Source organism: Erithacus rubecula (genome assembly GCF_903797595.1).
Source record: "Erithacus rubecula genome assembly, chromosome: 5".
NCBI lineage: Eukaryota > Metazoa > Chordata > Aves > Passeriformes > Muscicapidae > Erithacus > Erithacus rubecula.
The window spans coordinates 13,810,181-14,098,538 of NC_136687.1; the positions used below are offsets into that span (position 1 = coordinate 13,810,181).

The window sequence follows — 288,358 nt, forward strand, 5'->3', positions numbered from 1 at the left end:
AAAAGAAAACAGCTGAAAGTTCCCTTTCAGAATGGAGTTTGCAGTCAAAGGCAGACACAAGCCCCAGTATCGATCACAGTTCCTCAATTTCACACCTTCTGTTTGCTGAATTTGATCTCTCTTGGCAAGCCCAGAGCAGCCCACCTTGGTTCTGATGGGTTTGTCTGTGTGGAGCACATGGGAGTCCTGTCTTCTGTTTTGCACATGGCCAGAAGAAGATGGAAAGTTAATGTCATTGTGTAAAATCACAAACAAATTTCCATAAGCTATCAAAGAGAGATGGAAGAAAATAGAATTGAAAAAAAAAAAAAAAATCCCCAGCATTTGAAAGCACCAAACACCAGCTTTTAAAAGCTTTTTCAGTACTCAGACCCCCCAAGAGATTACTCAGGGAGGATGGAACTTCATGTGATGAAATGAGAGTTGCAGTTCAATGTGATAAGGAGTGTTAAATGCCTGCTTTATATCAAGAACTTGCTAAAATGTCTCCTAATGCATTGCAAAGGAGATGCTAACCTTATACTTTACAGCTGTTCAATACAAAATTATACATAACAACTTAGATGAATTCAGAGTTTTTGAGACAGAGCTATTAATTAAACTGGGGTGATACACAATTTGAGGATCTCCAGAGATCATGCAGAGTTTCTTTTAACATAATATGAAATACTGCTACACACACACTCTAACATGGTCTCTGTATTTCACCTTCCAACTATGGTCTTGGACATCTGAGAAGTATTTACAGGGCACTGATACAAATTGAAGGAAAAAAAAAAAGAAAAAAGAAAACCCCAAATATTTCCAAATTAAAAATCTCATAAAGTCCCCACAATCACACACAGAAAATAAAGCAAATGAACCTGAAGAAATTTGGACTCTAGCCATGAGCACTGACCTAAAGGATCCTGAATTTGGTTGCCCAACAGGTGTGGAGGCACACTGGGTGGGCATTTACCTGGTTCAGCTGAAGCACATTCCCTTGCTAATGTGCAATTACCTGTAACCTGATTTATCAGGGATGATTTTAGTATCTTATTCAGACTAAAGCTGATCAATCTCATCCTGATCCCTGTAAAATTGATGGAAACAGAATTGGGAATTTGTTGGGCAGTATTTAGAGCTGGAGTGTTTGTGCTCTGTTGTAGATGGATGCTCTTTATAAAGTTTTTGATTCTGTATGCATAAGTGAATTATTTCCTGATGTCATCTTTAGTGCATAATGGTGTTTTAAAATGTGCTTATGAATTAAGACTGCCCATAGACCCATTAAAAATTATTTCTTGATGTGAGGGATAAAGTTCTTTTATTTCAGAAGTGATTCACAGGGTCACGGAAGAAATGCTTTTACAGTTAGATTGCTCCATCACTGTTCCTAATAAAACCTCTCCCCTTTAAAGCATTGATACTAACTGCTGTCAAAATAACATGGTAAATTAGAAGTGATTTTAATACACTGAGCATTCAATGGAAATTCATATTTTCTCAAGAAATGTATGAGGGTGATCCATAAATTTAGAAACTTCCATAAGTGACTCTCTCTAAAGGTACCACCTGCCATTCTGCAATGCTGGGGTACCACCAGGCTTCCTAATAGAGCATAATAACCTGCTGGAGTAACATCAGTTCTATGGGGTGTTAAATATTCAGTAGCTCCTCTTACATAGTAGAAGATTCAGGCCTTAGCCTTGTATAAAAATATGCTGTCAAAAAGCTAAAAAAACCATACAAATCATCCAGTCCTGCTCAGTAAAACCAGCTGCTGGGGTTACAATTGCCCCAGGGCAGCTTTAATTTGGACATGCAGTATATCACCATAGGGCTACTTGATCAGAGTTGCAGTCTCAGGAAATATTTTCAGGACTATTCAATTTCCATTAGCAGTTTCTCCAGGATATATTAGACACAAACTGGGTTTTCTTCAATATCAATCATTCATGTTTTCTCTTTCATCCTGTCTTTGCTAAAATGGGATTTTCATGGAGGCTGTGAAATTGCAAAATTTAGTCTGTTCTATCATTTAGACTCCTTTAATGGTGTTTTGCAGCCATGGCTGGGTAGGGAGCCTCTCTCCACCCTGGTGTTAGGGAACACCCAGTGGTGTTTAGTATTTTACCTTTCCCTTTGGAAGTTTCCTCCCCCTCTAACCCCGGTGTCTTCCTGCATATTTTGACTGATCATCCTTGGCATCCTCAGCTCTCTGGGATGGCATGCTTTCACTCTGTTCCCCAAGGACACAACTTGGTCACTTCCCAAATGTTTGAGAGCAGTAACTTGTCCAGGACCAAGAGTAAAAATTACTCCTGGCTTTCATAGAGGTCTGTGATGCTGAAAGAATTCAAATACTAGTTATACCTCCCAAGGTCCTTTCCAAATTGAATTATCCTACCACATTATTAGACACATACATATCAATGCAAAGATGATGAAACCTGAGAAAACCTGCTTTCTGAAGAGATTACAAATTTGTAAATGCTGCTTAGCTTTGCTTGTTGTGAAAGAGAGAAAGAAGGAGCTTTAGGAACTGCAATGTTCTCTAAAGGGGCAGCTGGTGAGAGCAGCTGGTGATTCATGGGAGTTGGAAATTCTCTAAGAAATGGACCTTGCTGAACAAAGAACTCCCCCCCAAAAATAAAAATCCTCAAACAAAGCAATTCAAAGAACAATCAAAACCCACCAATGCTTATTACTCTTCCATGATTTAAATTCTTTGTAACAGCAACCAGCTTGGTTATCAGTGTTCGTATTTGGTCACTTTACTAATTATGTGATCCAGCTTTTCCAAGTAAACTCCTGGAATTTCCTCCTTCTGATTTGCACGGGCACTTCTCAGGGCCAGCATTTCCCTCCATTTAGCTAAAACAAACAAGAGCTTTCTTTTTGAAAGTATTTCAACATCACGAGATAAGTTTCCTTCCTCCTTTTAATAGCTTCAGGGCTCCCCAGGGGGAAGTGCCAAAAACATTATTTCCTTCCAAATTCTAAGAGAGATACAATGTTCTGGTAGGTGGTGAGATTAGATTACAGTAAAATTAACTATTGCTTCCCAGCTTCCATTCTTCAGGCTTCAGCCTCAGCTCTTACAAACCTGTTGCTTCAACTCACCTGTGGTGTTTATCCACCTTTCCCACTGCTCTGTGCCAGGCAGTCATGGAGCACATGGAAGCCACAGTGACACTTAATGACAACCCCAGCTGAAAGCCATAAAATCCATTCGTTCATGTGATCACTGTTCTGTAATCCTCAACCCCTGGGGACAATTCCTGAGGACAGGGCATGAGCTCTTAGGATCAGGAATGGGATCACAGGCTCTGTCTTGAATCTACCCTGTAATTTCAAACATGAAATGAAAATCTCATGCAGCAGCCTGGGGCATGGGAGTGAAGGATTCAGCAGTGAGGAGACTGCATGTGCAGCTGCTGCCCATCTCAGCCACTTCCTCAAGCTGGTCCCTTTTGGACATTTCTTTTATGAATAAATAAGTGAATAAATAAAATCAGCTAGCTGTGTCTGTTGTTCACCCTAACCACAATAGGGTGGATTGATAGCTTGTAGATGAGGGTTTTGAGGAGATATGGTGAAAGTGTCCTTGGAGATTAATTCAAGGACAGCACTCTAAGGAGTCTGTTGCCCATTTTTCAAGTGTTCCTGTGTTTATTTACTGAAACAACAGGAGTAATATCACATCATAAATCTTTTAAAAATTGAAATAGTAGTGCCAGTCTTGAAAGATTAATAATAAGGAACGCCTTTGAGAGTGTGCTCATGGAGATGTAATATGAATGATTAGTGTTCTTGAACATTAGAATTACAGTGTATAATTGTAATGTTATAGTGGTTATATAGAAGCCAGAGATCCCTTAACGGAATACGTTGTGAATTTAATTATTTACATGGAAAAATCAGGGCTGATATAGACACTGTAAGGATAATAAAAACAGAGTTTCTTACATCCTGAAAGTGTTACAAAGGAGTAGCATGGCTATATGTTTGTAATTTAGCTAGTTTAAAATTCTAGTTTATATCCTGTGTGCTCTAGAGCTTGGGGTGTCTTTTAGTCTATCTGCCTGCAAGGAGTGCCATGGGTGCCAAAATTCATTGAACAAGTTTTTTTCTTGCAGGATCTCACATCAGGGGCCAAGGCTGGCTCCTGGGAGCTGTCTCTCACTGAAAACCAAGTGGTCACACAGGCTACTTTGCCTTGTATTCCTTCTGCAGTGGTGGTTTCAAACCTGTTTGGTAGAATCACATCCAGCAAAGCATGGTTAAAAAATATGTGTATATGCTAAGGAGACACATATCCCTAGGCTGTCTTCTGGGTATATGTACAGCCACTCAAAAAAACCTGAGGAGTTCTTCAGCTGCTCTTACAACGTCAGCAACATTGAAAGCAGAGTTTCATGGAAGAACAAAACAGCACTCCCCTGCAGGAGTTGTAGATTCAGCATCTCTGCCAACATTTCTCCCTGTGTCTGCCAGTCTCAGGGTGCACCTTGCAGGGCTTCCCAGGTGCCTGGGTGTGTGGGGTGTGCCTCAGTCCTCCAGCTCAGCCCAGGGCTTTGCAGGCTGGCTGTGCCCAGAGCTGCACCACTGCAGGGGTGTCACTGGCGCCCGTGAACAATTGATACAATAGCAAAGCAAAGAAAGGAGGATTTTAAAAATCCTTTCATTGCCAGTTGAGGGACTCATCATAAAACTATCAGACAGAATTCAGCAGAGTGGAATCCCTGCTCTGATAAGCCCTGGAAGGCAAGGGATGCAAAGTTCAGGCTGGATGCCCAGCACTCCCTGACACTCAGCTCTCACTGCTGTAACTCACCTGTGGCGTGCACATTGGTATTGTTACAACAAGAGCATCAAATGAGCTGCAAGCCATTCACACCAAACCACAGGCTTTCCCTTTAGCAGGAAAAAACTGCAATTCAGTGAAACACTAATTCCTGGTGCATGATCCTGGACACAGGTGTGTGTGTTGTGGATACAAGGAACTGTAAATGCACTGTGTAAGAGCACGTTTGTTAACACAGTTTATTGGCACACTTATTGGCAAAGCATACATAAAATACAGTTGTATTATATAACACACTGACTCACTGTGTCTTTACATGATGAGTTGAACATATTAATATGTAAATGAAAAAAATTAGTTTCTTTTATAAAGTTTCACATAAATACACCGGAATAAAAACCAAAACAAAACAAAAAAGTAAAACAAAAAATGAGGGCTTTACAAAAATATTATACAAGAAATATACTATGAAAAGAAATAACAACAAAGCCAACTCAGATACAATAATAAAAACACAAAAGTTTTAGATTTATTAAGCTGCCCACAAAGTTAATGGATTACATGGCTTTAAAATATCTGGATCGACAGCAATTTTACAAAGCATAAACTCTCATAGGACTGGGTGTCTTTTTCCACATAAAAATATTTCTCATGTCTTCGATGAAAAAAAGACATTTCTTGTTTCAGTATTTTTATTAAATCATGGACAGAGTATCTACTGACATCAGCTAAATGTAAATTAAAAATGCTGGATCCTTTAAATGATTAACTGATGAAAGAAAAGTAAAAGAATGAACAGAAGTTACTTTTAATTACTTTTCCTTAAAAGCTGATCATTTTCTGAAACAAGAAATTTCAGGTGCAAGTTGAAAAGCAGAAAATATATTACAATTGTAAAAAGTTTTACATAGTTATGTTAATGAGATCCTGAGCACTGATGACTTGTTAAAATATGGCCATTGTTTGATGAGGAAAAAAACAACCCCTTCCAATAGAATGCACTGTCAGAAATTTGCCATGAGATGCAGTTTAATTTTCAATTATTTTAATTGAGGTCAGTGCCAGTATCCAATTGTATGACAACACTTCCAAGAAATGTATATGGAAGCTTATACAAGAGTTTTCCCTAACAAAAAAAGTTGGATAGCTTTAGTTTAGAAACAGATACTGTATAATTTGAAAGGTGTTTCTTTTAAATTTTATTTTGAAGAATGGTGTGAAATAGTAATTAATAGCCCACGGAGGTACATTGCAGTGGGCACTGCTGCAGAATAACCTATTGGGAAGCTTGTGGTGTGGGGTTTTCAGATTTAGTCTCCTGGTTTGCAGGAGGTTTGCTGTTCCACGGGCTGTTATTTCCCAGTGCAGGTGAATTGTTGAAATCTTCTTCATCATCCATGCCATTTGCTGCATCATACTGTGTATTCTCTAATCTAGTGATAAGCCTTTCGTCTTCATCCCCAAATTCGCCTCCCATCAGAGTTGGTTCTCCTACCACCATCACATCCTGTGAACAGCACCCAATATTTGTTATATGGAAACCTTGAGAGAGAAAAAATCAACTTAAAAAAATTAGGTTAGAGAATTTGCATCTCTTTAACTTTGTGACATTTGAACAACAGAGTTAAAAGTTCCCACATAGTAGGAACAAGGACAGATGCTTACACTTTATTTCTAATATAATGAGAAAAACTATTAAAAACTATAACACATCTCTATAGCCGCATGCTCATGGCTCTGGATCTCAGCAACCCCAGAACTGAAAAGCAGGTAGGCTGAAAAATATGCCTGATTTTTAGCAAACAAACAGGCTATGAAACTGCCTTCAAACTTCTGGAAATATGTAGCCTTTATCCAGTAAATCCTTCCTGAGCCATTTTCTTTGGAAAGACACCAGGGTGCATCTCAGTTGGAACTTGGTGAAATGCGTATTTTAAAAGTAGTTTAAAAGAAACCACATTTCTTATCCTCAGACTTCTCAAACGTGGAGCACAGCACTCTAATAAAGATGGAAACTCTCTTATCCATAGCCAGCCAAGCCCTTTTACGCATCCAATATACTTGACATTCTGCTACTTAATTATGGTAATTAATTTAGGTAAAGTTTTCGATAAAAACAATGTTCACACTGATTTGACAATTTGCATAGCTAATTAAGTCATTAGCAAAAACCTGCTGATTGCCAACAAGCCCTGAATTTACCATCTGTTATTTCATGGTGCCTGTCACCTAACTCCATGTAGGCAACCCTGCCGCCAATCTGTGCAGTAAGAGGACCAATCTGTCCAGCTGGTACCGTAAAAGCAAGATGAAGAGTGCTAATTATAATTACACTGATGAAACTAGTACTCATCAGAAACTAAAGCATGCAGGAAAGAAAGAATTCATCTAATCATTGCTTTAAGTACAAATTGTCCTTCCATGAAAACAAGTAAACCGCCCACTGTACTCCAGTGCATCACAGATTTGCTGCAAAAAAACCTAAGCAGCATGGGATAGAAAGGTGCAAACTTGAGATTGGAAAGCAAAGGTGCAAAGCCAGAGAGCTGTCTTGTTCTCCCTGTTCGAGGGAGAGTCAGGCTGCTGTGCTAACAGCTAAAGAATTATGTGGGATGCATCTTTTCATGCAGCTCAGGTGTCAGGGCACCAGGTAGCGCTTGGTAGAAGTGCAGTAATTCCAGATGTGTAGCTCTGTTCCTGCTGATTTAACAAGCCTTTCCAAGAATCCTAGTGAACAACAGATTCATTTTTTAGAGGATCTGTTCCTCCTTATGAATGTTAAAAGCAAACAGAAGACAAATGTTTGCATTTAATAAGGTTTCTTTTTAATCAGATATCTACTTCCTTCACCACAAAACAATACAAATTATTGCCTGCAAATGTTTACACTGTTTCTTGATACCCATCAGCAAAGGCTGGCATGTTACAGAAGAATGTTTGTGTCATATTTTCAGCCTGTGCCATGTAAAAAAATTGTGAGTATATGAAAATTGTTACATTATTTCTTCTTGTCTTAGTCTGTTTTGTTACTCCATGTATCCATAAACTACTTGGTTAAAAAGCCTCACAGCTTTGTGACATAGAAGTTTAAAAGACAAAGGTGTTCATAAGCAAAAGTTTATTCTAATTTCTCCCATCTCCCTAACCAACAGGCAATATTGAGTGTGCAGCGCTGAGCCAGCCCTGGCCCCCGTGCACTGCGAGAGCATCGATGACGGCAGAGACGTGCAGAGGACAGCGAGCTGGGTGTGCTGTGCAGCGACACAGGGCAGGCAGAAGGGACCTCAGTGCCTGGACACACCAACAGACCGAGGTGGCAACAGCTCCTTTCACTTTGGCATTCTCAAGGACAGGCCTCAAGCTCTCTCTGTTGCCACACCAGCAAGGGGTCAGTGACTCGGATGAGACTTACACAAATGCATCAAAAATCACTGCGGGGCTGCAACAGCTGGCTGGGGAGGCCATGTGGAAGAATTAAATATGTTTTATGTCCACAAAATGATTGGGAGGGGAAATATGCTCAACCGCTGCAAGTGCTGAAAGGAAGACAATCACTCTAGGCCAAGCTGAGGAGATGTAGACTAGGCTACTAAGATGGCATTAAGTAAACTGCTAGGACAATGTTCCTGATAATGGCAAGCTGAGGATTAGTGATCCCACTGGAACAGGGCTACTTTTACTGCTCAGGTCACCTAACACTAGGCTGGGAAAAAATCTCAATCTGTGGTAGGAAACATTCGTGCATCAGTGGGGAGATGTTCAATGACCTTTTGAGTATTTCTACCTCTAATTTCTCAGGTTCATTGCAAATATTATTCCATTCCTATAATGACTCCCCCTGAGAAAACAATTTGCACTTGTGTTTCCCTCTATGCTATTGAGTCTCTCTCTCTCTCTCTGGGAATTGAACTACAGTTTTATTGAGGTTAGTGGAGTTTTCCCTCTATTTAAAAGATAGATATCACAGCATTTGTCACAGGACATCTGAGAAAAAATTCTTGACAATCTTGCCACTTATAGTTGCATCAGGCAAAAATAGTGTCTCAGGAAGCGCACATGCTGTCTCCTCCCCAGAGGATTCTGCTCCTCAGACTGAAAGCTGAATTCCCCACCAAGTGCACCCCATTGAACCTCCACTCACTAGATCCCGTGCAATGACCACCAACCTCTGAGGAGGACTGGAAGTGACTCCTTTTAGAGCCCCTCAATGCTTCTCCTTAAATTGGCCAGTGGGGGTCACTGCTGTTGAATGACACAAGGCTCCATCCCTCCCAGGGTTGAGGCTGCAGCTCTGGAGTGCTCCTAGCTCCTGCTCATGGAGTGAGAAGCAGAATCCAAGAATTAAACCCTAGTCTCTTGCATGGCAGCACACACTGCTATGGCCTAGTTATGGTAGCACATATTTGACTAGATTAGTTTAAAAAAATTTAGACTGTAGTCACTCAATCTTATTAATTTACTCTGTGATTAGAAACAACATTTTTGGTCAAGGAATGTCTCATGATAGTAAAATATGGTTGTAGTGAAGCACTGTAAATAAAGCAGTGGTTGTTTTACATTCTGTGATAGAAATGTAGTATTTTATAATATAACCACAAAAGCAGCTTTCATGTATATCATACCTGTAATAACCCTAGTTGCCACCCAAACTTAAATTGATGCATATAAACTATACACAGAGATCACTTCACACAACACTCAAATGCAAGCACTTCTATTTAACAGACTGGTCATTACTAGGTTTTATAATTTTTTATACCAAGCCTCAAAATTTAGCTCTGCTCTGCCCAGTTTAGTGACTACACTTTTAAACTTTGGATCATTCTACATCTAAACAATGTCTTAGTGAAGTTTGAAGGTAAAAATATCTGGTGAGTCATGTAAAATTCCACATCCCTGAACCTGCCATCTTTGCTGCTGTTAATACATAGTGTGTATAGCCCAGTGTGTTACAGTGATCAGTCCATGGCTCTGTTGTCAGAGCCTATGGAAGTAGACAAACTTCACAAGCCTTAGGTAATTAAAACTCTTAAATATATAATTCAAGTATATCTCATCCTTTCAAGGACTGAAAGTTGCACTTGTTTTAGCTGATAACATACATCTAAGTGCTAAGTCAAAAGAAGAAGGGTTCCTCCTCCTGCTTTCGTTCTTATGGAATTGTGTTAGTGGTATTTATTTTAATAATTGACATTTTATCTCCTTGGCACAAAAATTATTAATGACTGAGAGCCCTGCTGCTGCCCACACCCATAATGGTCAATGCTTCCATGAGAACAGCATCAGACTGATGTTGGTATTGAAATGATCTTTAGAAACAGAACTGACATTTTAATTAGGTTTCAGAGTAAACAGTTTCTAGAGAAAAATATTTCACATCTCATCATAATTCTCACTGTTAACTTGACATTCTGTCCTTGTTTGGAATGTTTTTCCTAAAGCACAAGAACTGGAAAGAAAGTTATTCTCTCTCACCTCCTTACTACTAAATCTTAGATTCTGAATTGCATGGTTTTGAGACATGGGATAATTTCTGACAGTAATCTCTGGCCCTGGAACTGCAGCTCTGGTTCCACAACATCCATTACAAACCACCTAAATTTTCCCCTTTCTGAAACACATAAGAGATTGTATTGCTCCCTTCCACATCAGCAGGTTTATTTATGGATTTGTCTTCTGAGGAGGTTATAGAGAGCTACAAAAAGAGAATATTGAGGTAAGTAGCTTCCTTAAAGAGTGCAAGAAGGTTCTACTTAAGACTCTGGATGGAACAAAGAATGTTTCATTTACACAGTGGAATGTAGTGATGCTTTATTCTTTCCAATACATGATATTTCACTGAGTTCATGGTTAGAGCATTACACTTATCTTCTTTAGTAAATGAAAGCAAAATCCACCTATTAATTTCTGTGGTGGTGACTGGGAGCAGCATAGAGCAATGGTTCTTAGAATTTGTGAGAGTTATGGATGGCTATCAAGTTTTAAATATAGGAAAATGGACCAATTAAACTGTTTTAATTAAACTTAACAGAGTAACATTTAGGTGAAAATAGCTGTATGGACCCCTTCTGATGACCTTGCTTAAATACAAATCACTGCTCTAAAGTACAAGGGTTTGGGCTTTGAAGAAAGTTTTATTTGAAACAGAAGAATATGAAAAATGCTAAGGAATATAATTTTAGCCAGTAAGAATGTCTGAAAACTGAGCAAAGGCTTGGGAAAATGTTGCAGCTAGCTTCAAACACTAGAGGAAATTATTAGTACTGTGTAAGTGGTAAGACAATGACACACCCAAATTAGGTAACTAACCTCTTTAAAATGATGGGAAGGCAGGTTTTCTATGAACCTTGCAGAAGGACTCTTGTCCAGCTTTGCTCTTTGTCTAGAGCAAAGTGGAAATTGGTAACTCCAGTTTCTGCCCAATGAGCCTTCCAAAGATCATATGTGGTTGAGAATATGAACAGATCCAAGTTTAAATTACTGGCATCTGCTGACACCAAGGCAAATGAGCAGACTACAGTTTCTGGGTCCCTGTCCTGTTTGTTTTCTTTCTGCATTAAAACCAGTCAATGGTTTTATGGTTTTATGGGAAGCACTGGCAGTACTGAGCCTGCACTCATGAGAGCCTGAAAAAAGTAAACTTCTGGTGAGAAAAATGTTTTTGTACTTGTGCTATTGGACTGACTTTAGCAGCACTTAGTTCCACTTTCACCACACTACAGTGTGTTGCCTCAGCACCTACAGATTTGGGTCAAAAGCATCACTGGTCAAGGAATGGGCCAGCCTGAGAATGAGTTGTGTGGTGCAATCATGAGACACACTGGCTTACTGCATTTGTATTAAGAATGTAGGGAATATGTAGGAAAAATATAATACATATAAAAGGTATTAAACAAGGGACTTTGGCCTGAAGAGTCAGGTTGAGAAGAGATGCTGAAGGTCTGAGAATCAACAGAATCACAGAAACCACAGTTTATCCCACCATCATAAGAGAAAATGGGTACAGTAGACTGCAAGTGACTGTCAAAAGGAGAAGACTTTGTATTTTATTTATCACAGTTGAGAAACTATAAACAATAGTTAGAGCTAAGAGGATGGACTGAAAGTGAACATTTTCAAATTCCTGATGAGGGAAGATACCCACCCACTAGCAGAGACCCTTTAGATGCTTTTATGGATTGTCACTAGAGATGTATCAGAATGAATCAGCACTGTGGAAGTGCTAATAAATTTAATAAATATATTAAATAATAAATTTATTAATATATTTAATAAATTGAGGGCAACACAAGGAGCACAAATGATACTGATTGATTAGGCTTTAACAACTGAACTTCAGGATGCAGTGACAACCTGACCCATGCATGGAAACACAATCATGTGATTTCTCTTTCTGAGCTTGGCTCTGCATTGTCCTCACTATCCCTGCCTGGCAACTGATCATAAAATAATGCAGGTGGAGGAAATGGCACAACCTTCTCCTTCTACTACTAGAAGAATGTCTACATGACAAGTAACATTCCCTCATTAATCAAGATTTTCTCAGACCAGTGTATTTATCTGAAGAGCAGGAAGGGGCTGTAGGAAAAATGAGAAAACTCTGAAGTTTCAAGCTTTGCTATAGCTGATGGTACTTCTGTTTTCTGGACACTATCCTGAACATGGGACATTGGCCTCTCCAGGTATGAAGACCTCATTAAAGAAAAAGAAGTTAATGGTGTGAGTGAGAAGTGTGGATGAGGTGTATGGTAAGTTCAGAATGTATGCAGCATTAATGTAGGAGCAAAATGGAATAATTACTAATGTCCTTAACCAAGAAACATCACATGGAACAGAGGCTAAGAAAACACTGTTTAATCAGGATCAATTTACTATCAAAGTTAAAACAACACAGAAGCATAAAAGGGACAGGAAATTAGATGTGATTATGGTGGAGAGACTGACTTTGCTGGCAGGGAAGAAATCATTGGAGGAAAAGAGAAAGTTGGAATACAGGACTTCATATTAGTCCAGGGTTGATATAGATATGAGCTCATTGTGGGGGTCTCCAGAGAAGAGGATGAGAAAAATGGAACTGAAAATAGTTCTGGTTATTTGAGTAATCTGGATAGAAGATGCAGTGATTCCATTTCTCTTCTCTAATAAGGAGAGGGGAAATGCTTTTAACACTAGAAGTGAATGGGTGGGGTGAGTAGGGTGGGGTTTTTTCTACTGAGCAGGAAAGTCCCATTCACAGAAAACTCTACAGCCAAACGAATATTTTAGTGAATTGAAAACTGTCAAATTGTGTTAAAGGATCTCTTGTCTTCTATTGCATGTAAGGGAAACAAAATATAACTACTAAATTATACTGTAAATTAAACTGAACTTTAAGGTACAGTTATGGGAAAGAAACAGAAAGCAAGTTGCTGCTACCTGCAGCTATCTTCAGAAAGCAATGGCAACAAGGTCCACTTCAAAGAATGCATAATTTTGAAGAAGCGTGGGATAACATCTCTTTATTAAACTGAAAAGTGTTGAATAGTTTTACACCAAAATATCCTCATGCTAAAATTATTTTGAGTTCTGTCTACTCTACAGGGTGGCCAAACCATCAATTCCATCTGGTTTGCTATCTTTGCTGTGGGGAAGATGGGAAGAGCTGTTAGTATGTCAAATCGAGCAGTTAAGCATTTTCCCCTTTGCAGATGGAAAAGTGTCCTAAAAACGGAGCCTGATCCCTCCATACAAAAGAGTTTGGACCATTTTGCTACTCTGGTACAGAAAGCAAAGAATATTGAAAAACATTGAGTATGCAACATCCTGAAAGTAAATGAAGGCTGAAAATCCATCCCTCATCCCATAATAAACTTCACCAATATGTCTCAGATGCTCAGCTGTCATCTCCATCAGAAGAGCAGCCTTGACTACTTCATCTGTCAGGAGTGGCCTTCAGCACCTGAAGTCACTTTCAATATCAGTGGGAGTGACAGGTAACTATCAGAGGGCTCAGTCACATTCAAATATTCAAGTGCACACAGCCCCCACTGAAGGCAACAAAAGTCCCCTCTCCAGGGAGAAGCAGGCTGAAGAGAGGCAGGAGTCAGATTCTGGTCCTGCTGAACTCTGAGCAGGGTGTAGCAGACAGAAAATTATTCTACTGTCCTTTAAAGCTGGAGGCAGCAGGGAACTAGCTGGTTGCTTGGTTTTGCACTTCATTGCAGTTTTTCCTTAAATATGGTTGAATATTGATCCAAAGGTTTTTCTGGCAGACACCATCAGTGGGGCAGAGTGGTGCCTGCCACCAGGAGATCAGGTAGTCAGCCTTCTGACTGCTTTGTGCTGCCAGAAAAACACAGAGATGCCTATATTAGGGAAAGAATCTGACTCTGGGGGTGAGAGCCAATTTTAATATGACAAGGAGGAAATATGAGTTTAATGTACTGAAGCCCAAAGCTGTAAACTAGTGGATTGCTAAATCAGTTGCTAAACAAAAATCTTCATTTCATTTCACTGATGTTAGTCTATTCCTTTTTTTTTTTTTTTTTTTTTTTTAGTTTTTTTTTTTTTTTTAGTTTTTTAATCTGGGTATTCAAGATTCCTAGGAAGTATCTGCTTTGTGCTAACAAAAAGCCTATATTCTTTGTCAGGTTTCAGAGGAGACCTAATCCCATCCTGTCTGCTGATCAGAAATCCAATAAAAAAACCTGCATGTTATTCCCAGCATATGACTTTATGGTTCCTATAATATTGAATTAATTTCCCCAGCTTTAAAATGCATAAGCTATCTCCTTATTGACTAAGACACACTTTGTCACAATTTGGGGTCTGATTGCAATATAGGGGTCTTACCCCTGTATTGTGACTAAGGCAGTAAATGTGACATTATTAAGGTGCTGAGACAGTTGCTACTCTGGAAATGACTTGGTGTGTCCCTATACAATTAGGATGTCAACAGTTACAGCTAGCAGGGTGGATAAGCTGAGAGCCACATTCCAGAGGATCTACCCTCTGCAAGTGGAGTGATTGCACAAAGAGATAAGCTCTGCAGGTAAGTAAAATCACAACCTGTTCCTGTTCAGCATCTGAACCTGGCACCAATTAGAGGTAAGGTACTGACACAGAGAGACCAGCAGCTTCCTCAGGTACAGCACTCCTGCACCACTGGGACACATCCTCACCTAGCAGCTGGCAGATGAGCTCTGCCAGGCTCATCCATGTCTAAAAACAAGTTTTATAATAATATGAGTCCCACCACTAGGGGAGGGGCTCCCCCTGACAAAAACGGGAACTGGCCCAGACCTTTCAAAATCACATCTGATCCTCAGGACACTTCTGTTGGAGGGTCCTGCAGTAAAGCTGCACTGCAGAACAGCTTCTTCACACCTCTCCACTAATTCCCCAGCTTCCACAGCACACTGTGCAAGATTGCCTTTTGCTTGTGATAGTTTTGGCTCAAGAATGCACCTTCTTTACAATGTATGCAAAGATTGGAAACACTGTGAGTGATTCAGCCTAAAAGGAAAGTGAGACTTACAGGTACCTGACTTGATAGACTCAGGTTTGCAGCAGCTGACTTTTTCTTGCTGTTGGTGCTATTTGCATTGTTCCCAGCACTACTGTTGGAAGTGCTGCTGGTAGAGTTTTTCCTTTTTCTCCGTTTGGTTGTTGGTTGTCTTGTGGGTTCTGCTGCAATAAAATGATAAGAAGGAAAGCAAATGGCAGATACTGTAAAGCATGAACTAAAATGATCCACAAGAAATGCTGAAATATTTTTTCCATTAGTTTTAAATTTCTAAGTTCAATAGTAGCAGTTGTGTTAGATTTAACATACAAACCATAGAATTATATTTGGACCCAAACCAATGGATTCTGCTTTCATTTTTTTTTTCTGATGGATTAAAAAAGCTTATTGTCCCAGCACTGTCTATAAAGGCATTCAAAAGTATTTTACTGATGGGATATGATGCTAATGATTATTATGGTTCAGGTGACTGTGGAACTTGCTGAAGATCACACAGCAAGAAATGGTGCTGCACAGAAATGCAGGTCTTGCTGTGATGTAGGTTACAGCCTCAAACAACTCAGCCAGGGAGAAAAGGCTGAGAGAGATTTTTACCCTACTCTGCCATCCCTGCAGCAAGCAACAAGCAGCCACCTTTTGGGTTCCCTCTGCATCCTGTGTGGGCTTCACCTCTAAAACTGCTGCTCCCCACAGAGCCCATAAAGTGTGCTAATGCCCCTGCCCTGCAAGCCTGCAAAACTCTGACCCAATCAGGACAATTACACAGCTTTGCTTACACTGGCAAAGCACAGAGGGGAAATTGTTCTTCTCAAAATTTGGCCTGAGCACCCATGTGAACGCTCTTAGATATAAAAAACCTTTATAATCTGAAAAAGAGAGTTATTATTTTGAGGTGTAAGAGGAAGGAGGTTAGGTCAAGGCCTGTAAATAACTTGATATTAGTCTCAAAGACAATTAATTATGAATTGTAGCTGCAATTTCAGAGTCACAGCAGGAAGCAGGATTACATAAACCATGAATTCTAATAGAGCCAGTAGCATTTTGCATTTCATCTACACATATTTTTGTACTAAATTATATCCTAGCCATGGTGAAGCCATCTCAGTGTGCACATCTATAAATCAGTTGTGTCAGACTGAAATCATAAAATATCAGAATAATTTTCAGGCTTGCTTTGGAAGCATTGTTAATTTTTATTACTTTCCTTTATAAGTAAACTTTCCCACTGCTTCTCTATTAATTTTACTATAAAATAAGTGGAATATTGGAAGTGAAACATACCTGGTGGGGCCACCATTCTTTGCCATTTTTGAAATAAGCAAGTCTTCAAGCAGTCTCGAGGACTTAGATTGTAAGTTTTATGTCTTGACATCAGTTCCTGCATTGGCTCCAGTATTACACACAACTGAAAGAAAAAAATCAGAATAGAATAATTTAATCCAAGCAAAACCTCCATTGATCAGTATTTACATAGCTGGAAATTATAATTGTATTTCTGGATTTTTTTTTTACTCTTGCTAACAGAGCATGCCTCATACAGTTAAGTTTAATCTGCACTTGAATTGCAAAATTAAAACTCTGAATAGGGAAAACTTTTTCTTGCTATTTATTATCCATTTATTTTATTTTATCTATTTATTATAGGTAATTTTTGGAGGCATCAGATAAACTTCAACTCTAGTCTTCCAGACTACAGAGATTTCAAAAGACTAGAAAATGTTCATGCTTCATTGCCAAAGCTGCAAAGATTAATAAATAATAAAATGCCCATAGTGGATTATCATTCCCCTACAGTAAAATGTATTCTTCTGACCTGCTGCACACTACAATGAGAACTTCTTATAAATGATATTTTATTTTGATATTGCATGCCAAATAATCCAGATAATTTTGGGCTTTTTTTTGTTGTATGGGGACTATACACTCTCTTCCTATCACATGAATGACACATATGAGAAAGAAAGAGAAGCATTTTATTTTTCTTGTCTGCTTGAAAACTGAATACATAACACAGAGATTTCTGAAAACATGGAATTTCAAACATCTTTTTTAAAATAGAGTCTTATATATTTTCTATCTGTTAACTTAATAATTACAATTCTTGTTCACTGCTTTCTACTCCTATTAGCACAGCAGATTCAGCAGAAAGAGCTCTGCACTGCTTTCTGTTCTCTTCTGTTTATCACCACAGAATCATTTCCTCATTTAAACCTCACTCAAAGCCATAGAAGGCTACAAAATTTCACAAGTGTAACTGAGGGCTTAGTCTTGTTTGCCAGAGCCTTGGATTCTAGGCATCCTAAATAAGAAAAAAAAATCCATGTTGACCTACAGATTCTACCTGAAATTTGCAGGGCTGGTATATAGGAGGAAATGATTCCTTCCTTGCAAACTGAGCACATATAATAAAGAAGTAGCTGGCACAGAATAAGCATGGAGCCTGCATATCATTTTTAGTCACTTTTCAAAGCAGAACTGCATTTAGAAGGAGGGACAGGTTTGGCTTTTTTTTTACCAACAGAAGTAGGACAACAAGTTGATCAAATTATTAGAACTCAGAATGACAACTGAAGAAAGGTGTAACTTAAGCAAAATCTTGTTTTGAATTATTTACTTAATTTTAGGAAGTTTTGCTGAAGGAGTATCCAGGATTTACTTCATCAGGAGATGTTTGCCCATTATTATTTTACAAATACATAAGACAGGAGAAAAATTCTTCTCTCTGGGTTTCTTGCTACACTCTCCCCATGTGCACCCTTCTCTCATTCGTATAAATGGGGATGCAAAGTATGCAGGAAAAATAGTTAAAGGGAGCTGCCATGAAGACTGAGACTAATTCAGCATTTAAATATTACTGTGTATTGGCACTGCTGTTTGATGAGCCTTTCATTAACAGCAGTTAAAGCAGAGATAACATAAAACAGCAGGAAGAATGAAGAGCTTCAGAATGAGAAATTTTTTTTTCCAAGTGTAGAAATTGAATCTGCAGTTGCCTCATTGATGTTTTTCTTACGCAGCTTTTACATATTTTTGTAAATAAATATCTACAAGATAATCTAATAGACAAAGATGCTATCAGATACAGCACTCTGGGCTTGGATTTTCATCTAGTTCAATATTCTAACAAAAATTAAGATCATCAGGTTCTAAAATATATGTAGGATCCAATTTATGCTGTGAAAAAGGTGCTGTATTTTGAGTTCATATTCATTTACTCTGAAATCTGCAGGTGCTTGCTCAGGTTTTGTGCATGCGTGTATGTGAGAGAGAAAGAGATTTGTGATCATAATGGACACCATTGTTTTGACTCTCAAAAGTCTGGGTTTCTGGCACAGCTGCCTAAACTTTCTCATTAGGAGCTGATAGCAGCAAGCACGAAGAAGATATTTGTGATGATTCTGAACAAACTAGTTACTCTGGGCAGAGCACTAGACTCACATAGCTCTACTGCTGCTGGGACTAAAAATATGTAAATATGTATGTAGGTTCTTCCAACATTTCCTTAGGGACTTTATTCATGATATACTTACTCTTCCCTAGATATTCATTATTGGCAACAAAGAGAATGTTTCTTCTTTATCATCTTGGCAAAGATGTTTGCTATTGTGCTCTATAATGTGCACTGAGAACTATTCTGTCCCCACTGCCTGTGGATATCTCACTGCTAATACTGTATATAATCTCTTTCACTTCACACACAAGATTAAAATTGAATACAGACCCAATATGTAGAAATGCTTGACTGATCTCACTTGCATAGAGAAAAAAATATGGGCACTGAGGGCCCTACTTTGGGACATGGGAAAGTCTCATCTTCTGAATACTTGGGAGCTGTACCCACTCACATGAATTCTTCTGGTTTTTTGGGAATTCACAAGCATTTTCTTCCTCTAAAGTCTGAAAATTTGAAGGTTGGCTTTGGATACTTGAGTAATAGGAGGGCATTGAATTCTACAGTTTTAAATGCATCTAGTTCATGTGAATTGGGCATAAGTGTAAAATGAACTGGATTAAAAATGATTGATATCAAATCTCAGAGTCTTTTTTGGTGACCTTTGAGACCTACTTGAAATCTAAAGTGACTCAAACCCAAATCCTTGAAAGAGAAAATGATTGTGCTCCAATTATCTTAAGTCCAAGGAACTTGCCAGTGACAATCAGTAGCTTGGTTTTTTAAAAAAAGCTGGATTAAAAATGTGGGAACAACATGCATTTAAAAGCTTGATTGGCCAAAACCACCTGCTGTCTTTAACCACTGGTGAGCAGGTAACTGGCAGGCTGGGTTGACAGAGTCAGTTTTTAAAACAAAGCTAATGAAATGTTTTATATCCTGCATTCATTGACATATAGAAGAAACCTGAGGCTTAAATTGTCTATTCTCCACAGATCATCTAGTCTCCCTCTGTGAGATTTCTTCAAAACATCCTTTTTAACATTTTTTTTTAAGCACTGGATAATACCAAAATGTACAAGTTTTTACTATAATACTGTATTAGTAATGTTTGGAACACCAACAAAACCAATCTCTTCTACAAGCAGTTTCAATCAGTCACCCAAGAAAATAGCCTAAAGACATCAAGGATTTAGTGTGGTGATGATGTATGATTACTGAAATAATTTCTACATTCCTAGGAATACAGAACCTTTAATGGCAATGCTTGACAAGACAGATATTTCTGAGTTCCACACTTAGGCAGCACTAGAGGTGGGATCCATATGCCTGTGCACAGGTGTCTAGTACCAGCTGAAATGCCCTAGATGATGCTGGATCTGATCCACCAGATCACTCTTGCTGTCACAGAAGGACACAAAGCTCCATGTGGATGTTTCAGGCACTAGAATATGCCTAAATTGTGTGTAAAGCCTAAAGTTCAAAGAAAAATTATGTTTATTTTAGCTCTTAAAATGTATTTGGAAAAATGTGTATCATAACTTTCCCTCTGCAGTACTAAAACCCACTGAAAGAACTCCACATTATTAGTATTAGTTTCTAGCCATCTTTCTGAGCTCACTGTGGTGATGTCTGACCATTACTCAGAGCCATCACTGTTTCACTGTCAGAGCTGTGGGGTGGAGCCAGCTCTAGGGGTGAACACTTCACACTGAGATCACTGGCATCAGCAGTTTTGTGCTGCATTTGTGGGTGCCCAGCACACACTGGGACCCCTGCACACATTTTGATATTATATAGACTGGAAGTGACTTTCCTGGAGTTCCATATGGATACTACAGACAATTCATCAATTAGAGGGCTTGGATCCAACTTGACAAAATGATAGTGCTATACCTTGGGGCTCAGGGAAGTGAAAACAGGGAACATAACAAGGCATGATTGGGGTTTTTTTCTCTTTGGTGTTAGTAAAACATCTGGAAGAATTTGATTTATTTTTAAATTTTTTTTTTTTGGAGGTGAGGACTAGCATTTACAGGTTTCAAAAAACAGTGTATTTCAAGAAAGGACTTATATGAGGAGATCGTGATGGCACTGCAGACAAGAGTTAAAGGGTTCTGAGAATACGGATCCACGCATAATTTCCTGTAATACCTCAGTTATCAGCAGAGAGCAAACCGGCCTTCATCAGTGAGGGGTCATATTCAGCTCTGAGACCAGTCCAGCCACATCATGAACAGTTTCAGCCTTATGATTTTTGTTCTAATGCTGGGTGTTTATTCTGTCCTGAGAACAGATGCTCATTCTGGGAGCAGCACAGATTAGCAGTAAAGACCGATGCGAAAGCTCTCTTTTACCTTTTGCATGCCGTAAGCGGTGTGTTTCTGCTGGCATTAGCGATTTCCCTGCCCGCGGAGGGCTCTGTCTGGCGCTGGGGAAGGCTGCTCTGGGCACAGTGTGCTCCTCCTGCGCCGAGCTGCAGGTGGCAGAGCTGCCCCAGCCAGCAGCTCCCCTGCCTCCCGCCAGCAGCACAAAGGAGCGGCAGCCCCAAAGCTTCTCCACGCCTTCTGCCTTTTAAAGGGAAACCCGTGAGCCTCCAGTCTTGCCACATTTACACTACACCATCACCCAGCCGGCTTCTTTAAATCAGGACTCATGTCTGGTCAGTAAGCCGTGTGGTGGACAAGTCTCATAGGTACCAAAATAAGCAAGTTTTAAGTCTCTTCCTATGGCTGCCCAATTTGTTATGTATGCCAAATTTGTTTTATGTATACATAAAAGTTTCACTAACTGCAATTTAAAACATAGAAACAGCTAAAATTTTGCATGTAGATGACACTTACAAATTTTAATGTATAATGTAACATCAGTTTTTCTGAATAAGCTAGCAAGGAACCAGGCAGAAATGAGAGTGCTCCCTGAAGTTCTACTGAAATGTAGTTTCAACTCTTTGATGCTTGAAACTTCTCGTGGTCAAATGCCTGTATTAATCACTTGAAAATTACAGGAACTGATGCATATTCAGAGCACATGTGGATTTACAACCCCTCCTAAAAGTGACAAAGCCCTCACTTGAATGGGAGTATTAATCATTAGCTAATATTCAGGTAGGATGTTGACAGTGAAGGTATACCTGGAATACAATGTGAAGCTTTGAAGAGGTTCAGTTCTTTCTTTTAGAGCTCGTTTTTTATCCTCCACAAAGACTCTGAGTTATTAACCAACAAATCTAAGCACGACGACATTTTATTTCTGTGCTGAAATGAAGTGTTCCCTCTGCACACCCTCTGTGTGCTCTAGAGAGTAAATGCTGCTAGAGAAATTCTGGCCCAGTGCATTTCCCTGGGAAAGGTCCCATTTCTTTAGTGGGGCAGGATTTCTGAAAAGAACTAAAATGTCTCTGCACATCCAGTTTTATGCCCATGCACAGGTACACTTTTCCAGATGTCCACAATATCTTACTGGTACACCTGCACTGAGGAAGGGGACACACTATGGCTATTTTTTCAGGCCCTGTAAAAGAGCTATACCTGGAAGTTTGACTTCCTGGAGTAGATTCAAAACCCTGTATGAGTGCCCTGGACCCTCAATAGCATGACACTGAAACAGGAAAAGCATTGCTGCAGTCCTCAATACAGTTCTTTCTTTGGAGTTAAAAACAGAGAAAGCTTAGAGCTGATTTTAAATTTCTCTGCTCATGCTTGTTTTTCAGAATTAATGTAAGTTTCATTCCCCTGCAGAACAGAGGGAGGAATGAAAATTTCCTAGGAACATATTGCTGCTTCTTTCACTGGCCAGCTTGCAATTCACTGCTCAAAATAGCATGTGCTTTTTAAGAATCATATGTGAATACAGAACATTTTCATCTTAAAAACCATCTTTGTTTTCCATTAAAAACATGGAGATATAAATGAGAAATGTTTTGGGGTTTTTATGAACTGAAAGAAATTAGGTGTTTTTTTACATACTTTTTTTCTAGAGGAGAATGCTTTGGCTTTGTTTTAAGCTCCTGCCCAGTATGTACAAGTCTCTTCCATCATTTCAGTGCATCAGCTATATCCATGGTTCTTCCTTGCAAGATAAACTTTAAGCCAAAAGAAGGGGCTTTGAGATTCCCATCACTCAACTTACTATTCTTGCTGCTTTCCCTTTTTGAAGAGCCACAGTGCACTCCTGCTGAGACGTGGAACTAATAAATGTTCATTGTACATCCCATGTAATGGTATACATGGAATAACTAAATGTTCAATTTTGACAGTAGTTAGTGCAGCAAGCAGCGAATACAGAACTGCTTCAACTTAAATTATAAACTCAGTTATTTTAACCTGAATATTCAAAATCCAGTCTGCACAGGGTCATTTGTTTTAGTGAAACCTTAGATGATCTTTGGGACAGAATGAAAAGCTAGCTCTTAACCCCAATAGCTTAAGCAGTCCAATACCACAGAGTAATCCCTAGCTTGTTTACTGTGACTACTGTTCTCTCCATATTTCTAACTCCTTCTGTGCCAAAGATTTTTTAAATTGGCTGTATATAAACAGACTGAAGTCCTTGGGTTTGCTAATAGGTAGGAAACAATATGAGTCTTGAAATCTACAAGGAGATGGGAAACTGCTTGGAAATATGGTATAAGCACAATAAGTGTATTTACTGTTAAATTAAAGACATTTGGTTTAAATAGATAGTAATGGAAAGGTTTAAAAACTGTTACTAAAAATAATTTCTTTAGGCTTTGACTTAAAATCTCATTGAGATGAATGATCTTTTTTTTCAGAGATCACACCTCTGAAAGAAAATGTTTTAGACTAGCTCAGGGTTCATCAAGACAGCATTGCATCAGGTTGATCTTGGCTCATATTTTAAGTACATCTCCAAAACCATATGGAGTCGATATTTTGTGTTAGCTTTAAAAAAATACAAGACGAGTTTCTGCAGCACAATACCATAGCAAAAGCAGATTCTGGGACAAATTCCATAACCTGAGATTTACAGGGTTTGGGATATATTTAATAGCCACCTCTCAGCACGGGAGAAGGTTCCATGTTTTGTGATACCATGCTGAGTCAAGAAATATTTGTATTTGCAACCACCTAAGAAGCTAGGAATTAGAATTTCCAGCTTAACACTTGCAATATTAGTGATCATTTGCATCTAGCTTATTATTTGTGCAACAACAGAGCTATACGTATATTTTTCAAAATACTGAGCTTCTTCAGTTTTAAAGAGATTCCTATCTTAACTAGATAAGAGGTAAAATACTAAGCCAGGAATAATTTGGCAGCAGACAGGTACCCACATAAAACCAACAATTTCATGCACTTATCTAGACACAAGTCCCTTAGGACTACTGATAGATATTTAAATAATTCTCACATCTTGACACTTGAAAATATGGCTGTTTTGCCTGCTGCATGTCATACACAATGTCATTAATTTCATTGATCATTTGGTTATTTAGGAAAGAATCCTGCCACAAGGCTCCTGGCATTCACTGATCCTTTCGTGTGTGTTGCCAGCCCTGGAGGACGCAGTGGGATGACACACAAGTGCTGAAGCTCCATGCTGGATTCACTAGCAAATATCAGCACTCAGTAATGTTTATTCATCCTATGCTATGCCCTGAATGCCAGTCTAGGACTCTCCAGTTTCTCACTAACACCCAGAGGTAAAGAATGATTTCTCAATAATGCAGTATTCAGCTGCTCAATTGCTCCCAAGCTCCATAGCTCATCATGTTTTTACACTGTTCTGTATCTGCAGCCATTTCAATTCCCAGCAACAGTGATAATGGAAAGTAGCAGCATTCATTTCAGGTAAGACTAAGCTTAAAATACATGTTTTTTTCAGGCAAATAACTACAAGTAGATATGAAACAGCCCTTAACACAGCACAGCTATCACCAGCATTGCAGCTAATTCTAGTTAGAGTGCTGCACCCCAATTGATTTTTTTTTTTTCCTTTGTTCCTCCTCCTTCTTTACATATCAACTAGATAAAACAATTTCCACCGTTGTCCTCTCCTCCATGCACTCTGGAGCAATTCAGGAGACTTGGGAAATTTTGTTAGCTCCTGTGGCTATTAATTCTGCCCTTTCTTGTGGTAGCACCATGACAGCATCAAAACTGTGCCTGGTCAGCAGGGAATCCAACCTCCTTTACAGTTTAGAAAGTTTCCTCCTCCCTCCTTGCATCCCAGCAAGGATTGCAGGCTCCTCACTCCCTGCAGTGTGCCCAGACTAGCAGAAGGGCTCTGGCTTTAATAGTTCCAGAACCAGGAAAGCATTCCTGCCCAAATCCCCGTTCCTGCAGAGCTGCTGCTGAAGTGCTGTGCAGATAACTGAGCACATTCTTCCCTGAAAAGAACATAATTTGAGGGCCTACTTAGCACCAGATTGTATTAGACTAAGCATTTCTAACAGCGGATGTGATCAGTTGTAGTGACATCTTCAGTTTCTAAGTAATGAGTGGTGTGAAGCACCTTCAAGATGCCACATAATGAATGTTGAACAGGACAGATGTGCACTCCTTTCCTTGTCCAAGGGGAGGCTAGAGTGCATTTGTGGAGATGACTTTGACATATACCTCATTTAGTTATCACTTCAGTCAGTACCCTCACTATTACAGCATGTGCTGGAAGGAATTCTGTTTCAGAATATTCTTAAGCATTAAAAACAATATTTCAAGGATCTCAATCATTGCTGTAACTATTTGGTAACCCTCTTCCCTCAAACTCTGACAAGTTTTTTTCTTGTGATTTTGCTTAATCTTTTTATTTCAGATCCATTCTTTAGAAAGGGCTTAGAAAGGATCTCCACTGTTTGTAGTTTTGTTTCTCTTTCTGAAGTTTTAATACTGTTTAAAAAAATTATTTCGATTTTTTTTGATTCTTCACAAGAACTTTGCAGCTTTAAACTCTTCCTCTCATTACCCAGATATTAAAAGAATGTCATTTCAACTAATGTTCTTTTTCTTATTCACCTTCTGTACAATGGGGAGATGTTTTGAAAACCTCCTCCTTCAACAGCATCACACACAAGTCTTATGGACTTTTAATTTTGTTTCCATCAGCTGGGCTCACAGTTCTTCCTACACAAAAGGAATAGTGAAGGTTTTCTGCTCCCTTTCCTTTCCCTTGATGACAAATCAGACAAGGGCACTTGGTTTCAATAACATAAGTGGATGTTCCTGGAATCTCAATGGCAGAGACAAACTGCATCCACTTGCTGTATGTGTTTTCAGCTAATGAAAATAAAAGAACTTATAGGATGAGTTCCATCTTCTTCCAGATGGGCTTAGTTCTGAAGGCCATGAAAATCTACAATCTGAATCACCCAAATCTTGTTTAACATTGTCTGAACCTTCTTTATGGATCTTCTGGTGCAATTTGGCCTCATCCAAACTGTACAGATTGGCATTTTCTGCAATGAGGACAACATACTCAAGCCTTTTCCTTCAGTAGAGATCCTAATTGAAATAAAGAACTAATACATCAAAACACAAGTCTGTATCACAAAGAAAAGCCTTGGACAGACCATCATATTTTGTGATTCTTCTCTCACAATTATCTATATAGTCAGTGATCAATAGGAAAGATTTGTGTCTTACACATCTCAGATAAGAATTAAGCTCTTAAATGATTTTAAGAGAGACCATAAAATTTATCTTTGTAATTTAATTTAACATTAGTGTTAAATTACATTGCAAAGTGCATCATGTTGACTGCATGATATGATCTTTTATACTGCACTCAGTATTGCAGTGAGTATCAATTTCAGAGAGCTTGTCAGGACAAAATGAAATTTTAATGTAAATTGGAGCAGATTTATTAATTTCAGTCTATACTAGATGTGGATGGAGTTCCACTGTTAAGCAAGGTTTAAGGCTGATCTGTAGTAATTAAGGAGGAACTAAGCACTTTGCACCAAATATTTTTTTCTTAAGCCTTGTCCTGTGAACTAATACCTACTTTTAAATATTTTTTTACTTTTTAGATTTTTAATTGGACTTTTTAAACTCCAATTACAGGTTATGAATAGAGAGAGAAACAGAGTAGCTATTGTTTTATCTCATAGTGTGTCAGTGGCCTGGTGCAAAGCACATGGCATTTGAAAGCTTTCTTAATTTAATTTTTTCTAGCTAGTTCAAAAATCATACAGTTTACAATTTTTTCTCATTTCAATATTATTGCCTCTGTTTCTAACATGATCACCAATTTTATTTCTTACACAGTACCAAGAACAAAATAAGGGTGCCTTTGGAGACTGTCATGCACTTAAAAGGGGTTCATTGCTCTCTTATTCTTTGCCAAGCACAGATCTTTAATAACCAGAATTCCTTAATAATCCACCATCACAGCCAGCCCAAACAGTATCTCTAGGAAACAGCATGGGAAAGGTCTATTTCCCTGTTTGCCATCTCCCATCATTACCACGTGTGATGTTGCTGCATGACATTTCCTTCCTCTTTATTTCTCCAAAGGCAAACAAGCTCCTATTCAGCAGTTCTGACTCAAATCCTAACACCTGATATTTCTGATATGCAAACTGTTAGCTTTTTATATTTGTGCAACAATGAGACCTTATCAGTTTTGCTGCTTTTCATTTTGACTATGAAATGCATTCACTATCACTCTTCACCTGTGTCCCTGGCAGCTCCCTCAGTTCAGATGGAATCGAGTATGCTGTTTGTCTTGTTCAAACTACCGATGATTCCAAACAAATCACAGCATTATAAAAAAGATCAAGAGTGTAAGGGCTGCATTTGAATGCTGACAATTTTTAGTGTGCAGCTGTATTACAGCTTGGAAATAAGTTTAGAAATGTTTTCGTGGTACAGTGGTCTGCAGACAGCAAATGTTGATTTAAAGTTTCTGAAAGCAGAACAATGGGAGATGCTATGCCTGGTCAAAATACAAAAATTTAGTGCTGAGGTTGAAGTTTTTGGTTTGCATATAATTTTTGAGGCTACTTCAAAACACATGCCACAGACAAAGACAATGTCTATATTGAAAAACAAAATTTCACATTCACCTTTGATTTTACAAATTCACTTCCATACATTGTTCTATTTTCAGGTTTCCTTGTACAAGAAATCATCTCTCCTTCATACAAAAGGTACACATAGAGATTCATACAGACTGAGGCAATACAACAACTGTGATTCATCCTCCAGACTAACATGTACATAGCAACTCTAATTTTATTTACAACCACGAAAAAAGAAAGCTTTTTCCAGAATATAACCAGCTAGCTCTTCTGTGTCATGAATCTCTTTCCCCATGCACATAAAATCCTCTTGTTTCTATACTGCAGCTCAAGCACAAATGCAGTGTTTTTCACATAACCAGTTCTATTTTTAGCCTGAATTGTAGGAAGTCTGCAGCATTAATAAATGGAAGAGAAGTACAGAAGTACACTGCATGGTAATGTGCCAGTGCAAAAGCTACCTTGGCCTTTAGCCAGTGAACTGTGGTTAGATGTTAGAGCAATGAAAGTAAAAACACCACTTGTAATGGAATGATTAATAAGCTGACAAACTTCCATGCATTTATTTCATACTTTTTGAATGCAGACCTTATAAATACCAACATTTTTTTTCTTAGTGATATCGCTCAGCCTGAAGCACAGAGGATATATATGTGTAGATGTATGTGTATTTTTATACATGCAATTGAGGTTTGTTTAACTCTGTTTTCAAATAGAAAGGAGGATAATTTGCAGACCAGACCTTGAGAAAAAAAAAAAAAAAAAAAGGAATAAGGAAGGAGCTTTTTTATAAACTAATATTGCAACTCCAGTAGGCATAAAACCCATTGTTTCATGATTTTCTCTCCTATTGACTCTGCAATTCATTGTTTGGCATCAAAATTCTGAAAGCAAAAATGCTCCAAAGCTGTTACACAGAGGACAAAAGTTCACAGTTCTTACAGGGACACAGAGTCTTCTGTAATCTCTTCACTTCTCACCCAATCCACAAAACTTGCCCCAGCACCGTTATGCTGTGGACAGATGGATGTTTATATAAAAGACCTTGTGCCTGAATAAAATTCCATTTCGGGGTTATATAAAAACAGCAATTACTGGGAAATGGAACTTTTTAATTAAACGTATTCGAAGAAAGTAGGGATTAATGACTTTAAAGTAGGGAGTATTTAATGCTTGCAGTCATAGATCATCCACTAGTGAAGCTGCATTATCACCATCAGGCAATGATGCTTTTAAGTATTGATGGTGTGTGCATTAATAAGGCTTCAAATGTTTTCATGACAATACAATTAGCAACACAACTAATGTATACTACACCTACTATTAAAATAATGCTTAAATAACCTTAATTTACAGCAACATCTTCAAAATAAATAAAGATACACTTCAGATCAGGCTAGTTGTCCCTTGGCCCAGTGAAGTGCAAATAAACTACACGTTGAAACTTTTAGGCAATGCTGATGTGGAAGAGTATAGTCCCTCATAATTATACCAGAAAAATGTAATAACTGCCTATCTGACTCTCTGATTTGTCAGTATGAAGGAAATTATTGCTCTGCACTTCAGTTAAATACAGGCAATAAAATATAGGAAAAATTATTTACTGGCTCTGAAATTGTGCCTGCACAGATCAGAGCCTGGGTTGTGCCCATCTTAAAAATCCATCTCTGACTGGGAATCTCATATGGATCAAATACTATGTGGTGAGAACAGGAACCCACGCACAGAAGTCAAAGGAGAGAAAAACTGAAACACCAACTTTGTTGGCTTTGTTTTCCTGTTAAGAATTTTATTCAGGTACAACAAAATCAATACTTGTCCTCTGACTGTACACAGTGTACTTGAGCTGTTCTGTCAGGATCTATACAGAAAACAGAGATGGAATTCAGGTGGGCGGATATGATGATGAGGTGGAGGTAAAACACAATGTGTGTGGCCTCTGCTTCCCAGAATGACTGCATCTTGCAGTGCTGTGGGGACACTGTTGGGGACACTGTGTGGGGACACTGGCACTGCCACGAGTGCTCCTGGTCTGAGTGTCTGTGCTGTGAGAGCCAGCCCCAGGGAAACACACAGGAAAGTGCCTTGACAGGAAAGCTGCATCTGAATGGGGAGAGTCCAGCCTCTTCCCACCCCACCCTTGCAGCACAGCATAAACAGAAAGAAGAAATACCAACACTACCAACAAACAGAGAGTTCTACACATGTAGAAAAATCAGGATGTTCAATTTGCCTGGTCACTTAATAAATTAGATACCAGATCATTCTGCTGTGTTATAGTACATGATGCTGTACCTCGATTTGACCTCCCTGCACTAATCTTTTGAGACAATAAAGGACAGAAATCTGTGCTCCTTCTTTGTCCATGTCCAGAGAGACTTATGCCAAGAACTGAGTTAATAAGCAAATAGGAAAAAAATAACCTTCTTAACCCTTTCCCTGCTTCTAGTTTTGCCTCCCTGGTTTGTGAACCCATTTAAGGGCCCTGTGGTGGTTACCAGAACCATCACATGCTGCTTGGGGGGGCTGCTGGCTGGTCCTGGTGTGTGCCCTGAAATATCTGTGTTGAATTTCTGGGTTAGTTGTACCGGTGAGATGGAAAAAGGAGAGAGCAATAACACACAATTGTTTCACAAAAGAAACCTGTCAAATTACTTATGCCACAGACTACTTAGATGAATAACTGAGCTGCCAGCTGAAAAGGAAATGTATTTTCTAGGAAGTCTTTCAAATGCATCCATTCATTTGAAGTTCTCAGTAGCAGCAATATGAGAAAGGTCTTCTGTGCATGTATCAGTTGTACCATGTACCAATTGCACTGCAGCACTGCTCTCAAAGCTGTTAAAGTGTGTGACTAAGGCTGTGCTTCAGCAGCACAGCAGCCTGGTGTTAAAGCTCCTGGGTATCAGTGAGGCAGACAGCTGTGCTTGTAGAAATTAATTTGACCAGTTCAATATTTTTCAAGAAAATATGACAGATTACTTTTGTATCAGAATGCTTCATGGCATACAGGGGATCATCTGCCAGTTCCATCCCAGCATCAGATCAGGTATTGCCCAACACAGGCAACAAAGTCAACCTCAGTTCCACAATGGATGCTCTGTTAAAATAACAGAAATATAATTTTGCTCTCATCTGAGCCATTCTAAATTTATATGGCTTGATGATCCAATCACAAGCATACATTGCTTCTGAGTATGGAACCACTTATGGACACATTATAAAGTACAATATTCCCAAATGAAGGAGGTGAGGCCCATTCTTCATCCCTCAGAGAGGGTGCCAGTTCAGCACTCGTGTGCACACAGCTCAGCCCTGCCTGCTCCCAGCAAAGGGTAGTCCCAATCACACTTACTGAAAACCACCCTCACCCAGGTTGCTCTGAAAATGACACCAAGACAGTTTGGGATACAGTGAGGGGGCATGGGATAAATTGAGAAAATGTGCCAACAGGGCAGATATTTAAATGCCAGCTCTCTATGCCATAGGTCCATCTCATTTACCAGTGGAAATACATGTAGGGAGCATCATCTACCCAGTGACAGCTACAGGTCTGGTGACTGGAATGTTCTGCGTCTCTTCCATAATGAAGAGGAACTGGACTAATTGGACAGACTGATATTTCTGGATGAGGAACCCAAAATCTGTGTTCTCTTGCAAATAGCACTGCCCATACATTACTGATGCAGGTAGAGGGTATGCAGTGGTGCCAGTGCTGCTGGGGATACTGCAATTGTTATTTCCAGAGAGGTCACAATGTCTTTGGAAGCTCACAAGACTTGGTGCCTGTCACTGAAAACTCTGACCACAAAAACTGCAATTTGGCTTTTTATACTTTAGTTATAAGAAAAATATATAATTTACACCTTCTTACGTGAGCAAGGCAATGTGAATTTCAATTCTGGCACAAGGTTTGAGCAATCTTTCCTATGCTAACACATCTATTTTCTTCAGGCAGTTCAGTGCTTTTAGAGAGCAAGGAGAGATTTTGAACTTTTTTTGCTAGTGTGATCACAGTAATGTATCCTCTATCTTCAAAACAGCTTTTTAATGTGTTCCAGCCAGGACCGAAAATATCACACAAGTCACAGAACAATCGTCAAATTCTCATTATCACCCCTAGCGTCAGGAGAAGTCAGTTTTATGGAGAAGGAGTTAGTGAGACCTCAAGATTCCTGTGGTGTTTTAGTTTCTTTTTTTTTTTTTTTATGAGAAAATAGCCTCCTGGTAGAGCATATAGCATCCAGAAAGACCTTTCAATGGTTCCCCAAACTACTCTGTGTCCCATCTATATAATAAGGAAACTAATAATTCCATAATTTGAAATGGGTACTCTGAGGATACTTTCAGCTCTTGCCAAACACCAGTTATGCCTCAGTGAAATTGAAGCCACTAGGCTCAGTTTGGCAGTAATTCAGTGAAACTGCCCGTGATATACACAAAGTCGGGCTGAGTTCTATTCTAATTCCTTATGTCCTTTAACACCACCTGTCTATGAATCAGTGATGATTTCATGAGTATTTTTGAGGTTCTGACACTATAAGAACTGAAATTTGAAATAAATAATTACTTTCTACTGCATTTTAAAGGGAAAATATTTTTCCTCTTATTTTTTCTTTCTTTTTTCTTTTTTTCTTGCAGCTAAACCAGAATTTTCCAAGTCTTTAAAGATGAGACTGCATTTCCAGCTTTTATCTGTCATCTCACACAAGGAAGCCATTTATCACGAAGTTAAACTTCTGTGCAAATGCCTTTTGACTTTCACAGCCATTACCTTTTGCAGCACAGATTGTTAAGTGTAATTATTATCAATTAAACAAGTAAAAATTAATTTACATTTCTTGTAGCAATTTATATTACAAGGGGAAAACTGTAACTTCCAATATTTAAGCAGTCTTGATGAATAGAAATAAACACATATTTTCAGGGTTTGAAATGGGTTGGTTTATGCTAATACACCATATGACACTTCAGAGAGATGCACCAGCACTTCCCAGACTTCTGGGATAATGGGATATTTTTCCCTATTTTAGTGTTCTTGTGTTTGTCAATGCAGAAGTCCAATATCATCTTTTGAATAATACACATATTTTACAATAGTATCTGAACAACATAATTTCTCAGCTTTTGATCATATCTTCTAGGAAAGCATTCTCAGTAATATTATTGATCTGAAGGCCAACTGAAGGGTTCCAAATGTCTCTCACATGCTCTGGTGAACACAGAAGATTCTTATCAAGTGGCTGCAATGTCTAAACCATCTAAACAGAGTCAGTCTGTGGCTGTATCCTGGTGACTATGTCCAGCCCAACTTTGCATGTCCTCACTCACATTTGAAATATTTGTGCTTCATGTTCTCTGCATAATAGGAACCAAGCCTGTGATTCCTATAGTTAAATTGCCATTCCTGTCTGAACTAGACTCCAGAGTAGATTATATTAAGCTCCACAACCTTCCCCACTTCTAAAAATGGTAAATGAAAAAAGCAAATCTCTGAGGTCTATGAAGCAACATCATTCTTTCTTCCCTCTCCTGGCTGCAGATTCGTAAGCACCCAGATTTTTGTTTTCATAGCTTTCTGAAACAATTTGCTTTTTCCAAATCTATTTCAACACACGGCCCCATGTGTCTATTATCCTTTCCCCTTCTGATATTTGGTTCAGCAGATGGTGCAAATGAACTGGCATATACAGTATTTGGTTAATCCTGTGCTCCACTGAATTGCTGTTTTGAGACTTATGCAGATACTTTATTACTGTGAATTGTCTGCATTATGTCCTTGCTTATATTGTTTGATTTATCTTGTTCTTCCTGAAAGGGTTCAGTCTGGGATGTGCTGCTGAAGAATCATATAACTTGAAGTGTTCTTTAGTTAACTCCAATGAAAGGTGGAAGCTCTTGCTAAGAAATTTCCTTAAGTCTGTGAAATGGCACAGGGTATAAAGCACAGACAGAGACAGGGACTTCCAATCACTAAAAACTTTCTGAGACTGAATAGGAAGAGTATGAGATCAAGTGATCAAGAAGTGAGGATAAATTAGTCTTCAGACACCACTGACCAGTAAAGGTTTAGTAGGAATATGCTCTTTCAGATCACATGTTTTTAAGCTTTAACTAGTTTTGCAGATGGCAAAGGAACCCTATTTGGGTATTCTGGGATGTGCACCACCAAGTGAACATTTAGAGTGTGGAGAACATAAAAAATTATGGCGATGTTTTTGTGTTCTCTAAGTGTGCCCCAGTGTCCCCAACCCTTCATTAATCTGAGGCTAAGCAGAGAAATGAGTTAAACTTTTCTTCTGAAAAGACTGCAAGTACTTGTATCCAACCTGTGACTGAATAGTCCATCATAAGTTGAATAAATTGCTACTTGGGAAAAACTTTAATTCAGAGACATTAGTACTCATAGACTGTTTTCTCCTCCCTCTCCCCCTCTCCTGAAAAGCAAGGCCAAAAAAGTCATGTGGAAGGTTTAGGAAGGAGCAGGATCCAAAGGACACTGCACTAAGGCTGCTGTTTCTTAGGTGGCAATGCCAGCTAAAGCAGCACCATGCTGTCCCACTGTTGTGCAAGCACTGCTGTTTGTGTGGCTGTACAGCAAACAGCTGGGACAAGAGTTCTGTCCAAGAAATAACTAAGGAAAAAGGCAGCATGTGGGCAGCAATGTGTGGCTGAAGCTGGTGATGTGGGACCAATGCTGCTCAAGAAACTGCACAGACAGACAAACCAGATTTGGATTTCCAAAAGGAATTAGAGAAAGTTTTCTGCTTGATGATAGACAAAGGCATTTTCAGGATTGTATTCTGAGCCAGATTCTTGCTGGTTTCTTTAAGGAAAGCTATCTTGTTTTAGCTCTCATTACTGCTGACTGTCTCAGCTCCCCAGGAAGGGCCATTCTGGCACAGGGGATGATGTTACTGTGGAGGCTCGTGGCTCTCAGGCCCAGACTTGGACGAGCTCTTGAGGATCACCCTTACATATCCATGAGTAAGATGACATAACAGATGGACACCAAATCTCTTTGGCCAGTAGCCAAGAGAGATGACTGTAGAAAAAACTACATTTAGTTCTAGATTGCATTTAAAATACTTTTTATCTGTGTATGACTCTTCTGGTTTTCCCAGTAGCCAAGTATGGTAAAGAGAAGAAAGTGGTGTTTAGAAGAATCCTTTTCCTGATGGAAATGCAAAGAATGGTCATTTAACTGTCAGGCTCAGCCAAAGCATTTCTGCCTCTTGTTATTGAAGCTGTCCTCTGATCCTGGCAGAGTAGCAATGCTGGGTATTCACCTTCATATAGGGCTTGGTATTAGAGCACCATGTAAAGTACCAGGGACATGCAAAAATACCATGGTTGTTCAGCCATTTAAGATTCAAGAGAGCATATGAGGCTATTCCCTGAGCTTTGATACTCTACAAGCTTGTATTCTGTATTCAGAATTTAACACATCACTGGGTTCCTGCCAGGATAGAAAGAGGCTGCACCTGGGCACAGACAAGGCTAAATCTTTACTTTTCACGGCTTTACTTTTCATGCTGAAGGTTTGTAACCTCAGGTGTCTGTCCCCTCTACTTGTTGAGTACCAAGAAAGCAAATTGAAACAGGCTGGCCATGGGTGGAGCATGGGCAGGTCTGAGGACAAACAAACTTCTGTCCCAGTCCCTGGGTTTTACTGCACAATGCTGCATTCCAGAGAGTCCAAAGAGATCAATCCCTGTGCCACCCCCACTGACCAGTGGGGTAACAGGTTTGCACAGCCCCTGATGTCTGGCAGAGGAAAGTCCATCTTCTGGGAATGACCATGCCCAAAGGTTCCTGGGGGAACTCCTGGAAACTTTCCTAATGAAAAAAGGTCAGGCTGTGTGCCAGGGCAGGATTCCATCCCTACTGAGCACTGAGGCCACAGTGCAGCCTCACTTCACCTGCACAGCAGGACCCTCAGCCAGGAAGGCCACTGTGTTTGTTACAGCATGTGTAAGAGGTCTAATTCAAACATTCAGAGAAGAAACTAAATTACAAATATGCCCTATCATTGTATTTGGGAAGATCAAGCAACACTCTCTGCCACTCACAAAAGAAAAAATACATAGAAACATTGCATGGTCTCTAGGCAAGGATTTGAGCCACCTAACAGCCTAGCTGTAAAATGAAGCACTATCTTTTTCACCTCTTATTGACTACAAAATAGCCCAAGGTCATCAATAAGCAAAATGAAGGCTCAAAATACCAACTCCATGTGCAGGCTTGAAACAAAAGTTAAAATTATATCAAATCAACAATTACTCATTCCCATGGTGTTCCACCTGCCCTCATTAGGTTATAAAGAACAAATGTCAGAGATAACATTCAGGAAAAAGGTGTTCTTCTGATAAGGAAAATAGCTTTGTAGCAGTTCCTTTGGGGGGAAATAAATAGTCTTCCTTCCCTCCTTTTAAAAACAGACCAGCTGATCTATTACCAGATTTGTACAAAGTTTCACACAGCAGTGTCCTTAAATTGCTGTGTCTTGGTAAAAAATACATCATAAGTTCCCAAGATAATTAACTCAATGATTTCCAGATAAGAGTTGCAGTTTACATGTACAAATATCTTCTTGTCCATTGCTAGTTCTGCAAAATCCTGCTTGGAGTTTGAAAAATCAAGCCATGTTCCTTCTGTTTCATGTATTAACACTGCACTTGGCCCTGAACAACTCTGCTGTAAAACGTGACTCAGAAAGGAAGAGCCCCTCTAATCTGTGAGAGCTGCCTGATTTTGCAGCATGAACAGAAGACATCAAAGGTAAATTCTTACATTACTCAGACAGACACTCAAAGACCAGAGGTATTCAAGAAAGAGCTGTTAATTTGATTTTTTTTTTTTCAGATTTTAGCCCCATTTCGTGTACTCAGGTACACATTTCCAAGGGTTACAGATTCTCCATGGCATTCAGGAGCTGTGCTCACATCCTGGACTGTGTTCTGTGGAACACATTCTGATCAGCTGGCACTCTGCTGCTTGGCTGTTACCTGCCTGCCCTCAGTCCAGGCAGCAGCCCTCTTCCAGAGAAAGCTCCTTTCACTTCTAGAAGTGTATATGGGAGTGGAGTAAAAAGAGACTGCCATTTCCCCTGCTAGCTGACAGGGAAAATTGTTATTGCCTACTGTGATCCAAGTATACAGGAGAACAGTAGCAGCATTCTCCTGTGACAGAAATAAAAGATACACACAAGCATGTATTTCTGTTAATACAGAAGAAATAGCCTAATGAAATGGTGATAATGGTATCAGGAAAAAAGAAAAAATTAGGAGAGCTGGTCTTAAAGCTCATTCTTGGTCTGTGACCTCAGTTGTAGCTCTAAATCAAATACCAGAAAAAAGTACCAAAGTACCTACATTTAAGCATTCAACTCCAAGAGTGTGAGCAACAAAAGTCCTGTGTTTCATCTACCTTGGTTGAGGTGACCCTGGTACACACTCAAACAATTCATAATTCAGAAAGTATCATGTTTAAGACTGCTAAGACATAGCAACTCTAGTAAATGAAATGTACCAACACTGTTCCCTAGCAGTGAGTGAGGCCAACTGGCAGAGACTGTCCTACCTTCATAAAGTTAAGCCTTCTTATGCACCAAAACAGGAGACTACATACAAATTTCCTTCCAGCAATGGACTGACTATCATGCCAATTCCTGAACTGTAACCAGCAACTCTTTGAGAGTTAGCAAAGTAGGCAGGAAGAGTTTTAAAAGAGTACAGACAGTGCATTCAGATGAACACCAAGAACACCCTGGATGCAGTTAAATATACAAAGATGAACATGACCTGAGGATCTTGAAAAGGCAAATGAGCCCTTTCAATGAGTCTGACAGACTCATTGGAGTCTGGATGTGGATGGCTTAAGCACAAAGAAGTGCAAGTTGTGTATATAGAAGAGCAAACACTAGCATGTTCACTTCAACCTGCTGTTGAGTCACTCTTCAGTTAAAAACAAAGAATCCTGAGAGCAGATTGGAGAAGGTAAGTCCTTGTTTCACTCAACCAAGCTCTTCAGCAGCTGAAATAATCTGTCTCCTTTTTTGACCCATGGAGCCATGCCCTCCTGGTTGCATTGTGGCCCTGCTTCGGTAAGTTGCTCACAGCACCCACTGTTTTTTTAGCCTGTTGTTGGTGTATGTGCACACGAGGCTTTCAACTCCCTCAGGTTAAATGGGATGTTGACCCATATGTCAAGACTTTGGGGCAAGGGTTCTGGAATACCAGATAAAGCCAGGCATCTGCTCCCACCTCCCATGCTTTGCTATAAAAATAAACAATACAGTGGCTGGCTGAAGCCAGGATGGCACAGATGCCTGTGGTGTCCCAAGCAATGAAATCCAAAAAGATAGCCTCTAGCTGAAGGCTGCAGTGAAGCCACTGTCTGACTGTGGCTTTATGTCCTTCTAAGCATCCTCAGCTCCTCAGCTGTGCAATGGATAGAATAGCTTTTACAACAATATTGCCAGAATAAAATAAAATAAAAATGCAAAACCATCAGATACTATGATGATGGGAGTCCAGGTAGATCTAGATTTTCAGAGTCCACAGAAAATGAGAAGGCATAACAAAATTCATTATATGAAATGGCTTTACTATGCTAGAACTTTCAGCACATTTTCAATGATGACATGGACACATACTTTAGTAAATATACACAGATGAACTTTTTCCCCCTCTCCATAATTATTTCTATTTTATAATAGTGGCAAGAAGCTGCAGGCAATGCATTTTCTTGTACTGTTGGATGGCTAAAGTAATCTGGTTTTCCTGATGCTATGCTATTTATTCAAGGTGTTTAAGACTGATAACCAAGCACAGATGCACTCTCTAGACTTTCCCATTTCTACAGTAACACACTGCCTAAAATGGCCAACAAATATAGGGGTGGGGTTTTTTTTCAACTAAATTGAGGAAAACACAACATTTTATATTCATATAAAAATATCTATATGATAAGCAAAACCCCAAAATAGTCATCACAGATTAACCCCTTCAGGGTTCAGTTTAAGTTTTTTGAGTGCTCCTGACGGGAAGTTGAATTGTTCATCACCAAAAGTGTTTACTGCACAATCACAATTCCTGTGATATTCTAGATAATACAACCTTATTTATTAAAACACAGAAAGCTGAATATCATTAAATGGAAGGTTCTAACAGCCCTTGAAGATAGGAATGAGATATCTAATGAGATCCTTCCATATTGCCTTATTCCTAAAGCACAGACTGTCTTTAAGCCAGATTACAATGCTTCCACCTTTGTATACATCACCTTCCATGATTACACATATAGGTGAATAGCTTTTTGGCCTGTATCTATAACTGACCTCAGACACTGTTTCAAGAACTTGATTCCAGCCTTACTAGCATGAAGCTGAGCAAAGATAAACTGCATTCATTATTTGGAAAAGCATGTTTATGTACCTAAAAGAAATGAGCATGAGCAAAATGCAATGCTTTTAAAAGCTTTGCCATAGCAAGCTTGAGAATATTAAATGTATAAACTTCTTTAAGTTTTCCCCTGTTTTGACCTGATTTTTTTTTATAAATTGGTATAATTCCACTGAAATCAACAACCCTCTTGCAACTGATATCCTTTGAAGTTCTTTCTAATCTAATTTTTGTTCATAAAGAAACTAAGCAAAAAAAAAAAAAAAGAATAAAACGTTGAACAATGAAATCAAACACTAGAAGTGAAAAATGTAAGCTCCCTTTAGGTTTGCTTGAGAATATAAATTAGGGGTAAAAGCTGGCATGATACTTCCATCTTGAAATATACTAAGCAATCAAAACTTCTACTTACAGAAAGGTATTATCAAGGACCAGTAACAGCCCTCATGGCAGGTTTCAAATAAAGCTGCTTTCCTCTTTAATTTCACTTAAATGAAAAGTGAGGAAAAAGCCTAAAATATAATTCCAAACCAATCAGCATTAAAAAAAGTATGTTTTATATATGAACCTTTCAGTGATTTCTCTGGTATTCTTTGCTCTTTAAGGAAATGGTCTGCAGCAGAATTTGATGCAAGAAATGTGGGAGGACAGTGTGAGCAGAAAAGGGAGAGCACCTTCACAGACAGCATCTTTCCCTAATCCCCTGGGGCATACAGAGCTTTTGTTTATGTGGGTAGATTTGGTTTCTGCTGTTTCCTCTTGCTTCATGTATTTATAATTTCTGCTCTAGTAGTCAGTGAAAAAGACAATTCTTGAAGCCTCTGTGATGGGTTTTTGGTCTATGAGGAAGGCAGCCTTTCCTCTCTAAACAGGGTTTGTACTCAGAGAAGCATTGAGGAATGCTTGACTGGGCCCTATGCTCTCAGAACTGGCTGAGAACAATTCTGAGAGTGTTCTGAGGCTTTGGAACAAGCCTTGGAGGCCAGACCATGAAAGTGCCCACATGTGCTTTGCTGCTGTGATTAATCTGATGGTGTTCATACCTTGCATTTCTCAAGGTAAGGAAATATGTAACTACCACAGGAGAAGCTTTGCACCCACTTTTGTCACTCTGGAGAAAGGTCACTGCTTTCCAAGATGTTGTTCCAGTTTCTATATGTGTGTGCTTGAAAGCACACATTTATTTATCATTTATTATAGCAACAGAAAGCTTATTTAGGTAGTAAAGTGACCCACAGTAGGAATCTAAATATTAGATTAAGACTATAGGAATTAACCTACCCTTAAATAAAACTAGCAAGAATTCAAAGGAACTGAGAAATAAAGAGACAGATGGTCTTCATAATACAATTAGACACCAAGAAGATGCCCAAAAGAAATGAAAAAATGTCATGAATGTATTTGGTGATAACATTGAAAGACTTCAAGAATATACATTTTGTTCTGAATCATTAGTCGTTCTCCTTACACTGTTAACTATCATAAAGAGCAAGCTGTATTTCATGTTGTGTTTTTTACTGCAATTGTTTTAGTATAATTACTTAATTTTTAAAATTACATTGTTCAAGAGCACTTAGCAATAAAATATATGAGATATTGTCCTTTGTATGGCTGAAAATCTCATCTCACACACTGCTAAAGAAAATCAGTAAGGTATCCAAGGATTCACTAGAATGCCACCATGATGTTGGGATAGTTATAAAATACAGAGTTGCTATGAAATAGGCTATGATATTTCAAATGATACCATAGCTCTAATGCACCTCATCAAAAGTTAATCAGTGAAAAGGTCTGGTGTAGTGTTTAGAAGATGGAAATTTACTTCCTTACTTTGCATATCACTATTAAAAAAAAATTCCCTTTTATATTTCATTACTTGGATTGGAATGTCTCTAGAAAGAAACCTCTGCTGTCTTGTAGACATGGGATCTACATTCCACTGTGGTATGCAGCAGTAATACTGGAAAGCTGGACTGGTAAAGTACCAGAAGGAGACAAGGTCTACTGCAGAGTACTGTGACCTAATCACCAACATAATATTGTTTAGACAAAATGGTGTTGCATGTGTTTTCTTTGAAGGTTTTGATCCAGCATGACTGAGTCCAATCCTGCTTTACAAATGAAATGCTATGAAATCTTAGCTAGGGAATACAGCTGTGGAATTTTTTTTTTCCATGTGACTCATACTTACTTTATGTAAAACCATCTTATCAGGGATAGAAATGGTGCAAAGTCCTTTAATTAAATCAGCTCTAAGTTTTGCCTGAATGATTAATAAAATGAGAAAATTCTCTGTCTTGCTGTGAAAGGTCTATTTTTTTATATTCCTCCATTCTTTTCTATGCTTTAAGTCTTTCTTCAAATCAGATCCCCAAGTTGATATTTGTTCCTTTGGGCTCACCTTAGAAATATAATTTGTGGTTAATCAAGCTAATTTTCTTTTGTCACAAAATTTGAAAAGAAAAGAAAAACAAAAAGCAATAAAAATAACCATTTGTTGTTGCTGCTCATGAAGCATGGCATTTTCATGGCTAAAACTGCCTAAAGGAATAGAGAAATTAATTTCAATGAATTGGATTTTATGTGTGTAAAATACCTCAGAACAAATGAAAAACTATGAGATGACATTTGGATCAAAGGAGATATACCCATTGACTCTAATGGATGTTGAACTGGATCCTTGATTAACAAACTTCCCTATTATGAGTAATTGTGAAGCAGCAACACCAAGCAGAAAAGGTAACAAGGCACAAGGTTAAGGAAGCAATTCAGAGTAGGCAGGAATATTTAACACAGCACAGTTTTGCAGCTGTGCAGAATGCAGCACCAGAAGTGACACAGTTCCTGGGTCAGGTCTCAATGTCCTCTGCCCCCTGTGCTCACAAGCCTTATGTGGGCATCAGTACAGCTTTTGTTCAGCACCTCTGCTCATTAGTGCTGCCTGTAAATTCTCCACATTACATCCCATGGATCTACCTGAAGCAGGGTAAATACAAAATCATGGGCTTCCATTTATGAATTTGAATATCTGTTGATATTCCCCTTCAGTATCAATAAAAGGCATGCTTAGAAATCAAAAGGAATGCACAGATCTCCATTCATGATGGACAGTAATATTCATCTATGTGTACATACAGCAAGGAAATGTTTTACTGAAGCTTTCCAGAAGGAGAGTAAAGACAATTAATTCCAAAGTTAGTGAACAGTATGGTTCACAGGATACCTACAGAAATGGGTGTTCCATTTATAGAGATAAATATGTGTATAGAGATAGAATTTTCTTTTTCACTCAGAAGTAGTGCCAAAAGCCAACCTTTTGTCTTTATGCTTATTTTGCTTTCAATTGAAGTTTTGTAAATTATGGTAGTCTGTTCTGAGCAAGTGCCTATTCTAAAATCTATAGTTGAAAGTCAGTGGTCACTCTAATGAACACATTTAAAAGAGTGTGAAACAATAATAGGTCAGACACAATCAGTATAATGGTCCAGATCCAGAAGAATAAAAGGGAAATTTACAGTTTTATGGAATCCTACATAATCTGTAGGATTCCCCAGTATTTTCTTGTCTTTTTCTATCAGTGCTGCCAAATTTGGAGATGAGGTCCATCTCTGACAGGAGCCATCTGAAACAAATCCATACTGCTGCTCTGTTCTCTGCCCAGCCCCAGTGGCACTTGGGGAGCTATTAAGGATGGTCATAATTTAGGTGAAAATAGTGAGATTAGTTCTTTTATCAGATCAGCCACCTGACCTGGCTCCAACAGTGCTTGCACCAGTACAAGGGAGGTGACTGCAAGACAAATTTAGCTTTCTGTGTGCCAGCCTCTAACCCAGGAGTAATAGTCTCTAAACTATTTTAATGCTTAGAGTCAGATTGCAGTATTTGGGAGTTCTGTTGTGAATATAAAATGGAAAGACTACAGAGAGAGATTAAAAAATGGAAGTGTATGGACAGAATAAAGTTACAAAGTGGGTAGGTATCCATAAAACAAGGATCAGGGCATCACACAAGAAAGGTAAAGGCTTTTCAGAAACATCCTAGAAGCAGGATCAAAGCCCAGGGAAAACCTTCTAGTCAAATTCTAGCTTGAAATGCATCAAAGAAGATCTCTCTAGCAGAGATGGATAAATAGTAATGCTGTTCTACCATACAAAGAGTGGCAGGGCAAGGGAGGGGGATAAACAGACTAACCAGTAAAGTTAACTTTGTATAGAAAATTACTTAACAAGGTTATATGAGCTAGCTGCTTTTGATATCACAATAGACAGACTCATGAAATTATCTTTACAAATATTAATAACATGAGTGGGTAGGCGACAGGATTCCCTTTCTAGATGAATAGCACACCTTAAGGTTGCCATAATCTTTCCACAATAAATATTTTAAGTTCTAAAACAACTCCTTCCAAGAACAAAGGTTTGAACCACCAGCTTTGCATTAAAGCCTATTCCTTGACTGCTTCAGAGCACTCACTCCTCCCTGCATAACAATTCATATCAAATAGTGATGGATATTCAATATTAAACAACTAATTAAAATTTTTTGCTGTTTTCATTGCTTTGAACAAGAAGCTGGTTTGGGCATTTTCAGGTCTTCATACAAATTGTACCTCTGCAGGTCTCATTCCTAAACTTAATTAATAGTTATTATTATTTATGACTGTACTGCATACTAGTCCAAATTAGTCTTCTTAAAAGAGAGCCTGTGGCTGTGTTCTTGGAATTTTTTTTAATCTTTTTTCTCTTCTGAAATAACATTATTAGTTCAAATCTTGTAGCTTGTTTTTATATGACCAGTGCTTTGTCTTTGTCTTTCTTTTTCTCCCTTTTACCCTTCTGACATTTTTAATTTTAAACTGCTCCAACCTAACTTCATTCTGATTTCTTACTCATGGACGCTTCAAGGACTCACATTACTGATTATCATCCTTCCATTCTCATTACTCCAGACCTTAATTTTATTTCAAAGCTCATATGGTCTGTATGTGAGCACAGTAACTGGCTTGTGTTCATACACACACACATCTTTCTCCTGAACTCATACTCATGAGCCTGGTAGTGCTCTTTGTGTGAAAACTGGCTATTGCCACTTCCAGAATGCTGGTAAAATCTGCCATTTCTGCTGAAATCCCAATTTGTATTCTGATGGCTGTTGTCTCTTGTTCTTTGTTTCCATTGCACACTTTTCATGAACTTTTGGAATTTCTGGTATTCATAGACACTAAAATCTGTTTCTGAGCCATTAGGAGCAGAAGAGGACACTACTGCACCAGCTCACTGTACTCTCCAGTCTGGTTTAAAGTTGCCATCTGATTTTTTTTTAAATGCTATTGCATTTGCTAAATTTTTTTTTTTTTTTTTTTTTTTTTTGCTTCTTATGTGCTGCAATTTTCCCATTTGTTTTAGCAAAATACTTAAAAATCAAGAGATGAAAAGCACACCAGTATTATTTCTAACATTATGAATACTATATTTCCAATCCATGTCCTATCCAGTGGTTGCTTCAGATTCTGTTTTTGCTTTAGAAAATTTCTAAGTTGGTGCTTAATTCTCTATCTGCCCTATCTTCTGCAACTTCCCCATCCCTGTTCTCTCTGATATTTCAAGCTTATGATGAATTAACTCCTGATATAAGGATTCTGTGATGTTCTGTCTTTATTAAAAAAGTGAAAAGCTAACATTTGACTGTATGAGCTTTTGCAAATACATTTCTTCTCATTTATTATTCTAAAAGTAACATATAACACTATCCCTAAAGTGTTAGATGCATAAAAGAGGGGAACAGAAACCACTCTGATCACTACTAAAATATATGCTAAGAAATTACATTACCAGAAAACCTTGGCAGAATCAGCTAATTATAGTTGGCACAGATAGATTATGGATAGCCAGCTACAGTAATCTGAATCCTTCTGTGAGAATCCTCTGGTTTTGGCTGTATTTTCCTGTGGAGAGCTACCCCAAGATCAATTGGTTTAGACTGAAAAATTCCATTATTTACAGGAATTAAGACTACAAAATGTTGTGCCTGCTTTCATCATCTATAGCACAGAGGTTCCTTTAAAATTTTGGCAGCTTTCATTTGAAAGTCACCAAAATGATTAAATGATCTAAACCCCTTCGTTTGAGAGCTTCAGAGCCCTTAATAGAACTTCTCATTCACATCCAGTAGGACACAGCATAATTTCTCCAGCACCCCCCATTCAATGCACAGCACAAAGCTAGTGAAGTTCCCTTGTGTAGGGCTTTACTTGTAGCTACTGAAGACATGGAAATGTGGCAGAAGCAGGGAGAACAAGAAAGGATAGGGTTTTGGGTACCCCAGTGCTGCTTTAACAAACTGCCCCTGTTCCCAAGCTTCACTGTGATATTCAATCATGGAAAAAGAATTTTCACTAGTGTGTTTCCAGAAACACCATCATCTTTTTCAGATTCATAGCCAGCTTTGGACAACAGACTGCATCCAAAAGCAATCATTTTGTTGTTAGTATATGGGGCAGGATGAAATCCCAAGTGCTCTGCAAAATCAGGCCTTTGCTTTCTCAGAAAGGGCATTTCCCCTTAGCTGTCCCCTCAGACTGCCCCCGGGCTCATCCCTGTGCCCTAATCCCACACGTGTGCACTGGAATGACAATGCCTCCTCAGCTGGCAGCAGCCATGAAGCCTTTAAGGTTTGCAGCTGAGATGAAATCAGAGTCATTCTGGTTGGGAAACACTCCTAAGCTCACTGAGTCCAACCACTGACCCAGCACTGCAAGGCCACCACCAATGCATGACCCCAAGTGCCACCTCCACAGGTCTTTTAAATAAAGAATTCAGGAACTGGGACTCCACCACTTCCCTGGCAGCAGAATGATACTGGGGAAGGCCCTACAAGAAAATGAGTAGCACTGGAGCACTTGCTCCTGTGAGGCTAATTAGCCCATGCACCACCTGCACTGCCTGATGATGACACAACATAACTCACAAAGGAAATGAGTTCATGTTGCATGTGTGACTATAAATATAGCATTTTTTTACCCCAAGCATCTGACTTTGCATCCTTAACATGTATGCATAGAAACTTGCTTCTTCTTCACTGAAGATACACCAGCAGCCATAAAATATTGGCCAGATAGCTGCCATGAACTGTTATGGATTAGGAGCAGAGTAGCTCCAAAATTATTTTAGCTCATATCTTTCCTGTGCTTGAGACTATATTAAGAAAATCAAATTTCCCTGCACATTAAAGGAAATCATTGCATGTGTGTCTATTTTGCATGTGGAAAAGAAAATTTTGTGTACACAATGGGGATACATACAAATGGCTTTTGACAACAGTGTAAGTAGTGCCTTTAGAAAATTGTGTCCCATTAAATAATTCACATTATCCTCCCAGAAGAAGAAATCCAAAAGTGTCTAGTGAGGAGCTAAATTAGTGAGAGGAAGGACTTAGAAAATATTGCCCTCTGTGTAGCAATAGCAACACCTCGTTATTGTCCTATATAGAGAACAAACCAATTGTATAATGTGTAGCTCAGATAAGCAAGCCCTGGCTAACAGTCATACAGGATGTAAGGGGAAGTGGGAATGTGCATTCCCCTGCCTGGATACCTCTCCTGACAGAGCAGGAGTGCTCTGCCATGCAAACTCTAACTTAGCAAGGGGCAGGTGCAGATTTATGGCCATTAGCATCACTAAACTGGCCACCAGAGCAGATGCAACAGACACATCTGGGGAAGAGCTCTATGAAATCACTCCAGCCCAGCCAGTGCAAGAAAGCTGAGACAAATTTTGAAAACTAGCTGGGCAAGACACAACTATCTTTCAGGGCTCAGGACAGGTAATCCTGCCTAATTGACAGCAAGATCTGACTTTTAAATAATGTCAGAAATTTTAAGATAATTAATCAATTTATAGAAATAGCTGAGCTCCAAATTTTGAGTAGTGCTGCTAGTATAGAGCTATTGTTTTTAGATACATTCAAATTCATTATGCATTGAAGATATAGATAAAATAGCTCAGCAACTTAAAAAATTAGAAAAAAAAAAAAAAAAAGGTAACATGGGGACTAAATTATTGCAGTTTGGTGGAAACTGTTCTTCTCAATGTTGTCCTCACCTTCAAATTCTGTACAGGACTCCTGTTTGTTCCTGGACTAATACTGACCAAGACTAGGTCTTATTATCTGATAGTTAGTAACATCTTCTACTTGATGACTTGATAAGAAATTACATTTTAAAAATCTTGATATTGATTTAAAACCTACAAGGTTTAGCTCATTATTTCTGAGACAGCCTATTCAAATCTTAGTCAGCAGCTACAGCAAAGTATGCTGACCCCATTGATGAGGTAATCAATTATGCTGGAACAAAACAAACTTGTAACTAGAAAGAAAGGAAGCCTATGGTCTTATACAGAGCCAGAGAAAACAGAGAGAAAGACCATTTGGCAACTGACATAGGACAAAACATTTCATTTCCAGGTTCCAAGAAGATATATTTTAAATTTGTATTAAATACGATTTGCAAAATCAATGTTCTTCTATGCTGGACAGCTTTACTTGAAGTGAATGAAGACAAACCAGGGCACACATCCAAAGCTCTGGCTCTACAAGCATGTGGCACTCAAGAATGGAGGTTTACATGCCAGCAACTGCAATTATCCCAACTAGCAATGATTTAGCATTCTGTGATGTCTGGAGCCCAAAAAACACAGGCTATGCCTTTGTATCACAACCATCTGAAATCCAGGTTTAAATTCTGCCTTTAAAGAAACTGCAGAACAGCTTGCTGCTATGTGCACACTGGAGAATAAAAATGATTAATTCCGCCCATCAGTGAAGTTTTTGCTTATGAGTACCACAAGTCTTTGCTGTGTGCAGCAGGAAAAAAAAAAAAATATATTTTATGCTTAGTTTCTGATCCTTATTCAGAATCATGCAACAGTGCTAATTACTAAACACTAGGAAGACTGAATAAAATATCATAAAATGATGACTTAAAAACCGACAAAACAGAACACCTTAAACCTAAGTACATTTACCACATTGATTTAGTATATGATTTTTAGTGCATGAGCTCAGAAAAGATTTTCATGTTAAAATTAACAGAGGAAAGTAACTGCAAAGGAAGCAAATCAAAATGGAAATACACCATGTAATACACGCTGCCATGATGAGCCGAACATCTGAAAAAAGAGCAGAATGATCAATCCCTCACCACAAGAAAAAGAGACATGTAAAGACTGGCTTGAAAAAAAAAAAATTTCCTCTTGGAATCACCACAGCAGGAGCCAGAGGAAGCTTTGCACCCAGAGACCTAATGTCTGTTAAGCTAACAAAACTAGTCTGGAAGAAGAAGAAAAGTAAGACTTTATCTTTTCATCCCCTTCCACTTCACTGCTCATCTCCCTAGTGCTTATCTTGATCCCAGTTTTCTTTTTTCTGAGTTTTTTTTTTTTTTCTCTCCCCCTCCCTCTTCCTTTCTTGCTTTTTTTTTTTTTTTTGGTGCTGCCAGGGGGAGCAGCATGGGTGCCTGATGCCAGCTGCCTCCCAACCAGAGCCCTGCCTTTGTCATTTGGCTGTCACATGGAGCAGTCACAGACTGCAGAAGGGGTCAGGACAGGGGTGCTGGTGCTGTGAATTCCCCCTGGCCCTCACAGCTGAGGGCAGCCCAAGTGTCCTGTCACACCCAGGGGACCAAACACCCCAGAAATGGGCAATGCCTGGAGCCACTGGACAGTGGAAATTCCCTACCCAAGTGAGCATCTTTCTGCCCAGTTTGCCACAAGCATGTAATGCATGACATGTAATGCAACACTTGCCATGACTGAGGAGGAATCCCCAGTGGGATATTCTCTAGGAATGCTCTAGGATGCCCCACCACACAACAATGACAGCATGGCTGTAGGGTTGCCAGAGCACAAGAGCTGCTCTCTGTACCAAATCACAAACTAAACTAACCACAAGAATACAATGTGCATTACACAGGCAGGTTAATCTTACATTTGCACATGGAAAAATCCTAATGCATTGTATTATTCCTCTGAGGTTTTATGCCATATTCTTCTTTCAGTTACAATAGACCAGACCTGCCCTGCACGACTCAGGCTGTAATTTGAACAGTAATTTTTACATTAACACCACATAAGCAACAACCAGCAATGGCTTATGCTATTGGGGTATTTATAAACTATAGGAATACTGTGAGAGAGAACTCACCACACATCTCAGTTTTGCACACTGTCTCCCTTGGAGTTCAAAACACTCTGGGGACAAGTGTCCATCCATCCATAGGGAAGGTATTACAAGGTTTACAGAACTGAATGAAGTACAGCTAAATTACACACTTAGGTACAGCTCTAGATTAGGCAGAAAATAATTGCATTTTCTGTTGTTTGTGTTATTTTAAAAAAGTATCTTTAATAATTACTCATAAAATTAAAAATAATAAAACCAGATAGTCCTGGCCAAGTTAGCTTGGTGTATAATTGAGCAATTTGCCTCATTTTACCCACTGATGGCAGATCTAGATATAGGAAAAAATCTGAATTTTAAGCTTGAAGTATGAACTCTACAAATCTGTATTTCTGTGTATATACTGTAAGCCCACACCAGGGAATACTTTCAAAAATAAAAATAAACATCTAAACTTTGAATGCACTTTAAGGGTCAAAAAGCAATGGGAACAAATGCATTATTTAATCTTAAAAACCACACTCGATTTGGTGCAAGGCTAAGGAGGAAGCTCAGGCTCCCAGAGGCATGTGAAGTGAGGACTGCTTTGAGGGACTGCTGCAAACAGGGCTGGAGCTGAACTTTCCCTCAGCCCTGCCTCTGCCTGGGAGAGGTGGCAAGGTTGAAAAGCTGGAGAAGACAGGCAGCTTTTAATAAGAATTAGCTGCCATTTTCTCAGCACAGTGAAACAGAGAGGAAAAATACTGAGAATTTCTGGCTTACAATAAAATCAAGGTATTACTCAAAACTGAGAAGAAAGTGTTCAAAACAGGGCTACTCACACCAGGCTTGGAGTGAATGATAGAATTATTAGCCTTTTTAATAGCTCATTGTTATCAAACACATCTCTACTGCAGAGTCTTCATTTTTCCTCCACCCTCATTAAGTGTTAGGTCAATTTCTTACCTGATCAACACAGACTCTGCTCCCATTACCTTGACTCAAAGCCTACAGTATATTTTAGAAAATGCTCACAATAATCATCAGCTATGTGCTTACCCTGAGGTAGTTGAGGGTGAAGTTTGTCAGACCCATTCGAGTGATGTTTTTGGACAGCTGCTCCAGCACCTGAGGGTCTTGTGCCTAAACGACAAAGGAAAAAAGAATTTTCACTTGGCTTTTCACGGGGGTGTTTTTTCTATGTGCTTAGTGGAATGTAGGGAGGGTTCCCTGAAAAGCAGTGCTACTGCTATGGAAAAATTACACACTGCTGCTAAATTTATGTAATAAGCTAGTGTTCCATATGCATAGGAAAATGTAAAGCATGATGAAACTGGGGCAGACTAAAGATTGTTTTCCAATATGTTCCTCTGATCCCTGACCATCCATTCAAAAGATAGACCTAGGAGGTCTGGTCATGCAAGTGAGCAATGCCCCACCAAAGAGCTTCTCAAGGGATTGCAGCACACTTTGAGCCTCCTATTTGTTGGCTGTGAGTCCCAGGAGACTAGACAGAAAAAGGCAGGAATAAAAAACGCATTATTTTCTTTTTGTGGGTAAGAAACTGCAGGAGAAAAATCTCAGCAAACATGTGGCATTAAGCACAGGCTGGAGAACTCTTCTGATCTAAGTTATTTTCCCAGAATTAAAAGGGGAAAACTGCAAGATAGGCCTTTCCTGACCCTAGCCAGGAGCTTTACCTGTGAGACCAGCCTCCTCTTTAAAATTAGATCAAGCTCATTACTAAAATTAATATCTGCTGCTTGCTGTCTAACCTGCTTCCACTCTGAATTTAGCAGCCCCCTAAATATAAAATGTTGATCATGCCATCCTCATTGTCCCTTAATAGGATGCTGTTGAGGAGTTCAGCTGATCAGCTCCCCAAAATAGCAGATAATCCTGGGACAGAAATGGTGGGACAGGATTTCAAATGTGTTTTCTTCAGGCTTTCAATAGGACTGTGAAAAAAGGTCCAGCTTAAGCTATATAAAATTCCTCACTATTAATATATTTTATCTGTGGATATCTAAGTAACTTGCAACAAAATATAGGAACACCTTTGTGTCTGTGTTCTTACTCTCTCTTTAAAAAACCAAAGTCCTGCAACTTATTTTGTATATTGGGGTGCTACTAATAGGAATGGGTCTATGGTGAAGAAATTCAAGTATCAATAAAAGTATGTTCTTTGTTTCTCTGCAATTCACCTTATTATATTTTGACTTAAACTTGTGGAATGTTTAATACTTTAATATTCCATTGTGTGTTTTTCATTCAATAACAAAAGAAATTTGTGAAATGTGGAACAAAAAGAAATTCTGGATTAAAATTCTAAAGGTTTCTAAGTAAATATATGGCAATTTCTTATCTTCTGTCTATGCAAGGGTAACATTGCTTTGCTTCATTTAAAACTTATCATTGGTACCTACAATGATGAAAAATTCACAGACTTTGGTGCAGTTCAGGTCGATAAGAAGAGGTTTTGGACCCAAATCACACAGACCACCAAGTGGGATTAAAAAGAAAATTATCTGCTAAAATAGAATGAAAACATAGCAACAGTGGCAATAATAGAGCACTGAGAAACAAGGGAGACATGAAAGAACTTGTGAATAGATGTGGTTGCAGGCAAACCAAAATATTTATAGTTAATTGCCTTGGGTGTGAAATTTGCTGGAGTTCTTCATAAACCTAATCTCATCTCTTTGCATTAGGTCAAATGAATAAAGGATTACTTACATGCATGGCTAGAATGCTGCGTGGGACTAATTCTCTGTATTGTCTAATAGTAAAGTGCCAGGTTTTTATTCTCATAAGATCATCAAAAGTAAACTCCAAGATAAGACGTCCTTCTGTGCATACCTAGAATACATAAAATGCATGAAATAAATTCCCAGGAATTTTGCTTTCATTGGCATTGCATCATCGATTAAACAACATTCAGAAATATCAGAGCAGTATTCTATTGTTCATCTCTGCTAGATTAATTGTTTTTCATCCTCTTGGGGAGAAAAAACAAATGTGAGAAAATTACTTCATAGGCCTTACCTCAGAGACAGTAACTTATAATGCTATAGATTTTATAGCATTTTACAAACATAGAATATTGTGTGCTAAATCTTATTTATTGCATCAATTCTCTTTTCCTCACAGTTTGCTATTGCTAATTAATGACTGAACCTCACAGTGGAGGTGACTGTGGTGCAACTGAGTGCATTTGATGGCAAGTTGCTGAACCAGCCATTCCCAACCTGTTTTAGAATCACTGTAGCTTGGTATATAAACCTTTCTCTCATGTCTAGTTGAGTAGGCAGTGCCCTGAATGTCTGTGGACAAACCTGTTTTTTTCCATAATTTTTCATTATTTTTTCATATTTTTTTTTCTTTTCCAAGCACCTTCTCCTGTTGGGTTTGGTTTTTGTTTGGTTTTTTTTGTGGGTTTTTGGGGCTTTTTTTTGCCATTTTGTTTGGGGTTTATGTTGGTGGGTTTTTTTAATTTATTTTTTGTTTTGTTCTTTTTTTTGTGGGTTTCTTTTGGTATTTCTTTTCACCCTCTTGTCTAGTTTTATTACTCCCCCTTTCCAAGGAAAGCCAGATGGGTGCCTGCCACGGGGCTCCATGAGCTGCACTGCTCACAGGTTTGAGAGTGAGGGGAGAAAAGCAGAGCCAGGACAATGGAGCTACTTCCAGATAGTGGCTCACACAGCTCTGTGAGGAATCTTGTCTAAGAAAGGACAGAAAATATAGGAGGAATAAATGCAGCAAGTGGATACTACCTATACATGAAAAATAAAATATATTACTGGGGACTTTTAAACAATGCTCTACAATTTTATGTGGAAAAGGTACATGGTGGTGATCTTCTTTAAGGTGAAAAATACAAGCCCAGCATGGTATCTTGACTGAGGGTACTGTGGATATTGAATATTATGTCTGATTTGAAAATTAACTACCACTCTTGATTTTTTTTTAAATTGTATGTTTAGACTTACAATGCCTGCTCATAGTAAACTTGCAAGTGCAGGGTACATGGATATTATGGAAACAGTGTGCAATGGCTTTCAAAAGAAAGGGTTTGTGCAACCTTAATTTTAATACAGCTAGCATTTGATTGAAAAATAACCATCCAAGATTCAGCTGAGTCTGTTGAGCATTCTTAAAAGCTCCAACTTAGACTTGGCCAGCTCTCACTTGGTCAATGTGAGGCTTTTCTGGTTAACAATTCACTTAATGTCCTTGCAGTTTTTCCTCCTTATTGTTTCTGCAAAAACACATAGGCAATTTTAACAGGCATAGTACATAGACAAATTCCTGTAGACCTGGGAAGGAGAGTCTTGCAACAGGTTCTCATCTGCCCTTTGCAACACACCTTAGTGATGCCTTCAGATATTTAATGTGCCTTATGTTTCACCTTTGATTTCCACATCACCTGCACTATGATGAGAAATTACACAGTACACATGCACATCCATAAGGATTCAGAGAAGGAAAATATTTTCTATTAATGTTATTGTGTTGAGGCCAAAGATCCTGACTACTGATCAGTTAACGTGAAAATATTTCAGGTTTAAAACAATTTTTTAATAATAATACCTGTGGCTTTTCAAATGTTTCTTTTCTCAAGCTCACAGTGCCAAAGCTCTTAGCAGATTCTAGGCACTGGCATTAACAGATTTTAATAGAAAAAACTTAAACACATTCCTCATATTGCAGTGGTAAAAATTTATACGTCTTATAAAGGAATTTAATTTCCTTATGTAAAGTAGAATTTTACACATTGCTTTTAATCAATAAAATTGGCACAGTTCTCATTTTAAAAGGGCTATTTTTTTTCCCCTGAAAGCTGCCTTTTACATAGAATCCAAAAAATCAAAAGGGTCTCCAATTAAGAAAACATTTTCTGTTGTGCTGAATTCATGTTACCGTACTGTGAGCTCTGACATTTTGTTTCTGTGGTAACCAAAATCAGCTGATTAGTTGGCATGGCAACAGAAAAGATGTAATCCCAGCAGACACACTCTAATCAATGCCCCCAGCACAGATGGTCTCCGGAGGATCAACAAGAAAGAGGCTGGCAGGCATTCAGTGTGTCACGTGGCTGCTCTAGACTAGGCCAGGAAAAAACTAAAAAAGAACATTTCTCAAACTAACCAATAGCTTTTTAACCCCTTCACTGCACTTATTAATTGTAGGAATTTCAACTGCTTGTGCCTATGAAAACCAGGTTTGGTCCTGTGCCTTCCTGCTCACAATCTCATGCTCCTAACACTTGGCATCTTTAGAAGTGTTCCCCCTTTATTAACTACCATTCCTCAAACATGAGTTGCTGCTTTAAAAGAAATCTAAAGCTTATACAAATCTGGGCAATGCCTGATATTATTAGTAGGGATTAAAACTGCTGAGTTTCAAGGGCTTTGCCAATAAAATCCAGCTGATGGCTGCACTCCTGGGAGAAGGAGGTGAGTAGTGAGCACTGCTTTAGTGGTGAGGACAATGCCCATCTCTGCCATTCCATTGGGAAACATAATCATTGATAACTGTAAAAAAAGCAATTTACCTGCATATAAAGTGGGAGTGCCCAAGCTGGAGTAAACACAGTGAAAACAGAGACTTAGGAGGACTCCTAAAATGTTCATCTACCTGAAGAAAAAGTGAAGCATCTCCCACGTAAAAAAAACATAGTGGTCTTGGCTTTGGTATTTTACAACAGTTTATTTTTGCCACTGAACTAATATAAATTCTTTATATTATTTATTTGTATCTTGATAAAACAATTTTTAAGTGTGTGGCATTTTACAAGGACCTCTTAGCCTCTAAAGACAAACTGGACTATTCATGTTCTTACTTCTAGGCATGTTCTGGCCATATTTGTTTCAAAAGAAATGGAAATGCCATTTTATATATTCATCCAATAGTACTGTATGCAGTGAGTTGCTCTAACTAGCAAAATGTTGAAATGAATAAAATACATTTGATTCTTGATTCTGTGGATTCTTGATTCAATACATAATGAAAAGTATTTCAGTCTGTTACATTAGAAGTTAGTGAATTTGCAGCTTAGAATTTGGTTGTGAAACTGAAGTGGTTTGTATTTTTGCATTAACCCCCCTCATGATAGCTTCACTGGGTAAAATTCAGATATGATCCAAGGAGCTACACAGCCCATTGCAGTGGTGCTTATTATGGGAGGTTTGCTTTGTTCTATCACCAATGCTGTGAGAGTAGTTTACCTTTGGATACAAGATCTGTGCCTTGGTATATCTGCTTGAAGTTAAACAAGCACAGCTGAGACAACATTCAGCTCTAACTTATTTCTGAGAGAGTATTATTTCTTCTCCCCTATTCCACCAATGACTCTGTTTTATTTCAGATTTGCTCTTACTAACAAGCCATATTTTAAACATGCAGGCATTAAACCCTGCTAATTTTTCTCCTAGAATCCCAATCACATCCCCACCTGAACTTGTCTGCCAGGACCCAGAGGTTTATATTGGAATCTGCCAGAGAAATTGGCAAGTCAGTCGAGGCTGAGGTGAGCTGTGCCAGGGCTGCAGCAGACAGACAGACAGACAGACAGACCCACAGCACACAACAGGACAGTGCCACGGGAGGCACTGTGGACCCTCACACGAGGTGGGCACCCAGCCCAGACCATACTGCTCATCCATCCTTGACTTGATGGATGCTAACCTCCTTCCAAATTAACAACACTGTCATGTGCTGCCATGATAATAAAAAAAATCCAGTTGAATTGAGAAGTGTTCTGTATTTACTAGTTAACAAAACTTCAAACCAAACCCCTTTAATTTGCTATTGCATGGAAGCTAACACAAAGGGAAATGACACAGAAATGGTTTTAGGGAGCTCAGCAATGAAGCAACTACTGTGTAACTTTGGCACATCTGCACACAGCCAGGACTGGGCTCCTCATGAGCAGTGAGGTGGCAAAGAGGTGCTAACAGAATATCTGGACTCCTCTCTGCTGTCTGTGTCAGCCACAGGGGCTGACTGGGCTCACAGCCCTGGCTCACCAGTGCCCCACACCAGCATCTTCTGCCTCTGAGCCCACCCAGGGAGATGGAGAGCAGCACCTGCCAAGGGATGGGACTCACATGCTGAAACAGCATAAGCCTGTGACCCTGGCCATGGTGCTGTCAATAGCCAGTGACTTAAAACTAAAACCTCCACAGTCCTGCAGATGGAGGGCAACACAGATCAGCTACCTTCTCCTGCTGCCCCTTCTCCTTTTGTTCTTTTCTTTATGAAAAAGTTAATGATGAACAGGTACAAGATGAAAAATCACTATTTACTGTTGTCATAATTTACTGTTGATGCATTAAAATGTATTCACTTCCATTTTGAAACAAGTTTACTGATTTTTTATAAATATTAAAAATACTCTTGTTTTAATTTGCTTTTTCACTCTTTTGGTACAGCTTTTTTATATGCAAATATAATGTCCATTTTAATTACAGGACTAGATGTGTCCTATGCATGAAGATAATTCACTATCAATTGTAAATATTGAATATTCACTAACTGTTTGATCCAGAGCATGTTTCAATCAATTGACTCCTTCCATTGGCTTCACTGCCTTCTGGACTGCCATCCTACTGTACCAAATCAGTATTTTCCTAGAGATTTATAGTCCTTGTACCAGGTAAGTATCACATGTAATGCACACCAAAATGTGCATCCCAAATGGTAGGTACTAGCAATGTGAAATCTCACTGCTGCTTTAAAATCAAACCAGAGAAAAGGAAATGGGCAGGCTGATTTTAATTCACATAAAACTGATAGTTCTGGCCTGGCATTATATGCTTCTCTTGCAATCTTTCTGAGAGAATTACAGGAGATACCCACACAATCTTCCAGTCACATAATGAATATAGAAAACAGTAATTAAATGGCTCCAAGCGTTTTTAGTATTAGAAATAATCTCAGTCTACCAGAAAAAATCAACAGCCAATATTTTTCACCCTTATACACACTGAAAAAGAAAACCAAAAACCAACAACATGCTTTATTGAGTCTTCCCTGTTACCTTGGTAAACATGGGTTTTCCATGCTGAGTGACCATGGTGCATTGATCACAGTCCACTGTGATGGATGAGTTGTGGTATGACTCTTTTGAGTGCTTGAGAATGTAATACAGGTCTGTTACACCTCCTTCAAAGACAGTGCTAAAATAACGAGGAATGAGGGTTCTTCCAATTGCTGTGAGGAAAATACAAAGCAGAATTCAGCAAATGCTCTAGGTTATAAAATCTCAAACCATTTGCTAACAGTACATGAAAAATTTTAAGTGCAGTGAAATCAAACTTTCATTTAATGAATATAATACATGTTCTCTCCCTTTTGTAGAGACAAAGTTGTGCCTGCGCCCACTGAAATCAATGAAAATGGCTGACTCCATTCAGAGGGAGTGGGCTCATCATATTTAATTTTTTTTACATGGATGGCAAGTTAGAGTCACTCTTGAAACCATCTGCAAGGTTTTTTGTTCCAAAGTAATTATTACACAAAAACACACGTGATGTCAATTACTACTGAAAGCTGAATATTGCCCATAAGTGTATAAATACAAGTGGTGAGAATTGACAGAAATATACTTCTACACCCCAAAAAACAGGGCACTTTTATATAAGGGAGTTGTGTACACATATATGGTTTTTTGTGTGTGGGCATGTGTGTATTTATATATTCCCAGCCATCCATGCACACACACATGCACATGCACTCTTGGTTCAACAGGAGGGCTACTACTGAGAAATCAGAGTACTGGAGATTGAAGGAGGACCTGAGAATGGAAAACTAGAATATTTTACAATATATGGCTACACAGAGATCTCTTTGAGATCCCTTCTTAGAAAGTCAGAGCAGACATCTGAACTCCCTTAAATGCACCACTTAAACCCCAAACTATGGACTGAAGGTACCCAATTCAGAATTATTTCGTAGGGCAAAACTCTCACTGAAGTCACATCTCTCACTTCAGCAGTAGTGTCAGGTAAGTTTTATAAGGTCTAATTCCAAAAATGAGCTGAGTGTTCTTCAGATGCACAAACTAGCTGCAGCACTGACATCAAAGGCAATTACCTCATATGCAACTGATGTTTTCCATCTCCTTCTCTACAGATAAATTTGAATGCAACCACAAGCCTGGTATAAGAGAACATTTCAGTTTATAATAGATGGATACTTCCATACCAAATGACTCATTGCTTTGCAAGCATTAATCAATCCACAGTAATTTTGAGTGGTGGATACATAAAAATTGCCTCCATTTTACAGGGAAAAACCAAGCAATCTAAATGGTCTCTTGGAGGAATGAGGTAGAAAAGTCACCATCCACAGGCAAGATTAGAGTTTATAAGTTCCTAATTCTAATTTGTCTATTGAGACTGTGTGGTGACTCATGCCTCCCTCATTTGCTGTATACTTTTGAGAGTGATTTCTAAAAAAACAATTTTAATATAAATTTTGCCAGTATATGAACAAAGGCTCCAGAACCTAAAAATGCATTTGCAAATGGATGTTGAAAATTACAAAATAAGGAATTTTCACAGTAGTTCTGTGAATACTGTTTTTTGTTCCGTGCATTGCAATGTGAAATATTGTATAGGCAGCCATAATGCATATTGTAAAATGAAAATATGCAAATGGAGAAAATTAGGACTTGTAAAAGCTTTTGCTGTAATATCACAAATCAATGTAGTTTAATGTACAAAAATATACCACACTCTGGAAATGGTTGATAATTCAGTGAATACATTGAAAGTCTGTTGTACAACTGTAGATCCTAAATAACCCCACCCACTAACCATGCACATAATATTTTTTGCAGTCTTTTAATTTAATTTAGAAAAACCAAAGTCCAGTTTGTTAGCATAGAATTTAATTCATGGTTTAACTCAAATTTCTTCATGTTGGTGTGGTATATAGTAAAAAGTGAAATTTACCCATCAAGTTAATTTCTTGCTCCCCTAAGGCTAATTAGTGCAAATTAAATTTCCTGCTAATCATCTTAAGCAGCAAACGGGTGATATGAAAATCCAGCATTCCTACTGATTGTGATAAACCTCTATTCATGTGACTTATGCACTGCATAAGTATCTTGAAACTATTTAACTGCAGTTTACAGACTGTTCCCAAAGTAGAATGGTCATGTGGTGTTGCTTTTTGCCCTGTATTTACAGCTACAAAACATTAAAGAAGGCTAGAAATACATTAAATAATTTATTTTTATTACTAGTAAGCATTTTTAACAAAAATTATTTCCTGGTAAGTGTTATCTGTGTTTGCCACAGGGATATGCTGCTGCTAAGAACAAAGTGGAGACCGAAAGGATGAAGAGGAATAGAGGTGCACACAAGGATGTGCTCCATGGAATCTCACTTTCCATGACAGATGCACATGCAGATCCTGCTGCTCTGCAGAAATGAAAATAACTGATGCAAATATCCAGCCTAAATGTTTATTGCTAAATATTCAGCTCAGGAAGGAACAGTAATGGAAACCTGTGCTAATGAGCAGACCTCTCCTCAGCTCACTATTTTGCTTTGCCATGAAAGACTGAAGCATGTTCAGGGTTTTAGTTTTCTTCCTGAAGCACTCAATGGCTTCTAGGACAAACATGAAACTCTACAGCAGTAACAAGGGGCTTTTGTGCAGAAGATGGAATTTCCAAGAATAACAAAAGGCTGTGGAATAACTCTTATGAGGCCTAGAGATCATCCCAAACTTTGTGCACTTTTTAGTGCAAAGGACTATTCCTTGAATTTCTCTCTTCCAAGGCATAATTGTGTAGATGAGTATGCAAGCACATATGTGTGTGCACTCCCTGCTCTGCTGAATGCAAACATACAGTCCTTTCCTGAGAAAAAGAATGGGAACATGGCACCAGTGTTTCTCCTTCCCTGTTGCAATAGATGGATGTGCTCACTAGTGGGTGTACACACTGCCTGTGCCTGCCACTGTACCTGTCAACAGGATTTCAACACCATGTACCTTCTGCTGGAGGGAGAGGATACTTCCCAAGAAGACCCCAAACAAGTGAATGCAGAATTATGGAATAACTGGATACCTGTGGCCACTTCAGGATGAGGTCCAGCCATCCTTATGCCTGTGAGATGAACTCACCCCTTGCAGAGCACAGAGCAGGCTGCATGCCAGCCTGGCCTTGGGTTTGCAATTCCTCAGTGGCAGCCACAGCAATAATGGAAAACATATCTAATAGCACCAGTGGGGCTCAATGGAGTTTTGTGTGCTAGTGCAATATTTTAGAGCTTGGTTTTTACTCCACAGAATACACATTCAAGAATGTGTGTCTGTGCACAGTTTTGTAGAGCTCCTCCCTACCACACCACACTTCCCTAAAGGAGCATCCCATGGAGCCTTCAGAGCTAGCACACAGATCTTAGCCACAGGAGCTCTGAACTGAGCATTTGCAGGAGCAGTTTGAGCATGGAGAAGGTTTTGTAATTTCCTTTCTTAATGCCAGGGCTTTGTTCTCTCTCCAGTCTTTTTGCTCACCCATGCCCATGGTCTAATTGTCTGTTTTCTCAGCCTATGGTTGGTTGCTTATCTTCCAAGATCACTGTTAAATCTCCTTCTCCTCTCCTCCTCCTCTAATGATACCTCTTCTGCTCAAGGAACTCAATAACCTACCTTAAATCTACATGATTTTTTCATTCTTCTTAATTAACAAGTCCCAGTTATTTAGTCTCAGTTTCCTTGTTCTCCTCCATGCTGCCCAAAATGCCAACCTTCACACACACTTTTTCAGTGTCCTTCCTACCCAGCCAGGCCTCCACAGCTTCTTGTCCCAGCAGCAGAAGCACTCCTGGATCTTGAATTTGTGGGTTACTCCTGCCAAGTTCTCTCTCTGCACTTTTTCTCACTCTGTCTCCTTATAACAGCAGATTCTTTCTCCAAATTAATCCCATCTTTCCTTCCTTCCTTCAGCTTCTCATCATCCAGAAACCAGTCTAGAGAACCTCTTTCCTCTTTGTCCTCTACCCAGCCAAACATATCCCCATTCCCTGTATTTTTCTCATTGACTTCCAGCTGTCCCTTACTCAATCATCCTCCATCTTCTCCTTTCATCTCCCAGTTACTATTTCTCTTTCCTCTATCATATCAATGGCATCTGGTCCTGATTTTTACCCTGCTCTTTTTCCTTTCCTCTTCCCTTTTTTTTCCTCTACATTCAGGTCAAGTTCCTTCCTTTTTAAGGCTGCCTGGATCCCAGGCACATCTGCCAGCAGTGCAGAAGAAAGGGTTTCCTGCTCTTGCATGCATGACTGGCTGAGCCTTCCCTGTGGGTTTGTAATGGAAATGACCATGGCTCCACACAGCCCTGACCTGCAAAATGTCCATGTAGCTGGCATGTGGATGCCCCACTGAGTAATGTTCCTGGGAAGGGAGACCTTGGAAATTTTAGTCGCAAAGCTCTAGTAAAGCCTGCACTGAATACCTGAGAATGAGTACCTTTCTTTTCCCCAAAATATTTCAAAATCTGTTAAATTCAGTCAGATTTCCACAAAGAGGACAAAGAGATACCCCTCCCAAAGGTGAGAAACCTTACTTCAAAGCATACAGGTTTTTAACATTTGAAAACCAAACTTGCAATACTTTCATAACATGGAAAAAATACCTTCATCTATGCAAATAATAATAGGCTTTTATATCCTATTACCCAGAAAAAAGCATTTAATAGTGTGAAATGTGACACCCCTCCATTGCAAGATGCTGTATATACTAGAAGGAAAAATCACCTGATCCTCAGGCATTAATTCCAGATCACTGGAATGCAGCTTTAAATTATCATTTTGTCCTGGGCAGCATTCCTCCCTACTGATGGAGGATTTCTTATGAGAAGTGGGCACTGCCACTTAATCTTTGCTTGATTTTGCTAGCAGTTGCCCAAATAGCAAAGCAAAGTGACAAAGATCAGCTGGATTTAGCAGCAAAAAATAGTTATTTATATGAAAATGTCTTTAAGAAAGGCATACCAGAAATTAATATTTTGTGCAAAAAAAGAATGCAGCATGACCTAACTTCATCCTGTGTAGTAGCATGACAGATTGGCAATATGTGATTCCATGTAACTTCCCCTTGCATCAGAGATCAAAATACAACTTTAGAATTGAAGTAAGATAGATTTGTGACACCCCCTCCCAAATAAGAGTGGTCTAGAAATCAATTAATTCAATCTATGAACATAGGCAAGAAGCTCCATAGGTCAGTAACAGTTATATTATGCATAATTCCTCAAGTATCACAGCTAGGGAATTCTAAAGATTAGAATGAAACCATCTGATATATTAAATGGCCCAAGGCCTGCCTCTCAAGAAGGGATGCACTGAGGTCACACTCCTGCTTTTTGGCCTGGGCATGCAACAGTGATCATTAGGATGCCCCTCTAACACTGCTCCTTTTGTTTATTTTCCCTTTTAGATACATTTGTCTGAGCATAAACCACTTTGTTCAGTCAGGAATATGTTTAACTCTAGAATTATTTTTCCATCCCAAACTGAGCCAAAAAGTCCAATGATCTCCAGATGGGATTGTCCATAACTTGTGAAGTTCAGGGTTTTTCCAAGCCTCAGATGAGCTATGTGTAGAAAGCCAGCTGAAAAACCAGTTTACAATATAATTTTGGGACCACCACACAGTGTGTTGGTGATGGTGCTGTTCAATGGTTGGGGGTTTTTTTTCCCCAAGGAAGATTTGAGTAAAACAAAAAGTAAACATGTTTTTCTAGTTCACAGGAAACTGGTATTATTTGTGGGCTAGGAATAGAAGAACATTTCCTCCCTTTGTGTGCCAAAGATAGGCTGTCAAAATCTCAATGTCCCCTCTACAGAATGAAGGGTCATGGCCTCTGCAGAAGCAGGGCTTGATTGCAAACCCCTCCTTGCTCACTGCTCATGTGTTGCATTCACAGTAGAAGCTCTCAGGATCAGACATCTGGGTTTTAGCATATATACCAAGTAAAATAACTGCCAAGTTGGTGTAGCAAAGAAAGGATGAAAGTGTTAATCAGTGAAATAAAAATATTGGTTTTATTGCTTTCAGGCTGTTTTTTTCTGCAGCTTGAATCCTGTCAAGTCCTCTGTCTTTAATTAAAGCTAGGTTATAAAATAAGTAATAAAACAGAAAAAAAGAAAACCCACCAAAAATATAAAAGATAAAATGCCTTTAAAAGTTCCACAGAATCAGCAACAGAATGAATAAAACACCCTCTGCCTACAGCTCAAAGGAGCTCTGGAAGGTCTGGTGCAGCCTGCAGTTGATTATCTCACCAACATGCCATAGATGGGCTTGAGGAACTCTGCTGGTTGGGGCTGTGGGGTTTTTGTTGGCTCCCAACACGAAATGTTGAGCTGTCCCATAAAGCTCTAGGCAGACTATGAGAGTCTCTTGCTTGAGAGATTATCACAGTTGGATCTCAGTAATTAAATGGAGATGTAACTAACTCTCCTCAGCCAGATGCAGGGACTAGGGAAGCCAGGAGACAACAGCCCATTGATTGCAAATGAACCTTTCTGGGCACTGAAAAAGAGAGAATGAGCTTTCTGTTAATTGTTAATTGACATCTGTGGGCATGACTAACTAACATCTGTGTGGTCAGAGCTTGGCAGGTTCATTTACATATGTTTCTGTAACTGAAGTAAACAAACCAGTGCACACAGAGAAAACTTCATGGAGTTACACAGTGATATCACTGCTGTTGCTCTGCCTACACCTCTATTTGCTCAAAATTGTCCCAGTGAAAGAGCACATCAGCTGTGTTCCCTTCCAGACACAGTCCATCTGGCTGGGATGGGGAGGGAGGGATCCCTCTCTGAAGCTGAACAACAGCAAATCTCCATTTTTCAGAATTGCTCTCTGGAAGAGCTGCAAGGCAGGATGCTCATGGGACTGCTCCTCCACCTCTGCCCAGTGGACTCAAACCCAAACAACACAAATCTGTCAATTCCTAGGAAAAGCTGCTGTCAGATTTGATAGTGCAGCACAGAAGGCAGTGAAAAGGCAGTCTAATAATCCAGATTCTGTCTCAGAGACATGTGGGCCATGTTGATTAAACCACCCACATGTATCCAAGGCAGAATCTGGCACACACAGACCTGTCCTTTCTTCATCCCTATCTAGTGTGTAAGACTGGGCTTCTAACGTGTAGATTACTTTTAGAATAAAAATTAAAATGTATGATTAATTTCCATGTACAGAAATTTCTGTGTATTTTTACTAATTAAATATTAAATGAAAGTATGGTATAAAATCTATACAATAGCAACAATGATAATACTATATTAGAGTACATTAGTGTACTTTTAATAGTATTATATTAATAATATGCTACATTATATTTGCACATTCAGAAAACATCTGCATAATCTACACACATAAATTTTAAACACCATGAAATTTGGAAGAGAGTGGAAGTAGTAGCTCCATATTGCTAAAGCACACCTTTTGAGGAGTAAAATTAGTGTATTATATATATTCTTCCCATGTACTTAAAGTTATGTTTTTAATTATGCAGTACATTCTGGATATTGTGGAAAACGTTTCTAACCAATTTGCCTCTGTTCTCAATTTTGTGTCAAAATTCCAAAGTGGAATGTGTACCATGGATCAGTACTGTTAATGTTACTGAGTCAACTGAATCCTTCCCACAGCCAGATCCCAAGGGTTTTGTTTAGATCCATGACTCTTTCATGGTATCTCCAGAATCTCATTTGTTTTATATCAACAACATTGCCTACAACTAAAGGCTATAACTGAAAATATTAAAGCTTATAAAGTTGCAAATGTATAGGTTTTTTCTCTCCAGTTCCTTCTAGCATGTGCAATTCAATCATTGTGTTAGGCCTGACTGTGCCTTTCCTCCAGTATTTTCTAACATTTTACCCTGGTGAGATTTGTGTGTAAAATTTGATTCACTTGACAGTGTATCTCCTTTTCTCAAAAGTGTGTAACCAGCACTTCAATCCTCTAAAACACACTTGAGTCAAGAGCAAGTAACAGAAACTATGACAATGAGAACTCAGCTTTACTCCCTGCACCTTATGACCCTTATTCTCAACAGACACATAATCTGCAACTCAGTCTTAAATCCTTGATCCCTCTGAAGAGAGACAATATTTTGCTATAATTCATTTTAGAAAAAACATTCAGAACATAACTACAAAATCCTCTATATGTCTCAGCACAAAGTTAAACTGCATGAGAGTAATTTTTAATTAAGGTTCAGCCAGCCAACAACAAAATCTCCTCCCAACCTTTTTCTTATTACACTGGCAGCTGACCACCAGTCTTTAAAGAACTGCTCAGTACAAAATTCATTCATCAGAACTTGAGTATTTCAGTCTCAGGCTAAGAAAGTCTAGACCAGGGAATGCAGTGAGCAAGCAGCAGAGTCCAAGATCCCTTTCACAGGGTAGAGCCTGGACTTAGAGAGACCTCCACTCAGAGATCTGCAATGGCTCATCAAGGGCTGAGTTTTGAGTATCTCCAAAGCCTTCACAACCTCTCTGGGTAACCTGTGCAAGTGTTTGACCACCTTTGAAAGAAAACTGTTTTTGTTGTGTTTAAATGGAATTTTCTGTGTTTCACTTTATGCTCACTGCCTCTTGCATTACACTGCACAATATTGAAAAGTCTGATTCTATGTTCTTTACTCTGTCCCCATTTATTTACACACATTATAGGTTTCTCCAGGCTGCAGAGTCTCCACTCTCTCACTCTCTCCTCATACTGTAAATCTTCCAAGCCCTTAATCATATTCACATCTCATTTCTAGACTCACTCCAGTATATATATTCATGTCTTGCTTCAAAATGGTGAGTCCAAACTGGCTGTCCCACACCAGATCTGTCTCTCCAGTGCTGAGGGGAAGATCACCTGCATCACCTCCCTCAAACTCTCCCTCCTGCAGGCCAAGAGGCTGTTGATTTCTTTGCTGCAGTGGCACATTGCTGGCTCACAGTCAGCTTCAACTCTGGGCTCCTTTCCTGCAGTCTCATAACCAATGTCTCAAGCTGAAGCACAAACAGCAGAGCACCAACCCTGCACAGTTCCCTACAAGCTTCAAGCTTTAATTTCTTTTTCTCTGTATCCATTGACAACACTAAGTACTTAGGGAGTCTGCTACTCAATCCTACTCAGAGTGCATACAATTTATTGTTTAAACAACTGAATTAGATTTCTAATAGTACAGAGCAGGCCAGACCCTTGTGTGACATTAAAAAAATGCAGAATTTCTCACGTCAGGCAGATTTATAAGGAAGCATACAGTCTAAGCTGATTTTTTTAGTCTGGAGGTGAGAAATGAGTAGGTTATCCATATTCTTGTTCCACAGACAAAAAGACATACCTTAGATGAGGAAGCTCCAGCTTTAACTCTAAAACTTCCATGTCTTCTAAATCAAAATCATCACTCCCATGATGAAAATTTAGAAAGGAGAGTATTTGTGTTTGCATAAAATTTCTACACCCTGAATGCAAATAAAACCAGAACAAATGGTTTCCTGCTTGCAGTATACAGCCACTAACACTTCTGTCTGTGCTAATCATCCAGTTTGAAGAAAGAGTAGTTCAGTTAACTTTGTTCAACAACTGCAAAGAAGAAAGTTTTAAAAGCAAACCAAAGAGGTTATTCACAGCTGTATGACAAACCACTGTCAAAACATAACAAACCACAACCAAACTCAAGCAGAAAATGACAAAATGTAAGACCGTAAAAATGATGGAAATTGTGCAGGACAGGCATTTTAGATGAACAAATGCAATCTGTACCAGCATAAAGGACCAACACAGCAGAGAAAATGATACCCAGAAAAGTTGTCTCAAGAAATAAAGGTAAAACCATAAAATTCAAATGACAGGACACCAAAAGGAAGGGACAAAAACCAGGGAAACCATCCAGTTGTATTAAATCAAGCATACTCCTGACCCCTGACTTTATCTGACCTAGCAGAATGCTAAACATGGCATGAGACAAAAAAAAGACTTATGCAAAAACATAAGCAAAATTATGTTAAGATAAAGTGATATTTGCCATACCCTCACATATTGACACAGTCCTTTTAGGCAGGTAGCCAAGCTGGTCTGAATCATAACCTAGACAGAGTTAACCAAAACCAAAGGTTGGTTGCTGCAGAAAAAAGGTGTCTGTCTTTCTGTGGTGTGTTCATGCTGATGTGGGTTAAGGCACCAACCCACATATTTCACAGCCATCGACTTGATTAATCTTTTATTGATCTAAATCAAGTTCCATGAAAATTAGGCACCAATTACCACATGCTAAGAACTTGGTCGTTATGCTGGGGATCTCCCTACCCTTCCCCCTTCCTGCCCCAAACAGTATAAATATTCCAACTATTGCTACAAAAGCACATAGGAAGATCTGTTGTGCTGTATTTTCTGGAGTGAAGTTCTTCTGGAGACAGATATCTACGAATATAATTCTATCAGTTTCTTATCTCCATTCTCTCCTCTGAGCCATGTCGAGATGGGAAGCTGAGGCAGAAAAAAGAAAGTCTTACATATACTCTAGAAATACTGTTAAACATATGCAGCCTCTATGAGGGAAGATTAAACAATCTGATCTGAAATGCATGTCACTTTCACCCTTAGGAAGGTTGGAAGAGAAGCTGTGAGTGACTGAGACAGAGTACCATGTGTAGTGGAGGATTTGTCCACTTCTAAAGTCTCGGATTTTCATCCAGGCAAAATCAGCAATATCACACTCCTTCAATTAGCTGCAACTTTGATAAATTCTGTTTTTGGTTTCAGTCCAGTTTGTATCTTCCAGAATAACACCTTGTGTCATCACCACCATGCCCATGAAAAGCTGAGGACACCATTCATGATGTGAAGTCTGAGGACAAGCATGGGCTGCTGAGACCTTAGAGGGTTTAGCTCAGATAGAATTTACTTTTCTACTTGGATGCTTTCTGCAGCTCTCCACAAGCTCCCTTCCATTGAGAGATAGCAACAGCAGTACTAATGGCAGCTAGTTTAAGTAGTTGAAGGTACTCCTTCACTGTGGTTAGTACAGTGCAAACATAGCCATGGGTGTTTCTGTATGGTATATTGTAGGCAGACATCAACTTGCACTGCTAACACTCTGAGTAATCCCAAATCTACATGTTTGCATGGCTTGGCATCATGTCTGAGGAAGCAACTCCTGTGAAGCAGGAGCATACATTGGTTTGGGCTCTGAGACATGAAAATGGTCATACAGCATCTGGTTGGTGTGTGTAGAGAAAAGGGCTCATACAGGCATTTGCCCCACAGGTGCAGCTGGCTTCCTCCACACTGTAAGAATTCTTTTCCTGGCAGGACTGAAATCCACAGGCTGGCCATGTGAAGGAGAAAGGAGTTTGCACTCAGCCACTGTCAGTCAAGCATCACAGCATGGTCCACATTCAGGTGAAAAATATCAGAGGTGAAATGGGTTGATATGTGCATCAAAGGGGAGATAACGTAGTGGGGAGTGTGTCTGGAGAACTGGTGGGAGGTGAGGGGTTATAGTGACACGATAAAAGATATACATGGCATTCTCCAGATCCTCACACTGCATTGAGCACATGTGGATTGATAACCAGCATGATTTTTCTGGTAATGTTATGCTGTAGATGTATGAACAATATCTCACCAGTGGATAATATCAGTCGCCAGTTATATACATGTCTTACAACAACCAGAACACTCTTTTTCAAAAAGCTGTTGGTGGTTGGCTTTGATTTTTTTTTTTTTTTTCTGCAGCAAAGCTTGCTTTCCCATTCTCTTTCTCTTTCAAGCTCATGGAAGCTAACTGCAGAAAAAGCAAAAATGGCATTGAACACAGTGGAAAAGATAATTAGAAAAATAGTCTACTATTTAAAAATATTTTGCTGGTTTTAAAAGTGTGCCTTGTTTATTACCCTTAAAATGAAGGCAAGTGCCCTGTGTTCAGTTATACAAATCAGATGTCTGACAAAATAACATGAAATAATAAAGAAGAACTTTCAGAAAAGGGCAAGCAATGTAGCAGGTTTATAAGCTTCCATCAGAACACACATTATACATAGTTTTTAATAAAATTTTATGCAAGTAATGTAAAATCCTCCTAACTCAAAAAAGGTAACATCAGTAATAAGTACTACAGCAAATCTGTGCTCAAGTTGAAACAACCACTTCCTATGTTTCCTGTCCTTTTAGCTGCATGGTACATTTTTTCACATTTCCCAAGGAGTCATTTATTATCTTCTTGGAACAGTTTTTCTGCAGTGACTCACTGTGATTTCTGGACCTACCATAGGGTAAGATACAGTTCCCTTGACAGTCTTGAACTGCCACCATTTGGACAATTCTGGGGACTGCCTGACCATAAAACATAACAACCACCATACAGGATGAACCCAAATGTCCACCTCAACCAATATAATTGCTAAACAACAGACAAAATAGAAACCTAACAAAAAATGAAAAAAAAAAAAAAAAAAAAAAAGGAAATGAGGCACAATCCTTGCCCTGATCTATCACACCTTCCAAAAATAAAGAGGTGGAAAGCTGCAGAAGTGATGGTTGCATCCAGTCAGACACTGAAGTCAGAGCTACTGGCAGCTGTTGACATCCCAGTACAGTGACAGCCCAGGGGACCCCATGCTCCAGATGCCAACCTAAAACCTCTTAATTTAATTATGGAGAAATATATACAGACTTCATTATCTTAGGCTGAAAACATGCAAAAAAGTGTCTCTTGGAACATGTTTTCCTGCAGAACTTCGAGAGAGAGTCAAGGTGGGAAGCTCTTTTCTAAAGGTTTAGCAACAGCAGTGCTTGATAGGTTACAGTGCAAGTCTCCCAATAAGAATCCCTGTTGACATCCAAGAGAAGGATCTCAGACAGATAACTTGACGTTCTGATATCCTAATATGTATATGACCAGGCAATTCAAAGTGCTTCTTAGAAAAATCAAACATATTTTTTTCAAAATCTACCAAAATTTTAAAGGCATACAAAAATCATCTAATGTGGGAAAACTAATTTAATTTGGTGTATTTCAAACTTATTCTGTCAAACATGACTCTGCATTAAAAAAAAAAGATACTTCACCTTGCAGTGCAAACATGCAAATATATTGGTGTATTCACATGTATTTGAAATATCTCCCTGACTTTCAAATAATTTGTACATATCTCACAATGAAGAATATTTTTTTTTTAACTTCAGCATTGCAAACTCAGCTCAGGATCTGGAAACAGATTTGTGTGCCAGCTACTGCAGTGAATAGAGAGCTGACTTATTTGTTTACAAAACACAACACCATGTAAGAATAAGCTTGGTAGGAACCAAGTAATATTTGCATTATATGACAAATATAAAAGGTGTTGGAATAAAATACAGAAAACACCAATCCAAAATTGTTCTGTTGTGAGCATCCATTACACAAGAGAGTAACAGAAAAGAACAATCCTACAAAGTTCTTTTTTTTCACCATAGAAAAACATCTTTACCTAAACCCAATGTTTCTTCACTGCATTAATACACTAACATATTAATATTTTCAATTTAGTCCCCACTCATAATACTGATCTTACTTTAGACATTATTCACAAATACTGGCCTATGATGCAGGCTGAGGAGCTGCACTCCATGAGGTGAGTGCTGAGGTTTCTGCTCCCCATGCTTCTGGATTATGCCAACAAAACATGATGAACACAACCTTAAAACATGGGCTTTACTCTGCAACTGCTTTCTAATACAAAGTGAAGCTTGCATATTTTTTTCAGCAAAATTGTGGATTAATTCAAAACTAAAATGTCATTTTCTACAAAAAATAGAAATGGAGGAAAAATTGCCCACAGTGAAGCACAAAGCAATTTAGATAAATAGGAGTTACTCCCAGACCTCTGCACAAGACTTGGACTGAACATGACATTTAAAATTTTTTTGATCAGCACTCTTGTATTTCATACAGTACTTTAGCCACACCACTCCTATTCTCCTGTTCCTGGAATCAGCACAACTACAAATATAAATTAAAAGGCTGTTCTTGTATACCTCACATCTGGTTAGAGTTAGGAAGTGCTAAAAATCATGTGAGGAAGTTTATTCTTTCAGGCTGTTGAGCCTGAAATTCTTGTTGTTTCCTGCTTTTGCAAGAACCTCAGAGGCAAGTGGGTTTTAAAAAGGGACCACTGTAAGAGACTCAAATTACTTTGATGGGCTGAGCTATGGCTTTGAACTCAGAAATGACTCATTATATATTTGAATGTAGGCAAGATAACAGAAAACAATTCACAGCAACCAGTGTGATATTAAAACCGTTTCTCCCCAGGCTTTGTACCCAGTAGGTGCCCACACTGACTGCACAGTGTACCAAGTGTGTGTCACATAGCTGCAGACAAGGTTCAGGGGCTGGCTTGGTTTTGCCACACCATGCATGAGTCTCCCCTGTCACTGCCCTCACACTGGCATGGAGCCCCATATTTCTGAAAGAAGAACCCTCTCTTACAGCATATGCTTTGTGTCCATAATGTGTCCCCTTCAGGAGCAATACACATTTAGCAAAGTAATGCTGAATTTCTCCAGAATATCATCTATGCCTACACATCATGCAGTATCCCACTGGGGCGGAACAGGAGCTTCCAACCACACACGCATTTTGTCAGCAAAGCAGCATGAGTCTGATTTCCCAGAGCTATTCCCATGAGGTGGTGTGCAGCACAGTCACAAACAGTGGCTCTGAATGACTTTTGTCACCTTTAATGTCTCCTAAAAATCTACCACTTCCAAGGCAGATGGCAGGCTACACCCCCAAGAGCAACTTTACAGGAAGCCTTTGCTCTGCGTGGGGATGCTGCCTAGGGAAGCTGAACTTCTGCTCCTCCTCTTCTATTTCCACCTGCTTTTTTCCCCTTGAGTCTCATCACTTGTATGTCATCCCATTCACATTTTACTCTCCCATGTTGTAAGCTGTCTGCTCCATTCAATGTCCTTCAAAGGGGTGCTCACATGGAAGTCACTCACAGGGTCACCCAAAGCATTTCCATTGAAGAATTTGTGTTTCCTTCTTGCTTGCTAGGTTATTTGTGCTCTGTATGTTCTGAGTAGTTAGTGATAAATGCACCCAAACCTTCATAATCATAAGAAAGGTGATAGGAATGGTTGAATTTCAAAACATAGGTTTTCATGCAACTGTGAGAAGATTTAAGAGCAAATGGTAGTATTAACGAAACAACATTTTTGTTTACTGCATCAGTTACAAGTTACACTTGAGGAATGACACTCTTAACAGTGTCAAGAAGAAGTGGTGTTTACTTTATAAAGAGTAAATTTTAACTCAAATAGGATCAAAAATCAAGAAAAATTCTTGCATTTTCTTTTTCTTCAGAGAAATGTTTATGTTTACACTCCAGTGTAATAGAAAAAATTTACATTAGCTATGTTGTGGGTGTCTTTTTTTGTATCCCCAGTGATTCCAGAAATTAAGAATACTTTTATATATTCTACAGTCATACTTTTTAAATAAAACAATCCTTTATGTAACTAGACAAATGGTGTGCAATAATCATCTCCTTTCCATACATCATGCTGCCTGTACTGACTGTGGTAAATTAGGGTGACATGTCCCAGGCAAATGCAGCAGTTCCCCTTGCCTCATTTACAAACTGGTCCCAAGAGAGTGACTGCCAGTGGTTGTTTCTTAAATGGCACAGTGAGATGACAAGTACAGAAGATTCTTCCAACTACCTGCCCATCTATGAACCATTCTCTTAGATTTACCAGGAATTTCTACCTTGCCTTTATTAACTTTGATTCTAAGCAGAAGTCTTGCTGAAACATGGAATAAAAACTGTACTGCTGGTGACATTAGATATGCTGAAGGGAAGAGTCATTGGCCACTTGTCTGCTAACCACAGGAAAACACTACTGCAAGATGGATGATCCATATTATTGATATCACAATGGTATCACTGTGATGGAAAACTGTACAGGTTTTCTTTCTGTCTTTTTCACTATTTTTTCAGAATGCATCACAGACAGCAGTAGTATGAAACTGCTCTTATTTGAAATGTAGTGACCTAGAAAATACATAAACTGATGCCAGTGTCTCTGCTACAGAGCAAAAGAATCCCAGGGGGCTCCTGTTACAAGATTATTCCAATACAGGTCAACTGTTGCAATATTCAGCAACCAAAATATCATTAAAGTAGTTATTCCCTACTATGTCCTTTCCTATCTAACACCTTTTTGAGCAAAAACTTTGATGTCTCCTCCAATAGATGTTTTTCAATATGCTGATCTGGCTTGTTCTTGCAAAACACATGGGTGATCTGCAGAAATGCATCTCCTGTTTTCAATGCCACAAAGTGGCATGTTCATGTGGTTCACTATGCACCACGATGTTGCTTCCTGACCCCTCTGCATGGGCACAAGAGACTTCATATATTATTTAACTGGTAAAATTAGGATCTTCTTTCCCCCCAAAATGTTCCAGAAATGAAGGCTTGCTTTAAGAGCAATTTTCTACATGATCAGGCACGAACTTTATTGCTATGAAAGGCATTGACAGCAGGGAATGATTCCCTTCTAAAGTTGCAAGATATACTTTAAAACCAGGAGAGCAACCATTGTGTTTATTCATTTATGCTTTTGAAGTGTGCAATATAGAGCCCTCCCCATCCTCAGCATCACTGGGGACAATCAACAGCAGTTCAGTCTTTCCTGAGCCTTTGAGCAAACTTTCCTGAAACTCTTACAACTTAGGCTGACTACATGCAATACCATTTGCTGCTGCAATAACTGTCAATTAACATATGCAAATTGCAAATTAAAATATGCAAACCATATGTAGATTACACTTATTTTTAAAAGGCTCACCTAAAGAGAGGGATGTAACTGTCACTTTTAACAATAGCAAACACCTAATAGCAAACGCCTACATGGAAAACTGCTTAAAAAGACACATCCGTGGAGCAGCACTGAAGCACATCTGAACTCACATCCTCTTTCACATTGCAAAATAAGTTTTTATAGGATTTTTTTAAAAATTTGTTCATGATGTATTGCATACACATGCCTACTAGAAAATGTTTTTAAACAGGATATCTGGAAATATTGCAACAGATAAGCCTGCACAGAGCAACCTTTCCACAAAATATGTAAGTGACCACATAATGCTCTATGAGACATACAGCAAGTACTAAAACCCCTTGTGCCATGAATAAAAAGGAATTACTTGGCTTGGATTATTAATTCACTGCTTTTCTCTGAAAAGTTGAGCCCTGAAATGGAATCACAAACTCATGAGGAGGTCCAAATTCTTAATTTATAATCATTTTCCCTTGGAAATCTTGAAAGCAAATTTCAAAGCCTCTCCCATGTCCTCTGTAATGTCCTATGGCACACAGTAAACTGGGGGCAATTATTTAATCAAGAAGCAATTAATTATTTTCACTCATGTCATAAAGATGGGTACTGAACATGTGGGAAATTGAAAGCCTAAAATGCTTTCCCTGAAAATACTGCTCTTACAGCTAGTTCCTAACCTAGGCACAGCTGGACAGAAGTGCAATTGTAGGACAATAAATGTTCACAAAGTGCTTACAGCAGCAACATTCCAGGAGCAGTCACAGCAGCACATATTATTCAGGCAATCCTTTTAACAGACAGGCATGAGAGATGCCATTACAAATGTATCACCCTGAAAGGGGTTAAGGACCACTTCTCCACGGGGGCAAACCCCATGCTCGCAGGCAAACCCCACGGGAGGCAGAGTGGGAGCAGGGCAGGGGGAGCAGCCTTGGCTGCTTGCTGCCACCGTGCTGGGAGCCACCAGCCCAGGAGAGACCCACAGCAGCCTTGTGAAGCTCCTGCCCAAAACTGGGCTTGCGAGGGCTGAAGCTGCCTGAGCAAGGCAGTGCATGACAGAATCCCCTTTCTGACATCTGTGACCTCCAGAGGAAGAGCAACAGAAAACAACAGGGATGGTCACTTCTAAAATAACTACAGCTGTTTCCACATGTGACTGTGCTCTAACAGTGTGGTTTGCAACCATTATTTAATTGTAATTTCAGCTAACATTTTGTAGTAATTGATGGCTGAATAAGAAATCCAACAACTGCCTATATGTCTGAACAAATTATACTCTGCTTATAATATCTTCTTAACTCAGCCACCCACTATGGCTGAAATACTTGATTGTGAAATTGATTTTTCATTAATTTAATCTTCAAGGATGATTATTATTCTGAAGCTGGACCACACACAATAAAAATAGGCATTTTATTAGTCATATAGTCACAGGACACATAGGGAAAAAGGCATGAGCCCTGGCTGATGTATAATTTGTTGTTCCAATGCCAACTTGCAGAACACCATTACCTCACCACAGCTGGTCTGACAGAAGCAAAAAGAAATTTGGGTCCCATAAGTCTTTCTAAAAATTCTTGACCTTGAAAATATGTAAGGACTTGGAAGAGATTATTAAATAGCTGCAATGATAAAGAATAATCTCAACACTGAAATTTTAAATTAAGGAAAGCTCTTTCTCATTTCAGAAGACATTTGTTATCAGGAAGACAGTGTGCCCTGTAAGACCTCAGTAATAGTTTCACAGTAAATAAATGTTTATAAAACCATGGAATGTCACCAGCATAAAATACACCCTTGCAAAAATTATAATCAATTATCAAAAGGTCTTTAATGGACTCTACAAATACATGTCACTGAAACTGCTCACACAAATGTTTCTGGACGAGCAAGAGGGAGACTGTAATGCTTTACCCATGAAAACTTGCTAGGAAGAAACTACTCCTACTCCAATGAACAAAAGATATAGTAAACAACATAAATGAAGGGTCAGTGCAAACCATCTCAAAATTCCTACTTGCTAATGCTTTCCAATTACCTCTCTTTTTTCTGGCAGTCACCATTTCGCAGTTCTTAACCACCCCAGTAGAATACTGCTGACCTCCTCATGGTCTAGAGAGGCCAGTTTTATTTCTAAGGTTAATATTCTCCCTTTTGGCAAGATTTTCATTTCATTTCTGGAAGTAACCCAGACCCAAAAGGCTTCACAACAGTATGCCCATCAACTAATGAATTAATAATCTACACCAAAAATGCCTAAAGCCCTGGACTGACCTGAAATTACTAGTGTCTCAACCAGATTGGATTCACCAAGGACCTCTCTTTAATATTGGATCCTTAAAAAAAAAGGGAAATAGAAAATAAATGAGGAAAAACTAACTTCTATGTAATTTCATTCCATATTCTGGGCACATAAGAATTATAACAGCTTGTGTGATGAAGGTGTGATGAAAGGAAGTGTACTAATACAAAAGATATAGATGGTTCTTGACATATGTCCTTTTTGCTGCTTAGCAACATGTCAATGTACTGCATTTTCTGTTTCTACTTTCTGCAAAGAGGATGTTTATACTGGGAGAATTGATTTTTTTGCAGAACCGTATGGACAACCTTCTGCAGAGTTTGCAATGGTACAGCAGTGGATAGTGTGCTCTGGAAAGAGCCCAGAGGGTTCTGTAGTTGAAATAGTAAAGTATTTTTCAAACAAGACAAGTGTTCTGCAGTAGTACAAGCCAGGCACACCCAAGATGCTCACATCCCTAAGAATTTTCTTCTCCTTTCTCTCAGCAACTCTTGTCATTTAAAGTGCTCTGTTAAGGCAATCTGTTTCCCCTCCCCCACCCTCAATCCATGACTGTACAGGAGTCAAGTGAAGAAATACTTCATGGTTGAAATTAGGTAACCTCTGTTCACCAGATCACCTTTCTTTTCTTGTAAAAATTTTAAAACTATTATTATTTACTAAGGTTGGATTAGCTCATTTCAAATATTTTTAATAGGAATACTCTCCTGGTTTTAATTGTTACTGACAAGCATCTGAGGGTCAATATTTTTATCTAACCACAGCCTTTGCATTTATTATCCTGATAGAAATTATTACCTTGATAGAATTTCTACTGTTGGAATTTAACATCCAAGAGGTTCCTTTCATATCCTCTGTCAAATTCAATCTCCTACTTCAGTAAAACTCACTACTACACTTTTCCAGTGAAGTAGTTGTAGAATTTTGCATCCAACATAAAGAACAGACACTATTATTTTTTGTAATTTTTAAGATTTGCACCTGTGTCAGAAAACAAGCAAATAATACCAGTAAATTTTACTGGTGTTAAAGGTGTTTTATGTCCTCTTAGATGCCCAGAAGTTTTGTTTGCACCCATTATCTGTTACCTTTGCCAAAATTATGAAATGTAGGTTTCACATAAATAATTCCACACTTTTTTTTTTTTTTAGACTGTAATGTGGTGTTTATACAGCCTATAGTATATCTAATAAATACATAAATTCTCTGAGTACTCAGACTGGGCACTGCTGCAAGTATGAATGAGAACATCTGAGTATTTTGAGCAATGTAGTTACAAGTAAGGATCCTCTTTGTATACCTCTCATGGGAGTTTGTCTCACTGTTGAATAACAATTTGAGGTTGAATAAGTTGGCACAATCTAAGCAAGCTGTACCCATCACATATGATGCATACACAGGTGATTAAGCAATGGAGAACATAAGACTTTGTAAATCTGCAGATTTAGTTCCCAACTGACTCAGCAAATCACATGGTATGAAAATCACACCATATAAGCCTTTCCATGAGTTTGCTGAGTTCTGTCTTAAAACTGGTCCATTTCTCTCCTTACTGCTGCTACTGATTCAAACCCTATTGATCTGATCACTAGAAATGTTTGGTTTTTTTTTAATTTCTGGCCCATATTCACTCATGTCCACTTGTTTTTAGTCTCAAGTGCCACTTTTCTCCAGCTCTGCTGTTTCCCCCCGAAAACCATGTGGACAGCAACCTAGTCTCCTATCACTCTTATATTACTGCCCTAAACAAGCCACAACCTTTTATGTTGTTTGCAGTACATCTAATCATCCCTATAACCCTTCCTAACACTTGCATCACTTGGATTTAATCTTCCTCAAAACAGGTGTACAGTTTTTCAAAAAGCAAGCTGTCCAGTGCTGCTACAACATTAACATTTCCCCATCTCCACAAGAAATATCTCATTTGATACTTTCTACGATCACATTTCTTTCTTCACAGCTGTATCACATTGGTGACTCATAGTTATTCTATGACTGATTGTTACACACAGGTCTTTTCCCTCCTCTGTCATTTTCAACTGATAAGTCTCTAGCAGAAATTCTTTCCAGCAGCCCTTAAGTGCCATCAGTATTCTTAAATTTCATCTTATTTCTATTACTTTAGTCCTCAAGGTCAGAACATTTCTCCTGCATAATATTCTGATCATCCTTTATGTCAATGATGCCTCACAATATTTTGCCACCACCAAATTCCATTCCTCCAGTTCTACATTTTGTGCCAAAACCATTAATTAAAATGTTAAGTAAGTCAAGTCCTCAAGATTGATCCTTGAAAAATTCCACTGATATGTTCCTTCTAGTGTGACAGCTTTCCATTTAACAAAACCTGTTGTGATGGCTTTTTTACTCAGCTCTATTCCATCCTGTAATGCTACTACTAACATCCACCTTGTTCAGCTGGACTAATAATTTCCCATGTGTGAGCCTGTATCAAGTGTTGAACTTTGACTAATATCAGGCATACCACATTTTCTGAATATCTAGTTCCTCAATGTAGACTGGGATAATAACTTTGATAAATCTATGTTGCATTTGCTTGAATGTTCTAATACTGTGGTTGCATAAAACTAATTTAAAGGTCAGACAAAATGAGACTGTAGTAAATCACCTCTTAGGAAAATTGTCATTAAAGAAACTTTATTTTACAGCAACCTATGAAATAAAGGCAACTTATATGCAAAAATTTAACTAAAGCACTTTAAAATCAGCTATTAAGCAGCAGTGATCTAAAACAGTTGTAAGAAAAAGTATAATTTATAATGCAGATTTGATATAGAGCCTTACAATACAATGTTCAGCAAAAAACAAACATTCTTTTATGAACCTTTGTTTAAAACATAACTATGCTTCTATATCTATTAACAAACTAAGCATTCAGCATACTCACAATACATGAAAAGAACTGAAAAACACAGATCTGTGAAAATCTATCCAGCTTCTTTCTCATGGACTATGGAGTACAGCAAGAAAATAAGTGCTAGGCAGAAAAATCAAAAATTACAAATACATGAATTTTTGCTCTTCAAACAGCACATTTTCCAGGTTGGTTAGAGACTTGATTAGTGAGTGATTAGCATTCTGCTCCAGCAAGGGCTTTCAGTTTTCTATTGCTAGAAAGTATGAGAACATAGCTGTTAGCCTAAATTCAGTAGTTTTTATGTGGCTGTGGAAAGAGTCTTTGGAAAATGTTCTGCACCACTGGAACCATTTTTTCCTGGCGCTTTTTAGATCTTTACTGGGGAACTGTACTTGCCCAGAAGGCAACCACTAAGCACTGATAACAAGGATGTTTCTGAGAGCATGTAATGAAATTAACACGCCTATCCACAGCTGAAAGGAAGGTCTGACCAGGCTGTAACACTGCAGCTTGCCTGAGCTTTAAACACTTTGAAAGCAACCACAAATAGTGAATATGGCAGTATTCTATCTCATTTGAGAGGATGTTCTGGATGAAAGACTGCCCAGGCCCAGACCAGAGACCAGCTGTGCCTCCTGGGATTGCCTCACTGCCTTCTCCTCCTTTCTGGAACTCCACAGTGTTCCATCTGGGACATGCTGGGGGTGCTCCTGCCCTTGCTGATGTGATGGAGGCTGCTGAAATGACCCAGCATGAGCCAGGAGGTCAATATGACAGCTGTGTGGCTGCTGCACAGTGGACTCCTGATTTACCTGGATCACAGGACAATCATCTCTGTAGTCAGACAGTGGGATGGGGGCTACCAAACACTTCTGAAAAGAAAGCCTGCAGGGTAGGTCAGACATAAGTTTGGAAATATTGCCAACAATATGTCAAATCACCAGTTCCCTCCAGAATACTACATTAAGGTCAGTCTGCAGCTTTAGCTCCAAGTGACTTAAAGATCTGGGTGTGGGATGTTTCAAATCCTGTTCAAAGCTCAGGAGTGATGACCCTTTTCCTCTGGTGCAGTGTCTATCATATAATAAAGTTAGTTCCTGCAAGTTCCTTCTTCTCTCACTTCCACACTTTGAAGAACAGGTTTTGAATTTATTTCCTTCACCTTGGAATTTATGAATATAAACCTGTAATGTAAAATATTTCTATAATTTAAATATGATCTCTCCATGATATGAATGGATAATTCTGTTTCCCAAAACTTTTACAGAACACTAAGAAATGCTGCTGCCACCTCAGAGATTGTTTAGATGTTGAAATTAATAAGGCTTTCTGGTACATGCTAGCATACATGAAGGCAAAGTTACAGCTAAGTAGAGGAATGATGGTAAGAAACAATCTAGCCATACTTTTCTTCCAAGAAGGAAAAAAAATTGATTGCAGATAGCAAGAGCAAGATGACCAGAAAAAAAAGAAAGAAAAAATGTGGTCTGAAGACTGAACCAGATAATGTTAATTAAAATATGAAAATTATTGTTTCCTGAATTAAATTATTAATGGAGACTATCAGGCAGAATCCATTTTTCCCTACACTCTCAGTATCAAAAATGAAAGTTGTAACGTATAGTACCAAGTACATTGATAAGGAATGGCTGAAAAGATTGAGGAAAATTAGCCATTTCCTAGATTGGCACAGCACCTTCTCATACTTTCTTTTAAAATGTTATTGCCACAGATGCAGCTCAATAACAGAATAACTCATGTTTTTCTATGTGATGAGCTAGACTGTGCATCATTTTCTAGAGCAGCAACTTACATGACTGTGGTACTGAATTTTTCCACAAGCAGTGTTTTTGCATGGAACTACAGTAGTCTGAGCAGGAAAGTCAGTGGGGATGGGCCCCAATATTTCACATTATGGAAAGTAGCAATAAAACAGATAAAAAAACCAGAATTCACTGCTGGATGAGCTGCTCCTATTACTACAGAAACTGCAGGTGCCAGAATAATTCCTTGTTTGCTGTATATCCCTGGAACTTGCATTATCTCTAAGGACATCCTCTAACCCATCATGTGGGCACAAGCATTTTACTGATCTCTCTTATGGACAGTAGTACATGTTTGAAAAATTCTTTTCCTAAAAAAAACCCAAGCAAATGATGGGAGTACAATCCTGTTTTATCATCTTAAGAAAGGCTCCAAACAAAAAAGGCATCTGTTCTGTAACATGTTGCCTTCATTTCTGAGAAATGAATGAATGAGTCTCTCCCCTGCTATGAATGGCAGTTTTTCCACTGTGACTGCAGGATTTCTGTTCACAGCACTGCATATCCCCATGCCAGAGTAAGGCAACATGGCACAAGGTAGTGCTGACCTGGTTCCTGATGAAGCACCTCAGTTGGCCTCAGCTTACATGGCTCACATCTGCCAGAGCAGATTCTCTACCTCCACCAACAAGCAAGGGGTGCCCTTGATGGTATCTGGTCTCCTGAGTAGCTTCTAAAGGCTGCCCTGGTATGTCAAGCATGCATAGATGCAACATAATCTACAAAATCCTGTGTTTAGATTAGTCAAAAGCAGGTATAGTGCAGGAAAAGGTCTGCATGAAATTCCTCCACACCTCTGCACAGCAGAGTGGATACTAAGTAAATAAAATTTAACTCATTAAAGTGAGCTTCTGGTTAACTACTACTTCTATCTTTTAATTGTTTTAATTGTTTTAATAATATAGGCTTAGTTTGCTATGGAAGATGGACAAATAATGGTTTATTCAAACAGAAATAATGATGTCAAACATCATAATGAATCTAAAACAATGTTTAAGCTTAAATAGCTCACTATTGTCTGAACAGTTATTCCCTCATTATTTTATACATATGTCTAATGTGGCATGTCTGTGTACACCTACACAAACACATTCCAAATATAATTAACAACAAATCTTGATTGCAAAATAAAGAAAAAGCTTTAAAAATTTAACAAATATTATCATGTAAATTTTAGAAAAATTACATACAACAGGCCAACATGGCAAATAACTGTCTTAACAGTTTATATTTAGCACTCAGATGAGTACCTTGTACTTAATAGTCAGTCACTAAACAGAATGCTCTTGAGACATTTCAAACTGTGTAAGACTTGACATACCCTTTCTAAACTACAGCTTTTTTCCAAGCTATGTGACAAATGTCTACACACTTTAAATAAAATAAACCTCTGCAAATCCAATTTGCAGATTTGTCATATACAAAGCTCTTCTGAAAATTCTTAAAAACTGCTTTTGTCTGCATACATAATATGCAAACATACATATTGTAACCGCCACCAAAAATATTTTTATAGGATTTTCATCCGTCCCAAAGGACTTTCAAATCAAAATTCAGGATCTGAGTTGTACATCCTCACTTTGAAAAATCTAATGTTCCTTTTCCTTCATGGTTTTAACTTTAATAATCAAGAAATACATTAATTAAAAATCATATGTAGAGGAGTAGCAACATGTACTTGGACATGACCTACAGGATGAAATGAAGTAAAATTTGAAGTATAATCAACTCTCTGCACATTTTGGTTAGTCAGTGTCAGATTTTTCTCTCAGAGAGAAGTGGTTCCTACTGAGATGTTTTTTAATATGGTAGAACAGATTCTAACCAGCTGCTCCTTTTTATCCAGGGAAACAGAAAAAACAGACTGGAGATGTCTTACTATTACTTTTGCAAGCTGTTACTTTGAACAAGCTATTTACAACACCGAAAACAGCTATTGATTCTTTAATGAGTGGAGTGCATGGCACAGTATTTGATCTTGCATGCAAGGCATTTCTTCTAATAGAAAGTTATTCGACAAGAGAGTACAAAATAATAAACTATTAACAGGAAAAATCAACAGCACACAGATGCAAAGGTAAATACCAAAAAATAAATAAACAGATAATACTATCATGGGTATATTTGTGAAGAATCTTGCCTGTGTTACTACATTAACTGCATTAGTAATGTAAATCATAGCTAGGTTTTTTAATACAGTGATAGTCTTTGTATTAAACAATCTAAAAGGCAAACTCCTTCAAATGGAACAGTAAACCATACATAATGACAAATTTTGATATCCAAAGCTAAAAAAGTTTCAATTTGTAAATATTCAAAATGTTCTTGGCTATCATAATTGTCAAATATTATTAATTTCATTATTGCCTCTTACAGCCTTACATTCTCAATTTTATCAACTCAGTACAGAATTTGACTCTGATAGTTAGAAGCTGAATATTGTCATAAGTATCCAGTGTCTCTGCTGACCACTGCCTTGGCAGTCAACCAAAAAATTTCCAGGGAAACCCAAACCCTTCCAGTTTTAATTAGTAGACTGCACTTAGCATTCTTCCTGACCAAGGGTGTAAGGAATCCTGTTAAATAGCTATAGCAATCAGATAAAAAATGGATGTATTGACATTGTTTCCTCTCTTAAGATACCTCTGCTAACAGCAAAACTCTCTCACCTGGAGAACAGCTAGAAAACCACCTCATAGAGCACTAATTCTCAATACTTTTATGCACTTACAAGCTATCAAATGGTATTAAAAATGGCCAACTACCACACTAATGTACCTCCTCCTGGAAAGACTAAGGGATTTATTTCCACTTTTCTATCACAGTGGATCTCATGGAGAGTGCTACATGCTTCAGTGCAAGATACACATTAGCCCTGTGGCAATTTTCCTGGAACCACACATTTGAGAGACTCACATAGCCTAGAGATTGACTTGTGATTTACTGATATTCCTTATAAAATCCTAGGTTGGACTGGTTAAATGTTGACAGCAAACAGATTTGTACCTAATGCAATGGAGTAGATATTATTTAAATATTTAAACTGTAGTTAGCACTTTTAGTTAGTGCCTTTCATCTGCAAACCATTTAGTAATTTATGTTTCCTTTATAAGAATATGGGATATTCATTGACATATCAGGTACAAACCAGAGAGGCCAAATTGCTAAGGGATATCTTTGTCTTATTTCTCAGGGACAGCTCTGACTGTCATAGGGTTTTGTGCAAAAAGCTAAGTTTAGCATGTTTTGGGGCACACTGCTCCACTTCAGTATGTGCAAACTTACCATCTTCCTTCTTTGGTCCCACAGAGAAGTGACATGTGGTTAGTGTGTGATTATAGATGTTCTCATAGTAAAAGTTGTTTGGAGGAAAATATTCCGCTTTTCAAGCAGGTTACATGTAAGTCTGTATTACCTGGTATTAAGTATAAACCCAATAATAGCAGGGTACAATTCCTCTTCAATTAAATGAGGTATCAGATGTCATTCAAAGAACAAAATCCAGCACAGAACATGACAAGTTGAATGTTCTGGGATATTCTAGTGAAAAGCTGGGTATATCAATTCGATTTCAGCTCAGAGATGATGGAGGTACTTTCTAATGCTTTTGTGCAGGGGTGAAAAACAAGTTAGTAAATGATGGCAAGAAACCCTTCTCCAAGCACCAAAAACATGGTGTTAGGTACTAAGGATCCTGTTCTCTCAGTAATAAGATTTTATGACCACTTCAGTGTTTTGTGACTGTTTTACCTTTCATAAGACTTTAAAATTAAACATAATTTCAAAAAGTTAAATACTCTGCTGTGGGTTTACATTCTGTGTACATCCAAAACAGCTGCCCTGTACATTCCCTCATTAAGCACCTAATATTAAATATAAAACTGACATGTTTTCTTTCTCTTTCAAAAGTGAGAAGTTAAAAATAATAAATATTTTCTATTGTTAATTAAACAATATATGAAGTTATTATTCAAATCAATTTTCCAAGCACATTGGCTGACTAGAGAACCACATAGCTGAGTCACACACATCAAGACAGAAGTCAGGAAAAATTACAGCTGTCCATTGCAGCTGTGGTATCCATTATGCTGGGATTAAACAACAGCAAATAGAAATCCCACTGAAGGCCAGGAAGAATGAGACTATAAATCAAGCAAACATATTGCTGTTGCACTTTCAAATGACACCCATCCATTTGAGATATTTAAGTAATGGATAGGCAAATTGTGACAATATTATAAAAAAATCCTTAAAACACACCACTGAATGTCATTGCAGATTTTAAGGATACAGTTAACAAGAACATCACATTCATGTGACTTTTTGTACATGTCTAATTTTAACACAGAGATGCTGGGCTGGTTTTTCCTTCTGATACTTATCATCTTTGAGATGCACAGTGCCAATAGGTGTCTTAACAAGGGCTGGAACTGTGTCTTGTTACATGAAACTGAAAAGGCTGGTGGGTGTATCTGGCCCATGTGTCACCCATCAGGCAGAGAAGGGCAGAACAAGAATATGTCCTTTAAGGATATAGTAAGAGAAGGTTTTTCAGTTTTGTTTGATGGGATATGCATGTTCCTGGGGATATAACCTACAAATAGAAGCACCCTAAAAGAAAGGTGATGCATAATTGAAAAGTTATATGCCTGCAGTTTAACCTAACCTTAGTTGGCTATTTTTGTGAATCAGTGTATGCTCAAAACATCTAATATATTGGCACAATTCTTCCCAGTAGAAAATTAGGGTGTAACCTACATGCTATCTTCAATTTTAGCCTCCCTAAGAGACAGCAGTTAACTTGACCCAGCCCAAGAGGAACTTCTAATTTTAGGGGCTTAATATGACTCTTTTGTTCCCCCTAATCTGTTGGAGACTCTTCCATTCCCATTTCACCAACAAAATTGACCTTTAAGCTAAAAAAACCACCACCAGTCTCCCAAAATTTCTTCTTGCACCATTACAAAATACAACTTGAAGACTGGGAGAATTGAGAAAGGGTGCTGGTTTCCTGTACTGTCACGATGTTTGGGCTCTGGCTGAGCTCCCAGTGAAAACCACGGGATTAGCAAACTCTGGCTGTCAGCTGTATGTACATCATGCCTTCACAACTGGGACCTCAAACAGCTCCTATGTGGGCTCATCAGCACAGGGAGGGTAGTCACCAGGAAGAAGAAAATCACAAATTGTTAAGCAGTTGAGTGGAAATCAGTTTTCCCTACCAAATCTCTGTGTCAGGTCCTTAAAATTACATTCATGCATATGGCTGATTCCACAAGGTCTCAGCCTGTCCTCCAATTAATCCCAGCTGGATTGTGCCTGAAACATCCAGTGATATCTCCAGCACAGTGGAATGGAGTGGCCAAACAAACCACAGCTTTCCTTCCAGCTGCCCATCTGCCTGGGCATGGTTTCAGCCCTGAAGGGCAAAGCCATAGGGTAAACTGGATCCCCAAAGAAACAGTCCATGTCCTTATAAGATGGTATTTCTTAGGATTTATTTCAAGCACTACTTTCAACACCAGCTCTGGTGATTAATTCTACCTGCAGACTGCAATTTCTCCTCTGCAATTTCTGTTATTTGCCTCCTGTCCTATCCAAAGGTAGTTTTGTACTATTTTATTGTGGGTAGAGGCTCTGTTTCACATGACTCAACACAGCCACATGAGACAGGGACATTTGCTCACCTTTCTAAGGGTGGCCTAGTCAGTGTAAAAGATTCAACTGCTATGAGAGTCAGCTGGCAACTGCCTGGATGAGTAGGAGGTCATAAATACTTCTTATTTTTTAAAAAATCAAAAATTATTTTTATTTTAAAATAATTTGAGTTATTCTAGTTGGGTTTGTTGCAAAAAAATGTAGGAAATACGTAAACGCTAAGAAAACTACTCCCATTGAGGAGCAGATACATAAATATTTCCATTTCAAAAAGACTTCACAACTTAAAGACCTGCTGTTAGCCCTTATTTTTTATGCAATTTCACATTTCTCTTCTCCAAAACCATATTATGGTTTCAGCATGACAGCAAAACCTCTAAAATTTTATTTTTGTTTCTATGGAACAAAAACTTTTCCCAGTACTCACCCTTTTCAATTGATCTGAAAATGCATTGCACAGAGAATTCACAGTCACTATGAACTGTGGCATAATAAAGCTCTTCTAAGTTTCTTTAGAAAAGTGTCTGGAACTTGTAACTTTCTGAAAATAAGTTCATGTTGTATTCTGTATAATTTCAGCACCAAATCCCAGTCCTGGCTGCGTATCCATGCCCAGAGTTGAGTTTTTTCTTTAACTTAACATTTGAGAGAGTTCAAACAGATCAGACTCTTGGTCACAAAACAGATTCTCAGAGCATCTGCTCATGGAAGGCTCTTTATGCAAGTAGGGCTAAGTCAACACATGCCCCAAACCAGCCTCCTTAACATCTGCACCTCAACACAGCAGCAACTGGGACTTCCACCCCACCCTTGCTAGTAGAGAACTCATGCACCTAAATACTTTTTAACAAGCAAAATGTACAATCTGTGTTTGCACATATCATCTCTTCCCCTTCCAGGGAAAGAAAAAACAATGACAAAAAACTTATAAGCCACAATAAATTTACAAGAAAAAACCCAACCAGGAGTTACATGTTGTCTTCTTTTTTCAATATATGCAACCATTACACACACAAAAAAAGCATACAAATGTAAAGTGCTAGGGTTTCTAATTTTATTGTCAGTGCGTATGCAGCCATATTTTAAAATACTCTGGATTTTCAGGCAGGTAAATTCATAATGTGAATACCACATTAATATTGTAGGATATGATTTTGCAAAAGAGTTATGCATGTATTAAACTTTACATATACAATAAGCCCCATTGAATTCAGGAGCTGGCTTGAAAGAGTACTGCAAATGATACAGTTCCAAAAATAATGAACTGCATTATTCATTACATGTATAAGAAAATAGCACGGTATATACATATGTATGCTTGCGTACATTTTTATTATGGACAAGAGCTTTGGTTAAGTTTGCCTAATATTTTTTATTTTAATACATTGGTTTCAGTTGCTTATGTCTTTGCCAAGCTGTAATTTTTTCACTGAAATTTTCCAGGCTAGATGTTTGCCTCAGACAAAATGTTAACTTTTAACTTTCAACAAAAGCAGTTTTTGTCTCTCCAAAAGAAGAAAGCATGTTAGGAAAACATGTTGTTAGCTTGTGTTTAAAAAAAAAAAAAAATTTAAAAAGCCATACTCTTTTTCTTTACTGGGAAGCTCATATGTCTTGATGTGTGAAGCAAGAATAGGAAGTATGGAAAGATGAAGAGAAAGGGTGAAATACAAAAGTTTCCCTAATATGTATGGTTGTCTTGTGATTGAAAAATCACTTCTCTAAATTCTGATTACTAATGTAATTCCCAGACACGCTACGCCTGTCCTTTTTTATCTCTGCCTATATTTCTCTCTGTGCCTTTATATCACAAACACATGGTCGCTTCCTCTGCTTTGCACCAACTCTAGAGCATATGCTGTCAGGTGACAAGTGAGTTTAGGGAGCTGCTATGGCAGGACAATAACCAGCATTTAAAGTAACTAAGCTTCTATGGACCTGAACTTTGAAAGATGTGATGTGAATGAACCTGGAAGAGAAAATATGGGAGAAGTAAAAGAACTATTTAATCTAAAAGAGAATTTTCATGTCACCAAAAAAAATAGCTGTAAGCAATCATGGAGAAATGTAAACTAGAAATTACAAAAAGAGTTTTTAAGCACGACCACCTTGTATACTAAACTAACTTTCTGACAGCAGCTCTGAGAAAACAATCCTAAAAAATGGAGCTTGACCAATTTAATAAAGGGATTATATGGCCTGTGGTTCCTCACTACTGGACTTAGTGCATTTTTCTGCTGTACCCCCTTAGTAGGGGCATTCAGAGCCAACTCCCTGGTCACAACAGCAGCACCCCTTGATGAGCACCAGCATGATCTGTCAATGCCCTCTAGAGCACAGGAGAAGCCATGTGGGCTCAGACAAGGTACACCCAAGTCTGCTGCCTGCTGCAGTGGGAGTGGGTGTCAGCAGACATTGTAACCTGGGAGTGGGGGTCTGCAGGCACTGTAACTCACCACACCAGCCTCCTGTGCTCAGAAAGTCACAGGTTACTGAGCAGGTCACACTTTGCCTTTTTTGCACTTACCACTCAAATGCCAGCAATTGCTGCTAATAATGCAGGAGGACCATCTCAGCATCACAACAGAAACTCAAAAGTTAGAAAACAACTGTGTTTTTCAACACAGTTCAACACAAAACTGTTGGTTTTTCAACTCTAAATTGAGGTCTTGTCCTCGTGTGCAACTTTTAATTACATGATCTCCAATTATTTTTGTCACTGGCGTGGGAAAGGATCATTCAAAAACCTTCTGCTAATATACTATATATGTCCTAACTTACATGTGAAAGTAGTTACTACCTGTGAAACTCATTTCAACACGCTTCTTTAGGCCGCCACGAAGGTAACTCTCTACTTCAGTTCCTCATTTCACTGCATGCTATAGTTCATGCATTCCCTTAGGACACAATTTTTATTTTTAGAGAAGCCTCTATTTGCTGACTGTTGTGAAAGGAACACTCAGGAGATGCGATTAGCAGTCACTTGTTTCAGTAAACATTGAATGTAACATATGCCTCTCAAGTAATGTGTATCCAAACATACAATTTACAAATAATTAACATCATGTTAATTAGTCACATTAATTTATGCCACTTTGTGGAATTATTTCCTCAGAGTCTTTAGGAATGCTGCCAGCAGTTTGAGCCAAAGAGTGTGAAAATTTGCTTGAAGTAACTGTTGTGACTGGCTGTGACACACAGCTTGAACAACAAGCGCCGAGGGGCCACAGAGCCCGGCGGAGAGCGGGGAGGCGCCGGGCGGATCGGGGCTGACAGCCCTGCCCCACGCCTCCCTCCAAAAAACACACACAGGAGTGCTCAGCAGCACCCCCACTAACTCCTGTCAGTACTGACGGATACTTCAAATGATGCATCTTAGGAAAAAAAAAAAAAAAAAAAAGCTGTTGAAACCGAACATAACTTCAAAACTGACAAATGCCAAAATTAAGCCTTAACTTCCCCAAAACAAAAGAGAAGCCATTTGGAATGCTGGCACAATCTCAAAAAAATCAGGCATGGCTATTCTTAAATGTGTGAGAATGGAGCTACTAAACACAGCTGTACATTTCAGTAATACAATATGAAATGTGCCTTGTATGGAAGAAGAAAGAGAGTTGCTGTCTGAGAATTGAGATGGTGAGGCCAAACACAGTAAGAAACAAAAGAAGCTATCTGCCATCACTTATGTTTTGTAATCAATAGTTCTGCTTGCATAAGTAATGATTAGGAACATATGTATTGGGATTGCAACTGTTCAATTTTTAGGAAAAACAAAATTACTACAGATCAGTAATTGACTGGGCGAAGAATAGCATCACCAATTTCTCCTAATGCACCTGAATTCCAAATTACAGGGATATTTGAAACATCCCAGCTCTCACTATAAATTCATTACATTTCTACAAGAAAAAGAGCAGACTGAAAATAAACTTCAAATGATAAATACATGCAGCATTCTAGCAAGGCCACGCTATGACTGATAATTAGACACCTAGAGAGTCAGGCAGATACAGGCCCTGAGAAATGTATTAAGAATATTTTTTTTATCAATTCTTCTTCCTGTGCCAAGGACCATGAGCTATGATGCTAATACAAACTGACTTATGCAGAGGTTAAAAAAACTACAGTGTTGTCCCAGACTTGGGGTTTCAGTGCAGGGAAAATCCCCAACGGTGCCTATCTTGTCTTACTGCAGCACAAGCACTTTTGCTCTCCCTGAGACAGACACAATACTTCAGTGAATGGCTTTAACTAGTTGCTGAGAAATAAAGATTTTCTGCTGCTGCTGTTTGCACACCTCTTCATAAGCAACTGCTAGGACTTTAAGCAAAAATGATGATGAAGGCTATGGGCCTGATCTGTTGCCCACTGAAATCACTGGACAAAATCCTCTTTTCAAATGATCCACATTTCAATTTGCACTGTGTACTCCTGCACAGTACTTGTATATATGAGCATATTAACAAACAGCTGCCTCGGCTTCTTAACAAGCTGTATGGAGAGCGACAGATAAGAGTACTATATACAGTGTACATTAAATGCCAGCTGAGATGGCACATAAAGTTTTGAAGCTCTCTATCACCTTTCACACACTTTCCCCACATTCAGCCATAGACAAAAGTAGACATATGCATACCACTGCATGTAGTACAAGTAAAGAATTTGTTTCCCTAGTCCATCACAGATACTGTCCCAGAAATACTGGAATCATTGCAGGTTATCTAGCACAACCAAATCAGCTAGCCACAGAAATAAATGAATAAGTAAAGAAATACTGTATAATATACATTATATATATATGAAACTCACTATGTTCCAAGCACTACAAGTTGTTTTCGGGAATGTTTATCTGACTTATTTTTTCTTTTGCTGTCTTTAAATACAATTAACCAGACTCTTGTAGAACAGTAGAATCTTGTAGAACAGTATCTGAACAAGTGAAAAATACCCAGTAAAGCACAGAATGCCACTGAGAATTTGAAAGTGGGGTATCTTTTGCAGGGTTTAGGAGGTTACCTTCCAAGTGATCAGGAAGACAGCAGTGCAACGCTTTTCAATCTAAAAGTTCTTTAGTACACTGTACCTCCATTCCAAATTTATTTTAAATGCTAGGAGACATATCCTGTCTTTTATTTGAGCTGATGATAAAACAACCTTCACTGCCCAGAAACCTTTGGAAGATGTCACAGAACAGAAGTATGTATTTCAAGACTTCTCAAGGAATAACTTTAATGACTTAGTTCAGTTTCTCTGAGGATGTCAACATCCTCTAAAACAAGGATATTGAAAATATTTATGTAGGTCTAGATTCTGTGCAGGTGGCCTCTGTATTTCCAGGGTTGTGGTACCTTCCACTGTTGAGTTTGATTTTTTTTTGACAATTCAATAAAATCTCCCCCTCATCATTTTTTATGCTAATTGTGAGCCTTTTGCTAGAGCAGCCGGCCTTGCTGAAAAGCCCCCATAACACATTCAGGCATGTCTGACCATATGGCACCTTCTTGTACTCAACAGAAACTCTTCAGTTCTACCTAGTATTGTACCAACCCCCAGCCCCTTTCAGTGGGGCTATTCAGCCCACCTGTTGTCTCTCATGTTTTCTTTCGAGTGTAAGTTCTTTCACAGTCCTTTTTTTCTATATATAATTAAGTATAGGTTCGTATACATCAGCCACACAAAATGAACCTAAGTACTAGATGGCCACATAACAGACCACATTAGAAACATGTGCCACTAATTAATAAAAAATCAATGGCAGCTATGCTGAAGACATTATCAGAGAGAAGACTCTAATGCAGGAGACAGTAAATTAGTTTCTAGTTTGGGTTGAAACATCATTTTCTAAATTAGTTTGAGTTTAATTTATAATTTATACATGCTGTGCCCATAAAGAACTGCTCTGATCATCTAGTCTGACCTTGTCTATACACAGAATAGAATTTTCCTGAGATGCAACTCTTTTAAGAGTTACCTCATTTCATCTTAGTTTCCAACTGATGAGTCTGCCACCTTCCCTGGTGAGCTGTTCCCATGCTAAATTACCTTAATACAAGGAAAATCTGTCTCCTTTGAGGCCAAATTTGTTCAAGTTCAGTGTTTACCCACGGGACCCTCATGTGCTTTTGTTTGTGATCTCTAAGCTTCCAACAAGCCTGTCTTCCACAGGTAATTATCCATGTCCACTCCTAGAGTTATGTCTCAATTGCAAACTGACTCAGCTCCTTGGATAATTCCTCAAAGATTTTAATTGTACTTCTCTGTGCCTCTTAATTCTATGGCATTTAATTATAGCAGATACTGTTTCACATTCTCTTTCACTGCAGATGGTAAACTTTGCATTTCATCCACCATTTCATCTCCTACTTCTCTTCAAACATTGAACAGAATTAATGACTGAATGTTTCTGTATTTTCTCATTTTTTGTATTATTTGATTTTATATTCCTCATATTCCAATGGGCCTAGTCTTGGATAAAAGTGATTTTCATTCCTAATATCCTTTAAAATCTTTCTTACTATTTTAATTCTATTTCTACTTATATATCACTGATGTTTTTTTAGTTCCTCTTCTTCGCTGCCTGCATTTTTAACTTGCAATTTAAATTCAGTGTTTCTACTTTTACTTTTCCCCATTATTTCTATATTTATTTGTATTACTTTTTAAAGATAATTCTGTATGTCATCTATCAGGGACTTTTCAAAATGTTTTTCATGTTTTTTAAAGCCGTGGTTTTGGATCCTTCAGGACAATTTCTTTCAACAATAACAAAGACTTACAATTCCAAATTTTAATATAATATTGCCATCATTTATACCAGGAGACCCTTCAGTTTTGGTTTAAAAGTGTGTTTTTTCGAAGTATGAAATGTATACATTACTTGCTGGTGCAACAATTTCTATTCACGTATATAATGATCATGAGTTGCATATGCAACAAATGCTTTTCATATATTCAATGTTAACTCCTGGTTCATCTCTAGAGCTCCCTGTCCTGAGCAGTATTTCCTATGCTAATGAACAAAGACCTTTGCTTCAGAAATTCAAAGGTACCTCTGATTCTGCCCACATCCAAATTCTCCATCATGCTGCAACTTGGGAATCCTTATGTTCACTAGGATTTATGTGCCTAATGGGGAAAGCGTTTTCTTAAGAGTGGATCAGGTTTAACAATGAGTGCCTTAGCTGGAGAGAAAGAAAGAATCTGGGATTTCATTTCTGTTATCTATGCACACTGAAAAGTGATGAGCCATGTGCCTCTTTAGAGACCTGGAGAGCTTTTGGCTCATATTAAGATGAATAATGGAGATAAGAATGAAGGTATTATTTGGCCATTTCCTGAAACCATGTAAAATCATTCCCTGAGGTACACTTCTCTGACTTTTCTCAACCTCTTATTTACCTAAATTTTAATCCAGCTCAACTGTTTTACTTAACCATTCCACAGTGGAGAGCACTGTTGGGCCCATATGACATTCTCCCATTACATTAAGTCTAAACCTGCTCTTTTTCATTTCTCTCCCTTTCAAACAAACAGACTTGAACTTTCAAGCAATGCTGGTCAGACCATACCCTCTCAATTTCAATGCTCTTGAAAAGTCTCCCAGAAGCAGATTCCTTCTTTGTTAAGCAGCTTTATGGTTATGCTGTGGCAAAGACGAGTTGTTGTAATGTGAATCTGGGGGCAGAGACAAAATGCTTCTCAATACTTTGATAGTCTAACATCTAATGTTAGATATGTTTGATAATCTGAACATGTAAGAACAAAAAATATGCTATTGGATAGAACAGCATGCTTCCTTTGTGGTGTGTAGAGCTAAATGTGTTTCTCAATGTTTACATACAGATGCAGAAAAGATGGCCTTCAAATTCTTACGTAAGCAGAAGCATAAATAAAGCTGGGCACATGCAAGGAATTCTTATGAGAAAGGATTCAAAACAGAGATGGGAAATCTCTTATGGGTGTGGGTTTTCATTGTTGTGGTAATCTTTCCATCTGATTATCACAGAAACAGGCAGATGCATGCAAAATCATAGTTACAAAACAAATTTAATTTACACAGCCAGTCCTCGGAGCTGTATGTTTTCAAGTGCAATATGCACTATTTGCCTGGTAGTCAATCACAACTAAACTTGTAAATCCCTATTTAATATATTAAAAATGCAATATTTAAAAGCTTCTACAGTGCCATGATGCAGATGCTCTATAGTCTACACTGATGGGTTGCTAACTTTAATGAAGTCCATACTGAATTGAGAGGACAAATTTGTTGTAGGCATTGTATATTTATTAGTTTCCAGGAGAAGTTATAGTCTAGAAATAAAATATATTTTTGTGTTCTAGGATCCTTATGTGTGTCCTCATGCAAGTTTTTCTGAAAGTTTTGTTTTATTCCATTTCAGAGTGGTTTTTTTAAAATGAAAATTGGATCCAGATTCTTTTTAACTTTAACAGAATCAAAACTCTGTATAGCAAGGTGAGAGTGGATTCCATGCAGGGGGGGTACTAACCAAAAATATTCATTCATTTAACAAGGGACCATGTGCCTATGTGAACAATGTCCATCTAGAATTTGATACAGCCTAAAGTTACTTTAGATCTTAGGCTATCAAGCTATCTTTGTACAAGCTTACAGTCAAGCATAAATTGTAGGTAATAGTTTATAAGAAAGCCACAGGCAATGGCTGCAAGCATAACCAAAGTGGGCAAGGGTGATCAGCAGTGAATAAGGCAAGCAGAAACACATACCCTGATTCTGCCCTACTGATGTGGAACCACACAACCTGGAATGCAGGGTTACTTTTTAGTAAATGTCAATATAGAATTAAAGAAGTACTTTAAAAGGCATTTATGCTGTATTTTCTTCTCTTCATACTGTTTTACCTGTACACGAAAAATATATAGTCAATGGAGTGAAAACAACAAGGGCCTAAAAGAAACTTGTTTTTTTTTTTTAAATCTGCTTTGAAATCCTCCTTAGACATATGTTTTTGCTTAAAACAAACAGAGGTGAATAAATCAGTTGATCAGCATTCCCCTAGAGCTGCCTGCATTAACTTTCTTGGCATGATCTCATCACTTAAGTCAATATGACTTAAGAGTTTCTCTAACAGTTTATTTGCCTCTAATTCTATACTGTTCCTGAATCTAAATTTCAGTCTACTGAACAGAAAAACAGATAGCCCAGAGATTTATTATTACAAGAAGCAGAAGTTTCTCTTGCAGACCTGAAGTAGTGAGCTGCTTTTCTTCAGACACAGAAAGTTCTCCTTATGGTCAACTTTGTGTTTAGGAGTAAACCAGAAGTATTCCAGAAGGAACACAATCTTTGTACCTGTATCTCAGTACTCCATATTACTAAATGCAATACATCCATCTTTCTTCTCTCTAGACTTCCCTACATATAATTTGGCTGAAAAAGCCAGACAGTCTGTTTGAAAAACTGTATTGTGGGGAAATGCCACGTGGACTTGTTTGAAGACACTGGCTCTTTTTCTCACCACTTGTGAACGCATTCAGGGAACAAGGAGATGCAAATCACCAATTTGTTCACTCAGATGTTTACTTATTGACTTATTTTCCTAAGTGACTACATACTTACAGCCAATAATGAGGCCTTCGTTTGTACCTAACAAAGGCGCATTTGGAAATGAACAGATGTAGGATGCAATTTGGCAGCCGCTGCCTGTCCCCGGTAGCGGGTTGTACAAGCCAGGCAGAGAGAAAAGAAGAAATGTGCTCCTACTCTAATCCTTGCATCATCCAAGTGGGGGGCTGGGGGCACCCAGACGAGAGGATCAGCTTTTGTGGAGACACAGGAGTGCCGTGGCTGTAAAGCAGCAGGGTCGCTCTGTGCTCTGCAGCACTGCCAAGGCTGGGCCATGGGCCGGCGGTGGTGCCAGCGCTGCCGGCAGCCAGGGCTGTGCACAGCCTCAGGGATGGAGGCTGAGTCCCCTGAGCCGTGCTGAGCTCCAGCACAGCCTCAGGGATGGAGGCTGAGTCCGGGATGGAGGCTGAGTCCCTTGGGCTGTGCTGAGCTCCAGCACAGGCTCAGGGACAGAGGCTGTGTCCCCCAGGCCATGCTGAGCTCCAGCACAGGCTCACAGACTGAGGCCATGTCCCTTGGGCTGTGCTGAGCTCCAGCACAGGCTCAGGGACAGAGGCCGTGTCCCCCAGGCCATGCTGAGCTCCAGCACAGGCTCAGGGACAGAGGCTGTGTCCCCCAGGCTGTGCTGAGCTCCAGTACAGCCTCAGGAATGGAGGCTGTGTCCCCCAGGCTGTGCTGAGCTCCAGCACAGGCTCAGGGACAGAGGCTGTGTCCCCCAGGCCATGCTGAGCTCCAGCACAGGCTCAGGGACAGAGGCCGTGTCCCCCAGGCCGTGCCCCGCGGGCGGTCAATGCAGGGACACACAGCAGGCTCCCGGTGGTGCCCCAGCTGCCACAGAAGGAGCCTTCAGCCACTCTGGGAAAACAAGACTGAATGAGCCGGGGGCACTTCACACAAGAAAAGCCTTTCTGCATCAGTGAACAGATTCTTTCCCCCCAGAACCACTCCTGGCAAAGGCTAAGCTTCCTCCCAGGTCTGCCTCAGCCTGCTGCTAACTAAGCACGAGCAGGTAACAGCACAGCCTGGCGTGCAGTCTCCAAGGGGCCCTTCCTTCCCACAAAAACTGGCCATCAGCGAAACAGACAGCAACAAATATTTTTGCTCTAAATCAGCACTCTCTGATGAGATGCCTGGTGAAAAGCATTTGTGCTGAAGCAGTGCAGCAGCAGGAGCTCACCACGGCCCCTCGGCCGCAGCAGCACGTGGTTCTGCGCCCAGCATCCCTCTGGGAGCCCCAGCAAGCTCAGCCAGCAGGGATGGCATTCACACATTGAAAAGTACCTGAAACCGTAGTAAAACACACATTTTAGCATTCATTCAAAGAAGCTAACAGCTTGATTCTGTCCCTTTGATCAACACTGAATTTCATAGAACAGCAACATTTCAGATCTACACACAGAAATTTAGTTTTCTAGGCACACACCGTTATCGTCTCCTCGTATAAACAGAAGTGCTTCTAATTTTTTTTTTTCTTTTGATTTCTATGGTTTTTTGTTTAGTTTGTATTTTGGTTTTTTTTTGCTGTTTGACTTACTTTCCCCCTGTTCTCTTGTAATTCACATGTGTTACTCCTGAGCATGCTGGTTTTCTTACAAGAAATAAATCTAAGGTCTTGACCACTGGGGACATTGGAAATCTTATTAAAAAAATGAGGGTAAAGTGTTAGTTTTGCCCAGTTTGCCAAAATCTAATTTGGGTTGTCACATTATGTCTTTGTAACCTTCCCTTGTAATTTCAGCTGGATAGAGCTGCACAGTATTACCATCCTTTGTGTAAAATCTGCTTTCTGTGCCAGCATTTCTGGTGCAAGAAATTTCACCCTCTTATAGATTGTGTCAGACCTTCAAATTTCCGTTTTGTTCTCATGAATTCTTTCTGAGACAGAATATCCACTGATATCAAAAACAATGTTACCAAAATAGTGAACAAAATCTGAAAAGAACAGTAAGAACACACTTGAGCAAAGTAAGCATGGACACATTTAAATTTTAGCACCTTTGTGTTGAACTGCTATACTGAGTAGAACTGGTAAAATGTGAATACAAGGACAATATTATTGTCCTATTTTGTCTCATCAACTTCTATATCATATATAAGAAACAAACCTATTAAGACATGAACAATAATAAGAAAATTAATAATAGACTATTAAGTAAACAAAATAAAAGCACAGTCTCTTGATATTCTATCTAGCACAAAAAGCAACCTGTCCAGAGAAGAATATTTGATCTCCTGGGGAAGAATTAAGAATAGCTTTGAGCTTTGTTCAAGAATTTGTAAAGAAGGATTATATATAGTTGATTATTTTAACCAGTATTTCTGAGCAAATTCCCCATTTTCCACCAAGGAAAAAAAAAGCCCACAGCATTCATCTACTTCAATGGTCCTATACTCCAGTTTTAACAGAACCAAGATACATATTCCAGACCAATACTCATTTTGATATTTAGTCTCCTTAGCTACAAATACAGGAGTGTTTGGTAAAAGACTGCTACCAGTTGCTCTGTCGTACATTTTTGGGGAGAGCAGCTGCACTTTAGAAGAGGCTTTCGTGATCTGCTTGCCCTAATTAAGCTTTAATCTACAAATCCTATTGTGTAGATCAGTTTGTATAGCTACAGTTGCATTTAAAATGACCCTTCACTTTGTACTGGAATAAATAAAGGACAAGAACAAATATTTTCAGATTGCTTTGCAAAGTTTTAAGGCTTGCATTTTCCAGAGTAAATTACACAGGAGTCACATAGTTACAGTTGTTACCACACAGAGATTTGCCGACACTCAGCTTAGAATCAAGTTGATCTCGCATAGTTCAATAAAAATTTTTTACATTTTTATATTTTTTTAAATCCCTACTTTGTTAGTAGACTTCATATAGCTAGCAAGACACATTCCTTCAATTTTAAGTGCTTAGAATACAATCGCATCTGAAACTTTTTTTTTTTTTTTTGGGTCAGAATAGCTGCATGGAGGAGTTGGGTCCACAATGTATCAGTACAACAGGAAAATAAAAATGGATACTGCTTTCCAACAGCTTGTTTGCCTAAATCTATTGCTGAAACAAAGACCACACAGTTCCTCTGCCCATCTTCTAAATATTTCCAAACACTTCACAGTAACAGTTTACAGTGTGTATGTTATACAATTCTTACAAACTGTTGAAAGCACAAATGAAAACAATCTCCATTTAATTTTGTGTAGTGATAATTGCACAGGAATGCAGGCACAGGGTGGAAGGCACAATTTGCATGAGGTGTCAGCACACTTCCTCTTGGTTGGTATGGAATCAGTAGCCAAGCAGCAGTAATCATTTGAACCCCTTTTCACCTATATGTGCTTTCAGCCTATACCAAACAAAGATTTATAGTCAGATGAGTAACTACATACACTTGTGCTGGAGAGAGTGGTGCTGTAACTTCACCTGTAAAGGGGCAAGGGAGGTGCTTTGCATCATGAAGTCAGGCAAAAGAGCTGCAGTTTGTACAGAAGTTGCCTCTATCTGCCTCCTTCTAGCTGAGCCAACAAAGAGCACTTCTGCAATCCCACTCAAAGGCATAATGAGTGACAACACCAATGATAGCTCCTATAGGTGTCAGATACACCTATATGGACTTCTCATACCATATACCCTCAGTTTATTTTCCCATAAATCACATTGAAACATCACAGGCAGCATCAGCACCTAGGGAGCCTAAAGGCAGCAGGAGAGAGACTGCAAATTCAGCAGAGGCCATTTCCCAGGAACCTGGACTGCAGGCCTGTTTTCTTCCTGCAGTGCTTTGGGACATCAAACTGTTGGACATGCCTTTTCAGGAAATGTAGAAATCACAACTCTTTGAAAAGCTACTCTAGAGAGATCAGGACCCCTTATACACAGATTTTTTTTCCATGGGATGCTATATAATGCTACTGCTTTTACTGAATCACTCCAAAAGTTTCTGTGTAGAGACCTTCCTTCCCCAGATGTCCTGGGTCCTGCATTGTGCTGCTTTTCTAAGCACATTTTAACAGTTGTTGCACTTCATTCATGAGCTGGCTGCTATGATTAAGATTTTATTCTACAAAAATAAAGAATCCTACCTATTCTCCAATAGCAGCTCAAATCATTTCAGTAGCACTAACACAATCTGTAGTGTTTCAGACCATTACTCTGAAAACAGCAATTGTGTTCTGTTTTATAAGTGCCATCTATGTAACAATTTAAGTTTGTAAATCACCTCTGAATCCTTTGTGTTGGAAGGTGCTATATAAACTCAAGCTATTATCATTCCTGCATTTCACTGCTCCATAAATGAGATACTGCAGCAGCTCCTTCCAGCAATATGTTTGTGATCACAAAACTCTCCATCCCCAGTATTTCATTTTTACTGGAATTAGTGATTAACGTGAACATCACACCCTTTCCTATATCCTACTTCTCTTTGGGGTTTGGACATTATGCCTGGCAACAGTGAACTCTTTCTGTAAGTGGTTTCATTGGAATCAGGAAAGAGCAATTAAATTGGCTATTAGGATGCAAAGTGTGCAGGTCAGTGCAGCTTCTGCCAGGCAAACACACCTTAAATACACATCCCTTAGATTTCCTGTTTCGGAGAGATTCAGGACACTGAGGCAAAGCACTTCTGAACAAATTGCAACAAATAGCTCCTTTACACACAACAAGATTATTTCCATTATAATTGCTTTAAATGGGCAAAAGTTAAGGAAAACAATTGGTGATTTCTATAAAAAGTTTAAAATAGGAGGTAGTCAGTGTCATGGTCTTCATTCTCCTCCGCTTTCCCCACAAGTTTTCTTTTCTGTTTCCACAACAGATCCCATTTGAACAGTTTGTTATTTCCCCTCCTCCTTTTTGACATGCCACAGCAACCTGAGGGAGCCAATACTCAAAAGAGATAACAAGCTATGACAAGTAATGCAAGAAAAAAATGCAAGGTAAAAGTCATTTGACAGCATCCAGTTGATATTTCTCAGCAGTGAGGGAGAATGAGGTGCACCAGACACATTGCCAAAATTTCTGTCACCAGTGTAAATTAAGCATGGCAAAAGCAATCAGAGAGTTAAAAGAATCTTCTCTTTGCCCTTGTTTGCCTTATTTCTTGTTTTTCTCTTAAACTGCACCACTGGGATGAACTACAAGACTTCCCTTCTCCTTATTAAAAAGGCAAAAACTGCTTATGCAGCAACTGCAGCAGGGCTCTGTTGTTAGCAGATAGAAAGAGATGAGCTACAAACGGTATCCAGACACTTGTGGGGAAAAAATTGTTCTGTGAACATTACAAATTCTGGCTCTAATTAAACATTCATCTCTCGCTCTTCTGGGCGTGGAGAAGAAAATCATTGTCCTTTTATACTGCAGTTAGAAATAGAAAACATGGCATCCAGAAATACAAAGAAGAAATATTTTTCTATTCTGTGATAGCAATGAATGCTGAGGGTTATGCTGACTGAAGGTAATTACTACAGCTCTTTGCTTGTTCTTTAAAAAAATAAAAAGAACTGTTCATGCCTTAGAATACTGCTTTTCAGAAAAATCTGTAGATCATTCTGTGGTATAATTTCTTTAAACAGTTGGTACAAGTGCAGCACGATTCTCCCCTTGCTGAGCTTCCTGGCCTTAAAAATATACTCAAAGATGCATATATATGAAGTTGAACAAAGAGACACAGAGAGGTGTCCCAGCTGAGATCAGGTTCACTGAGGGAATTAGACACTCCTCCTTCCCAGGTCCCTGGTTTGGTAGATGAAAGCCATTACATGTTTCTTAAGTGTGGAAAGAAGAATAATCCAAACATTAGACAGGGAACGACCAAGGAACCAAAAATGACCAATCTCACCCGAGTCTCTTTTTTACTTTCTCTCACAGAAACATTGGATGAAGAGTGCAAAAATGGAAAGCTAAGCTGCTTTATGAGAATAAACTTAGTGACATTTTGGAAAGGCTTATACACTGATTTGGGAACTTCTCCAGTTTGTTTTCCCTCTTGCCTGTTTAAATTCTTTTTCTGTTATCTGTGCTCTCTTCCTTTTTTCACATGGTGATCCTCTAGGGGTTCAGTGAAGCCTGAAGCTCTTTCTTGTGGCAGAAAGGGGGAATGAGGGGGGTGAGTTTGTATCTATCTATAGTAATAAAACATTCCACATGATTGATAGAAATGTTGCTGACTTTTCACATGCACTTGTGAAAGGCCTCAACTGCCCAAGCCCATTGTCAATATTATGCTCTCATTTGGTTCCAACATACAGGGAAGGGAAAGACATAATCCAGTGTTTTTGAAGATCTGATGGCAATGCACTGGAGCTCACTTTTACAGAAACACATGGCACCATCCAAAGCAGAAGAGAAGGAGAAGCAGTCAGTGCAGAAGCAAATAATTACAGATCCTGAGTGGGAAGGAACCCACAAGGTTCATAGAAGTCCAACTCCTGGCTCTGAACAGGACAGCCCCAAGAGTCACACCCTGTGCCTGAGAGTGTTGTCCAAACACTTACTGAACTCTGTCAGGCTGGTGCTGTGGCTGCCCTGGGGATCCTGTTGTCAGGGAACACATTCAGTGCAGTAGCTCGGTGTGCTGCTGCAGCTCCAGCTGCAGAGATCTGGGGTTGGAGTCCTGGCCAAGAGGCCATGAACTGCTGCCCCTTTGCATGACAAAGGGCACAGGGATCTGGCACAGACATTCAGAGATACAGCAGGTGCTGACTAACAAAGATTTTCACCTGCTTGTACTCCGAGAGTATAAGATCATTTTTTCAAAGCCCCTCCTCAGAGGCACCCAGCTCAAACTATGTTTTTATTGCATCATGATTAAACTATTGTAAGGATTGAGATATCTGAGACTGCTGTGGGAAATCTGGGGTTGAGATGGTAACAAAACCTGGTCTGATTTGTGGGGGTGTGAGGTGTGTAGCTGCAAAGGGTCTTCACTCCTAGCTCAGGTGGTGTAGAGAAACTGCCAAGTGGCTCCTGGTTTGTTAGAGAGAGATGATTCCTTAAGACTGTTTCAGTGCCCAGCCACATTCTGGGTGAAGAATTTTTTCCTAGTATCTAACCTAAACTTCTCTTGACTCAGTTTCATGCCATTCCCTCAGGTCCTGCCATTGGTCATCAGAGAGGAGAGATCAGTGCCTGCTCTTCCTCTTGCCCTCACGAGGATGTTGAAGACTACAGTGAGGGCTCCCCTCCATCTCCTCCAGGCTGAACAAGCCAAGTGATCTCAGCTGCTCCTTGTATGGCTTCCCCTCAAGGGCCTTCACCATCTTCATTGCCCTCCTTTGGATGATCTCTAACAGCTTATTGTACTTTTTATATTGTGGCACCCAAAACTGTCCCCAGCATTCAAGGTAAGACCACCCCAGCTCAAAGCACAGCAGGACAATCCCTCCCTTGCCCAGCTGGCCATGCTGTCCCTGATGTCCCCAGGGCAGGTCTGGCTCTCCTGACTGCCAGGGCACTGCTGGCTCATTTTCAACTTGCCATGGACCAGGACCCCCCTTTCCACAGCATTGCTTTCCAGCATCTCATTCCCCAGCCTGAACCTAAATTGCGAATTACCCATCCACAGTCCAGAATCTGACATTTGTCTGTGTTAAACTTCATATGGTTGGTATGAAGTGTGCAGAAAACAAAACCAGTCTCCATGGCCCTGAGAACCAAAATTTCTGTGTTTTCAGATCACCACCACAGACTCTATATCCCTTGCTGGTTTTGGACTCTGCAAAAGTTAATCAACACAAAACAATACAAAGTGACCACCGAGTCCAAAAGATGGGTGTAAATGCTTTCACAGCTCCTCACATCTATAATGCCACTGAGGAGAAACACAGAAATGCAAGTCTGAGAAATAGCTGAAATCTAAAACACTTTTACTGAATTGTGTAATATCAGATGAAAGACCAAGAAAAAAACCTTACTGCAAAACATTCATTGCAGAACATTTGTTTGTGATGCCAAATCACTACATTCAATTTATTTTCTTTTTCAGCTGTTTTCTCCTGTCAAAAACTTGGTTGTCTTGTTTCTCACATGCACTCTAAATTTCTGACCATGGTGAATTCTAATGCCTAAACAATTTATATACCTTCTGTCGATTAAGATCAAGATGGAAAAATCATCAATTTTCTGCTATTGTAGTTACTAGATGGTAGTGAAGCCATCTAGTTTGGAGGAACTAGAAGGAAGCAGAAACCTAGATTTTATTTCTAGCTATGTGAGAAGCATGTATTTTAGTGCATATGGGGAGGACAGCTGAACAGAAAGAACAAGATTTTCCAAACAAGTGAATAAAAGTTGGATGTCTCATCTTGATTCCTATCTCTCATTGGAGAAATCTCCTGCAGCCTTTCAGATTATTATTATTATTATTATTATTATTATTATTATTATTATTATTAATAATAATAATAATAATAATAATAATAATAATAAAATCTACAAAATGAAAAGGAGAAGTTTGTTTTCCTTCTAGGTCTTTTAGTATTTGCAGACAGCTGAAGTGTTACTCATACCACTAGTCTAGCAAATTATGCATAAAAAATGATGGGATTTCACTGAGCTAAAAGTGCTGTAATCCAGATTGTTACGCAATACAGAAACCTGTCCTGGGTTCTTTAAGGACCCACTATTTAATTTCTGGAAGAGCTACCAGTTATTTTTCTTTATAAAGAGAAATGAAAGTAAATATATTTTAAAATAATATCAATAATGAGTAAGTTATTTTGTCACTGAGCAGATCCTAGATATACATCTTTCAGAGTTCAAACTTTTAGCCTTGCTTTGAGAAAAATCATTGAGCAGATGGCCTTCAAACACCTCTAGCAACCCAAATATTTCTGTGATACACTTGACTGACTAATTTTGATTTAAAAGGGTAGAAAGTCTATGCCCATTTTTGCTTACCTAAGGATGACAATCCTCAGAGCTTGTAAACTGAGCTATTAAATGAAGCATGGGTATCATAACCCCATCATTCTTGAATTTTCATACCACACTAGGAGGTGAAATTAGCTCCCCAAAATTGATAAAAGTGATTTTTGTATGTTTGTGTATCAGAAAAATACTCAAAAATTATTTCTATAAATAACCAGAGTCCATTTAAACATGAAATCAAAGATGAAGAAAACTTGGTTTTAGTTTAGGGTACAGGATAAAACAATATGAGGTCAAACATTTATTGGTATTACTAAATTGCAACAAACCAGTATGTGAGGTAGTGTAGTGTACCATTAAAAAATAGAAAACAAATGTCATTTGTTTTTACCTGAGCAAAAAATAATAAGATTTACTAAATAAAATGTCCTTCTGTAACATAGAATTCTCTGTGGTTCTTTACCATATTACTAATTTTTCCTGTTAGATAATCAATATCACTTGAGTACGAAACACCAAGAGACAGCTATAATCTTCACTCTCTAGCTCAGGTCAAATATTTGTGGAAGGAATGTGTCTTCAAATTATAAAAGCTACATTTGCATTATAGTTTTCTGTCAGTTTGATAGTAGAATGAAGAAAATGTTAACCTGATCACTAAAATGATGCTTTTGTTCAAAATGTTACCAGAAAGGTTCATTTATCTATCTGTATCTTCTGACATGATAAGCAATTAAGTAAAAAAATTATAATTTATAATTTGAATTATTTAATTTCAGGGCTAAATATTCAGATAAAGCTCTTCATTATGTAACTTCTACTACTATTTCAATTGTTTTGATAGAGAGGAAATTGCAAATACATCACTAACTTTGTGAAAATCTTCAAGGAGAACTACCACCATGCATAAATATGTAAATGTGGACACTCTCATAGAATAAGACTAAGAATTTCTGAAAAACCTAAAAAATTATCATGGCAGAAAAGGATTCTAGAGGGATTATCTTTAATAAGTCTTCAAGTTATAAAACCTGAGGTCTGAGCTCGAATCTAAAATTAAATCTAAACTAAGAGTTTAGCTCCTGATCATTGTTTTAATTTATAATTTACTCCACTTAACTCTGATATGCATTCAGTAAGTACAGTGTTGCTCAGATTTTTTAGTAAAATTCATGCTCTGCATGACTGTATCAATCTCCTGGGAGTCAGAGATGGTGGCCTGTGTGTGAGAGCACGTCTGGCTCATTGAGAGTGCCCTGTGGTTCACTGATAGTGCCCTGAAGAATGCAGTCTACCACAAATGATTAGCTGATCATTTTACTGAGTTTAATGATAGTTGATGACTTTCACAAATAGCAGGTCCTGGAATAATGATCAGCCTTCATATTATTAAAGGAAAATTCTTAGTGTTAGCAGAAGAAAACCAAAAGTGAACCAGCACACAGACAAAATATTTGAAATTAAGTGGCCAAATGTAAAAATATTATATTCTTTAAAGCTTATACTATTTTGATCTATCACTTATAAGCAGTTAGTTTCAGGCATGCTAAACATTTGAGAAAAAACTTATTTTCTGGAAAAGTAAGTTCATTAAACTGATTCTTTTTTGAGCTCAAAACCCCACTGTTTTGTATTCTCTGTACACTGGCTGAGATGTCCCATATTGCTTTCGTTCTCAAAAATAATCCCATTCTGACAGATTGCCTTAATCTCTAAAAACAGTGCAGTAATAAAACAACTGTTGGTATAGCATTCACATATATTCCCTTCCACCTTTTTTCAACAATAATGCCCTGATTCTTAGATCTTGGGGGTTTTGTGTTTCATCATTTTGTTGTTGCTGCTGTTTGAGGGTTTTGTTTGTTTCTTTGTTTTAGTCTTGCCCAGGTAATCTGAAAGTTGTGCATCAACAGCCTGCAGAATCTCGTTACAGCTTTCTTGTTTCAGAAATGTGTGATGGACACTGAGGGTGCTGCTGCCTTCTGTGCAGACCAGCTCAGGCAAAGATATAAAAATATAGACATTGCTACTTGTAGGCTATATAAATACTTTTAAGGCAATCAGGAGCCTTGTACTAGGGTGCCCTCTTCTTTCTGCAGGGCATTAAAGCAGTAATTTCTTACCAATGGTGTAGTTGTGCTAAGCCCTGTCACCTGCCTCAGCTACATCAGGGGCTAAAATTTTGACTTCTTCAGCCAGAGGACTAACACAGAAATGCCAGAAGAGTTCTAATTAAGATGTGGTATAACAAGGCACATAACCATACAGGCAATGCCATTTTCCCTAAAAAGACAAACTGATCAGTGAAATGCTGCATTAAGAGCCGTTCCAGAAGAAACCCAAATTACAGCTCCTGCTCTTTCTGAGGTCAATTTTGCAATGGTCTCACTGACTTCAGTCTAAGAACAATGCATGTATACTGACCAGAGAGGGTTGCCACAGTCTGTATTTCAAGCAGTAGCCCAGAGATGTGAAAATCAAACTGAAGTTTGGTTGAACAACTCAACAATTTTACAACACTCCTTGCTGTCCCAAATTTATCACATAGGAGAAATATCCTACTCACACCTGGACTGTATTGTATGTGTGAGCAATCCATTTATATTAATGCTTTTCTGTAGTCCCTTATTCACTAAGAGTCCTTTATGACACAAATGCAATTGTCATTATTATATGCACTGTTATTGTTTCATTGAACATATTGCTATTGCTATATTATTGTTATATTGACAAAATTATTACTAAACCACATTAGAGCAGTATTTATGGCTTAGCATTCTAACCCTTTCTTTCTCCTGAAACCTGCTGAAAAAATAATGGCAGAGAAGCTACACTGAGGACTCAAATTCCTTTCAGGCCATCAGGATCTCTACTGGAGGACTGAAAATAAGATTACTATCATAAGAATATTTAGCACATGTGAATTTCTCATCAGATAGTGGTCAGAGGCAAAATTGAAGCAAGTCAATACTTTGAAGAAATAGACACGTTGGAGAATGTTCAAGAAATATCAGATAAATTAAATACAAAATTTAATATATTTTCAAATTTTTGGCCTGTCTGTGATACAATTAGTAAGTATATATTAATTTATCCATAATGGTATATTTTTCTCAAATATCACTGATTCCTTCTGCAGAAGAGAGAAAGAAGTCAATTTAAGATCCCCAAAATATATAATTCTGCATACAAAAAAGATCCACTCCCGAAATACTCATGCACAAAAGAATAATTATGTTAGGAATGTCCTGTCTGTGTTAATACCTGACAATCTAATTAATACATTTATTTATTTCAATAGGGTAACATTTTCCAAAGTTATGAGAACATCAACCATCCCAAAGACAGCTAAAGATTATGAAGAAAATGAAACAACATCATTATTACTGGGTATGAGCAGCTTGCAAAATGAAGACTGGAGGCAGGCACAAAGGTGCTAGTGTGGCTGAGGTATTATGCTGAAAAGGAAAAACAGATTTTGATCCAATGAGTAAATTTACTGGAGTATATGAGAAGCAGGAGCAAAGCAGCTTCAAAAAATTATTTAGAGTATCACAAAAAAAAAAAAAAAACCAAGAAATTGAATGGTGTTCTTTTTGACTTTGGTTTAAGATGGAAGTTCTTAATAATTGTCATCTGGACAGTATAGGCTAAATTACAAAATGATTTTATGTAGGAAGGTGTTGCAAATGGATTAATTGAGAGCCTGTCTGTGGCTGATACAAGACCCAGCAGAAAGCTACAGATGTTTTACCCACAGAGGAAGGACACCTGGGAGTATCTCATCCCCTGCAGATCAGTACTGAGCTGAAGTGAAGGTCATGGCTGAGTGAGTGAATTCCAGGCAACGTCCAGAGCCTGAATGGCAGCACTGCACAGTGCACAGTTTCTTGTCCAGATCAGCAGGAGAGTCTGCTTTCCTGCACACTCCATTCCTGCTTCTGTGGGTCCTTCAGACTGAGGACATCTCAGCCAAAAAATCTGGCTGCTCCAGTTTCCTTCCATCTTATACTACTCCTCCCAAAGGACCTCTCAGAAGTTCTCCTTAAACATGTCAGTGAAACAAGACAGCATATTTGTCTCAGTCTTTGAAAAAATCAGTAAAAGTTCATAATTTTCTAAATCCTGAATTCTGCTGCTGTTGAATGTATACGTATTTAATATAGAACCAACATGTACGTTGACTAATCTCTAATATTCAGTAAAATGGAAAGAATTACAAAGCATCAGAGAATGTGGAATGAAGACATTGGGTTCCATTTCTTGCTTCATCTCTGGCTTGTTAGGCAAACTTGGACAAGTCATTATTTCTTTCAATGCTCTACAGTCCACTTCTACAAAACAGATGTGCAAACAGCATATATACAAATACCACAAACCTTTAGGATAGGATATTTCTCCTTAGCAGTGTAACATTTGCCTAAGAATGAATCCTTTCCTCCCAACAACCAGTATCTATAAAAGGGTTAATTCAAAAACACCCTCAGAAACCAGAGAACTACAGGTACTCTTGATACCCTGAACATGTAATATTTATAACAGTCATACAACTTTAATTTTACTTCTTTGCCTTAGAAAAAAAAAAAAAAAAGAGCGCAATTTTTCTAAGCACAGCACTGCAGAAAAAAAAAAAAAAATGAAGCGCTCGTTAGTTTGGAATTTTCCATTCCTTTTTGCTTCTGCCTGAAAGGCAGAGGACTGTGGGGGTTTCATAGTGGAAAGAATTTAGGGCTGTCTCCCTTTGACTTGCAAATTTTAGAAACAGTGCACTATCCATCTAACCGGTTGGCAAGGATTTAATATCCCTAAAGCCAGTCATGAAGCATTGTCTCCTCTACCTCCTCCCTCCCTCACCCTTCAACTTGTGTAAAAAAGCTCAGTGCATGCAGAATTTACATTCATAACAGTGGTGGTCACTAGTGGCACTATAAAGTGTAAGGGCAACAGCAGTTAGAGGTCTGGCAGTGATACTGCCATAAACTCAGTATTCCCTTGGGCAAAATGATGTCTCACCTGTTAAAACTCATCCTGGCCAAAATATGGTGCTTATGCATCAAATACCACAATTAAAAATAATATTTCCACAATATGGATTAAAAAGTGGTAAGATACTTTTGCATCACATTTTTAGCACTATATCAGTATGCATTTATATGTCCTCTTTTCATATTTTAGTTTAGAGTAGGTAGTAAAATAAGACACCCAAAATACTAAATAAAATATATGATCAAAAGTGTCCTATCATTGAGTTCACTTAAAAAGCTCTTCAGAAAAAAAAATTCGGAACCAATTCCATCTGTTGTCCTCAAACCATGCAGGAGTTGTTCTATTCTGCTCAATTATATATTAAAAAAACACTTGTCCCAGTATATGCTTGTGGAGGTTTTTCCTCTTTTTGACTTCTTGTGCTTTGAAAAGCAGACTTTTCAGGTGAAGGATCTAATTAAAGACACAAGCATGTCTAAGCTCAATAGTGTACATTTTTTAAATTGTTTGATTAGTCACAGGAACAGGTAGGACTGAAGGAAAAGCTGCATATTTATTGTGTCACAACCCCCCTGTACTTTCAGGGGCAAAAGGTAATGTGTACCTAAATTCCCATTTGTACATGTTGCTCTCTCAAGTGGACATGACCTCTGAATGTAAAGAGGCAGGTTGGTGCAGACATTATCTCCCACAGGGGGAAACGGTGGGCTGCTTATCATCCCATCAACCTCAAAGCCTGAGTCACACCTGACATCAAACTAACGTCCCTGAAATGAATGACATTCACCTGCTAGGTGGTACTCAGAACCAGATTAACTAGAAAACTAAGGTAGGAAGATGGGGCCTTACAGGAAATAGTGGCACTTTGTTTAATAGCTTCAGTCCATGTAACAGAACGAAAATAATATTAATACTGCAAAATTTAAGTGTCATTTCATCAAAATTCATATAGAGGCAATAAGAATAGTTAAAGACACAGTCTTTTCTATTTCATTACCTGTACTTATACACTACTAGAGTTTTGTATACACCTAGTTGTTCCAAAATAAAACAAGATTTTTAGGACAACGATTAGAAAATCATCTGAAATGCACAGCATGTTTTGTGTAAAAATACACTGTAGTTTCATATGAGGTGTCAGAAGTTCTCTGTTACAAAGTATCAGATATGCTGCTCTCAGATTCTTTCAGGGGATGAAATAAAAGTCCTACAGCAGAATCAAACCAAGCTCACAGTCCCACTTTGCAGTCATATTAATGGACAAGGTATAGCAAATCAGCAACAAATGGATCAGCAGAGCAACCTTATCAGTAAATCACTTGTTACACTCTAAACACTTGCCTTTCAAAACGTTGCTTGCATTACTTGAAGAGCTATATTGATTTTATATCTATCCCTGAACTTGTCTGTGTTTAAGTTTAGAGTCTGGAAATAACAGTTAGCTTTTAATAAAGTGCTATTTATACAATCATACTGCAAACAAGGCTGAATTTCACACATACACAAGCGATAACCTGCCTTCCTCCCTTCCAAAGCAAGAAGAAGAGTACTGACAGCTATGAAAGGATATGTCTTTTTTTTCCATTTTGGTGATATTGCCTATGTTTTTATTTCCTGCTATAGATCAAAGAAGGAATACCTTATGGCTTTATTTCTTCTCTACTGTTAGCAGAAAAGAGTAATCTTTACATAATCAATAATTTATTTACTGATATTTCCAAACTCTGAGGCTAAAATGAGTTGGGCAATTTAATTATGCTTTATTTCTTTGCAGCACATTTCTGGACATGCTTTATTTTTGGAAATTTTTCCAGTTTTTCAGTTTTTGGGTTTTTTATGCTTAGTGTGGGATCCTGTCCTGCTAGAACAGGACTCAAGGCCAAGATTCAGCTGTTGAGTTCACTGTTTCAACTGGCACTACCCTATTACCATTTTGTGCCATGCTGTCTGTACAGGCAGCCAGGAGAATGGTAAGACAGCCAGTTAAGCATAAAAGAGAGAAAAGATAGCAGAGCTACTTACACTCAGTCCTAAAGTGTCTATGATTTGATTCTAGAGAATGCTGTATATTCAAATAATATTAGCAACCTTTTACAACATTTGACTGTACATCATCTTCCAACATTTTACAATGGACACATCTCATTGTCATAATCTGTGCATCTCCATGGCCCAGCTCCATCCACTCTTGCCAACAAACACATATTAAGCATTTTTTCCATACAGTCTGCCCTAGGTTAACCAATTAACAGCATAATTAATTTAGTAGTGAATAAGATGGCTTTGATATTGTGTCTCTCTGTACTGGGGAAGCCTGGAAGCTAAAGGCCTAAGGAAAAAATGCATCCCTTCTCTAAAGTCTCTGGGGATGAAGTCCAAGGGGGTCAGGAGTGTTACTGGCTCTGACAGAGCAGGACACGCCAGCAGGCAGCAACAGGCTTGAGCAAGTGTGAATGATGTGTCTATTTGGCAGCTTTTCTGGAGAAACAGCTCTCTAATAAAGACAAGGGAAATATGAAAATCACTGTATCCTTCTACAACAGGTCACTCTATGATGGATTTGCTCTTGCTCTGTCTCTGGTCTCCACTGACATCCTTTGGTGAGGAAGCTCTGGTGAAGGAAGGCTCTTCAGGGAGGGTTTGTACACCTCTGCAATCAAGAGAGAAGCTGCCTTCCCAAGCACTGGCCTGATTTCAGAACCCAGTTTTGTGGGCAGGGAGTCAAGCCAGAGCTGCTGGAGGGAAGTTTTAGGGAGACTGGATCTCACTCTGTTGGAGGGAGTGTGTCTGTCAGAGGAATTACAATTGTATAGGGCTTTAGACTGTAAAATTGCACAGTGTACAGTGCTTGGACCTGCCACAGAGCTGCCCTTTTAACACATCTTGGGTTCAACAAGATAGGGATTCATGGATGACAGGACTGAAGAGCTACTTCTGAAGTGACAGGCAGGTGACATAGCTGCACATGAAAGGAATCTCATGGCCCAGCCAGGGAGAAAGGCAGGAGGAGCTCAGGAGCTGGAGCCGTGGTAGAACCTGTCAGAGCCCAGGAGAGCTGCTGTCTATCCAGGCAACAAAAGCTGTTTTGAAGGAATGTGCCACAGATTCCTTCTTCTATCCTACATCATCCTATCCTGAGGACCAGTTTGAGCATGACAGAAGACAAAAATGTAGAGACCCTACTGGAAGGCTAGTTAAATTAATAAAAAATTAAAATTAAACTGTGGTAAAGGAGTAGGTGCAATTTACCAATATATCATCCTTGGCAAGATGGCTAGAAAAAAAGCCCTACTAATCTCTAATGTGAGGAAAACTAAAAATATGCAAGATACCCAAAGATGGATTTCAAATACTTAAATGGGGGATTGATGTTATCTAGAAGTGAAGAAACATAGGCAGAAGATATAGATTATGGCAAATGCCAGATTAGATACAGACTCTGATACCTGGATGATGGTGTATATGGCAGGATAGGTCTGCTGGGTTTTCTGTAGTGCAACCATAATGTTATTTCAAAACCAAAAGGGGCTAAAAACACTTATTAAAGTATCTTCCTTCTTTTCTTTCTCTGGGACAGAATAATATTACTGTAGGTAGGAGAGCCTTCTTGCTTGTGTTAGGAGTATTAGTAAGGAGAACTCTGAGAGCTGAGGAAAAGAAGCTGCCTTTGCCTTAGCAACTAAAAATGGAAAGTTCTTTCTCCCTTGTACCTTATAAAGTCCCAGCCTCAGGTGCCTCCACCCATTTTCAGAACCATGTTGCAATATACTCTGCCCTTTCACTAAATTAACCATATGCACAGTCTTTCCTCCACTACATACCCTGTAAACTCAGAGAATAAAATTTGCTCTACTTTCCAATGGCTTACAGCTCAGTCAAAACAAAAGCAATTTTCTCTAGAAAAACAAATAGCATTTCTCCTTCATGAGAGCTATTTCCATGCAAATTTCAAGTTTCTACCTACAGCTGAACAAGCTGTCAGAGTCCACAAATACTCTCTGTAAAAGTGGAAAAGTGTGTTTTATCTTGGCCCATACCAGGAAATGGCTCAACCCTGTTCAGGCACAGGGTAGATATGCAGCAGGAGTATTTTTAGCCTCCAAGTGAACACTCTGTCAAGTTTTAACTGACTGAAACCAAGAAGTTCACATGAAACCTACTATGCAAGTTGAACATGCAATGCAGTCCATAAGAGCCTATAATTGCATCTGAAAATTTGGTAGTGATTCTTGCTTCAAATAATAACAGCAAACATTTAAGAAAATGAGCTTTGTTTTCACACTTGCTTTGCATGCATGGCAGAAGATGCACATCAGTTTTACTCTTCCCTGTGCAGAGACATTCACTTGCTCAGCTCCTGCCATTTGTTCAGGCATTGCAGGCAGTAACCAGGAAGAAAGACCTGTTTTAAGGTTCAAGATAAAAGAATTTAAAGCCACAAAAGACAGCAGCAAAACAAATTGATGAGTTCTGAAAGTCCTGCAGTCCTTGTGGACCTTGGATTGCCATTGCTTGCTCTGCAATGAAAATCAGGCCACCTACTTATGTCCTAAAGAGAATTAAAACATAATTGAGGAACCTTCCTTGGAAAATCCTTGCCATCACCTTTAAGTCTGTGATTCTATTCCTTAAAAAGCAAATCAAACCAAAAAAATGCCAATCCTAACCTAGTAAATAGTAAAAGTATCTTGCCTTTTCAGACACTGCTTGCACTCAAGTCCTGTCTGACATTTACCTCATGCAATGTGGTCCAAGGTGAAGAAAGGATTTTTTTTTTTCCCCTCAGAATTTCAGTTTTTCATTTTGTGTGGGGGAAAAAGTTATAACTAAATTTCTGTTTCCATTAAGTGTTATACAAGGTTTTAAGTGAGAAACCAAAGGAGTTAATTTACATCTAAAACCAGATCAGCACACACAGGAACTAAAGCATGTGAGAATTCTTGAAATACTTGTTTGTTTATGATAATAATTTTATTTATTTACGTGGCCTGTATGCTTCCTCTGGTAGACAGTCAGGACATAATTTACAAGTGACACAGCATAACAGAGTCCATCTATCCTTCTCTGATAAAATAATAGTAAAAATACTTACAACCTTTTATGCTTGGTCATTTTCATTATTTCTGATGTTACTGAAAGCCTAAATTAATATTAACTTCTGTATTACATACAGTTATTCCTAACATGTTGCATTAAAAAACCTTAAAAAAATCTCAGAGAGATATAAGCCAGAAATAATTAAAAAACAATGTAAAAGAACTGAGCATTTTTCTGGATTAAGTTGTTTTCTTATATTCAAATACTTAAAATTCTAATATCTAACATGAATATGCACAACTTTAAGAAAATACATGTGTATATATGTGCATATATATATATAACTAAAAAATAAATTTATGTTCCTAAAATTAATAAATCCATCTTATTACTGGCAGTTTACAGAATTTGCTGGACTTGTTCCTTGCAATGGCAAAGCTGAACACACTTTCAGAGTGATAATTTCTAGGGTTAATTGTCATAGTTTCCTTGACGCAATCTTCTCCACCAGCTTTATTTTATCTGCCAGAGAACCAATATGCCATGATTAGCATAAATTAAACTAAATAAATTCAGTGGGTTACTATATTATTTTATGCTAATCCATTTATTTATTTATTTTTAAACATTTCGAGGTTAGGGATGGGTGAGCACTGCGATGGAGAATTCCTAAGCCAGCTTGTTCAAATTCAGCTCAGAAGTGCTTAAAAACTGTGCAATTTTTTTTTTTTTTTCCCCAGAAATGTTAAGGGGAAAAAATTCGGTGTGAAAAATGTCACCAAGTACAAACTGCTCTATCATTACACAGTGACCTTTTACGGCTGTACTGGTGGCACACTGCTGTGGGGCAAGGAGCTCAAAACGTGCAACTCAACAGCACTGAGCAAAGGAAAAAGAAACTCCAAGTAAATTTGCTTGCATGACTCAAATGAGAGGCTTTCCTGCTGGTAATAGATATCCTGACCTCCTATTACCCCAAGCAATGGACTTGCAGATTTTGGAAAGGAGTTTGCACATCTCGAACAGCTGGTTGACACCAGCTGCCCACAGCATTACTCCTTACTCACAAAGGCCCTCCTGGATCTGCTGACAGCAGGTAAACTGGACACAGCTGGAGAACAGGCAGTGCACTTGATCCATCAGCTGATCATTCTGCTGCATCGCTGCCTCTGTGGTCTGACTGGAAATTTTCTCAAATCACACGTGAAGAGCACATGTAGCAAGGTTATCACTGAGTGACTGTCTCTTCAGGAGAAGATCTAACCCAAAACTAGAGTCAACCAATATTTGAAAAGACCTGTTGTTCAAGGTAAGTATACAGTATTCCATCCTATCTGTCAGCACAGCTTGTGCAAACACACTGTACCACATCATGTAGAAATGAAACCAGCTGTGAGATTCACAAAATGCTTTAATTTGCTTCTTGTGCATGACAGCACAGTAAAGACATACACTATTCTGATTCATCAAGTGTGCATCAATATAAAAGGTGATGGGTACAGAAGTAGACCTTTAAGGAAATGGAAAGACAGGATGAGATTATTGTCAGAGAGTTTTAATAAAGTTGAGGGGTAGAGAAGATGAAGTAGAAAAAAGATGGGGAGTGAAATTGCAACTGTTCCAACTGCTCTTGCACAAGCACTTCAGCTTTCCATTTAGTGATGTTAAAATTATCTTTGTTCTCTATTATCAAATTTAAAAGTATCTTCTTGTTTGTCCAGTCATATATGAGACAAACTGTGACTCTTCCTTCTGTTCCAAAGAAAATGAAGAGAGAGTACGACAGTACAAATAAAGCAGAGACACAGTTCCTGTGTAGGCAAGGACAGAATTAAACACAAGGGTCCAGCCACAGCAGAATAAAGGTCATGTCTAGAATGCACAGTTAAGATAAGAAAATGCAAATTTTAAGTGTCTGGGATAGAGAACAGACAAATTGATCACTTAAAGTATGTCTTTATAGTCTCTGCCAAATTAACTGATAGCCATAGGCATCTTTTATGGTCTTTGCTTAAATTAAGTGCCAAAGTGGCAAATGATCTGTACGTGCTCTGAGCATTTCACAGTAACAGAAAACAGATGAAGAAAACATCAAATAAGAACCATATCCCACTAATAACTTACAATTTCTAATAACCATTCAGTGTTGCTAACAATTTCTACTACAGTGTTCTTACAATTTCTACTAAGTGACCAGGGTTGCAAACTAACTAGTCCTGCTGGTGGACTGGCTGGTCTTACCATATGCTTCCTTTCTGTACATCACAGGAGCTAATGTTTATTGGGCAGGAAAAATATATGGCAGCACCTTCTGCTAACCAGAAGTGTATGCCAGGAAGAATTTGAACTGAAAGCTTTCAGTTCAGAAGTCAGAATGGACGGCAAGGAAGGGTTAGAGCCTTTACTTGAACCTTCATTTTCAGGGCTCATGTGCTGTGGATGCTGTGTCTTGCTTTGCTGTCCATGAGGCTGCTCCTTCCCCAAATCCAGCAGCCAAATGTGAGCTCTCCTACTGCCAAGTCAGTGAGCAGCTGAGATGAGAGCTCTGGTTAAAGCTGAGGTAACCCTTGTGAGATCAGCACCACAGCAGGCAACACCTTGTAGGACCCAGGGCTCCATAAATTACATGAAAACTGTTAGTAGTAGTAACTGTTGACTACAGAAACCAATTTAGAAATATGTATGAGTTTAAAGCACTTGAAAAAAGGGCAGTTAAAAAAAAAAAAATCACAAAAGCAGATACCGGATGCATTGTATCACATAAATCATAGTAGCTTTCCTTCACAATGATTTTCAAGATGATATCTGAAAGGATCAAAACCTATAAGCATTTTGAAGGGTGTTAGATGCTGAAAGCCATCAGAATCCCTTGTTCTATCACTCTGAATACATTACTGCATCTCCCTTTTTAATGCTGAAAATTGATAGATTTTCAGATAAGAATTAGGAGAAGCTGAATTGGATTCCTTGTCTGGATTTTTGTAATGTATGCATTTTTATAATGTTTTGTGTAAAGCATTCAGGGAAAAAATCACATATATTTATGGCCAAATTACTGACAGCTTAGCCTTGCAAATGCTGCAATTTAACTGTTTAACAGTAAATTAAATTTACAGATTGTAATGTAAATAAATCCTTTTTGATTCAAATAATAGTAAACAATAACTGTATAATAGAAATTCTGTTTAACAATGACAGAATATTTTCACAACAGATGAAATTTACTTACTTTAGCTTGCATTTGTTGCTAAAGAGTCTCATGATAACAGATTGTTTCCAACTATAAATGTGTGTTAAAACATTTAAGTTTAATAGTGGAATCTTGTCATATTCATGTACAGTAATAGAATGTCATTAAATTCTATTCCAAATTGAAAACTCAAACATAAAAATTAACTTTATATAATAAGGAAGACAGGTTGAAATTACTGCTATATGGTCAGAAAGTAAAACAATGGTTAAAATTTTAATTCTGCTTAACATATTTAAAAAAAAAATCTTGATTTTTTTTCTGGGCATTTCTAAAAGAACCAGAAAGAATTTAGGTTTCAGTTCTGCCAGGATGATCTCTGCTAGGAAATGTTACTACTCTATCCAGCTGTTCTGACTTCAGTCCTCTAGGGTGTGCAGAGGCGCACAAGTTTGTAAGATAAGGGCCCTCACGTTAAAAATTCATAGGAAAGGTCATGTTTCTACCATTTCTGAAGTGCTGAGCAGATCAATGGAATGCACAAAACAAGATAGTAAGACGCAGAAATTGTTTCCTGCAGACTGGCACTCCTGGAAGCAGCACTTGGGAAATGCAGAGGGTTAAGTATTGCCACCAGTACCCAATTTTGGGGGCATTCTTTGCTTCTAGCCTGTGACAAAGGGAGGTCTGGAGACAGACTCACTATTCCACTTGCAGGAGCAAGCACATGGATGCCTTCAAAGGTCCCTAATGAAGTCAACATGCTGAGCTCAGCTGAGATAACCCACTTCTTAAAAAATAGGACACAGTTACGTGGGAGCCTTCTGGCGAGCAAGCGAGGGTAAATCTCTGGTAATTAATTCCCTCTGGTGCTGGCCAAAAGCCTTTATGCCACAGAGAGGCCATGCCAGAGCAAGGGGTTCCTCACCAGGCATGGTGGGCAGAGTTTAAAAGCCTTCACTGACCAGCACAAAAGGAAACACTGAGCTGTGCATCGCTCCCTGTTTCAGCTCCTATGGCATGAATGGGGCCATACTAACCCCTACCTAGTCTTGGGCTGCAGCCAGTCCCTCTGGAAGCTTTTCCCCTTGGATTAAGTCCTCAATGTATACCTTTTGTATCCAGCACAACCTGACTCTGAATTCTAATGGCCAGCAGTAAGAAAGTCACAGCAACACAGGGTTTATCTCACACAATCACAATTACCCTTTTGATACTTCTCTTTCATTTGTACCAGAGTCTCTTAGCTGGCTTTCTATTTCATCTGCTTCCCAGAGACCAAATTTACCTCCCTTAGCAATGTTTTGCCCCATAAATGAACACTTCATGATAGATGCACTACTATACCTTACACGTGACATCTCCTGTAGAGCAAAAAAGGCTCTTAAAGGGACTTTGTGACTTTACCCTACTGCAGCTGAAGAAGCCCAGATATAATTAAGGATGGCAGTTGGCTGGCAGTCCCTCAACAGCAGCCGCACCACGTCAGTCCTTTTAAAATCAGCAAAATAAAAAGAAGGTCATTCAGAACTGTGTTTTGGGGCCAGGCACTTGCAAGAGAACTGAGAACGATCTAAACTAACAGCCTGGTACCATTCAAAAAAGTACACTACAAAATAAAGCACACTTATTGATGAATTGCAAGTAGAGGTGATAATAGTTGTATTTCTGAAAGCTCTGAATATTATTTTCTGAGATTTTCCTCTTCCTATATAGCTAATGGTTTATAAAGGCATTTTAACTATATCTATTACATACTCTCATGAATTCTTTTGAGGATTACATGAACTACCTTAACTCGTGTTGAATAATATTGCATTCAACACACATCCCCACTAAAGCTGATACAGGATTAAGTACTAGCTAACATAAGGACCAGCATCAGAGTCTGACCCTTACTACTGGAAAACTCAGCACCTTAACCTCACAAAGAACCCAGAGTGCTTTACAGATTGAATATGCAGCAACTGATCACTCAGCTGAGGTGTCCTCAGGAATCTCTCATCAGTTGTACACCAGGTATGCTAAGACTACAGCTAAGATGGCACATGTTCAAACATAAGCTGAAGTATGCAGAAGTCTTCTAAAATGAGGGACAGTCTAGCTATTAAGAGCAAAATCAGCTCCCATCTTTTTTCTGTTTTAAGTCGCTGACAGCTGGTTCAGTCTTCCCACAAGTAGCTCTAGTTTATTTAGGAATGCTTCATTTTTCCTGTGCCACCACTTTCCATTTGCTATTTCCAGCTTAAAAAAAAAAAAAAAAAAAAAAAAAGTAGCTCATTAAAAATGTAAATTATATAAATCGTGTATCAGAAAAAATTTAAACACGTAAGTTAAAAGCATTGTTTTATCTGTTTCACGAATTACAAGATTTGAGACCTATATCTGCACATGCTGCCCCAGAGCACTGCCAGAGCTCTGCCCACTATATCACAATACCTGCAAGAATGCTGCCAAGTTACTCCTTGCGGGTTTTTTCTGCAATGGAAATATTTCTTGCAGATTCTCTTCCGTTTAGTCAGTTTTAAGTCAATTGAATTTCCAAGCGGTCATGTTCTAGTGGATGAAAAAGCTGTTTTCCAAGTGCTGCAGGGAAACATGATTTTATTTCTATATTTGTTTCCCTTGGAATTTAAAAATAAATGTAACCAACATCTCTATCACAGGTTCTGAAAGAAGCTAAATTCTAGACCAAGTAAAAAAATAATTTTAAAAACATCCATTTCTTCCAACAGTGGAAACAACAATTTTGACAAAATAAGAAAGGGAACAGTAGCACTAAAGTGATGTGTTGTCCTGCCACTCCTCCTTGTGCTTGCCTGGCTTTTTCTGTGCATTTAAAAATAATGCAGATACTTTCACACAGAGCATCTCTGTGATGCTTTTCATTTATCTGTTCCTTTGCACTTCCAGCTAGCATCTAATGCAGGAGGTCCCAGCTCTTTTGTGAAGGCATCTGGTTCAGCTTCACAAGAGAGCAAGCTGTGAGCTGCAGAGTTTGTGCAGGAATCACACTGCTGGACTTTAACAGCAATTTTCACTTAGCTCCCAGCATCCAGAAGCCACTCTGCATTCTGCATTGAGCAAAAGGTATACAATGCACAAAATAAATAAAATTAAAAGAGGGGAAATGCTACTTCTGCCTGGACTGAGAAATCTGTTGGCAGGGCTGTGCCTTCCACTCCTGTACAGAGACAAGGCAGTACAGTTTTCATTAAGCTTTCTAACTGTGTCACAGCAAAACTGGAGCCCTGCCACCGACTTATATTCACCCTCCAGTACAGGTAGAAGCTTGCTCCACCTCTTGTTTGACTTCATGGATTTTATCCAGAACAGTGGCATTTTTGCAGTGAGAACTGTGCCTGCTAATGTCATGGTTCTCTAAGTTCAAAACCTGTTTTTATGACAAAGGCAAGAGTGTCTAATTATGGCACATTCCTAAATACAATGAATCAACCACAATTAAGGAGCAGGATTTGATAAAGTTCTGCTACAAATGCTGTTTTAAAACTCCATGTTTTCATGTGGAGTGGACACATAAAAATCGGGTTCTGTGGCGGAAAAATTAACAAATCTTTGAAAAAAAACAAAGCTGCATAATCTGTGGTATTTCAGTTGGTCTTTATCCGCAAAATCCCAGATCTTTGTTTAAGCTACAAACAGACTATAAAAATCAGCTTGCTGGCCTCTCTCCTTATTATCCACATCCCTGCACAAATCAAATGAAGCTTTTGCTGTAAAGCTGATAAAAAACACCACACACATGAGCAAGCTGATGTATTTAAAAAGTGGTTATCATTTCTAATCCTTTCCTCTCTCTCCAGGGAATATCGTATTTCCAAGGAACACACAAAACTCCACCACTGAGCACACATCAGCACTTACACTTGTTTTGATTAGGGATTTTCTAAAATAACAATGAATGAAGTAGTCTGGCATTATCGTTGATTTTTAGCACCTAGGGAAGCAGTACGACAGTCATCCAATTGTTTAAAATCAGTAAGTAGCCAGGACCAGTTCTGACAAATATTTATACTCACATAATCTATTTCAAAACCTCACAAAATGAGCTACAGTACCTGGTTTGATATCAGGCTAATGCTTTTGCCATTTCTTTGGAGATAACCTTCTTTGTAAACCCCACAAGTAACCAGATCAAGAGAAGTGGTCACAGATGCTAAAATTCTGCCTGAGCTCTCTTAGCAGGCACTGGGATTTGTTTGAGATTCAGGGTATTGACTGAGATGCTCTTCAGTTCCACTTCCTTGCCAAACTGAGCAAGTTTTATTTTCTAATGTAGACATATGGAAATTATATATCTAGATCCACTCTAGACAATCAAGTTTAGACTCATGAAAGGTCTAATGCTCATTTCACACAGATATAAGTCTAGCCTTGCAAATACCTGCAAGCCAAGGAGTGACAACACTGGGAAACCAAGGTGGTGCAAGATTCAGGTCCCACCTCCTAGAATTCAGATTTTCAAACTGATTTGTTACAGACTTGAGCCAAAACTAGGAAGTCTGACTTACAACATGTGCAGAGAAGTTTAAATATCTCTATGTTATATAATGTAGAACTTTGTCCACACAAGAAAGACTGTTTTATAAATAAAACTGCAGCCATGAATTATGATTTTTAAACTCTTGAAAATACACACACACACACACACACACACAAAGAATATAGAATAGAAACAAGCACTTAATTTAACTGACAAATTTCTGATGGCTTCAGAATGGAGAAAAGTGCTTCTTCAGTGCAGGCTTGAGCCCAGTGAGTCTTACATTCACGACAGGTTTCTGTGTCAAACATTAACATTTCATGTTGTGTGTTTTTTAAACTTGTATAACACACCACATGCATTATGCTACTTAGATTCTATCAATTTAGCCATGTCCTAAGAGCCTCACCTTGTACATGAAGGCAGTAGGCCATTTACATTTACAAGCATCATAGGGAGCAGGGTGAGGTAACAGTCTGCTCCCTGCCAGACAGTGGGTGACCTTGAAAACAGAAAAGGACAAGGAAATGGAGATGAATCTACTAATGTAACAAGTCTTTGCTCTTCTTAAATTAAGTGTTGGTAAATAGCAGAAACAGCAGAAGTAGCCACAGAAATTTGGAAATTATGAAATATCAAAATAAAATTTACTCACTGGATTTAAGCCAGTAACATCTGTACGATTTTCTCCTGTAAATAAGGTCCTTCTGTTTCAATTTTCTCTGATACTTCCTTCTTTTTTTTTCTTTTTACATTAAAATATATAAAGCAAAACCTGAAGCCTAATTTGCTTCAGAAGCAGCACAGACAAGTAGCTTTTTATAAAACTAAATTTAATTGAACGTGGATATGTAATTTAAAGAAATGGAAACAAAACTGACATCGGAGAAGGAGTAAGCATGTATTCCAGCAAATTCTCCTCTCTTTAGCTAAAAGAAGTTGTCAGAGTTTTGGTTTTTTTTTGTTTTTTTCAATGCAGCAATTTCTGTTAAGCGAATAATCAGATAAAACAAATAAAAACAGAAGTAACACCTGTGTAGCCTGACATGAGCACAGACTAAAATCGCATTCAACTTTTAACAGCCACCCTCAGGTGCCTGAGGAATCATAGCAAGGTAATTCAAACACTGTTAGGCCAGTTTTCAATGGACTTCTGTCAGTTGAACAGCTGATAAAAGCCATCTGGACAATCAAATAATGCATAGTTCAAGATACAGAAAGTGGTGAATATCTGTAAGCCCAATCAGTCTGAATGACAGATCTGCCTCCTCACTGCCTTGTTTTTTGTTACTGTTTTTGACAGCTATATATATTCCATTTTCAACAGAGTTCAGAAGTCCAGGCCCTATCTATATGGCATTTTTAATTCACATCTACACAAATGTCATGGTATTTCTCTAGGGGGAAAAAAAGTGTAGAAGCTGATTTTTGTGTCAGCTAATAAAATTATTGTATAGTTCATTCAATTATATATTCTTAGCCCTTGTATTTAAAGGGATAGCTAACAGTTACAAGACAAATGACAGACAAAGATAAGATGATGCAGTCCACACAAGCTGTCACTACTACCTGAAAAGATCTGACTGTAAAAGTGGTAGAGAAGAGTCTTGGTCTTTCCCAAGGACCTGAGAGGTTACCCCTCCTACCCAAATGAGACAGCTATGAATCACTAACAGTTTAGTCACACAAATCCAATGTACAGCTGCCATGTGATTTGAACAAGTATTGCCATTTTCTATCAGATATTTAATAACAGAGAGACACCAGAATTTATCTTCTGCCTCTAAGACACTTTCTCACCTATGAGAAACTTGGAATTACAGACTGACAGTATCCTAGATGCTAAAAACTTAACAGATGAAAATGCTGGCTATTTGCAGGACCAGCTTTTTCCATGGCACAGATTTGCACTTTAAATGTGCTTTGATATACAGGTCTGCATTTTCAACTGCACTAGTACTATCAGTCACTTAATCTTACAGTGGCTTGCCACACACGGGAGGCATTTGTGCCCTCTACAATCCCATGACAATCCCTCCCTCAACCATGCAAGTAACTTCCACTGATCTTTTGGAAAATTAGATGTGCTGGAATTTTTAGAATTAGGACAATTTTAATAGCCTTAGACACATGTTTTAGGACCTATTCTAGGACCCTGTTGTAGACACTTGTCTGTGTTCATCATCTTCACAGTGAAAAGCACTTGGTGATAAGGAATGGAGATACAAGAACACATACAAGTAGAACTGGTGTTGCAAAGACACTTTATTGCAAACATCATGTCCAAAACTCACACCACCTAATTCCATCTACGACTTCTGGATTCTACTTGCAAGAAGGTCACCTAGAAAGTCCTGGCAGTTGATTTGTGCAGAAGGTAACTCTCTGATGAGCCTGGAGGCTCCCAGAACCTGTGCCTGTGGAAAGAGAGTTTGAGCTGTCTGATACCCATCTCCCATGTGTGGAAGTGTTTAGGATAGGCAATCAAGAAAAGCATCTGGACTTGTACAACAGAAAAAATCTTACCTGAATTAACTGTCACAATCTGGATAGACAAGATTTTTATCCTGTTTGCTGCATTGCATAGACCTTCACTGGTTGAGGTGTAACTTCAGTCACAAATTACAGCAGAAGGCAGCAGCTTTATTTAGCACATACAATATATGTGCTAATACATTGTTTGCACAGTTTTATCTACAGATTTTGATTCTCACTTAAAGAAGAAAAAAGTTTGCAAAAGAACAAATTTTCAGGACTGTTACTGGACAGGAATCAGTGTGTACAGAATTTTTTAACCTCTAGAACAATAAAAATGTCAGTGACAAAGTAAATGAGAGCATAGTAATTTTCCTCACAAAAACTAGAGATTATACCAAAAAAAAAAAAAAGCAAACCCAACCAACAAAACAAAGCAGAACAAAACAAAACAAAACCAAAAAACAAACAAACAAACAAAAGCTGAAAAAGGCTATGCTTTAATGTCTGTCTCTTCTCCACTGATAATATGATGCAGCCAGAGATACCACAGATTAGAAGTAACCTACAAGGTTTTATTACCTTTGATTTTTAGCTCTGTGCCACATAAAATTAATTTGCATTTTGCACTAGAATATCCATGGCAATGGATTAATGATGGCAATGTGGAAGAGAGGATTCTTTTTCTCCTGTGGAAGATCTGAAAATTCTTCTCAGACCTCAAACAGTCATAACAGCAAGAGAAAAATATTTGCTTTACAATTTGTGGTGCTATACAACTCACAAGAGGCCCAGTTTAGATCATGCATGCTTTCAAACTTCTGGTTACATAGCTAGACCTCATTGAGCCTGATTTGATCTCTTAGAATGATAAGCAATGTAGCATGTTATTTGGCAATTTTCCAGATCCTGAGAAAACAGCAGTTCCCATGCAATTTCAGCGCCTTCTATCTAAAATCAGGCACAATGTGGCAAAGGTGACAATACCAGAAAAATAGCAATAAGTAATGATAAAAAAAGAGGTTAACTAGAGGAATAGTTTTCTAACTACACAACATCTTGTCCAAAGCTCCAGGAAGGGTGATCTAAAGAAAAAAACTGGATCTTTTTTAATTTCAGGAATTACAGCTCAGAGGATTTGTGTTTTCTTCCTATCACCTATACATAACCAGAGCAAGACAATTCACATTGCACTCATTATCTCCAAAATTTTTAGAATACTACTTATCCAGGTCATTTGTTGTCTTTCAAAAGAGATAAGACCTCAGAACACTGAAAAATTAAAGGAAAAACAAAATCCATCTTTATGTCTACTTTAAACAAACCCCACAGCATAATCACTATGTTATTCAGGTGATAGGTTTCCCTATGCATGGCCTTCATTTGCTCTAAGCCAAATATTGACCCTCAATTACATCTTAGCAATAAACACATTAAAAAGAGCATTTGTGGTCTGTCCTTCTCCTACCTCCCTCTTCTGAGTTTACCCCCACACTGGCAGATACTATAAACTTTTACAACCCCTCATTTTTCCCTGTACCAGGTACCCCTCAAGGTCTCAGATCCCATTTCTCTGGCCATCCTCAGCAGTGACCTTGTATCTCCAGTTAGAAGAAGAATTTGGTTCCCTGGTAGAGCCCCTGCTGTCTCTTTTCATGCACTGGAGAGGAGGGGATGAAGTAAGTGGCAGGTAATGGGAGCTTGGAGGAGTTCCAATGTCCAAATTCTACAGAAACAAGAATAATAAAACTGTTCCCAACTGTGTTAATATTGTAGACCATGACACTTTCTGAGATTCTGAAGTGTGGTATTCTTTTAACTCCAGAAGACACTTGTCTAGCCACACAGATGTAGTACTAATGAACACTAGTGTCTCAATAAACTTAAAAGAAATAGCACAGTCTGATCAAACTTCAAGGCCTTCAGTAAAATTCTGCATAGCAGTGTATTGCTGTTTGAACAGGAAAAGGTTAGACTGAATCTTACAGTTTCTTAATTTAACAAAAATTTTTAAAAAAGAATCCTAAAATTAAAAAAAAAAAAATCCATATACCTTCTAACAGATGGCTCAGTTAGGTGGGATGAATCAGTAAAATACTAGTTTCAAAGCATTTCAAGGAGCACAGAATCATATAATAGCTAGAGTTAGAAGGGATCCTTACAACTGCAAGCCTAAAAGTGCATGGTGAGGGGAAAGTAGGCTCGGCATCTGGAATGCAAAAATTCCCAAACAGGAAGAACAGATGGTTCTTTCTACTAAGAGGCAGGGAACAGCTCCTAGAGCCAATTCAGCTTCCAACCACCAGGGAATTCCAGTCACCCTGGAGGCTGCAGAGACACTCCAGTGTGTCACACAGCAGTGCTGTGCACTGACAGCTCAGGAGCTGGTGAGGGTAACCAGACCTTCACAGAGGGGATCCAACAAGCCACAGCCCCTCCTGCCCTCTCCCACTTTAATCTTCTCAGATTATGCAGAAGGTCAGGATGTGAAAGTCTATGAGAGAACTGGGCACTCAACTGCTGTACAGAGAGAACTGCCAAAAAAAAGAACTGACTACTTAGGGTGTCATGTTAAGTAAAAGCAAAGGAGGACTTTGAAATATTACTGCCCATCCTCCCATACCTTTTTATTTTTATTAGACAGAACACTGGACTATCCTACTCTGCAGCATGTCTAGAGCACTGGGTGGAAGACTCTGATAAGATATACCTTTAGCTAAGCATCTTAAGACCTTTCCATCATCCTGAACTAATTTTCATTGCACTTTTGGCAATGGATAAAATTGAGTAAATTTCAAATAAAAGGATGTTCTCATGTGGTCCATAGGAAAACAAATAAGAAGTTGAGTCACTTGTGACATGTCTTTAGGAATTCAAGGCATCAGATTTAATCATCTATATTAAATATATTATCTCTGAAATAACTTCTTGCAGTTTTGAAGTACCTGAGAAAATACTGTGGACTGGAAATTGAGAAGGATCATCTTTAGTGCCACTGCAATTGTAAATAGCAATGATGGCAGACAGATGAAAGATCATCTTCATGCCTGCTGTTTTGAAAGATAAACACATTCCAGAAATCATAAAAGCATCTTTAGTAACAGCAAAGGAATCTATACAAAAGCTCTGTTAGAATAAACAGGATATTAACTGAGATTCATTATTGCTGCCTTTGTAGATGTCTATATTTAAGCTAGTTCAGTAGCAGGAAAAGCCTGATTGGTGCTATTCTCAGTGAGCCCTAGGCATCTGAGATGTGAAACAGGAAGTCAGATTTCTTTTGGAAGAAGAAAAAGAAGAAAATGTAACTTCTAAGAAAGGTTTCCACTGATCTAAGCCTATTAATGGTTCTCAGCAATCCCACTAAAGAAGTCTGAACTACATTTGAAACAGGAAAAAAAGAAAATTCCATTTGAAGATTTGTAGACATTTTCACATCATCCAAGGAAACCTTTACATATTTTGTTAAAAGATTTTTGTGTTATCTGTCATCCCTATAATATGATCCATGTCTATCATTAGTCTGAAAAATAAGCAATGAGTTAAAAATTTGGTACATGTTTCTCCATTTTTAAAATTTTACCAACCAGACATAGAGAAAAAATGGACTGGCAAAAAAAAAAAAAAAAAAAAAAAAAAAAAAATCACATACTCTAGTTGGTATTGTGATGGAATTCTTGCCATTTTTGTAGTGCTGATAGCACTGGGCAGAACTCATCCAGGCACAGGCAACTATGATTTACAATGTTGGTGAGGATGGAAGGCATTTGACAATGTACAACACAAAAACTTTGTCTCTAAACTGGAGAGACGTGGGTTAGCTGGATAAAGCACTCAGAGGACAAGGAGTTGTCAGGATGGTTGCACTCAAAGAGTTGTGGACAGGTGGCATTCCTCAGGAGTCTGTCCTGGGAGCAGGGCTGTTGAACACCTTTATCACTGACGTGGGCAGTGGGATCAAGAGCACCTGCAGCTGTGCTGAGCACACCAATCTGTGTGCTGCATGCAGCAAGGCTGCAGGGAAAGGATCCATCCACAGGCACCTGGGCAAACTCCAAAAGATGATCTGGGGCTGGAGCACTTCTCCTGTAAAGGCAGGCTGAGAGAGATGTGTTGCTCCAGCCTGAGGAACAGAAGGCTCCAGGGAGACCTGGTAGCACTTTCCAGTACTTAGAGAGGGGTACAAGAGAGGACATTTTAAAAGGTGATGTAGTGATAGAACAAGGGGTAATGGCTCTAAACTAAGAGGGTGGGGTTAGATGAGCTATTAGGAAGAAATTCTTTACAATGAAGGTGGTAAGATGCCAGAAATGTTGCCCCCCAAAAAAGCCTGTGGATGCCCCATCCTGGAAGTGTTCAGAGATAGGCTGGGTGGAGCTTTGAGCAGCCTGGTCCAGTGAAAGGCTCATGGCAGGGGGTTGGAACAGATGATCTTTAAGGTCTCTTTCAATAAAAACCATGCTGTGACAATATAACTAAATATGGTGTAATTAGAAGTATAGCAGTAGAAATAAATAATGGAATAATAGTGGCAAATGAAGAGCAAATCTAAGAAGAAGCTGCTTACTTCAGTCCAGAAAATCTCAAATTAAGTCAAAATTTCAGACCAATATTTTGAGGAAGAGTGCTGGAGTTCTGCCATGAATTAGTGAGAATATTATTTTTCTTTAAAATATACAGAGCTATCTGGACACTTGCTTAACGATGTAATTATCAAATGAAAGAAAACTGTTGTATTGCTGTGAACCTGCATAAAGACTTATAATTACTGATGTTTTGGGCTACCTTTGTTTTAGAAAACCATGCATTTTAATATTTTTGCATAAAATATGTCCAGCTACATTGTCTGGAATAAGAGGTTTACTCATAAGTAGTCAATCAAATGTTATCTTTCCTAAACTGCTTTTCAAATAGGAAGGCTGTATATGCATGACATTTTACCAAGTTTGTTCTGCCAGAAAACTGGGTACACTAATAATTATTTTGTGAAAAAGCAAAAGTAAAACTTTCATAACTGATGGTGAGACTCTAAACAAATAAGCCAATGTTTCTAATAATGATTTTTCTTTTCTTCAAATGGTTGTATATAATGGCAAGTATGGATACAATAATGAGTGGTTTACATGAACACTTGTAAAAATGACTGTAAGAATTAGTGGCCTCTGGTAATTTTGCTCTGTGTCCTTTTGACTCGTCATTGCATAGGTGAGGCACAAGAGTATATATCAAAAGCCTGTTTTTTTCTAAACACTGTTTAATTTAATATAATTAGTATATTAGGATGCTATTTTCTTGTTGTTGTTTTCTTGTTTTCTTCCTTAATAACTGAACTAGATAGACATATCAAACATCATTTCATAAATTACCATTGACAAAAATAATATAACTATGATGGTATAAAGAAGAAAAGTGAGACATAAGCAGTTTAAAAGCTTACAAAAAAATAAATAAGTTTTTCAGAAAGAATGAAAATAATATAGTAATGTGCATTTGAAACACTGTATTGTGCTAATGTAGCACAACTGTCTGATGTAGGCTCCCAGTTCTTTTCCTCTCATATTGAAACTGTTCCAAAATTTCATGGTAAAGGACTCATGGTTCTCCCTTTCAATCCTGCCAACTTTTGCTTTCAAAATTCAGAGCACACAGAAGAAGTATAGTTGAGATGCTATCAACAGGTCTAGAGAAATGTGTCATGGTCTGGTGAGTAAATGTATCAGCTTCATAAAGACAAATTATATATATGCTGTGCATTTCCAGTAAACCTTACTTTAAAACAGAAGTGACAGAAGGGGAATACTCAATTGGCAAGATGTGCAAACTAGAAAATTCTCACATGCCAATATTATCTCATTAAAGCAATCCCTCTAAACAATATCTCTTGTTTGCTGTCTCTGCTATTAACTAGCACTTTCAGTAGATACTAAAGATGTCTTTAAACAATCATTCCTCTCAAACAGACTTGAATTTCTATCTCATAATACACTATACAAACAAGCAAAAATAAAATAATGACATTCTTCTCCCTTCTAGCAGGACATCTGAAAGTTGGGTAATGAGGAATGCTTGTCCTTGCTAACTCTCTTGCAGGCCACTTCATTCCTTTCTTGCAGCAAGATGCACTTGTGGTGGCCCAGTCCAAGGGAAGCTCTGCTCTCTAGACTGCCATAGCTCTCACTGACTGCTTCTGCTGAGAGGCTACACTGCCATTTTTGTCCTGACAATGTTCCCCATGGACATCACCCTCATCTCTGTTATTTCTGTGTGCTGCTGATGACAGTGCACTGAACAGAATGACCAGGTACACACACCTGTGTTCAGGACAGCAGTAACTTGCCAAAGGGAAGCAGGCATTGATCCTAATTCCAGCAGCTGCAACAAAAGCCACACCAAAAGCTAATGTTCCACTGCAGTGTGCTCAGGTGCCAGGGGTTATTCAAATTGAAGCTGACAGAACAATCTTAATCTTGCTTCCCTGTGCATCTGTATCGCAACAATAAAGAGTGTAATTACATGATCACATATATTTGCACGAATGAATTTGATAGTATACAAATTTACTACAATGTAGATATATGTGTGCACCTTCCTATAATCAAGAGACACATCAAGGTATATTAATAATAATTTGAAATCATGCAGTTCACAATATATCTAGTGACATATTGGTTACATTCTGTTGTAAGTTATTGCTAGGAACAGCCAAAGTTATATTTATTATATCTGAGCTCTCTACTGTAGAATCACATCATCAGATCCTAAACAGGTCCTTTGTCTTTGTTAATATTAAAGAGAATTGATGGGGGGAAAGAAGCTTCAGAAGAAAGCATTTTGGGATTTAAGACTGGCATTCAAAGTATACCAAGAACATGCATGATGACCTTATTCCCTGAGGGATGTGGTTTCTACACAGCACTCTAGGATTGTCAGATGGGGCTGATTCCTTGACCCAGCATGGGGGAACTGGGTCCAAGCAGAAAAAACAAGCTACTGCCAATCCTGGCCACTGGCTCAGTCAAGGGAGGTCAGCAGCACTGGAGGGGCTGAGACACAGCTGTACAGCAAGGCTGCAGATCTCACAAAGACTAAAATAAGTGAAAAGGGTGGGAGATTGTGTGCTGAATAGTCTGTCTTTTCCACATCTCTAGAACAATATAAATCAAGCAGGTGTTTGAAGAAGAGGAATTGTCATCAGACCAGAGAAGAGCATTGTCATAGAACATGACTGGTGCTGAATATGTAGAATAGACTCCTCCAGGACTTGTATGCTTTTCATGCAAGTAAGGAAGAAGAGCAGAGGGTTATTAGGTCAATGGTATAAATGATATAAAAAATAAAATTAAATGAACTTTTCATCTCAGGATGGCACACATGGCTCCAGGCAGGGTGCCTAATGAAGGCGTTATCACAAAGGAATTCCTGCTCCTTGCCTAATTTCACCCTCACTTTTTGATTCAGTTAGCTTCACTTTTCTGAAGTCAGTGGCTGAATCACCTCACTTTGGTCCATGATGAGGAGAGGTCTCCAAGCTCACAGACTCTATACCCTTACTGAGGAAGGAGTCAGATGGACTCCAGGAAGGCACCCAATGCATGCCATCCTTTAACAGGCAGGTGGTTCACTAAGCTGGGCTGGACCTAGGCTGAAATAAATCTGCAAAACATGAGTTGTGTGGAAGTCATGCCCTCAATACTGCAATTCCTACTGACCTGCACTGCCTGCTGATATCAGTGTAGCAACAGATTATAAATTAAATCAGCAAGCTGGCCCTGGGAGTCCTAACAGTACAAACTCTACCTTTCTGAAGGTGGCTGGAATGTATTGTCCAGATGTTTTCTGTCTGTTTAGCCAAGAATCTGCTCCCTACCATAATACAACTCCCAGGTTGTACACAAATTCACACTACAGGCTTTGCACATTTCACAAAGCTCAGTTTAATCCTTCTCAGTATAAGATACCCTCTGTTTCATTTGCATTTTTAAACTATTAACTTAATTCCATTAGTTGTGCATGCATAATGGATAAAAGAAGAATACTGAACAGAAACAGTCTGGAAAGGAAGGACATTCCTTTGTTTTCCAACTTGATATATCTTTTCTTGGTGCAAGTCCATGTTGTGGCTCAAAATCTCTTTGCCTGGATATTTTCCTTTTTTTTTCCTTTTTTTTTTTTTTTTTTTTGTTTTTTTTTTTGTTGTTTTTAAGACCATGACCTGGAGCATCCCTTTGGATTACAGAATTTTATGCACAGCCAGCCATGCATGTGCAACTGTCCCTAAGAGCCAAGCTGCAGCAAAGCTGGTGTGCCTACAATCTTGAAACAAAAATAGCTGTCAAATCAAAGCTAATTTGTCACAAAATAAAGCAAAAATCCACAGTTAGAAAATACCAAACTAGTTTGAGTTCAAAATTGCTTAAAAATAGGGACTTGATTTTAAAAAAGAAAAGTGCATTTTTAATCCCTATAATATAATTCGATAATGGAGGAATTGATTTTCCTTAAGGCTAAAGGTGGAGTTAGAGTGGGGGGAAAAACAAATATCAATTCTTGGGAGGGAAAAAGGTTTCAAAGTCTGTCAGCAACTAAAAGAGGGGAGGGAAACATAAACAGTTATACAGCAGACTGCTGCTATCACATGTGACACGAAAAATATGTAAGTTTAACATTCCCTGGACCAGGGTTTAATTTTACCTTATTTTAGTGAATTAAATAATGGATTTACAAAGTAATTGGTATCTGAATGAAAGAAACAAGATTGATATCAGGATGAAGAGTAATGCTGTATTCATTCAAGTTCAGACATTAAAGACAAAAAATAAAATTGAATTGCATAGTGTTCTAATATTTCTGGACTAGATAAAATTGTATATAGAAACCTTTATCATAGCCAAATGGAGTTGGGAGTAATGGATTTTTAATAGTTACTACAAAATGGTCAGCATCCACTTTCAGGTACCCAGTGAATGCATCAATGGAGCTGACTCAGGAGCTGGCATTGGACAGAGAGCTGTGCACTGGTGCTTCTCTGCACATATTCCTGCACTGTATCCAAAATGGTAAACTAAGATTAGCCCAAGTCACAGATTAAAAGCAGATGTTTGAAGCTGAATGGTGTGGAAAAGGTAACACTGATAATGAAGGAACAGCACTTTCACCTGGAGTCAAGGCACGAGCCTCCTTGGCTGAAGGAACACTTACATAAACAAGATCCTTCAAAGAGTGTATCTGCACACCCTTTTTTCCTGCACAGGCAGAGCTGGACACCAGTGTCCTTCAGGGGCCAGAATATCCCCAGCAGTTCAGCAGAAAAGTAGTTCAAAACTAAGGAATATCATAAATATTAATATTAGTCATTCTGTTCCAAATCCTCTGCATTTACCTATGAACTGTCCTCTCTGATGTAAACTTTTAATAGTATCTATGTATTGAGTTCATTTGTGTTCAAAAAACCTAAGCAAATACTTCACAGAGACCACTTCTCTGTGAAAATAAGGAGAGAAGAAACAAGAAATGCAAAGTACTGCTTACACTGCTATATGCACCAGAATGAACATAAAATATTGTGGTATAAAACCTATATGAATCAGAATAGTGGAACAGCAAAATGTCAGCAACATTTTAAAGGTAATGTAATTTGGAGTGCAGAATTCAATAAGATAAAGAATGATAGTCACTGTATAATATCTGAGTCTTCCCATACATAGCAGACTTTAAAAAAATCCTAACTACATCAATTCAAAGAAACTTTCAATATGGAATTGGGAATAGTATCTCAGTGTTCAGGATCAGCTTTTGAGTCTATTTCTACTAATCATGGAGCTGCAGCTGACCCAGTTTAAATGTATTTCCATAAAGATTCCATAATTTTTGATGATGTTGCATGTTGTGTACTTCTAAGCCATTTAAAATATTGCACTATAGTAAATACCTAGTGCCTAAAAATAAGGTACATCATGTGGAACAGCTCTGCTGCATCACAAAAATACAATGTAAAAGCCTTAATAAAGTTTTATTGTACATTAAACACAAGCATGCACATTTTGTGTAATAGAAGACATTCTATATTAGAATGCATGTTTTGTATTTGACTGTGTTCTATTTGTGTGTGCATAGAGGTCTGCAAGATTAAATTTGTAGGTAGAGGAGCAAATATTGTATTATCTGAACTTAAAAAAGATCATCTGCACCTACAAGCCTTGTCCTGACAGTGTGCTAAAGTCATGAAGTATGCAACACCACTAACTGCACTGGGAGGAGTAAATGCACAACAGACAATTTACAAATTATTATAGAGTCATCATAATATGAATAAACGTCCCAGAACAATTAGGAATTTTGTTCTGGATCACCTATACCTGAGGATTCAAAAAAGGAAGAAAAAAATCTGGCCCATAGTTTATTTATTCAGTGCTCTATAAAAGGAAATTTGTTTCTAATACCTTCAGGAAATCCATGCACTCTGAAATGTTATAGTTTATACCAACCATAGATAAACTACTATACTTAATTAAAAACCTCAGTTTGTTTTAGAAATGAGACAAAAATATGAAAATATCCTCTACCACAAAACTTCCATATTTTTTATGGTGTTGCTTAGGTAATTTAGAAATTGGGGCATTTCACTTTTGAAGAAGAAACAACATGAGTGTAACAAAAGAAAACAAAAAAAATGAAAAATACAGAAAAAAAATTCTTGACTACTAATGGAAACATGAATATTCTAATCCAGTCTTGTTTTTTACAGGAGCTCTGTAATAACTATGTTAGGACATTTTTCTGCAAAAACAAAACATATATTAATTGATCATCTTAAAAATTACTTGATCACATTAAAAGCTGAAGCAATAACCACTGAATAGTTTCAATTTCATGGAAAAAAAACCCTAAAATACCTCTAGTATAGAAAAATTTTTATTTCTCAATAAAAAAAAATTAATTTAATGTACTGACAGCACTTGAAGCTAGACACAGTTATTCAGCAAAACAGAAAAATACTGACCAATTCCCCACAATTGCCATTACACTACACACACAAAACAATAAAGAAATTATTTAACTGGAATCTAAAAACAGTCAAAATTTGGTAAATATTTTGATGTAAAAAGCTATTAATTTCCACTCTTTGTATGGATTTCCATCATTTTATTAACATAACTTCCTGCAGAAAAGAATGCTACATAATTTGGATCAACTGGGTGAACAAAAGCCAACTACAACAAAGGGATTATTTGTATTGGGCAGGGGAAAAGCCCATAAGTCACTGTGATTCTTTTATGCTAATTTTGCCTTTATTTCTTCTTTCTGAACAGACCCAAGACACCTCTAATGTATCCTGTCCTATAATATTAAGATTTCTCCCAAAGAGGACTTATCACTTAATTTGTTTATACAGCAGCAGAACCAATCTGATTGACTGGGGTTTCAGAAATTGCAATTAGAGACTCCATATAATTGCACAATATTCACATTAGGAGTTAGTAGCCCTTATTACATTAGTAGCCCTTTGCCATGTACCACTTCACAGACACAGGGTCTCCATATTGATTTGTACAACATGCTTAGTTACAAGCAGAAGAAATCTGGGATCCCCCTTTGTAAGATATCTGAAATATTTCATTATTTGTTAGGATAGTTGAGAAAGAAGCTGATGAAACAGTTTTCATTATAAACTTTTCCACCTAACTGGTGCTGTGTGTGTACACACAGGCAATAAACACACATGTTGCATGTGGCTGGCACTTTGCAGGGAAGCCTTATTTTGTATTTTGAAGGTATTGATAACTCAGAGGGGCAGGAACACTTAGCTAAGTTACCAAGACTGGATCTGGCAGAGGTGAAAGTCTAATTCAAATCTGCTATATGCAAATCAGGAACTAGCAGGTATTATTCCTTCAACACCTGTCAGTAATATGGAGAAAAAGTAAAATGCTCTTTCTGAAGGAAATTGGTGGAAGATGCATGTGCACAGTCTTGCTTAGCCAGCAGTATCAGAAGAACATCATTTCTACAACTCAAAATCAGAAGTAGCAAGGTCTTTTCAATCACAAGAAGTTTAGCATCCTGTTCCAGAACTGGTTATGATGGCTGAGACTGAACTGAATAGGGGACTGAAAGTTGGCACCAGCTCTGGGAGCCCAAATTCAGGGAGGCAGAGGTGAAGGTCAGACAGCCCCCTGATTACAGCTCCACAGCCTCCCTGGGAATCTCTCCAAGCACCTCATTTTTATCACTGGTAAGAGCGAACCCCTCTTTTTTTATTATTTTTAAATGCAATTTAATTTAATGCATCTCTTCTGCTCCTCATGGCTATGGAAACAGACCACATGCCTTTCCTTGATATGTCCTGTTATTATGTCCCATTTTCCTCTTTCCTTTTTGTTGTGCCTTCTCTTCTGCAGACTGATCAACTCAAATTCTTTGATTTTTCTCAGTAAGTCTTATTTCAAGACTTTTGCTTTTCCCTGGACACTCTCCAATCAGACCACATGTTTCTGTACAAATGCCATCCAAAAAATGCATTCAGTACAGACAAAGAAAAGGCAATCCCAGTCAGTAGGAGAGATACAGCTGGTGCTTCAGAGTATTGGATTCACCATAGTTCAACTGACAGGGAGAAAATACAGAAAAGAACCATGCATGAAAATTAAGAATGTGTTAAAGAGACTTCCTAAGATATCTAAGAGATGCAGCTATAATGTGAAAATGATAACAACTTTGGTAAAAATAAGTTAGTAGAAAAAAGACATTAATTAGAAGGGAAAAAATCCTGATAATTATGATGAAAATAAAAGCAAAGATAAAAAAGGGAGAAATGTTCTGTAAAAACATATTATGACATACAAAATATTAGCATGAGATGCTGAAGTTGGCAGTGAAAAATTAGTATCTGTAAAAACTAGAGAAATAAGACCTACAAATTTATCAAAACTCAATTTAATTTGGGAACAGAAAAACTTTCAACATCAATATATAAGAAGCCTTTTTGTTCTACTTTTAGAAAGAATGTTGATTTGAGTGAAAAGTGCTTTCTAGCCCATCAGCAGCTAAGATGGATCTTAAATAGTATCTTTAAGTAAATGTTTTGAAATTAGCAGTTCCAAGGGTCTTTTTCACATTTCTATCTTGTGTTATAAAATATTAACTAAAAACATAAAAGAACTACTGAGGGAATTTTAAAACCCCACTACTGCTGTGCTGATATTTAAGGGACACTATACACTCAGGGAACAGCATAACCTGACACACTTGCTTAATACCAATCCAGACAAAATAGTGAAAAAAATACAGGATTTAACTGACAAAGACTGAAGTGAAAGGGATGCAATTAATGCCAGTCAACATATGCAAAATAGTTCTTGTCAAACAAATCTCATTTTATTCTTTGATGAGCTTACAAAAGTTTGGGTGATAAAGAAAAGTGCATGGCTGTAACACTTAGACACCTGTAAAGCATTCAACTTACTAGTGCATTACTTATATTCTTACTAAAGTTTATTAATTTACCATTTTCATAGAGCATATGTAAAATTGGTTGAGAACTCTTTAAAACATCAATTTTAATGCAATGAAATGCAAAAGCAATTGTTAATTAGAAATCAATAGCTACAGGATGGAGGGGCTAGTAGTCATCCAGGCAATTGTGGACCTCTTAAATCTGATTTTAATGAAATGTTTATCTATGTTCTGAAATTAAACTCAAAAGTATTGCCCAGAAACTTAGAAAAACCACAAATATAGAATAGTGGTACATAAAGATGAATACCAAGGTGTCACCCAGAATAATCTGTTTTACAAAGCTAGGACAATTTACTGTGTTGTACCTGGATGCTCAAATGATGTTTAATGGCTGTGATTTCTTGAGGGGGAAAAAATATAAAGGGAAAAAGAAAGAAGATGTTTCTGGAAATAAAACAATCTGTTTCTCTAGACAAATTTAATTTTCTCTCTAAGAGTTATAGGAGAGAATCCAGATGACAGTTTTAGAGAAACGTGGGGTGATAATGTAGCATGCTGGTCCCTCAAACCATCTTTTTGAAAATAGTTATGCAAGTGGGTAATGTGTGATGAACTTTTCCTGTTTATTCCCAAATTATGCTTGTGAGAAGTACCCACTAGATGTAGCTTCTCACCATTAACCCCTGCAAAGGTTTTTCAGTGAAGTTACCTGCATTGCACAGGTTTTAAAAACAAGGATAAAATCACAACCAGTTGCAGCTTCCTTGCTGAGTAGTAATTGAATAATTAGTAATAAAATATAAAATACACTTATTTAATATATTCTAAAGGCACACAAAAAAAAACTTAGATAAGCACTTCAAAGTGTATGATTTTGCCATTTGGCCCTCCCTTCCTTCCTTCCTTCCTTTCCTTCCTTACCTTCTTCCTTCCTTTCCTTCCTTCCTTCCTTCCTTCCTTCCTTCCTTCCTTCCTTCCTTCCTTCCTTCCTTCTTCCTTCCTTCCTTCCTTCCTTACTTCCTTCCTTCCTTCCTTCCTTCCTTCCTTCCTTCCTTCCTTCCTTCCTTCCTTCCTTCCTTCCTTCCTTCCTTCCTTCCTTCCTTCCTTCCTTCCTTCCTTCCTTCCTTCCTTCCTTCCTTCCTTCCTTCTTCCTTCCTTCCTTCCTTCCTTCCTTCCTTCCTTCCTTCCTTCCTTCCTTCCTTCCTTCCTTCCTTCCTTCCTTCCTTCCTTCCTTCCTTCCTTCCTTCCTTCCTTCCTTCCTTCCTTCCTTCTCCTTCCTTCCTTCCTTCCTTCCTTCCTTCCTTCCTTCCTTCCTTCCTTCCTTCCTTCCTTCCTTCCTTCCTTCTTCCTTCCTTCCTTCCTTCCTTCCTTCCTTCCTTCCTTCCTTCCTTCCTTCCTTCCTTCCTTCCTTCCTTCCTTCCTTCCTTCCTTCCTTCCTTCCTTTCCTTCCTTCCTTTCCTTCCTTCCTTTCCTTCCTTCCCTCTTTTTATCTATCTATCTATCTATCTATCTATCTATCTATCTATCTATCTATCTATCTATCTATCTCTCTATCTCTCTATCTCTCTATCTCTCTATCTCTCCCTCTCTCTAGAAATGAAGAAAATTCAAATAGGGTTCATGAGCCAAGTAAAGAAAACGAAATAAAAGGGCATGAAATGCAAAGCATGGTATAGTTACCTTGTACATTCCAAACACAAACTGCAGTAGAAATTATAACAGAAAATACATATTCAATTATCAGCTACAGATTCAGAGCAACAATAAAACTGAAATCACTATATTTTCCTAAGGATAGGGAGAGCAAAGAGCACAAATTGTTCCTTTTGAAATTTCTACTGTGTAACATTATGCAATGCCATATAAAATTGTATGATGAAAGCCTATAAAAAGTGCCTGAGATTCTCAATATATTCTACATCTATAAGCTTAAATAAATCCATTTTGAGGACTCCATCATATCTACCACACATGAAATTTTTTTATAGCTACAAATGTAATAGCTTATGCTTTTGCTTCCTCACAGTATTATAGCTTCTCCATGGACAGAAATCATTTAGTGAACAGAACAGAAATACAGACAAGCTCTAATTTTCTGTACAGTGGCAACTGCATTCATTATGTGTCAAAGTAGCACATTCCCTGAAAGAGTTAACTTTCTAGCTCCTATTCTCTGCAGTGCTGCATAAACACTGCACATTATTCTTACTGAGCATGCTTCATCTTTGCTGTCTGCTCAGTCCTGGGCTGTCAATCAGCTGTCAGTCCCCACCACATCAGCACAGTGTGCATCACCAGCCTGTCAGCACAGCAGCTGATGAGACTCTGCTAAGAGCTGTCAATCAAACTTGTTTCTCTTATCTGTTCAGGAAATATTTTGTCTCTGAGAAACAAAGAACCTGGGCAACAATGGATCAGAGTCTAGTATTTACTCTTTTACAGGGATAGAAGCCTTTTTGAATGCTTTACTCACAACAAGGAAACAAAAATTCTGCTCCATTAGGCGTATTTTCTTTTTTCGATTTTGTTTAAATCCTATTTATTTCGTGAACAAACAAATCAGGGAGTCATATATTAAAGCAAATTTCTTTTTGCTTTCACTGTAGAATGAACTTCATGTGTTTACTTCTTAGTTTCTGTTGACTATAATTCAATGCAGTGTAAGACAGGTACCATCTCTGCTTCTGGGAACCTTTCCTTGTCTTTAAGCTTTGGAATGTGTGAGGTTTCTCTCCATCACAGGGTAGCCAAAAAGCCAGACTAGAGAAATGCATAATTTACACCTTTTTTAACCTAAAATATATCTTTATTTTCTGCAGCATTTTCATTAAAATTTCAACAAAGAATTCAGTAATATTAGTAGGGTTCATAGATAACAGCAGACCAAAAGAATAGCTGGGGGAGGTGTAAGCAAGTCAGAGAAAAACATATTTTCAGTGGCTGTTTGAAAGAAGGTGGTATCTTCTTTCTGGAATGCTGTGCCAGGGAGAAAGGATTTCAGAAGGTAAAGTTCTTGCATCTACAGAAATCAAATACTGAAGAAAGACAAAAAGAGCTGCAAAGATGGGCACAGCAGCTATTTCTGGTCTGACACAGAATCTCTGCTCAAAAAAGTTAAGCTGGGCTTTCAAGTCACATCTATCCAAGGCAGGATATGGTTCTGCTCAGATAACTAGGTCTAGGTGTAACAAACCTTGCAATCAAATTAATTAACACCAGTGGATCACTGAACTAACAAACCTCTGCTCTTCCCAGGGCATAAGTTAGTTTTACATCTTTACATGCTGTACCCTGCAGAAATAGGGACATTTAAAGCCAGCTCGTGTACAGTAAAATGTGCTGATGTACAAAGTGTTGCCTGACATGAAGCAAAGTAAACATAACCCAGTGACTTGAAATCCCCACTTTGAACCATATCTATTTTTCCTTAAAAATGAAAGAATCTCAGAGCTGACAGTTGAGGAGAAACATTGAGAATAGCAAAGAGAAGAAAACTGCTTTTCTCAGTATAGAGAGGAGAGCTGTAAAACATGGTAATATGAATGAAAGACCTAGAAGTATTTTACGTTCTTCAAAAAGCTTCAGTTTTGGGCCATGAAAGTAAATAAGCAACTTTGTTTTCAAAACAAAGTTTTGAGACAAAAAAAAAAGGTGAGCTCACAACCCTTATAATCTGTTGAACAAAGTTGTATATTAAAAGTTAAAACAAAAGGGGAGGCAAATAAAAGTAATTTTAAAATACAGCATCTTCTACCACTTGCACAAACACTGATTTATAGATCTGCTCTGAACATCTGCATTGGCTGTAGAATTGGACTGTTCAGGTAAGAGCAGAGGACAGAGAGAGCCAGGCTATGATACAAAAGAAAAAAGTTTAAAGCAACCACAAGAAAAAGACCCCAAAGGAATTTGGGAATTGCACTCAAGATTAGCTCCCAGCAGCCTCCCACAACATTCTTGAGGGGCTTTGAAGAAGGAACCTGGGGCAAACCAGCATGCTTCTTCATGGCTCTGATGGCTTAACACAGGCTCTGGACAGCCCCTGAGAAGGAGAGAAATGGACTGGGAATTGCCATAACCCAGAGAAAAATGAGGCCATGGACAGCAAAAAAGTTTTTGTCCTTTGCGCACACACACACACACACACACACACACACACACACACACACACACGGGTTTTTTTAATTTGTTTACTCCCAACAAACATTTTTTAGTTCTCAGAAGAGGGAAACCATTGCCCTAAGGAAAAAAAAATATGATGGTGGCCACAACCAGTGTCAGAGATGTAAGCAAAGCTCTCACAGGCTGAAGCAAGACAAAGCAGGCAATTTTGACCTGAACCCTAGAGCAAAGGCAAGAGGTCAGCATCCTTCATCACTTTCTACTTTATAAACAACTTCTCAAAGGATGCTTTTTTCTCTTTCCCTGGGCCTTATCTTGGTTCCCTCCATTACTGTGCTTGCAAGAGTAAGAACAATTTGTCTTTTTCCTCTCTGCCAGTTCCAATGTGTTTAGTGCCCTCTCCATCTCAAAGAGCATACATACTAGGCAAGGAGGCAGTTGTCTTGCTGGAGACAGCACAGATGAAGAAAAGGGCATCTTTTTTAACCACTTTCAATTCTCCATGCTTGGTGCTGCAGCCACATGCCATACTCACCTAACAGGAGCCACAGCCCTGGTCAGCAATTTCACCAGCTTGGGATAGAGGTACTGGGTGTCATTATGGCTTTTGGGAGATGCCAAGAGCATCCATAAGAGAATAGCAGAGTATGAGCATGGCTTGAGCAAGCAAAACAGAGACTGTAAGGGCAGAAAAATTCTCTATTCTCAACTCCTGGCCATGGTTTTGGACACCAAGCTAGGTGTCCAGCTAGGGAGAGCTACTCTAAACATGCAACCTCCACTCTGCAGCCCCCACAAGCAAAGCTGAATGTGTCTCCAAGCAGGGACTTGGACAGCACAGAGCCCTCAAGACTGCTCTCAAAGCCTTCTCAGAAGGCAATGGAAGTCTCAAACCAGAACAGTTGCCAGCAAGCTCTTCAGAGTTTCACTGAGCTGGAATACTGCTCATGTCAAAAAGCATCACTAATATTGTAGGTCAGAAATATTAACTAACAAAATAAGGAAATATGAATTAACAGCAAAGAGTCTTAAATGTGGAGCTTTAATTCCAGATACTGAGAAAAAAACCAAAAGCAACAACAGTTTGTGCAGAGTTCAGAAATTAAAACCAGAGGAAATATTCTGTCTACGAGTCACTTTTAAAAGCATGACTACAGTAATTTGATCTTTCAATCATTCTTATCAGCAACAATGTTAAGAATCAAAGCATTACCCCATGCCAAACTGTCCCACTTACAGACAATACAACCATTATCATGCATTTGTGACAACAGGAGTGTTTTACACGTTGACAAATACTTTGATATGCAGCACTGTTTTCCAGAATCACAAGTCCCTCTGATCTAACTGGACATTAATTGCCTTTTTGCTGATTTATCTGTGCCTTCTGGACTGATAACACAACTAGCAAATCTGATATCTGACAAGTTGACTCAACCTAATCAGGACAGATCAGCTGCTACCAATGTTGCTATAGGCTGTAATTTGAGGACTTTTAGAGAGTTATCACTTGCTTTGAAAGGCAAGAAACTGTAATTCTGTCAACACTAATCCCAGAAACATGCATTCAAAGTGGTTGTTATTTTTTCTCCAGAAGAAGGTAACACTTGTCAAATAAATACCTGAGATAATTGATAATAGGAATTAGAAGTGTGTGAGTGATATGCTGACAATCAGTCACTCTCATGAAAAAGAGGAACCTCACAAGATTCAGAACATTAAGTAGAGAGCACAATCTGTCACCATGAAGCAGGGGTCACTCTGAATGGAGTCAAACAATTGGCAATGCAGTTTTTCAATGTTTACTTCTCTCTCTGTTGCTTGCTGCTAAAGCTGAGTGAATTATTCACTTTGAACAATTTGTTTGATGAATTTTATCCCTTTTTGCTGCTCAGGGTGTGCAGGCAATGGATTCCAATGCCGTCAGATTTATTCACTGCTTCACTTTTATTCAAGCTTTCATTTAGTGCTTGACTGAGAGTATTCTAGACTTCCACTGCTGCTCAGACAGCTTCCAAGGCTGGTCCTTAATGTGTGCAAGCAGCATAGATTCATACAGTTGATGGAATAATACTTATCTACATCAGCAAGGATATATATTTTAATTTATTGTTTTTCCGATCCCTCTTTAATTTTGGAAGCCCTTCCAGCAAAAAACACTGATATTTGCTACAAAGTTCCCTTTCTGTGAACAATTTTGCTCACAAGACTCAATGCTTGAATTTTTGCAGAAAAAAAAATTACCAAAGAGTGCAAGCATAGCCACAGAAAACATTTATTTAAAAAAAAACCCCAAAAATTATATTTTATTATTTGCTTCATTCCACAAGGTAATGATTTATTTTCATGTAGTAAAACCCAAAGGAATTCTGTAAAAATAGAATTCCAATTCATGGTATTATTTAATGTCACTTAATAGTCACTGAATATACACAAATGACTTTCTCATTGCCAGGGCTGCATCTGTCTTGTACAGATAATCTGTTTTTAGAAACTCATACTTAACATTAGAACAAAAAATATACATTTCTTACTGTATCGCTTTGGTCCATCTTCCAAACAAAATGAAAGTGTTAAGGTTGCATCATCTTCAAAAAATTCAGTTGCAAAGGCATCCCACCAGAGGTTGTCACTATCCTAGGAAGCAACAGATCATTCACTTAACAGAAGGCAAAATGAAAATATGTTCATCTGTTGTAAAAGAAATTCAACAGGATCGCACCTAGTTTGGCTTCTTCACCTATGGTTTTGGGGTGCAGATGTCTATATGACATTTCAAACTAATTTTCCCAGATACAGTTCTATTTCTAATTTAGGAAAAAACCTGAAGTGTTTAATTTACTATATAATAAACTGTCTTTCATTTTATCCAGCATATTAAATATGTAAAAACTTTCTTTTCTGTAACATTTTTTCCCAAATGTTAGATATGGTTTTATAAATCAGTTGCAAATAAAGCAATTATGAGTTTTCCCTCCTTTTCTGAGCTGTGTGTCTCAAATGCTTGGTCCTAGTAATGAAAAATCCCTTAGTACTTAATTCTATAATGCTACATAACCTCATCATCAGCACGAGATTACAAGAAAGTTATTTAGAAACTAAATATGATGGCCACATTCCACTCCAATCCATTTAACATAAATACAATGCTACTTCAGGTTGATTAAATACCAGCTAGTTAATTAAATGTAATTGTTGTGAAAAAATCTTTTCTTTTAAGTGTGATACAAGAAATAAAACAAATGTGTTAAGATGACTTGTGCATATATAGACTTACATATAGCTGGAACATGGAAATTATTAAAACAGTGAGTAATGTAAAACGTATACCAACACAGCCCTACAGGTGGTTTTTGACTTTAACAGTTGAACCAGGCATTTCAGACCTAGATGATCAACAACAGGCATTCAAACCTCAATGTCTAGCATCAAAACAAGTGGCCCAACTTGCAAGGGTTTTCACACAAGTTGGGCAACACAAAACCCACAAAATGTTTCATTCAAAAGCTGTGGATATATTTAATAGCTGGATTAGAAATTTTTGGTTCAGTCTCTTCTGCTCCTTTGAGGCCCCAAGACTGAAATCACTTGTAGCACACAAGGTCAGTAACCAAGCTGGAAATACACTTCTGAAGATGCCAGAGCCCCTCTATCCCACTCACAGCATCTCCCTTTCCAGAGTGCAAGGCCAGCTTCACTCAGCACAGTGAGACCTGTGCACCTCTTAATGCCTGACCAATATAGACCTAAGCCAGAAAATATTTGTTTGCTTCACAGGAAAAAAAGATCCCGAGATAAAATGCCAATTTAAAGGAAAATATGCATCTAGCATATTCATTATGTACACATGCAGAGCAATCTGGAGATTTGACTTCTGCTGCTGTATTTCCTGATGATGTTCCTTTTGGATTTCACTACAAAATGTTAAGCAAGGTATACTTCCCACCTCTCAATTTCACTTTGATTTTTTGTCAAACATCCAACAGAGAAATGGTAAGGACAGGTTTAACAATCTGGTTCCTACAGGAGACCCTAGAGAGACTTATTGTCTGAGTCAGTAATACACTGAGCCAAGGCTCATCCCACCTGGCAGGGACAGGAGCATACAGCCCTGCCTTCCGTCACACTGGGAGGAATCAAACCTGTCCCCACATCTCAGAAATCTGCTGCCACAGACAGCACTTGTTCTTTCCTGGTGTAAACCTGATGAATGTTCCCAAGTGCAATCTCTGCTGTGTTGAGTAGCCAAGCAGCCACAGCAAAGCATGAAATACACAGTGGTGAGCATGGAACACACACAGGTGCTCAGCACAGCTCTGCACCACATGCAAGAGTGTACTGCCCAACAAATGACTATGAGCTGCCACTCTGCCACTTGACTAAGAGAGGCTGCAGTGACATCTAACACTGGGACATACTTGTCATGGGGAAGGAAGAGTGGAGGGAAGAATTTCAGCAGTGGCACACACCCCATTTGTTAATGCATTAGTTGAGTATCAGTGGAGCTACTCACACAGCATCCAATGGCATGGGAACAAAAAGGAGAGCATCACATAGCCAAGGTGTAACTGCACGTGGGAAAGATAGAGAAGAGCAGGGAAAGTGCAGGGCCTCCCCTCAAAACCACACCCATCTGCACTCACACTGGCTCCCAAAGAGCCTTGAAAGCAAGGAAAATGTGGAAATGAAATCACTGTGGATGCCCTCCCTGGTTAGATGAAACATCCAGACTCTCTCACGCTTTGAACACAGCCCAAGGTCATTAAGCTCTTGCATATTTTAGGTGAGCAAGAAGGAAAAATATAAAATGCAACACTCCACCCCCTGAAAGAGAACCTGACCTTAAAAAAGAGTGTATAAATCCTGTCAACCTCGGAAATGCTCTGATTAATTTTCTGCCCCACCCTTGTCACAGGTGAGCTGATGTACTCTCAAAGCCAAATTGAATCAAATCAAATGAGGTGTCCTCAGCCAAACCAAAATAGGATCCAGTTATTAAAAAAAAAATTTCTTTTTTTTTCCTTTTGCAAAAAAGGGGATGGTGAAGGCAAGGCTGCCCTCAGGCATCTTTAACTTATGCTTTGACAGGTTACGGGGGATTTTGCCAGAGTAATTATTTTTCTATTCAACAATAATGAGAAATTACCATGGCAACCTCTCTTTCACGTAGTGCACTCACATGCTCAAACATTGAAATAATGGCCTAAACATAAAAAAAAAAAAAAAAAAAAAAATTCTCAAAAAAATATTTTGTATTAAAATAAACTTAAGGAATAGGTCACAGGAGAGGAAAGGGCAGAGACAGCCAGCAAGTTGGGTCAGAAGTGAAGATGCCATGCTGCTCTGGCCAGGTACCCAAACACCAAAACGACTTCTTCCACAACTGCCACTGTTCCCTCTGATCCCCTCCACCCCTGGTATTATTTGTCATTTGAACCATGGCTCAGCTCTGAATAGGTTCTCCCAGTAAATGGAATCCTACCGTTTCAATATTTTTTCCTGACTCTGATTTCTTTGGCAAAGGTAATCAGATTTTAAGTACAATGATGTTCTTTTTCCCCCTCCATCTAGAAGTCCCGTATGCTCACTGTGTGATCTGAGAGTCATGCTGGGGTCTTCTTTACACCTTACACACTTCCATGATTAAGAGTCTGCAAGCTAAATGAGGCTTTTCCACTTGCCTGTGATAGATCTTGCAACTGGAATATGAGGCCAGCTGAGACTATGGCATTTTCTCCACATTCTTTTCTTTTTGTTTAATGATTTGGAAAGCAAAATGGACTGATGTAAAAAGTCAGTACATGAAATCACACTTGAAAGGATGTAGATACCTTGCAGGATAGAACTGAAATTCAAAATGATTTGGATAGATTGGAGAAATGATCTGAAATGAAGATGAAATTCAATAAAGTGAAGTGACAAAAGTACAAAACAAAGTGGGGAATACTGGCTAAGCAGTACTGTAGAAAATTGTCCAGATCATAAAGCAAATATGTCAGCAATCAATTGCTTTTGGAAATGAGAGAAATGTCTTAGATACAATACCCTTCCACTCCAACAAACACACCTCTGAAAAGTCTTCAACTGGAATAGTATGTCCACTTCTGGCCACCCACTCTTAAAGAATGAGCTGAGAACCACAGAAATCAATGAGATTAAAGACACATTCAAAAAAACCAACCTACCCCAAAAGACTCAAAGGAGGAAAGGTAGAAGGATCTAGCTGTGCTTTGTATAAGACAGAAGAAGCTCACAGGGAGCATGATGACAGTCTTCAACTACATGAAAAGATTGCTATAAAGAAGAGTAAGCACTTGTCCTTGGTGGCTAACACAGACAGAAGCAATGATTGGTTCAGTTTGCTGCCTTTGCAGGTTAAGTGGTTTAATGCCCTGCTACAGGTTTCTAGGCTCGTGCTGCAGAGCACAACTGCTGTGCTCCCAAGGGGAGTGGATAAGGGATCCTGCTGCCCACGAGCCTCTGGCTGAGCCACCCCTGTACAGCAGCTCCACAGCTCATGCCCGGGACAAGCTGAATTTGGTTTCTCTCTCACATAGCTTTTGGCTGCACATGTGTAACAGGTGTAAATAGTATATTCAAATAGAATCATGGAAACAAATACAACAATTCTGAATACACACACAAAACACATCTGTTCTGAATTGACTCCTTTTTTTTTTTTCTTTAAATAATCACTTTTTAGGGAAAGCCTGAATTTTAAACATCGATCTTGGCATTGGACAAGGCAAAAATAAAAAGAGAGAGTGCACTTGGGAGCTTACATTTTTCTTCTGGCATCTGTAGCCCTTTCCTATTGACACTTACTATTTTCAGAATTCTATACATCTACATTCCTGTTGGCAACATATATCTGTCGCATATTCTTTTAAGTTAATGTTGCACAAGGAACTGCTGTTTCCCTAAGGAAAGAATGGCATTCCTTCCCTCCTCCTGTTCCAAGCAAATTAAACTACACTTGAGCTTTCAAAATGCAGTTCAAGATAAGATTTTGCCATTAAATACAGCTGGAAAAACTCCACAGCCTTTACAAATTACAAAACTCACAATTATAAAAAAATAATCTGACATTGAAGCTTATACACAAAGCACAAACCATGAAATAAAATATCCAAATACAAGAAGCCAATAATTTTCCCCATTAGTTTTGAATTAGACCAATCTTGTCTCTACCTAACATATTTAAGATTCTGATACAAATTACACATAAGTAACAAATTATTAGGAATCTATATATCTTAGTTCTGTAGATTTGGAAATATGAGTACTAATCTGTAAATCTGTAAAGCACAATGGTTTTATAATCAGGCATAGGGTTTTTTCCTATCTGTACACATCCAGTATGGGCTACAGATGCTGAGTCCTAGGCTGAGTCCTAGTATGAACAGAGTGAGTGGAATGCTCATATGTATGGAGGTGGGTAACCCATATATGGCTGTCTGTTATACAAGAAGATGCACACATTTTTTATTTTCCCAGTATCCTTGCTTAGAATATGTGGTACCCTATAGTTAATAAAAGTACTTGAAAAAGAGGACCAATCTGGTTATTTAGGGTTGGTTTTTAAAGCCCACTTCCATTGCTTTTCCATTTGTTATTCTATCTCATTTATTTTATTTCAAACATGAAGCATATTTTACACAGAATTAAATACACCTTTAATCTTGCACATAGTGGTATCTTACAGAATCTCCATCTCCCTTTCCCTGTCAGAAATGACCGACTCTATTCCTTCCATAAGTTGTTTCACACTTATAATGCTGTTGCATTCTTTTATTTCACTTACTAGTGTGGCTGGATTCCATCTCTCAAACAATGTGTAGTAAAACTGGCTGAAAGATTTTAAGACTTGGCTTTGGCCATAAGTAGTTTTCTGTTCCATTATGCACTTGCAACTTCTTGCCAAAACTCAGCTCAATGCCCAAAACATATCAGTCTCTTCAGCCCACTTAATAATTAATTAAACTATTGTTTACATTCCACTTAGGAACTTATCTTCAATTGTACAGTAAAGAAACAACAACAAGTTTCTGTTTTATTGAAAAGGCATGATATAGTCATGCAATAGATCCCCACAGCAATACCTCCTCAGAGAGAATAACTGGGGTGCAAACTGGGGGCAACATCTCTGTCTCTCATGTAAATCTGGAGTAGGTTTAAAAATCCAAAGGAATTCCAGGGAAAGGCCCATAATAGGGAGTTACTCTTACAGATTCACTGGAAATGCTTAATGTTCTATTTTTATTGCCTATAAATGTACACTATCAAGCAACAGAAAATCAAACATCAATTATTTTTTTTCAGATATAAATGGGAGAAATAAAAATTAAAAAAAAAAAAAGAAAAGAAAAAAGAGAGGCTTTGCAAAATACACAAATTGATTTATGCCATTTTCCTGCTGTACTCTGATCCCAGGCATATGAGAATCAGCATCACTTTGGCAAAAACATGTGATGACACTGGCCACACAACTCAGCTTTGCAGAAGTACTGCTTTGAGATAATGTCACTTACATGCCACAAATAGCAAGTCCACACTGAGAAATTTTACCAGGGGTTCAGATTAACTGAAATATGGTGGCACTGAAATAAGGACAACAAACATTTTTCTAGTGTTCAGGAGGTTGGTTGACCCATTCCACTAACGTGTGCCCAAGTTAGACACCTTTGGTTGGTGTATTTGTGGGAGATACTCACTAGGCTAGAAAACAGCAAGACCAGTCTACACACAGCTATAAAAGAACAGTTATTCCACTACATATAAGCCACCCAATTTTTCCATCTACACAGATGCTACGTGCATAATAATTTGGATATCCTTTTAAAATTGCAGTGCTTAAAATTACAGAGATTTTTAACTTAAGTTGTCAGGAAAGGATAAGACAGAGACATACCCGGTTCAGTCTAGTAACAGAATCAGAGAAGAATGCCTGGTATAATACCTATTATTTGTCAGTCTTTAAATTTTACTGAAGCTTGTGGACAAAAGAGGAATGAATTCTTAAATATCCACTCTGTGCATGTTTGACTATTCACCTGCAGCAGACAGGAGATTGCAGTTTAATACTCATCTGTAAGATGTACAGAGCAGAAGGAGTTAACTTATGAAATGTGTCATTTCACTGGCTTCTTTAATTTCAATTCATTATTTCTATTCCTGAAACTTGTGAACAAGAATGGATAGGAGAAAGAAAGGGGGGGAAAGAGCAGTGAAGCTGGGCTTAAGACACACTCCACTACCAATTCCTTACTGCCAATGTGGCATCATCCTTGAGATTTCACAGCAATATCATCATTGACCAGCAGAAGATGCTCTTTTTTCCTTTTAAAATATATAGGATAAGATTGGTCTCTAAGGAGAAGACCTATATTCTGGCTGTGAGAACAAAAAGACTGGGCATTAACAACCAAGTAATTCAGTTTTTAACAGAAATATACACTCCCACCCACAGCAGAGTATGTGTTAGTACTTGCTATAGATACAGTGCATACTAAATCCATATTCAAAATTGTTTTAAATTTGAGCCCTTTTTTTTCAATAGGTAATAAAATACCTCTAGCTGGCTGGAAACAGTAATAGATTTTCTTAGCAGTATTCTCAATCCATGATCACTGCAGACAAATCACAGACCTGAGTTCTGTGTTTATCAAAAATGAACCACAGTTACATTTCTCTGTTCTGCCAGAGAATACCCCACAGCCTCTGCCTTTGAGAATAGTTTATAGAGATGGAATATTAAGTGTGTCTATTATCTACTATACTACTGTCAGCCATACAAATGTTCTTATTTTATTCTGACATTTTGACCTGGTTTCTTTTTTACCTTGTTTACTTCCATCTCTATGAGTAAATGGAAGCTGCTGTGCCATCTATCCGAATGAAAAGGCAATAACTAGTATTGCCATGAGTGAATATAGAGCATCAAATATTATGTGTCACTAGGGCACAGAAAAAAACTCATATTCCCAGTAATATTAGTAAATGAGTCTCTCTAGGTCTATCTATCCAACTGCACCAAATCCCAAGGCTCTAAAATTTAGTGAACACAAATCCCTTTATCATTTATTACAGTGAAAATAAAATTATTACTGACAGCATACTACATTGGAACATGATGAAGACAGTCCTTGACACCTCCATTCCACACTGGACTCTCCCCACCTCTTGGATTACTGAAGCCTCACTAAAGCACCATGTGCATTGGAGACAAGTACAAAGCTGGGACCTCCAGAGGTCCCTGATACTGAAGAACTTCAATCTAAACTATGATCTAACAGACTGTACTTTGAGAGGTCATAAATGGCTTTTCAGCTGAGTTAAAAATCTTATTCTGCTATGTTCCTTATTCTTGTGCAAATCTGGTGATCCAGGTAGGAAAGGGAATAGTTTGCAGGTAAAACAAACCATCCTTCCAGTTACATTCTGGAGTCTTGCTGAAGAATCAGATAGTGAAGCTAGGGTAATGCAGCTACAAAGAGTTGATTTTACCAAAAGAAAAGATTAGATGGATTGAAAAGACATAGAGGTGAGGAGATATATATCTCTATATACACAAAGAAAGCCTGAAAGGGATTATTTACAAGGGCATGTATTGATAAGACAAAGGAAAATGGCTCTGAACTAAAAGACAGTAGGTTAAAAGTGGCTTGAGCTCTGAGCAACCTGGTCTAGTGTTGAAAGCAGATGATCTTCAAGGTTCCCTCCACCCCAGGCCACAATACACAGCCCTAGCACAAATCTACCCTACAGGACTTTGACAAAACTCTAGCTAACACTCAGCAAGAGACTTAAAATTAAGGACATGCTTAAAAGTTTTGCTACTCTGAGATTCATCTATGTTTTTGGTAGTCTGCAAGTCCAATTAACTCAAAATTATGACTTCCTATTAGGCTTTGCAACCAGGTAAGAACATATCAAAATCATGGACAGCTCTAAACAAAGACCTGTTATTTCTTGGAAAGGGACAGGAACTGGACAAGATCAAGTATATTGTATATCCCTTATCCTATGGAGGAAGGAAATGTTATGCACAAAAACTAAATTTAGCAACAGCTAGACAGAAAAAGAGAAAACAATTAATAAAGAAGTACTGAAGAAACCACTCTTGTTAAATTTTACAACCTTGTCTACACTTTAAATTATTTATTGCTGCATTTAATTGTTTAATAATACAACTGTGGTTTGGGGTGTCCAGGTATCACCCAAAGAAATTGCAAAAGCACTGTATAATTCCAGACAGTACAGAAAAGTAAACATTATGGCACCTTACATAAATTTTGGCAAGAAGCACAAATATGAGTTCTTTATTATGCATAGGTAATAGAAAAACACCTCTATATCTTTACTACATAAACTGTGCAGAGTCCTTAAGCAAAAAAAAAACAAACAAACAAAAAAAAAAACCAAAAAAATACAAACCATACAAGAGTTACAGTGGCCTGCAAATTATGTCCCTTAAAAGTTCATTCACATTTTTATTCAACCCATATCAGAAGCCCCACTCGTGATCATTTTAAAGGATTACTTGTTTAGTATAGCAAAACTACATTCCATGTTAATTCCTGCGTGCATTCTGCACTTATAAGTACTAGTAATCACAGTCATTTTTGTCAGCTGGTGATGTCATTCTATCCACAAATGTTATCTGTGTTAAATGTGTTTCAGAATCTAATTTTTACTTAAGAGAGAGATAAGAAAAAAATAGCGTTGAGATATTAAGTTATTGAGCCTATATTTTTACTTGTTCTAGTTTTCAAACCTACAGCATAGTATCCTCGGCAGTGGCCATTTGAAACCACTAATCAGCTGCAGTTATCAGATGCTCAGGTATTTGAAAATAATACAGCTACATTTATTGCTTGCAATTTTTAGATATACAAACATGTGCATTCAGACTTAATCAAACATTAAGGCAGAGATTTTCAAATTAAAAGACTTAATTAAAAGACTTATGCATTCATTTTCCATTAAATTAAGTGGAAATCAGATGTTGGAATATTCTATGCAAGGCTCCAAATCCCAGCATGGAAATGGAACTTGTTACATTTGTTGAATCAAAGCTAGAGGGTGACAACAGGGCTGGGATTCATCTCACCCCAAGACAGTTGTCTAAATTCATGTGAGATAAAAAGCCTCCTGCAGATCTCTGTCTCTTCACTGTCTGTAGAGGGAGCCTAGAGAATGGCTCAGTCTAGCCATGTAACTTTTTTAGGGATAAAGGTAGGTAAGACAAATCCTATTCTATATATCTTCCAAGAATTTAAAAGTCAGGAGGAAAACTAGTTGAGGCTTTGAGAGCTTAGTGAAGGACAAAAATATGTGAAAAGCTGGGTGAAACAACTGTATCTACTTTGTCTAGATTTTTACAATCTTGGCAGGAAAACCTATAAATGATGTTCAAGTTTTTGCTCACAATGCTCAAAGATCTCCAGGCTGCCAGGTTCCTGCTGTTTCATATAAAAAGCTCCAAGTGGCAGACAGAAGTTGGAGAACTGGTTAAAGACTCCTGCCAGTATGAAATACTTTAAATGAAGAAGATGTGATTATTTGCCTGGCTTCCTAACTTTACTCCCTGGCTAGCAACAGTTGCAAATAAAGGCCCTCATACCTGTTTTTTATCTCATACTGTATTTGGATACAAAATTCCAGTACAAAATACAATTAAACTGGACACAGAATTGCTCATCTATATCTTCCTACAACCGGGGTAATCTGAAATACATGGAAATCCTAGGTCGAGACAACCCATTTCAAATACTGACACTTCTCAGGCTTTATCCTGTCAGGTCACTCAGTGGCTCCATTTCTGTGGGGTAGCACTGTCCTGCTCAAGCACATAACACTCACCACTGGGCATTACAGGCAGGTTGGGCTCCAGACATTGCATATGCTCAGGGTACACAATGGTTTGCAAGTTTTGGTGGTGAGAAGCACAAGGCAGTGCACTTTCTAAACTGACATTTGCATCTACGAATTAAAATTCTGATTCAAATGGAGATGTCTGCATCACCTGCTTGCCATGAAAAATCTACTTAGAACCAAAACTTTTACTGTTATTGCTGCTATAATATTGTAGAACAGTGTAACAGATCACTGACAAGGCTGTTACGGCTGCTAAATCAAAGGATATAGTGTACTGAAAAAATATAGAGAGAATGAAGCACAGAGGTTGTGATAACAGAGTGGGTTTGTGTGTTTGTTTTAATTATTAACTTTAAATTTTCACTTCAAAAGAAATGGGAGAATTTATGCATGCCAAGAAGTGCTCTCTTTCAAAACTCGGTCTTCACTGAGCAAAGTAAGTAAAGCTTTCTTCTAAATGGCATCTCTTATCTTGTCAACCTCATTTAAAGTAAAAAGGCATCAATAGTAATAATAAAATTGCATCTTGGTGAACAATTCCTTTACAGAAGCCAGCTACTATATACTATAACAAATTAAAAACTCCAAAAGTCTATGTAGGTCCCCAGAGAAATGCTATTTAATAAAGCAAACACTGATATTGAATGTGACAGAATTCCATTTGCTTCAGAATCCCATCCAACTGAGTTTGGCTGCAGCTGAAGCAATTAGAGAAAGCTGTGATTTAATGATTATGCTAAAACCCTAGACAAACAAAGCTCTCACCTACCAAGTGGCCACTTAGCTGTATCACTACCACTAGTATGTATAAAAAATCCTTGCAGGATTTCATTTGCTGTCAGTCAACTGGTAACAAGATGAGCAATTATTTACTAAAAATGTCTATTTACCAGCTACCCTACTGCTTAAACATGAAAAATGTATAAATCTAAATTTAAACAAAGTAAGCAAAGCAAAGTGTGAGCTACACATGTCAAGGAAAGCACCCACTAAGGTCATCCTTGTAGCTGAGACTTGATATTATCCAGTTGAAAGCTCATAATAGGTAATATTTTTTAAAAAAAAATACATCTTTATGCTGTATATGATAATCTACTGGGGCCTCACCTCTGGGTCTGTAAACATTTAATGAAATTTTAAACATCTTTTCATTACAACAGTAATGCCTTCTATGAACTACAACCAATCACTTCAGACTCTGTGGACCTGTTAAATCAGTAAAAATAATTCACTTAAGATTTCTTGGTTTGCCAGAAGTGGTCTTTGGCCTTTCCTGTTTTCTAATGCCATCAAAATTTCTCTGTGTAAACTTGCAGGACATATAGAAGTATAAAAAAGTGACAATTTGGAAAACTTGCTTACAGAAAACTTGTGAATTTGCTTGGAAACTCGGGTCTGTCTTGGTGTGTTCCTGCCAGCCAACAAGCTACATTGTGAGAAAACGACTAATGGCCTTTCTGACTTTTCATTTTCACATTAGTCCAAGAGCCAAGTAAGTGTCACCTTGGACTGCTGATGTAGATTTTTACCCTCAGTGCCTGCCAGGTGCAGGCATCTCCTGACTAAGAGCCAGCAAAGCTTTTGAAAAAGCAGTTTCCTTCCTCCCCAGCTAAGGAATAGGATCTAGAGAGATGGTGCACCTACAGCCTAAAAAAACCTACCAGTGTTGATACTAAATGTTTAAAACCAGAGAGAATATATATCTGTGAGAAAGCTCAAACACAGAAAACTATTTTAAGAAAGAAAACAGTTTTGCATAACATGGATAAGTATGGACAAAGTCGCTGCAGAGGAGACTGAAATAACTTAAACATCTCACAAGTGCACCCATCGAGCAGCTCAGACCTATTTTCAAAAATCTAAATCTTCATATATTAACATCAAAATATACTGTGAGCACACCATTGTCTGTTTTGTTACAGTTGTGCATTTCTAACTAAAATATACAATGGTCATGTTCAGAACCCTATTTTTTTTCTAATTACAATGTGTTTCCCTAGAGTGCCATAAACCCAGAGCATCTACTGTTTCAGAGCTTTCCTAAAAGATTTGTGTTCATACTACCCAAGAGCCTGAGACAGCAGCAATAGCCTTGACAAAGCCAAGAAACTACACAGTCCCATTTCTGGGAATGTGTTAACTGCCAGAGGAGCTGTCAGCTGAAAGTGAGACAGAAAATCAGAAAAGATTCAGTGCTAATGTCTTCTTAGACTAGAAGAACCTTATGTCAAGCTCAGCTCAGAATATATGGATTCACATCAAGCAGCTTGTTTTCTACTAGTGCAATGACAACCATTGTGAGATGTTATCATATTTCTTTGCACTATGTTGTGTCAGAATGTACAAAATTAGTTGTAGCTGGATCCCTCTCTAGGCCCTCAAAGAAATATTATATCAAAATAGCACAGATACTCTTTGCAGGTGCTGGTTTCAGGTGTTGACTGTTCTTAGGATTCTCCTCCTCTAAATGAGTTATTCCCCAGTCACTTGAATTTTACACCTGATTTTGTCTGGCACACTGAAGGATCACCTCTCTGCTCTAGAGCAAAATCACTTCTTTTTTTTTTCCCCTCTTGCTTTCTTAGTTCTACTTTCTGATTTGTACAGATTTTTTCTAAATCAGGTGCACTGATAGAGCACAGACACATTTTTGTTGATAATCTCAGCTTCACTAGTAGTGCCTCTTGGATTAGATCTTCTGCTTTTTAAAATCATGTATCAAGTTATCCCTGATCTTAGGCATTCTAGAATGAACATGAATTTTTTATAACCTCTACATGTGAGATTTGACAGCAGCAAGAAGCCCACCAGTAACTGCCAGGTCAGCACAGAGCCCACCACACATCTTGTGGCATATCAGCAAAATAGTGTATTGAGGATCAAATATGCTTTGTATTAAGCAAGCAGTTCCTTGTTCAGACTCCTCTAAATCTACTTGTTCAGAAAGGCTCAAGCTCTGGCAGGAGTCAGGTCTAGACTGAGTTCCTTCTGACTTGATTCAACCCTCTCCAGTACAGCTGAGAATCACAGGCCCTCACACCCTGAAGTCCCAACACACTTGCGGAACAAGTACAGAATCAAAGCAGCTTCCCTGTCTCCCTGCAAATACTGAAGGGACCACACTGTCAGTACTTTCCTCATGCCTCTGCCAATGTTCCAAGCACTCATTAGAATCAAAGAGGTGACACCAAACTGCCCAGGGCACATGGCCTAGAAACTACAGAGACACTGAATATTTTCAGCTGTATTATTATGTGGTATGTAGCAGATGAAAGATCCTAGGGGTTGTGATCTGATACACATTGATCTAGATATAGATGATACAGATAGATATAGACATAGAAGATAGATAGATTAGATAGATATAGATTAGATACAGATATAGATATAGATATATAGATATAGATGATATAGGTATAGATATATGATAGATAGATAGATAGATAGATAGATAGATAGATAGATAGATAGATAGATAGATAGATAGATAGATGGATGTGGATGTAGATATAGATATCAACTGAATCCAGTGGTCAAGATGGGACATGAAAACAGAAATGCAATCTATGTTGTACATGATTAGTCTCACAATAAAGAATGTCCTAGGGAATAACCTGACCTATCAGACCATCAGCAGCAGTGCCTTGCAAACATAGAAGGAAATGTGGAGCACTCACGTTTCTATGATAATAAGCACAGCAGTTAGGGATAATAAATGTCTCCTCAGGAAATGTAGGATGAAAAGGTGATATAGTATAAAGTAGCCATGAAGTAACCATGCTCTAAGAATTTATTTTTCCTACTTGAAAATATCTTTTTGCACTCCTAGAAAATGTCCACTTGCCAGGTATACTTCACAGATTTAATCAAGTAATCCTGTTTGTACTTCCAAGGTATCCATGTTTTGGATTTTAAGAGAGAACAACTCAAAAGTAACTTAAACCCATGGCAAAATAAAGAGAAACAAGCTCCAGTTTTGTTCACTTTGACTACCACTATCATAAATAGCTCTAAGGAAATTACTATGCATTGTGCTTCATTATATTTATTTTTTTTCCATCCAGATAATGATCAAAATAATCCTGGGTACCTTCCTGATCTACCATAAGGTGAAACACAGCAGTGTCTGTTCTGCATGGTATAGTGCTTGGAGCACACAAATAATTGTAGGTCTTTGAAATTGTCAGTGTTTAGTATCTGGTTTCTTGATACAAGCTCAGAACAACTCAGCCCTCTATTCTTCTGCTGTAGACTTTGCACTCTGTAGCTTGTCCTATCACTTGAAAGCAAAGCTCTCAGGTCCTCTAGATTGACAATAAAGTATGGGTTTTTAAGAAGAGGGTTCTATCCTAATTGTAGCCATGGTTGCAGAGAAAAGTGAGAGTGTCATGAAATGCATTTAAACATGAGCAATGGAAGAAAGGGAATTCCAAACTCTTTTCTTCTTCAATAGGATGACATTTCAGCCAAAGGCATGATCCTTCAGAGCATGGCTCTGCTTTGGGTAGAAGCACAGAATGGTTTACATGTTTTAATTGTGGATGTTCATTCTCATGGCCACCAACATCAAATAACTGGAAGCTCACTTGGGGGCAAGGTGTTAAACAAAGCATAAATTTCTCATATGGAGAAGAAACCATGATCACCATTAATATTCTCTTATCTCGTTCAGCTTCTTTGATTTGAGTGTTGGTATCAAAAGGAAGTGACCTGAACATATTAAATATGATGCAAGTTTCACTATTCCCTGTTGCATATAACTTAAAAATTAACAATTCATTAATATCCAAACAGATCTGCTTAGGGGAGACCTGACCAGAATTCAACACTAGATTCACAAGAGTGCTGCCTATGTGTTTTCAAAAAAGCCCAGAAGCACCATGTATTCTACATTATTTTCTTTGCCTTCACCTGCAAAAGTAGTATCTCTGCTTCAATAACTGAATAACTAGATAGAAATTTAATTGTTTTTTCTCCAGTTCTCAAAGGGACTGTATTTTGCACCAGTATAAGAAAAAACCAGCTTATTTTATCTAATTCGTGACAGTGGTACCCAGTGGTAGGAAGAGAAAGATGGCAGTTCCCATTTCCTTCATGCTTTGATAGAGAGTCAACAGAGAAGTAATACAAACTGACAGGTTTTTATGACTGACCTCCTGATACCTACTGGTGCATAAACATGTAGTTGTTAGAACTTATCACTAGGGCCAGGGTTATCCCCTCCTGACTAGGAGTCTGCCAAGTCGTAAATAAATAAGCTAAAAATAGACTTCCAAAATAATGTGTTCTACTTAGTGGATTCTGCCCCTAAAATATCATGTCCCAGAAAATCTCTGAACAGGAGAGCTGAGATCTCAGCATTTCTTGTCTTTACATGTCTCTCCAGTGTTGAGCAGTGTCCCTGAGGGGTCTACACTGGGACCAGGACTGTTCAATCTTCATCAGTGACACAGGCAGGGGGATTAATGCAACTGCACTTGAGTTTGCAGACAATGTGAAGCTGAGTGGTGCAGCTGAGGGATGAGATGGAATTCAGAGGGACATGGACAAACTCTACGTGTGCCATGGGAATCACATGAGGCTTATCACAGCCAAATGCAAGGTCCTGCACCTGATCCCACAATATATGGAATTTGGAGGGCAAAGGAGGAGGAAGGAATGGCTAAATTTCAATGGACTTGAGACCAATCTCATGGGCTGAATTGCAAGGAGTAGCCAGAGACCTCAAAATCCAGTTCCCACACACTGAGACTGCTTTGCAACATCCAATGAATTGAGATATTCAGATAATTTACTCCTAAAGTGGCAATCTAAGTACAAATTAAAACATTAGCAGGGGTGGAGAAGCATCCCCTCTTACCTTTCATTAAGGGGTAAAATAGAATTCATTTCTCTGCCTGTTTTTTGTGAAGAAAATTGTAGGTCCCTAGTTTGAAACTCAGCTCTGAGGTGCCTGGCTTTCACTACACTACACTTCACATGGAATCAGCCTGTGGTTTCATTTCATTCTGGGGACCATGCACCTAGCTGTGAGATTACTAAATCTTACTTTTCTTCAAACCTAACTGGTTTTAGCTAACATCTAATCCTCTCTGAACATCAGAAATAATCACCAAAATAATTTGAGTTTATGACAGAGGAATACGCCAATGTACAATACATCCATTCCTAAGAGAGATTTGTGGATGATCTGAGGACAATTACACTAAAGAAAACCCCACGGACTTTGGAGAATCCTTTCACTTTCTGTGACAGAATCTGTGTGACAGAAATCAGAATTTGGCACTTAGGACAAATTTGGAACTGACATGGCTCAGAAATGCTTGACAGGTGCTGCCTGTGAGGGGGTCTTCCTATTAGTCCCTTCCAGGAGGAGAGCAAGAAAACCTATCTGATGGCTTAGCTCTAGAAGTCTCCTTGCCAGGTACCTGCCATATGCCTAAAGGCATTAGAAAAACATGATTACATTTATTGTCATGAGACTAGTTGGCTTTGTTAGAATATCCGAAACAAACTCCACATTTTTTAATGGCCTGATTTGTTTTTGCAGAAAGCTGAATCTTGGTATATGAGCTGTCATATCAGATTCTATTTTATTCTTTTATGTTTATAAAGTATTGCATAAACAGGAACAGCTGGTGTTGATTTATAAACACAAGAGTTGTCTTGAGAGTTTAGGTATTATTTTGCCAACATTTAAGTCTAATCATTTGCAAGCAATTTTTCTCTACCATAGTGGACAGTGGTTCTTCTGCTGCCTAAAGACAAAGATATTTTCTAATAACACTAATAATGGAATGCTGAATTAGACTTAGAAGAAGGATCTTATGTGCATAGGTCTATATATTTATACATCTGTGTATGTGTCTTTGTTCATCCAGAATTTCTTAGAGAACAACACAATAGTCACTGCTCTAACTTTCTGTAAAATTACTGTAGCCTGCTGTAAATAGTCAGGCAAGGGCCTTGGCCTCTATGAAAACTTGCACATTATTTGCCCATGTGACCACCTTGAAGTAAGATGTGGAAATGTAACCAGTTGTTGGATTTAATGTTTAACTGCCTTAACTGGGGGATTTTTCCTCAATTTCACTCACAGCATAGTTGCCAAGTTCCGAAATAAATATTCTCCTGACAACAGTCTTTTCCTTTCTGTTATCCTGATTTGCTTCCATTACAGAAGCATGCTGTGCACTGAAGAAAGCAGGAATCACATGATTTAATACTGTAAGATCAGTTAATTAAAGAATTTATTATAATCTAAAAAGATGCCCAATAAAGTTTCAAAGGCAAATTGAATTCCTGCATCTCCAAGTGGTGGCATTGAGGTTTTTGTTTGTTTTGGTTTTTTTTTTTTTTGTGAAACACAGACAGGTTTTTATCTTATTCTAAGTTTTAATAAAGGGAAACCTAAGACTTGGTTAATAAATCATTAAAAGATAGCAAACAAAGGGTAGAAATAACTAGCAAGCTTTTGCAACAGAGGAAAGCAACCCACCCAACTCCCAAGGACCTGAGATGTCAGGTAGAGTCTTGTAGGCCATTGAAAGAAGATGGATAACAGCATGAAAAAATTTACCAGGCATGGAGAGTCACTCTGGCTAGCTGATCTGAATGCAAAGAGTTGTGGGAAGCTTAAAATACTAAACAACAATAAAACAGCAGAGGGTATTGATGAATGCAAAGTAATGCATATGAGGGAAAACAATCCTAATTAGATCTAAACCACAATGGACCCTAGCTATTATCATGAGGCACAAAAATCTCTGAACCATTATGGATAATTCCATGGAAATGTTGGTTTAATGATATGTAGTTAAGAAAAAAGGCCAACCACATGCTTTCAGATCAGAAAAAAGGTAACTGGGGATGGGTACAATGGAGGTTTGCAAGTCATAAAAGTTCTGGACTTTCTTCTCTGTGATTAGAGAATGATTATTCAGTGTAAAAATCATCATTGTAATAAAGAAATTACAAAAAAAAATCTGAGGGCACAATAAAATTAGCTCACAGTTTTAAACCCAGTAAGAGGAAATATTTTTTCATACAATGCACAAGCTGTAGAATTCATTGCTGCTGGGCTTCGAGTCACAAGCATAAACAAATTTTAAACCATATTAGGTGTATTAGCAGAGGCAGAATACACTGGCAATTCCTGAGTGCAGTGCTCCAGGCACAACCTCTCATTTGGGATGAGCTGATATATCAGTAAAAAATGTTCAGTCCTTCCCCAGTTTTGCACACTTATCCTCTCCCAATCCATCTGCTACTGGTGGCAGGATGGTTGACATCTGACCCTTCTTCCCCACAAATCTTCCCCTCTGAAAAGGCTGATTCCAAGGCCTGATCTTCTGTGCAGTAAATATTAAATCCTATAACTCCCTTTGACTTCCAGGTTCATATCAGCATCTCATCCTCAATTAACTGTTTCTCTGCTCATATCCCTTTCTCCCTTGCTTTCCACCAGAGACAGAATGATTTCTTTTCTCAGCTGATTCCACTCTCCCACCTGCCTTCATTACACTTTCTCAAAGATTTTTAAGTTCACACAATGTGATGCTTGTCATAACGATTTTATAAGACAAAGAACACCCTCCTGCCAAATTTCAAATCCTTATTCCCAAACAATAGGATGGGCAGCAGAGGGAGGGAGGGAGAGGAAGTTACAGCTATTCATTGCAAGGTTTGCCAGGATCTTTCAGTGTGGTCACAAAAATATATATATTCCCATCACCTAATGCCTGCAAATGTTTGAATAATTCTTTCTGAAATTATCCAAAGATTCAACTAAGGAGAAAACTAGTGTGGAAAGCTGCACCTCACAGAGATGCCAAAGCAGTTAAAGTCTGGCAAAGCTATCAGGATCTGCAAACTGGAAGTTATCATGGATAACATTAGGCAACCTTAGTAAAACCTCATCTGTTTCAGCACCAAAGAGAACAAAATGTAGCACAAAACGTGATTATTGATGTTTTTGACATAATGAAAGCATAGATTTCATTGATAGATTTTGGTAACCATTTCATTGCACATTATTTTAAGAGTGCATTATTTTATTTTGCAAGTTTTCATCAAACTTAAAAAATCCTTTTTTGTCATGGGCCAAGAGGAATTTCGAACTGAAAGTAAATATAACACCAGCCTGGGCAATGACTGCAACAAATAATTCCCTACAATTTTCTTTGTTTGCAAGTATCCACAATTTTTAAAATTATGATTGATTTTCAAAAAATGGGAAATTAGCCATATTTAAAATGAGCCAGCCCCAGGGGAATCAGCTGCAAGGACTTGCACAAAGACCCTCCCTTTTTTCTGGCCTCTCATATGTGACTATCAAGAGGTGCTGCATACATAAAACCAAAATAATAAAAAATAGATTTGTATATGTAACTTCTGAGTTTCCTGGCTTTCCATGTTTTTTTAAAAAATAGTGGTCTATTAAGATTGATCTTTATAAATTATATTTAAGGTGATAATTACACTCCTAAACTAACTAATAATGGTCATGCTCTTAGTTCCTTGGAAAGTGGTAAAAAATCTTGTTTATGGCTCTGTAGGTTGGAAGAAATTTATTTTTCACTGATCATGAAGACTTGATTGAAATTACTGGTTTGGTTTTGAATGCAAACAGAAACAGTTTCCAGATAAGAGAATGGCTACCAGTTCTGACCATTAACAAATCTGCTGTTTTCAATCCAGAATTCTTGCAGATCATCTTCACATCAGGACCCATGATGTACCTCCCTGTATTTATGACACAGGGACCCTTTCACAACTTCTCGGTCACTAGCCTAAAGGTAAAGGCAAGCTATGTGCCATGTGCATCTTCTCCCAAAAAATTCTTCCAAAGGAAATTCTACAATTAACTGAATTTTACAGGTATAAAATATTTAACTCTTCATTGGTTCACTTTAACTGGACTAATACAGGGGTGATTTGGGCTGTATGAAGATGCAGTGGACAACTGGTCTGTGATATGCATTTGAAACATGAAAACCTATTCTGCAGGCTGAATAAATGACACTGGAAAACAGGTGACAAAAATATTTCTCAGAGGAAACCTCAGGTCCTGCCCCACTATCTACAGTCCTGCCTTCTCTATGAACCAGGCAATATACTAGCATTTAAAAATAACCTTGCACTGTGAATTTGCTGTCAAGTAGCTTCATATCTTTTCAGCTGAAAAGAACTTTAAGTTCAAACACAGCAGAGCCATTCTCAGCTGGGTTTGATTCCTTTCACCAGAAGAGATTCTGATTCTCAGATTGAGGAGAGAGAATTCAGGCTGTCTGCTCAAAGAAGGAGTCTGCTGGACAGGTAATCAGAAATTTTATTTCTTTTTTTGTTGCTTTTTTCCTTCCCCTTTTGAAACAGATCAAATTTCATACAGAGAATCATGGAGAAACAATAAACATGGAAGCCTAGAATAGCATTTTTGCAGAAACAAGTTTCAGGATAGAATAACACTTTAATTTTTTCCAGGCTTCCCACAGTATTGCTGGCAAGCCTTGAAAGCTGTAGAAGAGCAAGCAAACAGATTCCAAATCTCCACCATAGGCCAGATTGTATTCAGCCCTGCATGGGACTGCAAGAAGCGAGCCCAAGGGGAGAGAAAACAAAGAACCTCCTCCTGTGCTGGGGCATAAAACAGCAGGGAAACATGAGCACTGTCTCATGCAAAGATGAATCATGCCATCAGTTTCTCCCAAAAAGGGCTGGGAAGAGTTCAGGAGTGACTGGCAGTTGTCCCTCCTTGGCTGTGGCCACCAGAGCTGTTCAAACATGAGAAAACATTTTTTCAAAGCACTGCTGTATTTCACCTGCCAAATTTCCTTACAACTCCTGAGAAGACCTCAGCCAACATGCACACCTTTAAAAGTAAGCTCTTCCTCTTTTAAGCTGTGTCCAGCACAGGCCCCAGTGTCAGTCAGCTTATGGAAGGGATGTCTGAGTCTCAGGAAATAAGAAATTACTAGGAGCAAACATATAATGTGTGGACTGACTACACAGACTCAGCTTCTAAGAGATTTTTGATAACTTTTTTGGTTTTCAGGTTTTTTCTGAAGTATTTTACATCTATGAGCCTAGAAGATGAGGAAATATTATTTCCAATAAAAATAAAAACAAAAAAAATTAAAAAAAGAGTATTTTAGAACACCAGCATCATATACTTGGAAAGAAGTAAAATACTCTGTCATTCCCTCTGTGCAAGGCACAAAATGAAGAATAGTTGGTACTTGTCACACAACAGTTGAAGGTAAAAACCAAAATGTGCTTGTTCTCCCCCATCTAGAAGATTGGTGTGCTTTACACCTTATCCTTATTTCAGATAAATATTTGTCAGGACTTTGAATTCAGTGTCTCTACCTAGCAGATTTACAAACTAACTAAAGCAATTTACAGAGTCTTTCTACTGAAATATAACCTATTTTTGACAAAACACCGCTACGTATTTAGCACAGGTTCTTTATTACTGTGCTTTTTTACATAAAACAGCTAAATAATTAAAGCAAAGAAAATGGGTCAGATTGGAGAGTGGGAATAAAACCATTTTGCTGACCACCAAACAAATCCTTGACTCTAAACCCTGTCTCTTGCTTCTTCCCATTTGTTTGTTTGATAGTTAAAACTTCTAACTTTGCTCCTAGCCCAAATTGTCAACTACAGAGGATAGTTGACAGGATAAGGATAATTAGAAATAATAAGGAAAAATAATTTTTTCAAGAGACCTCATGGTCATGCAGCAATGCATTTTTCTTTTCTTTTCTTTCTTTTTTTGGCACAGATTTCTTCCCCTGCATCTTCTCTTCAGGAAAATCTGATGAAGATGTGCATAATCAGAAGACCTACAAAATTTTTCCCTGCTCTTGAAAACAGCAAACCATGTTCCACATAATAACTTATCAATCTACTCTCATGAAAAACGTTTATTTTCAACAGCATTAAGAATTAACAGTATTTTTACTAGTTGTGCTTTTAAATCATAGGACTTTTTCTTTTATAAATAAACACATTAGAAATTAGTTGATCAGCATCAAATGAAGATATGCACAAAATGATTCAAACAGTAGAAATTATCCTTCTGCAATCAACTGAAATTTGCAATTCCCTCTCTTAAATTATATTAATATTTAAAATAGCTAAAATATCAAAACACCACAGTAACACATTTTTATCCTGTACAACTTAGTTCACAAGTGTTTGACCCTTGTTGATATATTGTGACTTTAAAACACAGGTGCACAGGGTACATGGTAGCCTATAACAAAAACGCCACAAAGCAATCTTCCTCTCAGCTGAATATATGGAGTTTCATTCAGGTGGATGCAGCATGATCATTTGTTATAGCCAAAGAAATGCCAAAATTATTATATGATATAAAAACCATGCAGCCCTTACAACTTTAAAGCAGGATGCTTTGATGCATCTTCACAAACAAACAGTCAAACTATTTTTGGTGACACAGAACTCTTGACAGTTTTTTAGCTTATGTCTCTCAGTGAATACTCCTTTCTTTCCCTTACACTGGCCCCTGGCATGTTTTATATGAGGATATTTAATAGAGCCCATCAGCTCAGAGTACACAAGGCTCAGAATTGGTTGCCTTTACAGAATAGGCTGGGAAAGCTGCCTCAACAAATCTGTTCATGCTTAAGGTCTGGTCACTGCCAAGTGACGTGCTCAAGGAATCTGCCTTTCCATCCTCTGCTCTTAGTTTAACTGCACATTCACAGCAGAAAGGACAAAAGACATGCTCTACAACTATGCCAAAATGAGGCTGCTCTTAGGCCCAAAATTCAACCCTGCTGGTGCAGAGCTGGTGTCTAATTTTCTCTGGCTCAAGAGATTTGAAACAAATAAACAAAAAAGAGTCCTGAATTTCATCAGTCTCAGGAGTCTGAGAGACTTGAGAAAGATCAAGCTTACTTAGAGATCTTCCTTCTATTAGTCATAGTAAATAACATTTAAGCAATAAACACATGTGAGCAGAGGAAAAAAAAAAAAAAAAGAGACGTAAAATAATAATAAACACAAGGTTGACAGTGGGGCAAAACTGATGAAATTGCTGGAGGATTCTGTCCTTATGTAAAGACCCAGTCATACTGCCAAGGTCAGCTGGAGCTCGGGTTATCTGTTGCCTGAGGCTATTCTACCTTGTTTTTCATACAGGCATCATTGTTCTTCTGTTGTTTACACGGATTTTATTCCATCCTTTTCTTCATACTGTCTTCCCTTTTCAGCTTGCAGTCCCTGGGGCAGACACCAGAAGCCCATCCTGGTTGTGACCAAGAAACCCAGACTAGTCTAATGGGAAAGACCAGCATTAGGTGAGAAGAGTTTTCCTCTTTAAAGAGAAGAAAGAGACACAGAGAAGATATTCTAAAAATCCTTTGTGAAAAGTGAGAAATTCACTTATTACTTTTAAGGATGGTCCATGTAGATAAATGGCGAGGAGATATAATTTAAATATCTTTATAACCATAAACAAAGTAGTTAAACAAACCAGAGTTTTTCCTGTATTTTAATGCTATTTAATAGACTGCAATTATCCATACTTAGAGACTCATCAGAGGGAACATTATAAAGAAGAAATGATAGTGGGGAAGAAAATAAAGGGGAGAAAGAAAGACAGATAACAGAGTGTACATAATATCATGCTTATAGCAGAATAACTTAGATTATAGAGTGGAGGTTTTCTGTAAGATTTTTACAGTTAAATTGTTTTTACATTGATTCCTAAAGTTTTTGCATCCTCCAGGACAATTAGAACTTCCTGGTGAAATAAGTGATGTAGAAAATTTCAAGATAAAACTACTGCCTACATTTGGAGGACAGAATGCATAGAAGGAACCCTGTAAAAATCTAAATAATCTGTTACTTAGACATGAAAGATAACCAGCATTGGAAGCCTAGGGAGCCTAGATTTTTCAAACATTGCTTGACATTTGAAATCAGTTAGGATCAGTTCAAAGTTCCTCAAATACTTCAGAAGAACCAACTAAAAAATAGTTCTACTCTGCCTAGACTATACTTTCCATTATAAATATATGTGTTGAACCTATTTTTATAATGCAATAAAGTTTGTATAGCAGAATAAGTACACAGCACAGCCTTTGGCGATGGATCTTGTGTTGTAGAAAATAATTCAGTGAAACAGAAACATCTGGCAATTTTTATCAGCAGAAGAAACTTTTTTTCTTTGAGAAAAAAGCACCTAACATGGTCTGTATGCACACAAGGTTCATTCACTCTCAAAAAGGAAAAAAAGAGGAGTTTCAGTAAAAGCTTTGAAAAGCACTTTCTAAACAGAGAACCTCATCAGAAATGGTTGTATATCCCTTATATGGGATTTAAAAAATTCTTTGTGTGAACAGCATTAATCAAGGTCACTATTTGACTCAAGATCTGTCCCTACACCATGTCAGTTGTACAGCTTTGGGAAAAGATCTTTAAACCTCTGTAGAGAAGACTACATGGAAATAGCTGATAAACTGGTATTGATTTTCACATATCGCCCTTGTCAAAAGGATTTATTGATGTGTCAATGCATGTTGTGGCAAGGATCATAGCAGGATAGCTTTAAAGGATTTATGGTGAATCTACAGGCTTTAATACACTCTGTAGTAAATAACTATCAAGTACTGTGTATATTGATTCTTGTCGTGTGGTCAATGGAATCTTTAGCCCACTAATTGTCCATATTGACAAAAGGTTCATGATCTAAATGAGCAACAGAACATCACTCCTAACCAACATTGCTCCAAAGATGCTTTTCTTCACCATTCACTCCCACCAGGAACAATGCTTAAACACAGAAGTATTTATCAGGACTCTGCCTCACTAACTTAACTGGAGCCTGATTAGTGTTTAGATTCCCCATTCTCCCCCCTGCAGGGGCTCCACGCACATTTAAGCATCTGTAGCTCAATTTAAAAGTTGCAGGACAATTAACTCTGGTTACACCTTTATTCCTCATTAGGACTTCTAAGTGGGCATCTTACTCAAAATTCACTTGGATTTAGAACTATTAGTGGTTTATTATTTTCAAGATTTTAAAAATTTAATATATAAATATATGTGGGTACAAAGATCAGACAACAGTTTGATATCTGCAAAGAATTTTCTGATAAAAGTATTATTTTTGTGTTTGTATAGGTGTGTGGTCATTCTTGGCAGCTCAATGTCTCTGCTGGGACTTTTAATTTTATTATCTACAAAATAAGAAATAAACAATTAAATAGTTGTAAAAAGATTAATCAAATTTACTGCTAGTGTAAAATCAATACCCAGAACTAATATAGCTGGTAAAATAATTATTAGTTAAACAATAAGTAAAATTTCCATTCAGACTTAAGCAGAACTAGGTAAATATAGCATGTGTATAAAGAGCATTACCAATTCATTCCATTAGCCTTGTGTCTTCCACTGAGCAATAAATACAGATTACAATGTTTTTGAATATCTGTCTGATCAGCCTCTCACCAAAAAAAACCAACAAAAAAAAAAAAAAAAAAAAAAAACCCAAAAAACAAACAGTCATGAAAACCCCAACACTCCAAGACAAAAAAAGTAGGCAAGCACTAAACCTGTTTTCTAAAGACCTGAAAACTGGTTTGTACAACTTTCTCCTCAACCACTTAAAAAACAATGTAACATTAAGTTTCTCAGAGTTGGATTCATTTGTGCCAAAGACAGAAGAATAAATTAAAAACTGAAGATTTCAAAGAGCAAAATAAGGTTTTTTCTTCTACAAACCAATCTGTAGGATTCAAGAATAGAGATGGGATTTCAAACTTAAGTTTAAATACTGACAGACCATATTGAAATTTAGCATTACCTTCTTCGTTCAGTTTTTTTTGTTTTTGTTCTTTTATTATTTGAAGTTTTAATTGCATTTGAGTCTTTTCAATATTTGCAAGCCCATTTAAAAAGTGGTTTTGCCTGAGCAGTGCAGATTATTATTGCCTTAAGTTTGCTTTCCTTTCGTAAAAGGGCAATTTGTGGCTTGTGGGGAGCAAGTTTGTGGTAAAACAGATGGTCTCAGTGTCTAGCCTACTTTAAGGAGGGTTGACTTGAGATGGCACTTCTCTTCACATCAGACCTATCCTAGCCACTCATCAGCTTGATATCTACAGAAAAACAACTTCCTAAGTAAATATTCACTAGTTCAAGGCATGCATACCTGATACTCATACATACATCAAATGTATGGGCAGAGAAATGTTTCTAGCACATTGCAACAAATGCTAAATCAAGTAATTTTTAGTGAAATGCCTGAAAGTTAAATCTATAAATGTATCTGTGCTGTCTTGAGAACTTGAGCCAGTCTATGCTACTGAACTCCCTCGGACCTTTTATTCCAAATAACTTTTAGGTAAAATGATGTGATTGAAAACACAGCTTACTGAATCCACAAGAAGACAGGGAAAATGTGCTCATACATTTTACCTTGACTAAATTAAAAATCTCAATAAACTTTCTGATCTTGATTAATAGCACTGGGGTATGTGTTTATGTATGTGCCTAAATGCCATTTACTTTAGCAGATATTAACAGCTCTGCTGTGCAGGGATCTTTTCCTCAAACAGAACTTTCATTATAGGGTAGCTACTGGCCTCATTTCCTTTTCTTATAAGTTCTTACCATTATATTATAAAATTATCTTTTTGCCACATTCAGGTCATGTGTCTTAGAAGCAGTGGATATGAATATAACATACAGCCTGAATACCTTATATCTAGGGTAACAACATCAGCAAAAGGGCAGAAAAGGAAGCTCTTAAATCTTTCCTGGATTTATTAATCCAAGGTCTGATTTAAAAGAAAAAAATCTACCTTTTCAATCATACACACTAGTGTACCAAGCAATGATTTAGTTTATGAATAAATAAATTTTAACCTGTTCAAATTTTATTCTTTAATTCACATACTACCTTCATTAAGATCCAGCAATCCTTCTTATATCATAAGTAAAATAGGAATTTATTAATAAAGTATAATATAAAGGGTAATATAACCAATATGTCCTGGTTTACAGGGTTAGAAGGTATGACTAATTATTGGTATTGTTCTTTACAACTTCCTGATGAGATTAATAATAAAATACCACATGGGACTTCACCATCTACTTGCTCAATTCAAAATTTAGCTGGCAATTTAGCTTTATCTGAATATCATTTTCAGCATCTCCTTAGACAGCCAAATGTTACAACTAAGCAATACAAGCATCCATTGCACGAAGTGTTGTGCATGCATTGCAAAGAGCAGGAAAGGTACTAGGTAGAAGTGCTGAAAAGGCAGCACACAGCAAGGAGATAAGTATCTTGCATTTAAGATGTGGCATTCAAGCATGTAAAATGCAGTAAAAAACCAAAAAACAAACAGATCTTAAGTTATTTGACAGGCAGAAGTGTAGTTGGAGAATGATATACGACATTTTGCTGTGATTTCTGCAATTTTATCATAGCTGTGTACAGTGCCCCACAAAACCCTCATCTTTTCTCAAAAGCACAAGCTAAATAACCAGGAAGTTGCAATAAATGATACTTAAAAGCAATGCAAAAGAAAAGGTTCTAATTAAGAAACTTTTTGAGGCTTCTTAGTTAAGTGCGATAATTCACTCTTTGAAGAAGTAATTTTCTTCTTCATCTTGTTCCACTTCATCAGAGCAACATTGAGTCCTGTGGCACAGGATATCAACAGGGTGTCTAAAAGATGAAGATTAGTAATATAATGCTGATCAAGGGGAGCAAGGTTTGGAAAAAAAGTTCATAATCTGGTAGATAACTAATACATCTGCTTCACTCCGGGCCAGAGCCATCCCAGCCAAAAGCAACATAGGAAGGGTGGCTTTATCCATCCCTCTTACACTTCCTAATGTTATTAATGTTCTGCAAATTTTAATATGTACAGTTGTAGAATATTTTAAAGACCAAGAAAGGAATTGAAGTGAAAGTATTTTGATAAAATGCAGTTGGCAATGATACATATGGTGTTTGCTGGGGACACTGCCTAGGCTGATGACAAAGACACTGAAGCTCCATGATGAGATATTTTATGTTTTCAGTAACTATCAGCCCTGTCACTAAAGGTTCATCTGCAAGTGTCTCCTGTGTCTAATTATCACTACCCATTTTGGTAAATGACAAGCTATCAGGACAAATCTGTCTTCCAGACTCCTTCTGGGTATTTAAACATAGCACATTTCCCTGTTGCAAGCTAAATCTGTGGGCATAAGCACTATAAATGCCATTTACCAAATTTATGGCAAGACTCTCTTTCTTCTTTTGAAGAAACCAAAACCTTTTTTATGGTTTGAGTATAGTTTCTCTCATTTCTTTTTTTTTTTAATATAGAGATTGTTTGATTATTTCTACACCATATCAGGTCAAATAATGAAAGCAGGACTTCAGAGGAAACAGGTAAATCAATCCATTTTCAAAGTGACTGTAATTTGCAGCAATAAATAGGATTCTCATAAATATGCATTTCTACCTAAATATTCATTTTCCCTGCAAATCAACCCAGCATGATAACCCAGTCTCTTTAAACTACACTGTGTGCCACTCTTGGCTGGCACAATTTGGGCTCAGCTTCAGACTAGTTTCTTTGGGCACGACTGTGAGCTATTTCTTAGGTCTGATAGAAGAAAAGCAACATATATCTCAAAGAATCTCCAAACCTAGATCTTTCCCCTGAGAAGGCTGTCTCCACTGGACAGAGAGACTTTTCCTCTACCATACCAGAGATTTTTCCCTCTTCACCCACTACTATTCTGGCATGGGAGAAGAGGGAAATAGTAATACAGATTTACCTCCTTCAAGGCCTCGCTGCTGATGACAAATGTCTGTTTTTAAACATTCCCAATGTTACAATCTTAACTGTAATCTGTAATGCATTCATAATTAGATGTGCCCTTAAAGATGTGTGTGAAATTCAAGTGTGCAATTAATCTTGCTCCACTGGAACACGCTGTCCTGAGGTGGCTGCCAAGAGCTGTAAGGCTGGCTCCAGGAGCTCTCCCATTGCTGCTTCCTGCAGTGGCCGTGCTGGGGGAGAGATGGGGCAAAGGAAGGAATTTCTACACAAGCCTGACTGCTCTCAGTGTCTTGGTTACATTCTCCTCTGTCATCCAACCAACAGTGCATTGAAGACAAGCAGCACCCTAGAAAGATTCCCCATCTGTGTCCTCAGGCAAGCCTTCTCTGCAAGCAGCAGGCACCCCAGCTACCTTCCCAGGCTCCTCAAAACCATCAAGGAACAGATCATTTCACACTTAGACTTCAGTCACATTTTGCTGTGTGAGTTCAATAGGCAGACTCCAGTCAGAGGCACAGCTCTAGGCAGCATTATGACAAGGAAAAGCTGCAAATCAAGCTACCAAAAGTACTCAGAAAGCCACAGAATATCCCCAAAAGGTCAAAAAAGTAGTTGAAAGAGTAATCCCCAGAACCTCTGGGATACCAAGTTCTGTGCCACTCCTGCTTAGCTATCCAAGCAGATTGCAATGTTTATTTTTCGTGAAGTACGTTTCCAACTGTTTTCAACTTGAAAATATTTTCCAAACCCCTCTGGCCCTGCCAGGAGCAAACGTTTTTGTGCCTGTCAGGATTGGGGCTCACTGCTCAGCTCCTCTCACTTTCTGGTACTTCCCCCGTGAAATGGGGAGTTACTGCTTCTTCCCAGCCCTGTTAACCTTGTTTATTTAGATGGAAAACTTGTTGGGAGAGAAACTGTCTCTCACCATATGTATGCAGACTACTCCAAACAATAAGGCCTTTGCCTCTCCAGGCACTATAAGCATTTAAGTAAGTAAGCCAAGTGATGATAATTCTTAGAGAAAAATGCAGGAAAAATAACCTAAAAATCACCAGAATTGACATAAAACTCTCCAGCAGATGGGGGCCTAGCACTCCCTGAGGGCCCTGCTTATGTGAAGACCAGTAACTTGTAAACATTTATAAATTCTGGCAAATATGTACAGACTTCCACAGAAGCAATTGCATTCCCCTTCTCTTGCATCAGAGGCAGCTGGTGCTGTCTGAAATGTACCCCATCTTTACACCATAACTACATACACATATATGTTTGTAAAATGAGTTCTTGTAGGTGCTGAAGTGTTGGGGGCAAGGAAAAACTCCCATAAAAAGATGGTTCTAGGAATCATTGTTTTTATTTAAAGTATCATCCATGCAAGACAAAGAAAAGCTGTTGTCCTACTCAAGTTACATCTCCCAACCAAGTTAGACAGTTTATTTACAGGTATTTTATCCTAAAATTTGCTTTAAAAAATAATGAAAATCTGTTTTCCAAAATATAAAATGACAAGTTATAATGTCCCACTCAAGTGTTTCAACTCATAAGTCATTTATATTTATAAAATATAGTGGCTAACGAATACTGTAATAAAGTAAGAAAAATCAGATTCAAATTAACAGACTGCAATAAAATCAAATAGCAAACATAACCCTGTCGTGGTACAAAATTAAAATGTCATAGGAAGATAATTATTAAAATTATCTTTATTGATAGCAACAATCACTAAACAAAATCAGTACTTTAACTTGCATATAACAACTATACCAGCAAAAAGGACACCCAACAGGATCACAGTTGCAATACAAAAAAGCCAAAGAAATCTAACTGGAATGAGACACCTGGCTCCCATCTGCTGCTTTGAATGGCTCCTGACCTGGCAGAAACCTGTGACAATGAGGTTTTCATTAGGGAACAAGCACTGAATAACTACCTGAATAAATATGACTTACCTGTAAAGGCATATTTCTAGAGAATACAGATAGAAAGAATACAGTGAATACAGATGGGACACAAAAGTCACCACACAGTCTGAGAACAAAAACACTGCCCTCATAGATTTGGGAATACACGTAACAAGGACAGTGGATAAAAGCAATCAAGTATTTACCTGACACTGCCCAGTGGTGCCTGTCAGTGTGCAGGGTCTGGATCCCTGTCCATGGCTCAGAAAAGCCCTCAGCAGTCTGCAGGGCTGCACTGCTGGACTGGCAGCCCCTCAGCTGCACAGCTGCTCTCAGGATCCAGCACTCCTGATCAGAAACATCACCAGCTCAGCCCTTCCTGGCACAGTTAAATCAAACCTTCCAGCACCCTTCTGATTTTGTACCTTCACAGCCCCTGACAGCTCACAACAACCCATCAGAACAACAACAGGTTATTTCCATGTTTGCATTCCCAGCCCTCGCAGTGCACTGAAGGCTGATGAAGATTTCCCAAAGCATCAGCTGTGATCTGAAGAGAAGCACCTTGATTAGAGAGGCACTGAAGAGCAGCCACAGAGTCATCCAACTCTTGTCACTCTAAAGATTGATGGCTGTTATCTCTTCTCCTACCAAGATGAAGAGGAAACTCACTTGGTGTTTAGTCTAGAGTACAGTTTTGCTTAATTATGCTGTATGATCAATTTAAAGCCCTATTTGCACACAAACATGGTATTAATTAACTGTAGGAGAACAAGCTAACTGATAAGGGTGACTATGCAGATGGGTTTGAATCCCTTTCAAGACAGAAGTTATTTACATCTGCTTTGAAACATTTGAAGCATCTGAAGCTGCGCTGTATCCTTGCCTTGGATCTAACCTGGATAGTCCCAATTTCAGACTTTGCATGAAACTCAACTGCCTCTAAGAGTGCTCAGAGAACAGCCAAGCTGCTCCAGAGAGAAAGCAGTCCCCTCAAAGCCAGGGAGAGCACCTAGAGCTGCTTTGTGTCCAGACCAGTCTGGTGGGACCTCCCTAGTGAAAAGCAGCCGATGCAGCTGTAAACGCAGTGTGCCAAAATTTGCATGTAACTCTTGGGTGTTACTCAACCTGCCGAGGTAATGAGCTGGCTGAGAGGAAAGGCAGCAGGGGAGGGAGGAGAGGAGGCAAACAACCACAGCCCCCGAGGTACATGTTGGTAGCAGGGACTGTTGCTTTCCTGAAAAAGATGGAGCACGTGAAAAATTGAAGTAAGAGCAGGAAGGGAGAGCACAGGTAGGAAGGACATATAAGAAGAGAGGGAACAGCCAAGAAGGCAGGACAAGCCAGAGCAGGGAACACTGCCAGGAATCATGTTGATTACTTATTTTTAAGCAGTCTATGGTTCACAGTTACAAGCTGTGCTTCTAAAGACAGGCAGTGATGGCTATTGGAAAGTTTGTACTCCAGATATGCAGAAAGCAGAATCCTTGAATGGATTAGTGTATAATTTACATAATTTGTTTTCTGTGTAATAGTTCTGTCCTGCATGCTTGAATCTATTTGTTCTAATGCAGGTGATTCCTAGTTTGCTTTCTGGGCTACAAATATAGTCTGTTCAGGATCCAGAGAAGCTCACTCTCTCCCTTCCCCCCACCTACTCTCTTATTCCAAGTCATGCCAGGGTAAGGGATTTTACAAAAAGAGGCAGCAATAAAGGAGCCCATATCACGTTACATTTACATTTTAAGGAGTTTTATAAGAGGTATACAAGAGTATTGTTCATCACAGTTTGTTCTGTGCAGGAAGGCTTAGAATAACATTGCAAATGACATGTCTACTCCGATAAAACACTAGAGGGCTTGGTTGCCACCTCGCACTTCGGCAGAGCAGTAAATACAAAGAGCTTTACTATGGGAATATGAATATTCACTAGCAACAGGGAGAGGTGAATTGTTATGCAAGTGGCAATATCTACTGCATACACTGAAATTCCTCTTGCTTCACTCTACTGCACAATGTTCCTCTGATTTTAGATGGATGTATCTGAATATACTTTGTGCCGTTAGCATTTTTATAAAATCTGACATGAACTGATTTAGTTTAAAAAAACCCCAAACAACTGAATACCACATTATTTGTAACACATTACATTAATCAGCTTGTGATAAACAGCTCAGAGAAGACATGTTTTTCTACAAGCTTAAATATTTTTTCTGCAGAAAGTAATAGATGAGTTAAATACAAATAGGAAAGCTTAGTGAGGTGTAAAGTCTTATATTAGAACTTCAAGTGATGTAATTTTAAACTGACCTAATACTATCTTAACTCTGATTATTTGAAAATCTCCATCATAATATTTGTTAAAGTATCTTATAATATTAAAGATCAGAAAATGGGGTTAGAAATTCCCTGAAAAGTGTAAGGGAGGGTCAAGGTCCATATCCATCTTCAGTTTGATACTCAACACAGCTATTACCAAACCTCCAGGAAGAATTTCATCAAAATAGCAGTAAAACCCTCAAGTATATCTGCTGGAAAAGTGTCCACAAAAGACATTACTTCATCACTTGGACATAGTAGGAAAGCAAAGTTTGAAGTCAGCCTATAACCACTGGATGGACTTTACAAACAAATAAACCATTGAGAATGGGCTAATGGAAGAGAATAATCTGGACAGAAGAAGTAATGCAGGAAAAAACCCCAACCCATTACTAAAACACATTATATTATTAACTGTTACCACATAGTATGACAAGGCAAATAAGGAATAATTTAACTGAAGCATTTAGCCATTTCTCCTGCTTGCAACTGTCTGCAAATAGGCTCCTATTATTATTATTACTATTACTCTTCAGAGTTGCTCAATGAACAGTGTATTGAACAAATCTCAGCTTATAATGTTTGCAACTGTTCACAGGGCATATTCCTTAGATAATTCATTAGATGCAGTTCAGCATTTGCACTGTAGAACAGTCTGTGTAAAGCACAGAATAAAGTTTATGTTCCCTGACTAGCTAATATAACCTTATAAACAATTTTTTCCTGCAACCAATTGCAAAAATAATCTTGTTTAATTTAATTTTGGCTCTATCTTAAACAATAGAATTTTGCAAACCTTCACTTCAGCAATTCCTTGGCAATAGAATTTTTCATTGAAAATCATCCCAATATCTACAGTTGTAAGGAAAAAAAAAACCCTGCAGGTACATTGTGATGGACTTTGCATTCTTTACACTTAAATTTGGAATAAAGATAAGCCCCAAGTAAAGGCTTCAAGTGTCTTTGTTGTGTTAAGAGACAGCAAAGAAAAACAATTGCATAAGTGCATTGAGCCCCAAAAGTCACTTATGTGCCATGTTCTGCTCATGGTAGCAAAGCATTCAGAAGTGAGGCAGATAATATTCTACAGAGATGCATTAGACTGCTTCTCAATTTAAATTTCTCAAGACCTCCATTACAGCAATAAAGCTCACCCCAGTAATTTTACCCTTCTGAATAGGCTAAACATTAACTAAATCAGAATCAAACCACTGTGTGAAGCTTAGAAAATAATGAAAGAAAAAAAGCTAAACCAAAGCTTCTATGAAGGAGCAACTTCCAATAACAAACACACCTTTTCTGTTATTGTTTCCCAAAACCATGACTCAAATACAGGGAAAATGATGTTTGAAGTTTAATTAATTAAATTACTGTGGTTTTCACCTGTTGCTTCATTATCATTGATACCATAGTCACTATAAAGCAGCTGCCATTTGATTGAAAGGTACTGTAGTACACTGAGATATACAAATACAGAGAGTACTTAAATTTGATTAGTTGTTCATGACTTCATTTTATCTGATGTTTTTAATAATCAGTAACTGTCTTTCTTAAAACTTCCAGCCTGTTTTTTACTGAACCATTACTGTTTTGATAAAAAATGCAAATGCTGATTTTAAACCTAAATTCTGAATTGAAGAATGATATTGATAGGAAAATATCACAGCAATGCCACTGTTTGTCACAGCCCATGGATAATTAGTGGAGGATAGGGAAGCCTTTATTTGTCATTAGTATTTGGTCCTGTGTAGAACTTATTCATATGCATATTGATACATGAACTTATTCACAATCCCTATTGGATCATACTGTTTTATGGGTATATTTATGTTTTTAAGACATTTGCATGTGAAAATCATTGTATTCTGGGAAAGAAAAATTCTATCCTGTAAGTTATCATGACCTAGTTCCACTAAATTGCTTAGAAGCTGATAGGAAAATCCAGACAATAGAATTTGAAAGTGTTCTCAAAATACCCCTGAAATCCTCAGTTACCTTTTGCAACATTTATGTCAACCGGGCTCCTTTGGTGCAGTCATCTACATGTGGGCTGCTTTTCTAAATTCCTTGTAGTTTGAGAAAAAGATGCTCTGAAGCTGCAATTAATCGTGTCTATTTCAAATATCCACATTGGAAGGAGAGTGGTTTGTTTTCTATGCAAACATATTTCTCTCCAGTGATCATACATGGAGCCCAGAAAAGTGACTCAGAGGATTTGGTCAAGTGAATCCCACTCTTCTTATTTGCAGAAGTCTCCTCTTCTGCACATAATCAGAGCTGTGGTCAGTGTGCTGGGAACAGGGCTGAATCCCCGATTTCCCCACTTCAGGTGAGTGCCTCACCTGTGGTCTAGAGTCTTCTCCAACCCCACCCTGCTCAGTAAGCAGAGCTGTAGCTCTCCAGGCCCACTAGCTCAGCATAAGCAAGACAACTGAGGAACCTCTTCATCACCAGCACCTTAAGCAAAGAAGTAAATCTGGGGATAAATGGCTGCTCCAGGAAGTATTTGAGCCAACAGCCCTAATGAAGTGTTTCCCTGAAGACCAAAGACAAGAAGATTTACAGGTCCTGGTTTTCCTCCTGTCTTTCTTGGTGACTGGAGTGGCAGGCTCCCTGCAGAGGGTTGCCATAAATCCCATTGTGAATGTGGCTAAGCAGCACAGATGAGCCTGTCCAACAGCACCTTGTGTCCAAATGAGCAGCCTTGCAGCCTCCTTCCCTTTCTCTCATGATTCTCCACCTCCTGCTTTTGGGTTCATCTGGCTCCTCTGTAAGCCATTCACCTGGCAAAACTGCAGGGATTTGTCTGTTGGTTTGCTGTGGAAGCTTTCTTTAGCAAAGAGTTTCTTTAGCAAAGTTTCTTTAGCAAAGCAAATTAATTCATGGAGGGGTTCAAGATGTGCCATTTCAACTAAGAGTAGGCACGGCTGGAAAGAGACCACCTTGACCAGAACCAGGAGCTTGAGAGTCATTGATGGAAAGTCCAGCCAGGAGCAGGGCTGGGTGAGCTCCATCATTCCTGCACATTCCTGCACATTCCCCCCAGCCTCACTCAGCCCCATCTCTTTCCCCACCTGCAGAAGCCCCACACAGTCATTGCAGCTGGCTGCTGTTTGTTCACTCCCACCCATTTCTGTGAACTGATTCCAGTTAAAACCAAAAGCCATTCTTTGTATAAGCAGAAATGGTTTCTCAGAGAGGGGTTAGAGACCAAACACAGAATTAAATTGGAATAACCTCCAGCTGGGGGCTAAGGAGTGATCCATTTGCTCTGCAGTCCCAAGCAGGACAGAAAGAAAATGAGCATCACTGGGTCTCCCTCCTGGCTGTCTTCCTTCCACAAGGAAGAAGGAATGATGGAGATACTCAGTGCTTTGACTGAGCTCAAAATAGTATTACCTAGCCTGACCAATTTTGGCATATTTTTCCATTTTTACCACAAGAAACCACAAGATATCCTCCAACAATTAAATACAGTTAGCATAGGAAATTACATATTTCTTGGCAGAGCAAGTACCCTGGAAACTTACACTGAATTTTATTTCACAGAAACATGCCATCCATACACTTGTTAAAATTCATCTGAACTATAACTAACTCTTGCATTTGCATTTAGGAGGTGACTTAAATTTACAGGAAAGCATCCCTAAACAGAGAAGATTATTTTGTGCTGTTTCAAATGTTTTAAAATCTGGTTGAATTAAAAAAAAAAAAACAAAAACCAAAAACAAAAAACTATGATGACAGCTATAATTATCTACTATGTCATAATTCTGAAACGGGTAGTTATGCAGTTTTGAACAAAATATGGTCACCTCAGTTTTTTGGATGATATATTTTAGCTTATTACAGACTGCTTACACCCTGCTGTACTAGGTGTTTTTTCATCTAGCAGAAAAACATATTATTAGCTGTATTTATGAAACAGTGTACACATATGCATAAATACATAAATATATACACACATACATATATATATATATATATATATATATGCATCACTGAATATTTAACTTTTTGGACCCTTAAATATTTTTATCTGTTCCAACTGTAAGTTTTCTGCATAACAGTTAAACACTGAATATATAAACTGCATCAGATATACAATTATTAAAATACAGTTTTGAAAGTTAAGTCAAATAAGGAGACTAGTTTGGATTTAGATGGAAACAAACATGACAACTTTTATCCTGTGTTCTAAATTATTCTCTAAACTACACTGTTAGCTACAGTTGCTGGAACCTTTTGTGTGACAGTAACTTCTGTTTCTTAAATGGTGTGGTAAAAGAAAAAAAAAATTTCTTTTTTTTTTTTATAAATTCGTAGCTGATATGATATTTCATTGGAGACCTGGGAAATTCCCTATGAATCTATAGTTTTGGCAGGTCTCTGGCTACCACAGGAAAACCTTACCAGATGTGTAAGGTGAAATTTTGCACATTTTCTCTGGCAGTGAACACAGCATTTAGGTAATCTCTATCATCACAGAATCCATGAAAAAAAAAAATTGGAAACAATTAATCGAAATTCCTTAAAGAGAAGGAAAAAAATAACCCAAAAAATTTTTCATTTGACAAACACAAAACCAATCAAATTAATCTTTCATCTTCCTTAGATGCTCTAACTGAAATTTTTCCTGATCTGGGAAAGTTATACAAATGCTTCTTCTGGCATAAGCAAAAAAGGCAGGGTGAGCAACAGGGATAAACCCAAAGAAGAAAAAGTCACCATCTTCAGTGAGAGCAGTAGCTTATTCCTGCTAGCAGTGTTTCTTGGGAGCTGCAGCCTCTCCCTGCTCCTCGAGCTTCACAGGCACTAATTTTGTATGCTATGAGTCACAAAAATGAAAAGTGTGGGCACTGCTCTGTAGCAAAGAGCAGGCAATGGAGCCAGAATTTTATTCCTCCTAGGAATTAAACTGGGACAAGGGAAGAGGAAAGCATCCCAAAATTGGAATTTGGAAAGAAGCAGGCTGTTCATACAGAGGGAAAAAAAGGTGAGAACTGGCAGACAAATTACAGTCAGAAGCTTGAGGATTTAAATCTCTGTGTGAATGTAGGTGCAAACTACTGCAGTTTCCTTGGCTTGGCTTAGAAAAGCAGTGAGTTGATGGATGAAAAATCATAACTGAAAAGACAACAAAAAGATATAAACAGGCAACAAGAACAAAAGAACATTAAAGGAAAGCAGAGTGGAAGCAGTCAAGAAGACGAAAAGCAGAGAAAGGTGACTTGGGGTTGGTGCTACAAATAACTTAGGAGAAGCTAATATAATAGTAACAATTGCTCTCATGGATCCTTTCTCAGGAATCGTTTGCCAAAACAAACAACTGAAGATCACTTCTGCAGATTAAAAAAATAAAAGGGAAATGAGGATACTAGTTCTTTCTCACATATTTGAAGAAAAAATAGAATGACCAGCAGAGGAGGCCACTTCCCTCAAGATGTGCAGGTAGAAAGGAAGAACACGATCCCCAGGTCAAGGAAAGTAAAATAACCCACCCAAATCAGCTGAAAGCAGCTCCTTCCTCAAACACAGGTTGGTGAGCTCAAACACTTATGCTCATGAAAAGAAACGAGTCAGTGCAATCCAGGACACAACTACCACAAACATACAACATGTTCTCACAGAACATTAAAAAACTTTTCCACCTAGTCAAAATAGCTTGTATTATTGCCTTGCAGGACAAAGTTTAGCAGCATAGACTTGTTTCCAGTAATTCTCCAGCACCTTCTTAATGGTATAAATGGTGTCCTTCAAACTTGTTTAATCCAGTGTTAGGGCTGCAGCCAATGCTAGCTGTGTCCAGTATGCTGATAGCTGTGATTCCCTGAACAGCCATCCTAAATGAGGGAATTGTATCATGTAATTGCCTGTACCACAAACAGCTGCTCTGAAATAGTGTAGTGTTTCAGACAGGGACTGAATCCTTGTTTAGCCACCCTGAAAATAAATACTGAAATAGTGAAAAACTTCATTTTTGAATTAAAGTTGACTGAATATTCTGCAATTTTGTTGCAAACAAAAGCTTTTTTTTTTGTAGGATTGCTTTTTAATACTGATGAATTGATATTTACCAGACAAAAATAGCTTCTGTGTCTGAGAGAATAAGCAAGAAAGCAACTACCTTCCCTCCCCCTCCCCTTTGTTATCCATTTCTAGATCTACAGCCAGTGCAAGCACAGCATCTCCTGTACCCTCCTATACCTTCCTGACTCCATACAGGATATCCACTCCAAGGCAGTCTGCTTTCCTAAAACAAAATGTTTCAAGATTCTTGTATTTATTTTATCTGTCTATAAAATGCCTTTCCGCAAAACAATGTGCTCTCCCAAAGCTGGGACAATGGCCAGGGCATATCTTTGGTACCAGAAAAACACATGTGCAGAAACCTACGTTTAAGCAAATATCAGACTGAGAGGAGGCTGTGAAGAGTGTATATATATATATATATATATATATATATATATATATATATATATATATGTATCTCCTAAAATTTAATTTTCCTCTTGATCTGATTCATATACATGAGAAGTCTCTGTTCCCTAATGACACAGCAGGAAATTATTGTAAAATTATAGTTAAAATTAAGCAGTTCGACCATCCTTGTAGCCATCAAGAAACTACACTATTACTCTTCCAATCAGTTTAAACTGCTCATCTCTTGCAGACTTTTCTGTTCACCCAGGGCCACCTTGCCAGCTCTCTTATTAATCTAGAGAAGTTTTGCCAGTCACACTGAGCATGGGCATTGCCATCTCCAGCAGGACCTTACAGGGCAGGATTATGCAAGTAGCAACACCAGCATCTATACTGGGATAAACTGCAACTAATCACTTAGTGCTCACAGATGGATTATGAGAATTAAATAGTTAAGGCTTTCATAGCATTTTCAACATATCTATGGCACTACAGCACTGCACAGAACATTGCAGAAATGCCTTTTCCAATAAAAAGCAATCATGCTGCATGTTTACAAGAAGTCCCCACAAGGCATTCCTCTCATCTTCCTACTTTAATGTATTCAGCATCTCCAGTAACACTGCAAGGCAACACCTCCTTTCTGGATTTAAAAAAAGAAAAGAAGAAAAAAAGAGCCAAGAGGAAAAAGCTGTTTTCAACATCTGCAGTTATACCTACTGCCTCAAACAGTTCTATCTAAAGTGAAGTAGGCTGGATTATGTGTGATTAAAAGCCTGTTGTGGAAAGGCCAAAATATTTAACAGAATCAATGGCATTTTGCCCTGTCTTTGTATAATTCAGTAGCATTAAATGTAAGGAAACAATATCACTCAAATTACAGTATCACAGAATCACAGAATGGGTGATACTGGGAGGGATCAGAGGGTCATCAGATGCAACTCTCCTGCTCAAGCAGGGCCAGCCCAGAGCACATGGCACAGGATTGCATCCAGACAATTCTTGAAAATCTCCAGTGAGGGAGACTCCACAACCTCTCTGAGAAACCTTTTCCACGTATGGTCCCCTGCAGAGTAAAGAAATTCTTTCTCATATTCAGGGGGAACTTCCTGGGAGTCATTTCTGCCCATTGACTCTTTTCCCATTGCTTGGCAGCACAGAGCAGAGCCTGGCTCCATCCTCTTAACACCCACCCTTCAGATACTAACATGATTACTGTGTTCTCTTCATCTGCTTGAAAAGAGATTTTGATAGATTACCTACGATCTGTGAGTCTATCAAAAACACAAAGTCTTAAAATGAATATCCATTAACCTCAAGGACAGAACAATTAAGAGTGCTGGAAGGAGCAGCAATACAGATTCTGCTTCTCTAGTTTGCTTAACTCACAAATATATCTTCTTAATGTCATGACATTTTGCACAAGTAATACAAAAACATTTGTAAAAATAATCCTTTGTATTGAGATATTAAAAACATATCATCCAGACAATACAAATCATAGCTAGGAAACAACCTTCTGTCAAAAGAAAAAAAAACAACCAGTTTATTCTGACAGTTTCTGCGGATCTTTGATATCAAAGTCTTTTTATAAGACACTGACAGTCATCAAGTGGATGTTTGTCAAAGTACATTTTCCAGATGTCTAAATAAAACTGGTTTACTTTGATGAGTTTTCTACTGATAGCTAAAGGTAGAATACAGGCGTTGCTTCTATTTGCAGCTCTTTACTTCAATGGCTTGCAAATTTGCTTTAATGCTCCATCTATTTTTGCTGTATTTTTTGACAATTAATTATTGAAAACATCATACAACGCTGAAATTCCTCACTGTATACTTCAGAAAGAAACCCCAAAATTCTCCTCTGGCTTCCACACTTAAAACAACAGAAGTAGCAATTGTGAGGATGAGATGGTTCACACCAGAGGACAAACTCCAGGGCACATAATGAACAGTTTAACCCTGTTCATTTGAAATACAGGGAAGCCCTGGCAGCCCCTCTGAGAGAGGCTTTGACTGAGACATTCAGCACCTCATTCCCCCAGCCCCACGAGCTGAGGGGCAGGGAGGTGACCTGCACACCTGCACTGACACTCCTTGCTTCCTGCAAAATTCTGAGTGCACAGAACATCTCCATACATTCCATGAAGCCCTCCTGCCTGTCTTCTTTAATTCCATTTTGTCTAGGGACAATTTTTGGCCTGCAAGCATGATTTTTTTTTTTTTAATCAAAATATATATTATGAAAACGAACCTTCTTCTGACAACTTTTCTCTTTTTTTTGGTAGTTCACAAGTTCTTTTCTTATGCAGCTCAAATAAAACATAACATTTATTTTAAAACTTAATGGAAGGCATTGCTGTACAAAGTAAATCTACATGCAAAGGTACCAAACTGTGTTATCAATAGTTACATCTCACAAGCTAATCCAAATAGTTTTAAAAAGAGAGTTACTGTGTCCAGCATTTTTTATAAATATTTATCTCAGTTTACATAAACCAGGATTTAGGGAATGGAAAAAAAGCAAAGCCATCTCCATGTGGTGACATTTTTACTCCGTTTTCTCTGTATTTATAATTTAACTGATGAGCATAAATTGACTTATTCTTCATTAGTAGCCAGTCAGAAAAAAAAATAACTTGGCTGCTAAGTACAGGCTGAAGCATAAACAGCCCTGCAAAATGCATGTGGAAATTAACTGAGTGAGCTGAGATAAAAACAAGGGACTAGAAATAATTCCCTATCTGTAAGGAGAGCATGAAATAACTCTGTGTGTGTGTTGATGGGAACCACAGCCAGGCCCTGTGGATCCCAGCATCACTCACACACACCAGAGAGGCTCCTTCTTGCCCAGCAAGGATTTCTCTGTACCCTGATGCCACAATCCATGCTGCTCTTCCCACAGACATGCTTGCAGAGCACTGGAGTGATGGGGCATTTCATCTAAATACCATTCCTAATCAGATAAAAGTGGCCTCTTTCTAGGCAAGACACCAAGGACCTCTAAAGCCACAACTCGTGTGCTGCTCCAGCTCCACCCTACCCAGAAACAGAGAGGGACAGTAAAGCACACCCATGGATGCACAGAGAATAGGAATAAAGGTATATATACAACCCCAAAAGTTCACTTGTAGGGGACTACATCTGCATTTTGAACACTGAGAGGTTTCCCTAAGTCACACGCACTTTGAAAAGCATTATTAGCAAATTGAGCTGTTACATGAATACTCAAGTCCCAAAGAACTGCAAAAGCTAACTTCAAGTAATTTCTTCTTAAGCAGAAACAGAGATGTATAACCTTCTTATTCAATCACTGTTAGTTTATGAGATATGAATTTACAAAATGAAGTAATTTTTTTGTCATTGTCCTACTGGAGTAACACTCACACTAAGAAATTAGGCAATTTTAAAGTTACAAAAACATATTTTAGCTGAAGAGCTACAAAACTGAATGTCAAAAAAAGTGCTGTTAAGATTAATTTTTAATCAGATACAAATTTAACCAAAAAAATACTTTATTTTTATTTGGCACAGGATCCAGTCTGCAGCAGTCAGTTATCTCTGTCGCCTGGAAGGAACTCTGGGTAAGTCACAGGAAAAAGGTGGGAGCATTGTCGTGGTTTCCTGATGGCCAGAACACTGCAGTATTGTTTTGCTTTGTTTTTTTCCTTTTTTTTTTTTTTTTTTTTTTTTTTTTTTTTTTTTAGGAAGGGGTTATCACATCATGTCATAATTATTTCTGCAACATCCTCTTTCCATACAGGAGCTGAAGCTCTATTTATGGACTTTGAAAACTGCATCAATATGTATTTGCAATTCAGTACTGTTAACTCTAAAAACAAAGTCTATTCTCCCAGTAATGCTGCTTTTTAAAGACACTTCTTGCACAGCTTTGTCTGCTATTTCACTAAAAAATTATATTTTAAAAGGTTTTATTTTTTATAAGCAGTGTCCTAAAGTTTCAAGCATTTCACTTTTTGTTAAGATGCATTATTTCCTCCGTTTTACTGAAGCACAGAATTCTATCATTTACCTATAAAAGAGCTGAGGTATTTATCAGTAAATTAAATGTCTCCTGAAGAGGTCCAGGAGACCATATAAACAGAGTTTACAGAAAGCTAATAGGCATATTGGTTTTACACGAGCTCTGAGCAGAGACACAGACAGTGCCATACACTAAACCTGAAAAGATACAGGGAAGGAATAGGCAGTACATGTTATACACAATTACTGTGAGTCATGTTGGCTGTTTCTCTCCCCTAATATTTGTAGAGGACATGTAAAGCTAAAAATAATATAGTACTTTAAGGAACGTTTTCTTTCAATGCTGTCAATGGAATTTTGTCTCAGGCTCTAGGGGTCAATTGAGCTTTGGTTTTTGGGTTGTTTTTTTAAGAACTGAAGCATGGGGAGAATCCATGTGATTCAATAGAATTTCAATATTTTACTGTTGAATTGCAGTCTGTGATGGGGACTGGTGCTCTGAGTAGGGGAGAGATCCAACACTTAAGGAGTATAACAGATCCAGAATTCGACATATTCCTTTAATGTGTGAAAAACTGCCTTGTTAGCGAGAACAGATTCAATATTTCAGTGCAGTATGAACATTATGGCCAAGATATTTAAATCTGACTGCTGAAACTTACAGCTAATTCTGAATTAGACACTTCAAATTCAAGTAGCCAGATTTAAGGAAAAAACAAAAAGCTAAACAAAAAAATCAACCAAACAAAAACTCAAATATAAACACAACAGAACACTAATAAAACCAATTAACATGATCCAGAGGTGGCTTAGAGAAGGAGGGTAAATGCCAAGAGACAAGTAGTGTAGCAGATCTTCAAACATTATCAACAGGCTGAAGGTTTAAGTAGGGATGTCTAAGAGGGATAAAATTTCTCTAAAGGTTTCCTCCTGCTTTTTCTTTATCACTCTGGGTTGTTTAATGTAGGACCATAGCAGGATTACATGGGTGATGCTATGTCTTCCTACTTCATAATCTGTCATCCAGTCCTAAAGGAGGAAGCTGAATTTAAAATCCTCCTGTGTGGCAGGTGCCTTTCTTGTTTCCATTGGTCAGGTATGTATTCCCTAATTAATCTGGCCAGTGTAGCATCAACATTTATCAACTCTTATCAACACAGACTAAGAAAACCATGTTTAATAGAATTATACACCCAGGATTTTCTTCAGTTCTTTGTATGTTTTAGAAGACTATTTCCAAAACTAACAAAACATTATTTATTGTCACAGGAATGGTTTCACTGCATATTCCCCACATCCAAATGAACAGGTGTTTTTGCACCTGAGGAATGCTAAGTGCTGATTAGTGATCAGGCTAGTTTATCATGATATATATGAGTTTAGCCTAATAGTTATGGGATTACAACTGCTCTCAGGAGAGGAAAACCTCCCGTGGGAATGAAGTGTAGGAACAGTCCATCATGGGGAGAAGGGTTAAGCTGAATCATGCACGAGAAAAAAAGCCTGGACTAGCATTTCTATGTAGTGTTATTTAAACACACACACTTAGTGTTAGTATTTATTAATACTAATAGACTGTAGAAAACATGTGGCATGTGTGAGGGAATTATATTTATTATTTGAATGAAATTCAGTCTGCATGCAGTTTATATATACATAAATAAATGTTTGCTGAAATTACTAAGGCAGGAGAGCTATTTTCTGGATCATCCTCCTGAACTATTAAGCCAAAGCTAACGTGTAGATAGGGTGAATAATGTCTAGATTGTGTTATTCAGTGTAGCAAATAACTGCCTGTAACTGAGTCATGTTAAGCCTTTGGTACTTTTATTCTTGGTCTCTGAGGCCAAAAGGATCAAGGCAGCATCTCAGTCAATAAGTAATGGCCAACATTGTTTTCATGCTTATGAAAATAGAAGTGGTCAGGAAACACTTCTTTTTTTTCTGCCATCAGCAGTTTTGCCCCAACTTCTGCACAGGTTACTTCACACTCCCATAAGAATTCTGTGCTATCACAGCACACAGATTTCTGTACAAAGATAAATTGTTCTTGGGCTGTATAAATCAGCTTTCCATTTCTTTCATGCTATCACTTAAAATTATGGAGGTGGAAGATGGGCTGGCTTAAAACTTTCCATTCCAGGCGAAGTCTCATTGGCACCAGGGAGTTTCAAGTTTGCAAAGTGCAGAGTTCAAGAGAAAATATAGGCAGGATAATATCAGCACGATGTAGAGAATACAACCAAAGTTTGGGTGTGTGGAAGCTGTTAAGAGTTGCACTAACATTAAACAAATGCACACAATTATCAGATGAGGGGCTCTGCCAGCCCGTCAGGCTGTTATGGTCATGGAGGGGACAGTAGCACAGGGAGTGATGTGGGAAGAACTGCCTCTGATACTGTGTTCCACTTTATGAAAGAACAAATATGTGAATCAAATCCAAATTCAAAAGGAAAATGGGAGAATAGAGACAAGTCTAGGTTGCAAAAACCATAGCAAAGGCAAGAGATGACACCACTGAAAAAAAGGCTTTTTATTCTCTGACATCAGAAGCCTAGTAAGAGGCAGACACCAGCTATTTTCTGTCTTTTTTCTTCTTTGTTTTTTAATTGAATGAACATTGTTTTGCAGTCTGAATCCCAGGATGAAGATTACAGGAGATATTCTGACTGTTGCATTTGTATTACAGGTGAATAGTTGTGCAAGTTCCCAGGGTCTAACTTCAAGACAGCCTGGCAAAGCAGTTTCTTGCGAAAGTTGCTCTCTTTCCCATGGGAAATTCCCATGGGAATTCAAGGAAATTCAAACCCTATCAGAAAACAAGAGGAAGACAAAAGCCCTCAACCATTCTTTCTCCCTTTCCAGAACTCCCAAAATATATAAATTTGAAGTATTTTTAAAGCCACAGCAGAGCCAAAGACATTCAGTTTGGAAACCACTATGTTGTCAAGGGGAAAATGAAATGAAACACAGTAAGGGAAGGGGATGAAAAAAGACAAGGTTCAGTACAGAACCTATCAATCATCAGCTGGAACATCCTCTGCACTGACAGCTTCTAAAGACATCAGCTTTTCTGAACCCAAGGTGAGAGAAACCAAGGAAGGGTTAAAATATAGGAGAAGTAAAAAAAAAAGAAACAGAGAGGGAAAGAGAGTTTGCAAATGCCAGGCACTTTGCTTCCATAAAGACACAAAGCAGATATGGACAAATCCTGTACTACAAAAACTGAGAAAGCAGAGCTCATATAGTCAGATATCAAGCAACATATGTGGCAAATTGGTCATGCATGAGGCAGTCCCTCAAAACTAAAGCAGTTCTCAGATTTATTCCAATAGTAAATTTTGACCCCTGGTATTTTTAGCTCTCTGCTGTTTGCTGTTCTAGCAACAATGTGCCTGTAGTTCTGGCAGCAATTCATACTGCAAATACTCCCTGCATTAAGAATTCTGTCAGAATTACCGAGCACAGTGGAAATACCACGCCTAACTCTGCATTGTTACACAGAGCTGTGTTGCTCTTGCTGTTTGTACAAAGAGTAGGTCTGGACATAGAGTGCACAGACATATTATCTTCTTAAAGAAGAAATGCAAATCGCCTGCATTTCAGTCTGTAAAGTTTAGCAAAATGCAGAGCGTGAGGAGGCAGCATTTCTTTGATCTGACCATGCAGCCAGCAGTCTGACATGTTTGAGCCAGTGTTGTCTGCTGCCTTGATGAGGCAGAATACTCCTGTATCCACAGTCTCCTGGCTCTGAGCTTCTCAGCACCACCCTGTCTTCCTCTTCTACTTCCCTTCTTCCATCCAAACGATCTCAGAAGATTAAAGGACAAAATCTCTCACAGCTGTCATGCAAAGGGTACTTGGATACTGTTAAAATGTTTTTGAGATAAATAAATAAACATGTATTGTCACCAATGGATTTTTAATTTTTTTCTTTCCCTCACAATATTTTCAGTCACTCTCTGCTACATGAGTAGTCTGCTAGAAGGATCCTGTAAAGTCACTGCCTTTGGGAGAAGAAGGTACTAAACTACAGCAAACTTGAGGCCTGCCCTCAGCTATACAGCTTGCATATTTACCCATACAATTCAGTGTATTACTTCCTCTCCATTGGTTTGTGAGAGAAAACTAACTCACCTTCGTTTACTATTAGGCCTGTCACAGAGTTCTCTGCACTCTAGTCCATTCCTGTGGGGCTTCACAAGAGAAAAATACATGACCTCTTTCTACTGCAATAAATCTTTCTCAACAGGTCTGACTTTAGCTTTTTAAAGCTCCTGTATCTGATTGTGCCATCAAGCCTCTTCCTTATCAGTCTATTTCATACAACATCTCACCTCTTCCCAGCCTCAATTCTGCACCCAGCCCCCTGAGCCTTCCTTTCCTCTTTTGAGTTGTGCCAATGACCGGGAAGGGAAGCTGGCAAGTGAGCATGCAACCACCACAAAGCAGGAAGAAGGCAACAATGGAGATGAAATCCACCCATCCAGCTAAGTTACAAAACCATATTGTTAACCATCCTGCCTGCCTGACCTCATTTGAGTCCCCTTACGAGGAAAGAACAAACTAACTGTTTCCATCCCTGGCAGGGAAGGGAGAGAGAGATATCATTGTTGTTCTGACACTTGGGGAAGTACTCACATACAATGCAAAGAGCATTAATACAAGATCCTAGGCAGGCAGATTAGGACATTCTTCAAAAATTGTTCCACTGTAAGAGAGTGATATGCCAACCTGTGAATGAACTTTGACTGGGGGCACAAGAGTAGTTAGATGGGCTGAAGGAAGAAGCAAGTAATTCATATGTTAAACTTTCACTGAGAGCTTCATTCCTTCCATTCATCCACTCATCCAACTTATTTCTTAAAATTTCATGCAATGAAGGAGGTTTGCATGCTTGTGCTAGCTTGTGACACCCTAAAAAACAAAACTGCAAAGCCTTTTCTGACATGCCAGCCTGTGAGAGCACTGACATGTGAGAAAGTGTTCAGTCTATAGATGCTCTTTCTGAGTTTCTATGCAGATTTCACTCACTCTCTTTGAAAATTTAAACAGATAATGTCTGGCAGTTCAAGCCAGGCATCCAGCCCTTTTTTGCCTTTTTTTTTTTTTTTTTTTTTGCGTGTGTGTGTAAGTGCGGGTGAGGATGATCATTTTAGTCTTTGTTTACTATTTTTATCAATTAGCAGACAAACTTGGGAGCTATAGGCAGAACTTAAGAAGTTAAATGCATCTGTGTTGAGGTCTCTAAGCCTGATATCAGGACAGAAGTAGAAGACAATGTGCTGGTTTATTTGTAATCCAGATACTGCACAGATTTGGTGTTTAAAATACAACAATACAACCACAAAATGCACCCGTTTTCATTTCTGTATATGCAGGCACCTACAAACTTTAAACAGGAGATATGCTGGCATCTCTAAGGCAAATAAAGGCTTCCAACAAGGAGTTTTTATTCCTGGTCACCTTTTATGAAACCCTTATCAGTAGTCCTGCCAACCAGTCAACCACTTCCACAAAATCCCTTCAAAAAATCCACCATAAACAGTGAAAAAAAGATAAACATATTTTCACTACCAGGTAGAAAACACTATGCAAATTTGAAGAATATACAATAAATGGTGTGAGGAATAGCAGACCGTTTAGAAAAATCTTCTATTTATAGCAATACTGGCAAGGGATTCTGGTGTCTTATTTTTTATATAAAGCTGATAGTATTACTTTTAACTAAAATTTCAAATTTTAATCTTAAAGTCAAATGGGGATCAAAAAGCAACAACAGAATTTTCTAGGGGTTTGACTTGTGTATTTTCAACTGCTCTACATTTTCCTAAGTGCTATTAGACTAAACTGTGAGAAATTCACAGGACCTGAACCTATATCTTTTATAGAAAATTAATTAATTTGCTCCTTTTGACAATATTCTCCTGTTGGGAACACAAAACCTATATTATTTTGGTAAGCAGAACTGCCACTTTTTGGTTGCAGGTAATGCTAAAAGTTTACAATGTTTTGTTTCCTTTCATGCACACATTCTTTTCTTACATACTGGGGGGCAGAAGAGGATCCTGCAGTATCACCTCCTTTTACAGCTACTTACATCTATAAGATATCAGATATATTTGTAGTAGTCTGTCCTTCACCTTCTCTTCTCTGTATTAGAGCTCACAGAAAATTGTCAAGTAACATATTTCAACCTATTTATCAGTTTTGGCCTTTGCATAAACACGATGATTACAGGCCAATTGTGCACACTCGTGGTATATTTTGTTGATGAAAAAAACTGTATTGATCATCACTAGGCAACTCTTCTCAACACTTCTATTAAGTCCAGAGGAAGATTCCATGAAAAAAAAGAAATTACATTTATTTAAAGCAATCCTTAGTATTAGAAAGAGAGCATCAAAGCTGAGTAATCTAAATAGCTTCTATCAACTATCTTTCCTCTTACTGACTCACAGAAATAAGAGCCTCCAATCCAGGCTGTTCTAAACCCTGTTTTAAAGCTGTTACTTTGCCAATATTTTCCTTACTCTGCTAACTGGCCCCCAGTGCTATTGAGTTTGAATCTGTTTTTCATGGTGTTCCCAGGAACTGAGCAAGAGGGCTTATGCCAATCTGTCTTTTCCTGATCTCTCTTTCCAGGCAGTCTGGCCAAGCAACACAGAAGAGATGGCACCATATCTTCATGTTTGTGCCCACACAGCCAGGACAATCAGTTAGCTTTAGCATCTACTTTAGTTTCCAGAGCTCTGCTGGCATTCCTGTAAGTGAAATCACTCTGGCTAGTTTAAACACCTATCATGTGTGATGCCTAAAGTTTAAAAATGTGCTCATTTACTAAACTGACAGTCATGTAAATGGCTTCCCAAGACCAAGAGACGAAAAAAAAAAAAAAAAAAAAAAAGGAAATTGCACAGCTATTTTGGTGTTCCATCTTTGTTCACAGTTTGCAAATAAAAGCCTAGACTGGTTGCTACTATAAAAGCAAACAGACTGTTGAGTAAATATTTTGCATTTTCCATTTATTTTTTGTCAGTGCATATTACTGATAGCTAAGTAGTATCAGTTGTGTGGGCACAAATATTACCTATTGGTGAAGCAGTCAGTCTTGATGGCATTATCTTTTTATCCCCCCCTCTTTCCTATTTTTTTTTGCTCTCCACTTAAGCAGCTTTTCTCCTCTGAAGAACACCAGATCACTAGATAGCAATCACTCATAAGCAGTCAAAAGATGCCCTAGATAAAAGATTTGGGTTATGATTCACAATGTGTGCAATGATATACTATTCAGGACATCCTTCACTGAGACCATTGTATAGCATATTCATTTTGCAACATAGATATATGATGGATATGACAATTATCAGAATCATACTAAATGAGGTTTCTTATTTACCCATAATCCAAAATTAAAAAAATCCACAAAAAATTAACATCACAATTGAAAAATTTAGAATTGTGAATATATTTGCTTATTGGGTGCTGCTCCAGAAAGGCTAAGGAATGATCCAGAGAAGTACAATATTACTGAAGTACAATCATTACTGAACTTCACTAGAATAACCATAGCACTGTATTATTAACAATCTTTCCAAGGTCAGAGAAGAGGAGTTAGACCAGAACATGGCACTGAGGAGGTCTAGGTCTGGGTCTGAAAGCAAGCTGGGAAAGAAATGGTACTGCTTAACAAATGAAAGACAACCAGCATGGCTCAGACAAAAACGGCAGCAAACAAGATTGACACAGACAAGCCAGACACACTTTTAAGAGCTGAATTGTAAAATAGGTGAGAAGGGAGCAAATTAATCTTCTGGTCATGGCCATATTGGCTCCAGTGGCTCCAAGGTCCAACTTTAATATGGTCTGTGGTGAGCACAGCAAGTTACAGGAACTGCTTCAGTCTCCTGGCACAGGAGCCAAACTACTGACAGAAGTAATAAGCAGGTAATTGTTTGCTATTATTTCATTCACATGTAAAATGTAAATGTAAAATGTAAAATGGTTTGCCACTTGAGTGCAGGAGAAGAAATGTAATGGTGACCCAGGCAAGCATTCTGAGAAAGGTGTAATCTAACTTTGCATTCAGTCACATAACTTATTAAAATATAGTACAAGACTCATGATTATGAAAGTGTTTAGTGAGTCTGCATTAGAACTGCAGGAGTTATTTATGTAAGAAGTAGAAGTCTTGTAGATGTAGACTATAAAGTACCAATTGGGTAAGAGAATATATATATTTAAATTAAAGATTGCAACTATAATTTTGGACTTTCTTTTTTATTACAAAAGCAAAATAATAACTTTGCTCTGCAAATAAATTCTTATAAATCGAGAATCAGTCCAAGTGATTCCATAAATCACCTTGGGATGACATGCTGCAGCAATAACCAGAAACAAAGGGAATGTCACAGAGACAGAAAAGTCACTACAGTCTTTTCTTAACCCACGAGCAGAATTTTAACAAGGAGATTGTACAATTTGTCAGTACCTCTTTCTACACTACAGACAGCTGATCAGGTCTGTGGCACCATTTTCCAGGGCTTTTATTATTATTATTACTAGCATAATACAATTGCACTGTGATATGAAACTACAATGTTTTCAAAACATAACAGGAATCTAAAACATATGTTGATAAAGATGTACTAGTGTGTCTTCAACATTTAATTACTGACACTTTATTAAAAAAGGACAAAAATGACAGCAGTCCAAAATGGGGTTACTTAATGGCATAGACTGATGGCTAAAAGTACAACTTCAAACCCAAGAATTTTTAAACCACACTAATCATGGAAGTTCAGGATTTCCCCAAATTTTCCTTGAAAAATATCTCAAAAATACCCAGCTCATTGTTCCTTTCCCTTTCAAAAGCACCCAGATTTCACAACATGCTAGGCATGGTCCTCCATTTATAAGCAAAAACTCAAAAGGTAAGGAAGGTAAGAGCTAAGTGACACTCAAAAATCTCAGAGGATAGTTTAGACAGTAAAAGTGTGATGAAAATAAAAATATTTAGTTTTTTTTTTTAACAGAAGTCATGCTTTGGTACTCAGCATGGAGTAGATTGAGGAATAGCACAATAATTATGAAACTATTACATTAAATAGTAACACAAGATATTTTTTTTTTAATTTTAGTAAAAATTAGTAGGCCATGATTGAAAAAAACCAAATATTTCATAGAATCATAAAAAAGTGGGGTTGGAACATGCCAATCCCCTATCATGGGCAGGGGCAACTTTCACACAGCCCCATCCAAGGTGACCTTGGACACTTCCAGGGATGGAGCATCCAAATCTTTCTGTTCCAGCACATCATCACCCTCACACCCTCATACCTAATTTAAATCTGCCCTCTTTCATCTTAAAGCCATTTCCCCTTGTCTTATCACTGCATATCCTTTTTATAAAAGAGGGGGGTGTTTTTTTGTTTTTTGGGGTTTTTTTACAAAAATGTCCCTCTCCAGCTCTCTTGCAAGCCCACTTTGGGTACTGAAAGGCTGCAACAGGTCACCCCAAAACCTACTATTCTCAGGCTGGACAACCTCAATTCTCTCAGTCTTTCCTCGGCCTTTCCTTTCCTATTTAAACTTTTCTGAGCCTTACCTTTCCTATTTAAAAGAAATAAAGTTGTGGGAATTCCATTTGAGAAATGGAATGCCAAAAAAAATTCTATACACTAAAAATTTATGCATCTCAAACTAAACATTACCCATTATTACACATAAAGTGATGTATAGTGATAGTAGTAACAGAAATATTTAAGAAGAATGATTCTAAAATGGAAACTTGGACTATAACAGGTATAAAACTTTACATGAAATTTGGTACTTGATTTTAGAAGAGAAGCCCATCCAAACTCAGATCAAGCAAGGCCAAGTAATGAAAAGTGAAAATATTAAGCTCTGAAAATATAACATTGTTCAGATGTATTTTTAATGTATTTTTGATGATTTTATATCTATTTCATTAGCTGTACTTCAGTAGAATAAGGTTTACATTAAAAGCTTTGCAGTGTTTTTTTTGATTATGTGAGTTCCTTCAGATCCCCTGCAGCAGCATTAAAATTTAACCATTTCTTGTTACTCATCTAAAGAGAAATTGGCCTAATTAATATTGGTAATTGATTATAATTATCACAACATCGCATAGTTAATATGACAGTGGGACTGATGTTGGCTCCTTATTCAAAAGTTACTCAGAAACTAAAGACAATACATGAATGATAGATAGGATTTCCTAAAACATTTGTTCTGTTTGATTGTTTTTCTGTTGTGAATCACTTCACTTAAAATATGCAAGATGCCTAATGGAAGAACAACTTTAGAGGAAAAAAACACGACAGGGCTGGGGAGAGAGTTGTAATGTACTCTACAAGATGTGGAGCATGTTCCTCTCAGTGTGTGGAACAACTTGGGGACACAGCATGATGGAGGAGAGAGGAGGGCACCAGAGGAGAGATGAAGCAAGGGAACTTGCAAAAACTAAACATTAAGGCACCATTTGGAATTACTTCAAAGCAAGTCTATGAGACTCTGCAGACATCACCATCTATCACACACTTCTAAAGATCTGAACTCTCAAGGGGCTACTTCCTGCAAGACATGAACATCTTCACAGAAGAGATTAGAGATACATCATGAACCATCTCATCCTGACTATTTATCATGATAAACCTGCCAAGTGCATTAAATTTGCATAAAAGGATGTGGTCACCTTTAATAAGCCACCTATTTCTTGATTTCTCAGTGACAAAAACTGAATTGAAACACATTTAGTAAGAGTGCTGCAACTAATCATTGAGCAGGCAATCTTTCACAGAGCTGCCACACTATGATCTAGCTCCAAGATTTTGTAAATGTGCTTTTTCATTCATAGCATAAGTTCAAGCTGCTAGGTATTACGAAATAGTGGATATCTCTAAATGAATGAGAAATGCCAATTTAAACTTGTAAAACAATAAATCTCTCTTTCAGTGTCACTTAAAAGGAAAAACCCATAGTACTGGTATTTTGAATGATAATCATTAGTGGAATCATCTGTATTCATTGCAGTTCCCAGCAATGTAGGTTCTGGATAAAATTTCAACAAATTTCATTTTTCTTTAAGTTTTTCTGCTGATGTATCTAACATTTTTTATGTGCTCTTGTGACAAGACCCAAAGGGAAATCCTGAAGGGTATTCAAATCGTGCAACCTAGTTAACATCTGTTGATAAATAATAGATTAGCTTTCCATGAGTTACTACTTCAGTATAGTTTTTGAGATACATTCTAAGCAAGTTTTAAATGTAGCTCATCAAGTATTATAACTAAACTAACTATGTCATCTTTGCTATAGGTTATTATCTGATCTTGAACTTCCATGCCAGGTCACAAGAAATTTCAAAATATCCTTTTAAAGACACTGTATGTTGCACCAGGAAACCCTTCTGCTTTTACTGTTGCCTTTAGGTTAGTAATGTCTATAAAAATGGTATTTAAACATTTGCCTGTAGATGGTCACTCAGACTAGCATATTTGCTGAAATGTCATTTCTGAAATCCTACCCCTTCCTAAAGCTAACCCTATTTACTGTATCATTCTTCCATTTCCCTGAATCCAAAAGTAAAGTAAAGGATGGAAAATTCTGGTGAAACTCACTAAGGGAAGCATACCTTGAATGCATCCTTTTTCCTTTCTCCTCCCTAAAATGACATGGTTTCCAGTTAACTCTTTCCAGATACTATTTTCAGAGTCTTCAGTGAAATCAGCAAGCCACAGACAAAATTCCAAATATGTTTTACAGGAGTGTTTCTGCAGGATGGAAGAGGCTTGGCCTCAGCTGAGGGATCACTGCCTGGTGCTCCCTTCTCTTTCCATCAGCCCCCATAAATAGGGCTTGCAATATTCCTCCAAAATGCCTGTGATGCTCCAGGTTCATTAACTCAGATTACAAGATCTGCCCCTCCTAGTGACTGGCCCCAGTGAGCAGGGTGCAGCTGGTTCCTGGTGGTGGCTGGAGCCCTGCCTGCAGCTGTGCAGGTGGAGCCAGCTGTGCAGGTGGTGCCAGCTGTGCAGGTGGAGCCAGCTGTGCAGGTGGAGCCAGCTGTGCTGCAGCACTGCAGACTGTACGTGCAGCCCTGGACCCTGCCATGCTGCAGCCTCCCCTCTGCCAGTGCCTCATTAGCAACAGCAGCCCACACCATCCCCTAGCTCAGGAATCAAATGTGTTGGCTGAAGGAGGAGCAAGGCAGAGATTAGGAAGCATCAAGGATCTGCAGTCCCAGATGTTTCAGCCCCAACACAACAGTTGCCTCATTCAGGTGGAGGCGCTGCCTTCGAGGTGCAGGTTGTCCTGTGGAAAACCTGACTGCATTCCCACCCAGACCTTTCCTTAACTGACCTCTGAAAAAGCCCAGTAGCTGCCCTGCCTGTTGCACATAGGTCAGTCTTTATATTTACAATCTGCTGGGTACTGTGGTGACAGAGCATCTCATCCCCATCCTGCAGCCCAGGACTCCAGAGGAGCACACAGAGTGGAGCAAAGTTTGTGGAAAGAGCCTGAGCCCCTGGCCCAATAGCCTCCTTCCCAGCACAAAGGCAAGCTAATAACCAAACACATCATTAGCCCTTGATGAGGGCAGGGGCAGGGCAGCAATTGACAGCAACAAAACTTCATGCCATCACCTACCACTGAAGATGCAGCACTTCAAATGCATAGTACGTAGAAGGGAGATAAATGCAAGGGTGAAGCAGTTTCTATAAGAAACCTTGAGAAAATTGAAGTCTTACCTTTGGGAAGGACTTGGTGAAGTCTTTGTGTCACCCCAATAAATTGACAAACCCCTGTTCACCATGGTCATCCCCTTCCTAGCGATTCCTCTGCAATTACACAGTGGGGTCCCAGCTTTCCAGCCCAAATCACTTCTCCTTGCAACTATTTGTGTTGTGAGACCTTTCTTAAATGGATTCATGCTCAAAGCATAAAAGCCAAGCAGCCATGCACACTTCAATATTTAAAAACATAAATAAAAATCTTAATAGATCCCAGATGTTTCATTTCCTCCAGCCCCTGTCAGTGATTGAGTTGATGCTGATGTAGATGATTTTTTTTAAGATCAGTGGTCAGTTCGATGAAAAAGCTTTAGATGTCTGGGAATTTCAAATGCAATTCCTAGAAATAAATAAATCATTAAGTACAACTGGGAATGCAAGCGGCTGTTATTTTGTAAACTTATTTTATGGCCTGAAATGCACCCACAGGTTTTAAATACAACTGAGTGTGAAACAGACAGTAACATTTTGTCGAGATATATAAAAACTTGCAGGTATAATTATTTCAATCTTATTTTCCTAGCAAAAAAACTCAAAGGTTCATACAAATAGCAAAGTAAGGAATCCATATTTTATATGGTGCTGGTGATACTGAAGCTAATGAAGAACTTGCTATTTATTTGAGCAGAGCTCAGAATTGGTAGCTGCATCCTTTTTCACTTATTAAACCAGCAAGTTGCCATTTACCATACCAATCAAATAAAGCACTATACAGAAAGCATGTCTGAAAAACAAGCTCCTGGGCCCAGTAACTCAGGTCCCACTGCCACACACAAGTTTGCAAGTGCAGTGAGCAGCTCAACTCTCCCTCTTATTCTTACTGGGAGAAGTCCTTAGTCTCCCAAATGAAAACAAATGGGGTGGGGGTGTAGGGGGAAGGCTGAACCTCATCTTTAGCTTGTACAGACCCATGGTGTGTGTACTTGACGTCATAAAAATGCTGTAAGTCTGCCAGGTCAGCAGCCACAAACCCCAAATGCTGCCAGTTGCAGGCTGAGCAGAGCAGACACTAACAGGCTATGAATTTCATTTTATCATTCTTCCCCTTCCTGATAAAGCAGCTGCTGGAGAAAAACACTGGAAAATATTAACTATGGATGTCCAGGATTTGGTTTTGATCAGTATTAGAATAACCCCAATGACAAATTTTGCAAAATTTGTTTTTATTAATACAGCTAACAATGTAGGCTTTGTAGTCCACTTTCAAAGAGTGTCAATAAGCTCAGCTAAATTATGTACTTCATTCAGCCTGCCAGATCTACCTACTATTCTGCTAATTTATGAGCGATACATTTCTCTCCAGCTAAATTTCTGATCAAGAAAAACTTCACTCAGTTTCTGCTATTTGTTTTGCTAGACAATACTCCTTAATAATGAGTGCTGCTTGCTCTTAACCATGCTTTATATTATATCTTTTGCATTTTGTGAAATTGTAAGTGCAAACATAACACAAGTCCCTGAACATACAGTTTTATTGCAGAGCCTACTATGGACAACACTGAAAAGCTGAGAACTTCCAGTCCTTTTGGTAAATCCATTAGAATAGGTAGGTTCCACAAAACCAAGTTTTTGCTTTTTCAGGTTCTACACCTCGTTCTAGCACCCTCATACATAGGATTAAATGCTCATTTCGTTGACTAAAAGAAGAAATCTTTACATGGGATGAGGAGCTGCAGTTACAAGATCAAACTGAAGCAAACCTAGGATGCTTCTGATAGAGAAAAGGATTTTTTTCCTTTCTTTTTTTAATTTTTTTTTTTTTTTTATCACAACAGCACCACTGGCCTACAAATTATGTTATTTGCAATTGTGCATCTGTGTGCCATCAATCTCCAAGGAAGGGAAAGACTGCTGGGCTGAGCTCTCAATTTATGTTTCTCAGTTGACTCTTATAATCACACACAGTGTTCTCAACCTCAGTGCAGTTATTCTGGTAACAAAATTTGCACACCAGGCGGGTTTATCCAAGTTCCCATGGTCCTAATAGTTTCATATACTTCCCAATAATAATCTTGAAAATTATACAGGTAATTGTGTTTCTAAAAAGCCACCTTTGCAAAATTGGGAGAGCTCTTTCCTCTCAACAGGAAAAATATTTTAATGAAGTAGCTAGTATATGCCTAGAAAAATGGCAAGAAAAAATGCAATTTAAAAATTTAACCCTTCTTTAATGCTGCCTTTAAATGTGGCATTAAACAAAGCTAAGGGAATTCTGGGGTCCATAGCTGATGAAAGGTGCCAAAATAGCATGGATAGAGAGCAGGATCCACTGACAAGGATCCCTTGGTCCTGCAACACTGCAATCTGGAAAAGGCATTAATATTCATAGTCCAGACTGTGTTCAGAGAGAAGGCAGGAGCTCTGTGCAATGGTGGGTCTAGCCCAGCAGAGGTGCAGCGAGCTGCTTCACTGCATTACTGAAATTCAGTCCATCTCACTGATACTGCAGAAGGCAGCAGCATAATGAAACAGAGCACACACCACTTCAGTAGTTTTATCAATCTGTGCTCTCCTGCTCCTGACCAATATATAACTCCACACAGGACTTCACTCTTTCCAACTTTGAGCAGTCCTAGGAATGATTTAAGTTTCTGTAATATGGTAACCATTAGGATATTTCTATTAGATCACCATTCAGAAATGTATCAAGACTGACTTCATTTGTATAACACCAAAAATGCATTGGTTTTACTTAAGGTAGCCCAGTTTCTTTCAAAATGACATTTTAAACAGCACCTCTTCCTCCAGCCTGGAATACTTATAACTACCTCATTTATTTGTGAGAAAATACAGGTAACGTCTGTTAAAAAGCAAAATCCATTAGACTCTGGGTAGTTTGGGTACTGTAAGGGTCTCCAAAAGGCAACAGATGTGGGGAAGGGGGAGGGGGCAGTTGATTTTGTCTTTTTAATATTCAAAGTGGGTCTGTTCTCACTGGCTAATTAAATCAGTAGAGTGCAAACAATAAAAGAAAAAATAAGTGTTGCCTTTCTTCCCTAGAACAACCTCCCTGATTCATCTCTCTTATTACAAGAACTTAATTTATTACCAGATTTTACAATATTCCCTCCCCAAGTCATCATGAAATAAGACACATATTCCACAGCACCAATTCCCATCAAAAAGAATATGCTTGTCGTGTAGAATTTAAGATAAGATGTCTTTTCCACTATTGAGAAAATATGGGCTTAGAATGAGCTTCTTTGATTGACATGAAACTACTGAAGAATCACACTTGAAAAGCAATAGATTTAATAACAATATCAGATGTACAAATCAATCAGCAGAATGCTGCCTTAAATATATTTGCAGTTGCTTGGCAAAACCAGTATATTTGCACGGGTGTGCTGAATTACTTGAGAAGAAACAAAAAGTGTCAATAACATTAAACAGTCACCTTCCAAGAACTTACACTATTATTGTACTTTCTATTCAGACAATTCTATTTAGTACATACATGTAATATAAATTAAAAAAAAAATTATGACATCAAAATGACAATAGTGTGTACAGATTTGGGTTTGAAAGTATTTTAAATACTACTACCAACTTTCAGCTTTTAGTTAGTTACGATACAAGCAGCACAATAATAAAGACATGCTGCAGATACAGACCAGAACTCCACTGCTCTAGCACTGCACAAGGATAGAGAAGGTAGTCCCAACTCCAAAAACCTTATAGTAAAGGTGCATACGGTGAAGACAAGGAAGTGAGCATCAGTAACCACCTAATTTTACAAGGATAAAGCTCAGGAAAGGATCAATACACTTGTGCATGAAATAAGGCAGATTGTACACGCTGAGTCCTAGGCTGCTCTCTCTCCCCACACCATCAAGTCCAACAAAAGTTTAGAGATGCTTGTGTATTTATTATGTTTAAGTGACAGCACTGTGGACACACCTGGAGATAAGGGACAATAGAGGGATGCAGACCCTTTGCTTCATAAGGATGTATTCAGCAATAAGGTCGTTTTTGGCAACAGAAGACAACTATTTCAGCCCAGTTGTTGCCTAGTTTTTGAAAACATCAGAGCCAAGAAAATTGTTATGGGACATAATGCATGAATTTACAGGCAACTCCCCTCATGTTCAGGATCATCGTGGAAGAAAACATGGACATGCTTGTTTGAAGAGGAACAAGTGACAATCAAGACACTAGTACAGTAATGTGAGGTCCTGAGCATTTATAGATGTAGGGTTCTTTCTAAGCTCCACACATTCCTGGCCTGATCTCAAGTTTAATGTTAATTTCTCGGCAAAAAACAACTTCATTGTAGTTAATGAACTATCCACAGCTGAAAGGCTGATCTATTCAACCTCAGATTCAGGGCTGTAGGAGTTACATGCTCATTGCCAAATGCTAACTATAACTTAGTTGAAGCTACTGTTTAGCTACCATTTAAAACATGCTCAGTATCTAAAAGTACTTTGTGCCCTTCAAGCATTCTTCTGGTTAACCAAATTAGTGGTCTGAAAGAAATAAAATATTTACTCTGTACTGCATCCAAAACCAGTGTTTTGACTGATAAGCAAACACCAAAGCCACAGAGATAACAGCAGCAGGTCAGACTTAGCAAAATGATGCCTCAGCTTATGCCACTTAGCAGTCAAATACATGCTATAAAGGCACAAACAGAAATGAGCCCACTAGCACCTAATTTAACTGTATCTTGAAAACACAGTATAGTAACCCAGCAAAGATACTTCTGTTGGTATTTGTATGAAAGGACATTTGTCAATACCCGTTAACCTCTGGCTTTTACCTGTTAGTTTTCTAAAGGATGCTTGTGTTGCTTCACAAGCCACAAGGTGTCACAGTGGCTCAAGTGGTAGGATTCTTGTCAGTCTAGACACGCAGGTTGTGGCTTCAGGTTACATTCCAGTGCTAAAACTGCTCTGTACGAGGAAGTCTGTGCTACACTGAGTATTTAGAAGTGCCTTTGGATGCAACTATCACTCAAGGTGCAACTCGGTTGCCTAAGGATGTTTTTTATATGGGCATTAAATAATCTTACAGCAGTGTCAGGGAAGAGAAGTACTTGGTGCACTGGCATTTTGGCCAATCTTTTTACTTTGCATTATTAACCCTGCCAGTGTTAGGAAGTAATGAAAGGAGTTCAGCTAGTAATTCATATCAAATAAAAAAATTTATGAATTCCACTTTGTTCTACCAAGGGTTTCTAGGAATTAGTAATAATTTATTTGAATGCACTAATTATTCAAATTTATGACATATTTTTGCTCATCTTTCATAACAAGCAGTGTGCTGTAAGCATGTAATATTCTGCTAAGACTATATATATTGTAGTTGGTCATATATTGTGTGTTACTGTTTTGTATCCTTGACTGGAAGAGCACAGATGGAGCTAGAGCTTAAAATGCCAGGAAGCTTAGAAAATTTTTACCATTTTTCTAATGTAACTGCACACTAAGCAGCGTTCCATTCCATGAAAAAAATTATGCACATACATCATATTTACTGACTTGTAATTTTCCCATTGCAACCAGCCATTGTTATTAATTTGCTTTACATTCATACACCAGCCAGTCCTCACTGCAAAGCAATCAGAGATTCTTCTCTGGTGTATTTAATTTCTAAGTATCATGGTTCTATCTGGGACGTAAGCTCAAAACAGGAAACGCTGCCTCTCAGCTTAGCCCATATAAAATACACAAATTCTTTCAGTAATGTCTAATAAATTGAAATTTGCATTCTGCAATTATTTCAAAGAATAAAACTCCATTGATCAAACATTCACAGAAAAGCATAAAGAGCACGAACATAGCCAAAGCAAATTCACTGCTAAACTCAAGTGAATTGTCACGGAAATTTTTCATGTAGTATTTGTTGCACTCAGGTAATGAACATTTACCCAGTGTGTTGGCTTTTCATGTCCCATTATTCATGCCAACACATTCATTAAAATGGGTCTATGCTATTTAACATAATCAGCAGTGTGCATAGGTGTGGCCTTCAAAGAGTTATTACCACAGTTTACAGGCATGCTGCTCATAAATACAAGCAGAACCCCAGTCAGTGCACAACGCCAAGATTCCCAAAAAAACATATGGTAATTTTTGCTGTGTAAAATGGATAGGTGCACTATACAATGCATAATTGCATCACATTATATCTGAACTTCTAATTGCTTAAAATGACACTTCAAATCACATCAACAACATTATTACCTAATTACCATAAGGGTTAACTGATACTCCAGTGATTTGGTCTAGGTGCAAGCAATACAGCCATTGTATTGCCTTCATGCATTACAGCAAAAGCTACAGTTGCAAACACATCTCAAATCCATATTCTGTGAATGTTTTCAACATCTTAGTATGGGGAAAAAAGTGGAGAAACAAGTGCCAAAAAAGGACGCCCCTCTTCCAACATGCTGAACAGGAATTATTTTCATTTGCTCTAAAGGAACTGTTATATAGCAGTTATTTTCTTTTCACATCTTTGTGATGCAAAATAGAGTAACATGGTAACATTTATGGTACTTAAACCAGATACAAGAATTATGGAAGATGGTGAGTGACAACCTGAAAAGGCAAGTTACTGTCAGAATGTGGGAGAGTAAAATAGCCAGTTGTAGTCCTTTCTCCAGTGCCAACTGACCCATGCATGAGACTTCTGTAAACTGCAGAAATAAAACATAGCATTCTAGGTGTAAGGCATTTCATCATCCCTTTTTCTACTTATTAAAGGCTGTCCTGGCTGCAAACCTAGAGGCTAAGCAGGTGTCAGCCTGCCTTGCCCACCTCACCCTGGAGCATGTCTAGTCCACAGAAGATGGTTAGAAATGCTGGTGCTGCTGACTGCCTTCCTAAGGGATGAAGGTGCTTCAGCATAAGAAATAAAATTGAAAAGTTTCAGTCTATTTAGTTTCCTGTTTTCTGAGCATTTTCCTCTCTTCATGTAACTATTGTATTTAAAGATTTAGAATACTTCTTTTTGTATAATGTAGTCATTAATATCTCAGAAATCTCTTTGTAACCTGCTCTAGGACAGATGGCAGCTATTTGTCTGATAAAATCTTCTGCTAATGGCTGAGGCAAAACTACACAACTGGAACAAAAATCACAATAAGGTACACTAAATACTTCAAATGCACAATGTGCTTAAAGTCATAATTTTCTCAATTTACTACTTTAAAAAATAACCTAATAAAAATGTAGTTAGGAAAAAACCAAATGTTTGAAAGTCCAAAAGGAAAGTAAAAATAGTCCACTGCTTATGCAATGTAAGACTGCACATATTAATGCTCAAACATAGCTGGTTTTTTTCCAGGTATTTAGTTTTTCAAGAATAAGCAAAGTGGATCTATGATCCAATCTATTCTTGAGTCTGCTTTAATCAGGAGGTTCCAAATATGATCACTTTTATACACACATAATCTTTCTTTGTCCTTTGAATGCAACCGATAAGGTCGTTCAGCCAGGCAATTCTTTTGGATGTTCAAGTCTGCAGCTAGCAGTTGTGTAAAATGCACGGGATTCAGATTTATGTGAGTAATCTAATGTCAAAACTACACTGATATCACACTTCCCCCTCCCCTTTTTAACACACATACAAATGATGCTCCTGTTCTGCTAACTGGGCTTGGCAAGCTTAGAATCAGGGAAGATGGATATCAACAGGTGCTGCAGATCATGTGTGACAGATCTACAGCAATGTTCCAATTCACTAGGTGCTCCAAAGGATGCAAACTGTTTGGTTTGTAGCTGACCAGCTGGGCAGTAGACCTAAGCACATTTAGAAACCTACATAAAGCTATGGGCTTTACTGCACCAGTTCTGAGTTTGCCATTCTGCTCTGGACAAGCACCTGAATGTGAATATTGACCACAGAAAGACCTCAGGGAGAAGTTCTAGTGTTGTACTTTCATTTGGCTGCAGTTATCTGAGTTCTTTGTGAAGAAGTAGTCTCGTGCTTCAACCCAAACCATTCTATGAGTCTGTGATTCAAGTCTGTATGCTGAGGATGGGAACAGCCCCTGGCCAGAAGCTTCAACATGGGAATGCCTCCTTGACAATACTGCAGAAACTTCAAGGTGATGCCAAGACGACCTAAGTCTCACAGAGAGGGCAGCCTGTTGCTGTAAAATTTATGGCCTTTGCAAAGACTCTTCAGTACCAACAACTCTCAAATCCTGAAGACATGATAGGTTTAAAAACACACCAAGTCCTACTTCATGTTTAGTTCTGAAAAGGTCTCATTTTTCCGGAGCAGTTGTTTTCTCACTAACCTTTTAAGGCATGAAAGTACTAGAGCTGTTTCCAGAGGTATCAGCTGTTCCCATACTGAGGTCTAGTTGATTCCCTGTTACCTCAGAAGGACCAAGTGGACTATTCAGCCTAAATGAATAATTTACAGGTTTTAGTTTAGTAGGGCATGGCTGTCAACCACACTGCGATAGAAACATTATTCTGACCATAAAGTGTCTTCTCTCTGAAATCCTGACAGCAACCAAACACAGAAAGAACACAGAAAAGAAAGATGCAGGCCTAGGGGAGATGATTTTAGCCAGGGGTTCGGGGATGCTTCTTTCACTACTAATTTTGTCTAATAAATAAGACCGTCGAGAAACAGCCAACAGGTCCTGCCCTACCAGAGTATTCTTTGGGGCAACCTTGTTCCTGCCACGATCACCCCTCTAAGGCACCAAGTAGCCCAGCAACAATTTCTGGAAAAGAGCACCTGGCAAAAGTGGGGATCTATCCTGACCTGTTTAAACAGAACAGGGCAGGAAAGAAGGCTCTTCTTGTGGAGGAAACAACTGAACAAAGTATCAGCATGGCTGAAACGCGTGTTTGTAGTAGATACGCAGCTTCTGGCAAAGAGATGCAAAAGAATACCATTTTAACTAAGAAGTCTAGCTAAAAAATACTGCAAAGAGTTTAGCAATCTTACCGTTTTTAAACAAAGTGCATACACCAAACCCAAATTATTTTCTTTCTTATCTGATCTTGCAATCTTACTGCAGGCGAAACTCCAGCTAAAATAAGAGCACAGGACTAGTTCCTTGTTATGATCTCTATTTTGTTCTTTCTCACTAACCAACAGCTTCTATTTTTGAGACTGGATCTGCATAGTAAATCTTGTTTACATCAGGGAAAGATGAAGTTTAAAGGGTTTTTTCTAAGTGGATTTATGGCTTACAGAGTAAAGTACAAAAAGAAGAGTTGAAAAGGTTTCTTTATAGAAAATGATCTAGTAAGCATCAGAGTGATTGCAGGCAAGACCCATGCTTACACTTTTTGCAGTGACTGTCCACCAGCCCCTACACCCAAATGCAGCATACATGCATTTTCCACTCTATTATATGACTTTTTTGGGGGGAGGGTGGGCAGGAGCAGCAAGATATCCCTGATTGTAAGCTAAGGATCAACATGTAAAGGAAGTGGAGTCTTTTTTTCTCCCCTGGCCTCATAAGAATTGTTAGTTTGTAACAATTTTAATTGAAAGCAGCTGCAACTGAATTTTTAATGGATTAAAAAAGTGTATGAAATAAAACAAAATCGGTAAAAAGAACCCTGAAATCCATTCTGAAGTCAGTATCTGCCTAAAGGCATTTAAGAGTTTTCTTTTAACACTGACCTTTCAGTTTCAGCAAAGCATGGTTCATAAATACTCTCAAAATACTTTACTGATGTTCCTAGAATTGCTAAGTATTAGTGTATTTGTGGGTTAAATAATATTTCCTCAAAATTGCTTTGAGACAGAAGTTTATGTGTTTTCCCCTCAACAAAACAAACTCATTGGACAAACTCAGACTTATGTACACAATATGAGAGATCTGTTTGCCATACTAAGTTGCTAAGCGAACAAATGTGATGTCACAACATAGATTTTTATGACTAATCTATTAAAAATGCATCAGGAAGAAGAAGATTATTTCATCAGATAGCAATGTGAGGAAGAAAAATAAGAGGCTACCATTAAACTGGAGAAAATTTGTTTTGCTTTGATTTGCTTTAAATATTTGGTTGCATTTGAATATCTGTGTAAGCTTCCAGTTCATTTAGCAGCTTTTAAATAATCATAACACCCTCTTTTACTTTCCTTTTAATTTTCTTTATATATTTTCCCGTCACAAAATCTTTGTGAAATTCTCTATACAGTTTAATAGGAGTTTGATATCATTTGATTAAGCTGATTGTCTTTAAAACAAATATGCTACTAATCAAGGTCTCTAGTCACCCTTAAAACACTGCTCTCTTAGCCAGAGGGGAAGCTGTGTTTTGCATCCAATGGTGATGTAAAGCATAATCTCTTGTAATGACAGAGAGAGATACAGGTGAATTTAATGTATTGTGATACACAAAAGTTCTAACAATACAGGGTACTAAATAAACAAGTGAAAGGCTTGATACATTTTCTTTGATTACTGACAATAAAGCAACGCCTCAAACTTTAAACTGTCAGCAACTTCAAGTGATCTATTCACAGCACACTGTAATGTTACTGAATAATTATAAACAAGATATAATCACCTTTTTTCTTTTAAGTGTAAGCAATTTCAAATGATTAAAAATTAGAACAGAAAAGGATTTACAACATCAAAGAGGAAAAGAGGTGCCTTTTTAAACATCAAGTTTTATGAAAAACAGAGACATTTACCTATGTTGTATATTGCTACCTAGAACTTCAGAAACTGCAGATTATGCCACAACAGGATTTCTTTCTTGAAATGTTAAACTAATACAGATACAAAAATATTAACATAAACTGAGTATGAGTGAATGGGAATGAAATCTTAAAACCACACACAGAGCAAGGAAACAGCTGCATTTTGTTTAACCAGAAGTTAATCAACTATGAGAGAAGTAAGTAAGATTTATCTTTATATCTGCCAAAGATTATTAAACATTTAAATATTCATTTTACTTCTTTAAATAGAGATTGTTGATGCATTACGAAATGGCACTGGATGCTCCTCAAGTATTAAGAAAGCACGCATTAATTTAGAAAAATTTATTACCACATTAGATTTCTTTGAACAACTTTTAAGGAAGGTACGGTTTTCCTGTACACTGTTTAGTAACTCAGACTCCCTAATTTACTTTAGATCACATAAGAATTAGCTAGGTGGTGGACTTCTGCCAGTACTTACATCATAAAACCACCCCCTGCCTGGGTGTGATTGGAATTCTTCGCCTAAGACTGACCCTGCATTTAAAAAGGCAGTTGTAGGTTCTGTCTGAGGAGCCCATAAAGTTATAAGAAGTTTGGAGAGCAGAAGTTTGCACATCTAGCATAGGCTAAAGCTGCTAATTCTTTACTTTCATGACTTCCATTTCTTCCTAAAGAAAACAAGAACAACAAAGATAGCTATGCTGCATCTAAATGACCTTTCTTTATCACTCTGTACTTTGTCTGCTTAATACACTGAGCACATCCTTCACACTGACTGTTATTCCCTTCCACTCAATGCTGAAACTGGAGTGGAACTGCAGTGGATTTTGCAGGAAGGGTCCCCAAGTCCTGAGCTATTTTGAGGGCACTTCTACCTCCCTCAACATACCATCAACCCTGATGTTTGGAGAGCAGGAGTAGGAATGGCATTTACTGGTGGATACCCCACTGGTGTTTCTACCAGCTCATTGTTTTGTTTTTTGTTTTTTGGGGTTTTTTTTGGTTTTTGTTTTTGTTTTGTTTTGTTTTTTTAATAATTTCTCACCTACCTCCAAGCTTTGGAGAACTACAACAGGAAGGGAGAGGAGAAAACAGATAGACATGACATACAGATACTCCTTCCATAGGCTCTCCATCCATCCTCTGTACAACTTTATTCAATTATGTATGTTTTGCTCTGCCTGGGAACTTCCACCTCTGCAAGAGACAGTAGAAAATCTGTCTCTACAGGGTTATTAAGAACTTTTTAATTTTTTTATGAAACCTAAAAAATTCCATAGGCTTTTCATGGATTTTTTGAGATAACGCCTGTAGTTTCCCATTTTTTTTAAGGCATCCTCATTTGCCACTGTCTCTCTGCACAAGTTGGGTCCACGTGGAATCTGCCAGCTTGCTACCCCCAGTCTTTTGGAGAGTTTCTTTGTAATTCCTTTCGCCTTAAGCTGCTTTGCCTGTGCTCACCTACCCCCTGGGGCTTGCAGAGCACAAGCAGCCTCCTTCAGAGACCAGTGCCTACATTATTCCAAAGACTGCCCGAAGAGAAATGCTCATGCAGCAAGCCTGTATCACCCAGAGCACAAGCACATTCTTTCCATGACAAACAGGGCTCCGGATTCAAAAAATTTACAGCTACTTACACATGCTCCAGAAGCCTTCACCTACCAATCCCAAACATGCTTGGAAGTGCAGAAAATTAATTTGAAACTTCCACTTCTGACCTGCCCAAGAAACAGCATAATTCTTTACAGACTGCCCACACCTAGTCACTCTAGTGTCCCAGGAAACTAGTTTAATATTTTTTGTTGTTAATTATGAAGATGTTTTACTTGGAAGATGAATGAGGTGAACTGAAGATAGCTAGAAAACACACTTCAATTAACAACAATGCTTAGAGCTCAAAACTAAAAAACAGCAAACCAGAATGTAAACGCTGAACAGTCAAAAAGCAAAAGAATTTTTATCCTGAGCAAATAAAAGAAATGCTGGAGCATAAGGCCTTCATTAACTAAATACTGTCTGTCAAAGAAAAATGCTGCTGAAGCTTAGCAAGGCACTCCTAGTAAGAAAGAGTGGGTTATTGCTCTTTGCCCACAACAATCCATCTGAATTTGTGCTGCAGATTGCAATTAAAGGTGCTGCACCTCAGCCATGAAGGAGGGGAAAGTTGTTTCACAAGTCCCCCAAAAACTTTTCTAGTGTAACATCCGTAAAGGAGCTACAATCAGGAACTGGTCAAGTATTAAAAGTACCACTAAAATAATATGCAAAAAGGCTAAATTAGCACTTACAGCTTTTAGAGCCTGTTGTATATAAAGCCCTGAAGAAATCACTGAATGATACATATTTGCTTTTCTCACTTGAAAAAGTCTATAAATTATTACATGAACATGTACAGGAATGCAAGGAACAGAGTTGCAAGACACTAACAAACAAGCAGCAGCACACAAACCCCCAAAACCCCCCCATTCTAAAGGGCAGCAACCCTCTGCAGCCAACAGCTTGGGGCAAAGCTGACAAACACTTGCCATGATTTTGGGAGCAAAGAGCTGCTTGGAGTTTTTAGCCAGCACAAAGTGTATTAGCAACCCAGCGAGGTTTTAAGCCTGGCAGTGGTAACAGTGGTAGAACAGCAGTTACCCCGTGGCGGTGCCCAATCAGAAAGCAGGTCACATCTCGTTAGCTGTATCATATACATTAAACGTCACAGATTCTCCATGGCTTAGCTGACAATTCAGGCATGTGTGCTTTATTTTATGATAACCTCCTGTTATCTTAAAAGAATCACAATACAACAAACAGATCAACCTGAGATCCTTCACCATGCTGTGTGTCATAAACCTGGAAGGTATTTGGCACTATATAAAGCTGTTTACTATAAAAGATTCATACTTTTAAAAAGTCTTTTCAGGGCACCACTAATAAACTACTATGAAAAATTGCAGCACCAAGAATGTTTGCTGCACAAACACAGACACATGGACAGAAATGCAGCCTGATTCACTTTCACTTCAGCAGACTTGAAAAGTGTGCTTTACTTAACCACGTAAATAACAATATGCAGCCCCCACTATTTCTCTCTTTTTTATTTTTTTTTAAGTGACAAAAGCATTTCCCCCTCCCATTCAGTATGTTCTCTGCAGTCGCTGATCTGGATTTCGAAGCCAGGGTGTATAAACCACAAGCACATTTTACAAAGCATAACCAACAGTGAATGTAGTTTACATTACTGGGTACTTTTGACAGCTATATGATAAAGTAGTGAACTGACCATCTCTCTTGCTAAATGCAACAGCATTCTAAACGTAAACACAAATTTCTCTTGCCGCTTGTCCCAAACATGTGTTCTTTAAGAGTAGCCATGGAATAAGTTTTTAAAACTCCGCTCCTCTTTTCAGTTATCATCCATTTTTAATTTTAATAGAGTTTAGAGAACAAAACCAAACAAATATTCGTCTCTCCCCCTGAACCTGCAACATTCCAGAATTAATTTTGTGCAAAAGCCGAAGCAATACTTTGCAATATTATAGCTGCAAATGCCAGCAGGACAGATCCTGAGCAAACAACACACTAAGGCAAAGAAATTTCCTGAGACCAGCATTATAATCAATCCTGAAGTGCTGTACTGTAATTTCACGATTTCAGCCTAAGCTGGTATCTCCTCCAAGAGTTGCTCTGCGTGGAAACATAATGAGGGATTACCCAATTAAAGTACTAAATTAATTAGGGTTCATGCCTGCATATACTGTACTGTCTAGTGGGACGCTTCAGCTGGAATTCGGGCTGAAACCTACCACGGTCCATGCACAGGAAAACAAGGCTGGGGGACTTACCTCCGTCCGCGACTGCAGCCTCTTGTTCATTTCATATATTCGGTACTCTGGTTGCACCATGTATGGTGTGTGTCTCCTATAAAATGGGCCAAAAGGAGAAGAATAGAAAGGGTCATGTGGTGTGCTGGACATCTTGCCTGCTTGCAGAGATTCAAGCTACACAGAGTATCATCAACATCCATACAGAGCACATGGGCTGTGTGTTCTTCACAGTACAAAGTAGCGGCGCGCACACACACACACACATCCAGGCTGCGCGCACTGGCTGGGGCTGCTGTGGGAGCCCGCTCCCGGAGACGGGCGGGGGTGGGGGGAGCGGGAGCGCTCCGGCTCCAGACGCGGAGAGAGAGGGAGGCTGGATAGCTTCAGGCACCGCCGCTCCGCTTTAAAGCAGCGCTTTCTGGAGGGGTCATTTCCTGTCCGCGCTGCCGACTAGTTCAGCAGTGCCACCCCCCTCCCCGCCTGGCAGAGGTGCGGGTTGGGGTTCGCCGTCCCCCGCAGGCCCCCGCCGGAGCCGCGGCGGGCTCTCGTTAGCATATAGGTGGTTTAAAAGCTGCCTGAGCCAATCACCCCGCGGGTAATGTCAGAAATGTGATTACTACAAAACGCATAAACACAGGCCACGGCCATCCCGCCGCGGGCAGCCGGCGCTGCCCCCGGCCCGACGGCTCCCGCTGCCCGCCCGGGGCACCGCACGGACGGCGCCGCACAAAGAAATAACCCCGCACAATGGAGAGCGCTCGCGTTTCTGCCAGCGCAGGAACCTCCCGCAATATGGGAAAGCACAAAGGGGCGGGGGGCAGAGCGGGACCCCCGGAGCAGCGCCGGCACTAACCCGCGGCGGGGTCAGCCGGGCACGAACGGGTCCGTTCAGACGCCGCTGTCCGGCGGAAAGGCTTCGGCGGCTACATGGGAGACTGCTCCCAGGTTTTAGGATCATTGCTGGGCATAAATCCAGCAGCGGTTGCCAGTGAATATCCAATGTTGGGGAAGAGGTCCCGAGGGAGGAGGGCAGGGCAAGGGGAGGAGATCACCCCTTGGAGGTGAGGGATGAACTTCATCTGTTGGATCATGCTTGCAGGAAAGTGCTGGGAGCGGACACCACGTGAAGGAAAAGTCTTCAAAATATTGCATAAACAAAATGGGCTCATGTGCTCAATGGGAAAGTGCAAGGTCTAGGAGGGGAGCCTTCAAATTACCTGGACGAAAAAGTCCTCGAAACACAGACTGCCCTCATACACAGCTGTAAAGTATCAGGCATTATTTACAGTACCGAATAAATGTAAAAACAACAATAAACAGCGCTGAATTAATCTCTCATGTAAATTCATTCAAGCAAATGGAACCACTCTAGGAACAGATTTCGTTAACTAATATGATTAAGAGAATAACAATGAGCTGCAGCCACAACTGTTCTCGGTCGGAGCGCTCTGCATGAGCGCTGCAGGATCGCCCATTTCACAGATGGGGAAATCAAGGCACGCGCCATTACTTTTTCTAAATTTTTGTAATAATCCCGAAAAATATTTGAGCATGATATGGCTTTACTCACTGTCAAAAATTTAATTCAAATCTGACCGAATGTGGTAATATTTTAAGACATATTTGAAAAAATCTAGTTTTCATTGGCATTTGGCTGGTTCTGGAAAGTCTGACCTCTCTTTTCAGGATAAAATATGAAATTTCATGCTTTGTATTCTCCTGACCGCTGATCGGAATCATAATTTATCTTTCCCCTACTGGTAGTTGTTTAGCAAAACTATTTCTGAATGTTCTTATGGAATAACAGTTTCCATAAGAAGTGACGTATTGAGCTGTTTTTATAGACTTCCCACAGCTTCTGTCTCTAAACACAGAGACAACAGATAATACACAAGGAATGTCACTTCCCTCTTCAAGAGCACCCCAGCTATGCAGCAATACTACACTGCCACTCCAGTACCATTACTGGAGATGCTCAGTTTAATAAATAGCATGTGCAACATTTGGCTCAGTAGTGCTGCAGTGACTGTGACAGTGTTCTGCCAGGGTTTGCTGACCCCATGAAAAACCAGCAGCATAACTTTCACACCTATGAGGAAACTTCCCTGCATCTACCTTGTACTCTAAAAGATCCCAACAAAATGACCTTAAAACCTAAAACCAAAATTACCAGAAAAAATAGAGTTGCAGCACTAATAAACACAATGTTTATAACCAAAGTACAACATACTTTTTAAAATATTAAAAAAAAAAAAAAAAAAAAAAAAACCAAACCAGAAATCTACCAGAAATTAAGTTATGGATTTTACCTTCTTTATAAAGCAAATCCAAAATACAACATTTGCCCAAGAAAGGACATACTGCTTTCTGTAATTAAAATGGTGCAATTTTGCATAGCTTGTAAGATGTTTCTGTTTTAAGGATTTTTTGATTAAGCTAAAATTCACTGTTTCACTGAAGTTAAGCATGGCAATTATATTAGTATTTTTATTTTGGCTGAGGTGGAGGGAAAGGAAGGAACAATAGGATTTGCTTTCATGAGTAGGAATCCCAGATACTCCCCTCAACCCCCTTACAAGAGCTTCTATGTATGGGTCTAGCACAGAGCAAAAATATGCAGTGATATTTTAATAATTCCCATTGATTAACTGGCAAATTATCCCACACCTCCAGCCCACCAGCAAGAACCAAGTCCCAGGGTAGGAGCCTGCTAATTACAGGCTCCGGCAGCTCTTCCAGTTGCCTGTTATCATCTAGACTAGTGTGATGTGCAGAACAGTAAAACAGAAGGCAGAATCAAAGGAACATAAAGTTACAGGGATCCTGACAGTGTCATCTCGATTCCCACTTGGATCTGCCGCCTTTCAAGTTTTGTGTGTGCTCTAGGGGCATGGGTTAGGGGGCTTGCAGCCAGCCCCACTGCCTGGGCTGCTCCAAACCCCCTGCACCACTGGCATCAATTGCTACCCAAAGTGACCCAGGGGTCGAAGGCAAATATCTCACTCAAGATTTAGGGTGGTCAATAAACTCCTTAATCTGGAAAACAAGATTGATGTGAGCAGAGGAAAAGAAAGAGGTGGAGGAAAACAAGAGGAAGAGGCTAGTCTTCCCAAATCTGAAAATGAGTCTATTCTTTTGCCTGTGCATATGCATGGCTACCACAGATGAGGAAACTGTGTGCAGAGTTGTCTTTACATGGGTGTATGCACATGCAAATCCTGCTGCACCCCAAAGTGGTGAGACTTACCCCAGCACCAGAAAGGAAGTACTGGGACACATCCTTGGTTCCCCAGTCCCCAAAGTGCACACTGCATTGGCTTACCCGAACCCTGTCTGGATGCTGCACATGGACATGAAACAAGGCATCAGAGCAGAGAGGGACCAGGACACAGGCTTGTGGTTCCCAGCTGGCTGGAGGTTTGCCATTAGACCTCACCACCAGACACAGAGCCACGTTGTGTCTCTGTGGCGAGGCACTAACCACCACATAGCCCCTTGGCATCCCAAAGGAGGGCTGGGATTGTCTGGCTGCTGTCTGGGTGCTGGATTGCCCTCTCCTGGGCAGAAACAGAAGGACCCACGCAAGTCAAGGACTCGCACACAGACAGTTCTGGAGGACAATTCCCCTTCATTTCAGGGGAAAGCATGGGTCTGGTGGAACAGATGCATGTCCTCTGCCTCTGCACCCACCTGTGTGATACCTGCAGCCCCTCTGAGTAGCCAAGTTGCACTACAGTGGAAGACCACAAACCAACAGCAGAAGCTTCCAGGACAAAAGCAGGGAGCAAGAAAGGACAGACAAAGTTTGTTCATCTGTCCATGCTGGAGCTCCTGGCACAGGAGGTCCTGCACAGGCTGCACAGGGAGGGCTCTGGGGCTGGCACTGCCACAGCACACAGATTCCTTCCCTGTCACACAACCCTGCCAGAAGCACCACGAGCAGCCCAGCACAGCCCTCGCTCCACCAGGCTGACAGGAGAAGCAGCTCTGGAGGCTGCTCTATTTTTAATAACTGCTTAGTAATAATAATAATAATGCAGAAAAGCGATACAGCTGAAAATAGGTGTAATTGCTGTATTTATCCCTAGTATGTGTTGACTGCTCAGTCTCTGTCAGAAATCAGGTTTACTAGGATACATTTAAGGTGGCTTGTGGCTGTTGAAAGACAGTAAAGGAGAGACTGATCTTAAAGATACATAGCATATGAAGGGCTAAAAACTACAAGTACTTGAATAGTGAGAATGGTGAAGTAAACAAGATTTGTTTTCTAAAAACTAACAACACTACATTTTCAAACTATCCTTTGTTTATACGAAGGCCAAATAGCACTGAAGACTTCTGATGGAGTGGCCTTAGGTAAAAGAACAAAACTGTTTTCCTGTGGATGCTCAAGAGTGACTAAATGAAATATGCTTATCAAAAGCCTGGGATGCACAATGAAGAACCACCAGCAATACCCAACCATCTGTAACATATACTCAACTGCAAAGCTCAAACACAGATTTTGACAGGCTTCAGGTTACTTCCATTCATTTCTACAGCTATAGAATAGAGTGTACCAGATGCTTGCAATTTATAGAAAAACTAGAAGCTGTAATTTGTTTGCATTAAATATTAGTACATTGAAATAAAAATAGATTCCAGAAAACAGTGCCCTTTCACAGATAATTTGTGGACAAGAAACCAAATAAATCTGTTCAATCCATTGTTAAAAAATTTGACTGAGCTCAGTGTACACTTGCAGACTTTTTGCATGTAGATTACCTTTTATTTTTATTGCAATAATTTTCATTTTCTGTCATTAATGAATGACGTGATTGTTTTTGTCAGAAGGGTTTTTAAAAAATTCATAAGTGGGAGCACCCAAACTACTGTGTTTCAGATTTTATAGTGTGGCAAGAAGAGTTCACATCTTTTAAATGCTTCAGGCTTTTTGCAGACTGAAGCCTATCTTGCATAAATTACATATAATTATAATTCAATACAAATGAAAATTCTAAGAATTCTCTTCCCCTGTTTAATCCTAGTAAATTAGAGTTACAGCTTCAGCACTCACTAGTGATGCTAGAAGTACTTCTAAATTGATGATAACACAGGAGGGATTTTGAATATTTTGGAGTTCTTCAGTGTATACAACGTCTTTGTCCTCAATCAAAATGGATATTTAATTTTGTCTGGAAATTTCATGAATGCTCAGCTGAAAGCAGTCTTTGAGGAGCCTGCCCATGCCTGACTGAGCAGTCTGTCTGCTTTACTCTTCCAGTACCTGCACAGTACCTGAAGGAGACAGAGCAGGAAAAGTAAACATGGAACAAACTTGAAGTGGTGAAAATCTTACCTTGATGTTACATTGATTGGCCTTCTAAACCCACCAAGATATAGCAGACAAACTGGCTTACCATCTCTCTGATTAAGCAGTGTTTTTAAGCACACAGTGCTGTGTGTTTTGTGTCCCCCCTCTGTGCCATTGCAGAGGGAATCTGGTCTGTAGGAGCTCCCAGCTGCAGTCCAGCTCCTTGGCTCACAGCAGACTCTTGCTTTAATCCTGTGTGGCTTCATTTTACTCCTCAGCACTGTCAGTGCAGCACCTGAGTGGACAGTGGACATGGGCAGCCTCCACCTACCCTGCATCACACCTGGGCACTGCAACTACAAAATACTTTGTACATGTGAGGGGGACTGTTGTTATGGGGAATAACTGCTGAGAGGAGAGGATGAGGTCTCAAGTGTGGTATATTCAGCCCTTGACCTTCAGGGGAACTTCTCAGGGCTGCAACAGCTTCAGGAGACTGAGGAATATCTGTCCATTGACAACATCTTCCAGACTAGAAGAACAGGAAAGAGATTTAATATACCTTGGTTTTGCTGGACCTCTGAGGACACTGTGAAAGCAGCTTTCAAGAATCCAGCAGCTTCAAGAGCATTTTTGTCCTGTTTTGTTTCATCTCCCCATTTTTCTTCATATTGCACATACCTGTCCAAAGCCCCTTTTGGAGCAGAATTCCTTTTTCGTGAGTCATACCTGCCTTGGTAGCCTCCCACCCTACCTACTGGGTTTCCCCTCCCCCACCCCCTGTCTGGGGCTACTTTCTGCTGAATTTTGGGGTGGATAATCACTGGAGACTGGTGCTGGGAAGGGCTGTTTGAAGCAACTGAGATTCTCCACTCAAAGTGCTCAAAGTACTGGGTGTGTTTTCCCTGAAGAAAGTATGAAGAAGTGATGCTGAGGATGGTGAATCTAGAGCAGTCAAACAGGGGAAAGGAAGGGATGAAATTCCTGTAATTTGCCTTTTGCAGCCATCTCCCAGCGGCTGAGGAAGAAAACAGCCTTCAGCAGCAGAGAAGACAGTGCTGCGGTTTATAGCATTGGCAGACAGCCAAAAAAAATCTCCAAAGAAGTGGTGGGGGAGGCTACAGGAGCAGACTATGGTCTGGCAGACTGACCCTCCAGCAAAACATCAGACAGGTCAGCAGAGAGGAAAGGGCCTGAAGCATCTGAGCCCATTTCTGATATATTAGTTTCCCTTACAGACAAGGTAAATATTAATTAAATGCAGTGGCACAGTCACTCAGCTTTAATATATTAGACAATGTTTTATTTCAAATTTCTTTAGTCTCAGTCCAAAACAAGAATCATGATAACTACTCCTCAATATAGTAAGAAATAAACACTAGGCTTCAACATTCCTAACCTTCCTCCCTAACCTGGGTCTTAGATATGTGAATATGAAAAAGAGATTCTCATTTTGGCTAGTGATTCACCTGAGATGTTCATTTTGGCTGCTTTTCCTACCTGGAAAAGCTTAATATTCCTCCTACATAACCAACTCCACCATACTGATTTACCTGTTACACACCTCACCCTCTGCTCAACTTTCAGCATATTTCAATTAGTTGAAAGATTACTTTTTAAAGGACTCAACTGGGAGCACTCAGCTTTGGAGGCATTTCAGTTGAGTGCTAATTAGCAACTAGCTGACTGTCAACTTTTCTTCTTCGAAGAGAGGGTAGGGTTGGTGATTCCCTTCTGAATTACCTGGCAATCAAATACATGTTGAAATTTATTCATTAACTTATAATAATCATCCCTAGCTTATTTGGCAATTTTCATCTTCAAAGCACTTTCTAAACATTCCTAGAGACATTGTGGTGATTAGCACTATGATAAAACTGTGCAGACTCCTGCATATGGGTCTCTCTCCCTATTTTACAGGTGTGGAAGGTAAAAGAGAGGGTAAGTGACCAAGTGGCAGAAATGTAGTTATACCTCAGGAAACTATGACTTAAGGATCTGCATTTGCATCTTGCACAGCAGAGATGTACCTACTAAGCAGAACAAGTCAGGGATGGACAGGAGAGCTGGTGTGAAAGGGAATGATGCACAGAGAAATTCTGTGTCTGGTACCCAGGGATGATTAATTAAAGAGCAGTCTGGAACTTGTAACTATGTCTTTACCATGTAACTGAAACAAGGTCCCACCAAATCCTGGACTGCATTCACCATGTTGTTTTGAACCAACAACTGTGCTTTTCTACCAAACATGCAGTGCCACTTTGTTTTATTTATTCAGTTATTTTAACACAAAGTCCCACCCAATTGCATAAATAAATGTATGTTGAAAAAATATTATTTACTAAATAAATTTTTGAGTCTTTTATTTCATGTTTATAATTCATGCTCCAGTTTTTGTAAAGATTTGGTCATAAGCATTTTAATCTTAATTTGATTTTAGACCTTTGTGCTTGCAAAACATAAGCTAAAATTTGCCAGGAAATGAAAGCATGCAGCATATGATCCATTTTGATTCTGGATATCTTCTTTCAGGTATTCTTTTCACTGCTTTAGATTGTACACTCAATACATGAAAAATGCAATCAGTTACCTGTGTGAATATTTTGTAGATACAAGATAATTTTCTTTTTAAATTGGCCTTTAAAATTTAAGTGCATCTTGTAATTTTAAATTTTATAATTTGAAATGTTACCATACTCTGCAGTGCTTGAATTTTGCCAAGGCCTTGTATGGCTGTATAAATGTGAGTGAAATAACCAGGAGTTTTGCTTGGAAAATCTGATTATGCTGCAAGAGCAAAATGTTCCAGCTCATGAGGACGAAAGACTGGCTGTGCCTCTCCTTTAAGTGAATAATGAGTTTGCACAGAAAAATAGAGTCTAAGGAAAATATATACTGAATACATCTTTATCTCCTCTATCTCATAGATTCTGTTGTTACAACATCTCATACTTTCCAGGTGTGCTACTCAGTGACCTATATCCAAACAATGACCAAAAAAAAGATCATGTATCTAATTCAGTATTTAAAACATACCAGATGCATTTTAAACAATTCTGGCATGCACATATAGCAGGAAGATGCATGGAAAGATACTGACATCTCTGGAGAAGCTGGAGATCTGAGCTCCCTCTGGACTGAAGCTTGGGCCACATCAGGAGCTGCTGTCTCTCATGGAGACAGGGCACCACCAGCCAGCTGCTCAATGGCAGAGCTGCATCTCCCAGCTTCAATCTCATTGCTAGATTTGATTTCTGACTCTAAGAGTACATTCTGCTCTCCGCTGTCTGCTGTCTTCCCAGCATCATCCCACTGCATGTATTCTGCAGCCATGCATGGTGCATTTTATAGTGGTGTGCTAAAACCCTATAGCTTTAGCAAAAACACAATGTTTTGTGCATTAAGTACAAGAGCTTGTGGAATTCTATACATTTGCCCATCTCTGCTTATGGAGTTTGAAAGTTATTGATTAGAAAGCTTTGTTTCTAATTGGAGAAACAGAAAAAAACCTTTATTTTTTGATTGACACCCAGGGAACTGGCACAACACTCAGTAGCATGCCTTCTTCAGTGCAAGTATCCTAGTAAATATTGCCTTCATTTCAACATCTGGTTCACATTAAATAAAACTACAGATGTGAATCCAGTAAAGATAGAAATTTTGGAGGGAAGATAAAAGGCCTTAAATTAACCAGCAAGACATTTGTGTTAATTTGCAAAAGCCAAAAAAGCATGTACAATTATCACAGAACCTGCATGTCTTAGCTAGAGAGGGTAGCACAACAATGCCCATTATTTTAAAAGCAACTCATCCTTAATGTGATATGAAATTCTGTATTGAATTCAGATATTGAGATTCTAAGTCACAACATTCTAGTTTTTTTGCATTTTTAAACTGGTAATCTTAAAATCTGAGAAGAATAAATGAAAGTGTGTGAGAAGGGACATTTAGTCAGCTAAAGAATTATGAACATAACAAGGACAATTACAGGGCTGTTTGACAACATGAGCACTGAAAATTTTCAGTCTTCATACAACCTTTGTATTTCATGTATATACATACATTATAATCACACCCTAGTTAGTAATATGCATTGCATAGAGATCAAAACAAAGGAGCTGTTCACACACCTGGAGTTATGTCTGCACTGAAATATGCCATTGAAAAAAACCCAAATATTTACACCATTTCACATTTTGGTGAACATTTTTGATGTGCTGAACTTCTTTGCATTATGGGCCAGACTAAGTTGTTTGCCAGACATGGCTAAGCTCACATAGGGTTTCTTAGTAAAGTAATAAAAAGAACAGTGGGATGGAAGAGTCAGGATGAGCATGTGACCAGTGTGTGTCATCAAGTTCATGGAAGAATATATCCATGAGTTCTTCTACTATTCCCTTTGCAAGGTAGATGACAGGTTGTTTGTGTATGATCTTCAGTCACTCTTCCATTTGGTGGCTCAGGATTCTCTATATAGTTTTAGGAAGCACATCTGATGGCAAATAAAAAGTGATAATAGTTGTTTTAAGTATTCAATACTTAAGCCTCACTTTTATTAACTTGTACAGAAAATATTTTAAAATAAAGTTCCATTGTTGAAAACTTGTCCAGCCTAATTTCTGTATGTTTACTGCTTTTACCTCATTCACTCTTCCCAGATCTTAGTTGTAAATGCATGTGCTATGGTACAATTTTAAGCCTTTGACACTTTGGAAATCCTAAAATTCAAATTCAGATTTATGTCCTTGATTCACAACAGTCAAATTGAGTCACTGGGAAAATCTTTAGGGAAAAAGCAGACTTTTATGAAGACTGATATTACACTTGTCATAGGCTCAGTGAGGTAATGAGGCTCTAATATAAAAAGGAGAGACCCCTCCACCTCATCTTCCAAAATTTTTATTTACATGTATTTCGGGTTGTCATGCATTTCTCACAACCATTCTTCAAATAGACGGCTCATCATGATAAAGAGTTAAGAGGTGAGACTGAGATGGGAGACTGGAATAGTGAGCTGAGTGACTGTACTAGCAGTCTTGCATTTTTACAGGGTATGATGGTGCTACATGAAGTTTAACAACCTAGAATTTAAGTTAATGGTGTTTCTTGTAAGAAACCGGGAGCATATATCATGCATAAAGCTTGACATAATTTATTGCTAATTTCAGAATGGGATTTCTTTAGGCATACTGTATGCAAATCCTATTCCACTATTCCTAGACATACCATAAGAGCATGGGATCAGTAGAATCTGGTGGTGTGCATCAAAGCAGGCAACTCTTCAGTGTTTGTGACTCTGTTTGCCCAGCTGTTCAAACTGATGTCTCTAGTCACACGTCAGTTCATGAAGCCAGGTTTTCTCTTGCTGGCAGTGAGGTACAGGGGTAGGCAGCACATCCCATTGTTCTCCCAACACCCAGTCAGAGCATCACTGCAAGGCTCACCATGGGATCCTATCCTGTGATGTAGACATCATGCATTGGTTAATACTCATTCAGCAATGGACTGCAGCAAGGGACAGGCTATTTCACAAAGGCTGGAAAGCATAGTTCAGTTCAGCCAAAGGCATAAACACAAAAATGCTTATTTTGCTAAATTTTAATGAAACTTCTTCATCCTCCTCCTCCTCCTCCTCATCATCATCATCATCATCATCATCCTGTGTTGGGTGGAGCATCATCATTCTCTCCATACAAACTCAACCTTTTCTTTTTCATCTATTCTCTTTATTTCCCAATGTTCATTTCTCTCTAATAGTCCATTCCTTACAACTTATCCTGAACCAGAATACTTGTATTTCCCCTTTAATTTCAGATATTTCTGAAACACCTACTAACTCTTCCCCTGCCACTGTTTTTAGACCTCTCCTCCTACCCAACATCTACTCTGTCTCAACACTATTCCTCCATCCCTCATCAACATTTACTCATCTTTCTTCATCCCCTTGACAGGTCTCAGCACTTCTGGCAAAATGCTGGGGGAAGCAGCAGCACACAAACCTTGTTTGGTCACAGCAGCCCAGTGATGTATTGTGCGTCATCAGTCCCACAGAAACCCTGAGGAACATAAATATGGTAATGGCAGCCAGCCCAGAAGGAGCTATCAGATCTGCTGGTACTCTGCCAGGGTTTTGTGGGAGATCAGAAAAGGTAAGGGGGAGTACATGAGAAGTCAGAGAGATAAGAAACTTGGAATTATGTTGAAATCAGTCGAACAGGGCAAAAGAGTTGGCCTTTATGGTTTTGTTTGGGTTTCTGAAAAGGCAGTGATTTAAGATGGAATATTTTTATTTTATAGGGAAGCAAAGTGCTGCAGGTTAAAGTTTGATACCAGGTTCACTGTCAATGTGAAGATATACTGAAAGTTTACTCTACTGCTACTGTGATCAATCATCTGAATTTAGGTCACAGTTCCCTGAAATATGTATTCAAGACTTGGATATAGCCAGAGGAAAGTGAGGGGGCAATGGTGCTCACAACAGGATGTGTGTGGCTTGTGGTCATCCCATTTAACTCAGAGTTATGTCCTTTCAGGTGTTCAGCCAGCTCCAGCCCTACTGTTAAGGCTTCAGGCTATAGGCTTCTGTTTCTCAGAAATACAAAAGCTTAGTGGTGTTCTGGAGGATGTGTCCCATCTTGTACACTGTTGTTTCATAAGAATTGATCCTAATTTTAGAACCCTTTAATAATTCACAAATAACAATGACTTCATCTTAAAACAATGATTGAAAATCTTACATTTAAAAAGTTAATTTAACAATATTGCCCAAACTAACATAGCAGCACACATGCAGACAGCTCAGATGAGTTTCAGACAAACACCAACATTTTTGAATTGTGATTTGAGTTTAAAATCTTGCCTTTACATATTTCCCATTCTTGGTGAAAACTGGTCAAAGAAATACCAAAATAAAATGGGAGCACTTACGGCAAGTAATTAAAACCACATGAGATTGCATAGTTAAGAAAAATACATGGCATAAGGAAGTTCTGTTGACTGTTGCAATGCATCAGTTACTTCTGGTTCCAGGCATGTGTCTCAGCTGTCCTAAGCCCACTATAAGATTTAGGTTTCTAAGGGGTGCTTCTTGTGGCCAGGCTGCAAGGTCCTGCTTCATCTGCATGAGACCAAATGCCAGATTATTGCAAAGCAGGAGAGGACAGTCCCCAGTGTGGTTTCAGTTTGCTCTGATCCAGGCTCTGATCCTGCTGCACAGGACAGGATGCATTCTGCTGGTCAGCTTAGACACACTGTATTTATAACTGACATTTTATACAGGTAATCATTAATTTTACACCATCAGTCACACATTTTCACAATTCTGTTGTTTATTTTCCCTTTTTTTTTATTTTCGACAATAAATGATGTGTGTATTTTACAGACAGCAGTTGGTATTTTTACTCCTCATAATTCAGTTCTGAGGGGTATGAACCTTTAATACATCATGTCTTTGAAACAATGTTCAAATTCAGACATTCAACTCCATGTTATTGAAAGTTAGTCTCCATTACACTGTGCAGTATATTCCAGGTAAGTGTGCTATGTATTTCCTGATTGACTTTAATAAGTCTTTATAAGAGCATGTTTAAACATCAAGTCAGGAATACCTTAGACTGTATCCATCTTTCTACATTACTTGGTTGTTTTTTACTTTTTTGTTGTTGTTGTTGTTGTTTTTATTTAAATTTGACCAGCAGAAACCTGGTGTCCTCATCTCATCCATCATTATCCCTTGGACTTTGAATCTTGCTGCTTCTTCTGTGTTCTGTGTTTGCCTCTGTGATTTTGTCTGAGGGAAGGGCAGAGCAATGTTCTCTTAAATATTGAACTATAACCTAGTGTTTATAGCACACTCCTAGGAGCTGTGAACCCCCTAAGCAGAAGAGGGAAAAAAAAGTTAGGTTTCCCAGTTTGTAACCCAAAGCAATTGAATAAACAACGGGTGGAGGCAGCACCACTCCATATTTATGTGAAGACAGTGGGACAGTGAAACACATACCAAGAGAGTGTTGAATGTAATAATCAAAACCAACAGTGGCATACAATAGACCACCCAAAACACAGCTGTAACAGTTTTTCAGCTCTGCCATGGAAACAATGAATAGAAACAACAAGCAGAATGGTTTTGAAAATGACATTTCTACATTTCAAAGTAGAATCTTAAACTTTGAACCAACTGGAATAGTTGTTAGAATCCTTTTGCAGGTATAATTTTTGGTCAGCTATTCTAACAGCACTGGAGAGGCATAGACCCTAACAAAGTGATAGGTTAGTGTGCTGTGTAGGAGGTAGTTATGTCATAGAAGCTGCTTTAACTGAGTATTTCCTGGTGTTTAAAGAATTGCATTCAAAGGTAATTGCTGTCAATACTTAATCAGAACAACCCTTATTTTATATCATACAGACATTATTAAATATAAAAATATCTACTTAAACAATTTCAAAGTCTTTTCCATTTTCATTCTGCTCAAGAAATTATTTGCCTGGTAGCAGAAACACTTTGTTCCAAATCTGTGAGATTATTACCAGAGTAATTTAGTAGAATTTTCCTAGCAGGCCTTTGCTGTGCCAGCCTTAAGTGTGCCATTCTATAGGTTTGGCAGATGTGCACTAAGAAAAGATCCAGTTAATCTGCACCCTGGAGTGGTCATAGTTGAGATTTCCAGAGAACCTCTGCAGGACTGGCCATGATCCCATGGGGTGACTTGTGAGGCCACCTCCTTCCCACTGATGCTGAGTGTCAGTACTCAGGATTTTCTTATCACACAGGAAGGTTCTTCAGTCCATGTGGGAACTTTGCCAGCCCTGTTCATATAATATTCACTATACCTCACTACACGAAGCTGCCTGAATAATAAATTACCTATTTTCTCATGTCCTTTTCTGGAAACTTCACCAATATAATACACCTCCAAAATGGAGGCACCTCTTTCTTACTGACAAATTCCTCTGCTATATAATAGGGCATGAGTCCTCCTGATTTTGCCTATGAGCTCCTAAAAATAGCAAGATTAAGGCTAAAATTTGTAAATTTCTCAAGTTTGGAGTGCCTCAGTGATTAGGTGCCCAGCATTAAATATGTAGGCTTTGATTTTCCTGGGCTGTTGGTGATCTGCTCCTTCAGATTTCATCTGCAGTTAGAACTGTCAGTGCTTCAGATATCCATACCCTGATTTGCAGAAGCAGAGCCAAGAAAGTATATTAAAGCTTAATAAAATAAAATTTTTCCCTTGTCCAGGTTGGAAGAAATAATTGGAAGCATCAGGCAGAAAGACTATCACCATGGGAAATGACTGGGTGGTGAAATCCTTTGCCTAAAAGTGTAAAAAGTCTGAGGTGCAAGTTTCTTCTCTAAACCAAATGGCTTAAACACAGATCTTCTCAGTAGTGGTTGCACAGGGTAGTAGCATACCTTTCTCTTATTGAAAAAAAAAAAAACAAAAAAACAACAAAAAAAACCCAAAAACAAATCAAAACAAACCAACAAAAACACAAAAACAAAGCACAAAAATCCCAGTTGAAGTGAGACTTTCCATTCAAAACAAGAGTGAATCTAATCCTATTTTTAAAAGTTTTGGTGTGGCTGCACTTTCCTCTGACACCTTTTTTCTCTCCTACTCTACCCCAAATGTTTTACAGAAATAATCAAAATATAAACTAATTCTTGAAGTAAGCTTGGCAGAGGAAAAGGTTATCACACAGAAAAAGAAACAAGTTCACTTAAGTTTTGGTGAACCATATGACCACTTAAGACTATCTGCCACCTTCCTGCTGTCCTTTTTCTCTGCAAGAACAGACCACTGCTGCATGCCTATTGACTTGGGTAAGTCATAATGCCGGGGGAAGGGCTCCTAATGCCAGCTTCATTTATTAAAAATCAACATTCCTTCTCGGAAAATCTTCCAGCCTCAGCCCCACAAGAGGTGGAGACTCAAGGGGAAACTAGGCTGCAGAGAAGGATCTTGAATCCCAGCCTTACTGAAGCTACTGTGAAAACAGGCTGAGTTTAACAACTCAAGGGTGTTCTGCCTGTTTTCCACATTTGAAGATGTTTAATGGTGTTCTAATTGGGGAAAAAAATTAAAATGCTGATATGTGATGTGACCTGTATAGCCTATGTGTGGTACTATGCCATTTAGGGACAACAGTTCAAAGAAAAATAAAAATATATGGTAAATAAGGCTTATTTCTCTATTAAGAGAAATCTATAGCAACATGGACACAAAGAAGCACTATGTTTATCCACAAATGTAAGTTTTAATAAAAAATGCAGTGTCTTTTCTTCCCCTTTAAGTAGAGGGGCTAAAAAAAGGAAAGGCAAACTTTCTCCCAAACTTCTGTGCTTTCTCACCACCAGCATCTCAATCTCCAGTGTGCACACATAGATCATGTCTGCCTCAGAACATAAATACACAGCAGTGAGACATTAGAATTAAAATTAACAGATGAATCCAAGGAGCAAATCCAGCTAACAAATGTATCTTGTTAGACTTCTGTCAGAGAACAAGATTTTTATCAGAAATGCTGTTTTTCAGAGGGCACCAAGATAATTTCCCCCTAATAAATATCCATCTTATTGAAAGCAACTAAAGTTCTGCCAGTCAGAGGGAATCTCCCAAGGGTATGTTTTGTGCAGTTCTCCTATCACTGGATTAGATGTATGGACACATTTTAAAATACAGTGAGCCCAGAGTACCTCTGAAAGTGTGTTTAGGTATTGAAAACATACAACAGTGGTAGAAGTTTGCTTCATTTTAGAAAAAGATTCACTACTTTGTTTATTGCAGTCTTTTCCCTTGAATTCAGAGGAAATGAGTGTGCATAATTCCACATTCCCTGGAAGGCAAAAGCCAAACATCGGTCTAAATAGTTTGTGGTGGTGTTTTGTAATTTTCATGAATCAAAGCTCATTTTTTAACTGCATCTTCTATATTTTTTTTATAAATCTCTTTCCTTTCCCTTTAAAAATATTTAGAAAAAAAGAGAACCGTGTGTCATAGGGTATTAGCTGATTAGTTCATTCAAACAGTGCTAATTATAGGTTTAATTGCTTAAATGTGAAAGTCATTTATTTAAATTAGCTGCATCAAACATACAGTATGCTCAAAACCTGAAACATTTTGGTACTGGGAACCAGGGTTAAATTCTGTAAACAGAACATGCAAAATATAAGAAGAAAAACAATGTGCCTCTATGTACTGATCAGCAAACTCATTTAAGCCCCAAACTCCCTCCTCCCTGCCTCTGGGGTCAGAAAACAGCCTCATTTGAACAATGACTAATGGAATGCACTGAAATGTGTGAGGGTTGAAAGGAGAAATACTATTCAAGCCAACAAACTCATTTCATTTGTGATTTAGAGGGGCGCTGCACCTTTCCCCTGAACTCCTCCTGAGAAAGAATGAATAGGCATCTCAAGGTTATGTAAAAATGGGTATTTCGGGTGGAAAACTGTATTGGTTTTTAAAATAATAAATGAAGAAATAAGTAAAGGTTTGTTATGTCATAAAAATACCTCAGGGAAAGGATGTTTACACCACAACAAAAAGGTAGCCAGAGCTATAGTGGCTATAGCAATGACAGAAAGAGTATGCTTGTGAATTAAAAAATATGCTGTATTAAATACACAGCATGAGAACTATGATCAGAGTGCAAGAGAAGGGCTCAGCCTTTTAATCAGAGAAAAAATAAAGGAAGAAAAATAAGATAATTTTAAAAAACAGAAAACATTAGATAATTAACAAATTGAAGAATGCCTAGCTGACAATCCCTCCATCTTCCTGTGTTGACAAAGGAATGTATAAAGCCATACACATTTATTTTTTAAGATTTTTTTTGTTAAAGGAACAAAGAGATTCAGAAGACCTAGATTCCCGAGCCATATCAGTGTTTGTGTTCTCTATCTCTGTTTGGTCTGTAATCAAGTTGTATCTGAATGTTATTGCATTTTTCTAAACCTTCAAGTTGATATTAAGCCCCGTTTTTCTCAACCACATTATGGGAGTACAAACAGCAGCAGCAGCAAAGGCTGGGGGATGCAGAAAGCTCCTCTTAATTTAATAAGGGTTTTTAAACCCAACGCTATGCACCATTGACTATGCAGGAAAGCTATTTTTTGCTGCAAAATTTCCCAGCTCATGAATATCCTTGTATGCTTCTCTGTGCACAGCCTCTCTCCGTGCCCCCTTTTCCTGCTGAGAGGGTCATATGGCCACAGGAGAGCCTGACCCCCTGTTTACATTTCACTGTGCAGATTACACAGTGAAGAATAATACTACAGCTGGTTACTGCTTACAATTATTTAATTTTAAAAAACCCCGATCAACCACCATTTTAAAAGCTGAATTTATATAAATCCATCTGTCTCTCTGTCTCTTTCTCTTTCCCCACATACGACTTGCTATTTATTTTTTTACTAGTAAATTTGCTGTACTCATTCAAGCTTCCTTTTTGGGTGGGGAGAATGTTTTGTACTTTTGCTCCTTGCAATGCAGAGCCTTAGGTTGAAAAAATTAGGTAGTTAAAAACGCTTGGAAAACATTATTGTCATATTTTCTATAAGCAAAGTAAGGCAGAAAGAAGGTACAATCCTAACATCATGCAGCAATCAGTGACAGAGGAAGCAATATGCTCCCATGCATGAGGCTGAGCCAACAGTTTCATCTCTAATTTTTAGAGACCCCAGCCCTCCTGGCACACAGTGGTAGCCCCACAGAGAAGCAGGCTTGAGGATGGCTAAGGAAAAATGCTGTTAAGAGTAATAACCCAAGTGGGGGAAAAAAAAAAGCACCAAAAAGACAGTGTTTCAAATTTAGAAAGGAAGTCCTGGGTAGATTTTGCTGAGATTAAATCTAAATTGAGTGGATTTCCAATGTGATCAGGGAACAGCATGTTAAGGGAGAGAGTTGGAGACATATCCTCAGGGGATTTATGTGGTTATACCTCCAGATGATCCCAGGGCAGTTGGAAAATGAGATACAAAGGGCTCTATTCTGCCCTCATTTGCACAGCACTTAACTCTGATTTTCATGCCATTTAAACAAGAATGTCATGTAAAGTGTCTTGATCATTGAAAATGGTGCCAAATAGGTATTCTCCCCTCAAGATTATTGCATGCAATTCAGATCATGGGACATTTACATTAGTCGAGCTGGCCTTTAGAAAAGAGGTACAGACATTAAAATAGAGGTTGTGAGGAAGCTGATCTGAATTGGCTTGTTTCTCAATTACTTAGCCAATATAACCATGTCAATTACAGTTTCATTTCTTCACAGTTTTATATTTGTGTTTGCCAGAGCAAACTGGTATTCATATACTAGACATAGTTCATATAAATTTCGAGGACACAAAAGAAATGCTCAGAATGCCATTGTTTAAGAGTGCCAGTATCATCATCTACTTTGCTAATATATGTAGGTCTATGTTATTGCTAGTAAGGTGCAGGAAAAGGAGGTGTCACATTTTCCATACATTATATGATATCATGGTAATATGTCCCCTCATTTTTAGGTGTTTTAAAAGCTTAGGATTTCCCAGTTACAGAGAGTTATGTTGCCCTCTGGATAAAAGATGGAGAAATACATGGCAATGCTGACTTTTTGAAGGAAACTATTACACAATATAATAAATACATGGTGTGTTAGTCCCCACTTAGCTCTGCTGTTGCATGCTATGAACAGGCCTGTTTTATCTTATTCCCAATGTTATAATCCTCATCCACTTAAATAATCATGGGACAGCCAACTCAAAAGTATTATGGTGTATTAATATACACATTTCAGTCACATTTCAGTCATTGACTAATCTCCTGATTAAACACCATGTGTAAATCAAGGTGTTGCACCAGCAGGTATGGTCCTATTCAGGACAAGGTTGTACTTTAAAAAAGCCCATTAAATTCTGGGAAGGCACATGCTACAGGCATTCTTGAAAATCATAGGCAACCATGAATGCAAAAGGCAAGATACAGTCACAAGTCTCTTTTCCACCTTTTATTGACATTTCTTCAGACCCAGCTGGTATTAAACTGAAAGTGCCAGGTAAAAGAGTCCAGCAAAAGAATCCAGCAAGTTCCCTTGTGCAGCTTTATGCATTTGCATTACTGTCTTTAGATCCTGTAAACTGACCTGAGGGACGGTCAGTGCTGTGGACTTGGCTCAGGCTCAACTGGAAACATAGCAAAAGCCCTCATTTACAAAGCATAAATAAGAAACAAAGTGGGTTTCCAGGCTCAAACTCATGCTCAGAACATGAGGAGGAGCCTTTAATTATTCAAGAACCTCTTCAATACATACTTTAGTGCATATGCAGTTTATGACTAGATTTTTAAGTAGCTCATTGCATATTTGGCCATCAAAATCATGTTCTGTTTGGAAAATAGAAAAAGATAATGCAACAGAACTCAGAACTATGTGTTACAGCATCAGAGAAGCATTTTTTGTGCCCCTCTGTTTTCAATCTCTATGAGTAATGCAGCAAATAGATTGTATGATGCATTATAAATTATGTGATCCATCATAGTAATCACCATCACTAACCAAATTATATAGAACATAACAAGAAATACTAGTAAAAAATCAGTGAATGCCAACTTTGAAATTATGAGTCAGCCTATTCTAGGAGTTAGTCCTAAAATAAAAGAAGATAAAAAAGTATCATGTAGTCTACCTATAATCAAAAAAACCCACAGCATTTCTGTTACACAAGGCCTAAAATTGAATGACCAAAGATCTATTTTATTGCAAGATTCTGAGCAGTGTATATACTTAAGAAACTAAAAACATGTTTTAAATAATTTATAGAGATGTGTAAAAAGGAAAAATTACTACACTGTTTCTTCTCCAGCCTTTGGGATGAACTCTGTGGGAATGTTCAGTGAACACCCTTTATTCCTAAGAATTCTCAATGCTCTTCAGACTATAAAAATTCAGATATATGTCAAAGTAAAAATAATGTGCACTGAGAAGAGATCAGGCATTATCTTTTCTTCACCTATCTCAGTTAATTTTCAATTTGGATTTGCTGTGTGTTCTGTGGAAATGATCAGAGGGATTCTGTCTGCAGAGCTTTTCCCTGTAAGACACCTCTCTGTGCTATAAAATGACCAAAAGATCATGTAAGTTTGGAGGGAAGATACAGTCTTTTCCACATATTGTCTAAAAATTTTGTAAATATAACATATGTCTCAATTTTTAAAAGCTTTTTTTTTTTTAATATAGAAATAGAAAAGCTGGCAAAAACCAACTAGGTTGCAAGACTAGCAAGAGAGTCTAGTGCTACCTTCTTAGTCAGTGAGTACTGACTTGATTTTTATGTCTCTAAACAGTATTAACTTTACTGACATCAAAGAAGACTCATACCCTTAACACAATATGAAGAAAAAAGGTATCTGGTTGCACTGGCCTCATGTTTCATTGTGCATCACATCACAGGCTGCTGCACTGATAGAAGAAATCACATATCCTCTACAAAAGAAAGAAGATAAATGTATATATAACAGCCTTTGGAAGTTCTGTAAATGCATGTCAGGTGCTGACTGCATTTTGCTGGCACAATACATGCCACTCTGACAGCAAAGGCACAAAGTCATGCATCTTTAGCAAAGACAATAGAGAATACAGGATTTAAAGTTGCCATTAGGGAGCACAAGTGAATAAGGAGTAGTGCTTCTGATGGGATTTCTCTTTGAATTTTTAAAGCATGATAATGTAACCAGAGTAACAGCTTTCTTCTTCAGCCACATTGAGCACAGGTAGAGTGGTCATTGCTAAAAATACAGAATCATAGAATCATTAATAGCATGCCTAACTCAATTCTTACTTCAAATATTTGCAAAAGGAAAAAAAACCCACCAAACATCAAACAATTGAACAGTTAAATTGCCATTTAACAGAATTGCACCATGATATGAATGTTGTTGTCACCAGAAAAACAGAGTTTTTTGCTCCCAAGGCAGTGTTATAGAAGTGCATTTCTGCACTTGTGTAATCCTTTGGGCTGAGAGAAGGACTAACCTTTCTGCTGTCTGCCTGCAGCCACATGCTGGGGCTCAGGGTGGGTTTCAAACAGCCAACTTCAGACAAGGAAAAGCTACCCCATTCAGCTTTTCAGCAAACATAATGTGAGACCTTAGTATGTACATTTTTCCTCTAAAGATGGGACAGAAACATGAATAGAAGGTAATTATTTATATCCAAAATTCGCCTTTAACAATAGGAAGGGAAGGGGAGTGGGACACGCACACACCCATGGTGAAAAGGGACATGAGGCTTGGGGTTATTTTTCCCCTAAATGGGACACAAGTCACACATCAATTAGATAAAATCTTATGTATTGTGATTGTTTTTGTTATGTATGTAGGCACACACACACACACACACACACACACACACATATATATATTATATATATATATATAATAACCAGGGGTCCCTTCTAACCCTAAAAATTCTGTGATCTGATACTTAATTGAATAGGGGACATTAGAAGCCATATCACAACTTAAGGCCTCTGTGTTCCTGTAAATACAATTAAAAGCATGATCCCAGGGTTATGCAATATATTTCAAGCACCCCAGGTGCTTATGTGCTATTTCAAAAATTCTATGAGTTTTATTGCTAGGTATAATCTTTCGCAAACACTGGACAAACCTTTGTATATAGGTAGCAGCACTTCAGAGGAATTGGTGGATTTCAGCTAATCTAATAGTGTAACTTGGTAAGTCTTTTCTATTTAATGTGTTACAAAAAATCTAAACACAGCTAAGATTTTTATTTTATTACTTCCATTTTGCCTTTCTTCCAATGTTTTCAGTAGCATGAGCACTGAGAGCTGAACAAAACACAATGTGATGTTTAAAACAGTTACCATCTTTCAGAACTCTTTTTTAGGGGTGGTAGAGATTGAGAGATTGTTCTCTAAATTAAGATTCCAAGATTTATGGGCAATTGGAGTGGTACCTGGAAAATGAAAAGGAGTGGGGGGAGAGAAAGAAGTAATGGTGCTGTATTCCAAGGAAGAAATAAAAAGCTTTTGTTGTCAAATTCTTACTACCCAGATTTAGTACTTTTGATTATTTATTTGAGCAAATATCTTAACTTGTTCATCTCAGTCTTGAAATAAGTTGGAAAAAGACTAGGTCAGGCTATCAGCTTGACCACTGGTCCCTGAAGAGGAAGCAAGTGAATATATGTAACATCCTTTGAATGCTGCACTCAGATACCTGAACTTTTGCCACTAGCAGGGAGTGGCATAGCATGCTGGTTAAAACAAAGGTCTTACAACCTCAACTATAAAGGTGAAATAAATATGTTACAAAATCCAAGGGAATATGGACAGATGGTCCAGGCTGTCTGTACCTCCCATCTCCCTGTATCATCTCCAGCTGCTCATCTAAACTGAAAGGAGTCTGGGCTGGCAGGGCTAGACCCTTTCCTCCCAAAAGTAACCTAGAGCTGCTCTAATGGCTTACAGAGGTTTCTATGGAACAGACAGTGCTGTCTTGCTGTGTATGGAGAAGCAAAGTCATACAGGAAGCACCATCACTAATACTGTGTCCCCACGGGAACAGCTTGTGCTTTGCTTGGTAGAGTTTCAGAGTTGTGGTCACTGTTGCTTTTGACATATGTAGATTGTTAAATATTTACATTAGAGAGGATGGGGTCAGAGAAGAGTGCCTTGCAACTGGAGCAGAAGGCAGTGAGGTCTGTGGGGATTTTTTAAATTTCCGGAGTTCATTCCAGTGTGAGATCAGCCCTGGAGAAAGTTATCCTTTCCATAGGGATGAGATTCCCTCAATATAGAGCACTCCATTTTTCACAGAAGTCTAGTGAGCAACAGTTCCCTTCCACATCTCTTTATATATCTTGGGCAAGGCAATGAAGTATGGCTTTGTTGGTGTATAAGGCTATGATGTACACAGCTGAATCTAAGCAACAGCTCCCTGACTCGGATTTAAAATCTAAGGGGAAGCCAGTGAAAGCATCTGAGGACATTTCTTACATGCTTACATACAGTAAGTTTCCTTGTTGAAAATACAATTTTTTAAGAAGCCTCTGTTCACCAGGACTCATACATGTTGAAGACAACATAATAGGTTTCCTACATGTTCAAAGTTCATACAAGAGTGTCCAGTGTAAAAGTATCTGAGTGTGGATCCTCAGCAGGAGACAACAGTGAGAATTCAATGTATAAACTGCATTCTGGGAGTTCAGCAGCTTCAGGGGATTCAGTGTGAGTGTCCCTGCAGCCCAGGCTCTCCAGGTCCGTGATGTGCACATTGATGCACGCTGGAAGGCAGAGAGGACACAGATAGAGATAATGGGTTTGGGGTTGGCAGCACAACTCCCTGCCTAGCCCAGCCTGTGGATCTGGGCTCCTTCCTGCTCTCCTGGGAGGTAGGTGAAGCAGAGCACCTTGGCATCACATCACATCACATCATAAAAGCAAACCTACATTTACATTTCCTTCAAAAAGGCATGCATGACATTCTGTTTCAAAACTGCAGGTTTGGTAGTGTGGAATGGATGCCTTCAGGAAGCTATTATTGCTTGGCCAAAGTTACTGATAATCACTCACCCAGCAGGGCCCCACTCTTGCTACAAATGAATCACTTCCAACATTCTGCTTTTGTCCTTCTTTCCCATGTAATTATTCCTGAAAATAATCTCTCATCAAATAAGTAAAACCTGAGCAGGGCCACTCAAATTCCATGAAAATGAATAAAGCATTTTCTGAAATAAACTATTTCCTTTTTTTTTTCATGCTTCAATTTTCAGCTTTCTTTCAAATTCACATTCCATGCCCAGTGCATTTTAAATCAAAAGACTTTAATAGATTATCTCTAACAGTCTTGTTATTTGTTCAAAAGTTGTCAAAAAATTACTTAGCTATTTCTTCAGGAAGAAAAAAATAAAGTTTCTTTCTTTTAAGACATAAAACTCCAGGAACTTTAAGCCATACTTCTTGTTTCATACTCATGCCACACAATGTACCCCTCTTTTTGTAGTGTTGTAGATGGAAACATCTAATTTTAACCAAATTTAAATAATTTATTTTACTTCACATCCATATATTTGAAAATTTAAATGTAAAATATTGAATTTTCATTTACTCAGTGTTCAGAGGGAATAAACAGTGTATGAATTGTCCATAGTTGCATCCTAGTAAAAAAATCATCAAAAAACCCCTAATATTCTCAGAATTTTAAGAGAAGATTACTTGTGAAGAGTTGAACCATATAATCTGGTAGGTTCCTGGAAACCAGCCCAAAGAAGAGAGTTCATCTGTAATCTATAAAACAATAGTAAAAACCTGCTACATGTGACCTATTTATTACTTATCCCTGTGTTTGGGCAAATAAACTCAGCTGCATTTCACTTGTGGAGTGCAGAGTGTAATTTATATTAAGCCTAGTTGGTGTAGAGCAAATGCCTTGCAGTGGTGCAATTTGACAGTGTTACAGTACAAACAACCAGGACAAACAGACTCTGAGCAGTGGCTCTCTTTTCTTGTCACTTTTAGAAATGCATTTTTTGGCAGCAGCAACAACTGCCTCTTTATTTTAGCTGATTGAAATAATGTATTGCTGGCTAATTGTGGAAGAGATGCTTAAAATCTTGAGATATAGTTTACTAAACATTTACTGTTCAGAATAGTTAAAATTTTAGTACTCCTGATACAGTACCAAATAGGCTTAAAAAACTGTGACAGCTGGAAAGAACAGATTTTTTGTTTGACTATCTTGCAAGCTTCAATTAAATGTCCACAGTTGAGGCACTCTCATAAAAAGTCATAAATTTCTTCTACAGTAGCAAATGGAGCCAAAATAATGTGTTTTTTTCAGAAGTTGCAGGAATGTTTAGACCAATTAAAAACAACCCAAAACATCCACTCTTTTATAGGTACAGGGATTGTGGTGGGTGGAGTGGAGACTGTGAGAGAGGAAATAGCCTCTTATGTGCACACATACACACACCACAGACCCACTGCCACAGATCCCAGCTACAAACACACATCAGTGCCACAGGTACATCTCAAAGCCTTCACTGACACCCTGTAAGCATTCCACTGTGTTGGAACAAACAAGATGGGTGCCAATTCATGAGGGGAGGTGGATTAAACTGGAACAGCTACAGGAATTCTTGCTCTGTACTCTGTGTCCCACATCTCTCAGTAGTTGCTGTCCTCAGAGCCAGGGCACACAGAAGTTCCATAACCTTCAACCAACTTTTTAATCTGAACCATAACAAGAGAATTTTTAAAACAAGATCTTTCCCTACAACTAGAAAAAAGCAACCAACATGAAGGCTAATACTGGAATTAAAATATGTTTAAACCTGTGAAAGATAGCTGTCTTTGCTTGTGCCAAAATTATTTTGCTTTTCATGGTGCTTCATGTTCTAAAGAGTACTTTAAAATCTCTGTGCTGGCACAGCCAGTGGAAACTGGTTTGGAGCACCAAGATTAAGAAGCCTGGATATCAGAAGAGATTGATAAATTGTCCTTAGGCCCAAGCACAAAGCTGGTGGTCTAGGTTTGTGTTTGACAAGTCCAGAGAGCAGCAACTGTTTCAAGATGGAAACTACTTGCTTTCTTCCTATAGCTAAACTGGTGAAGTTTTCTTGCTTTACATAACTCATGAGAAATTTGATTGCAGAGCAAACATTTTAAATTTTAGTTCTATGTCTTTTCTAATGCTTGTCTTTGCTGAAGTTTCTGCTGATTGGGTGGAATAGTGGAAAAGGGTGTTCTCAGTTAATAATAAACTTGCTGCAGAATGCACTGCAGTAGGAAAACAAGTAGCTCACAAAGATCAGAAAAAAATTGTTTGTGTCTAAAACTGTTGATTATTCATTTTCAAAATAGCTCTTTTGCTTTGACATGTCTTTTAACAGGAGTTAAACAATTCAAAATTAAATGAAGTGTTTTATCTTAGGTTCAGCTGTCAATTTTAATTATTTGTTTCCCCATAAGCAGACAATTTTTTTTTTTTAATTCTGGAACAGACCTCAGTTGCTTTCCTAGCCCAGTTAAAATCATACAGTCATTTCCATTGAGAAGAAATCTAGCAGCCCAGCTGAGAGTGCAAAGAAAATCTATAACTAGACTGCAAAAGAGCATGTAGACAAATAACTATATGTTTTCCCAAGCTCTTGCATTGCCACTAGAGGTATCAAGCACAAGACAAGCAATCAGAGCAGGGAGCATGGATCACAGTACCTTACTGAGGAAAGACATCCCTCATCCATCTCTGGCACAAAAGACCAACCAAAACTGAGCATTCAAAGATATGAATGGGGAGATTTGTAGGAAGACAGCAAAATGCACAATACATTCTGTTGTAAAAGAAATTACATTCATCCACTAGTAAATTCCCAACATGCCATTCTTAATTTGCTCTCTAGTTTTGTACTGTATGTATATCAGACCTCTTTCAGTGATATACATAGAATTAGGACAAAAATGCTATTAAATGCAGAAGGTATGAATTTTAAATTCATTTTCTAATGCTGCAGTTTACCTGCTCAGTTGTGCTTGAGGAACTTTAAAATATTATCCTCAAGCTCAAGGTTGCTGTAAGTTTTCCAAAATCTTAGAATTTGTCAAAATCTCCACTGTGCATCTTTTTTAGGATTCTCTTTGGCAAGCATCAAAACAAAGTTAACTTAATTTCAATTTGTACACACATCTCCTGTAGAACAAAATCAAGCCTGCAGTGACCAAAGGGCTTTGACTAACTTGAGAGGCAAATCTAAAATGCATGATGGAAATGAAAATGAAAGTATTAAAACTGTATTATGAAAGGATGTTGTTAAATATCCATTAGATTTAGGAGTGCTTGCTTTCATTATGTCTGTGATACCAGTTTAAAATGGGCCAAATCCAGATGTAGAAGCATATGCCTTCAAGAGAATTCTCTGTCTTCAGAGAATTTGCTAATGGGAAAGCTTTAAGAGCCATTGAGTTAGTCCTTGGATTTGGAATTGATGCATCTGCCCTTTGCATCTTTAAGATGCTGCACAAACTACCTTAATTACTAAATAAAACAGTTCAGATCTCAGAGGAGAACTACTATGTATTTGGCAAGAAGAAGGGGAATCTTATGAAGCAATCCAAATGCCTTCAGGTATTGCAAGTACAATTGCCAGTGAGGTATGTGCATGCAATTCAGAGCATATTTGGGCCCATTTGATGCAATTAAGTATTAATTATTTCATTTTTATCCCTAATAGGTCAGTATGGGGTGGAAAAAAGGGGTTGCACAATAATGCAGAATGATACAGAACCTGCCCACCTGACCCAAAATGAATGCAATTGGTCAAGCATAATCTACTCTGCTTCCCCTAAATAGCATGATACTAGAAAGTTATCATGGCCAAAATATTTATCAATAAACTTCCACAAAATACTGCAAAATACAGTGTCATGAACCTGAACACTTCATAGACACTGTTGAAACTGTCAGTGGGGTAAAAAGCCCATAGCTATTTTCTAAAAGAGTCCTGTAAAGAAGGATGGCAATGAGCCATGATGGATTCTTCCCTGTGAAGACAAATGCCTTAAAAGAAGCAGACTGCAAATTCCTCTTGCTCAGGAGTTCTGTAGATCAGTAAACAAGTGTCCATGAGAAATGCTGTGGCATCAGTGATGAGGGCAACAAAATGAACTAACAATAACAGACTCCAGCCAAGCAGCAATACTGTTCTGTGTTTATGGGGGAAAAAAAAAAGAAATTCGAGCTTTGCCACCTCTTACTGGGAATTATTTATCCCAATGTGAAGAATGTGAAAGGGCACAAAGCCACAAGACTTCCTTTCCACCTGCTTTTTCTAGAGAAAATGAATGGGAGACGAATGTCTGTTTAATCATAAAATAAGCTTCAGCAAAGCAAGTGAACTTAGGTATTTCAAAAGCAAGAGAAGTCTAAAATGACTCCTAAAGTCCTAAAGGACATTGCATGCTTTTTTTTTTTCTTCTAGCAGAGCCCCTTTAAATTCCTTATTGCTGTCAGTTTCCTTTTATTTCAGGAGTGAGGCTGTGACAGGGTGTGGGAGCTGTGTGACAGGAGGTTGTGCAGGCACAGCGGCTGCTGCAGTCACCCCAAAATACCTGTGGCCACTGGAGCAGGCACTTGGCCACTGAGGCATCCATGAGCCTCCCCTCTGGGTGCTGAGCACCAGCATTCTAACACAGCCAGCTCTTGCTTTCCCCCTCAATCTCACTCTCCCCCTCTCCCCAGAACTGGTAAGGAGTGCACAGTATCTGTTTTCAAAATGCAAATTTATCTAGGTTTTATTTTAGCCATGGAGGGGTTCTTAAAAAGATGAAGAAAAAGGTCATTCACTGGTAAAGAGACTATTTAATGTCTAAAGTAGATCTTTTCTCTGTTCTTGTTATGCCAGTTTGTCTGTTGGCCTGAAAAGTCGCCAAGCTGTGTGACAAGGCAGCTGAAGCACAGCCGGGTCTGCAGGGACAGGCAGCACATGGCAGCATGATGCTGTCGAGGAGACTGCATTCAAGGGCAGGATTTTCTTTTTTTAGGCTGGTATCTGGAACCTCATTTATCCTAAGGTAGGCTGGTTTGTTTGCTTGTTTATTTATTGAATGCGTCTTAGTCTAGTGAAAAACCACCATGATGCTCCCAAAGCTGCCCCTCTGGGTTCTGCAGGAATCCATCCTGGCAGACAGATCTGCAGACTTGGAGAAAGTTCAAGTATTTTCCAGCGTATCAACAAATAGGACAAGAAATCCCACTATATTCTGAGTGATGCCATAATAATGAGTGAGGAAGAAAGTAGTAACATTAAATAATCCCCACAGAAGACTAACTCTTTGATCTCCAGCATTTACATGCATGCCTTTACACTTTGTACATTGTAAGCATTTGATTTCTTACCAATAAAATGCAGCTACAAACTCTTCTTGAATGTTCCAGAAATAAAATTCTCCTTGATCCAGTTACATGCCTGCTAAGCAGTGGGGGAGAAAACTGAGGTCTCAGATAACCGTGATGAGGAAATGAACAAGTTATCATACAAGTGCCAAGAACTAATAATTTCTATTTAGTTTAGCTGCTTCTAAATATTAAGTCAATTATGGTTCTGCTTTTTCTACAAGAGTCAGTGCATTATCAAGATTTTAATTCTTTATCTTCCAACACATAGGCAAGCCTGACACCAGGACTTGTGTGGATAGGGATTGTTAATAAAAACATTTTCATAGCCCCATTTTTGTCTCTGGTGGTAACTAAACCTAATTTTGCAAACAAATTTTGCATCAATTCATGTGAATAAAATCCATACTCCCTTGTGTCCTTGACCTCTCTAGGCCTAGAACCTTTTGATTTTATTCTGTCCTGGGAATATTCACATACTTGAGCAAATGTGAAATAATGAGCTATGACCTCTCGCGATACTGCTTGTCTGGTTACATCAGTGAATTTTCAGCAAGGGAGCTATTTCAATGGGTGTCAGTGTAAAGGAAATGACTCACTAGGCTGGCTTATAGCTGCTTGTAACTGCAGAGACTGTTAACTAAATCCTAAATAAATAGCAATAAATAATGGAAAATAAATCATGTTTCATTGCTAGCACTAAAATCCAGTACGCGCATTATTAAAATAAAATGGATGCAAATAGTCAAAAATCTCTGAGAAATATTTTTTTAATGAAAGAAGTGAAATTTTTGATGACTATCAAGAAGAGAGAGGAAGAAACAAAGAGAGAGCAAAATCTAAGAGGAAGACATTTTCCAGGCTGTAGTGCCAGAGTAATTCTTTCACAGGCTTTACATCACAGAAAGCTCAGATTCAGATGTTGAAAATGTATGTCTCCAAAATACACCCATCATGTTTCAAGATTTCAAGCAGGGTTTATTCATGGCTGGGAGCAGCAGTGGTAAAAGGAAGCAGTTAAAACCAGGACACATTCCTGGGACATTATAATGCATATTATATATTGTCTCAGCTTGACTGTGAACAACACACATGAAAATGAACATTAGCTAATTAGTTGCATACCATATAGGAAGCTTGAACCTTTTTCATTTACTGCACAAACTATTTCAGACTATGTTCTTCAGCTCAGAAAAGACATAGCCCTCCACTGCTTTCTTGGACATGGAATTTTACATGTGACATGGCGATGCAATCTGGAAGAAAACAGAAACCCTGGAAAGCCACAGACATAAAAATAGAGATAGGAGAATTTTAGCTTCATTTCTGCTTAAGCAAGTGTTTGAGAAGCTGAAATCTGGATCTTGCTAAAGAAGTTTGCATCCACACCACAAATGGCACTGCAATATAGATATACCCTAGGCAGCTGAAAAAAAAAAAAAAAAAAAAAAAAAAAGGCAGCTCACTCTAGTACCACATACTATTTAATTATAACATCACACAGTTTAGCTGCTCATCCATATGGATCCTCCACACTGAATTCTGTGCTGCTCTGGGTACTCATCCCTCTGAGCATCCTCACCTAAAACCCATTTAATACCTTTCCATTGCATTGAAGTCTTCAATGGATGTATCTTAAGCTTGTGCTTTTCTATGCTGTACTCCTGACAACCCCATGCAAATGATTCCACCACTTTTGAAATGTAAGTGCTCCAGTTTCCCTTCTGACAGACTACAAAAAGTCCAAATTTGAAGCCTAAGATGGTGAGGGCAGCAGCAGTCTTTCACCAGCTCTGTGCAATAGCTTGCCTAAGAGGCAGCTGGCTACTGGGAAGCTCTGTGAACATTACAATATAAATGTAATGAAATGACAAGGTTCTGCCATTTCTCATCCTTGCCACTAATTGCATACTTTCACAGCTCTCTCTGAGCCCTAAAACTCTCTAAACACCAGAAATGTGAAAGTTTTAGAAGATGACTAACAGCCTAAGAAAAGTTGGAGTTACAGATTGGGAAGGCATAAAATGGAAATAACGTGTGACTGCAGAAGAGGCCATTTTTAGTTATTCTTACTGTTACCATACAACTTCAGCAAAGTGTTCAGTGACGTTAAACTCAGTGGACATGAGCTAACTGGTTGTTAGCAAGGCTGAGCCAAAAACCCCCACATTCTTTGGTCACACTGTGGTGAGCACCTAGACAACTTATGTCACTCCTAATAGAGAGATAAAAATTAGTCTCCACACCCCAGGGTGCAAGGTATGTACCAAAAATTGGCTACTAAAGCAAGTCTCTTATTCTCACATGCACACACAGAGCTGTTGAATAAACACTACTGACCATCACAGTAATTGTATCAAAAGACCCAGCATTTGAGTTCACTCATGATTTCAGAAGTTTAGGAAATGATACAACTAACAAAAGCAATTCAACAAGGCCAGTGTGTGACTGTATGTCATATTAGCACTTCCAACACGACAACATCAGCTTCATAGAGAATTTTTTTACTTAGCACTTGAAATTTCTCCTTTTTTTCACCATTTCATTCATGGACTAATAATACAAGAATTAAAGTCTGGAAAAAAATTAACTACTGCTGAAATTTGAATGGACCAAATATGACCACCACATTTATGTCACTGTCATTATCTATGAAAAGGTTGAACTAAGTCATAGATGTTACTGGCATCTATAATTTAATTTCTGAAACAGTTTGTTAAATTTTCCTCCAAAGGAATGTTTTTATTGATTGCTTATATGGCTATGAAACATTTTGTGTACTATAGAAACGTTTGCATTTTGTATTTGTAAGTCCAGAGGTAGAACTCTAGTAACAGAATTTTATTTTTTCTTCCATCCAATGTCTGTTAAGGCTCTCCTAACCTTTTAAGTAAGCAGTTTCAAATCAATTAAGTTGTTTTTCAAGAGGGATGCTATGGAAGAATTGAGATTCAAAGTTAAATTCTATTTACTCTTTCACAAACATTGGCACATTTACAAGTGATCAGCAAGGAGAAGTCTGGAGAGAGAACTGAGTATTGTATTTGAGAGTCTGAATCAGAAAAAAAATAAATTAGAGACACTGTATAAGCATAATGATAACTTCTAATGATGATTTAACTGCTGTGGTAGTGCTGTAGTGTACATGAGAAATAGTGCATGAATATCTAATAGAGTTCAGAAAAAGTGATAGAAATAGAACACCAACAATATTATCTGTTGCATACTAATGGAATGAGACAACTGGAAAGTAAAATATTGAGTATTTTTCTGTATTGTTTGTGTTGGATAGGAAGTTAGGAAAGGTCTCAAGAATTTTTCCCATATAAAGAAGTCTCAAGAATTTCAGCGTTTTATGGTTGCCTGTGACTTTTTTAATCACTAGAGATTAACAGTAGTGATTTTCATAAAGGAAAATTCAAATAAGTTTCCTGGGAGTTAGGAATGAAGGACTGGACTCATGATCAATCTCTTTAAAAAAACCCCAACCAAAAAGACAGTTCATGTTGATAAGCTACAATCTTTGCATCCTCTGTAAATGTGTCCAGCAGAGCATACCTATTTGAGATTTCCACAGGCATAAATGTCATCAGAATTTGGCTTAATGTGTCACTAAATCTTTTTAAAAAGAAGACAAATGAAAAGTGATAAAGCAACACTCTTGCAATGTTTCTTTGTCAGTTATACAGCAAGTTAGATTAAATCAGTTCTTTTCAGAGTGAGAGACAAAGTCAAGGGTTGAGTGGGTGAGATCCGAAATGACAATGGTCACACCTCCACAACTGGGGAGTGAGTCAGGAGAACCAGAGCAGTGACAAATATTCCTCAACTGCTCCCTGAGATGTAAACCAGAAGACAAACCATCTGTTGAATACCTGCTGAGAAGTAGAAGGGCATTGCCAGGGTGTACAGAGATGCAGCAAGACAAGCAAAATCTAGCTTGAATTGAAATTGTCCAGAGATGTCAAAAACCACAAGAAAGGGTTCTTCAGGTACATAAACAACAATCAGTACCAGAAGGAAAATACAGTGTTGGACAGGAGAGATGAATTAATTTCACCAACCCTGCTGAAACAGCAGAAGTTCTTAAAGCTTTCTTCACCTCTCTCTTTGCCAGCACTGTTGAGCCTTAGGCCTTGGGAACATAAATCCAGGGTGATGGAAACACAGAGCCACAATCAGTGAAGGAAGGCTTGGTGTGTGAGCTATTACAGGGGCTTGACCTCTAGAAATCGATGGTCCCTGAGGATATTCACCTGAGAGTGTTACAGAGTGGCTGGTGCTGTCCTGAGGCTCTTCTCAGTCAGTGGCAGCCACCTGGCAAGTGTAACAAGAGCAATATGCATAATTTTATATATTCTGCTTGTGAACGGAAGGGAGGATTGATCCAGACCTGAGTGTTAGACAACAGTGTCAGGTAATCTCAGATGAGGACAGTCCTATGTACAGAAGTCTGTGGTATTCTCAAGGGACAGAGAGATTTTCAGAAGAATTGTTTACTTCAGGCTTAGACTTTGATAGCACAATATTCTATAAAAGTAAAAATCCCTAGCATGTACATCTAACCCACATAAAGTCAGAAAAAAGACCAACCCCAAAATCCAGAAGAAAGCAGAAATAGAGCAAGGATTTTAAAAATATTATTTCCACCAAGCAAGCTCAGAAAATCACGGGAGACATGAAGTACATTTGAGCCCCCTCCAAGTACAAGTTGCCTTTATAATAATTTCAAAAAAATAAAAACTTGTTTTGTGGTAGGAATGGGGGCTCCCCAGTGAGAGTTTTAAAGACATGAAGACATTAGAAACATTTGCAGCCACTTCATTGATTTTTAAAAGAAACCTAAACAATGCAATTCTGTCAGCTAATTAAAATGGTTCTCTCCAGTTGCACTGAATTTCTTTTGAAGGATCATTACTTTCCTTGCAGCAAATTTTGGTACATTTTCTTAAGGCTTCAGATTAATGGAAGGAAAGTTGAGGAGAGACAATAAAGCCATAGAGTAACATCAGGTACACAGGAGCACAGACCTTAGCCAGTTAGAGCAAATACCTTTGATTGAGCCAGGACTTGAATGCTTTCTGACGAAAAAGTCTTATGGGCTAGTATTTCCAGAAAGAATAATATCATAAACTATACAAATAAAGGAAGTGATATTTATCTTTCTTCTTATGTCAGATATTAAAAAGAAATAGTTATGAAGGACAAAGTTTGCTGTTCCTCTTACCCACTCGACAGGGGACAGCTTCTGACCCTGTCATCGTGCAGTACTTGTTAGTGTTATTTCTTACTGGTATTCCCTAGGCACAGATGTGATTAAAAAGATTTCTCAAAGGTCACTGGGCAGAACGTCTATTATCTGTCCTAAGACATGAATTAGAGAAAAATAAAGCAGAAAAAAGATGACTGACCCAGTGACTAAGCAGAAGTACAGGACTGTGCAGACCTGACCTCCAGACCCCTCTCTGCTCTGGCAGGACAGGCAGATGGCCATACATGTCTTCAGTAAATCTTCAACATGCCTAAGCATTTCAGCTTTTTTTTTCTAATCCCATTTGATATTCCTCTGCTTTCTCAAGTGTCTAGACATCTCTGAAAAACTGTTACCTAGTCTCCTGAAGGGATAGTGTTACTACCTCATTTAGATGCCCAGACTCCTGAACAGTCTTTTCAGAGACTAGGGTACAAGCCAGCCAGGCTAAGTTAACAGACTGACCTTTTTTATAGCCCATACTGAAATAAAAGGCAACAAAGTGAGGCCTAACTTAGACAATTAAAGCTGGATGGTATGAATTACATTCAGTTTTCAAAATGTAGCTAATGTACTCACTTATTCAGAGAGGCCTGGGGCAGATTCACACATTAAAGGATATGAAACTCGTATATTATGGTAATGGGAACCATGAAAATAGATGAAGATAAATAACCACATTTGAAGAGTGCACCCCATGAATCTCCTGAACATAAAGGCAATTATCATATTACAATATTTAAAAAATAATATTGAAAAGTTAACCTTATAAATAGCATCAAAAATTCTGGTGTTTTAGGTTATTGAGATGAGAACCATAGATTGGAACTGAATTAATTAATACAATAACAATCAGAAGAATCAAATTTCTGTTATTCCTAAGCACTGGGGCTGAACAAATAAACTTATCCATAGTTGCACCATTCCCCAGTGCACCCTCACTCCATGCAGAGTTATTCATGAGTCTCTACCTTGCACTCCTGGGTCAAGCTCTGCTGAGGTGTGTGTAGAAGCAAGGAGTCTGTGTCCACACCTCTGCCAAAGCTCATCACCAACCAGATAATCTTCCTACTGTAATGGACAGTTGACTATAATTGCTCAGGTTTTTGCAAGTGTATAAACCAGAGACAGCTAAAAGGAAACAAAGGGAATATCTCAGAAGAAATCAGATGTGACCTTTTCAAAATGGGGAGCATTCCAGTGATTTTAATTAGAAGCCTAGGAACAAGAGTTAAGTAAACTTGAAGATGTCTGCTCTTTCAACTGAGCCTGGTGGGCTGGTAGGAAACTTTGTCTGCCTGCTTTACAGCACATAGGTTTTATAGCCTCTCACTCCATTAAAAAAAATAAATAAATTAGAAGCCCCAAGGCAGCCACGTATTTAGAAGCAATGAAAACCCAACCTGTCTACCTCTAAAGCATTTAAAGGGAAATGTATTTGGGCTTACAACCCAGGAATGAAAGCATAGCAGAATGAATTAAAACATTGTGACTTCTCTGTAATCTACATTGCTGCTTATGGCATAAATCTGAATATCCCAAATTCATTCTGTGTTTCTTAATATTTCATAGAAATAAAGAATCTCAGTGCTAACAAAATTAACATTGTGAACAAATGTATCTCATTACAATGTCAAACCATGTAAAACCACAATGGACCATTCCAGGGGAGTCAAAACCAATTAGTTGTATCAGAAAATCTACCAGACTACAAAACAGAGAGGCCTGTGAACTTCTGCAACTGCTTCAGAGATTAAAGAAACTGCAACACAGCATGGGGACAAGAGATAAAGTGAGTGGGTTCAGAAATACTCCAAGGGATCTGAGAAGTTCATGCTCAGTTTCCAAACATACCAAAGTTTAGAAATTATGTTCTTAGCAATTTTGGACTTTCTCTTTTTAGAATTAAAATCTTGCTTCCAGCCCATAACATATAGCTCATGTCCTTAAATTCACCACCAATACAGGACTCTGCCAAGAGAGTGATCTCTTCTTTCACCCTTTGTGTCCCTGTTCATCCCTTTATTCCCTTTGTGAATCCTGAAATGGAAAAATGATAATCTAGTCTGAAAGCAGGTATTTCTGGCCTTAATTGCAGCTTGAATCACTCATTTAAAAAAACCCAACAAAACAAAAGACAAAAACCTAAAAAGAACCAACCCAAAAACCAACCAACCAACCAACCAACCAAACAAACAAAAAAAAATAAAAAAACAACAAAACCCACACCCAACAACCAAGACAAAACAAAAAAGCCTAAAAAATATTTCTCTACCTCTTTGTTTCCATGACCATTACCAGATGAGCAGATAGGTCTCAAGCTGCAAGTCAGACAAGGAAAAGGTACTGTTTCTTAGTATGCTCCTAATATAAAGCACAAGACATGGATGATCACAAAGTAAACTCAGCTATAGACATTTTTAATAAACACTGACTAATTGGAGAAATGTGTCAACCCAGGACTGTGTGCAGTCTTGAGCTCATGCAGTGCAAACTTGAATCACTTTCATCATAGAAATGCTAGGTGAATGAAAGATTAAGCTAAAACAAGGTAGATCACTAATAAACTCAAAATACAGAAGCTCTATGTACCTGTCTCCCCATGTGCATTTTTAAAGTGGATTTATGTATGTATTAGTTGCTGTCTTTCACTCCTGGCAAGCATCCAGCATTGGCTGTCTGGAGGAAATGTTAAGCAACCCCCACCCCTGAATAACTACTTGGCATAGAAGGATTGCTTGTAACTTGTGCAACATGCTTCATATTAAGGACTCCTCAGCTTCAAAGATACTCTTGAAACAGGGAATTAAGCACTTACATTGCATGCTTTGCAAGTTTAGCTCTGTGCCTCTTGATCATCATCAAAGTTGCCCTACAGAAATATTCCTCCCTCAATTTGATACCAGTATTTGAATTAAAAAAGATTCTGTACAGTATTTTAAACACATTAAAGGGAGCACTTCCTAGCATAAAATCTGGCTTGCTATCATACCGGTTTTGTGGTCTGCAATTCTAATAATAATCATAAGCCTGTTTATTGATGGTGAGGAAAGAAAACATTGCAGGGCAATATAGCTTACCATGCCCATTATGGGCACTCCTTTGGATTCTGTTTGTTAACTTTTTCAAGATAAGCATCTCATCTAATCAAAATATGAAATCTGCTCTGCTGCTTCACAAATTAAATACAGTTTCTTGTGTCTCGAGCTTGTCATTTTCACTCTTGTCCAATTTGTTATCAAATGAAACTTCCACATCAAAGAACAAACTTTGTGGAGGTTCAGTTTTGAATTTCTCCCTCCCTCTTCTTTCTACTGTCTCTATATTAAAAGGGGGTACTGTCTCTATATTAAAAGGGGGGGGGGGATGTGAGTAAGTGTCTAAACTACATTAGAAATACTGAAGAATTAAAAGACTTTTTAATGCCAACTAAAATATGAAGGAACTCAGTTTTCCAAGGTACCATTTCCCACAAGACTTGTGTTCTAAATGATGCATTTCTATAGCTTAGTGCAGAAATGAGTATTTCTATTAAATTTAAGAGCAAAAATTCCTGCTTTTTGGGTCTTGACATAAGGAGATATTTACTTGGATCATATATGCCAAACATAATTCAAAGATAGATATTGGTGTGTAAAAAATAGATTTGCAAAGATGGCTAATTAACAGAAAATAAAGGCATGCATTTTGTGAGATTCACCAGAAGAGATTGTGTCCAATATTCAGTGGAATCAGAGTTTGACATCAAGTCTGATTTTATTTATCTCATCTTAAATACTCCTTGCTAGGTTTTATCAAAACACATATCACCCCACATTTTTGAAAGAAAATCCTTGGGGTTCATTTTCCAAATTTAGGGTGAATTTTATCTTAGTATTTTTCAGGATTATGAATATCTACTAAATGTCATTGTCTCTATTTTCAGCAATGGAATTCAATAAAATCTATATCCTGCATTAGATGCAAATTTATGCGAAGGGATACAGAAGAAAGCCAGCAATGTCACATTAAAACTCTTTTAAGCTAATATCTAATCTGTGCAACTTTCCAAAAAATGCATCTGAAAAATATGTCAGTGTTATTTAGCTTAAGATAAGAAACTGAACAGAAATTTAAATGACAGGGGTCTTTTTACAAAGAGATAGTGCCATTTTTTAGCAGAGACATTTCTCTTCACAGGTTTTTCAAATTATATGTTCTTGTGAAGGATGTTAAATGTCTGGGTTGTAAATTTCAAATTGTCACTGCATGATGAACTCCAAGATGAGAAAGAAAGGAAAAAATTACTTGTTTTTAATTCAAGCTGAACATAAGCTATTGAAAATTCATATTTCATTTGTGGATTTTGCTCAACATTCACAGGAGCTGGAAGTGCTACTTCAAGGCTAGCTAGCAGAAATGAACTGGAAAAAAAAAATCTGAGTTGTGCTGCTGTTATTTCACCATCTTGAGGTAAAAATTACAGCTAGATGAAAACAGAATTTTCACATTTTAAGAAAATTTTAGTATTTTTTTTATCTTCTTATAATTAAAAAGATTATTTACTGATAAACTCCAGCTATTTAGTTCAGTTTGACTTTTACATAGTATCCAAGCAAATTACAGTGTTCTAACCCAAGAAATTATGCACATTCTGCTGTGATTCCATCAAAAACTTTTAAAATGAAACTTCATCAGAAATGGCTGATTTGCCCAAGCAAAGTTTCATTTTGAGAAAACATTCATTTCCAAGAGAAACACTCTTGGCCAACTCTGGAAAGGATGATATGCAGCCATGCTGACAAAACACAGTAGGGCTCTATCTAAAATTTTATGCCTGTAAGGAACATAAAGAGCACGTAACATTAGCATCTCAAGGGTTTTCTCCAAAACTTGGAGTCTCACTTGGTTTTGCAAAAGTTGCAGATATTTGAGAGGGAAATGAGGACAGATTTTTCTCAAAGGATCATGAAGATCCACTTGGTTAAAAGGGATGTTGGGAGCTTGCATCGATAGGATCAGGCTTGAAATTGTTCAGAGAACTGTGATCCTCTGCACCACTAAGTCAACTCACACAGCTTTGGGCAGACACAGTCTTTTTGTACCTCCAGCTACCCACAAGCTGTTCCTTCTAGGGCTTCTGTAAGGCTCATTTAGCTCTTCTAAAGGACTCTGAATCTCCTGAAAAAAAAAAAAAAAGTCATGTAAGCTATTGCATGCTGTCCAAATCAGTCTTGGCTCAAGAGCTGTTTGTCTTGGAAACAGTGAAGTGTCCAGGCACGTTACTGCAACAGCCCCATTTTTCACCAGATTCAAAACAAAGTGCTGCAGTAATATGGAGAAAGCAGCTAGTTTAGTCCCTTGATTGTCTTGATAAGAGGATTTGTAATTATTGTGCCAATAACAGGAGTGGATAGAATAGAGAAAAAAAAAAAAATTTGCCATCAACAAGAGAAATAAATCCCAATTTACCACCATAGGAGAGAATAATGGAAAGGCGACTGATGGATTAACCAATGACTCTTTCCTCTCACTCTTCTTAGACAAAACACACACTGATGTGGGTTTATATATTTTTAAAAAGAACTGCTGTGGATCTTTTATGTAGTGGAAGTGTTGTGTACTCTAATTCAAAAGGGATTTAAGGAAACCAAGTAAAACTGAACAACTGGGGTGGAGAGGGAGGGAAAAAAATCTTGAACAAGTATTTCCATGTACATCAGATTCCAAAGAGCATGGCAAGTAGTTTTCTGCAGATATGAAATACAATTTTTATTTATAGATGTGTTCCCCATGTGTTCACCTGTGGAATACATTCCAGTGTACCAGGAAAAAATATTGTAGAGGCTTCATAGCCACCATTTGCTGCACACTCCTGGCAGTTCCCAAAATGTCTCGAAAGAGAATGCATTCCAGCTGTCTCCTACACTCATCCTCTGCCTGAGATGCAAGCATAACAATGCAAAGAGAGCAAAGCTACTCCCCTAACAAAGGCAGCATTAAATACTGGCAACAAAATAAGAAAGAAAATATTCTTTTCAAACATAGAGAAAGCACACAAGTTCACATTTTTTCTTTTGCTTGTTTCCTTAGTAAGGGTTTGTGTATCTCAGAGATTAAAAATGTAACACATACTTGGTTCAGTTGCTATGGTAATTCTGTGGAGTTTGGTTTTTTTTATTATTATTATTATTTAACTGAATAGCACTGTAAATAGCTGTATAAATGTCCAGAACACAAAACACAGCTTTGCCCCAGGCATCTTCTATTTACACACCCCTCTTTTTGGCAAAACTTCATTATTGTTGCTTTTAATGAATATGCACACTCTATGCATTGAAGCAAATCTGAAGCAGAGAGGTACAGGAAATTGAATCCCCACTAATGAACAGCATGGTATTTGAGACTGTTTCAGAACTCAAATGTCACAGGTGTTCAGGTGGAAATTATTTGTCATCTTATGAATTCAGAAATGGAAGGTTATGAACAGGACTTTCAGAGTGATCATCTTTTCAATATCACTGACTCACCAGTAGTAGAAAGGAACCTCTGTGGTGGATGTTCTGGAGAAAGTTGGGACAGACTGAAAGGTTTGAAATAAGCATTTGCTGCTATGCCTCTCTGAGGGGAGGAAAAGGATATTCCCATGCGTCAGAAAACTTCACAAATTAAAATTATCCAAAATCTTGAGCATGCTAGCAGTTTTATGATCCAAATTATCTAATTTAATAGGACACTGACAGTACCTGTCAAGCATCATTAATAGCAGAAGATGTGCTTTTCTGAAGGGTTGGAGAAATGCAATTTTAAAAAAAAGTAGAATCAGACAAGACATATGTCTGATGGGAAGGCAACATCTCTCCAAAACTGTTTTTAATAACAAGACATGTTCAAGCACAATCATAGAAATGTAAAAGCATCACTGCAGGTCCAGTCAGATCCATGCACTGTGTTGTACCTAAGTGTGGAAGCATCAGTGCTGTGTGCCTGTGTGCAGGCTGTGCTTTTCAGAGAGCAGGGAGAGGTAACATATAAACACCAATCCATCAAAGTGTGGGTGGAGCAATGCTCTGGAGAGCAATTTTAGCATGCAGAAAGATGCAGAATACTAAAGCTGCTGGTTATGGAAGAAGAGCTGATTAAAATGAATTGTTGGGGCTATTCAAGGAGAAAAGTAAGGTATGAGACAGAAAACAGCAGAAGAAAGGGAAAAGGAAAGAGGCAATAAAGACATAACATCTTTCTCACAGGACATGTGGATTGGTTAGAGGGATATTGTAACTTTCTACCCTTTTATGGTAAATGTTATCCCAGGCCTTTTACATCTGCCTTTTCTGAAGAAGTTCCAAATAAATTTGGTGTTCTCAGAACAGTCCCTAGACCACAGTATCTTGATTATGTTCTGAGCCTCTTATGCAGACTGGTTCCCTCTGTGCCATCCCTCACAACTCTGCACCAAGTGGAATAAATAACAGTCTCCTTAGCAAAAAAAAAAAAAAAAAAAAAAAAAAAAAGTTGTATTTAACAGAAGGAATAATTCCCTTAAGGAAAATGTGGGGCTTTTAAAATATCAATCTATCTGTAGATATATTTATGTGCCTTATCTAAAGGCAAAGGAATTCCTGAAAAAATTGGTAGGTCAATTTTATCCATCCACCTCATGGATTCTCCAAAAACCAACCTCTCTCCTCAAAAATTCAAATTGACAGTTTATCCTTCTGCCTTCTTGAATTGTCCCACCTGTTTTCATTTCTGAAGTTGAGTGAAACAAAAGGTAAAATTGACCACCCTATATAACTAGATCTGTCCCTGAAGGCCAAGGGTTTCAGAAGTGGCAAAGATGTGGCTCAGCCTTTTCATTCCTCTCTCTTTTCACTTTTGCTCTACTATGCTAAACACATAAATCTGTATTACAAATAATCTATAGCTAGTATTCCATTTAATATAAATTTGGATTAGCAATATAGTGTGCTGTTTGAATAAAAGCAATAGGGTAGGTATTTTCAGAGCAGTTAAAAGATACAAACAAAAAGCAGTTTACTTTCTCCCTTCTGATGAAGTAATGCAGAGTTTCTCCATCTCTCAAGTATCAAACTATAAAAGAATTAAAACACAGTTCTTTATTACTTCCTCTTCAAGTGTTAGTTATTCAGTTGCCAGGGTAACATGAAAAGCAGCTACATAGCTCCAAAGTACCAAGGTTTATACTGCCTGATAAGAGTGATATAGGAAACCAATATGCTCAACAATGGAAATGCATTCCAAGGCAAATAAAAAGTAGAAAAGTAACTATCCTATATATAAGAGAAACCTAAGACATGAGTTTAAAATTTATTACAGACCCTCTTGAGCAGTGCTGCTCTCTCTATTAATTATTGTCTGTATCCTTCCCTTGGCATCACTTCTTCCTCTGCACTCAGGACCACTTTGGAGGACCTGTGCTGATGAGATGCAAGGACCTGACCCAGCTGTGGTCAGAACCTGCATACTGTGCTCACAGCTCCCCATGATTGCACCTTTATTGCTTACTTGCTTCACCCTCAGGCATTAGCCCTGATCTGATCTTTGAGATGCACCTTCTCAGCCTGGCTTCTATCAAATCAGTAACTACAGTTAGAGCTCCGCTAACGAGGTGGAATTTTTCCCCATTTTAACAGCATGGATGGACTTAGAATTTCTAGCTAAACTCTAGAACAGCTGTTTGGTTTTGAAAATTAAATTTACTGTACTTCAAATACCAGTTAGTCTTCAGGCCAGGAGTACTGCTGTTTGAAAGGCAGCAAGGATGAGCTTTTCAAGGCAGAATGGAAGAAAAATCTGGAGGACTTCCCTCTTTGAGCTCCAAACTTGATTTAGTTTACCTGTTTGTTATTTGGCAATGTGGCCAGCTAAGTGGAAGACACAAAATACTGAAGTCAAAAAGGTCTCAAAAAATACGATTCAGGAAGCCCACACTTGCTCATGCCACTACAAGAAATTATCCAGACTTTTGGGTATATGCACATATGCTAATAAGAGGGATGCTATTTTGGATGGCTTATTATTGATGTTTATAGATTTGGGTCTCTTAAAAGCATCTAGATTTCAGGAGAGATTTGAAAACATGCTCCTAGCAAGTATCCCAAGAGCTAGTGATGCCAATGGCAAGGGCTAGCTCAAGAACAACTGTTATCTTCAATATATTTAGTTGTGGTTGAGATTAAATGAAAGTATCTTAATTCAGACCTATCTCTCTGTTCTTTCTTAATTGAGAACTGGGCTAACGAATGCATAGAGACACCTGTATAAAGCTTTCTCAACCTTCACTGAATTAATGGTATTTTGCTTTTTTTGCTCCATTTGTTTTTTATTTTTATTTTTCTAGTGTTGAGGAAACCTTCTTGATAATTATGGATAGTTTTTTTCAAGGTACAAAAATTCAAACACTTGTTAAGAAACTTGAAGATATGTCAGTCAGAGGTCATATGGCACTACTAGCCTCTCTTGGTCTTTCAGGATTTTCAGGCCTTTTAAGAAGGATTATTATTGCTATGTATAAATTCATTGAGGCATTACTTTAAAAATTAAACACAAATTTTCTTATTATATGCTTAGCAGGAATTTTGCTTTGATTTGTTCTTCTTAAAAAAATTAAAGCCCTCTCAATCAGAAAGAAATAAGAGAAATATTCATGCCTGTACATTAAGTAAGCAGCAGTATAACAGTCAATTAATTAATCTATGGTATTTAGATGAAGTAAAGCACATTAAGAAATGTTAAGGAAATACAGAATTCATTAAAAAGACTGTTATGAAATAATTTTTATTATTCTGTTTTACAATATTTATGCTTTTATTATATTAATTTCTAAATTATTTTAGTGATAATTAAAAAGAGTGAATGTATACATTTGTGATAAGCAAAATTTTATGTTGATCATATCCATATAAACACATATTTTCTAATTAGCAGCATTTTTAAAAAAGCTTGTGTAGACTCAGTCTTCCTAGTTGGTTGGTTTGGGATATTTTTGTTGAGATTTTTTGCTCTTTACTCTGGTTTTTTTTGGCTTTGAAATCATTACTGAGATAAAGTTTCCAGTACAATAACCCGAGTTAATGTCTGACGCTTTCACTTTTCTTTTACATCTCTGTTGTTCAAATGTCAGTGATTTTAGCACTGAATTTAACCTTTACACATTTTTCTCTTGCTTCTGAAACCTTTCTAATTCTTTCCTCTGCTGGGCTTGGCTGACAGTAGACCAGAATGCATCCTGCACATGCACACATTGCTGTTCCAATTCCTTCGGGCATTTAATGGCAAGTCCTTGGAATGACGTTGTTCTCTCAGAGCAGGCACAGAACCTCAGACCTGAAAGCCTGTTAGATCCCTCAGAGGAATGCTGCAAACAAGGCAAAAACCCACCTTTGTGGACTGTGATGACCTGGAAGGTCCTCAAACATTTTGCTGTTTCTTCATATGAGTTTCTAAGAGTGGAGTGAAGAGCTTGTAACCCTTGTGGTGCAAAAAGCTGCATTGGTTACCAAACTAACCCTAAACCTGGAAGCACAGGAGCTATCTCTTATGAATCATTCCTCCACTGGTTAACCTCAAGCAAATTCTAAGATAAGATACAAACCTGTATTACCTGTACTTTATTTAATAAAAGACTATTCCACAGTCTAGTATCTCGTTTATAATGTTCATCTTACCCTAGGTAAAGCTGACCCTTTCTTAAGGACTCAAAGTAGGAACCAGATGTCAATTGAAGTATTCAAACAATTTCATGTTTCCAGTAAATGTTAAGTAGAGATAACATGAAGACATTTGTGTTTCATTTCTAGTTAACTATGGAACAACTGTTCTTTTTCAACACCTTTTTCATCCTCATAGCCTAATGAATCTCACATGAATGTTCATCCTAAATTTCACGTGAATGTTTTGTGATAGGGAAAATGATTCAAAGAGAAGGAAGTGGCTTCCAAAAATTAGAGATGTCCTGCAGTAATGCAATGCAACAGTTCTTATCTGTTGTTTTACCCATTGAGTTATGTTGTTTCCTTCAAGAATTGAAATAGTAATTATTGACCATGCATGGCAGGATGAGTGCACTCTTCCTGATCTCTGCCTATATGGTTGAATTTGCTTTTCTTGACTACTGTTGCATATCACTGCCTCTATGTAATAGAGAGCACACAGCTGGTTTCTGAGTTTCTCTGTTGTCTCTGCTGGAGAATTCTGATTAAAACCTCAATTAAAATAGCAGTTTATCAGCTGATGCATTCCATAGGGCCAGCAAACATCATAATGCTTGGTGGTAAATGGTTAGCATGGATGTTTATTTAAACCTGGCCAAGTCTCTCTGATTCTGAAAACTGTAAAACTCCTAAGGCTAGGCTTATGAAAAAATTGTGTGCTAAGAGGATGAGCATAAATTCCAGACAATAGAAAGGAACTTTGCTTAATGTAAAAGACACAGACAAGTTACAAGCCTGGGTCCAGTCTAAAAATGAAATAGTTTGAAAGGGGATTTTCTTACAGTGCTGCCATCTATGAGTTTGGCTAGGTCCCAGAAAAGCTAAAAAGAGTCTTTTTCACATTTTGATTATTTCTACTGCTAGTTTTCTTCACTCCCAGGAGGCAAGATCACAAAATCCCACTTTTATCACTCATGGAATACAGTATAAGCCCCTAAAATGAAAAAAGGAGAAATGCAGGTGACCAAGAGTATCCTTTTTTTTTACCCCTGGCATCATATTCATTATAGCTACACATTTAAATGCTTTGGTGCCTCATCCAACCAGGTGCTATCAGCAAGTCTATGAGAATTTCTTGGAATGTGCATCACCGGGGAACTCTTACTTTGGAGCTAAGCTCTAAAAAAGACATGATGTTGGTAAAGTTTTAGTTCTCTCACACTTTCTCCAACAGTAGGTTTTCAGTGATATTGCTTAACTGACAGAACTGTATTAACATTATCTATTTATATATACATATATATATATCTACACATATGTATGCATGGCACACATCTAGAATTCATCTAAACTTCCAATGAAAGAGATCAAGTCTCTTCTGAATTTAATGCAAGGGGGCTCAGGCCTTTCATATACGTATTCTGCAATTGGCATTTATATGTCTTCATCCTGTTCCTGATCCAAGCCAGGTGAAGTCAATGGAAAATGACATCACTTGACTTCAGCGTAAGAACAGTTGGTCATTTAGTCAAAACTGGTAGCTTGAGATCATTTCAACAAATCATCAAAAACCAGGGTGGCAGAAGTGAGAAGCCATCTAGTCTATTCTCTGCTTCAGCAGAGTATCATATATAACAACCATATTCCTGGCACATATTTAACCAATCTGCTCCTGAAACCCCCAGTGAAAGTAATTCCATGATACTGTTAGGTGATTTCTTCCCAAACTAAAATATTCTGCTAAGAATCCCTAATATTTAGCCTGAATCTTTCTCTCTGCAGTTTATCACAAATATTTTCTCTGCCTTCAAAAGGAAAAGAGTTTCTCCAGTGTATTCACATCTTTCTCAAAGTGTTATGCTTGTAAATAGACAAATTTCTCCAGCTGAGGCAACATCTGTCCTGAGTTGAAAAAGATGGACCAGACAATAGTCATCTCTCCATCCCAGTAAAACAGCTGACCTTTCCCAGCAGTGTGCCATTGCTGATCTGTGCTACCCACTGATAAATGTTCAGCTTCCAATGGGCTGTGCCTCCCAGACCTCCAGGACCATATCTGAGTCCTTTGTGGCTTATCTTATCTTTGTACATACAGTTGTTCATGCCTAACCCTGTACTTCTCTTCCTTGAACTCCATGCTTTTTTTCAGATTGTTTCTTAAGATGTTTGAAATGGATCTTTTCCTGCCCAGGACTTTTGTTTTTTCCCAGCTAGGTACTGTGAAATTAGTACATACGCTCTTTCTCCTGCTATCCATTCCATTACTGACAACGTGAAATTCACCACACCCAGGAGAGCTCTTGCAGAGTTCTACTCAGTATCTGCTCCTGCCAGAGTTCAGGAAGCATTTAGACAACACTCTCATGACTTGGGGTGTCCACTGCAGGGCTAAGACTTGGACTTGATTATCCTTGTGGGCCCCTTCCAACTCAGCATCTTCTATGATGCTACTGTACCTACTGCTTTTCTCAGTACTTTATTCTGTTTGTAGTGACTTGATCCAGACTGCGCCATAAGACAATGACAAAAGCCTGGGTACAAACTACATGTATGACATTTATTTACTTCATATTTATGCTCTTTGTCACCTTACTAAGCGAAGAAATTAAACAAGTTTGACATACTCAGTTTATAAATCCATGTTAGCAGTTATTCTTTTCCTTGTTACACAGTTGTTAACAAATCTTCATTGTCTGTTCCAGTGCTTTTCCAGTGACTGTTGCTAGGCTGGGGGGTGTGTGAGTCCCCAGAATTGCTGCTGCTGTGCTTCACAGGTAGACAGTGCCTTTTTCTGCCTCCTGTCACCCCATCTATGAATGAACTGCTTGCTCAGGGCTGTGACACTGCTGACACTGCTCTTGAAGTACTCTGCAAACTTCATCAGGTCCAACCCAATTAAAAAGGACATACATTCCCTTCAAATTCATCTATTTATTATTGTTAGGTCTTCCCAGTTTTTGCATAGAACTGTTTTTGTTGATTTTTTTAAACTCTAAACTAATCTTCAAAACATTTTATCTTGTCTTACCAGGATACCAAATACAATATGAAATGCCTAATGCATGCTCTGATTATTCCCTGCAGCACTGTGAACATTACACTGACTGACACATCAGCAATAAAATGCTACAGAGTGAAATAAGTCACTAAAAATCTTACATGTTAATTACTTACAGAGGCACTTCTTTGCAATAACCCTGAGTAGAAGACAGATTGTGAAAGAAGCCACTAAAACAAATGAAAAATTTAGAGTATTTCTTCTTTGCCTTTCTTAATTTTCTTTAATTAAAAAAGATTTTTTTTTCAGTAATTATCTGTGGATAATTAAATATTCTAAGCTGCTTATATCTGTATTATACTGTTTTGCTAATAGTCATCCAAATATTAAAGACAAAATTGAAAATAGTGAGAGGTAAAGAAACTAAAAAATATTTTTTACCATGATAAGAATTCTTTTGGAGGTTTTTTGATTAAAAAAAATTAGTATATAATTGTCTTTAGTTCCAGAGACTGCTCTTTACTATAGATTTGAGTATCTTTAATTATTCATGAGATATGCCCTGATAATGTAAAATACATTCCAAAACCTACATTTTTTTTAATACCGTGGACTGCAAGTAAATTGGTAGGCCATAGTAACAACATATGTTTATAATTATGATTACCATCAGGGAATTCAGCCTTCTGAAGGATAGAAAAGAGGCCCAAGCAGGGAAACCTCAAAAAATCTTTGGAAGAAAAAAAAAAAAATAAGGGAAGGGAAGGAGAAAGTTGAAATGGGAAAACCATTCTTGAAAAATGGTAAAGACTCAGTTGTAAAAGCAAACACAACTTTCAACTGACTGTGCTGTAGAAACTCCAATATTTTAATGAGTAAAAAATATTTAGTAACTAATTATTTTCACTATTCCACTGATCTGTGCAATGTTCTCCTTCTAAGCCCTAAGGATAAATTATCGGAATTTGTCACAAAAAACCCTGCTAACTGATGGGCTACCTGACAGCAAGAATAAAATCTGCAAATGCTGTTTTATGTTATTAATATAGTATGCACACATTTAAAAATGCCATAGCTAATGCTGAATTGTTTCCATTACAAAACTCATTTTATGAGTGTTCAATAACTCAGCTGTTTGAAATCACACTGAGCTGGAGTTGGCAAGCATCACTTGTGTGTGCATAGAAGATATGACTTTTACAGCACATAAGTGAAAATCTCTAAGTTGTGGATGAATCCTGGAAGATTCACATGTAGAGTTTAGCCTGGCTGAGAAAAGCCCTCAAATCTCTTGGATCTAATGAAATAAAGGGAAAATATTCCAAAATTGTCACTGTTCATTCTATTAAATTCACCAGGTTCCTCAGGGTTACAGATACACCTTGATCAAGATATTTTTAAATCTAAAAAAAATCTAATTTAGTAAATGGATAAGATAAATTGTTTTTATTAAGAGGTGAAAAATAATGAAAAATGAATTAAAAAGGACTTTCAAATAAATCCTACTGTGAGATTTTTGATTTTTGAGATTTTTCTTTACTTTTTTCATCAGATGAATGATTTTCTAAAGAAATTTCAGGCTAGGTAGGTTTTGTAATTTTAAAAGTAGATAAAATTTAAATAACAGGTATGTTATATAATCAAACCTTTTGAGGTAACTTCAAAATGGTGCTAGACTTAATTCACAGTAATTAGTTTTATGAACTTTGCTTTATGTAACTGAAAATCTCTTTTCATGTTAAAAATTACTGAAGCTCTGGCATTTCTGCACCTCTTCACAGTATTAGGGTGAATTAGAACATGAAGTTCATGTAACATTGTTGGAAGCACCTCTCTTACCTGGCTCCAGCCTCTGTCAAAATGTGATTCAGCCCTGAAGAGGCCACACCAGCCTGAAAATGCTCATCAGAACTAAGGGAAGGAGAACCATTTGACAGCTGTATTGCAAAAACAAAAAAAACCCTGAAATTCATTATACCTGCATGGTAGTACCAACTCACAGGACTTTTAAGGTGTCTGTCTTCTAGCCCCAGCTTCAGGATTCACATGGTTATGATTGAATCTCAACTTTCTTTCTGTCTTTTATTTTTCTCTTTCATCATTTTTAAGAACTGCATTTCCACACTTCATGGTTGTAGGAAAAAATGTCTGATAAGGAAATTTTTCCAAAGCTGGTGAACAGTAAGAATTCAGTTCAGAAGCTGGAAAAAAGCTGAAAAGAAGCAGATCTTCAATAACATAGTGGACATCAATCTGGAGTGTTAGGTAATAGAAGCTTTAAATTAAGTTAGTTTCTAGTTGAACTAATGGTGATTTCTGATGCTTAATTGGAATGCAAAAAGATCAAATAATAATAAATAACAAACCTCATTGGAAGCAGTGTCATGCACTATTGGTCAAACATGTTCATTAATTCTCATACCTCAGGGTCTACACTGAAGAGGAAAAGCTATGGACTGAAGTTTTAGGGTTTTTATTTAGTGGTCGAGTTCTCCTCTGAAGTGTGTCTGAAACACAGTAACCCATCTACAAATTTATTACTCCATCTAGAAATGCTATTGCTACGTTCAGCCAAAATAGTCATTGCCCTTTGAGCCATCCAAAGCTCTGGAAGGCCTGGGACACTGGTTCTCTAGCAGGCAATGATTTAACAGAAAGACCCCTACAGGAAGAAGTCACATTGATCCAAAAACTGACTGCACTTAGACGGAGGTGTAAGACACAGCTTTGTGACAGAGCCAGGAACAGCACCTGTAAATAATTTTCTGTTAAAAGAAACTTTTGACCACATGAATTTCCTGGAAAAGAGGAAACAGATACAGAAAAAAAAAATCCTCCCTTTGAATTCTTATTTCTTGATTTTGCTTGGGACCTAGTCCTCAAACTTATCATTTGTGGTAATTACTGGCTACTTCTGGCAAGTGTGAGACTTTCTTTAGACTTTATAACCCAGCTTTCAACTTTTTCCTTTAGTCTCACAACAAAGGTAACGTTCCATTACTACATAATAAATAGTAGAGCCAGTCTTAGGCCCTAAAAATCTATTCCCAGTAGAAATGACTGACTGGAGGGCCCCATGTTTCTTTGAAATGTCTTTACATAATAGTTACATGGGAAAATCTTATGAAGATCTTTCATTCTTGCCTATATAATGCTGACTTTATCCCTGCACCTTGGATCTGAACTAGCATTACATGATCACTAAAAAGATGAAAGCAAGTAGCCCTTCAGGCTTTGAGAAGTGGGAACTGATCACAGTTCCAGTTGACTTCAATGGCTCTTTGTGTGCCTCACATCTCTGTGAACCACATCCTGAAATACTGAGCAGGTATGTCTTACCGAGGATTAACAATCTTAGCAACACATTTTTTATTTCTGAAATCAACTCTCAGAAGATAAAATCCTCAAAGTTGTTCTTATATGGAAAAAATTATGTACATATCTGAGGAATGTATAGCTTATAAGCTTATAGCCTTTACATCTAAGAACTGACTGGCTTGTTTCCAAAATATCTGATGGATTGATTGATTGATATGAAAATAAATCTGAAAGATCTTTCTACAAAGTATTTAATAAACTGTAAGTATTTTATACTCGTGCCAATAATAATTGGCATGATTACAAAATTAATATAGTGTTACAGTATGAAAAAAATATTTTGAGTTTCAGCTTCACAAACTTTTTGGAATTTAGTTATTGGAAATTGTGACCAAAATCATAAGCACTATTTAAGCATTTAAATAAATAGTGTTTGAAAGTAATTTTAGTCATACCCCTTATATTGCTGCTGAGTGATAAAACAATCAAACTTAAAAACTGTAATAATCACATAGTAAGCAAACAGTTTGGAATAGGAATATTGTAGGAAATAATACTTAATCTGGGGGTAGAAATTATGCAAATGATAGGAAGACATAGCAACAGTCCCAAGACTTTAAAAGTCCTCAAGATCCAAACATTATTTCGGTTTTGAAGGGGTGAATCCAGTCCAAGAACTGACTTCCACTCTCTGCTTTGCTTGTTGCTTGTGATTTATAAGCAACTGAAACTTTTTGCATTCTTCAGGCTGATTCAAGTGTTTTATGACTTGTGTCATAGAGTTGGGACAAGATTTTACTCAAGTTCATTAGCCCATGGACCCCTGATGACAGAGGCTTTGGGTCTGCTTCCTGACTAAGGGAACAACTTTTCTTTGTTATGGGGAGAAAGATATTTTGTATTTCTGTTTCTTCTGACATATATACAACAAACTTACGTTTAAAGTATGTATTGCAGATGTCAAAAAAAAAAAAAAAAAAAAAAAAAAGATAAGTATTTAGAAGAGTTTTTGCTTAGAAATTCAAGTTCTTTATATACAAATACTTTCTTCAAAATTATATTGCTTCCACTTCATCTTGAGCAAATGGTGGACAGTCACTGAAACCTGGGATGGTCCGAATGACTGCAGTATTGAAGTATGATTATACATCAGCTGCAAGGGTGGCAGTGGAAAAGCACTTATCCCTCTGCAACTAAAATCACAGGGTGCCACACTCTGCTGAAGACAATATTCATTTTAGAGCTCAAAGGCAAAGAATCTTGAATGGAAGAAGACCATGTACTATGTGACAAAGCCCACAGCCAGGATCTGATTTTTAAAACCAAACACACATCCCCAAAATATAAAACAATAAATGAAACCAAAACCAGGATAAAGTACTTCTTAGCTTTCTAAAGTGTGGAGGGGAAATATATTATGGGGTGCTTCCATTTGGAAGGCAGATGTGGAAAATAACAAACTTATTTCTTGCAATTCAGCCAATAGTAGCAGTTAAATAACTTTAAAGAAATTGAACTCAATGTGAGATAACTATTTTAGATTGTTCTTAATATTAACTAAGGTCAAAATATAAACTAGAGAGAGGATGCAAAAGCATGACCTGTTGATTTCATATGGATGGAATTTGAAATTACTAAGAGCAGATGCATTTAAGATTTTTTAATAGTTTCCCAAAGATGCAGAAAGTTCTAAGCAATACTGACTGGGCAGGGAAGTTAAAGATGACAAATAAATAGAAATAAGAGCTTTTTAAAAGCTTACTATCTAGGGAAAAAATCACAATTCCTCAATCAAAATCCAAGGAAGGATTGATAAGAAAGTTAGAGGCATTTGGGAATATCCAGGGCTGACAGGGCTCCTGGGGTTTTTTTGTTTCTTTCTTTTGCTGGGGTATTTTTAGGTTTTTTGCTAAGCATATTATTATATCAAATGAGATTTTGAGCAATGCATTGACTATTTCAAGAAGACAAATTACTAAGACATAGAAAAACCTGACATGTTCTTTAGCTGTGACAAAGGGTAATGTACACTGGGATGATGATATTTTTTTAATGTGTTAGTGGCAGAGTTGGGCTTTTTTTAAAAAGTGACTCGATATAAATATTCAGATCTTGGTAATCTTCACCCAGGTATGTTAAAGGAATGGCCAATAAAATGTTTGTCATACTGATGTTAATCCATAATAAATCCTGTTCCATTAAGGAAATTCTAGATAATTTGCAGAGTGTCACTGTGCAAATACTCAAAAACTACCAAGTGATAAAATCAGATAACTATTGCCCTAGGTTTAATCCTAGTGATTAAACCAATGGGATATCACATACAATACTAACCTGAATAAAAATTAACATTAAGAAATCTCAGTAATGCCAATTAATTAGTTTTACTGATAATAAATTTAATAAAATCTGACTTATTTCTTAATAGATAAGTCTGGCAAAAGTTGAAAAATTGATAAATATAATTTTATTGAATGCAATATATTTAACCTGTTAATAAGGCACTAATTTCTGTAACAACCCAGTTGAAACACAAGCACTATACAATATCAAAAAAAGCCCATATTACAGGAATGGAGTCCTGAACAACTGACCAGTTGCTAGCACAAGGAGTTTGCAAGGAATCCCTAAATGGGGATATTTATATATGCCACCCTATTCTGTTTGGCTTTGAACTACTCAACTCTTTTTTTTGTTGTTAATGATAATTTGGAATTAATTATAAGGTTATTACTTGTCAGATTTCAAGCTAAAAATAAAACTAAGGTGTAGGAAAGACCTAGAATAAAGCAGGATGATGACCATGCTGGGTGCCAAAGCTAATATCCTTTAGAGAGCAGGTAGCAAACATTTAATTATCTGCACTGTGAGATGAGTGCCTGCACTCCAGTATCCATTGACATGTTCCATGTATTCCAGTGTTCAATCCTCTCTTCCATTCTTTTTCTGTAGAACAGAGCTGAAGAGGTCTGTATGGCGTGTCCATGAAGGGGAAGATCAGAGGTGAATGAACATGCTGGGATGGAAACAGCTGATGCTTTTTGGGACCCATAAGCAAGGCTGGACTAACACGTGTGACTGCACAGTGCTGTACCACGCAGCACTGGGATTCAACTGATCATCTTACTCATTAAAGGATTCCCTGCCATGCTTCCCTGGGCATCACAGGCACACCCATAGAGCCTCAGAGCTCAGGCCACAGCCATGGGTAGTGGTTTAATCCAAGCTCCCATACACTGAAAAACATGGGATGTCGTAATTTTTCTGCTGCAGAATGCAAACAACAATCCTTATTTATACAGAGACAGAAAATGAGACAAAGGATTTGCAGAGCTGCAATGAAAGATACAAAAATCATCTTGCAGTAACCACTACTTTTGCCCAAAATAAGCTACTTTGTGCACTAACTCTGTAACTATTAAAGCACCACACCTTCTTTTGTTCCATAGTTCACCACTCTTTCCAATATATGAACTTCTTTTCTCAATTCTTCTTTTAGCCAATGCCCCCCCCACAACCTTTTTTTCAAGTGAAGGACTCAATACCTATAATTCTGATATTTTAGGATTTATTTTTCCAAGAAAAATTTAAATGGATAAATAATGAACAGATGATAATTCAACCTGCAAAATTATGGTAAATTGAAAGAGACAATAGTTTGCCAATGAACACATAAGAATCATTCAGCAATGTCTGTAGTTGTGACACTGATTGGTTAGTGTATTTGTATCCTGGTAATTTCTCTACGAAGGAAAAGTGAGTAGACAGCAGTGACCAAATTACTAAATTATCTTATTACACTTTTATTTAGAAATGTAAAATTCATGCAGACAGACTTTGAATAGACCGAATTTTAACAGCAAAGTAGTGCAATTCAAGCTCAGGCACCAGCTAGCAGCAAAGATATTTTTCACCATCTGCTTTTGGAAAATCCAGATTCTTGTTCCCAGTACAGCTCCCACACATTTTCTGTAAGAGTGTTCATCTTCCCTCCTTTAAGATTTTTAACCTGGTAATACTTTTGAATTCAAAATCCTGTGTAAATTCATGTCCCTTCCTGAAATCAGAGGTAATGGTAAAGCTCACTTAGACTTCAAATAAGGGCCAAATAAGTTGCCCTTTAAATTTTTGAAGTCTGAAGTTGGCCATCTGGCTCCAGATGGTCTGAAACTACTCTTTCAGGACTAATCCTCCAGAGCTATCTTAGAGAGCAGATTCCAGTCCTGCTGGGATTGGAGCCATCACGTCTAGGGTCATTTCACCAACACAAATGGGAAGCCACTCCTACCAGTGAACAGCCCACCTGGTTCTCAGTCAGTGCTCCTTACACTCCTTTTCACCAAACTGCTGACATTTCTTTTACCAACAATTACACATACCCTCCCCCATCAAAACAGCAGCACCCTAAGTTAGATGCAAATAGCATTACTGGTCATTCTCGTTTTGTGTATCTCAGCATTATTATCAGTGTATATTCTGAATTATATTGGTATATGTTCTGCATATTTTATATACATATATCTGTATCAGGCAAGGAAGACAGGAGACTGGCATGGCTGAGTAGGAGCTTGCTGGTTAAACTAAAGAGAAGGATGGCTGAAGCAAGGACAGGGAAGTCACCCAGGAAGAGTATGGAAACAAAGGTCAGTTGTGTAGGGAAACCAAGATGAGGCTCGAACTCAACCTGACAAAGGAAGCAAAGAATAACAGGAAGAGCTTCTAAAAGTAGGATAACCAGAAAAGAAAGGCCAGAGGAGATGTACCCCCCTAATAAACAGTGCTGGAAAACTGGTAGCAATGGTGAAGATAAGGCTGAGGTACTCAACAACTTCTTCAGCTCAGTCTACAATGGCAACTTCTCTTTCCACACTGCTGGAATGGAAGGACAGCAGGATGGGGAGTGGGAGGGCAAAGTCTTTTCCACTGTGAGAAGATCAGGCTTGTGACCACCTGAGTTAATGGAATGTACATCAGTCTATGGGACACAGAAAAATTCATCCCAGTGTCCTGAGGGAATTGGCTGATGTAGTTGCCAAGCCACTCTCCATGACATTTGAAAAGTCATGGTCAGCAGGTGAAGTCCCAGGTGACTGGAGAAAGGGAAATATTGTACCTGTCTTTAAAGAGGGTAGAAAGAAGGACCCTGGGAGCTACCAACCTGTCAGCATCACTGTTGTGACTAGGAAGATAATGGAACAGATCCTCCTAGAAGCTGTTCTCCATGGAGAAGCTGTCCATGGGGGACAGGGAGGTGATTCAATGGTCAGCAGAGCTCCACCAAGGGCAAGTCCTATCTGACCAACCCAGTGGCCTTCTGTGGTGGAATGACTGCAACAGTGGACAAGGGAAGGACTGCAGATGTCTTTTATCTGGAATTCTATCCCAACTTCTACAAAGTTCCCACATCCTTCTCTCTTCTTGGGAAAGAGGTGGATTTGATGAGTGGACTGCTAGATGGATAACAAAGTGGTTGGCTGCATCACAGGGTAATGGTCAATAGCTCAGAGTCCTGATGGTCATCAGTGACAAAAGGTGTCCCTCTTAGATCCATACTGGGATCAGCATTAGTTAATATCTTCATTAACAGCACAGATGATGGGATGTCATCCAGGACTTGGACAAACTCAGGGAGTTGAGCCATGGGAGTCTCAAGAGATGGAATAAGACCAAGTGCAAGGTGCTGCATCTGGGTTGTGGCAACTCCAAGTACCAACACAGGCTGGGGATAAATAGACCAAAACAAGCCCTGTTGAGAAGGACTTGAGGATTCTGAAGAATGAGAGGCTGGGCTCTAGCTGGCAATGTGTGCTCACAGCCCAGAGAGCCAAACGTGTCCTGGGCTGCATCCCAAGCACTGAGGGCACCAGGGCGAGGGAGGAGGTTCTGGAGATTCTGCCCCTCTGCTCCACCCCAGTGAGACCCAGCTGCAGGGCTGCTCCCAGCTCTGGGGTCCCAGCACAGGAGGGACATGGACCTGCTGGGGCCAGTCCAGAGGAGGCCACCAGGATGATCCAAAAGATGAAATACCTCTCCTATGAGGAAAGGCTGAGACAACTGGGGCTGTTCAGAGAAGAGAAAGCTTCAGCGTGACCTAACTGTCTTCCAGTACCTGAAGGGAGACAAAAGAAAAGGTGGAGAGGGGCTTTTTACAAGGGCACATAGTGACAGGAGAAGGGGGAATGGCTTCAGATTGAAAGAAAGTAGGTTTAGGTTAATGTTAGGAAAAAATTGTTCCCTGTGAAGGTGGTGAGGCCCTGGCAGAGGTTGCCACAGAAGCTGTGGATGCCACATTCTTGGAATTGTTAAAGGCCAGGCTGGATGGAGCTCTGAGCACCCTGGAAGCTGTTCCTGTCCATGGCAGAGGAGTTGGAGCTGGATGATCTTTTGGGTCTCTTCCAACCTAGGCCATTCTATGATTCTGTGCTTCTATGGAACACTCATAAATACATATACATATTCAGTATATATTTATCAGCATATATTCCAAATTATTTCCTCTTAATACACTTGCTACCAGAATAGAAAATATTAACTATTTTATGTTTTTCAAAACAGTTTATAAGCCAGAAGGCCTGCTGTACTCCTGCTGTACTCCAGTTTAGTCTCAGTTCAGAAAAAAGAGGTTTTCATGTAAGCCAGAGTAAATGCAAACAATCCAAGCTTTCAGTCTTGTATACATGTATTGGTTCATTTTAGTCCCTATAATTGTCTTCACTGAGCAATTATGTTTGCAAGTGTTTTATTTGCAATTTATAAAATATTTCGTTCTTCTGTGTAACATGATTCAGTGGTCATTTTTTGCCAAAATATATTTTAAAAATTCATGTGTATTTATAGCAATGTATGTTTTATACAAAATGGAACAAAGACAGAAGTCCTCTGCTTTTCTCCAGAAAAAAATGCTGTTACCCAGCCTCTAATTTTCAGCACATAACCTCATCAATTCTGCAAAGACCTCTTGAAATGCATTCTGTGGAATTAAAAAGAAATTACATGTATACCACTGATGGTGTTTTAATGGAAATAATAGAACTGTGGAGGTACTGGATTGTAGAAAAGCAAATGAAGGAACAAAATATTCATGAAAAATAAAGAAGAAGAGTTATGAAATTTACTCTTGCATAAGTTTGACTTCTATTCCCAAGAAATGAATCGGAGTTAAAAAATTGCAACACTATTTCAGGATAATAGTAGACCTGACTGAATAACAAGGAAAATATTTCACAGAAAATAATTTCAATATTGTTTCTATTCCATGGTGTACTAGAAGTCAGGCCCGTTTTCTGTTAAAAATAAAAGTGAATTTTCATGTTTTAAAATCAATATGAGAATTAACACTGAAACCTCAGCTGAAGCTGAGCAAATTCAAACTAGGGAAAAGATTTCTGCAGTGAACACAATTAACCCCAGAGCAATTTACCAAGGTTTTTAGTGGATTTTCTATTATTAGAAATGCTTAAACTAAGACTGGAATGAGGTTTTGGTTTTTCTGTCTGATTTTTTCACACTGAAAAGATAATCTATCATTCAAGCAGAACCACTGGACTTGAACTAAGTTCTAAACAGGTTCAGACTGGACAATGACTTTATGAGGGCCCACCAGCTTTTAAAATTCATTAGCTACACTCTACAGAGGAATAGTTAATGACATTAAGAATAAATAGCTTGGGATTTCATTTTTGTCAACAATTACACAAATGTGATCATGATGTACAGCTTTGAAAACTTTTCTGAAACTGATTTAAGAAAGCCAGTGTTTGGAGATGTGCCTAAAATCTAGTTAAAACAGCTGATCCCAAGTGATCAGTAAGAAGATAAGGAGTTTCTCACTAATCAGTTTGAATATCACTAATATTTTGCATATTCTGCTATGTTTTCAAGCTCTTTGGAAAGGTGTAAAATCACTATTTCCCACTTTTATAGTTGGATGAATTGGAGCCCTGATAAATAAGATAACTTCCCTAAGGTCATACAGCTTGTCAGAAATGAAATTATAATCTTCATACCAAATTTGCTTCTGCAGCCACTAAACAATGTGAACACTGTGGCCCTCTTGCTGTTTAGGTAGCACACTGATGAAGGAGAACTGGGTTTGGAATTATGTACCTAGACCTCACTTTGACTCTCATATGTAGAGATTGTGTGTTTCCCAAGCCAAATGTTTCTTTTACAGCATTCACCAGCCTGGATAAAAGTGGTCATTTGTCATCTTTCATGTGAGCTATGAGGGAGGACAGATGAAAAAAAAATAATGACATTACTGACAATCAGAACATCTGAATCACCCAGTACATTTACTCCTTTAAATATCTGCTGTCTTGTAATTTCCTTGGAGCCAAACTGAGTTTTTATTCTGTTCTTTGTGTTGCAGTAATGCACTTTTGGTACTTAATAAATGAATAATGATTTTCAACTGTATTCAGGAAAAAAATATCACATTTCAAGGCACTGTTTGACAAGTGTGACATTGGCTGTGACACTTTCAGACAGTATTTGGAGTCACCATCACAAGCAGTTAGAAAAGTTTTCTAAATGCAGAGGTTTAGTGAACATTTACCCCCAGAACCCAGTATGTAAATACTGAAAAATCTTTTCTCTGAAAAATCAAATTGTGAGGGATGTTTTGTAGTCTTAAATATGTTAATTCAGTGGAGTAATGCTCAAGTTTATGCACAATCATCTCCCCTCCTGCACACACAAAGCTCTCCTTGTAAATGTGAAGGTCAGGCTACAGTCAGAGAAACCATTCTCTTTGAGATGCTAAATATCCATTTGGTAGCCCAAATGTACACTAAACCACCTTAGCTCAGGCAGTCCTCTCAAGACCTTTTCATAATCTCACTTTTTTAGTCCAAAAAATCCAGAATGTATCTCCCACAAGTCTGCAGGAAAGCATCATTGAGCTCACCACAGCCCTGGTGACCCGGCAGGAGATCACACAGTCCTGGAGCCTTTATTAGGGGCAACTCTTGCCTCTGGAGCAGCAGTCAGACACACTAAACTCCTGTCTTAGAAAGCTGCTGCTCACACCAAGTCCCTGTCTATATCCCAAGACTACTCCACAGTAAAGGAAAAACCCAGTGATAAAAATCAAGAAAGTAGCATTAATGTTAACACTAGTGAAAGGTAAACTAGGTATAGTGTATAATCATTTATATCATTCAAGCTAATTAACAAATTATTTCAATGCAAGGTAAAGAGATCTACTAGTAAAAAAATATTTTTATGTACTTTCAAAAGTATTCTGAAAAAATATATAGAAAGCAAATATAAGTACCTGTTTATAAATACTATGGATTGTCAAGAAACTGCAACACTTTGCACTCAACATGAAGTAATTTATGCATTCAAGGAAGACAATCCTATTTGACATGGGTTTATGAAGAAAGATGGAAAACACCAACCAGATCAGGTTATTTTCCTAGACATGTGCCCTGAGAGCATTTGGGAAAACCATAGAATCATACAGTGGTTTGGGTTGGAAGGATCATCTCTTCCCAATTCCCTTGCCACGAGCAACGAACACCTTCCACTAAAAGGTGAAGTGAAAACAGAGATTTGCCAGTCCACTTACCACAAATATTCAGTGTCAAAGGGAAACACCACAGCAACCCTGGGTTCTTTCCCTGCCTTCATAAAAAACCAATGGTGCTGTCATGTAAAACAGTGTTGACCTAAAGAAATTCTCTCTTTTCTACCAGCAAGTCACTGGAGAGCACTTGTATAATGATTATTTATATTATATTTTTTATATATTTTAAAGAGTGGTTCATATTTTTATATTAAACTTCTGCCACAACCTCTCCAAGTCACCTCCAAAAGAAAAAAATACTTTTAAATAATTTAGATATCCATCCACCAGAAAAAGATTCAAGGTCTGTGCAGGGCAGTTATTCTGTCATTTCCACAAGTGGTTTAAAGGCTTATCTGAAATAGACCTGGAAAACTATTATTTTTTTCTGCTGCCTAATAAATCTAGATTAGGATGAAAAAGAAATAAATTGCACTTAAAAAAAAAAAAAAAAGGTAAAGCTCCACCACAGTGCAAAAAATATTTCAGAATTGAAAACACATCTCTTGGCAGCTCCTAGGACTTCAATTCCATCTTCATTCTCTTTGACTTTTAAGTATTCACTACTCCAGCAAGCTCCTTTATTACTTAGCTTTAAGATTCCTTTTTCATAGTTGTACTTTTGTCCTGTGCTTCTTGAGTGTGTCAGTGGAAATGTGGTATGATCTAGCCTTGAATTAAATATAACAAGCTCATTGGGTAAACAGCTCATTGAAAATCAGTTTCTGGTCATCTGACTGAGTTGAGCCTCTAGATTAGCTGCTACTGTAGAGTTTGCCACTGGACTGAACCAAGGCAAACAGCACTTTTGGTTATGTGTTTTGGTAATTAACTTCTGCTTCAAAGCTGAGAAAAACCACCATGGTTTTGTCTAATAAAATGGTGAGAAGCAAACAAAATATCAGGATCGGTATCACCTGCATAATACATTGAAAGGGTGGTCTGGGGCATATGAAATTCAACAGCAGTGAGCTGTTTGATTGCTTTTTTCTTCCAACACCCTGAAATACTGTATTACCTCAATGTGCCTTAAATAATATCTCCATTCTCCTTAAGTAGATTGAAATTCCCACAATTATGTAAAGAGAAAGTATTTCTGCTAACTTCTCTGTCTTCACGCATTTAACAGTATACAAGCTGCTAAGACTGATAAACAAACAGGAGAATTTGCCTAACTTTTGGTAGGTTGAATATCTAACCTGATACCTGTCTGTGTTTTGATAAATATATGCTACTACAATAAACATAATTTGCAGTTTTATTTGTTGTCCCTTAGGTGATCACCAGTTGCAAGACTAAGCCAATTACTGGTACATTGCTATGGCTTAAGACTTTTTTCTTGGAAAATTCTGAAGTCTTACAGTTTGCTGTATATTGTGCCAAACTACACAGGCCCTAGTGGCTGATGACTTCCACTTCAGTAAACAAAATGCTACTTAGAACTTCACTACAAACTATTGCATAAATCTCTTACCTTATTGAGCCCCCATCCCCCATTTCATTCTGATAAAACATGAATATCAAATTCCTGCTGCTGCCCTGCAACCACTGATGATATCCCTCAGACTGCTTTGACATGCAGAGAGAACACCTCCACCAAAACTTTTAAAATGCCATTGCTTTATCCTTTAAGCCTGTTCTTGAACTTTACTTCTGTAATGGTATTTACAAATCTCTTCCATCTGGTATTGATTAGGAATTATTAGCTCTACTTTAAAATTCCACTGTGTTCATTTAGCTCTTCCCCCACTACAACCTCATTTCCCTGTTTACATCCTGGCACACATACTGGAGGCATCATGGGACCCAGGGGTGGAGGTTGTGCCTATACTTGTTATTTAAATGTGCCTGAGACTATACCATGGCACTGAGGTAAGCAAGAAGAGAATGCTGTGCAACCATATTATAAACTATGCTGAGCATCCAAAACAGGGATGACATCTGCCAACAACCTGTAGGGAGTGGTCCCTCAATGCTCTAATTCCTGGACTATGTATGAGAATCATCTGAAAAGTGCTACTGGGCACGGAAAAAAAGCCCTGCTAGGAACAGTTCTTACAAGTATCAGCAGAATGGCAATGCTTGGGAACATCCTGGATGCTGCTTGATTTACAAATCCATCCTCAGAAAACTATCTTGCTTCCTAGTTGTCCATATGGGGCTTAAAGGAAACCAGTACAGGTATTTGATTAGGTCCCAGGTACTTCTGTAATATGTAACAAATAACCATGTAGAACCTACTTTTCTATAGGAAACAGTTGTTTTATATAACTTCTCAAAATGAAAACAATACACCTGTAGAGTGCCATGTCTTATTCTTGTGGCCATATGAAAATACCAGTTTCAGCAGGAGCTGATAAGAATTAGACACTGCAGCTGATGTCAAGTGCTTGAAAACTGAAGGCATATAAAGGCTAGATGTGGCTGTGTCTCATCTGGTACAATGAAGTACAAATCACAGGAGGTATTATTTGATTTAATTTGAGTGAGTGCTGCCAGGAGGTGATTCTTCCCCTCTGTTCTGCACTGGCAAGGACACACCTGGAATACTGTGCCCAGTTCTGGGCTCCAGTAGAAGATAGGCATGGATACACCAGACAAAGTCCAGCAAAAGGCCATGATAATGAAAGGATGGGAGAGCCTCACCTGTGAGAGACCTGTGACAGCTCAGCCTGGAGGGGGCAAGGCTCAGGGGATCTGTCCTCTTTATATCAGGACAGTCAGGCTCTTTTCAGTGATGCCCAGTGGCAGATAGGAGCACAAACTGAAACATGGGAGGTTCCCTCTGAACACCAGGAAATGCTTTTATGCTCTGGAAGTGACTGGCATAGGTTACTCAAACAGGTTTTGAAATCTCCAATTCTTCCAGATAACTGTCTTATGGAGAAGGTCCTAAACAACCTGCTTTAGGCATCTTCACTTGTTCTGGACAAGGTGACCTTCAGAGGTCCTTCCAACTTCAGCCATTTTGTGCTTCTGTGATTATCAAGCTTCCCACCCAAGCAAATTTGAAACTTAGGTGAAGTTCAGCAGAATACTATTTCTCTCATATTTATGTGTTGATTTAGATGCCAACAGAAAATCTGGGTGCTCAGGAGCTCCACAGGGAAAATTATTCACTAAGAACTCCTGACACAAGTGATCAAGTCCTTGTCTCTGTATTGTACAGGTTTACAGGATTTTTTCCCCCTCGAGTTACACATACAGAATTTCTTCAGGCATCTAAAATGGGAATGTGTAACATAGCATACTATTAAAGATAGAAAAATGCTTTCAGTTCTAAGATCCTGAATCTTGCTCATGATTCAAAAACCTGGATAATGGAGAACATAAAAATTTCAGCGGCAAAATATGAATATATATTCTAGCTTTTGACATGTCACTTACAATTTCAAACAGAAATTAATAGAATGAAAAGATTAAATGTCATGGAGTGAAGACTGGGGTGCAACTGAACATTTTCTATCTTTTCTACATTTTCTACTTTTGTCAAGTGGTCCATTTTTTGTCCTCTAAATTCATCATATTTTATCTAACATGCTTTACTGATGGCATCAATACAGGTAATATTGTTCTCAAAATATTTTCATTTCACCTTAATGATACTGACATCACTACAATTCCTACTTTAGATGTTCATATATATTCAGGCATACTTCTAAGTATACTCTCAAGAGACCTGTTACATAAAACTGCTGTGGTTTGTTTGTTTTTCTGAGTAAAATTAGTATTCATAAAAAGCCTATGACAGCAGACATTTAACTCTATCATTGAAAACAGAAGAAATACAGTTTTCCAAGATTCTTCACAAGTATGTCTCAATCATACATGTAAGAGCTGCCAAGAAATCTCTGTATCTGATAATTTCCCCCAGGGAGGATTAAAAGAACATCATCAGAGATTACATAAAATGGGTGCAGCTCTCATAAACCTGAATAAGCCCAATGGACTGTTCAAACTGGCCAAGACCATCTTGCATCAGGTTTCACAGCAGCACAGGACTCTATATCTCATCACAAAGCCCTGAGTGTGTGTGTCAGGGTTTCAGGAGTTGAAGTCAGTAACTCTCTTGCTGGCAAATATAAATGCATTGTATCTGAAAGAGGCAGTGTTATGTATTTGTCAACATTTTCCTTTCAGCTTGGCAGTGTAAATTCTGAGGATGAGTGAGTGAGTGGATAGGAAGAGAGCCCAAGTCACACAAGGGAATTGACATGTCAGTGCCCATTGTTGACTAGAAGCTCCTTAGCATGCTGCTATGAATCAACAGACATTTCTACTTTCACACTTACAGAGATCTGTTATAAAAGACATCCCAGAGCTCCGTTTCATCTTGCTTGCCTTACAATGTTTATATGCTGCCACTGGGACAGAGAACAGATGTGATGGATTAACTAGCAATAAATCATATGGCAGTGAACACACAGCATTATCATTCTGCAGAGGTAGCATTAAGTAGTGCTCTAGAAAAAATGTTAACATTTCTCTGTAAATAAATGTCTCTTTGTCCCATACATGACCATCCCAGCTTGTGTCCCACTCTCCAAACAGTGGTGCTTTACTTCACTTCTTAAAACTGTATTAAGTATTCACACAGGTTCAGTGATAATGAAGATTAATCACAGTCTTCAAAGCTGTGATACTGAGCACCATGTCCCACCATTTCTCCACCATTAAAGCTAATGAAGAAAAAGTTTCTTACAACTGATAGAACTCCCACCAACAAAGCAGCAACAAAAATGAAGCCCTGCCAGTCCAGTCACATCCTCCCCAGGGTGCACTTCTACTCCCCCAGCATCTATTTTCTGATGGCAAGATGCCGACTCCTACAACCTCCACAAGGAACCCAAGAGTCATAACATCCCTCATTAGTATTTGCACACCATCTGGTGACTATTACTGAATTAACTTCTCACAGAAAATAAGTTTTTAGAATATAAGCATAAAATTAAGGCTTTGATATGAAATATTACTCTTCTCCTCCCTCTCCCCACCCCAAAAAACTGCAGAATTTTTAAGAGAGAAGAAAGTGGAGTGTGAGAAACATACACTTTAAAAAAGCAAAGAGTCTTTCAAGTGACTCCATTGTCTTTCTTCTCAGCTCATGATGGTATAATTTAGTGCATATATGGGCTATTCAGGTACAACTTTTACTCTATTTGGTTTAGTTAAATAGCATGCACACTTGTTGGGTGCTGGAAAAAAAGAGTAATAATTTTATCGGGTTTTTTTCTCCAATCTACCATTTTTTTCTGTGAAGACACTCATAAGATTAAACCCCTGTGTGTTTCATTTATCTCAGCAAGTCCCCAGGTGCTACAAGGGCCTTTGGATTTTGAAGTTCATTTCGCCTGTAGTACTACCCTGGGAGAAGAGAATAAGGTAAATCTTCAGGTTTCAAGTACCAGTTAAGGGGATTTTTTTTTCCTTTGGGAAGGGAAGGGGAAAAGCAAGAATGTTTTTGTAGTTTGATTTCTTTGCATTACTTTTAGTAATATTTTTTCAAAGGGAAGAAAATCATGGCAACATATAGTAACCAATGATTTGATTTCACTGATTGCAATTAGAAATTAATCACCAACTCCAATTTATAGTGAAGCTGTGACAACACAATATAACTGACCTGGTATTTATTGGTTAAAATAGAAATAAGTTATCCCCTAACAAACCAGTGGTATAACTGTCTATTGAGATAAACCACTAGGTTTCAAAGAAGCAAAAGTTTTGATGCTATGGCAATTTTAGGAAAAACAGCTGTTCAGGTTACATGCAGCAGTTATCTTTTAAATTAAATACATTGGTAATATTAAAGGAATTTTAATGCAACTGCAAAAAATTAAAAATAAAATACCAAGGACCATATGGTACTGCCATAAAACATTTATGTCCAAATATTTGCTCTCATTCTCATCCAATGAAAACAAAGTCCCAGCTAGGAAGCAGAACTCATTTCTCTCTAACAACCAGTAAAATATCCCCCTGCTAAATTACAAACTACAGCAAGCAAATTCCTCCTTGCCAGTCATAACTGAAGTCAAACTTTGTCAGAGAAGGCAGGATATATTTCAAAAGTCAGACCTAAACATTTTAAGATTCACCAAAAGATCCCACTTTATCACAGTCCTTGTAAAAAACTGCAGTGAGGATGATTTTTTCTCACTAAAGCACTTAAAGTCTTTACATGTTAACACTGAAATATATGGGTTAGTGATGTCCAGCATACATGCAGCTGTTTGCGAGATCAGAATCTATGATTTGTTTCTTAATCAATACTTTAGCCAAGAGAGATTGAAAGTTATTTGAATTGCTGGCCCTGGAAATGTTAGATGTCTGATTTCAAGTTTAAGGGCTCCAGATTCCACAGGTTGAACCTCTTCAGTTATAATGCTGAACATTCTGGCCCAAATCCAAGAAAACACTTAAACACATGCTTGACCTAAAACACAGAGACAGCTGCAGAGACCTTAAAAGTTAAGAATTTACAGGACCAAGGAAAGAATGCTTAATACCATTCAGGATCAAGCCTAAATACCATCAATCTCTTCAAAAGACTTTGATTTCTGAAGGTTCTTCCTTCTGTAATTTAACATTGAGCTATATGACAATCTGGCTGGTCTGTTCAAACCTGACTGGCTTCAGGTTCATATATATTAATCTTTTATAAAGACAAAAAAATGAAACTCTAATGAGCTTTCTGTAATTTTAGTAGGGAGGAAATGTAAGCACTGTCTTAGTCTAAAGCATGCTGATCCTTGACTCCAGTACAACCCAGTCCTTAATTTAAGCCATGCCACAACAGATCAAGATGGCAAAGAAATTAAAAGGAATTCACACAAACTCAAAAAACATAAATAAATACCAAATAGACTTTTTAAAATCAAGCATAAGCTTTTCACTTGTGGTTTTGAACAGACCTTTTGCTTTGTATAAGATGCTCACTAAATGCACCTCATGTACAGACTCAGCTGAGTCACAAATAGCGCTGCTCATGCAATCACACCCATCAGAGACTCTGCAACTCTGGGTTGCAGAGCTCAGCCAGCTCAGGGCACACTGAGCTTGCCCTGAGGATACCTTTGGACCAGGCAGCAGAGCTCAGCATCCTCCAAGCACAGTACACTGAGGACTAGCACCGAATTTTCATTGATTAAAAGCCCCTGCAGCTTTGCCTTCGTGGTGCGATTCTAAAAGGATTCACCCCTTTTGAAAAACAGGACTTAGTAACCATATTAAAGCTTTAGAGTGCTGGAGCATTGTTCTCTGTGGGGCTGAACCATTCCCACTCCACTGTGCTGGGCACTCAGTGCTCACCTCCAGCACATCTTCCCAGGGGAGGGGTCATCTCCACCCAAACCCCTCAGCACTGGAAATCCTACTCATGCCCCACTGTATTCTCAGCTACTTCAACTTCTGTTTGGTTAATATGAGGTGGCTTTAGGCCTGCATTTCTTTGCTATGTTGTTTTGACTTCTAAAAACAAAGTCTTTGAATCATAAAATAGTTTGGGTTGAAAGCTCATCTAGTTCCAGCCCCTCTGCTGTGGGCAGGAACACCTTTCACAGGACCAAGCTGCTCAAAGCTCCATCCAGCCTGTCCTTGAACACTCCCAGGGGTGGCATCCACAATTTCTCTGGGCAACCTGTGCCAGGGCTTCACCACCCTCACAATAAAGAATTTCTTTCTAATATCCAATCTAAACTTCCTCAATTTCAAGCCATAATGTCCATTCTCCCATAATTCTCAGGTTTTTTTCCTCATGCATATAAAGTGTAAAGGTAGCACAGACTTTAAGAGAGGAGGGTATCTATTGTTTTTTATGAAGGCATTATTCATTTCTCCAAATAGAAAAATAGTTTGATTTCTTTCTCTTAAAAGAGGGAACTAAGCCACTTCCTAAAGATTCTTATCAGAGAAAGATAAGGCTGAAGAGGCATTGCTGTCATGAAAACTGACCCTTATGTGTAACTCAGAATGCAGATTACTTTTTTTTTTTTCTTTTTAAAATTGTGTATTGAATAGGAGCACAGCACAGACTTTTAACAGAAAAGCTTATTTATATGTTTTCTGCAGTAAGGAATCATAGGGTTAAAAAAACCTACATAAATTGTTTCATTGATTTTGAAACAAGTATTACAATGATTCATTTAAGAAAGTGCCCTCAATTTCCAGCTACAGAGTGTTGCTTTGCTTTTGTCTGTAACCTTCTAGAATTTTCTTCTCTATTTTAGTTCTTATATACCAGGACTAAGTAACCTCATCTGATAAGAAAACAGATGGAGATCTCAGAATCTTTCATTGCAAAGCATATTTTTAAAAAATATTGTAACCTTTCTTTTTTTTCCCCTCCAATACTCTCTAAAGTACTATCTTTCTTAAAAAGTGTGTGCCAAAACTGAACTCAAGGAACCACTAGATTTTCATCAGACCACCAAAACAATACAATTTTCCTATCCTTTACTTGGGATTTCTCCATCTGATATATTGAAACACATCTTTCCTACTGTGTTAGCTGGCAGCTCAACCTTTAGCTGATTATTTACCAGAACTCAAAAGCCTTTTAAAGCCACACCCTCCCAGAACAAGGATCTCCATTTTTCAAGCACTGCCTTGTCCCAAACCCATCTCCATTTGGCCATACTGCAGCACACATTGCACACCTCCACTTACCTAAACAACAATCTGAGGTCACTGTTTATCAGTGATCTGCCATGTTCATCTTCAGCCACTTTCCCCATCTGAAATACTTATGAGCAATACAAATTTTCCATCCAAAACAGTGCTATTGAGTAACAAGTTAATTTTATATAAAAGTCTGTCAGTTAACTATGAAGCAGATCCAGTAAAGCTCTTGGCACACGCTTAAACCTTAAGCACTTTACTCACACTGATGTTAAGTACCTTGTTGTCTGCACACCCAGGACTCTGCTACAGAAGAGAAATAAAATACACTAGCACAATCGATCTGTACAGCCAGGATTCCAGGTCTGGCATGTCATTCAGAGATTTCAGGGTAGCCAGCAATAATGTTTAATACAAACAGAAAAAGCTGAGCTCAGACTGAGAAACAATTCACTAAAACAGTGAATCTTTTGTGTAGAAAGTGTTAGGATTCTTTTATCTTGTTCTTGTATTTTGTATAACACCTGTACATGAAAAGCTGGGGTTTAGAAAATAAAATACTTCTTGCTTTGAACATTTTTTCTTAAATTCACTCTACTTACACAGGAAAGGTCACAACCACTCTCCTTGCACTGTGTGTAGAAGGCTTAATCCCCCAACCTGGGTTTGTATTTGATGATACAGTTTTGGCTTACCAGAGAACATTGTTTGGAAAAATCTGTATTTCTATACACCCACATCTCCCCCTTCCCCCAACCTAGCTCACAATTTTTATTATTACTGGTGATTGGATTTTAAAAGAAAGACCATTGTTATAAGTTCATAACACTCCCTCTGAAAGAAAACAACAACAAAAAAAAAGGAAAATGTACAAATTTAGCATAGTTATCCTGTTTCAACTCTTAACATGCTGGATGCTCTCTTAAAAGATACTGCTTATTTTGTCTTCAAAGTTGTCTTTTCATCAATAGAGGGACAAATTTATTTAAAACCTGTCATAACTTAAACCATCAAATACCTTGTACACACACAATAGAATTTTCTCTTGTCTCTATCCGAGGCTATAGCATTGGTCAAACTAAGCTGGAATACTGTAGAGATATTGATTAGCTCTCACTTGTTCTCTGAATTAAAAATTGCAGTTCACAGATAGAGATTCAACAGTTCATCCAAGTAAATCCAAGATATTTTTGTATTTGTCATCACATCCTCTTGATATTTTTAGTCTTATTCAAGTTCCTCTGAAAGGAGGTACAATATAAGTGCTGCTTTCTATGGGCCACCTTTAAAGCAAGGGCATAGAGCATTACTTCATCTTTCATTATGTATATCACACATTTCTAAATGTGATATCAATGTAGTGTAAGCTGCTAAATACATCCTCATTTGCATATATGTAGAGTGAGATTTGCTGCTACTTCCACAGCTAGCTAATGCCGCATCTTAGTGGTATTACACAGAAAATGTAAATTGGGGAATCCCTGATTTATCTTGTACAGCAGAAGAAAACCCTGATTTACAATTATTTAGGTTTTGAAATCCATAATGTGGGAATAATGGCAGGGAAAAAAATGGGCTGGATGCATTTTTTCAAATGACTCGTGTGAGATAAAATAAATTCCCGTGTTATTTTATGTATTTGGGGTATTAATTTTACTCGGGTCACAGGAAAACAGCTACACTTTCATTAATGAAATGCTCTTAGGCTAATTTCCATTTGTATGCAAGCAACATCATCAGGTTTAGTACATGCACACAGTCGTACATACTTATTCCGATATCTGCATGAGAAGAAAGCGAACAGGCTGTTGATTTATTACACACAAATTGAATGAATAAGATAACATTTTATTAGCAAGATACCATTATAAAAATGACTATAAATGGATACAATACAATACAAGTGGTATATTGCCTTATCAGTAAATCTACTGTATACTAGGACCTGGTACATGTTGTAATAAAAAGATAATTAAAAGTATTGAATCACAGAACCATACCAAGAAATAGCCCAGTAACAACAAGATCCATTAGTGAAACAGTATGTACTGCCAACCAGGTTCGAAAAAGACTAAAAAGTGAAGTCAATTTTTAAGAAAGCAGAAAATAAATCTGAAGTCCAGGCAGTAAAAGAATAAAGAAGGGGAGTATTTTTCTGACTTTCTCTA

The 288,358-nt window shown here is 38.2% G+C and overlaps 1 protein-coding gene across 11 annotated transcripts; it reads right to left on the reverse strand.

Moving 5' to 3' along the window:
- Positions 1-5,014: 5,014 nt before the first annotated feature.
- On the reverse strand, positions 5,015-217,134 carry LDB2 (LIM domain binding 2). 11 transcript variants are annotated; one of them, XM_079307444.1, is made up of 9 exons: positions 216,611-217,134; positions 145,535-145,637; positions 57,269-57,441; positions 51,964-52,086; positions 50,287-50,370; positions 16,575-16,698; positions 15,306-15,454; positions 8,956-9,098; positions 5,015-6,296 (listed from the first exon to the last, which is right to left on the reverse strand). In XM_079307444.1, exons 1-8 carry the CDS (start codon positions 216,740-216,742, stop codon positions 8,994-8,996), a joined length of 993 nt encoding a protein of 330 aa, XP_079163570.1. In that variant the 5' UTR covers positions 216,743-217,134; the 3' UTR covers positions 5,015-6,296; positions 8,956-8,993. The 11 variants fall into 11 exon arrangements, with proteins under 11 accessions (XP_079163570.1, XP_079163571.1, XP_079163569.1 ...); XM_079307445.1 differs by having other exon boundaries at positions 15,312-15,457; positions 216,611-217,126; XM_079307443.1 differs by having other exon boundaries at positions 15,306-15,457; positions 216,611-217,125.
- Between the last annotated feature and the right edge of the window lie 71,224 nt (positions 217,135-288,358).

Bases quoted from the DNA above. Each gene is read 5' to 3' on its own strand.
- LDB2 (XM_079307441.1), bottom strand. From the start codon at position 216,742: ATGTCCAGCACACCACATGACCCTTTCTATTCTTCTCCTTTTGGCCCA. The intron at 145,638-216,610 runs GTAAGTCCCCCA...GTTGCTTCCTAG, and splicing joins GGCTGCAGTCGCGGACGGAG to GATAGTGACAACCTCTGGTG. The intron at 50,371-51,963 runs GTAAGTAATCCT...TTTGTCGTTTAG, and splicing joins GCAGCATTCTAGCCATGCAT to GCACAAGACCCTCAGGTGCT.